The sequence below is a fragment of the Oryza brachyantha genome, chromosome 12 (assembly GCF_000231095.2).
Source record: "Oryza brachyantha chromosome 12, ObraRS2, whole genome shotgun sequence".
NCBI classification, from domain to species: Eukaryota; Viridiplantae; Streptophyta; class Magnoliopsida; order Poales; family Poaceae; genus Oryza; species Oryza brachyantha.
Window position 1 is genome coordinate 3774436 of NC_023174.2, and position 287060 is coordinate 4061495.

The 287060-nt window shown below is 39.5% G+C and overlaps 25 protein-coding genes and 1 pseudogene across 42 annotated transcripts; 10 read left to right on the forward strand and 16 right to left on the reverse strand.

Moving 5' to 3' along the window:
• Window positions 1–2868: 2868 nt before the first annotated feature.
• LOC102704759 (putative disease resistance protein RGA4) lies at window positions 2869–13608 on the reverse strand. Of its 10 annotated transcripts, none has more exons than XM_040529322.1 (7): window positions 7222–11478; window positions 6969–7026; window positions 5668–5773; window positions 5084–5506; window positions 4811–4868; window positions 3375–3516; window positions 2869–3228 (listed from the first exon to the last, which is right to left on the reverse strand). In XM_040529322.1, exon 1 carries the CDS (start codon window positions 11185–11187, stop codon window positions 9604–9606), a length of 1584 nt encoding a protein of 527 aa, XP_040385256.1. In that variant the 5' UTR covers window positions 11188–11478; the 3' UTR covers window positions 2869–3228; window positions 3375–3516; window positions 4811–4868; window positions 5084–5506; window positions 5668–5773; window positions 6969–7026; window positions 7222–9603. The 10 variants fall into 10 exon arrangements, 6 of the variants coding, with proteins under 6 accessions (XP_040385256.1, XP_040385254.1, XP_040385257.1 ...); XM_040529320.1 differs by having other exon boundaries at window positions 5668–5802; XM_040529323.1 differs by having other exon boundaries at window positions 3387–3516; window positions 5668–5810.
• Window positions 13609–36871: 23263 nt separating this feature from the next.
• Window positions 36872–40992, reverse strand: LOC102705029 (putative disease resistance protein At3g14460). The gene is made up of 3 exons (XM_040529374.1): window positions 40799–40992; window positions 38850–40684; window positions 36872–37041 (listed from the first exon to the last, which is right to left on the reverse strand). The coding sequence occupies exons 1-3, from the start codon at window positions 40990–40992 to the stop codon at window positions 36872–36874; spliced, it is 2199 nt and encodes a 732-aa protein (XP_040385308.1).
• A 4055-nt stretch (window positions 40993–45047) lies between these two features.
• On the forward strand, window positions 45048–46965 carry LOC102705304 (putative disease resistance protein At3g14460). Its single transcript, XM_040529375.1, has 3 exons — window positions 45048–45241; window positions 45356–46880; window positions 46948–46965. Exons 1-3 carry the CDS (start codon window positions 45048–45050, stop codon window positions 46963–46965), a joined length of 1737 nt encoding a protein of 578 aa, XP_040385309.1.
• Window positions 46966–56377: 9412 nt separating this feature from the next.
• Window positions 56378–58987, reverse strand: LOC102705584 (ribosome biogenesis regulatory protein homolog). The gene is made up of 8 exons (XM_040529410.1): window positions 58824–58987; window positions 58586–58736; window positions 58024–58075; window positions 57777–57905; window positions 57315–57432; window positions 56968–57154; window positions 56761–56874; window positions 56378–56647 (listed from the first exon to the last, which is right to left on the reverse strand). Exons 1-8 carry the CDS (start codon window positions 58937–58939, stop codon window positions 56522–56524), a joined length of 993 nt encoding a protein of 330 aa, XP_040385344.1. The 5' UTR covers window positions 58940–58987; the 3' UTR covers window positions 56378–56521.
• Window positions 58988–63965: 4978 nt separating this feature from the next.
• Window positions 63966–71603, reverse strand: LOC102704931 (2-dehydro-3-deoxyphosphooctonate aldolase 1). Its single transcript, XM_006663839.3, has 13 exons — window positions 71351–71603; window positions 69196–69293; window positions 69019–69115; window positions 68498–68563; window positions 67889–67948; window positions 67690–67764; window positions 66746–66830; window positions 65924–65982; window positions 65121–65165; window positions 64636–64734; window positions 64466–64513; window positions 64293–64340; window positions 63966–64213 (listed from the first exon to the last, which is right to left on the reverse strand). Exons 1-13 carry the CDS (start codon window positions 71387–71389, stop codon window positions 64157–64159), a joined length of 876 nt encoding a protein of 291 aa, XP_006663902.1. The 5' UTR covers window positions 71390–71603; the 3' UTR covers window positions 63966–64156.
• A 19905-nt stretch (window positions 71604–91508) lies between these two features.
• Window positions 91509–98618, reverse strand: LOC102705866 (leucine-rich repeat receptor protein kinase HPCA1). The gene is made up of 19 exons (XM_040529481.1): window positions 98335–98618; window positions 98132–98252; window positions 97935–98006; window positions 97736–97810; window positions 97556–97627; window positions 96285–96446; window positions 96117–96191; window positions 95951–96022; window positions 95787–95861; window positions 95632–95700; window positions 95451–95525; window positions 95262–95333; window positions 94990–95121; window positions 94094–94584; window positions 93820–93981; window positions 93580–93719; window positions 93268–93487; window positions 92884–93119; window positions 91509–92258 (listed from the first exon to the last, which is right to left on the reverse strand). The coding sequence occupies exons 1-19, from the start codon at window positions 98417–98419 to the stop codon at window positions 91779–91781; spliced, it is 2886 nt and encodes a 961-aa protein (XP_040385415.1). The 5' UTR covers window positions 98420–98618; the 3' UTR covers window positions 91509–91778.
• A 2965-nt stretch (window positions 98619–101583) lies between these two features.
• On the reverse strand, window positions 101584–104932 carry LOC102705484 (glutathione S-transferase-like). Its single transcript, XM_006663841.3, has 9 exons — window positions 104655–104932; window positions 104012–104056; window positions 103540–103625; window positions 103356–103427; window positions 103055–103108; window positions 102869–102944; window positions 102510–102571; window positions 102049–102108; window positions 101584–101951 (listed from the first exon to the last, which is right to left on the reverse strand). The coding sequence occupies exons 1-9, from the start codon at window positions 104734–104736 to the stop codon at window positions 101850–101852; spliced, it is 639 nt and encodes a 212-aa protein (XP_006663904.1). The 5' UTR covers window positions 104737–104932; the 3' UTR covers window positions 101584–101849.
• A 216-nt stretch (window positions 104933–105148) lies between these two features.
• Window positions 105149–109627, reverse strand: LOC102706150 (glutathione S-transferase-like). Its single transcript, XM_040529376.1, has 11 exons — window positions 109519–109627; window positions 108470–108799; window positions 107822–107863; window positions 107458–107547; window positions 107301–107392; window positions 107074–107131; window positions 106903–106977; window positions 106597–106658; window positions 106249–106308; window positions 106028–106138; window positions 105149–105861 (listed from the first exon to the last, which is right to left on the reverse strand). The coding sequence occupies exons 1-10, from the start codon at window positions 109625–109627 to the stop codon at window positions 106034–106036; spliced, it is 1023 nt and encodes a 340-aa protein (XP_040385310.1). The 3' UTR covers window positions 105149–105861; window positions 106028–106033.
• Window positions 109628–130011: 20384 nt separating this feature from the next.
• On the forward strand, window positions 130012–136268 carry LOC102705769 (protein STICHEL-like). The gene is made up of 7 exons (XM_006663842.3): window positions 130012–130125; window positions 130706–132687; window positions 133320–133539; window positions 133720–134286; window positions 134642–135290; window positions 135686–135761; window positions 135842–136268. Exons 2-7 carry the CDS (start codon window positions 130774–130776, stop codon window positions 135872–135874), a joined length of 3459 nt encoding a protein of 1152 aa, XP_006663905.1. The 5' UTR covers window positions 130012–130125; window positions 130706–130773; the 3' UTR covers window positions 135875–136268.
• Window positions 136269–136452: 184 nt separating this feature from the next.
• On the reverse strand, window positions 136453–138704 carry LOC102706431 (B-box zinc finger protein 22-like). The gene is made up of 2 exons (XM_040529514.1): window positions 138347–138704; window positions 136453–137116 (listed from the first exon to the last, which is right to left on the reverse strand). Exons 1-2 carry the CDS (start codon window positions 138575–138577, stop codon window positions 136697–136699), a joined length of 651 nt encoding a protein of 216 aa, XP_040385448.1. The 5' UTR covers window positions 138578–138704; the 3' UTR covers window positions 136453–136696.
• Window positions 138705–142559: 3855 nt separating this feature from the next.
• On the reverse strand, window positions 142560–144848 carry LOC102706056. The gene is made up of 5 exons (XM_006663843.3): window positions 144733–144848; window positions 144372–144497; window positions 143374–143496; window positions 143094–143196; window positions 142560–142938 (listed from the first exon to the last, which is right to left on the reverse strand). Exons 2-5 carry the CDS (start codon window positions 144464–144466, stop codon window positions 142690–142692), a joined length of 570 nt encoding a protein of 189 aa, XP_006663906.1. The 5' UTR covers window positions 144467–144497; window positions 144733–144848; the 3' UTR covers window positions 142560–142689.
• A 4377-nt stretch (window positions 144849–149225) lies between these two features.
• Window positions 149226–155079, forward strand: LOC102706707 (uncharacterized protein ycf45). The gene is made up of 10 exons (XM_015842757.2): window positions 149226–149564; window positions 150568–150630; window positions 150718–150795; window positions 150893–151113; window positions 151926–151998; window positions 152100–152384; window positions 152805–152948; window positions 153608–153658; window positions 154192–154435; window positions 154630–155079. Exons 1-9 carry the CDS (start codon window positions 149367–149369, stop codon window positions 154261–154263), a joined length of 1185 nt encoding a protein of 394 aa, XP_015698243.2. The 5' UTR covers window positions 149226–149366; the 3' UTR covers window positions 154264–154435; window positions 154630–155079.
• A 10034-nt stretch (window positions 155080–165113) lies between these two features.
• LOC121055945 (zinc-finger homeodomain protein 3-like) lies at window positions 165114–167556 on the reverse strand. 2 transcript variants are annotated; one of them, XM_040529202.1, is made up of 2 exons: window positions 167102–167556; window positions 165114–166354 (listed from the first exon to the last, which is right to left on the reverse strand). In XM_040529202.1, exon 2 carries the CDS (start codon window positions 166291–166293, stop codon window positions 165397–165399), a length of 897 nt encoding a protein of 298 aa, XP_040385136.1. In that variant the 5' UTR covers window positions 166294–166354; window positions 167102–167556; the 3' UTR covers window positions 165114–165396. The 2 variants fall into 2 exon arrangements, with proteins under 2 accessions (XP_040385136.1, XP_040385137.1); XM_040529203.1 differs by lacking the exon at window positions 167102–167556 and adding an exon at window positions 166905–167083.
• A 7342-nt stretch (window positions 167557–174898) lies between these two features.
• On the reverse strand, window positions 174899–179195 carry LOC102706338 (AP-2 complex subunit sigma). Its single transcript, XM_006663844.2, has 6 exons — window positions 179029–179195; window positions 178842–178940; window positions 178674–178724; window positions 176953–177126; window positions 176084–176143; window positions 174899–175223 (listed from the first exon to the last, which is right to left on the reverse strand). Exons 1-6 carry the CDS (start codon window positions 179029–179031, stop codon window positions 175182–175184), a joined length of 429 nt encoding a protein of 142 aa, XP_006663907.1. The 5' UTR covers window positions 179032–179195; the 3' UTR covers window positions 174899–175181.
• Window positions 179196–182175: 2980 nt separating this feature from the next.
• LOC102706613 (MADS-box transcription factor 13) lies at window positions 182176–188523 on the reverse strand. Of its 7 annotated transcripts, none has more exons than XM_040529417.1 (8): window positions 188390–188523; window positions 186965–187169; window positions 184533–184617; window positions 183825–183889; window positions 183567–183666; window positions 183355–183396; window positions 183155–183196; window positions 182176–182756 (listed from the first exon to the last, which is right to left on the reverse strand). In XM_040529417.1, exons 2-8 carry the CDS (start codon window positions 187147–187149, stop codon window positions 182493–182495), a joined length of 783 nt encoding a protein of 260 aa, XP_040385351.1. In that variant the 5' UTR covers window positions 187150–187169; window positions 188390–188523; the 3' UTR covers window positions 182176–182492. The 7 variants fall into 7 exon arrangements, with proteins under 7 accessions (XP_040385351.1, XP_040385350.1, XP_040385353.1 ...); XM_040529416.1 differs by having other exon boundaries at window positions 188364–188523; XM_040529419.1 differs by lacking the exon at window positions 188390–188523 and adding an exon at window positions 187932–188002.
• Window positions 188524–194818: 6295 nt separating this feature from the next.
• LOC107305393 lies at window positions 194819–199354 on the reverse strand. The gene is made up of 2 exons (XM_040529818.1): window positions 198901–199354; window positions 194819–195116 (listed from the first exon to the last, which is right to left on the reverse strand). Exons 1-2 carry the CDS (start codon window positions 199317–199319, stop codon window positions 195113–195115), a joined length of 423 nt encoding a protein of 140 aa, XP_040385752.1. The 5' UTR covers window positions 199320–199354; the 3' UTR covers window positions 194819–195112.
• On the forward strand, window positions 195110–198696 carry LOC102706895 (MADS-box transcription factor 33). Its single transcript, XM_006663846.3, has 7 exons — window positions 195110–195317; window positions 195407–195485; window positions 195737–195801; window positions 196534–196633; window positions 196716–196757; window positions 197341–197382; window positions 198381–198696. Exons 1-7 carry the CDS (start codon window positions 195136–195138, stop codon window positions 198477–198479), a joined length of 609 nt encoding a protein of 202 aa, XP_006663909.1. The 5' UTR covers window positions 195110–195135; the 3' UTR covers window positions 198480–198696.
• A 16124-nt stretch (window positions 199355–215478) lies between the features above and the next one.
• On the forward strand, window positions 215479–217146 carry LOC102707265 (glucuronoxylan 4-O-methyltransferase 1-like). The gene has a single exon (XM_040529914.1). The coding sequence runs from the start codon at window positions 215760–215762 to the stop codon at window positions 216657–216659; it is 900 nt and encodes a 299-aa protein (XP_040385848.1). The 5' UTR covers window positions 215479–215759; the 3' UTR covers window positions 216660–217146.
• A 2032-nt stretch (window positions 217147–219178) lies between these two features.
• On the reverse strand, window positions 219179–220936 carry LOC102707541 (aquaporin NIP3-3-like). Its single transcript, XM_006664363.3, has 3 exons — window positions 220253–220936; window positions 219819–219880; window positions 219179–219413 (listed from the first exon to the last, which is right to left on the reverse strand). The coding sequence occupies exons 1-3, from the start codon at window positions 220934–220936 to the stop codon at window positions 219266–219268; spliced, it is 894 nt and encodes a 297-aa protein (XP_006664426.3). The 3' UTR covers window positions 219179–219265.
• A 1282-nt stretch (window positions 220937–222218) lies between these two features.
• On the forward strand, window positions 222219–224443 carry LOC102707827 (zinc finger BED domain-containing protein DAYSLEEPER-like). The gene is made up of 2 exons (XM_006664364.2): window positions 222219–222281; window positions 222423–224443. The coding sequence occupies exon 2, from the start codon at window positions 222464–222466 to the stop codon at window positions 224186–224188; it is 1725 nt and encodes a 574-aa protein (XP_006664427.1). The 5' UTR covers window positions 222219–222281; window positions 222423–222463; the 3' UTR covers window positions 224189–224443.
• A 6080-nt stretch (window positions 224444–230523) lies between these two features.
• Window positions 230524–233216, forward strand: LOC102708112 (putative methyltransferase At1g22800, mitochondrial). The gene is made up of 9 exons (XM_040529280.1): window positions 230524–230990; window positions 231150–231288; window positions 231611–231680; window positions 231779–231843; window positions 231943–232021; window positions 232242–232329; window positions 232595–232659; window positions 232744–232833; window positions 232971–233216. The coding sequence occupies exons 1-9, from the start codon at window positions 230627–230629 to the stop codon at window positions 233085–233087; spliced, it is 1077 nt and encodes a 358-aa protein (XP_040385214.1). The 5' UTR covers window positions 230524–230626; the 3' UTR covers window positions 233088–233216.
• Window positions 233217–233510: 294 nt separating this feature from the next.
• On the reverse strand, window positions 233511–237609 carry LOC102708394 (probable serine/threonine-protein kinase At1g54610). 2 transcript variants are annotated; one of them, XM_015843260.2, is made up of 9 exons: window positions 237342–237609; window positions 236613–237014; window positions 236237–236521; window positions 235846–236142; window positions 235498–235725; window positions 235117–235217; window positions 234938–235040; window positions 234396–234746; window positions 233511–234103 (listed from the first exon to the last, which is right to left on the reverse strand). In XM_015843260.2, exons 1-9 carry the CDS (start codon window positions 237390–237392, stop codon window positions 233960–233962), a joined length of 1962 nt encoding a protein of 653 aa, XP_015698746.1. In that variant the 5' UTR covers window positions 237393–237609; the 3' UTR covers window positions 233511–233959. The 2 variants fall into 2 exon arrangements, with proteins under 2 accessions (XP_015698746.1, XP_015698745.1); XM_015843259.2 differs by having other exon boundaries at window positions 235846–236163.
• A 489-nt stretch (window positions 237610–238098) lies between these two features.
• Window positions 238099–240585, reverse strand: LOC102708672 (pentatricopeptide repeat-containing protein At1g71460, chloroplastic). Its single transcript, XM_015842998.2, has one exon. The coding sequence runs from the start codon at window positions 240427–240429 to the stop codon at window positions 238372–238374; it is 2058 nt and encodes a 685-aa protein (XP_015698484.2). The 5' UTR covers window positions 240430–240585; the 3' UTR covers window positions 238099–238371.
• Window positions 240586–244568: 3983 nt separating this feature from the next.
• On the forward strand, window positions 244569–250138 carry LOC102707170 (putative disease resistance protein RGA1). The gene is made up of 3 exons (XM_015843272.2): window positions 244569–248309; window positions 249368–249479; window positions 249728–250138. Exon 1 carries the CDS (start codon window positions 244569–244571, stop codon window positions 247344–247346), a length of 2778 nt encoding a protein of 925 aa, XP_015698758.2. The 3' UTR covers window positions 247347–248309; window positions 249368–249479; window positions 249728–250138.
• Window positions 250139–255202: 5064 nt separating this feature from the next.
• On the forward strand, window positions 255203–255638 carry LOC102708950 (annotated as a pseudogene).
• A 2120-nt stretch (window positions 255639–257758) lies between these two features.
• Window positions 257759–261157, forward strand: LOC102709232 (adenine DNA glycosylase). The gene is made up of 7 exons (XM_040529589.1): window positions 257759–258159; window positions 258271–258330; window positions 258836–258952; window positions 259043–259140; window positions 259814–260364; window positions 260444–260547; window positions 260624–261157. The coding sequence occupies exons 1-7, from the start codon at window positions 257794–257796 to the stop codon at window positions 260711–260713; spliced, it is 1386 nt and encodes a 461-aa protein (XP_040385523.1). The 5' UTR covers window positions 257759–257793; the 3' UTR covers window positions 260714–261157.
• Window positions 261158–287060: the final 25903 nt, after the last annotated feature.

Sequence of the window (287060 nt, forward strand, 5' to 3'; positions counted from 1 at the left end):
CAGATGAGTCCAAATCAATGCTGTCGTTTATACTCTTTCAAATTGCACTTGTACAACATAACTTAGATAGACAAGTGTTCAGAAAGTATCATTTAATAATTGGATCAAATTGTTTGTGCTGAAAATACTACCAGATTAAAGAAGAATGTTCAATTAGCAGAGAAAAAGAGCACGGATAAATATAATTTTGATGTATATATATCCTAATCCACAAAGTCACCAGTAGTATTACAGAAGGCAGTTAAATAGATTTGAAGTGTTCAGTGATCCTACGACAATATAGACGTACTGCAAATAATTGCAAAGGAAAAAGAAAATAAATCGAAGGACCTAATCAATACCAAACAAGAAGCAATGCAACAAGAACAAGCTAAGAAAAGACTGTCTCCACCTAAGTCTATGTTTCTAGTTTCTGCCTGAGGAAATGATCAAAACTGTAGCTTTTCTGCTTCTGCAAACCATCGCAATTGGAATGACTTCATCAAAACTACAAATGTGGAGAACTACAAGATAAGATGCATTGCAGTGATTTGGTAGTCTATATGGATCAGAGAACAGGTCAGTCTAACTATAGCTTTCACTGTCCTAATGGAGATAAGATAATTCTAGTAAATTAACCAACACTTCAGACAATCAGGTGAATACAAAACTGAACATCAGACTGTTTCATGCATGCTCTCATAACACCCTACGTATAGTTAATTTTCCATGACGGCTTCAGAAGATTGATGGGTGAGGTGAACTCATCCATGAAGATGTAGTCATCGAGTTTGACATGCATGCAGAAGATTAACACCTAGGAGTATAAATTATAATTAACGTAGAAATGCTACTGATGTTCATATGTGTTGCAGTTCTTGCCTTCTTGGCCAATTTAATTGGGACTCGATGGTGTGCGCCGTGCCATGACAAATTTCTGTGGTTTTTCAGGTCAGTATGCGACGTGGTAATTCTACATTACTGCCGTTTACAAGTCCTGGCAGTTGATTTCTTGTCAATAAAACTATTGTCTATTGCCCTCTTTCTGAAATGTTTGTTTCTGCTTTTGTATGAAGAAGTCCCTGTCTAGTAGTTTTGGTTGCCCGAGTTCTACTCATGCCGAAGTATTTCTTCAGAATTTTACCAACATGTTTGGCTAGTATAAATTTCCTTGGATTTCCTTGGATAAACAAGGTATACAGAAATATTTTTTAAGCCAACCATGCACCCTTTGGGATATAACTTCGATAAACAAGGTATACAGTAATTCCATGTGCTTCGAAAGCATATAACAAATACCAACAACGTGCTGCACGCCTTTCTGTATGTATGCAGATGATGCAATAATCTTCCTCCGAGAGTTTCGCAAATTTGACACTCCAAACATGTGGTATTTGACAATTTGACACTCCGAGTGGATGATATATGGGCCTAGTATCAAATCTGCGAAACACCACGATTGGAGTGCTATTTTTGCAATTTTTTGTCTTCCTCCACCCTCTGATCAAGTTATTCTGTCTCAGAAAAGGTCTCGTCACCAATCTGAGTTTCTGTCTTTACCTTCAATCAGGGCGATGTATGATTTTCTTCAGGTCTGGGATAAGCTCTCTTCGGCATATGCAATGTTCTTCATGGCAAAAACCAAGTCGAGTTGTGGAAGATGAATATGGAAGGTGAGGTTCTTCATATGGGCGATGGAAAAGGAGCGGCGTGTCACGGCGGACAAGCACAGATTCTGTGCTCACTGTGCCACACAGGAAGAGAGTTGATGACTTTATGCACCTACACTAATCAGGTTTGGAGTCTGGTAAGAGCATGGTCTATGTGCCACACTTCGATTCGTTGGTCTTGTGGATGATCTGGAAACAGAGAAGCTCAAGGAAACAGTGATCTGGAAACAGAGAAGCTTGCTTTCAGCAGATCAGAGATGAGATTGAGAATTTGAGACCTGGACATAATACGGCAACTAAATGGCTGGATCAATCACCTAGGTTTTCCTCTGTCCATAAGGAACAAACTGGAGGGCAATGCTGCAACCACTGATAGACAAATATGGCAACAAAATGGCAACCACAGATGAGATGGAAGCCGAAGAGAACGCATCAAGAAGGGCAAACGCTGACCTGGAAGGTCACCTTGGATGGCCAGTAATACTCTGCGTCTGCTTACCGGATGTTCTTCACTGGGAAAACGCTGGCACCGTTCAAAAGTACATTTGGATGGCTAAAATCCCAGGGCAATGCAAGTTCTTCATGATATTGGCGACATCGGACACCCACTTGGTAATTCTACTTTAGATGACTGTTGTTTACATGTCTTTGCAGTTAATTTCTTGTCAAGAAAAGTAAAATCTACTGCGCTCTTTGTCAAATGTTTGCCTTTTACTTTTGTATTAAGAACACAGCTAAGATAGTCAGGAAAAGGTTTAAATATTCCAATTGTGTTACTTAAATCGCTGAAGAATTTCGCAGATGAAGCTTAATTCTAATAAAAGCCTTATCATCTACCAATGATTATTTTGGATTAGAATTGATGTGATACTCTCTGATTAAGGCATATTTTGTTCTTCCAGATGAGATTAGAAGCAATTAGTATGTTTGGTGTGGTCCAAGAATGAAAATTGATGAAGATTGACACAAATTTTGCTTTCAGAAAAAAAATGACACATTTTGACCAAGCAGAACAATTTTATTTCTAACAGATAGCAGTTTCTTTTTACATTGATACCAAAGTTCAGTTCTTGGAAAATATTTTTTTGGTGACTAAATAAGAATAGAAAAACATTCCCTTGAAGCAACTGATCCAGAGAGCCAGAGACAGAGTTCAACGTAGCAGAGAATGTCCAAGTATTCACGACAAGGTGAACCAAGGACTTTAGTACTCCAGAAACTGTTTCAGATCATTGTGATAAATAACCACTTCATTTCGAACATAATCACTTTATCAGGTTGAATGATCATTCAAATAACCAAACTGCTAGTGTAGCTAGTATTTGAATCAGCCAACAGTACAGCATGGGAAATCGGTCACAATCAAATAACCAAACTGCTACTTAATTTCGCATCTTAAAAAAGAAGTTGCTGACATCTGAGGTTTCGAGAGCATAAGCCACTGTCTAGAATCCGATCAAGTAAATCTAAACCAAGGTTTTACAAAACATCGCATCTTGTACAAGAATGACAAGCTGAACAATCTATAGCAAATTATCATCATTAAGCCGTTACTTCCCATGCGAAGCATATGAAAGACCTGTAAAACAGAAGAGTACAAGTGAAGAGGCTGGAAGAAAGGTTGAATCAAAATCACCTTTTGTACTATCTATTGGCTGCAAATTATTCAGATAAAAAAGAAGATAAATAAAACTTTTTGTCAATGGCTCAGTGCCAGAGCAATACCTTAATCTTTACCTGAGCAAGAACATTCTAAGACGTGTTCTACAGACATAAATGTTTACTGAACCAGCCAGATGATAGACCGATTTTCAGGTCATGTTTTGATTCATTCAACCAGGAAGAGATTTCTTCATCGCGTGCATACCTGTTAACAAAGCCTTATCATTTTGGAACACATGCCTCTTTACAGATACGGCAGAAGTGTAGATAGTATATTGTAGGATGGAAATAATCTGTAAAATTAATCTAGTAATTCGAATCAAGTAAGGAAAGAAGGAAAACACTCATCCATGATCGTGACACTAGATAAAATTGAAATTATCATTCAAGCTAGCTAGAGACTACAGAGGGGATAAATTTGTACAGAAAAAGATGACTTGAAAAGAACTGAATGATTTTATTGACTTAAAATTATAAAATGGCTTAAAAACACTGAATGGTGGCAAGCGTGTGTCCCATTTGGGATGGCATTTTCGCATTCGCTCTGTAGCCATGCGTTCCTGGGGTTGGTGAAGTTAGAGCTGCCGTGTGTGATGTGCTTGGCAACTATAATGCTGTTCTCCTTTTGCTTTGGCTACGTTTGTGGTGGGGCACATAGTTGCTGTGGTTAGTAGGTGGTGGAAGCTCTAGGCGAAATCCTTGCTCAGCCGTTGGCTGAAGCCAGCAGCGCCATCTCCTGCAGGACACCAGATCCTTCCTTCTAAGCATCATCGTGCTTCTTCCGCTTTCCGTTGAGGTGAAAACCTAGTTTTGGTGTTCCAAACAGACGAACAATGCTATAGACATTGTTCTTCTTGGAGGATTCGTTTAGAAGGTACTACACGTTTGGGTTTCACTGACTTGGGGTAGAGGTGTGATCTCTAGTTGTCATGTTGGATGCTCCACGTGGGTTTTGTCAATTTCCCTTGAATTATTTTTTATTAAGGTTTTCGAGCTCGGTTTCCATAATAAACTATGACAACTCTCTTCTTATTAATTGAAACAGGAGCTCCCTGCCCTTCTTTTGAGGTTTGTCTAAAAAAGGACTTAGTGTTTGATGTAAACTGAAAGTCTTTGTGTAGAGATGTTAGTTCTGAACCAAACATTTAGCTTCTTTTGTATTTTTATGCATAGAAATATGTTATACTGAAAATTATATCATTAAATTAGAAGAGTGAATCTAAGGCATCCATATTACAGTAACATGAACCACCTAGAGGCGTAATGTTGTGAGAGGATCAGTGCTGTACAATGGCTACCAATACTAATTTCTGCCTTTTATCTTTACATTTGCGTCTGGAAGACTTGGGACACTCTCCTTTTACTTTATGAGGGAACACCACAATTTGCATGTGAACTAATGCAAATTGATGTAAGTTCTTTATGCATGTGCAACAGGTTATTCAGAAGAAAAAAGAGATAAACATTGTTTCTATGAATCCCCAAAGAATATTACTTACATTAAGCTCTGTTTGATTTCTCCGTAGCATATCCTGCCCATGACGAAGCACAAGTTGCCTACCACAGATGAGCTCAAGTTAGAGATAACAGAGTAAAGTTTAACCAATTGTATCGAAGAAAGCTAAATAAGGGGCCTCAAGCTCTTAACAGCCACAACAAGACAGTAGGTAAAAAATGTTAACAAAGCAAGAGCAGTGAATTAAAACCATTGAACAAGCATGACTCAAACCAAGCGACAGCGCAACAAGTTGTGAGGGACTGAGGATAGGTACCTATACAAACTCGAAGAATGTGGGAAATCTTGTTCCTTTCAGGGCTTCTGCATTTTGCAAATTTCTTCTCCAAATCTGAATTGCATCCCAAAATATAAAGCTTCCGCAAGGAGGAAGGCAAATTCTTTCTCATTCATAATTTCCTTCTCATTCAAAATAAATCTTCTGATACAGCAAACAGTACAGTGTGGGAAATCAGGTCACAATCAAATAACCAAACTACTACTTAATTTTGCTTCTTCAAAAGATGCTGCTGACAGCTGAGGTTTCGAGAGCATAAGCCACTGTCTAGAATCCGATCAAGTAAATCTAAACTGAGGCTGTACAAAACATCGCATCTTGTACAAGCATGACAAGCTGAGCAATCTACAGCATATTATCATCATTAAGACGTATACTTCCCATGCGCAGCATATGAAAGACCTGTAAAACGGAGCAATACAAGTGAAGAGGCTGGAAGAAAGCTGGAATCAAAATCACTTGAAATTATTATTTTAAATTATTTTGTACTATCTATTGGGTGCAAATTATTCAGATAAGATAAATAAAAGCTTTTTGTCATTGGCTCAGTGCCAGAGCAATACCTTAATCTTTACTTGAGCAAGAACACTCTTAAGACGTGTTCTGCAGACATAAATATTTACTGAACCAGCTGGATGGTAGACCAATGTTCAGGTCATGTTTTGATTCCTTCAACCAGCAAAAGAGTTCTTCATCATCTGCCCAGCTTTTAACAAAGCCTTATCATTTTGGAACACACGCCTCTTATTTACAGAAATGGCAGAAGTGTAGATAGTATATTGTAGGATAGAAGTAATCTGTAAAATTAATCTACTGATGCGAATCAAGTAAGGGAAGAATGAAAATACTCATCCATGATTGTGACAGTAGATAAAATTGGCATAACCAAAATACGGACGGGTGCCAGAAATTGAATTAATATTCAAGATAGCTAGAGAGAGAGAGATAATTTTGTACAGAAAAATGTGACTTGAAAAGAACTGAATGATTTTGTTGACATAAAAATTACAAAATGACTTAAAAAACTGACTAGTGACACGTGTGTCCTATTTGGGATGGTGTGATCGCAGTTGCTCTGTAGCCTTGTATTCCTGAGGTTGGTGAAGTCAGAGCTGTCGTGTGTGTGATATGCTTGGCAACGATAACGTTGTTCTCCTTTTGTTTTTGCTATGTTTGTGGTGGAAGCACTAGGCGAAAGCCTTGCAAAGCCTTTGGCAGATTCCAGCAGCACTATCTCTAGTTGTCATGTTGGATGCTCCGTGCAGGTTTTGTCAATTTCCCTTAATTATTAACCATGTTGTTGTAAGGTTTTTGAGCTCGGTTTTCCACAATAAACCAGGACAGCTCTCTTCTTATTAATTGAAAATCAGGAGCTCCCTGCCCTCTTTTGAGGTTTGTCTAAAAAAGGACTTAGGTGTGTGATATAAACTGAAAGTCTTTGTATGCACTTGTTAGTTCTGAACCAAACATTTAGCTTCTTTGTATTTTAGGGACAAAAAATATGTTATACTGAAGATTAAATCGTTAAATTAAAAGTCCAAGGCATCCATATTACAGTAAATTTTAAACATAAACCACATAGAGGCGTAATGGTGTGAGGGGACCAATGGTGCACAACAGCTTAACCAATACAAATTTATGCCTTTCATCTTTTCCATTGAGACATTTGCCTTGGGAAGTCAGAGAAGACATGGGGCAATATCGCTTTTTTTAATGAGGGAAAACCACAATTTGCTTGATGAATAGGTCAGCTGTGATGAGAAATAATGCAAATTGATGGACGTTCTTTATGCATGTGCAACAGATTGTTCAGAAAAAAAAGAGAGAAGCATTGTTTTATGAATCCCCAAAGAATATTACTTACATTAATCTCTCTTTGTTTTCTCCATAGCATTGCTTGCCCATGACGAACAACAATTTGCCTATCTCAGATGAGCTCAAGTTAGAGGTAACAGAGTAAAGCTTAAGCAATTGTATCAAAGAAAGCTAAATCAGGGGCCTAATGCTCTTAACAGCCACAAGAAGACAGTAGGTAAATTTTTTTAACAAAGCAAGAGCAGTGAAATTAACACCATTGAACAGTGCAACAAGTTGTGAGGGACTGTGGATGGAGGTACCTATACGAACTCGAAGAATGTGGGAAATCTTGTTCCTTTCAGAGCTTCTTAGTTTTGCAAATTTCTTCTCCAAATCTGAATCGCAATTCCAAATACAAATCTTCCGCAAGGAGGAAGGCAAATCTGGGAATGAATTGAGTTGGCCAACATCAGATAGTTCCAACTCCTCAAGGCAGGAGGGCAGATCTGGGAGTGAACGAAGTTGATTAGCACCACTTAAGTCCAATTTCTTGAGGGAGTTGGGCAAATCTGGGAGTGAATTGAGTTGGCCAACACCAGAAAGTTTCAAATCGTGAAGGCAGGAAGGCAGATGTGGAAGGGAACGAAGTTGTGTGGCATCATATAGATGCAAACACCGGAGGAAAGAGATGTCTCGCATGTTGGGTGGAAGCAATTCCAAGGACCCGACTCTCATTATGAATAATTCTTCGAGGGATTGGCGGTTCTGTAGCAGCCATCTATCTGCAAGTAAGCTCTCCATCTCTGATGCATCATCAATCCGTAAGTGTTCGGTGTGGCAAAAACTCTTGATAAGCTCAACAAGCAGCAAGGATGGGACATCGATTTTAAGCCAGCAGATACGAAGGGAGGTTTTTGAATCAAAATCCACGGGACACACTTCTTCACCACCAGATGGATGTGGAGTTCGGGATGAACCAACTTCCGTGAGTTTTCCACAGCGTCTGATTTCTAAAGCAAGGAGGGATGGAAGGGATCCGAGCCCACCCAAGGATGATAGATTCTCGCATCCATTTAGTTCAATAGATGTGAGACTCCTACTGAACACTTCTGCAGAGGGCAGCGATACCAGTCACGAGCAGTTAACAAGTTTCAACCGATGGAGATTGGTGAGTTGCTGCACGTGTAGTGACCCAAGCAATTGAAGCTCCAGGTCACCACATAGACCAGCGGTTAGGCATTTAAGTGATGATGACAGGAACATTTCTCCAGCCTCTCTAGATGCCCTCAATCTAGGGCAATCAACAATTCTGAGATATGTAAGTTCATTCATTTCTTCAAATGGTATGGGCACAGACTCCAGCTGCAAACAGCGACGGATATCAAGTGAATATAGTGCCCCCATGTACTGTTTCTGCTCGAAAAAGCTCCCTTCAAGGGAAGTTAAGCAAGGACATTTGGTGATCATGACACTTCGCAACTGGGATAACCTTGTTCCATTGCCCTCGCCGCATAGGTTGAGTATCCTTGGAAGTTTAGTCCAATTAACTTCTTCTATTTTGAATGATACCAGGCTAGGAGGCAGAAGAGTTAATTCCTGCAGCTCTAGGCATTTTTTTTATATCCAGAGTTTCAAGACTTGGAGGTAGAATCAGCTTTATGTCATTACTACTTGGCATAGGAGATTGCTCACCAATCTGTTGTAGCTTAGGAAGATCGTCTAACAAAAGAAGTTTGAGAAAAAGTAAACCAACAAGTGAGGGCAGTTGTTCCCAATTACTGCATTTATCCAACGCGAGTGATGTCAGGTTTATGACAGTGAGTTCCTCGATCCAAAATGGTGCGCTGCACCCTTTGTAACCAGAAATTCGTAGCTCCCTAATATTAGGATGTGGCTCAAGGTGATGAAGGACCGTCTCATCAGCCTTATTTCGTGCATCAGTAGACGTTGACCACTGCAGAGACAATGAACTGAGATGACATTTTTCATTCAATTTGGCATTGATTGCCTCTTCTTGATTCTCAATGTTCTCCAAACCACGCACATGTAGCTTCCGGAGACAATGTAAGTTCCTGATTGAACTCATTTTGTTGCCTTCCATCCTATACAATTGGTAGTTACTCAGTTCCTGTATTGCTTCAAGTCTGATAACAGGGAACTCACCCAATACATTTACATGTCGCAAACGATAAAGGTTCCCCAAACATCTTATTTGTTTTGTTTCCCTTAGAAAGAAACTACCACAATAAAGTACCATCAAGTGGTAAAGATTGATAATACTACATATGCCCTTTGGTGAGATGTTAGATATGTAGATATAGCGAAGGTGTTTCAACCTTCCGAACTTGCTGGAAAAATAAAATGTTGTTGTCAACCCTGAATAAAATAGCCATAAGGACTTTGAGCTTTCAACAATTTTTTGAAGCGCAGACAATTTATCCTTGTGAATCACTGAGTAAGCATCAATTATAATACTGCGAAGGTTCTTAAATTTGGAAATTTTCTTGATCTCCTCCACAGAAAATTTGTGAATACCAGGAATGGATAGGTGCCGGACAGTATCTTGTAAATCTTTAACAGTGGCAGGATCACTCATTCTTGTGCATTCACCAGAGGATACACTTCTTGCTAATTCATGCATCAAGTCATGCATGACATAATATTCCCTGTCCTTTCGCCCATCATATGTTATACATTTTATATCAAAGAAAGAATTTTCTAGTCAGTTGAGCCAGGAACAGTTCTCCAATGTCTTCAAGAGTCAGTGTATCACTTTCAGCCTGTGAGATAATTCCTGAACCCATCCACATCTGCACAATTTTCTTCCTATCAAATCGATAGTCCTCATGAAATAAGCTACAGTATCTAAAGCAAACCTGTAACTCTGTTGGAAGGTAGTTATAACTTAATTTCAGAATATTCATAATATCATCCTCAGTCCCTTTAAAATGTTCCAAACCTTTGCATAAAAAACTATTCCAATATTCAATCGTCATATTACCTTGCAAATGTGCACTAGCAACCTTAGTCACCAAGGGACATCCTCCCAATTTCCTTGCAATTTTTTCTCCAATTAATTTCAAGTGCATATAGTCTTGTAAATTCACACCAGAAAATGCGTGATGATGGAAGAGCTCAATATTTTCATCTTCACTGAGTTCAGTTAGCATCAAGCAGTCTCTTCCAACTCCCATCACGTTTGCAGCTATGTCTGCTACTGATGTCATTCGGGTTGTCAACAGAATTTTGCTGCCGCTCTTCCCTGACCTAAGAGGAGTAAAAAGTTTTTCCCATTCACTTCTTTTTCCATCTTCCCAGACATCATCCAAAACAAGAAGAAACTTAGCATTCTCCAGTTTCTCTTTCCGATCTTTCTGTAGTGTATCCAAATGTTTAGCGCTTGGTTCATCTCCCGTAGCAGATTCCAGTATTTTTCTTGTCACTGATTCTGCATTAAAGATATTAGACACTGTGATCCAAATGATCTTGAAATTCTTCACAACCTCATCATGCTGGCATATGCTCTGGGCCAAAGTAGTCTTTCCCATTCCACCATGACCAACTATTGAAAATATAGGAACATAATTAACACTCAACATAATTTCAGTCTGATCAACTGGTACATTCTTTGTCAACCACTCAACTATCCTGCTCTTCTCTGATTCTCTGCCAACAAATTTGGTTGTAGCTAACATTGAACCTGTCTCACGATCATTGCTCATCAAATCATTTTGCAATTGATTTCTATTGATGGAAGTGGCTCCTTTGAGATATTCTGTAACTGCGAGAATACCTGTAATATCTTCAGCAACCCTGTCCAAACCCTCCATGGCTTTCTTCAGCCTCTTGATTGTACCATGGTGAGTGAGCTGCTTCACCGTTTTATCCAAAACACCAACATGCTTAACTGATTTGACAACCTTGTGCTTCATCTTGGCAAAAGGGGAACCCCAGTCACTAACCCTGTCATCCTTGGCCCTCTCTTCGAGTTCATAGTACTCGAGCTCATCAATCGCGTCCTCCGCTTCTTCGACGGCATCCCTGAGCTGCCAGAACCACGCATCCAAGTCACTGCTCCTGCTCTTAATTTGAATCTGATCCACGCTGACGACATTGAGCACTGCTTGTATCTTTGGCATCCCTCGCTGGAGCTTGCTCTTCATGCCCTCCACTGTTTCTGTGCTGAAGTAGCCTTCGAGGTAGCTTAAGCCCTTGGTGATGATCTCCTTGATGACAGGAGCTGCAACCGATTTCCCCGCAAACACAGCTGCAGCAGAATTAGCCATGGTGGTGTGGAGTAGAACTGCTGGTTGATTGTTGGGGAGAACTTCTGCTTAAGCTGGAGGAGATTGCTTAAAGCTGTTGGCTGCACCCACAGATTCAGAGTAGCGGATGATGGCTTAAAGCTGTTGGCTGCAGCCACAGTGCATGAAGGATGGAGGGTGGCAGCGGCCGGGGAGAGGTGGCTTGAGTGCTTTGGCTACCGGTAAGAAGATGGGACAATCCGATGACGGTGCCTTGCAGCTTCGTCAGTACTACTATTGTTTACTACCACCTCCGTTTCATAATTTTTTGTTACAACGTTTCATCATTTGTCTTATTTAAAAATTTGTACAAACATAAAAAATGACAAGTCGTGCTTAAAGTTCTTTTGATAATAAAGTAAATCACAAGCAAAATAAATGATATTTTCATGATTTTTTGAATAAGACAAATGATCAAACATTGCATCTAAAAAAATCAAACATCTTACATTATGAAACGGAGGAGTACTAATTAATTATCTTGGACAACTAAACCGTGGAATCTCTGAAGGAGTAGTTAATCTCACACTAATCCAAGCATTAGTTGTGTCCAGACTCGATCTGGATCTGGACAGCACAGCTCCCAATCAATTTAACTGTCCCTAATTGCAAGACTTCGTTGCTGAGTCTTGTGAGTGCAAACTTGAATATATGCTGCGGAAACTGTATTGCTGGCGACAGGTTATACCTGATTTGAATGAACGATACAAACTGTTTTAATAAATACTTCCTCTCGTTTTCAATATTTGATAATTTTGCCATTTTAGACAACGACACAATTATCTAAATCCATCTTTGACTATGATTTTTTATTAAATATAAACAAAAAACAAATCTTTACTTTTATTAAAGTCAATGATCATTTATAAAAGTAATTAGCCACGTTATCATATATATTGATTCAAATCAGCAAATTCACACTAATAGTTTGTATAGTCACTATTGTGAAAACAAAATAGGCTGCTGCAGCCTCTCATTAAAACCAGAGAACAATAGGAGGCTCATTTTTTGGATTTTCCGTGGAAAAAGCCCAATGACATATTGCAAAGGAAAAATAATTTGTTATATATATGTATATGTATGTATGTATATGTATATGTATGTTCTTAACTATCTAAAGGAAAGCATGAAAATAAATTATGATTAAAACTCTAAAATCATCTCTGAATTTAAGGTTAAAAATTTAAATTTTGGTTTATAAGCATTAACAAAAACAAAAAGATGAGGGTCTAGACCATAGTCAATGCATTGCAGTTCATTTGGCTGAAACTGCATTTGATTGCACTGGAAGCATGCTCCGGCACAGCATCCTATTTGTAGGAAACATAAAAAGGTGAAACAATCATGTGTACCACATTGAAATTTCTAAGCCATAATGGAAGAATAAACTCTTCTGTACTTTCGTATTGGCAAAATAAAAGAAATGAGCTTTTGCGAATTATCATTGGCTTTTTTCTATATTATAAGGATGCCACTAGAATGACAATTTTAGTAGCATTTTTGAAAAGAACATATAGCCTTTTTCACAAGAATGAGGCCCTGATTTGTTGAGCATCAAGGGGGCCAGCAGGGAGCTGCTTGCTGGAAAAGTCAACTGCAACCGCAGATGTAAAAGCAGGAGCTTATTGACTCCAACTAGAGTCTGAGTCTTGTCAACAAATGGAAGTGGGGAGGAAATTTCAATTAACCAAAATGATTTTCATTTGTTACAAACTGAGGTGATGGAAATTACCAGAAAGTAATTGTTTAAAGAGTTCGAGCAAATTAAAGAGAGTGATCCAGAACTGCAGAGAAGAGCTAGCAGCGCAGATGAGACTGATGAGAGTGATCGACTCCACACAAAGAGTCCCAAGAAGAGAGAGTAATACTAGTCACCAAACCATTTATCAAAGTGATTAAACATGCTATTACTTCATATATTGATTCAATCAGCAAATATGCACAATGGTAGTTCATATGGGTGAAACTGCATTCGATTGAGGGTTTGAGCTGAGAGCATGTTTGGGGGGAGCATCGTATTTGTAAAAGGCAAAGCATTTGTTAGCAGCAAATGTATCTGGATCGCACTTTTACTGCAAAGGGGATTTGAGCTGAGAACATGTTTGGGGGAAGCATCGTGTATTTGTAAAAAGCAAAGGCAGCAAATATAAATCTGAATCGCTATCTTAAAGGTAAATCACAACAAAGGGGAAAATATACCTGGAAGGCTAGAATAGCCAACTCGAGCTCGTGCGCTGCGGGCGCAGAAAATACACCGCCATCTCCTCCTCACGCCGCCGCATCCCGACGCATCGGCAGCCACGCCTGGCGACTCCGGCGACCGGAGGCGACGAGGTGGCCGCAGTGGGTCGCCGCGCTTTGGGCCCAAAAGGCCGAAAAAGTGGGGATGGACGATGATGGACCTAGGCCGTGTTCGTCCAGGGCAGTTAGGCCGCGTTCGGCACTTAAATATCTTATCTGACTCCTCTCTTTTTCCGCGCGCACGCTTCCCGAACTACTAAATGGTGTATTTTTTATAAAAATTTTTATAAAAAAGTTATTTAAAAAATCAGATTAATCTATTTTATTTTTTTAATAATTAATTAATCATGTATTAATCGATTTCTACGTTTTCTGCGCCGGATAAACTCACAGCCCACAACTATCGAACGCGGCCTTAGATATCTAACTTTTTTTTCGTGCGCACGCTTCCCAAACCGCTAAACGGTGTATTTTTTTGAAATTTTTTATAGGAAAGTTGTTTTAAAAGATCTTATTAATCCATTATATATTTTTTATTAATTAATAATTAATTAATTATGTATTAATCTATTACTACGTTTTCCGCGCTGGATAACTAACCCCCCTCCCAATCCAAACGAACACAGCCCTAGCAGTATGTTTTAACACAAAAACAGATATGCTATGCAAATATATTTAATATGAGTTTTACTCTCATCCTTCCTTTTATACCGCGAGGTACCAGTACCTCGAGGTGCTGGTATCTTCACTTGTGCTATCCACCCACGGCCAAGATGTACCTTTAGATACCATGCAATCGTGACCGTTCGATTAGTCGGGATTTTAGTATCAACTTAATCATGAGGTGGATAGCACGAGTAAGGATTTTAGTACCTCACGGTATTAGTACCTCGCGGTAGAAAAGGAAGGATGAGAGTAAAGCTCATTTAATATTGACGATGGTACCTAAGAATACCATATTGCAAATTTTCATAATTTGAACATACATGTATCGAACATTTTTTGATTCAAAAAAGAGGACGAAAGAAAATGGAGGAAATTATTAGAAAACAATTTTCACTCAAATCTACCCATGCCACTCATTCTTCTCTAGATAATGTCACCCAGGGCCCATAATTCAGTCACAGAAGCTAGCCCTACGCTCTTATTTCATGCCTAGCGCTGCTCAACTAAGAGAGACTATGTTCACCCTTCGTAGGGATGTGAAATTCCCCAGCGGGGACCGGTTTCCATGTTTCCATTTCAGGGCCGGACCAGGGGCGTTCCAGCATTCCCCACCCCATTACCATCCCTAGCCCTTGGATCAACTCTAGAGCAGAGAAACCATGGAGCAAAAGCCCCTCGATCTCACCCTGCTCGCCCCGACCAAATGGTTTGTCAGGGAGATGTCCACTTTCTACCCCCATTCTACCCTCTCCAACCCATGCCAAGCATCCCTAGTACTGATTTTTTTCCCTTTTGTGCACTGGTTGGGTGAGAACACCACTCTTCCTCAAGCGCCACCACACCTCCGTCGCAACCATTTGACCGCCTCCGACCAATTCGGGCTACATTGCTACGCCGCCAATGTCGCCTTATCATTACCACCGAAGCCCCTCAAAGACCCCAGCTGAAAGCACACCGAGAAGGGAGAACACCGTCGTTGTCCTCATCTCCGGCCTCCTGTCTGTTGAATTGATCATGTTGATCGAGTCTTGTACACGTTCTTCGTTTGTTAGCGTGTCAGCACATGGATGAAGATCGTGTGCATGTTGTGTTTGTTTTCATCTAGTAGGAGTAGTGCTTGCAGCAATGGCGTGAGTCGTGGGATGGCACGACTGGTAATGGCGTAATTGTAGCGTATGTTAGTTAATTTTTCGCCTTTAAATAGCAAGCAATATATCGAGAAAATCTGCCAAGTTTTTTGCGGAACCAAACATTTGTGTCTACTGTGTTTTTGACTGCGCATCGCAAGGTTCACTGGTGAACTACAACATTTGGTATGAGAGCGGCAATCTATCCCAGGGCCATGCACTACTGGGGAACCCGACATCTGTGACTGGCCTAAAGGCCTTTTGGTTACGGACGCTAGTCTGATCAGTATTGAGTGGTCACTGATGAGGCTGATATATTGGCAAAATCCCGTCATGGATTGTAGGCATCTTTAACGGGCCTCAAAGTAGGCCCGTCACGCATACCATATCAGTGATGGTGTGAAATAGAGCCTGTCAAAGATATTAGTCGTCTGTGACGGACATAATTTAGAGCCCATCACCGATAGGCATCCTAACGATTTAGTAGGGCATGCATGAACTTATCTTTGACGGGCTGAAATTACAGCCCGTTACCGATAGGTTCTAAGCCCGTCACGAATAATGCACTCGTGACGAACTTTTGTTACGGCCCGTCACCGATAAGAAAAATACAAGAAAAAAAATTGTTTTTCAGCTAGCCTCAGGATTGCTAGCCATGCCTTCTGGAAACAGATGTATACGAAATACATGCATATAATCCCAGAAAAGAGAAAATAGAACAGATCTATGTATACAAAATTCAGAGTGGGTGAGAACACCACTCTGTTCCCGTAGCGCCACCACACCACCGTCGCAACCATTTGACCGCCTTCAACCAATTCGGGCTGCATTGCCATGCTGCCAATGCTGCCTTATCGTTACCATCGAAACCCCTCAAAGACCCTAGCTGAAAGCACACCGAGAAGGCAGAATATCGTCGTTGTCCTCATCTCCGGCCTCCTATCTGCTAAATTAATCCTGTTCATCGAGTCTTGTACACGTTCTTCGTTTGTTAGCGTCTCAGCACATGGATGAAGATTGTGTGCATATCGTGCTTGTTTTCATCTAGTAGTAGTAGTTCTTGCAGCAATGGCGTTAGTCGTGGGATGGCACGGCTGGTAGTGGCGTAATTGTAGCGTATGTTAGTTAATTTTTCTCCTTTAAATAGCAAGCAATATAACAAGAAAAGTTGCCAAGTTTTTTGCGGAACCAAACATCTGCGTCTACTGTGTTTTCGAGTGCGCACCACAATGTTCACCGGTGAACTACAACATTAACATTTGGTATCAGAGCGGAATTCGATCCCAGGGCCATGTTTGCGCTAGCTCAAGGCAAGTGATCACAATCGCTGCTGCGTCGATGTCTCGCAGTGCCGGGGGCGCCGAGGTGGTAAGGTTGTGATTGAGTGCGTCATCAAGGAGTCTGACGGCCCCATCGTGTACCCGATGCTCACCCGCAAAAACCCCCAACGGCCAAGAGGATCCCGGAGCTGCGGGGGATTGTGTCGGAGCATTTGGGAGGGAGTTCGGCGCTGGTGCAGGTACTGCTAGTGGGCAGGTTGGGAGGCGCTGCTAGTGGGCAGGTTGGCATGTAAGACATTCGGGCGCCGGTGGCAGGTAAGACACTCGGGCGCCGGTAGAGGTTGGCAACCAGTAGTAGAGGACGGCTCGACCATACTGCCTCTACCGCATTTTGTTGCCTGTCCCTCCACACATCAGCAACGGTTGTTCCCGGTGAATTTGTTGTGTTGCAGATCAAGGGCAAGGTCAGTAATTTGGTTTGCACCGATCTGTTTTTTTATGTACACCATGTGTTTAATACTTGTTCAGGCCAGTCAATTTCTTTATTTTTACGTGCCACATATGGACCGAACATGGGTAAATGGGAGACAATTCACACCTGTGTACATGGAGGGAGTGAAACAATTTATGGAATTTGTTGGACAAATGTTCGATGAACACATTGACATACCATGCCCATGCCGTAGATGTCTCAATCAGATTGCATTGCCTCAACAAGAGGTGCACGACCACATACATATTTTTGGGATGTCAGCAACATACACTCGGTGGATTTATCATAGAGAATCAACTGATGCAGAAGTTGTTGAGAATTTACAACATGAAAATATAGACGATGGTGGACAGATGTGGGTGGGTATGAATCTGAGGATGATCACGGAGTGTCAGAGATGATAGGAGAGTTGTACACGGCGACTGAGGAAGATGGACAATCGACAAATTTTTCTAGAGTTCTTGAAGATGCAAAGCATGCACTTTGCCCAGGATCAAGCCATTCAAGATTTTCGTTTCTTGTGAGGTTGCTCCATATCAAGTCCTATTACCAAATCAGCAATTAATACGGCTTTCACCGCTTTATTGAAGTTATTGTCCTTAGCATTCCCTCAATGCCAATTACTGAAATCATATGACAAGGTAAAAAAATATTTCTGTGAATTGGGGCTTGGATATAACCCGATCCATGTGTGTAAGAATAATTGTGTGTTGTTCCGGAAGGAATATGCTAATATGAATTTTTGCACAATATGCAATGAATCTGGATGGGAAGATGGAGGTGGTGGCAGGAAGGTTCCCCATAAAGTGCTGAGGCATTTTCCACTTATACCAAGGTTGAAGAGGATATTTGCATCAAAACAAACAGCTGAAGGCACTCAATGGCACAAGATCAAGTGGAAGCTAGTGGACAATGAAATGAGCCATCCGGCGGATGGGGAGGCTTGGAAGGACTTTGACAGGAAGTATCCAACATTTGCAGAAGAGGCAAGGAATTTGAGGGTTGCCATAGCTACAGATGGATTCAATCCATTTGGCAAGGTGAGCAATTCATATAGCATGTGGCCAGTGCTTGTTATGCCTTTGAGTCTACCACCATGGGAGTGCATCGATCCTTTAAACCGCATTATGTCATGTCACGCCCAGAAATTTACACCAAATTTCTGAACAATAGCATGTATTAAATCTCAGTCCAGGAATCAGCCCGAGTACAAACTATGACAAATTAATACACAGTTCTACGACTTAAAAACAAATAAAAACAATTATCTATCAAAATACAGCGGAAAAGGAAAACAAAATAAAACTCAACTAATCTTCAACTTCAGCTGGCGATGACGGCTCCACACCACAGGCATTCTCGACGGCGGACTGAACCTCACTTCGACCTTGGGAACAACCTTCTGACTGAAACTAGCACTTGCTCTGGTGGAGAAAAATTAAGCAAGGCTGAGTACAAACCACCGTACTTAACAAGTAACACCCAAGAGAGGGAGAATAATGAATGCAGTAGGGTACAAGAATAGGTTAAGGTTAACTTGCATAAAAGCGACAGTAATTTAGCAAAACAGTAGATAAAATAGACTGAAACAAAAGTAAAGTACTTGAAAATAACCACTCACTGTTCAACGTTACACCACGTTGCAACAGGCCCAAACCACTGTCCAGCGTTACACCACACCGCAACAGGGTCAACCCTCTGCCCAACGTTGAACCACGTTGCGACAGACCCAAACCACTGCCAACGTTACACCACGTTGAGTAGGGTCAAACCAGTTCCAAATTAATCAAGTTATTAAAGGTTCAACTATTCCCAGTGAATTTGTCAGTTTGCCCAATAACCGCGGGCACAGCTATTCGAATAGTTTTACTCTGCAGAGGTGTACAACTTTAACCACAAGACATGGCTCCCAAGCATGTTACCATGCCCCAACGTATCACTACGATACCTCAGTACGGAAACCATGATAAGATCTTTCACCTAACCCTCCCTAGACAATTGCACCATACTTCAGGTTTTGCCCCCTCCTTTACACCAAGTCGGGCAGCCCCCTCTTGTGCCTAAGTGAATCCGAAAGCAGCAGAGACCAACTTTACACCATGATCTCCCGTCCATACTCCATCACGCCCACCCTTCCCTCGGTACGTCGAATAGGGACAAGCTAGACTACAAGTCTCACCGTTGCCCATTCTGACTTGTGGTTAGTACGTGTAAGACTTCCAGGGTTTCCCGAGAACCATCCCTAATTGCCATGGGCACGACTCTCAGAACCACGCACCCACAGCCCACCATAAGCAATATTTTAGTTGTATTTAATCCACATCAAGAAATGAATAATGATCACAACCATTAAAGGTCTATCAAAGTCTAATCAATAATTAAATAATAATTGGTGAGCTAGTTGAACTAAGCAGGGCTAAGCATTGCCTAAGCCTATTTCTAGTCAAATTAACCCTGGGATAACAATGATAATAGGTGGGTATGAACGGGTATAAAGGTAATTGCCCAATAGATAAATAAAGTAAAGACATTTAAAACCAGTGCATATTTGAATGTAAAAAGGGGAATTTATAATGATGGAATCAATATGTTCAAAGGAGGGTGCCACTTGCCTTGCTCTGACCCACGAGGAACTTCGGCGACAACTTCGCGAACGAACAGCGCTTCGGCAAGCGAAAAACCTACGACAAACAGAGCAAAACTGGCTATAAAAATACTGAAACAGAGAAAGAAACTATTTTTAATTTATTCTTAGCGTATTTCTAGATTTAATGAAACTTGAATGGACCTGAACGGAGACTAGATGAATTAGTTATGAGTTTTAGAAGATTAACTGTGTTTTTAAACTAAACAGAAAACTTTAACTGATTTATTGCGCAATTAATTGGAGGGATGATGTCAGCACAGGAGAGAGGGAGAGTGCTGTCTAGATGGACCCACCTAGCAGTGGCACAACTGAGGTGAAGGGAGTATGACCAGTGGGGCCGACGGGTCATAGGCTCAGAGAGAAGGCTGACGAACGGGGCCCACGAAGGGAGAGAGAGATGACTGACGGAGTGGGACCTGCGGGGAGGGAGAGGGATAAAGCCAGCATGTGGGGACCACATGTCGGTGAAAGGTGGAGACTGACAAGCGGGTCCACAAGGAGAGAGAAAGGGGTAGCTGTCGGGCGGGGCCCACAGCTCGGGTGAGAGAGGTAGAGAGTGACGGGCGGGGTCCACCCGTCAGAGGAGAGAGAGGGCTGATGGGCGGGGCCCATTAGTCAGAGAGAGAACAGAGAGGGAGAGGGATGGGATGCAGCGTTCGGCCGGGTGGCGGCGACGGGCGGTGGAGACGACCGGCAACCGGTAGCGGCGAAGGGGAGTGGCGCACGGCGAAGGCCGGCGGTGGGAACAACGACGGCCGGGGCGGCGGCGACCGAACGCGGCGCACGGCGGCGACGGCTGGGCGGCGTGCACACGGAGGAGGAGGGGGATGCGGCATGCTCAGCATCGGCCGAGACAGAGGGAGGGGCGAGAGGCGCGGCGACTAGCAGACTACGCTGAGAACAGTGGCACAAGGGGAGGGTGGCGGCCAGCACGGGGAGAACGACGACGGTGACGCACGGGCACGGCGACGCTCCGACGACGGCGGGGTCACGGTGGGCACTGGCGCTCCGGCGACGGTGGCGGCTCTTCGGCAGCGGCGAGGCGAAGGTGGTGGCGGGCGGAGGGGCGGCGATGGCGACCGGAGCGCGCACGCGCGTGGCGGCGAGTCGGCGTGGAGGAGGCGGAGGTGGCGATAGGGTGGCGTGGCTCGGAACGGCGGTGAGCGGCGGGATCGGGTGGCGGTGGCGTCGGCCGAGCGGCGCGACGGCGGGCAACCGGCGCGGGCACGGCGACAGGGAAGGAAGAGAGGGCAGAGAGCGGCACTCACCAGCGTTGGACGCTGTGACGACGACCGACGCGACGTGGGACGGCGGCCGACGACGACGACGAGCGCACACGGCGAGAGGGGGAGTACGGGATGGCACCGAGGGAAGCGGCGGCTCGGCGCGGCAAGGTGAGGCGTGGGCCCGACGACGGCACGAGGTCGGAGGGAGCAGAGGCCCGGGCGCGATGGCGGCGAAGCCGACGACACGCGCGTGCGCGGTGTGTGGACCAGCGCTACACGGCGGTAGCGCGCGATGGAGAAGGGAGGGAGGAAGGAGGAGCGGGCGCTCACTGGCATGAAGACGACGACGGCGAGGCCGGGGAAGACGCCGAGGGACGGCGGTCTTCGAGGGCGACCGACGGCGATGAGGAAGGGGGAAAGTTCACGGCGGCAGTGACGGATCGCGGCCGAGGGAGGAGGAAGGAGTGCGGCGGCGAGATTGTCGACGTCCCGGGGCAGCGGCGTCGATGCTCTTGTGGCGACGGCTCGAGGGAGCGAAGGGGAGCAGCGGCAGCCGGGGAGGCGATTTATGGTGGCGGCCGGCGCGGGCGCGGAGGAGGCGTGGAGGTTGTTAGCGGCGGCGTGGATTGCGGCCGGCGGTTAGCGAGCGTGGGGCCACCGCGGCACGGAGAATCCACGGTGGTGGATAGGGCGGTTGCAGCGCAGCCGTTGGGCTGGCGCGGGCGGAGCGGCGGCCGGTGCGCGCGTCGGTTGGGCGGCGCGAACACGGCGCGCCCAGGCGAGGTGGCGAGGCTGCTCGGCACCGAGGCACGGCGAACTGCGAGGCGGTGGCTACGCGAGAGAGGCGGCGTGCGACGGCGCAGATGCGGCGAGTACGGGGCGCAGACGTGGCTCGACAGCGAGGCGGGCACGGCACGGCCGACGTCGGGGTGAGGCACGGCAGACGAGGGCAGCGCGACGATGACAGCGCTGGCGCGGGGCGAGGCAGACGAAGGCGAGACACGTCGGCGACGCGGCGAGACGACGCGACACAGCGCAGAGGCGCTGGTGCGGAGGAGGCGAGTGGCAGCGGCACAACGTGGACGGCGGCGCGAGCAGAGCTGAGACCGGCGATGAAACGTGGCAGAGCGGCGGCTCAGGCAGCGGGATGCGCACGCGCGGCAGCGGGGCAGCTGCGGCAAGCAGACGTGGCACGACCGACGGCGTGGCACGACGACGCAGGGGCAGGCACGGCCGGTCCAGGGAGGGCGCGACCCAGCTCGGCCCTCATTAAAACAAAATAGGCTGCTGCAGCCTCATTAAAACCAGAGAAACAATAGGAGGCTCATTTTTTTGCTTTTCCGTAGAAAAAGCCCAATAACATATTGCAAAGGAAAAATAATTTGATATATATATATATATATTCTTAACTATCTAAAGAGAAGCATGAAAATAAATTATGATTAAAATACTCTAAAATTATTTCTAAATTTAAGGTTAAAAATTGAAATTTTGGTTTATAAGTATTAACAAAAGCGAAAATTTGAGAGTCTAGACCATAGTCAATGCATTGCAGTTCATTTGGCCGAAACTGCATTTGATTGCACTGGGAGCATGCTCCGGCACAGCATCCTATTTGTAGAAAACATAAAAAGGTGAAACAATCATGTGCACCACATTGAAATTCCTAAGCCATAATGGAAGAATAAACTCTTCTGCACTTTTGTATTGGCAAAATAAAAGAAATGAGCTTTTGCGAATTATTATTGGTTTTTTCTATATTACAAGGATGCCACTAGAATGATAATTTTAGTAGTATTTCTTGTCCCATTACCATCTCTGGCCCTTGGATCAACTCTAGAGCAGAGAAACCATGGAGCAAAAGCCCCTCGATCTCACCCTACTCGCTTTTGACCAAATCGTTTCTCGGGGAGTTGTCCACTTTCTACCCCCATTCTACCCTCTCCTATCCATGCCAAGCATCCCTTGTACTGATTTTTTCCTCTTTTGTGCAATGGTTGGGTGAGAACACTACTCTGTTCCTAGAGCGCCACCACACCACCGTCGCAGAACTGCAGAGAAGAGCTAGCAGCGCAGATGAGACTGATGAGAGTGATCGACTCCAAACAAAGAGTCCCAAGAAGAGAGAGTAATACTAGTCACCAAACCATTTATCAAAGTGATTAAACATGCTATTACTTCATATATTGATCCAAATCAGCAAACATGCACAATGGTAATATGACTGTATAATTGAAACCAGAGAACATATATAGCCAGTGACTCGGAGCATGGTAGTTCATATGGGTGAAACTGCATTCGATTTAGGATTTGAGTTGAGAGCATGTTTGGGGGAAGCATCGTATATTCGTATGCTGCGGGCGCATCTCCTCCTCGAGCCTCCGCATCCCGGCAACATTCAGATCCGGCGCCTCGGCAGTGACGCTTGGCGGCTCCGGCGAGCGGAGGCGACGAGGTGGCCGCACTGGGTCGCCGCGGTCTGGGCCCATAAGGCCAAAACAATGGGGATGACCGATGAAGGACCTAGCAGTATGTTTTAAGGAAAAAGTACGTCAAAGTTCCCTCATCTTATCATCGAGTTACAGAATCGTTCTCAAACCCTAAAACCAGATACAGGACATCTCTGAACTTACAAAACTATTCACTTTAGGTCCTTCGGTGGTTTTGAATCCGGTTTTGTTTGACGTGACAGTCGAGTCAGCGTGGGACCCACGTGGGCCCCACATATCATGATGCCACGGCATCACTCTCTCCCTCCCCCCTCTCTCTCTCTCACTTTTCTCCTCTAGCCAAGCCAGCCGACGGATGGGGAGGAGGTCGCAGGGGGCGAGGCGGGAGAGGAGGAGGTCCGACGGCCAGCGACAAGGCGGTGGCTGCGATGCGGGAGTAGGTCGCCGTGCCTGGGCGCGCCGACGGGCAGAGACACCGGTACTTTGAGCGCGCTCCACCACACGGAGATGCCTTTGACAGGGAGGTAGCAAGGTTCTAAATAGCGGGCTAAGCTGGTTAGCGGTTGGACTCTCCAATGGCTAAGATCAGCTATAGCGGGCTATAGCCATAGCTAAGGTATTTAGCGGATTTAAAAAATATTTGAAAAAAGTTCAAAAGATTGACAGAATTTTGGTTAAAAATTAACACATTTCTTCTCTAATTAGTTCACCACAAATTCATAGTTGATAATTTCATACAGGGAGTTCATAATTCATAGGATGAGAGATTGACTAGGTTTTTAGTAGGACTGATTCCTGGTGGGCCCAAAAATTGATGTCCAAATTTTGCCACCCAAAATTTTAGCAGCTAAATGAAGCTAAATGAAATCTATTTTAGCGGCTATCTCCGACTAAACACAACTATTAGTGGCAACTAAATTTTAGCGGGAATACTCAATTAGCTTAGCTGTTTCCCTCTCCAGCAGCTATCTCCGGCTATAGCGGCAGCTATAGCCGGAGATTTAAAACCATGGGAGGTAGTAACCGAGGCTCCTTGTGTTCGTCAAGACCAAGGATGGCTTCTGTTCTGTGTAGTTGAGGAAGCCACGATCCTGTATCCCGATGTACACCGGCGTGACGAAGACGGCGAATCCGGGGAGACACAGAGCGATCGAACTTTGTTGCCGAAGCTGGAGCTGGAGTAATCTTGCGCGGGAAGAGAATTTTTTATGTCTTTGCATATTTTTTCTTTCAGTTGAGTAGTTGCATTGGATGCTGTCTACATGTTGTAGAGTAGACTGAAGAATGGGAGTTTGATTCGGTCTGCATTTTTACTGTTTCTTCATGTAGTTGTTGTGACCGAGCTTGAGATGTGATCTCACGTTGTATTCGGTCTAATTTGCATGCAACTAACTATTTGTGTGAAGGAGAATAAGAGGAAGAAAAATAAGAAAAGGCTGCACGGCATTACGCAGCGCAAAACTTCTCTCTCGCTCTTGTTATGTTTCTCAGAATATTATTGCTGTTCGTTAGTTTATTGTTTCTTCAGAATAATTCAGAATATCATCTGAATTTCTTCAGGTTCAGACTTTAGCCAAAGATTGAGTGATTGAGAGGGATTTTTGCTGACATGCGCTGCACAGCGAGCTGCGAAGGCAGCGAGAGTGACCGCTGAGAGAACACGACGACTCCGTTGGCGCCGGCGTGGAGCGACGCCAGAAGCTGCTACGGCGTGCACGAGTCGACGGCGGTGAACGCCTCTAGATACAGCAGGTTGGTGTCGTTTCTGGTGGCTTTGGCCGACGTGGTGAAGCTCGTCAGGTCGCCAGTGGAGCACTCACCGGTGACCGGGTTGTACGGGTGGGCGGTGCATGCGCAACGCGACCCCGGCTGACGGCCAGACCAGAACCGGCCGCTGTGACGTATCGGCAGCGGCGCACCTGCTGCTGGTTGACCGTGCCACACGTGCCGGACTGGCATGGCACGGTGCTGTGCGTCGCCGCCGACGGGCACGTCGACCAGACGAGCGTGTCGAAGACGGCGGCGATGGCGGCCGGAGGAGAACCCTCTCCTCTAGTCCTCCCGAGGAGCACAACCGGCAGGGGAGGAGTGCTGGTGCGGTGGGCGCGCCGATGTTTGGCGAGGGAGGAGCGTGGGGCGGGGAGGTCCGAGGCGAGAGGACGGACGAGGCGGTGGGTGATGTCACCGAGAAGAAAGGAGTATAGGAAGAAGAAAGGGAGAAGGAGAGAAGGGTAACATGTGGGTCCCACAGAGATCATCAATTGTTTGTTATTATTTTCTGGTGTAACGGAAAGTGGGCCCCATATGATGATGACCGGAGCCACGTGGGCGCCATCAAATGTTTTCTTTTTATTTTTTAGATCGAATTTCCACGTATGCGCCACGTCAATGTTACGTAGGATGATGACTTAGTCAAAGAAGCCACGTTAGTCAAAACCGGGGACAAAACCATTAAGGGACCTCGTTTTCACCGGTTTTAGAAGTTGAAGAACGTGTTATATCTGGTTTTCCGGTTCAGGGACGATTCTGTAACCGAGTGACAAGATAAGGGACCTTAAGTGTATTTTTTCCATGTTTTAAACCAAAACAGATATGCTACGGAAAAAAACTTTTAATGTTGACAATGGTACCTAAGAATACCATATTGCTAATTTTCATAATTTGAACATACATTTAACAAACTTTTTCCAATTCAAAAAAGAGGACAAAAGAAGATGCAGGAAGTTATTAGAAAACAATTCCACTCAAATCTACCCATGCCACTCATTCTTCTCTTGTTCATGTCACCCAGGGCCTACAGTTCAGTCACACAAGCTAGCCCTACGCTCTTTTTTCATGCCTAGCGCTGCTCAACTAAGAGAGTCCTGCTAAACTCTGAATAGTGTACAAACTTGATTTACTCATTGGACAATTTCAAAGGCTGAAATCATTTGCATCAAATCAGACGGTCCATGTTCCATCTACTTTCTTTCTATTTAACAGCTCCCAAAATCACACGCACTTTCCATCTATTCTCCCTACACCAAATTTAATACATTAAATATCGGTCAAATATAGATCTAAAATTCAACGTGTTATAAAATGCGACAAGGAGTATTACAAATACCACCATGTTAGATCTCGGTCAAATCTTCATCTAATCGTTCGTCATTTTCAATGTTTTTATGAAAACATAGAATATTATACACCATTCTTATAGTCCATTTACTAATAATGAATCAAATTCATAAATAAATAATTTGTTATATCTATATATGTCAACACGAATAATCAACCTTGGACCGCTAAATCAATGACGCTAAATAAAAATAAATCGGATATTAATTAAATGATGTATCATTTAAATGTGTATATATAATCTAATATTTATATGTACGTTCGAAATGACAATATTAAATAACGAGAGATATTTTTCACACGGTGGTATTTGTAATACTCACTCAGTGTTTATATATACACACACACGAATGAATCAATAGTGTCAAATAAAAAAGAAACGAGTATAAAATAATTTTTTTAATATATACATACGTATATGTGTTGACGCTGAAAATAATAATTAACGGTTACATATGTAGGCCTGGGAATCAATCTTAGACCATTCTACCTAATTCTCAGAAATACTGGGCGTGCCAGTCAGTTTGATCCTGTAATTGACAAGATATGACATGGGAAAACAGTGAACCCCGAAATCACTATCGGCCGGATAGCCGATACCGTTCCATGACTCTAGACGATAGTCTAAACGATCGACTTTACAGGAATTTCGTGGTTATAATTGTAAATATGCCCAATCGGCTTAGTCAGAAGCAAAATAAACACTGAACAACCCAACAAACCAATTAACCTTAAAAGATCGGATCAAATCAGGACAGTCTTAAGATTAATCAGCCGATCGGACCATTGTAGAATTTATCGCACGTGGGATTGACAGCCGATACAAGACTAGACACATAATTGAATATAAACTAGGATGCTACGCTAATTATTAACATAAAACAATAATGACTAATAACATGCATATTCATACCAGACCTAGAAGATCGAACCTAATTGAGACAGTACAGATCTAGGCACATCCACACATGGTATCAGCCGATTATTATGGCATGCAAATAACGACGTAGCAAAGCAGCGTAATCCATCAACTAACCCATTAAACTCAGCTGATCGGATGGACTTCTATGGACAGATCAAACAAAATATACATAGATCAGACTTAACCGAGACAGTACATAGTTTCGCATGATATAACCATAGAAACATGAAAATCAGGGAGTTTAACCAACATTATCAAGATAATGCTGGCTAGAACTCCAGCGATAAGCCTCTAAAAATCCCTGATCCAATCTGACAACGTAGATGCAGCAAACCAGATTGATCGGACTAAACCGAGACAGAACCAGGCGCTATTACTATTTCAAACTAGAACAACACTACCAGATTGAAAAGAAGGATTCATAGAGACTTGAACGAGCACTGTTACTATTTCAAGCTAAAATAGATCAATATAGCAATAGGACTCAACCTGCCAATCAACCAAGCAGAAGATCGGACTTAACCGAGACAGTTCTGTCTTAGTTGATCGACGGGTTTTAACGAACTAGAACTTATATTGCGAAGCTGACAAACCCAGCGCCGAAAGCTCCAGCAAGTCGAAGGTTTGAGGTGATGCGCCAAGTTAGATTGATCTGGAGATATATTACAAGGACCCTGGGCACTTATATTTATAGCACCGAGAAATAGCTAACCGGATAAAAATTCACTACTACCTAACTTTACACGGTCCAGACTCTAATTAAATAACAGAATCTAAACAAACTTTGAGATAAATCCTAATTAATCTACATGGACCCACAGTTAAATACCGAACCTATCTCCAAGCTTTGGGCCCAGTCGGACTCCCATCCTTGTTCGATCTGGATTGTATCGGCTACCACCACATCGCACCCAGCTTTCCTGCCTCCAGCCGATTCGAGCCTTCCTATCTGATTCGGTCTTCAATCGTGTCTCAATACATAACGACTATTTGCCAAAATCTGGCGTTAACAATATTATTCAAATTATAACCGTGTGTGCGTCAGGTTAACTCATGGGTAATTGTGGGAGCTATTTTTTTGACATAGTAGTATTTGTACTACTCTGTCCATTTTTTTTAGGCACCGTTAAATTTCGGACCTATGGTTGACTGTTTGTATTTTTAAAATTTTATTGCAAATATACAATATCATAAGTCATTCAAAAAATAAATAAACAACTTGTTTGGGTCCAAATTAAATTATTTATTTAATATATATGCACATGTATTGTCTAATCTATCCTATAGTGATAAAATATATTAGAAACTTTGTATATGTCATGCATAGACAAAATCTCTGTATATATTAGATACTTTCTATAAAATATAAACTTGTACAATATATAGCTCCTATAATTATGGTATATACATACATACACGCAAGATTTACCACTAATTGTATATAAGATTTTTTATTCCTATTAGATTATTATAAAAGAATGTTAGTCATGGGGATTGCACAAATTTGCCTAAATACTTCATTTTCATGAATTAGAAAATAGATCCTAATTACATTGTATTAAGGATCGATGCGCGCTCGAGAACTTTTCGCTCGTGAAAAAGAACGTTATTCACGGGAATTGCAAAATTACCACTCGTGCCCGAGAACTTTTCAATTGAACCACGGTTTGATACATAAACGTATAACATTATTGACGTCAAGATGTGATTTGATGACGTGTCACACACGAAGGACTATGAGTCACTTCTTAGAACGGTCCAGCGCATGACCTAAACTCTTAGATTGCGCGAGTGTGCCAGTCAATTTGATCCTGCAACTGACAAGATAAAGAATTGGCTATCGAGCCGAGTAGGTAACAAAAAAATCCCGCCGATCGGATGTTGATGTAGTAGTATTTAGCCGATAGGCTAATCGATTGGCCATTGAAGGCTTGGATCGGCTGAGAATTCGATACATAAACTCAAGTAGTTAAATAAACAATGAATCCTTTGCTACGATCGGCCAAAATTAATTAACATGTAATCCTCGTAAGCCGATGCAACGCAAAATAATTACCAATCTAAATAAATGAAGCCGATTGGTATAAAAATAATACAGTAGACGATCGGCAACTCTATTGATGTAAGTATGATAAGCATGTAGATTGGCAAAGATCATTGGCTATAAACGACTGACAAACGACCAAGATCTATAACATATTTAGCCTAGATTGCTAAGAGTAATCATAGAAGATCGGACCAAACCGAGACAGTTCAAGATTATGCCTAGCAATGTCAGGATATATACTAAACAGATCTAGATCTAGGTTGCTATTAAGCTGATGAGCTAATGTTTGATAGTTTATCAGCTAGTACTCCGATATTACAATGAGCAAGATATATTGATATGATATAAACTATTTGATGGATGCAATCTAATAGATCGAACTGAACTGAGACAGTATCAAATTGATATGTCAAATAGCAAATATCAAACCAATTAAATCACCCAAAATGGTCGACCAGATCAACCTAGGATACAAAAGTAACCTAAGTTGAAACTGATACGATAACTAGCAATCGCGCAACTAAACTAGAAGATTGGACTGAACCGAGACAGTTCTAATATAGCCGATACGATTACTGTGGCCGGCATAACGTAGGACTTGCCCCTCCACCGAAGATTGATACAATGTAGCCCCACGTCAGGTGCCAAGTTCCGCCAGAGTTAAAACCTCGGGAAGGAGGGTGGCGATGTGCCGAAAATAATTGATCAATGTTATGAGAAGTAGATGATTTACAATGACCCCGAGTATACATATTTATACCCTCGGTGGATAGTAGTCCACGTTGGACACGACATACGATTCCTAATAGATAAAAAGAAATAACAAACAAGTCCCGATCGGACTCTAACTCCCTTAGAGATAAAGGAAAAATCCTAAACTAACTCTAACCACTAAATAAAATTAAATTACACGGACTCTATCTATTCCTGAATCTATCTGCACGATTTCCAGGACCAATCGGACTCCTTTTCCGTTCGAGTCAAACTCCATCAGTTGTGTCTGAATTGTATTCCAATTGCTACTTTTCCGATTGCCCTGTTTTCTATCCGATTCAGTCATTAATCTCGTTTTAGTCTTCAACGGTAATTTCCCAAATTCTGGTGTTAACAAACGTGTGCAATTCTTTAATCACAAGTACTATCTTGGTTCAGTGGGCACCGTTCCCCTCTTCTATCCAAAAATTAATGACCTCTAGTCTCTTGGATAGAAAAGAGGGATGATGACCAGTGAGCCAAGGTAGAACTTGTGATTAAACAATTACATACGTTATACATATATGTATAAAAACCGCGGGTTAATCGAACAGTTATCAGACGCGAGTGACAATTTTGCATAAAACCCCTTGCCGGCAAGGGGCCAAACTAAAAAAATTCACCCCGCGCCGCCATCGCCTTCACTGCGTCCGTCGTGCCATATGCCACGTAGTCTTTCCGTTCTCCTAAAAGGCAGCATGAGGTTAGATTTATGATTTTTCAAAATGAAAAAACAATTTTTTGAATTATTTAATAAGTAAAATTAAAAATCCAAAAATTTCGACGCATAGCCATGCATGGGAAGCATTGTGCGGTGCGCATGAGTGAGTGTGCATTGACCGAGGAGGAAGAAGGTGGCCTACAGGCTATGCTTACAAGGTTGGGTCGCCTTGGCTAGGGCAGGGCAGCCCCGGCCCGAGGGGAGGGAATAGAGGTGGGAAGGGAAGGGGAGTTGATCTTGGGCATGGGCAGGAAAAAGAGAGGTATTGATCCAAGAAGATTGAAATCCTTTTTATTTTCTAGTAGGTCTAGAATCGAATTTTTGTGGGAATTGTCCGATTTGCAATGTAAAAGGGTGAAATTTCAAATAGTTCTTTTGTACTAGGTTTTTGAGGGGGCAAGGAAGGGATATTCAAAATGTGAAACATATATATTAGATAGGTTGACTTGGGGCTTCAAGGTGTGGTTGGAATTGAGATTTATTCCCAGACATAACCTAATTACATGCAAAGAACCAAAGTTTTTTAAAATAATTTTTTAATTAAAGTAAGGTTTTTCGCCCGAGCGACAACCGGTAAGTTACACTATGTGAGCGAGTAAAAGATCCTCTAGCCACCTTCTTGAAAAGTACACATGCATTAGTCAGCAATTCCTCTTAACCGAGCTTCTGAAGTGCTTCCTTCGGTTTTTAATAATTAATTTTTTATGTCTTAAATCTTTTTAATAAATAATGTTATTACTGACCTTCTTGATAAATATTTTTACCATCTAAACATTTTGCTCACGCTATCCAGCCTAGCATGAGAAGACTGCATTGCCACGCTGAGTAGCTACCATGACAGTGGTTTTTGTTGCGCTAGTGGTGGTGGTGTAACAATCTTTTTGCCACGCGAGGAGGGGTGGCGTGGTCAAAAAGATTTAGACGATGAAAATTTTAGTGTGAGAGATTTAGTAATAAAATTTTTATTAAAAACATTTTAAAAAATTAAAATTCTAGATGTCATTGACTTTTTTACGTATGTTCTTTCATCCATGTCATTCAAGTGTGTTTTATGTAAATACATAAGAATATGAGTCATGCTTAAAGTACTAATAATACAAAAACAAATCATAGTAAAATAAAAAAATAATTACGTAGCTTTTTAACATTATAATTAGTTAATCATGTGGTAAAAGTCAATAACATCAACCATTAAAAACAGAAGGGAGCATTACTCAGAATTCTAAAGGTTGAAATTGGTGGCTCTGCAGTCTGCACTGCCGCTATGTCCTCGTCCACGGCGATGTTGCAACTCAAGAAACATAACATGATCATATGAGCATCCAGCGTATCAATGCATGCAGGCATGCCTAGAATTTTGACATTTTGGTCCTTTTAAAAAAATTATTTTATAAATAGTCTCTTGAAAAAACTTATTTCACAAATAGACCTTTTTGACCACGCCAACGTCATTGACGCCGTCCTCCAAGTGATAATGTTATGTCCATGTGGCGGGAGAACGTCGTCAATGTCATTGGCGTTGTCCTATACAACGACGGTCCATTTACGTAATAAGTTTTTTCAGGGGTCTATTTATAAAATAAGTTTTTTAAAAGGACCAAAATATCAAAATTGCAGGCAGGCATGCCGCATGCGGCTTGATTGTTCTTTGAAGGCATTGTGTGTTTACGCAAATGGCATGCTATACCATTGTTCATTTTCATAAATATTTTAAGCATGCACGTCCGTGGATACTACAGTAACGTTCTTCAAGTGAGATGGCCTGGTTTCAGAGCTCACGCTACATAGGCAGACTATACTTAATTAATTCTTGGAAGTTTAGTCCAGTTAACTTCTTCAACAGCTCTACAAATAATAATATAAAAGGATCGTCCCAATTCCAATATGCTGCACCAATCTGCCAATCCAAATAGCTGTACATGAATTGCTTATCAGCAGACAGTAATGTTAGCAAAACTGAGGCACAAAGAAGACACGGAATTTTAACATAAAAATCCTTGTGGGAAAAAAAGCATGATCACCGTCATACATAACCACTATTAGAAGATGATTATAACACGGAGGAATACAACGGACCGTCATACGCTTCCTATGCAACTTATAAGAGATACATGAAGAGGAAATTTAAGAGTACTAGTAGAAAAAGACTACGAGTCTTATTATGAAACTCTGAATAATACTACTAGAAAAAACAGAGTCATATTAGGAAATTAATAACACTAGTATGATTCCCGTGCTAACGCTACGATATAATTAATAATACAAATAAGATATTATAGATTCTTTTAAATGCAATCACATATAAATCAAATATTCTGGAGTTGTCCTATGAACAATCTACATCTGTTGTGCAGCAATGCAAGGATGCATTCTTCCCTGATATGGATCATTCAGACTTCCATGAGATCATACGGCAAAATTGCTTTTTATGCAGTTTGAAGTAGAGCTCCATGGCACTGCAGGCACTGGTGGATCCAGAAAAAAATTTTAGGAGAAGCTAAACGAAAGAGAATTGTTTGTAGGCCCTCCTTCTCTTCAGTAATATCAGAAATTTTGTTGCGGGGCTAAGCAGGGACTTGAATGATGCAGAGGGGCTAGGGGGCTTCCCCGGTGGTGGATCCGCCACTGACTGCAGGCCAAAGAGAAGATGGTGGCAAAGCTGTTACTTTTATTTAATTTTTTAGTTTTTCAGTTGCTCCCAAAATAGATCATTTGGAAGATCAGATGGCAGCATGAATTAGCCGATGGAAGCACATAGTTAATCATATTTTGTTCAGTTGGAGATGTTTATGTGTATGATGGCGGCGCGGTGGAGCGGTGCTCGGCGGCGGGGTACGTAGTAGGCCGGTGGAGCACTCGATGGCGTGGGCAGCGCCGAAGAACGTCGCGGCGGTGGGGTCGACGTGGGCGACGACGACACCTGATTCGGTGCGTGGACAGAACGCTCTCCTCGTGCGTGGATAAATCGATCGATCGATCTCTCTTTGGGCGCGTTCAATTCTAAAGTGATGGTAGGAGTGATGCCAACCCGTGCACGTAAAACGAGAAATACGATTAGTAGATAATTAATTAGTATTAACTATTATAAATTTGACAAATGAATTAATATGATTTTTTTAAACAACTTTCATATAAACTTTTTTACCTAACTATGTATCATTTAATCGTTTGAAATGCGTGCGCGTGGAAATTAAGATAGGCATTAGCTGGTGAGCCCTTGCCAACGTAGCCTTTGGATCTTGCCTGTGGGCCTATGGACAAAATTGTCCACAAGCCTAGAAAAATTGTATCAATAAAATTATAGTAAATATGTAATAGATAGAAATATATAAAGCGGTATCAAATAGACTACTTAGCCGTGCTAATGATATATTATGGACTGTATGCAGATTGAGGGATAAAAAAGTTAAAGCAAATGAATTTGGTGGTAAATACTCTAAATTCTCATTCAAATATATAACACATTGTAATTTAGATCATACCTCTAACAAGTAAAAGACTTGGACAACCATATCACAAATGCCCGTAGATAAAGCACCAGGATCTGATGGCTTCACCGTAAACATATACTGATCATTTTGGAATACAATAAAAGAAGATCACGGCTTTCTCAAGCCTAAGATGCAACAATACGGGGATCATGAATAAGGTTGAGGTCGTCCTAATCCCAAAGACACAAGGAGAAGACAAAGTATCCAATTACTGACCCATAAGCTTGGTACATGGAGTACCTAAAAATCTAAAATCATGTCCAAAGTACTAACCCTCCGGTTGTAATGAAATCATTTCGCAAGCACAAAGTGCATTCATCAAACGCCGAAGCCTTATTGTATGTTGGTGGCTTGGCATGGAAATTCCACCGAACAAACAACCCAATGTTTCTCCTAAAGCTAGTTATTACAAAAGCCTTTGATTCTATGAGAGATGGGACTACATGGCGAGGCTCATGAGAAGGAAAGGCTTCCCACACCAAGGTGGAGAGGTTGGGTTACAAGCATCCTGACTTTGTGCTCTTTGAGAATCCTACCAGACAGGGTATCAGGACAATCAGTCATGCATAAATGTGGCCTACGACAAGACGACCTGCTATCAGTATTGCTTTTCATAATAGCAATAGACCCACTACAGGCCATTTCTAAATGCAGCCAGGGAACATGGAAGGCTAACCAAACTAGCTAAAAGGGTGAAATGCTAGTTTGAGGACCTCTCTATATGCTGACAATATAGCGATTTCCTAAACCCAATGGAGCAAGATGATAGAATTTGAAGTGAAACTATCACGTACCATCTTTGGTGAAGCGACTAGAGTTAAAACAAATATGTACGAAAGCCATGCTGCGCCAATCCACTGTATCAACATTGACCTTTCGGTGGTACTATAAGCGTTCCCTGCAAAGATAAAAGATTTCTGGATTAAATATCTAGGCTTACCTCCTCCACAGCAAGGCTAAGGTAAGTACATTTTCAGGCAGCCACAAAACTAGCACATTGGCATGGCAAATTAAATCACGAGGATGCGTTTGGTTCGTGGACGAGATGGGTTGGGTTGGATATATCCCTGGATTGTGAGTTGGTTTTATTTTTCTGTTAGGTTAAATGGATGAGTTAAACCCTGTTTTTTGTTTGGTGGAAGGATGAGATATGATGGGTTGGATCTGTTTTTTATTTGGTCGAAGGAATGAGATGAGAACCTCTCATATCCAAAATAAAATATTGAATACTAGGATTAATATATAAATAACCTAAAGTAATTAGATGTATATTATTTATACAAGTAATATATTTTAAATAAATTTAATAAATAAATAGACACTCCCTTTGTGCGTCATGGTCGTCCTAAGATAGATTCGTCCTACCGTTTTGGTGGGATTAGTTAGACCTGGATCTGAGAGAAATTTTCCTCTCGTCAATTTAACCCATCCTACCCATCCAGCAACCAAACATGGTTAGGGATGGGTTAGTTTTATCGCAACTCATCCCATCCCTGAAACCAAACACATCCGAACATGTCTGGCATAATAGCATTGGTTAAATTGGTTCTCATGGCGCCACCGATGACCCATCTACCACCTCATAGCTTTACAAACACCATAAAGCATCATCAGTTCAATTAACAAAATCTGTCGAAAGTTCTTGTGGGGGCAGGATGGAACCAAATGTAAGCCGGAAAAATGCGATACAAATTGGAAAAGATGCTGTAGGCCTAAAGAGTTCAGCTAGGTGGGCTTGTAATTCATAATCTAGTGCTGTTCACAAAAGCACTAAGGCTACCGTGGTTGTGGTACTCTTGGAGATTCCTCAAACCATAGGCTGTTATGGAGATTCATTGGGATGAAACAAGCAGAAAACTTTTTGCAGCAGCAACCACAATCACCTAAAGTAATGGAGAAATAGTATGTTTCTAGATGAGAGTGCTGGCATGCCACCATGGAACCAAGTGTCTGTATAGCAACAAGGTGACAGCATGCCACATGATATGAGGTGATCATAGATGGAAGGTGGAGACGTGATCTCAACATAGACAGAATCACAAGGAGCAGCCAGTTTGTTGATTTGTGAACGTATGGAAGAAAATTTGAAGATGTGGTTATAGTGGAAGAACAATGAAAGACATCAGTACATGGAATGGAACAACGTCGAGACAATAGTTTGTAGGATCAGCCTACGTCTCTGAACTAAATACCTTCAAGACTATCATTTGGATGCCGCAGGGTCCGCCCAAGTGAAAATTCTTTGTGTGGCTTGCGATCTAGAACGGATTGTGGACAGCACACCGTCATACACCTCTTCACTAAGTTTACTGGTACCAGGTTTTCGACTGGAAGGTTCTCAATGGAAAAGGCAACAATGTACCCTAAATAACCACAAATACTTAGTTCCCTAATATTATTGTGTGGCTCAAGGGACCACTGACGAGTGACGACCTAAATAAATTTCGGGTGGCACAAAAGAATCCTAATTATTTTACATAATGTCTTACGGTAACAATCCATAACGATACGCCAGAATTGAAACAAATCCAACGACGATGGGGAGGAAGGCACATAGAAGCTTGACCATCCTCATCTCCTTGGCGTGTCTCGCTTGGTTCGTCAGGAATTCCTCGGCCTGTCTCTCCTTGTCCATCAACAAACCATCGATAATACCTGCGATACAACTCAGGTCAATTAGGACACTCCCAGATAATTAGAAATTCCCACGGCAGTATTAGAGAGGATGCAGGCACGACAATCATGTGTATACTAGCAGTCTAGCACAAGATGTTATCTACACAATATAAAAGGTCTATTATAAGTGAACCATCTGTGATGCTGTGTCCAGGATGTCCAGTGTGCTAGTAAAATTCAAGGATCTTTTTACAGTGCACCCAAGTTATTATGAACCCTCAATCCAATACTAATCCAATGGCTAATAATTATCTTAACTCGTAGGAGGTAAGAATTATTTAATATCATTAAATGACAATTAAAGCCAATTATTGCCTACTTATGAGGAATGAAAGGAAGTTTCCTTGTTTAATTTTATGAAATTCAAAATATAGTGAAAAAATAAATTCAGTTAATTAAACTAATGACTTTCATAACTCATTTTCATGATTTTGAATACATTTTAATATGATATGTGATGAACTTTTATATTGTTTGTCTTCGGTTAAAATATTTAAAATATTTTTAAAATGTGTTCAATCTCCATTTACATATCGACAACATATGACTTACTTTATATATATATATATATATATATATATATATATATATATCTTCATAATATTTTTTTGTATATTGATTACAAGAACAATGTACATTGGTACTTTCCTTTGTTGGTTAATGTATTTATGGCAGGAAAGAAAATGTTTTTTGAAAAAATAATCTATCAAAATTGAATGGCTAGGATTTGTCATAGTTCTCTTACCTCTCTAGAGGTAAGATGGAGCACCCTAAAACATCTCAAAATTCAATCGTAGTTAATTAATTGGACTGGCTTATCCAAAAAGCTAGTTGGCCCAAAAAGCCAACTAGCTATTAGCTTAAATTTAGAGACGTTGTACAAGAGAAGTAGATGAAATCATCAAGCTAATCGTAATTATCCATATCTCTATTTGTTCCGGTGGACATCAATTTACTACGCTAAAATTTAGTCTACCAATCATAATTATCAAGTGGACACCAATTAGCAATTATATGAGTATGGACGACGACAAACAAAAGGCAAAATTTGCTACAAGCCATAAAAAAACATGTAATTAGCCAGCGGACACCGTAAGATCACGAATTTGTTGCAAGACACCACAAAAATATGGTAATTAGCTATAGGGCACTCCGGCCATTTTATTATTATTTTTGGAGTCAAAAAATTTAAAAATGACGAGATTGCCTTCAGTAGCCAACCCGTTAAGCGCCCTCGCCGCAGCTGGGTCGCCGTCGTCGCCGCCTGCTCACTTGCCCTATAGGCTAGAGTTCGGGCGTGGTGCGGCGCCGAGACCGATTGGGTCTGGTTCAACCGAACCTAGTCAGTATAACGGGTTGGCCACTGAGGGCAATCTCGTTATTTTTAAAATTTTTTACTCCAAAAATAATAAAAAATTGACCAGAGTGCCCTATAGCTAGTTATTATATTTTTGTGGTGCCTTGCAGCAAATTCATGATCTTACAGTGTCCACTGGTTAATTACGCGTTTTTTTATGCCCTGTAACAAATTTTGCCCAAACAAAAATACTCTCAATAGAACACCTACTTTCGGAAACTATATATGTTTTGCACAAAATTTATGATGGATACATATTAGATGAGACAAAACATAAGAGCATAGAACCAAAATAAATTGTTTAAGGTATTAGCTTTAATTCGTCGCTATGGATATATATAGACACCAAAACATAATAGCAGAGTACCAAAATAAAATTTATAGGAAGAGAGTGCGTTGACAGAAGTACAAACCAAAGAGTAATGTTTACCTCTAGATTTGGAAGAGCACGCAATATTAGTCTCCAACTTGGAGGCCTTGTACGACACATACCACCTTCTTCTTATGTGCATTTCAGGTGCATATCCATGGATTTGCTGGATATGGCTGATCTTGTCCCATTCAGAGGAAGAGGGCCCCATTGATATGTCACTAAGTAGTGGTAAAGTACAGTCCAGCACCAAACTCCTTGGCTTTACATCTTGCAGGTATCCTGGGAGTGTTTTCATGCTGTAGTCCGTTAGAAAGAGGGTTTGCAGTGCAGGGATGCCCTCCAATACCGTTAGTTTTGGGCAGTAAACAATGTTAAGAATTCGGAGTTTTGGCATACTTGTGATGCCCTCCATGCTGGGGTTGTCTTGGACATCTAGATCGACAACTGATGACAAATTCTTTAAAGACTTGAGGTTCTGGACCTTGTAAAGTTTGAGAAATTTCAAAGACTTTGCATGTGAGGCAAGGCCAAGAGGAAGTTCTCGCAATTTGCATCTGCTTAGTACAAGCTTCTCCAAGAGAGGCATGGCCTGCATTGTGTCCTCCCACACCCACTCCTCCCATTCCAGCATTCCTGTAAACTCTAGGAACTCCAGTTTGGGAAACGGAACAGCTGCTTGAGAATGGTTGTGGTAATTACCATGGTGTTGCTCAATGCTCTTGATGGTTGGGGCACTATTGATCGTTAGGAACTTCAAACAGGGGAAGTGAAGCAGGCCATCAGGGAGTTTGGTGCAGTAAGCCAGGCCTTCCAACCACACACTCCTCAATTTATCAAACTTCGCAGCTGCTTTCCATGCCATCCACCTTGGGAGCCGTTGACCAGAATATCCTCTGATGGTAAGTACTTCCAACGAGTGTGGAGGGCACAGCTCATCAAAAACCTCCTCAATCCGTCTCTGCTCATCCATAGAAATGTCTCCTTCCTCTCTCAACAATCCATCATCTCCCAGCTGATTGTCTTTGCAATTTAAATTCAATAAGGTTAGATGCTTCTTGGTACCAAGCTTGGCCTTTGCAGCAAAAGAGCCACAAGATACATTCTCCAAACCAACCAGGGAGAGACTCCAAAGATCAGAAAGAGGTCCCAGCTCCTGCAAACTACACCACTCTTCTTTTGATGAAGTGCTACACATCTGAGCTGGAAACGAGAATACTGTCCTCAAATTTGTAAGCTCACTAAAGCCCCTAGGTATACTGTTTATGCTTGTTCTGAAAAGGTTAACACATCTTAGCCGCTCTAGTTTTATAATGCTACCAGGAAGTTCTTCTATTTCTTCACAGTTTGAGATCCCAATGTACTCCAAGAATTTCATCTTGCCAATGTCATCTGGTAGCCTACTTATCTGAGTGTAATCAAATATCAGGAACCTCAAGTTCTTCAACTGGCACAGAGAATCAATGGAAATAATATGCTGCACTTTTGTTACCTGTAGTACCCTTAGGCTTGAGAATGTGCTGCATAAATCACTCAGATTCAAATTGCCATTATCCCTTCCGTATAAATGCAATGTTCTCACTGAGTCTTGTTTTTGGAAATTACGGCAATTTGATATATTCTGTACGCACAACCAACGGTATCTCTTTGAATCAAGATCGGTGTCTTTAAGTCGTCCCACATGAGAGGCCAGAGCTTCATCACTAGCCACATGCTGACAAAATGAGCGAACCACGTCATGCATGATCCAGTCAGTGCTCAGCCCCTTCTGTATAAGATTCCTCATCATTAACTCGTTGTAATACTCCTTTCCAAGCTCTTCTCGTTCATTTGAATTACCATTGACAAAACCTTCACTAATCCACAGCTGAATTATCGAATTTCTACTAGGGCAACTATGTGTAGGGAACAGTGAGAAATATAGAAGGCATTGTTTCAAACAAGGGGCTAGGTCATCATAGCTTAAATATATTGCATGGTTTATATCATCGGGCAATCCATCCACCGACCATGAAGGACTTGTTAGTACTTTTCCCCACTCAATTTCATTTATTTCTTTGTGGATCAAAATCCCTGCAATTGCTTTAATAGCTACCGGCAAACCACCACATCTTTCTAAAATTCCAAAGCCAATGCTCTTTAGATTCTCAATCACAAGCTCATCTTTGTCAGCTGACACAACCTGCAAGCAGTTGAAGCCCATGATGTTAATAGATCGTTAGTATCGTTGCTTATCTACTGTTTTGTAACTTTTCGCATTTGCCAAACCAAGAGTGCGTAGCTATTATTGTATTTAATTAACATTTCTGTGTTTTTGGTTTATGTTTAGAGATTTGCTCTAGTACAACAAAAAGTACCTTAAGGTACTATTATATCCCAGTACCAAATTATTTCTGATCGTTGGATCTAACAATATCCATACTGCTCAGCTTGATCAAATGGTGGGAAATAATTTAATATCATGAGGTACCGGTACCTCAAGATACTTTTCGTTAGATCAGAGCTAATCTCTTATGTTTAACTACAACAATGTTACACCCGGAGTTTTATCCTAAGCCTTAATTCCTAAAAGAAATTCATAAATAATAATTGACTTAATTAACTCAGGAAAAATCCCTCTAAAAGAAATTAATTTAATTAAAATCGAGGTTCGCAAATTGATTAACTAGATTTCAACTCAAATTGAAGAGGTATAAAATTTAGCCAAATTAATTTAAAACTCGGCAAAAGTGGGTCTTTCCTTTTCTTCTCTTTTTCTTTCTTTTTCCCTCCTTCCCAAATTGGGCCGAAGTCCAATTTGCCTCCCTTCTTTTTCTTTCTTTTCCTTTCTTTCTTTTCCTCCCCTCCTTCCCAGGCCAGCCCAGCCGAGCCGCCCTTCTCCCATGCGCGCGTGCCCCGCCTGGGCCGCCAGCCGCCTCGGCCCATCTCCTTCACCGCCGCTCGACCCAACTCCACCCGCACCCGCGCACCAAGTCTACCGCCACCTCCCTCCTCCCTTGCGCCACTGACAGGCGGGGCCCGCCTGTCAGCGACCGCACCCCCGTCGCGCCGGCCGCGCCCGAGTCCGCCTCCGCCTCGAGTCGCCGCACCGCCGCGTCATGGCTGAACCCGCCGCCGCCTTTTCCACGCCGTGGCCGGTACGACCTCTAACCACCGCCTCCGTCCTAGTCGGTGCTCCTTCCCCATAAAATCCCCGCCGCCTCGCGCCGCTGCTCATCTTTTTTCTCCTCCGCCACCGAGCCGCCGCGCCCCGTCGTCTCGCCGCGGACGTGCGATCTCGCCCTCCGTCACCCGTCGTCGCCGTCCAGTCGCGTCGTCGTCTCCACCTCGACGTCGCCAACCCTCCGCCGGCCTTCACCGCCGCCGGTGGGCACCTCAGCGCCCTTCGCCGCCCCTCTGTCCCCTTTGCCGCCACGTCCGACCCCTTCGCTGCCACATCCGATCCCGCCGTCGGACGTCGTTCATCGCTGTCCATCCGCGTCACCCCCGCCGCCTCGACGTCGCCGACCCTCCGCCGCTTTCGCCTCCGCCGGTGAGCGACCCCACTCCCCTCTCCCTCATCATCCTTCTCTTCGGTCGCCACCGCTGGCCCGTGCGCCGTCGCCGCGCGTGTGCGTTGCCGGTTGCCGTCGCCGCGCATGTGCGTCACCGGTCGCCGCCGCCGCGCCGGCCGGCCGCCATCCCCACCGCCACGTGGTCGCCGTGTCGTCGCCGCCGGCACCGTTGCTGCCTCCCGTCGTCGCGCGTCGTCGCTCGCCACGCCGCCGCGGTACGTCGCGCTCGTCGTCGCCGCGTCGTTGTGCCGTCGCCGTGCGTCGCCGCTGTCGCCGCCCATCGGTCGCCGCCGTCGGCCGAGCGTCCTTCCCCCGCTCCCCTGCTCTCTCTCTCTGACCGACGGGTCCCACCCACCGGCCACATCCCCTCACCCCTCTCTCTCCCGACCGACGGGTCCCACCCTACAGCCGCCGGTTGCCCCTCCCCCTCTCTCCTCCCTGCGGGACCCACTTGCCAGCCGCTGCCCTCCCCTTCCTCTCTCTCCCTCCCCTTAGGCCCGCGTGTACTAAAAAATTTTTTAAGCCATACCGCCTGCACCATTGCATGATAACATGGCACAAATTCTACCTACATTGTAAAAGATGCATCGAGTGTTTGTTTAGTACTTTTCGATGAAATAACCCCCGCAAGAGTGAATATATACCTAGAAGTTGATTTCTTAGTATATAAACACCCTGCGAAGTCAACATTTGAATAGCGTAGAATTTTAAGCTTATCAAATTTTTTGTATGTGAGCATGTAATGCTTAGTTCCATGCGAATCACGCAATACTTTCTTCACTGTCTTCTAGTGATCCACGCCTGGTATAGACAGATACCTGCCAAGCATTCGGTTACAAATGCCAAGTTTGATAGCGTACAAACTTGAGCGTACATTAAGCTTCTTTTTCTTCTAATTCGTTTCTACTATGTTGGAATGAACCAAATTTATTCCGTTTCATTATTGGAGTAAGTGATGTAGAGCATTTGGTCATGTTATATCTTTTCAACACTCTGAAAATATATGATTTCTGATATAACCCTAGTTCTGATCCCACCATCGACCGATGTTGATCTCCAAGGATTCTAACTCTAGTTCAACCATGTCACATTATATCCCAACCATCCAGACCTCGGTTCCTCCGTAAACCTACTCATAGTCCTTAGTCCTCACCATTGACCAAAGTTGATCTCAAATCACATGCACACGTAGAGACAGACCAACTGTTTTTAGGCACAAATATCACAACCTGACCCACACTAGTCAAACACACTTACACCAACACCTTAAATATTTCTAGACCAATTTCTATTAGTAAATCAATTTGTATGCCAATTATTCATCACAAAATATTAATCAAAATATTAATCATGACAATGATCTTACATACTAGACTGGCCGTAGGACGAGGCAAGACCTTTACCCAAGCCAAACTGTACATGCTATTAACTCTATCTGTGTACACGCATACTGTACATGAATAGGCGGGTGGTGTTGATACCCCTAATCAGTATTACCGACAGTAGCCAATTAATCCTCCGTAGCCACGCCAATCTACCTCATAAGTCCTTTGATCTGTCCTAGGGAATTCACATTGCTTCACAAATGTTTCTCAAGTACTTTCTTCCATCATGCTATCATACTGAGAGGCTGTGGAGGGCTCCACAAAAAAATCATGGATGTATCAGATAGATGCACCTATTACGTGTAGCCCATAACTCTATACTTAGTGTATACACAATGTGTATCAAAAGTGGTTCTTATAACACTATAAGACTACTTTATCATTGTGGAATGGGGTATTAGTGAGTGAAATAGGATGGGCTACCTTTAACTATTAGGACCACCCATATAGATTAAAATATATTATCTTTCCGCTCTCTTCTTTCTTGTGAGAGAGCTAGGATTATTGGATGTGATTTATGGGTCCTACCTTATGTCCATTGCTATCTTTATATATTGTGCAAATTGAAATAGCAAAAGACCACCTATGCGGATCTCATTTATATGGACCAAGTAGTCCATATACATTGGTGATGCTCTTAGATAGGTACAACTAAATGTAGAGTCTCATAGGAGCTTATCCAAACATGAAAAATTTTTAGGTACATCAAATAGATGTACTTAATATGTGTAGCCCTGATGCTATGCATGGATGAGAACCACTAAACATATATTCTAATAATACTTATAACCCTATATGTCCTCCGAAAGCTCCAGTAACTTGATCTGGGTGGTTTCCACCATAGTGCTTTTCCCCCGAGTGATATTTATAAACACAACAGTTACTAAATTTCAAGGGTATAGAAGGGATCGGGTAAGTTTCAGGGGTATAGAAGGGATCGTGAGAGTTTTCAGGGGTATACAGGGAATTTACCCTATGGTAAACTTCGGGTACAAAAGGTTTTACACCATAGGTCCAAATTTGATAGTTGGACGGCCATAACCTAGTAAATGTCTCCTTGTGTGTGGCAAAAAAATGTACCCTCAGAAGGCCTCACTTTTTTTACACAAAAGAAGTATAAAATACAACTAGATGGTTGTTGTAGTTAAACATAAACCAAAATACAATAGAAATGCTAAATTTAATAATAGCCGAGCACTCTTGGTTTGGTTACCTTCTAGCTTAGTTCAATAAAGAGACAGTATGCTTTGAACATTTTTCAGACTAAAACAGTTCAATAAAACAGTGGTAAGCAACAGTACCAACAATCTATTAACATCATGGGCTTCAACTGCTTGCAGGTTGTCTCAGCTGGCAAAGATGAATATGTGATTGAGAATCTAAAGAGTACTGGCTTTGGAATTTTAGAAAGGTGTGGTGGTTTACCGGTAGCTATTAAAGCGATTGCAGGGATTTTGATCCACAAAGAAATAAATGAAATTGAGTGGGGAAAAGTACTAACAAGTCCTTCATGGTCAGTGGAAGGAATGCCCGATGAGATAAATCATGCAATATATTTAAGCTATGATGACCTAGCCCCTTGTTTGAAACAATGCCTTCTGTATTTCTCACTCTTCCCTACACATAGTTGCCCTAGTAGAAATTCGATAATTCAGCTGTGGATTAGTGAAGGTTTTGTCAATGGTAATTCAAATGAACGAGAAGAGCTTGGAAAGGAGTATTACAACGAGTTAATGATGAGGAATCTTATACAGAAGGGGCTGAGCACTGACTGGATCATGCATGACGTGGTTCGCTCATTTTGTCAGCATGTGGCTAGTGATGAAGCTCTGGCCTCTCATGTGGGACGACTTAAAGACACCGATCTTGATTCAAAGAGATACCGTTGGTTGTGCGTACAGAATATATCAAATTGCCGTAATTTCCAAAAACAAGACTCAGTGAGAACATTGCATTTATACGGAAGGGATAATGGCAATTTGAATCTGAGTGATTTATGCAGCACATTCTCAAGCCTAAGGGTACTACAGGTAACAAAAGTGCAGCATATTATTTCCATTGATTCTCTGTGCCAGTTGAAGAACTTGAGGTTCCTGATATTTGATTACACTCAGATAAGTAGGCTACCAGATGACATTGGCAAGATGAAATTCTTGGAGTACATTGGGATCTCAAACTGTGAAGAAATAGAAGAACTTCCTGGTAGCATTATAAAACTAGAGCGGCTAAGATGTGTTAACCTTTTCAGAACAAGCATAAACAGTATACCTAGGGGCTTTAGTGAGCTTACAAATTTGAGGACAGTATTCTCGTTTCCAGCTCAGATGTGTAGCACTTCATCAAAAGAAGAGTGGTGTAGTTTGCAGGAGCTGGGACCTCTTTCTGATCTCAGGATGCTCGGACTGGTTGGTTTGTTGAATGTATCTTCTGGCTCTTTAGCTGCAAAGGCCAAGCTTGGTACCAAGAAGCACCTAACCATATTGGATTTAACTTGCAGTGACGGATTGCTGAGAGAGGAAGGAGACATTTCTATGGATGAGCAGAGACGGATTGAGGAGGTTTTTGATGAGCTGTGCCCTCCACACTCATTGGAAGAACTTTTCATCAGAGGATATTCTGGTCAACGGCTCCCAAGGTGGATGGCATCGAAAGCATCGGTGAAGTTTGATAAATTGATGAATGTGTGGTTGGAAGGCCTGGCATGCTGCACCAGACTCCCTGATGGCCTGTTTCACTTCCCCTGTTTGAAGATCCTAACGATCAAAAGTGCCCCAGCCATCAAGCGCATTGAGCAACACAATGGTTACCACAACCATTCTCAAGCAGCTGTTCCGTTTCCCAAACTGGAGTTCCTAGAGTTTACAGGAATGCTGGAATGGGAGGAGTGGGTGTGGGAGGACACAACGCAGGCCATGCCTCTCTTGGAGAAGCTTGTACTAGAAAGATGCAAATTGCGAGAACTTCCTCTTGGCCTTGCCTCACATGCAAGGGCTTTGAAATTTCTGAAATTTCACAAGGTCCAGAACCTCAAGTCTATACAGAATTTGTCTTCAGTTGTCGATCTTGATGTGCAAGACAACCCCAGCATGGAGAGCATCACAAGTCTTCCAAAACTCCAAATTCTTAACATTGTTTACTGCCCAAAACTAACGGTATTGGAGGGCATACCTGCACTGCAAACCCTCTTTCTGACGGACTACATCATGAAAACACTCCCAGGATACCTACAAGATGTAAAGCCAAGGAGTTTGGTGCTGGACTGTACTTTACCACTACTTAGTGACATATCAATGGGGCCCTCTTCCTCTGAATGGGACAAGATCAGCCATATCCAGCAAATCCATGGATATGCACCTGAAATGCACATAAGAAGAAGGTGGTATGTGTCGTACAAGGCTTCCAAGTTGGACACAAATATTGCGTGCTCTTCCAAATCTAGAGGTGAACATTACTCCTTGGTTTTGTACTTCTGTCAACGTACTCTCTTCTTGTACATTTTATTTTGGTACTCTGCTATTATGTTTTGGCGTCTATATATATCAATAGCGACGAATTGAAGCTAATAGCTTAAACATTTTATTTTGGTTCTCTGCTCTTATGTTTTGTCTCATCGAATATATATCCATCATAAATTTTGTGCAAAGCATATATAGTTAACGAAAGTAGGTGTTCCATTGAGAGTATTTTTGTTTGTCAAGGTCAATACTCATATAACTGCTAATTGGTGTTCACTTGATAATTATGATTAGTAGACCCGGAACAAATAGTGATATGGATAAAACGGTTCAGATGCAAGGCGAAGCATGATGTCTACTTGTCTTGTACAACATGTCTAAATTTAAGCTAGTAGCTAGTTGGCTTTTTGGATGAGCCAGTCCAATTAATTAGAGATTTATTTCAGTCCAACAAAAAATACATCGAGGTAACAAGTCATTTCTGATCGTTGGATCTAATCATGCACATCCTACTCAACTAGATACAATGATGAAAAACGATTTGGTATCTCGAGGTACCGGTACCCCGAGGTATTTTTTGTTGGACCGGAGCAAATCTCAATTAATTAACTAGGATTGAATTTTACTAGCACACTGAACATCCTGGACTCAGCATCAGAGATGGTTCACTCCTAATAGACCCGTTGTATTGTGTAGATAACATCTTATGCTAGACTGCTACTACGTAGTATACACATCATTGTCCGTGCCTGCATCCTCTCTAATACTACCGTGAAAATTTTTAATTATCGCAGGTATTATCGATGGTTTGTTGATGGACAATGAGAAACGCTCCAAGGAGTTGCAGGATTTGTTGGCGAACCAAGCGAGACACGCGAAGGAGATGAGGATGGTCAAGCTTCTGTGTGCCTTCCTCACCATCGTCGTTGGATTTGTTTGCATTCTGGCGTATCGTTATGGATTTTTACTGTAAGACATTCTGTAAAATAGGTGCTCCCTACATTTCAAAATATAAGACTTTTTAGTGTTACCTAAACTCATATGAATACTAATAAAATCTAGATGCATATACATAGTATATGTATTAATCAATAAATAAATCTAAGTAAGGTTAGAAAATCTTATAATATAAAACAAATGTAGTAAGATTTTTTACGCTACTCTAGATTCGTTTAGTTCATTCGTGGGACCTTGAGCCTCACAATAATATTAGAGAAAGAAGCATTTATGGTTATTTAGAGCACACTGTTCCATTTCGGATTCACAAACTTTTAATCAAAAACATGGTACCAATAAGATTACAAAATTGTATCCCAGGAGCTGCTAAGTGCTCAATGACTTCACTTTTACTTTAGGCACTCTTCGGTTTGGAGGAATTTTACAGGAATTTTGGAGGAATTGAACTGTTTTCTCTGAAATTCCTGTAAAATTCCTATGATCCAAAGAAGCCCTATAAAGAAAGCAAGATGATTGTCTAATTCATTGATAAAAGACAGAAAATTTACAAAGGGGTGCCTAAAGGCCTTTGTTTTTCTAAGCTCTATTCTCCTAAGCTTAGGAATTCAGTTCATTAGCTTCCGCTAGGCACCAAACTTGTGTTTCCTCTTTCATCTAGTCTAATATCACTGGCAGTGTAGTTGTGATACTCTAGAAGACCCCCGCATTGCGCTCTTTCCATATCTCCCATGATATCAGCAAGATCATGGTGTGAGGTTTCTTCGGTATCCCCGGTGTACTAGCTATCATAGTCCACCATTAATTCTTCCATTATTTCACAGTAATCCATAAGGTTGATTAGCATATCGTAATACATCCATGTTTCCATCCCACTCCAAATTCTCCTTGAGAGTCTATACATAGTGAAGTGTTGTATGATTGTCTCTTGACATGAGCAGCATAGTGGTCATATTCTCGGATTTGGCCATCCTCGCTCTTCCAAGCTAGCAGTCCATTGTCCACAATTTTGTTCTACTGCCTCCGTTTCATAATAAAAAATATTTGACTTTTTTGGTTACAACGTTTTGACCATTCGTCTTATTTAAAAATTTAGTATAAATATAAAAAAAAACAAGTCGTGCTTAAAATTCTTTTGATAATAAAGTAAGTCACATGCAAAATAAATGATATTTCCATAATTTTTTGAATAAGACAAATGGTCAAACATTACAAGCAAAGAAGTTAAACATCTTACGTTATGAAACGGAAGGAGTAGATCGCAAGCCACTTAGATGATCCCACGACTTAATTTGAAGATGCCACCGATTGAGCCATTTAGTTCTGAGGCGTAGGCTGATCCTGCGAACTATTTTGTTCCATTCCATATAATGGTGTCTTCATTTTCTTCCACTCGAACCACATCTTGAATTTTCTAACATGGAATAGCATAGCGCATTAGTTTTAACGCCGATGGACAATGAATGATGGATTACTGAACCTATGATTATCATATCCTACTTACTTCACTATCATATGATTGGTGTGCTTTCTACGATCTCCGGTAGACTTCTCCAATATAATTCACAAAACAACCAAATAGAACAAGCAGCTATATTTACTCTTTGATTGGATTAAAGAATATCTTGAATGATTCCCTCGATCGTCAAGCAAAAACAAAATAAATGTAGTCTCACTATCTCATAATTAAGTTACTTTTAGTGCTCACCCTTTATTCCAAATAAAACTATTTCTTCATACAACTCATCATTTTTAACCAATCAAAAGCATAATCTATTTAATATTGTTACCTACATTTCTTTCTCAACTAATAACAATATTGCTCCAATCATTTTTCAACTTCTTTCTTAATTCTGTATTTAGCTCTAAGAATGAAATCTTAAAACTAGAGAGTATGGGTTACATTTCCACTAATGCTTTTCATAGCCAGCCGACCGTAAGTGCAGGATCGACATGACATTGTTTTCCATAGCCGAGAGGCCACAACCATGACATTGCATCAATTGATGATTAATTGTACACTTGCGAATTGGCATGTGTGGTTGATTATGGCATCCATGGTTCGGAACTTGACAGGATGATGTGTAAGATCAAGGAGTTGATCTATAAGTTTTGACGATGAACCATTGGAAGTTTGTGATTTTAATAAATGTTTTTTGATGAGCTGACGCTTTCGGTTTTCGGACTCGTTCTCGATATGTAGTTTCTTTATTGTTGCATACGTAAGTGTCGTTCGAGGCCTTGGGAAGAGTATTAATGGTGATGGATCAGAGTTGACTAGGGAGTATTCAACGTCTAGGAATCATGAGATCACGTGGGATACTAAAGGCTAGAAGATAATGTACGCGATGATGAAGTTTCCATATCATATACAATAGGGATTGTGTGCGCGTACGGAAAGAGGAGTCAAATTTGGAAAGGAGTCTGAACTCGATGAGATTGATGGAGATAAGAAAATAAAAAATATTAGGATTCCTAATTCGTTAAGGAAAGATTTCTCATGAGATTGGGATTACTAATTCGTGTCACGTTGAGGGTATAAATAGAGACCGAGGGGTATGCCCCATCGTTCTTTTCGATGAGACTTAGATGAGAGAAAATTATTGTTTTAGTCTAGATTTTGATTTAAATTGAAAGTTTTGAGAGAAGTGTTATTGTTGCACTTTGTAAACACTATTTGATAAAAAAAAGTTGAGAGTTTCAATCTACATCTGTTGAGTTTCATCAATCGGTATTTTTACCGCATCTTGACGATCTAACCGCGTCAAGTGTGAGGTCAGACTAGAGCACGAGTAGGGATGAAAGTGGTACGGATAGTTTCCGAGTTCCGCAACTATTTTTGAATTCGGATAGCTTCGGTTCGGGTTTTTTTGGATTTTTCGGGTTCGGATTCGAATTCAGAAATTTTTTATCGGATACAGTAGCGCTTTTATCCAGCGGATAGCAGAAACGGTCAGAAACTATCCGAGACTTTTTGTCGGATATCCACAGCACATATGTCATCCCACAGACCAAAATTCATTAAAGCCCAATAGCCACCAGTTAACCCTAGAAGCCCAATAGCCCATTACGTGTGTGTTGTACGCTTGTTGACGTCAAAAATGTGATCTGACGTGTCACACGCGAAGGTCTGGGAGTCAATCTTAGACAACTCCAGTGCAGGACCTAAATTCTTAGAAGGTGCGTGGGCGTGCTAGTCAGTTTGATCCTGCAACTGACAAGATAGACAGTAAAACAAGTCGATCGGCTATCAAGCCGATAGCTAGGTAAATAGATATCCAGCTGATCAGACATTTATGCTGGAATGGTTAGCCGATAGGATGAACGATCGGCTGTAAAAAGCTCAGATCGGCTAGAAACTCGATAAAAATAGAGGTAAATTAAATATTAGACCAACGTAACCCGTCATGTTACTTATTAGTCTTAGTCGATCGGACGAGCCCCTATAACCAGATCGAACTAGACATACAGAGATTGGACTTAACCAAGACAGTATGCAGTCGAGCATAATATGATTATAGAAAACATGAAGATCGATAAGGCTAATAAATAAACCGACGAATCATGTGTTGCGACCGGCTAAAACCAATTTGCATGTAATTCTCATCAGCTGATGCAACATAATAACTGCTGATCTAACTAAATCAAGCCGATTGGTATAGAAATAATACAGTAAAGCAATCGGCTACTCTATTAATGTAAATATGATAAGCATGTAAATGGGCAAAGATCATTGGCTATAAACGGCGGACAAACAATCAAGATATATAAAATACATAGCCCAGATTGCTAAGAATAATCATAGAAGATGGGACCCAACCGAGACAGTTCAAAATTAAACCTAGCAATGTCGGGATAGATAATAAACAAATTAAGATTGCTATCAAGCCAATGAGCCGATGACTGGTAACTTATTGGCTGGTACTCCGATAAAACAATAAGTAAAATACATCAATCTGATATAAACCATCTGACAAACGCAATCTACTAGATCGGACCTAACCGAGATAGTACTAGATTGAATATGTCAAATAGTGAATATCAAACCAACATAGTTCGTCCAAAGTGGTCGACCAGATCAACTCAAAACACGAAAGTGATCTAAGTTGAAACTGATACGATAACTAGTAATCGCGCAACTAGATTAGAATGTCAGACCGAACCGAGACAGTTCTAATCTAGTTGAATGATTACCGTGGCCCAGCGGAACGTAGGACTTACCCTTCCATCGGAGATCGAGACGATGCAGCCCCACGTTAGGTGCCAAGTTCCGCCGGAGTTGAAACCTCGATGAAGAGAGTGGCGATGCGCCGAAGGTAATTGATATAATTGATGTGTAGATAGTTTACAATGACCTCGGGCATACATATTTATACCCTCGGGTGGATGCTAGTCCATGTCGAACACGACTCCTAATAGATAAAAAGAAATAACAAACTTTATCTCTAACATGATACGGTTTCTAATAGATAAAAGAAAATAAACAAGTCCCAATCGGACTCTAATCTCTTAGAGATAAAATTCTAACTAACTCTAACTACTAGATAAAATTACGCCGCCAAGCCTTGGTCTTCATGATTTCCCGTTGAATTCGAACTCTTCCGGATAAAATTTTTATCGGCGATTGCACTTTTTCTTATCCAAATCTAATAAGGAAATTTACCAAATTTTGGTGTTAACAACGTTGTACGGTGTACCCTGTACACGGACTACGGCCGAGAGCGAGAGGGCAAGACTGAGACCGAGTCACGAGAGGTAGAGGGCGAGAGACCAAGAGCCAAGAAGGGCAGAGGGCACGTCGCGTCACCGCCCCTGCTCCTGCCGGCTATCGCCGTTGCCCGTAGTTAACACCAGAATTTGGACAATTGCTGCTAGAGATTAAAGTGTGATTAAAGACCGAATCAAACAGGAAACAGGGCAATCGGATAGAAGACCAGGCGGAATACGACTCGGATTCAGCCGATGGAGTCTGGATCGAATAAGAAATAGAGTCCGATTGGGCCTAGAATGTCACGGATAGATTCGGGAATAATCAGAGTCCGTGTAATTTAATTCTATCTGTTAATTAGAGTTAATTTAGATTTTCTTTCTTTATCTCTAAGGTTGTTAGAGTCCGATCGGGACTTGTGTGTTAGAGAGAATCTACATAGGAGTTTGTTATTTCTTTTTATTTGTTAGGAGTCGTATGTTGTGTCCAACACGGATTAGCCTCCACCCGAGGGTATAAATATGTATGCCCGAGGTCATTGTTTTTCAACTACAATCAGATCAACTAAATTTCGGCGCATCGCCACCCCCTTGTCCGAGGTTTTTAACTCCGGCGAAACTTGGCACCTGATGCGGGGCTGCATCGCTTCGTTCTCCGGCGGAGGGTTAAGTCCTACGTACCGCCGAGCCACGGGAATTGCATCTGCTAAATTAGGACTGTCTCGGTTCGGTCCGATCTTCTAATCTAGTTGTGCGATTGCTAGTTATTGTATCAGTTTCAACTTGAGTTACTTCTGTATCTTGACTTGATCTGGTCAACCACTTTGGGCGATCTACGTGGGTTTGATATTTGCTGTTTGACATATTCAATCTAGTACTGTCTCGGTTAGGTCCAATCCAGTAGATTACGTTTGTCAGATGGTTTATATCAGATCGATGTATTTTACTCATTGTTTTATCGGAGTATCAGCCAATAAGTTACCAGTTATCGACTCATTTGCTTGATAGCAATCTAGATCTGCTTAGTATCTATCCTGACATTACTAGGTTTAATCTTGAACTATCTCGGTTGAATCCGATCTTCTATGATTATTCTTAGCAATCTGGACTATATATTTTATAGATCTTGGTCATTTGTTAGTCGTTTATAGCCGATGATCTTTGCCAATCTACATGTTCATTATATTTACATCAATAGAGTAGCCGATTGCCTTATTGCATTATTTTTATACCAATCGACTTGATTTAATTAGATCGACAGTTATTTATGTTGCATCGGCTTGTGAGAATTACATGCAAATTGGTTTTAGCCGATCGCAATAAATGATTCATTGTTTATTCCAAGTAATTTGTCGGTTTATTTATTAGCCTTATCGATCTTTGTGTTTCCTACAACCATATCATACTCAACTGCATACTGTCTTGGTTAAGTCCAATCTCTGTACGTCTAGTTCGATCTGGTTATAGGGGCTCGTCCGATCGATTAGGATTAATAAGTAACTTAGCGGATCACGTTGGTCTAATATTTAGTCCAAGTCTATTTCTATTAAGTTTCTGGCCGATCCAAGCTTTTTACAGCCGATCGTTTGTCCTATCGACTAACTGTTGTTGCAACATCAACATCCGATCGGTTGGATATTTATTCACCTATCGGCTCAATAGCCGATCGGCTTGTTTTATTGTTTATCTTGTCAGTTGTAGGATCAAACTGAGTGGCACGCTCGCGCATTCTAAGATTTAGGTCCTACGCTAGAGCTGTTTAAGATTGACTCCTACACCTACGTGTGTGACCATTGATCGTCATTTTCAATGTCAACACCCGTCCCTAGGACCCCACCTGCCATCGATGTCCTCGCCACCCCTGCCCCTGCCTGCCACCGCCGCCCATCACTGACCCGCCCCTGTCGTCGTCGCCGACTCGCCCCTACGGCCGTCGACCGTTGCCAGCCGAGTGGATCCCCTTCTCTGCCAGTGGTATGATCGTATGAGTGCAGCAACTTATAGTGGATAAATAACGAGCTATATCTCTTTGTTGATTTTAAAAGCTCAGTTTGAGGATTTTTTTTTAACTTTGGTAATTATTCGTTACCGTATTCGTTCCGTTTCGTATCCGCTCCGTATCTGTATTCGACAATATTCGATTCCGTTTTTGGATCCAGAGTTTCTGATTCTGATTCCAGAAAAAATATGAAAATGAATATGGCAGAGCTAGTTTTCGTCCGTATCCGATCTGTTTTTATCCCTAGCGATGGTCTAACAGGTCTAACCAGAGTATAGTCGACGGATAGACAAGGTTGATCAACGACAGTTAGACGGGTGGGTCAATTTTGACGTAAATCTTTTAATTCCGCAAATTGATGGATTTGTGATATACTTGTCATTCACCTTTTAATTTTGAAGTAAATCTTTTAAATTGGTTTCAATCCTACGAGTCATATCAACGCCTCGTCTGCATCTCTTTTTTATTTTATTTGATCTTGACTTGTAATGGCAAATAAATTTTTGACTAAGCCACATGTGTTCGATGGTATTGATTTTTTATATTTGTGCAAAAACATGAAAGCTTATATTATGACTAAGTATCATGATATTTGGTTAAAAGTTGCAAATCCTTATGAAATTCTGAAATTCTTGATCAGATTAATATGTCCCTCAAAAAACTGACTTTGAAAATAGCTGCAAAGCTCACAATATTTTACTTTCAAATTTTGATCATGTTTTTCATCTCGTAACTATAAATTTGATTTCGATAGCCTAACTATTTTTCATCGAGAAAATTCTAATATCAAAGAACTCAAAGATGTTTTTAAAAAGGATTATATGAAATTTAAGATAAAATCTAGGAAGGTCTTGGGTGATTATCTTACTCGTTTCAATAAAGTTTTATTTTGAAACAAACTATTCTCAATCTAAAGTTTCTCAACACTTTATTCACGTGCATAGGTCAGATTTTTAGGACAAGTTTGTAGGTATCAAATTTGATGACAATATATGAGAATATGGGCATGTTTTAGTCACGTTTGCTTAAACTTCACAAAACTCCCGACTCCGACAGTGTCGGTGCCCATTGAAACCTGTAAGACAGCCTTGAGAGGTGCGAATGGTCATTTTTCTGAAATTATAAAAACTTGCAGTGTAATAAGAACAAGCTGGACATCCCAGTACCATTACGGATATGCTATGTAGGAGTCGGACAGTCCAGCAACTGTTTGATTGTCCGGTCAAAACAGAGAAAGACAGGACTCGGATTGTCCAACTTTGACATGACAATCTGGCCAATACAGTGCAATTTGTCTTATGTAAATGACAAGAAATAAACAGGGAGGCTTAAACGATCACACTTTCTACAAGAGCAGGATAAAGAGTTGCGGTGCTTGTGGGAGGGCGAGGCCTTTGCTCAACCCTCCATGGCTCCGCTCCTGCTTCAAGCTCAAGATAGAAAGCGGTACATGCAATTGATCTTCGCTTTAGGTTTAAATTATAATGTATATGTATTGCATGTTCAGGACAACTATGTTATAATAGCATTCAGGTTCTTGTATCTTAACCAAAAATTGCAATAACAACATTTCCCCAACGTGTTCAAATTGGACAAAAGACAGCAAAATTTGCCAATGCTCCTTAATTCCCAAAAACTATGCTCACCTCCTACAGCAAGGACGAAGAATGAAATTCACCTAAGCCTTTTTCTTCGAAGATTTCTTGAGTGGTTTCTTCTGGGGTTTCAGCTTATTCGATGAAGACGGCATTCCCTTATCTTTTCTTCTTTGTTTTTCCTTCTTCACCTTGTACATCGTAATTGCCTGTTTTAAAGAATTTAGATAGATACTGTTAGTTCACCCCCATCAACAAATGGCAAATATCAAGATGGCAGATTATATTATATGTACTGCGAGAATTTAATCCTGGAGCTTACCCTGCCAACATCCATCTGATCCTCAGAACTTTTGGCCAGTAGAGCATTCAGGATTTTGTCATTTTGCTGTTTCTCTTGGATGCCCATTCCTTTTCCTTCAACAACAGGGAGGAACTGCAGAAAAGAATCAAGTCAGCTAATGCACTTGTATATCCATTAAGGTGTATATACAATAGCAGGAAAGGCAGAAAACTTCCGACTAAAAACCTTTCTATGTTTGCCAGGGTTTTTCGGAGCTTTCTCGCCAGGCAATTTCTCATCGAACTTCCCACCACTAGCTGTTGCAGATGAAGCCATGCCAGCAACATCCTCAAGATCTTTCTTTCTAGATTTTTTGGGTATGTCTGCTTTAGTTCCCGTGATGGGCAACGCTGTTGCAGCAAGTTGTATATGGCTGCAGATTAAGAAAAAACAGATATATCATATGAGAAACTTCAGCTGTTGTACACATTCATACTTTACAGTGCAAATTTACACAAGGTTTCTTGATCTACCGATACAGAAAAGGAATGCGTAAGATGCATATAGGATGTCTACTGGGAAAGGATAACAACCTAGGCAAAGCACCAGCTTTGGCTGCTTTTTTCAAGTTCTCCAGTCTGTTCTTTTCTTGTTTTTCAACACGCTGCTTCTTCTCTTCCCTTCTCTGAGCGAAAGGATCAACACCAGGTTCTGTAACAAAGGGGTATTAGATTGGTGAACCAGGATATTGGGAGACATGTATTTCAGAATTAGTGTCATTTGAAACAAGGAGTCAAAAGGAATTACTTGTCTAAGATGAGCTGACAGTACACGTTCAATATTTAAAAATGGTCATTGGTCAACAAAAAAGTGTACATAAGCTAGCTTTAAAGGGAAAAAAGTGGGTGAGCATAGGCAGAAGTGAATAACTCATCCAAGCAATTACAGTGTAGCACTGATAACTGCAATGGGCTATTGGGTAAAGGAAAAGTTAATAATATCCTTGTTGCAGAACAAGGTAATTAGTAACAGTCAAAGAAAGAGAAACTACTGACCATCTGTCGCCTTGGCTTCGATGATCGGAATATCTTTGTCATCATTAACACGGTCGTAGCCATAAGTGCGCTTCCAGGATTGAGTTTGCTCATCCCATTCACGTTTGTTCTTCTTGTGCTTTGTAATCCCTATAAGTGGCATTCATATATCCGTCAGAAAGTGAGAGCATGTGGACTTCAATGAAAACCCATTCATTTAGTAGAAGGCAAACAAGAACAAAATATTTTGTTAAAAAAAAAAGTTCACCTTTCATCTTCGCAAACTGCTCCCACTTAGTAGGGGGCTTTGGCTTTGGCAGCTGGGGACAAGAAAAATAGGTTAAAGAAGTGAAACACCTCAACAATTGTGATCTTCAGTCAGTAGACGACTGTACACGCACACACCAACATAAAAAACTGAAAGCTTGTTTCTACTTTATGGATTAGTTTCTGTAAAAAAACTACATAAGCTAACTCCAACAAAAACACATAAACTCGAACAAAAACAATGGCAGCTAGAGTTACATGTTAAAATTTGACACTTGCATGTTTGACATAACTCCAAAATTGAGTCACGCATCCAATATCATAACAAAATTTGTAAGAATATTGATGCCAAAGCTACAGTAACAGTAAGTCAGCCCTACAAGGTTAATCGGCGTACAAATAATATCATCCACACACGCAAAGCTAAGCAAATGAGCCAACATCGAAGTATGAACTTCACCCAGACGAGCAAAGGTAAGTTTACGGCTCTACTACATGATTATTAGTAGATCAGCAGCAAATGATACTTGGGAGAGCAGCAAAATGCAAGGAGGGGCTCTTACATGCTTCTCGCGGGGGAGGCGGGTGGCGGGCGGCGGGAGGCGGGCCATGGGGCCGTCGCGGCCCTCGGTGGCCGGCAGCGCGAAGAGGGCGTCGGCCACGGCCTGCGCCAGCTCCGTCCCCTTCCGCAGGCACTCCGCCCTCAGCTCCTCCCTGCGCGAAAACCCACCCGAGGCCTCGTCACGGGGGAACCAGTCAACACGGCACGCAAAAGGCAAGGAGTGCGGATGGCTCCCTCACCTGGAGGAGGAGGCGGAGGCGGCGAGGTGGTGCGACGGGTCGTAGGCCATGAGGTTGCCGAGGTCCACCTCGTAGTTGGTTGCGGCGGGGGCGGCTGCTGCTGCTGCTTCCGCCATGGCTCCTGCGGTTGCGCCGGCGCGGAGGGGGAGAGAGACGAGGCGTGGTGGTGGTGCGGAGCTAGGGCTTCCTGCGGCGGCTACTGGGTTTAGTAAGGTGGGCTGGGCTGAGCTGCTGTCTACCAGATGGGCCGCGTTTTAGGAAAAATGGGCCGATAATGACGGCCCAGAGAAGCTGGCCTTGCTCGTGGGCTTTCGGCAAACAAAGGCCGTTGCCTTTCTCTTACTTGCCTAGAGAGGAATGATGGACTCAGAAATGGCCTGGCCTTATTGCTTGCATATTTTATTATGGAGAAAATTTAAAAAATGTCATTGAAAAATATTTAAGTCTAAAAAGTACTATTGACGAATACGAGTTCTAAGAAATATCATCTAACAAACAAACTTATCTGAGAAATATCATCGCTGTTAAGGTTCCTTACGTTTCTACTGTTAAATACATTGTTCATATTATAGCACTTAACGAAATATTTGGACGGAACCCTAACGGCGATGAAATTTCTTAGACAAATTCGTTTGTACGATGGTATTTTTTAGAACTCGTATTCGTCGATGGCATTTCTTAGAATTAAGTGTATGTCAATGACATTTGTTAGATTTTCTCCACTCGCATGTGTTGACGGAGAAATTCTGATACCCGTTTTGACGATTGAACAGTTACGGTAGGACCGGAAGGCAATGCATTCGTAGGGATTCGGTAAATGGCACCGGTAGTTTCTAAGTGTTGGAGCACAGGTTTGAAAACCGACACATATGTGAGAAAGTATTGATAATGGTTTTTAAATCGGACTCTAGTGTAGTTGTCTTAGATTTTGTTAATTCTTTTTTCCCTGTGGACATAGATTTCTGACCGGTTGTCTGTGATCGGAATCAAACTCATTTTGCCCAAGGTGATATGCTAAATTCAAAATCAATCTCAATAAAATTTCGGTGCATCGCTATCTGTCAGACCAAATTCTCAGCTAGGCCGTATCGATTTAGTTCGACTTCCAACACATGGGTAAGTTCTCGATATATGCTAATTGAGGAATTTGCTATTTAGGCCGCTGCCGCGAAACCGAGTGACTTCGCTCAAATAGCCTTCAAACCATGGGTTACGTTAAAATGATCTTGTATCGGACGCCTTACCTCTCAAATGGTCTTTTCGGATTTCTTTGCTCAGTAAGAATAATTGTCTACCCACGGGTAAATTACACGTTTTGTCTGCATCTCTCTTCTCTTCTCGCGTGTTGACTGTCTGCCTGTGTATCTCTCTCGTTCTGTTCTACAGGAGGAGGCGCCGGGCATGGCCGGCGGCTCCCTCCCCGGCTGGCGAGGCCCCACGCCGCCAAATCCCGCGCCCGACTCCACCCGCCGGCGCCAGCCCCAGGCCGGCCGCAAGCGCTCAGGTGGCCGGCGACGATCCCCTGACGCTCGCGACAGCCGCTCCCTCGACCACCGCCGGCTGGGCAGCGCAGCAGCAGCAGACCTGGGTGGGTGTGCCGTATCTGTGTTTCATTGCATTTGTACATTTATGTAGTGTTGGAGATTGAAACAAGAGGGGCACCGGTGATGGTTGTTTAACAATTTAAATTGATGAACATAATGAATTGACTTACGATCCTTGTATGTGAGGCCAGTGCATCAAAGAGTAGCATTCTTCCACAGAGAGGTTCACCAATAGCAGTTGCAACCTTTATAGCCTCTAATGCTTGGCAAAAATTAACCATTTGCCAGTGGCAATAAATTTGTCACTCTCCTCTCACCAGTGCTGTGAGAGGGATTAAATGATTGTGGCAAAAAAAAATTAAAACCCCCCAATGCTTGTAGGCAGCCGATTACTCCTGGAACTGACAAACAAAATGCAGACATTTCATCATTAATGTAGACAATGTCGATCGCATATCCAAAACGGAGTAAAATCTAAGCTACGACAAAATACATTTGCATGTGCACAAACAGACAACGTTATGCATCATGGAATTCCTATGCTTATTCAGTTATCGCAGCCAGAACTTTTCTTTACTTGATACAGGCAGATATTGAGGAGATCAATAATTTCACATGATGCAAGTCACAAGAATATATTACAAGGATTCCATTGCCATCATCATGAAATATCATGAAGCTGGGATATTCAAAGCAGCTTTCAGTGACAAATGGGCCCTGTCCAGAACAGAAACACTGTGCATCATGCATCCCTCAACTCAAATGTTGTGGGCACTTATTAGTTCGCAGTTTAAGTTCCCTCCAATTTCAGGAGAAAATCTTGGAAAATAACTTAGTATTATTGGTGAATTGGTAGGACCTGATACCGATGCGTTCATAGGGATTTCGTAAATGGTACCAATAGTTTCCTAAGTGTTGGAGCATAGGTTTGGAAGCCGATACATATGCGGGGAAGTATTGATACAGAAGTTTGATGGTTTTTAAATCGGACTCTAGTGTAGTTTCCTTAGATTTGTTAATTCTTTTTTCTCATGGACATAGATTTCCGACTGGTTGTTTGTAATTAGAATCGAACTCGTTTTGCCCAAGGGGATAAATATGTCTACCCTGGGTCTTGTAAATTCAAAATCAATCTCAGTACAATTTCAGCGCATCGCTATCTTAGTTTGTAGTTTCCATCAAACCGAGTTCTTAGCTAGGCTGCATCGATTCAGTTTGACCCCCAACACACGGGTAAGTTCTCGATATATGGTAGTTGTATCAGCGAGATCAAGACTTTGTTTCAGTATAATATTTTGATCGATCTTGTACAACTACTAATTATTAGATCAGTTTTAATTCAAATTATTCTTATAGATCTCTCTGGTTAATTGATGTGTAATCTCATTAATTATATTAAGACTTTCTTGATTCGGTATAATATTCTGATGGAAACCTATGTTTTTCTTGTCAATCTATCTAGTTTGATATAAGTTATAATTGTCTCTTTAATGGTACCAACCAATTATTTCGAGTACTTTAATTTTAGCTCGATAATTATTGTTTGTTATTCTTAATCTTATAATGTTTCAGTTAGGAATCTATAAGGTTATTTTGATCAAACAATGTTTATTATACAATTTTATCTTACTATTTATTTCATTGGAGTTTTAGCATATGAATTATCTTATTATCACATATATCTTAGTCATCGACTTATTAAATTGATAGCTGAGTATAGCTTTGCTAAGACTTTCCAACAATCTTAGTTAAGTGTAACTTTATACCATCTCAATTTATCAGATGTATCAAGGTTATGTTAAATTAAGTTGATTAATTGTTAAGGAGAATATGTATTTGTTCGTAATGAGCTATAGCCGATGATTGTTCATATGACTTTATTAATTAATTCTGATTTATTGATGTTATGATTTATCTTTATTAGTCATAATTTTATAATGCCTCGGTTTGGTCCGACCTCTCAAGATTATTTATATTTTGATGTTATTATTATTGTTATTATTATTATTATTGTTGCTGCTGCTGTACTTTTAGATCAAATCAGCTAGTTCATATCAACCAGCCAATCGGCTGATTGAATTTAACTTTGTTTTCTCCTTGTTAATTGCAGGGTCAAATTGAGTGGCACACCTTATAATCCAAAGATTTCAAACATGTATTGGAGTTAAGCAAATCTCCTAGGCCTACATCGTCTGAAGTGTAAATTTAACATCAACTATATGACATGGCATACTAGTGACAGTATGGCTGCATTCTCAAGTTGTTGAAACATGAAAAAATTATTTGATTTTTTATAACTATTTAACAGTATAAATAATAAAATTAAAAAGATTATATAGAATTTTTTGAAAAAAAAACATACAGCTTAGCAGTTCTTGTGCTGAGAAAAAAAATTGAGACAAATCTGACAAAAAAGCACAGACATAATACACACAGGTTGCGGTGCTTTCTTGAGGAACTGAGCTTGTCGGACAAACCATCAGTTTTTAAGGTTGTGTTCGCCCCTTATCTTTCAAACTTCTAGTTTTCCGCAGTAAGAATAATTAGCCCGAATGCATATGCCCATGTTAAACTTAGGATTTGAACTCAGGTGACAAGAAACCTAACCAGCTGGACTTGAAATGTATATCCTATTTTATAAAATAGAGTGGTCTTTGTATTTGTATTTGGTTCCAAAGAAAAAAGTTGTCCATTTTACTTTGTTGGCTCGTTGTACTCCCTCCTAAACTATTGAAAAATCATCGTGTTTACTTCTTAAAGACTTTTTCTTTTTTTGTTTCTGTTTATACAAATAATGTTTTAATAGTGCCATAGATGACACCACTTTCAAAGTTCACAAATATTTTCATTTTTTATAATTGTTTGTTTGAACTTCAAATTTTCTATGTTTAAATCAATATATTAGGGCTTCCAACCTATGTAATTAAAAAATCTAAAAGAATATCAAGATGTAAGATGTAATGCATGTCAAGGAAATTTCAGCGCAAAATACTACTACATGAAGAAAAAAGATAGAAAAAAATACCATTATGGAGTAAAGCAAATCATTTTTAATAATTTTGGATATGAAATGGACCGAAAAATAGTATAGGAGTTAAATGCTCCATGGAAATAGCTTGGAGTAAAATGGACTATTTTCGTTTGGAAAATATGAATAGGTGCCAAGCTTGAGTATACTCAAGAGAGATTTGGATCGGTAGCAACAAATATTGTTAAAGATTTGGCTTCAACCAAAAGTCCAAAACCACTCAAAAGTACCAAATAATTGGCAGTATAAATTGGCATCAGTCCAAAATACCCACCTGGGCTCTTAACTGTAATTTTGAAGGAAGCACTAGCTAACCAACGTAAAACGCTTAAGAACAGTAAACAAATCCAGGAGGAAGGCTAGTACCAGCAGATAGCTGTTTCTGCTGTCAGGATATTGTTTATGCCAAAAAAAAAATGTTAAAGTGACGACGTACCAACACAACAAAAGAGTTTTTTTTTTTACCTATGAAACTGCCAAGACTTGCCTAGCAGTGTATTTTCATCAAAACGTAAACACAACAAAAGAGCTTGGTCTTCTTTCGAGGTACTACTCCAGAATGGCAGCATAGAAAGCAGGTAAAAATCTTATCTTGGATAGAAACTATATCTGTATTGTAAACACAGTAGAATAGTACAAACAGCAGTCACCGGTACATGAATGTATGGCATACGATGAGCGAATTCATCCAGACTCGATTATTCTGATGAAAACTATCGACAATGCATCGGTGCCCCTTATTCCCTATCAACAGGACCAGATTACTCCTGGAAGGGGGTGAGATCAATCTTGAGTGGCTTCTTTCCCTTGGTTACTCGCTTCACACAAAGAAAATCAAAGACCTTTAGCCTGAAGAGATATTTGGGTTCGAATAAATTGAAGATCGATGTAACTTACCGCAATTGCAATCAGCTCCTCCAACAGTTCCTCCAAATTGCGCAGTGGCTAACAAAAGAACATAAAGATGATAATATAAAATGTGAGTGTACCAAGATTACCATGAATGTTGCAACATCTGAAAGAAAATATCGCATGAATGAATTTTTCTTGATAAAAATGTAGAGGTTTACCCATTGCGTTGGGCCATCACATGGTGCATTCAAGGGATCATCGTGTACCTGTTGCAGGATTATATACCAAATTGAGTCTCAAGAGTACAATATCATCATTATTTGGAGTGTCACAGGGAAAGCAATGTGAGAAACAAAAGGCAACATTACAGCTTCCTCTTAGGTTTTACCTCCATGAAAATACCATCAACACCAACAGCAACAGAAGTCCTTGCGATGCATGGTATTAATTCTCGTAAACCCCCACTTGCAACACCTCCACCGTCAAGCTTATGAAAAATAACCAAATATGTACCATTCAACATATAGACATCATCAAAAGATAATACAAATGTTTATGATCGGTTGGTTTTGATATTATATTCTTAAAATTTACAAATAAATGCATAGTCCAAATGAGCTAGTTTTCTTGTATATTCCATCTAGCTGCACAAATATATAGATATTTGAGGAAGGGAAAAAGTAACAATGGTGTTCTAAAAACTACAAAAACGAATTTTAAATCACATATAAGCTATTGACAATCTGTAAAATGTGTCAATCCTTGTTGATTACTTTCATCGGTCAATATAGGATTTTATTAGCAACAAAGTCAGCGGTTAAACTAGGGATCTTGTCTAAACCCGCAGAAGTGCATTGCAATTGGTAAATATACCTTTCTTCCAGCTGGTTGTTGTAGGGCATGTGTTACATCAGCTACCTGAAATATAATCACCGTCAATGGTCTATGTACTATACCATAGTTGATAACTAATTGAAATGTCTATGAAATTAATATGTGAAGCATGAGAATTAAAAAATAAATGGATGATAAATCTAATACACATTTCTCAAAGCATAAACTAGAAATGCAAATACTTTCTGATGGAAAGGAAAAATAAAAGATCTACTTGACTGAAGAAGTCTTCATCTTGGATTGGCTATTATGTCAGGGTTTATTTTCTTCCTTGAATTCTGTTGGTGTCTTTGTATTTTACATGAAAATATGTCAGAGGAACATGAAAAAATTACCCCATTACTTTGTTAGAAGGGTTCACTCCTGTCATGTTATTAGGAAAGTGGTTCATACCTGAGAGTGTGACTATTTACATACATTAGGGTTGGGGATCATTAAGTTGGGAGCCCAATCCCTGCCAGCCCAGTTCATTTCAGCATGAATTAGGCCAGGAGTTGGGCTCCCAATCAGGCCCTTAGGAATGTAACAATCCAAAAAGGCATTCTTCCAGGAAATTCTGATGAGAAGGGAATAATAAAATTACTCAAAGAATTCATGGTAAAACCCTATGTTGGTTTTGTTTTTTCATTATATTATTCCATCAGCCACTTGTTCAGAACTGACCAACATCAATCATTGTAGCAAGCTAGATGGGGAAGTTCATCAATCAGAAGCACGCAATAGAGATCAACAGAAGTCATCAGATATGTAGTTCTCCACAATGGAAAAGTGCTGACACTTACAACTGGGCAATTAGCTTCCCTCAGCCATTCAAAGTTCCTTGGATCAACAATTAAATCATCTGTGTGATTAATGAAAACAGAAATCAATTGTCATGAAGCAACTAACATAATAGTTTTCTTTGGAGAGGGTCCAAATATAAATATTAATAGCCAGGCAATGCCCAAACTGGGCATGCAATGAAAGGACCTGGAGGTGCTGCCTAAACATCCAGTTGCTTATTTTCCTTCAGAAATAAGGAGGTCTGCAGCTTGTACTTATTTATTGAGTGGCCCTATTGCTTATTTGCTTTGCAGTTAACCTACAGCTACCCTGACATGACTTTCATTGCCTTGTATTAGTGAACTCAAAAATACTTCAGCCGCATTCTTTAACCTCTCTTCTCAACTTATATTCTCTCGGTTTCTGCATGCACGCTTCCTGAACTGTTAAACGGTGTATTTTTTGTAAAAACTTTTCTACAGAAAAGTGGATTTATAAAATCATATCAATCCATTTTTCAAGTTTTTATAACTAATAATTAATTTATTATATGTTAATTCACTGCTATGTTTTCCGCACTGGTTCCTAACCCAAACAAAGAGCACAGCCTACAATGGTCAGGGAACCCAGAGATACATCACATATGTTAAGAAACATTCTGATTCTATAGATTTATCTTTCATCTATGGATTCCATGGCAGCCATCAGTTCCAGACCATTGCACAGCATAAGCATATATGTGTTTCTAGACCCCATATTTATGACTTTTCACCTCTGTTATCTTGTTAAATTGAGCAATGTACAGAAAGAGGGCAAAAAAAAAAAAAAAAGGATTCCTTAACTGTAGCCAAACATGGTGCCACGCTCACAGACCATAACATTTTGATTTCCAGCAAGTCTGATTTTCTCTGCAGAGTTGACCATGACCTGGAAAGGCACAAGTTTATTTTGAAAGACATGCTCAGAGATGCCTCGGAAAATTAACATAACTGGTGTGATAAAGGTTTGCCTGAAATGGCAGGTAATTCCTAAATGACTTACTCATGTGTTTCATGTTTCAAAGTTCTAGACTGCTAGTAAGCAAAAGACATTAATTCTTGACTTACAGGCTTATATTATTCAAAACATAGATGTTTGGACAAACATTCATACATAAAAATAAATAAATTATCATGCATGTCTTCTCCCAGCAAAGAAAAAATAAAACGCACGCATGTCTTCTGTCTGGAAAAAGTATGCTTAAAACACAAGTTATCTGAAGAGAGATACAAATTCTTGGTTAAGATATTGGTAGTAGTATATCGGAATGGTGACAGCTGAAAGAAAACAGATAGTCCACCTTTCCTGTTTTATTGTAGGACTTATATTTTTCATGCCTAACTATCTAAGCCAAGCTATGCAGTGTAGGATTCTGAAATGAAGTAAAGGAACATTCAAGATTAGAGAAAATAGTTTCTACATTCTCTCAAAAGTCAACAGCAAAATACATGTATTAAATCAGAGGACAAAAACTTCCTTCATATTGGCCGTGTTCTTCTCCTCCCACTACTAACCCAGCTTCCCTCGTTTTTCGGGCGCACGCTTCCCGAACTGCTAAATGGTGCATGTTTTGCGAAAATTTTCTATTGGAAAGTTACTTTAAAAAATCATATTAATCATATACTAATCTATTACTATGTTTTCCGTGCCGGATAACTACCACCCATCCGAACGCGGCCATTACAATACCAGCATAGGATACCAGGAATCCTATTTAGCAAGACTACCAGCTGAAAGTACAACTTACAGAAGGAGCACAGAATTGTCCTTTCTTGATGTTGATGATTTTCCCAGTCTTTGCAGCAGCCACTAAAAGATCAGTCTGTTAACATCATAGTATGTGTTAGGCATGCAGAATGTGAAGTCAAACTACAGTGTCGTCCTTATACAGCTGGTAGCACTATGATTCACTACAAAAAAAAAAAATCCATCTGTTTAATTTGTACCTGGCGACATAAGAAAGCTGGAATTTGTATGATGTCGGCCACTCTTCCAACAGCTTCACACTAATTTGGTATGTTAGTTAGAAACCATATGCCCCTTCAGAGCAAGGATATGTTCTGGGCGATTGTATAGATTCAAAAAGAATAATGCAGGAAAAGTGCAACAAACATATGCAGTAAAAGGTGAATTTTTTTTTTCTTGGAGTAGAAGTGGCTAATGGTAATGATAGTAAGCTGTGTCCAGTCTCCACACAATTTCTGTAATGGTGCTGCATAGCATAATTTAGAACAAGTAGTACTACTGAGATACAAAAAGACGTTTTCACTTAGCTAACAAATATATATCATTTTTTTTATGATATTCAAATTGGCAAAAACGATTGGACATCAGGGCATGTCTTATCCAAAGGAAACAACAAGTAGCATTCCAACAACATTTTCAGACAAAACAATTCTACCAACAGAAAAGGATATAACTAATACGGCAATACTAGGATCTGCGCAAAAAAAAAAGGAAGGTAATGCAGCAGAATTTGGTCTTCAGAACAGGACAATTTTCCTTGGGTACAAGATTAATACAGATCCATCTAAAAGATGATTGATAACTGATACCTGGTGGCTTTCATGCACATCAGTGACCACAGGAAGGTCATATATTGCTTTCACCTTTTCAAGTACCTGACCAACAAAATTAGTACTGCATTAATATGGTATGGAAAACCAACAATGATATATACATGAAGAGGCAGAAGACTAAACAATAAAATACAAAATACACTTCTGTAACTAGTTGTTGGCATGCATATATATCACATTACAAAACAGAAAATTACTGAATTGACATTAGCTCTGAAACAGATTGGCTGATAGGACTTCACTCTAGGACAAAAGAACATGATACATGGTATTTCACTAAGTATTTGCTAGCTGTGCACCTAACTTATAAGTACATGTAAGACAGAACAGCACAGAAAGCAATTATCATATGTTATTTTTAAAGAAGTGGGTATAACACAAGAGTATTAACTGTACATGAACGTGCGAAGTATTAACTGTCTGTGAATTGCAAGGAACATTAGTTTTATCTAAATTAAGAAATTTTGAATTTCCTAGTTTAAAATGAATTGACACACCTTCAGACCTTCCTCCAGGCCAGGACCACGGAAGGATTTTGATGATGTGCGATTAGCTTTATCAAAGCTAGACTTGAACACAAGTGGCACTCCAAGCCTGTGGGGAGGGAAAATAGCAGGAAAACAGCTTCATATATGTCCCCGAAACAACTAAAATTGCAATAGTTTGATACTCACTTGGTTGTGATGCCTTTGAGGTGTTTTGCCATCTTCAGAACATGCTCCTCGGATTCGATCACATTAGGTCCGGCTAACAAGAAGAATGGTTGAGCAGCCTGTTGTAAGAATCAGAATGTTTAATTCTCACAGAAAAATAATCAATGTTTCTCTAAAAAGCACCGAGCCTTGAGTGTGATCACACTATTAGTCTATTAGTGAATATCTGTCAAATGACGAAAAACCAGAAATACAAGTTTTGTATTCAATACTTGTTTCTGTTTGTGTGGTTCTCTTGGCTTAGTTTCTTTAACCTATATATTTTTTTTCTTGGTGGACCAGGCTCACCATATATATAAGGAACATGGACTGATGGACGCATGGTCATTGTGAAGATAACCATTCGTATTTTTTGTTTCACGAAATAACAAGACCTCAGGCTCAGCATAATACAGAAGACAAGATAAGAAAGAAATTATAAAGGTTAAAGAAAATAGGTAAGCCAAGAGAGCCACGCAGACAGAAACAAGTGGTGAATACATATCGAGCAAGAGAGAAAACTACACGTTGACTAATCTATTCTTAATGAAATTGGGTGGCCACTTGCTGGCCAAAAAAAAAAAAAAAAACTACACGCTGAAGAATTTTTTTTCTATTCCTTGGAGCAACTCGTTGAGAAGAACATTTAGCCAAGATAACACCAATAAGAGTGCCTTTCTTTGGACTGTTCATCTGAAAGGTAAGTAACTAAGTATAGTAAGAGCAACTCCAACAGCTCCCCATCCTAACTTGTCATATCTGTTTTTTTGACAAATTGTAAAAAAACTGTCTCTAACAGTTTGCCATCCAGGTTTTCAAATTTTAGCAATTTACCATATCCTCTCGTTTACGCGTATATATGGGAGTCCGGATTTCACTTGGCATCCAGAAAAGTACAACGCTGGGTTTCTCTTGCGCCTTCACCTGGAAAATTCACCAACGGCGTTTTGTTTTGGATGGAGTCCCGGCCTCGCCCTGGTTGCCGCGCTTATGTCCGGAGGCGCCGCCCACTGCCCGAGCCGCCGCCGACCAGGCCCGTTCCCGGCGCCCGCTCGCCCATCGTGCCGACGCTGGTCCCGGAGATGACGTCGCCGCGCTCGAGTTCCGCAGCCACCGCGCCAAGCACAACTTCCCAGCCTCCTCGGCCACGTAGCGACCGCGCTCACTCCCAGTCCCGAACAGCCCCCGGGAGAACTGTGGCTCGAACACGTCGTCGCTGGTGCAGCACGCGCCGGAGCATGCGCCGGCGGCCAGGGACAAGGAGATCTGGGTGGGCTTCAGGAGATCATGATGCTAGACGACGGCACCTTCTGGTCCATGCCATGATTGATGATCTCTCTCGTTACTTCCTCACCATTTGATTGCTCGTTGCTCCATTTTCTCTGTTCCATTCTTGATGACTCAAAGTATCAAAGAACAACAGTAACCATTACCGCTGCGGCACGGCGTGGGTGGCGCGGGCGGTGCCGGCGTCGCGGCGCGAGCGGCGACTGGCACGGGCGACGAGAGCAACGGGAAGATGCGATCTCCCTCAACTACCAACGGTTTTGAAGACTAGTTCTGTTTTTGGCAAGTTAAATATCCCAAACTCTTGGAGATAAAACAAAAATTCCTTTGTCATATTGTTTACAAACTTGCTAAAACCCAGGATTTGGGAAACAAAATATGGGGAGCTGTTAGAGTTGCTCTAATGTACTGTGTGATAACATCATCCCCAAGCAGAAATGGAAAGCTCTAAAATAGAAACCTGTGCATAATTTCTTACATAGAAATATGTATTAGCCCCCATAATCCTGTTGATTTGATGAAACTGGGAGACTGAAACTCGTGAACAAAACCGAGGTAGCGTGTGCATCAAAATGGCACAACGCTTTAGAACCAATGCTACTCAAAATCTGAAATTTATGATGCGGCCGCACCAGAGCAACGTTACCAAAATGCAGTCCCTACCACCAGTAGTTGGATCATTACCAAAATGCAGTATGGTGAACTACATAGAGTCCACTCGTCGACCACTATATGAACATCTGAAGGCCCCCAATCACGCGCACACGCAGGGTGATCGACGAAATGCCGCACCAGCCAACCAAAAGGAACGGAAAGGATTGAAAGAAGCGACCAACGGTTCGGTTGGTACCTTGAGCTGGCCGTAGAGCGCCACCGACGCAGCGTCCATCGTCTCCTCGCTCCCCAGAACACACAGGATCCAAGAAGGACCACCACCACCACCCCGCTCACTCCCCTCGCTCCAAAAGAACAGCCGCCCCCTCACCCACCCAACAAGAAGACGAGGAATGCGGCGGCGGAGCCACCAGGAAACCAGGGCAAGAGTCCAGCGAGGAGGAGGGGGCACAGGTGGAAGCGGGGGAGGGAAGCGTGGGAGATTGACGGGAGCGGCGGGAGGAGGAGGAGGAGACGGATGGAGGATGGCGACGCCCCGCCATCACTTCGTCGGTGTCGGTGAGCACGACGAGATCGTCATGGGCTTCACCCTTCTAGGCCGGGCCGGGCCGGGCGGTGGGCCGTGCGTGACGGCGGGAGGGCAGGACGGCCCGGTCTTGAGATTTAGGGATGAAAGAACAAAATTTTAAACTTGGATAGAAAGTTTAGTCACATGAAATGTTTTTCTTTTCTCCTGAATTTAGTTTTAACACCACAGCTATCCACATACATAAATTACGGGTTTGACCATCTTAATTAGGTAGATGCAGGCAATCTAGCAAGCATTTGGGGAGTATTTAATCTTGTGATCCAGTAGTGCACATATAGCTTTTGGAGGTCATGGTCAGCGATTACAATAATATATACTAACAAACATAAGAAGCTACGAAAACATAATATATACAAATATTTATTCGTGCGTGCAGTTTTCTTAATTATGCCAAGTTGCATATGGATGCTGGATCTTTTATAAACGGTGTTCCGATTTTAAATTAATTATATATATATATATATATGACGTTATTGACTTATGAACATAAAATTTTAACATTTCGTTTTATTTAAAAGACACTTGCTTTTCTTATTAAACGTAAAGTTTAAACATGACCCTACAATTTTATATATATACTAAAATTTTAGATAAAACCAATGGTCAACTGTTATTATGTTTTAGAAGTAAATAACACCGTATGTTTAAATAACACCGCATAATAAATACTCCCTCCGTCCCAAAATAAACCAATTTTTCATTATTTAATCTAAATTTTTGACTCTTCGTCTTATTCAAAAAATTTTTGCGATTGATATTTTTATTTTTATTAGATGATAAATCATAAATAGTACTTTACGTGTGACTAATTTTTTTCTAATTTCCTGAAATTTTTTTAAATAAGACGAATGGTCAAACGTTGGACATGGAAACCGAAGAATTGGTTTTTTTGGGACAGAGGAGATAGTAACATGTACAGTGCCACTTTGCTAGCAAGGACTAGCAACTAGCAATGTAAGATATTTAATTTTTTGCTTGCAATGCTTGACCATTTGTCTTGTTCAAAAAATATAGAAATATCATTTATTTTGCCGTGACTTACTTTATTATCAAAAGAATTTTAAGCACGACTTGTTATTTTTATATTTGTACTAAATTTTTTAATAAGACGAATGACCAAACGTTGCAAAAAAAAAATTCAAACATCTCCTATTATAAAATGGATGTAGCAGTAATTAAGTAGGTACGCAGTACAGTCTATATAACGCAACCAACATCCCATCTCATATGTTTTTAACTGCAAAAAGCGTTGGGTTTATCGTGAAATTTATGCTATTTGATTCTTTTTAGAAATAATTATGAATATAGATTAATTTTGCTACATGTCACCTTTGAAGGCACAAGAAGACATAGAGATCCTTCGTCTCTACGTCAGGGCTCGGGCACGGACCTTGCTTACCGATGTGTCTATCCAGTAGACAGGTACCTCAGTATGAATTCCTCTAGCGTAGAGATGAAAGACTTTCGCACCGTCGGGGATGGCGAGGAGCAAATGGACCATTTTTTAAAATAGTCTTTGATCCGGAATGTTTTCATAATTTGTTCTAAAAAGAGTCAAAACTTAAAAAACCATTGCGGTTTATTCAACGAGGTACACATATGCATGGGTCGTAGCTACCTTAATTAATTTGTTTGGCGCTCGTTTTGTACGTGGGTTAGCTAGCAAAACCAAAGATGCATGTGCAAGATCTAGTAGCTGTAAGGGGGTTTAGATTATCGGAAATTATTCCTTACGTACATGCACTGACTACACGTACTGATGCACTGCATGATCTGCATCGTGGCGGAATTTCTCCAACTACTGCAACTGTGTCAGACCAACGCCACAATGATCAAACCTACCGGTAAAGAAGTTCTTAACTTCGACGAATATAAGCCATCAGAAAGTGTACAAGTTCCGTACGTCGGCAAAGCTTGATTAATATGTACCACCGTTGTTCCTAGCTACACGCTAAAGACTCCTTTGAAGTTTGAAACAGAGAAAAAACATAGATAGAAATTTTACAGCATTTGTATCTTATGCATGGCTAATTAATCCTATGGAATTTCCCTTAAAACAAAGGATTTATTCCTACCAGTTCCTTTAATATTTATATGGAATAGGATACACTAGAGAAATTAGAAAGAAAAAAACATGAGTTAAGACATAATGCGCATTAATGTTGATTTCATGTGTTTTTTCTATGCGTCGATCAAACAATAATTTTGAAACTTTGTGTATTGAAATCCTACAGGGATGAAATGAGCATTCATGGCAGTGCATAGCACTAGCGTTGGCACAGTTTCATAATTTGCCATGTGTTTTGTTTAGTTCTATAATATGTCATTGACTTTTACTTAACTTATATAATTTACCATCGATCGCCATCCAATTCCGTTAGTATTGTGAATTTGGTTCCAATGACCGAAATACATCTAGAATGGAAACTTCCAAAATTTTACAAAGAAAATAAAATATTAGGTTGTAAACATACAAAATTTGGTCGGAAACTTATATTATGATATTTCATAATTTGTTTTCCAAATTTTGTAAACATTACAAAAGGTTCATTGTTTGGACATTGGACACAAAATAACCTCCTTTTTCTTCTCTCAATGTTGTGGACATAGGGGATAGACCGAAAATGCCTAAATTCAAGGGGGATAAGCAATAGCTAGGATTTCTGACCTGAAGTTTTATCATCATTCACAAATTCGTCAATTAGTTCTCACTTCACTTGCTCGATGACAAAGCAAGCAGCGCGTTGAGCTAGAGCTTAGCTGCGATGCGCTACCGATATTGGCTGCCCAAGGATTCTCTTGATCTACTTCCTCATTACTACGTTTAATATCCGATGGCGACGAAGTTGCTAAGTCACCGCCGACCATCATGCTGCAGTTCTTAGGGTTTCACTTATCATCATGATTATCATTCAAGCCACCAAGGTACAATAATGGTTTGTCATGATTCCATTCGGGAAATATCGTGATAATTCAGAAATTTTGAAAAAATGGAAAAAGATCCCAAAAAATGGTGATATATTGTGATAATCATGACATGTCGTGGGGTTTTCGCACCAAAACTGCAATTATTGTTATTGCGAAAACATTTGCAATTATCGATATAGTGAAAACTACCGCGATTATCGTCAAGTCCACCATGCATGATAATCATGACATATCATGCAGTGTCTTCAAAAACTGCGGTGACTTGATTCAAATTTGCATGATAATTGGTGGTTTTCGCAAAACCGCCGGGGCGCGGTTTCAACATGTAAAATGGTTGTGAACCCTTGGAGTGTTGCACTGCTAGACTACACTCTCTTTGTTCTGAACTTCTTATCTGACCACAAGGTATGTGCATGGGTGCAAATATGCATTAGATCTATTGCTAGTTAATACTTAGCTACAAATGTTGGGATCTGTTATGTCTTTCATCCAATTTAGTCTAAAATTAATTTGCTATGAATTTTTTTGTCCCATTTGATTTGCAGGGCAGGGCATCGGGCTTCCCTGACTTCCCCTCGGATGCCAACGTCTAGGTGCTGAACTATTTATCTTTCTACGGGGGGCACTTGTGCGTCCCCGCTTGCTATGCCGGCAGAGCGAGAAGGGGGTTCAGGCGGCCTAACCCTGGCATTGGAGAAAGCCCATGTCCAGAACACACGCCATGCCCTTTCCGGGGCACGCCACGCGAGTTTAGGGTAGCTTTCCACCATTTATGGGTACCCCCACTTATTTGGATTGTCTTATTTGCATCCAGTGGCAACAAATGCTATAGTGTTTTTGTTACAAAATTTTTGTTACAGTATTTTTGCTATAGTGCACCACACTTATTTGGACTGTCTTATTTGCATCCAGTGGCAACAAATGCTACTGCCTAAGTTGTTGTCGCTGTAGCAACTACAGCTGATCTGGATCCATATTTAAATTATTTGCATTTTTCGTGCGCTTTGTTGCGCTAGAAAATGTTGTGCATTTTGTAACAGATAATGCTTTAAACATGGTTTCTCTTGTGAAGAAATTAGACGTTTGATTCCCTTCTATTTATTAGTCCCCTTGTGCAGCACATTGTTTAAATTTAATGTTCATTGATATGGGTAAACTTGAAATAGTGGAGAGTATAGTTAAGCATGCATCCTGCACATTGTTTCCCACTTTATTTTATGAGGAAGTTCACGCATGGATAGGGTTGAAAGTGATTCAGATAATTTCCATCCGACCGGATCATTTTTTGGATTCAAATAGCTTCGGTCAGGTAGTTCCGGAAATTTTCAGATTTGGAATCGAATTCAGATTTTTTTTTTATTCGGATACGAAAATGAATACGGTAAGGGTGATATCCATCAGATTCAGAAAATGGTCAGATCCTATCTGGATTTTTTTCCGAACCAGTGCATCAACCATTCAATCCAATCAGCTCAACCTAAAGAAGTCCATGCCAACGGCTCAACCAGTGTTAACCTTACCTGGTTTTGACTAACTGGCTTCAAGCATTCTAGACGTTCATGGCCCTACATCCGTCACAGATGTTTCTTTTTATTGTATTAGTAATTATTTATATTTAGAAATATTGATGAGTTATATACTTATATTAAAAATTAACAAGTTATATTTCTTCAATAATCTACGAAGCTTAGTTTAAGAGGTTTCTATGTTCCGATTAATATTCGTCACCATATTCGTTTTGATTCGTATTCGCTCCGTATTTATATTCAATAATATTCGATTCTGTTTTCATATCAAAGTTTCCGATTCCGATTTCGATTCCGAAAAAAATATGAAAACGAATATGATATAGCTAGTTTTCGACCTATCCAATCCATTTTCTTCCCTACACGTGGAAAGGATATTCTTTGACCAGCATCAATCCTGTTTGCTACCGTCTTTGTTGCATTGCAAAGTATGTACAAGCGGAAGGATGCTCTCTGTGCCATGGTTATATCAAAAGAATGGACAACTTCATCTTATTCTAAGGATGCAAAAGGAGGAAATTTTGTTTACCATGTAATGAACCAGCAATGTTGGAAGGATTTTACCACAATTTGTCACTTGTCGGAACCATTAGTCCTTGTCCTCATAATTGTTGATAGTGATGAGAGAGGCAAACTATGGAATATTTATTTTCAGCTGTACATATGGCAAAAGAGGAAATTGAGAAAAGGTTTCAAAGAAGAAAGAAGACTAGCTGAACCTATTCTGAAAATTATTGAAGCAAGATGGGATATGAACTTGGATAAAAATTGACATGTAGCTGGTTTTGTTTTAATCCCAACAATTAGTATAGCACAGAGCTTATGGCCCAAGTATCATACCACTTCATAAGTTATGGATGTTACCGAAAGGTACGAAGGACAAGGGTTACGTTCTTTTTGCCTAAATTATTCCTCAACTTTTACACCCACATTTACCAAACTGCTAAACGATGTATTTTTTATAAAAAAATATATATAGAAGTTGATCATCTCATATTTCTAAAGTAGATTTTTCAACTTTATAATAGTTAATTGTTTATACCATAAAATAGCTATCACAAAAATCAGATAATATAGAAGACGATAACTGTTAGTGATAGATAATAGTTGTTAGTGATAGAGATGTTACTCTTCCAGCTGGTATGTCTTCGTATGAGTACTTTTAAGTTTTTGACCTTCTATATACATATGTTTTAACTAACCTGTAAATGAATTGTGGACAACATATGGCTGTAGTGCTCCAAATTTGCAATTGCATCTTAGGACATACTTGCAGTGCTTCTAGTTGTGAGAGGAACTGGAGTTTGTTTGATCATATACACTCCAAAAAAAGAAATAGACTTGAGCATCAAAGGATGTAGGACGTTGCTGATGTCCATTACAACCACAGGCTCCACTAGAGGTTACTTTCTCAATGTGAAATTCTTCTTCCCACTGTTGTTATTTTTTATACTTACGCTTTATAAGTGTTGTCATTAGGTCTAAATTCTATGCTCAAAATTATGACCCTATTAGTCTTGAGGACATTGGCAAGTTCAATGCGGATTGGTTAATTGAAGAAAATCCTCTTAGACCGAATGCTGAAGAAATTGACACTTTTTGGAAAAAAAATGGCAGCAAACAAACCATATTGCAACTATAGTGGTAATGCCCTCTAGTATATAAACTTCTTTTGTCTTAGTCATATTCAATATGTAATTGACATAATAAATTACCAGAGGAAGAACTAGTAAGCGTGGATGAAGCTGACCTTCTTGATGATGATGGGAATCCAATCCTCAGTATGGAAGCATCCCACATCATGATCTTTTAGTGGTGATGTTGAGCAATCAAATGGAGAAAACAATGATCACTGGGATACTCTTGCGGATTAGAATTTCTCTCATTTTTAGGAGTCCTGAACTTGTTTGTTGTGTATTGGCCCTTGTAATCGTGTATCTGTTAACAACTGACTACTTAGTGTGTTTTTAAAATATCCTACGGTGGTATGACATTACAGATTTATTATGTTACCACTCTACATTTATTATCTAATGTTGTGATATCCATATAATATATATATATATATATATATATATATATGTATGTATGTATGTATGTATGCATGTTTTCACCAATTATATTTGTGATGGTTTTAATATTAAAAATAACGCAAATTAAACATAGTACCAATAGAAAACAACGGTTCTATCGTTGACCCAACAGTTCGATTGGTGAAACGGTGAACCAATGGTTACAACAGGTCGACCTCATCTGTTTTTTACTATGTTACGGGGTTAAAGAAATATCCCATTCAGAGCCGTCTCTAGGAATTAGAGGCCCGTGAGTGAAATACAAATGGAGCGGATATATGCAGCGACACAGACGGATGTCGGAGCAACCGCTGAGAAGCGAAATGCAAATAAAGACCATAAAAAGCTAAACGACTAGTTGCCAATAAAAAATAATTTGTGAATAAAAGTTTGTATATATGTTTTTAACGATCTAAAAGCAAAGGCTGAAAAATAAACTACGATAGAAAACCCTAAACTTTTATATCCATATTCGTAAGATTGAAAATTTAAATCGTGACTTACAAGAAAAAATGAGAGTGACTAAACCCTAATTATATATTTTAGGGGCCCTCCGGTTTAGGAGGCCCTGATCCCATCTCAGCCCGCCTTGGCTCGGTTTGTACGAGTACCTACATAAACATCATAGGTCCTGATTCTTCAAAAAAAAAAAATATTGATGATTGTCTTTTTTACGAACCAGCACCAAAAATTACTCAAATATGTCGGTTCTATATTTTTTGGATCAGTGAAGGGGGGAAATGGTTAATAGGTACCGGTTGTAAATAAACCGTTACGATGCTACCATCTATTTAGGCGTTTAGCAGCGGATCGAATAATTCATATTGAGATAATGTAGCTAGTTTCACTGAATCTGCATGCTCTCTTAGAGCAAGTCTAATAGTAAAGCCAACTTATTAGGTATAAGCTTATATTATAAGCTTATATTACAGTCAACACATATAATAGATTGGTTATAAGGTTGGCTATAATTTTTATCTCTTATCTTTTTTCTCTTACCTTTGCATTTAATTTATTTTTTTTGGAGTTGGTGTATAACTGGCTCTTGCATGAGAGTCAATCTCACTTTTTTTTATTACTTCTTTCCTCCACGTCAGCTTATAGCTAACTTATAGTCTACTATTATACTTGCTCTTAAGAGCACGTACAATAGCAGGTTATAAGCCAGCTATAAACTTATTTTAAAAAGATAAGAGAGAATAGTAATGAGCTATTAATTTATAGCCAGCTATAGCACGCACGGGCTTCAAGACACAGTATATGTATGATATGTGGGACCATGTGTTAATGCATTGTATGTAACTATTGTATAAATTGGTTATTAGATTGGCTATAGATGAATTAGAGTTAATAGTTGGCTATACTATTGAACTTGCTCTAAAAATGCACGTGGCCGGCCAGCATATATAGCCATGCATATGCAGGTTCATTGAATCAATCAATATTCCAAACAAGAGTTCGATGAACATCGACCACCTTTAGCCATGGAAGAAAACCATTAATCGTGCATTGTTCACCCTGTTGGTTGGTTGAATTCTTGGTCGCTTTTGGCTTTGCTCTTTAATTATTCTCCGACCCACGTACGATTAATTAATTAATTAAGTTGCTGTAATTAATTTGCTAGTTGGCCGTGCTTCACCTGCTTCTCGCGTAGAGAGAAAAAAAAAGTACGTACGGCAGTATAATTTGATGCTGATTGGCTTTGAGATTCGTGTGATGGCAGCGATTCGTTTCATCAATGATTCAAGTATATTATATATAAGTATATGCATGCATCCACTTTTATTAGCCAACTAATAAGTTTATTTCAAAGGTAAGGGATCGGCCAAATAAATTGATGATAATCATATATATAAATTAAATTGATTCTAAGGAAGGAAAGATACACAGAAAGTAAGGAAAAGGAAAATGGATCGGCCTGATTTGGGGAACCAAGATAATAAGCTACTCACTTTGGTTCATATTGTAAAACGTTTTAGTCATATCTATATTCATTTCTAATCCATGGGCTAAAAGTCAGCTTACAATGGTCATTAATATGGATTAATGGAGGCCCTACTTGTTAGTTGCCCGTCATACTTTGTCACCATATGCGAACAAAAGTTGCCATACTTACGTAAGTTAAGGTTATCAAATTTTTAGTTGTTTAAGAGAATCTTTCCACACCTGTTTGAGTCATTGGCACGTGAAACCTGGTTTGTTCAAAAGAGATATTGTCATAATTACTGTGACTGTAACCAAATACATGTCAAGTTGATCAAATTTGTCTAATCTTAGACGTGGTAAACTGCAGTAGGCAATTAAATAGCCTCTTAGCCTTACTAATTAAAAATATATATTTGCTGACATGGGAAAGAGAATATAGGAGATATAAAATTATTGTTATGGCTAACAATGGCTAGGCGATATTGTAGAAAAAAAAATATTTGTTATGATACGAAATTAAAGGCTAGGAGAAGGCCAACGCGCTTCACCAGAAAGACAATACCAGGAGTATGCAAATTGCATCCCAAAGTGGTTCCCCCCCTAATTTTCCATTCCTTTTCTTGGTTTGTTTTTTTCCAACTTTTTCTTTCTTCTTTCTTTTCTTTGTGATTTGTCAATTTTAGATTCTTTAGGTTCCATATTTCCCTATAATACTTTTCCTTCTAGTTTCAGATATATATCATTTGAGGATTGCTTCAGGACGGTATTCCGACCGAACGGAATATCCGTGCGGAGATGGTCAGACGGAGGCGGATGCACGCGGAAGCGGACGCGTGGAATACCGTCCCCTAGGTTTTCTCATATCATTTTACCTTTAGGTATGGATCGAACCTTTTCTTTAAAAACATATTAATTTTTAATTTATTGTCTGTGAGATAAAAGAAACGGGGGAGAGAGCTAGATCTGCTTCTCAATATAAATATATATAATGTTAATTTTGCTTCTCCTAAGATGCTACAAATTATGCTGTTTGGCAGCACCGCAACTTTTTCCTATCTTAAGCGAATTAAGGACCAATATATATACAGTAAAAAAGGTGTAAAAAGAGGGTTAAATTAAATACTCTCTGTCAATGCAGTAAGATTCACGGAATTTCAACAAATCAAAATATTTTTTTTAAAAAAAGGCACGGGTATCAACCCACGTTTTCCATGGAACAGTCGAGCTGCACATATATGCACGTTTTCCATGTGGCCATGATTAATTAGCTTGATTGTCAGCTTGAGGTTGGCAGTCAGCATTTCACTTTTACGCAATGTAGGAAGCTCGCAAGGCATTCGTTTGTAAGAATCCCTGGGCCAGACTTAATTTCTGTCCCTTTTTTACACCCTAATTGCACATGCAGACCGTCAGCAAGTGGCCTTAGTTGACACTAAATGATAAATGATTAATTGTACTAAACCAATTTGGACAACATTGATACATGCCTTGGACAAAAAGTAGTAAGAAAAACTCCTGCTATGTAACGTATTAAATGTGATGCCCATCGATCAGTGCCAATTAAATAAGGGGTGCTTAGATTGAGAAAATTTTTGAAAGAAGTGTCATGTCAAATATTTGACCGGATGTTGGAAGGGGTTTTTGGGCACAAATGAAAAAACGAATTTCACGGCTAGCCTGGAAATCGCAAGACGAATCTTTTGAGCCTAATTAATCCGTCATTAGCACATATTGGTTACTGTAGCACTTATGACTAATCATAGACTAATTAAGCTCAAAAGATTCGTCTCAAGATTTCTTCTATAACTGTGCAATTAGTTTTTTGGTTCATCTATGTTTAATGCCTTATTTAGATGTCTAAAAACTCGATGTGATGTTTTTGGAAAAAAATTATGGTAACTAAACAAGGCCTAAGAACCAACGATGCATTTATAGCCTACCCAACTCCTCACATGCGTCTCCGATAGACAAAAAAACACGCTGATATGCGTCTCCGATAGATAAAAAACACGCCGATAACAATCAGTGCTGGATATATGTATAAACTAGCACTCATAACTGAACCGACACTAATGACAATTATCTATTAGTGTTAGCTTTTTAGTTGAACTAGAAAAAAGGACCAATAGTGCATGTTTTTAAGGTGAGCCGCAAAGAAAAATAACGGAGCAAATCATGTAATGGGTTTAAGTCATGGCCACCTGATCCTTCCGTCTCTCCTCCTCTCTCTGAGAGTTTCCTTTGCCTCTCTCGCTCTTTCCATCCTTCCCCCTCCACACCGACCCTAGCTAGTGAGCAGCTGCCACCGAAGCTACCTCTCCCAAGTTCGGCGACAAGGAGTGGTATACCAATGGTGAGGCCAAATTCATGTAGATTGCTTCACAGACTCGCCTCTTCAGTAGCCAAGGTGAGTAGAGGTCATGGAGAGGAGGCCTTAGGTCGGCGACAGATGGCAGGAAGTAGATCTAAAGGCTCACCTCCATGGCCTCCATCTAGTCTTACCATAGGAGGATGGACAAAAGCCATAGCCTCAACATCACCACTAAGCGTCTTCTCATGTTTTCCCGTTCCTTCCTCCATCACCATTACTGATCATGAGAAATATATAATGTGTGGTCATATCTATGTAGGATTGATGAAATCACGAAAGCATAGTAGCCGTCGCGATAATCGTGGTTGCCATGGTCTCCACTAGGGTGCAGTGGCAGTAGGGGGTGGTATGGCCAAATAAAATTAGGCCAAACTCAAAAAATTTGAAAAAATATGGTATATAATGATTTGTAAAGATGCATGTGAAAGAAATCGATGAAATAAACATTTTATACGCAAGAACAATGAAAAAACAATGTTTTGCTAAAAACCGTTGTTTTTTTTTTGTTGATGTAGAGCTGAGATTTGTGAATATTTTGAATATGTCTTGTGAGGTTAACTTGCAGCGTAGGAAAACAATAGATGTACTTCAATTTGCAGTGACTTTCGTGTGTAATAATTTTTTTTTGTAGAGAAGAGGTTATAGGAAAAATATAAATTAGAGTTGTTAGTTAGCATGTGAATTATATGTAGGCATATGTTTCTACATTGTAGGGAAAATGTTGTAGGAAAAATGAAAATTGTAGTTGTTAGTTACTACGTGAATTTTCATATATATTATTTGTGTTCCATATCAATATCAATTGTCATATATAATTATTGCAACGTTCCTAATTTAATAGAGGTCATGCCCAAATTTTCCTCTCTTTTTTGCAAATAATATGTCCTAACTTTGTTACAATTATATCATACCATTTATTTCCTATTATCTTTTATAATCTTACACTATTTTTTCTATCCCGTTTGACCTTGGATTGCACTCTGGATGGCTTTCTCAACAAGCCGTGTGGTTTTTATATAAAACCGTGGATTTCTTTCTATCCTCTTTAGCCTTGGATTGCACTATGGATGGCTTTCTCAACAAGCCGTGTGGTTTTTATACAAAACCGTGGATTTTTCAACAAGCCTCCGAACTACAGTTTTAGCCAATTTTGAATTCATTTTTTTTTACTTTGGATTTGCCATGGTTTCCATGGTATCCATGATAATTGCACAGTTATCGTGTCTCTGCTGCCGATCGAAACCCCTCTGGCGGTAAGGTGAACCTAGATACAATGTAATTCAACAACTCATTTTTCTTTTGACTTTAAGCATGCATATATTTTGTGACGCGAATGATTTGTGATTCTTCCATGTAATTTAATTTCAGTAATCCTTTAGCTCGAAGCATCAGCTCGCTTCACCAAACCAGCTGAATGATTCTTCCCTGTTGACTTGTGGAAAGCTATTAGTGATAATAGATCCTCCCTCATCAATGTCAGTTCCAAAACTGACACTGAAATGTTGTTATGTGGTGGTTATATAAATTAACTTTATTAACTTTATGAATTTTACAAGTCGAGTATTGGAGGAGCATTTGCCATGCATCCCCCGTGCACAAATTTTCAAACTTGAGGTTAGAATGTTCAACGTTACAAATACAAATTATTATATGGTCCCTCAGAGGTACTGAGGATGTACCACTTCTTTAATATAATATAAATTTTGCACCTCCTGTTGCCTAATGTTCAACAGTTACCAAATTTTACCAAAAAAACTCTAAACTAAAAATATGGTACCTTTACAAAGACCATAATTAAAATTTCTTATTATATATGACAGTGTATCCTGAACCATCAAGGAATCAAAGAATCACGACACCATGCAATCGTCCATCAACCACAATTATAACTTTGGCTACGTTCTTTTTCAGCTAAAGATCAAAGATTATCTGATTTTTTACAGCTATTTATTAGTGTAAACCATGGAATTAATTAATATAGAGTTAAAAATCTATTTTAGAAATATGAGATGATGAACTTATATATAGAAGTTTTTTATAAAAAACCGCATTGTTTAGCAATTGAGTTTTACTCTCATCCTTCTTTTTTATCTCGAGATACCGATACCTCAAGGTACCAAATCGTTTCTCACCATTGGATCTAGCTAAGTAGGATATGTTGGATCCAATAATCAGAAATGTTTTGGTACCACAAGGTGCCGGTACCTCGAGGTATAAAAGGAAGAATGTGGGTAAAACTCTTAGCAATTCGGGAAACATGTGTGCAAAACCCGATAATCTAGAGAAAATAACACATCCTTCATCCTCTCACATTCAAATTATCTATACCAAATAATAGTCCAAATTAATCTATCAAAAGGATTAAGCAACAAAGATAATGTATTGCATAAAGCCTGCAGGTACAACAATTTCTTTATGTATGCTTACCCCTTCCCAAACCCTTCAAATCTAGTCAACCAATCATCTGAAAACGTACAATAAAGCTTTTGTGGTTGCGCTTAGCACTAGGACTCTAACAAGCCCTTTATTTGGAATACTATTCCCTCTGATCCCTACAAAGGGTTCGTTTTTTTATCTAAATCTAGACGTCTGTAAAAAATGAGAGTTTTTATGGGACAGAGGTAGCGTAACCGTGATGTGTTGGAACTGAGCAATTTCTCATGAATTTCATTCATTTCAATTTCAAATAAGAGCTTAGATATGTTCCTTTTGTAAGCATTTTAGAACAAACAACAAGTGGACGTGATGGTTGAATATCTCTATGGTATTGTTACTGCCAGGGGCAGATTTGGTAGGGGGACGGCGGGGGCTCGAGCCCCACTACCCCCGTTTAAACCATTAGAGCCCCACGAAGTCCCCTCTAAAATTTATGGCAAAGATCAATAGAAGGGGGCTAAAATTCTAACTTGTGCAGACCTCCTAATGTCGTTGGCTAGATCTGCCACTGGTTACTGCTGTTTTTTAAGATGAACTAACGGTGTTATTGTTTTCGGTACCGGTTGTAGGTGACCTGGCAGTTATAAAATGATGCTGGTATGACCTGGTTTATAGTACAGTACCTTCAGCTACAACTTCAACCACTGCTGTCAGAAATGGCCATATTGTCTCTGTGGAATTATTGGCGGTAGATCGACCATCACGCATGAATTATGGCAAAGTTTAACCGATTTTGAAAGTTTTCGTTTGTTTGTTTGACACTGTTTGATTGATGTAATTTTTTTCCCATTGAACTAAATGAACAATTCAATTTTATTCCTCTCAAAATCTATATATATTGCTAGTAAGCTCTTGTATATAATGATAGTTGTTTACAGTAACAATAAATGTTAATTTACTTCATTAAATCCGAAAAACAAGCGACAAATTATTATTAAAACACAATTTTTTAGTAATTTCCAATTAGCGATTAATCGCTTGGTAGTACCATTATATTCCTTCTGAGAATAGTCCTTGACAGTCATAATAAGGTTTTGATCATCTGACATATATAGGCAAGTCAGTCCTTGACAGTGATAAGTGAATCTTTTTACCGGCTAAGCAATTCCATCCCCCATGAATGATTAGGATGGTTGATACTCTAGAAGGGATTAATAAGAACAAATTGGAATGCAAAATCATATCAAAACTGATGGTGTAGGCTGGTGTGTTGTGCAATTGGGAAGGGTTTGTCATGATGGGAAAGGGGCAAGAGCGGGGAGGTTGTGAGACCAACTGAATAAATCGACAGATGAACAGCACACAAAAGTGCAGCAAGGGGAGAAGAACCTTCAGCTGCTAGGAAGACACTCCTGCCTAGCTGCCTTCCCCTTTCCAAAAGTGCTTTGGAGAAGAGAAAAAAGAATGATCTCTTTCACTTGTTACACTCACCAAAGTGGTGGAAAAAAGAAATTTCAGTGGTAGATGGTTGAATTCCATGGATACAGAGCGAAATTGGTGCAATTTTGATTGTTAGTTTGTCGCTATAATTTCAACGAGTGCGTTTGACTCCAAAACTCTAAGAGAATTAGGAAAGTGACTAGGTTTCTTGCTCTCTCTTTGTTGAAGTATCTTACTGCAATACAAATTCCATTATCTACTTTATATATGTTTTACAAGAAAAGAAATTTGAACCGAATTACCATCTCCCGATAACCGAACTTTTAACTGTACATATTTGATAACTTCGACTACATGGCTCGAAAAATTTAATTTACATATAATAGACAATAAATGTTTTTGGACATTAATGGGATGCACTCATGATAAACAACCAAATAGATTTTTTTTCTTTGAACCATCTCCCATGTAACTTACAAGGAGGAAAGACTGTGGCCCACCTCTTTCCCACTTGGACACTTGGTCCTTTGATGCAATGCACCTATCCTCCCTCCATACCTAGGCTTCCAAGATTTGAAAACCACCATCTTCAGTCCACAGATAAAATGGCTGCCTTCCCCATCATGCTCATCTCCTTCCCATCCAACATCACCAAAAGGGGCTAGGCTGCAAGTTTGTCTGCACAAACCATTATCTACCTGCTTCATCAGCTACAGAAGTTCTGTTCTTGCACAACTCCATTAGCTGAAATCCTTCTTTTATTCTTATTTGTCAATTTTTTTTTCAAGTCCCCTTTGATATCCTCCTGCATTTTGGAAGCTCCTGGTTGCATTTTTAGTTTGAGTTCTTGATCTTCCTGGGTGGTATTAGTTTCCAAGATCCCCTGGGGGAAAATCAAGAAAGGAAATAATCAGGGAGGAAATCCTACAACACCAAGTTCAGATCAGAGGTACCATTTCTCCTTGTGTCAGTAATCTTGTTTCTTTTGAGTTCTGATCTGTTTCATCCAAATTCTTCACTACACCAGCTGTCTTGCTTCCTCTCTCTTGCATCCATCTTGCATATGACTTGCAGAGATTAATCTGTTGTGTATGCCACCCTGGCCTTTCTTGAAATTATTTGCAAAAGACCCAAATGCGGTGTATGTTCTAGTTGTCCATTCTACAAATATCTCTGAAAATTCATCATTTTCATGTCACAGTTATCACTGCCAAGAAAACCTCCAAACCAGGCTACGATTCGATAGAGCTGCAGCTGGGGAGCAAAGAAATCCTCATCAGAAGAATTGCCTCTTCAGAATCCTCACAGATTTCAGAAGAACTTGACTGATCTTCACATTACATGCTTGTTGCGTCGGCCATGATCACAATGGAGGATCAGATACGCAGAGAGCAGAAAACGCAGAGGGGAAGGTATCAGTATCATCACGCCGGAGAAGAGCAAGAACAGCAACGGCGGCGGCGGCGGCTGAACAATGTGGCCGACCGCCCGCCGTCGAGCTACTTCAGCACGGAGGCCATCCTGGTGCTGGCGTGCGTGACGGTGTCGCTGCTGGTGCTCCCGCTCATCCTGCCGCCGCTGCCGCCGCCGCCGACGCTGCTGCTGCTGCTGCCGGTGTGCCTGCTGGCGCTCCTGGTGGTGCTGGCCTTCATGCCCACCGATATGAGGAGCATGGCCTCTTCCTACTTGTAATTAGGCAAAATTATTATGTACAGGCAAATTTTTTACTATTTTTTTGTTTTTGATGAGTTTCAGTTTTGTTGCGACTTAATTTGTGCGGCACATAAATAAGTGCAACAGCTAAAGGAGAAAGTTTTGAGTCATTTTCAGATGAAGATGGGCAGTGTTTGCAGTTGATTGGATTCAACTTTACCTGTTGTCAGAATTATGAATGATTAACTGCCTATAAAAATTAAATTAATTTATTTTTGCGGGTGAAGATATATTACATTAAGCTGAAATTTCAGGCCTTTTCTCTAAAAAAAAGGTTAAAATAGTCGAGATGCCAAATTATTTTTCCCAGTTGGATCTAGCTATAGCTGAGTAAGATGTGTACTGTTAGATCCAACGATTAGAAATGATTTGTTAGCTTGAGGTACCGGTACCTCGAGGTACTTTTGTTGGACTGAAACAAATCTCGTGAAAATAACCTTTTTATACTGTATTTTGCAGGTGAATTAAGAGATATTTCATCAAGCTGAAATTTGCTCTTTAATTTTAATTCACATGTAAGGTGAAATTAACCTAGACATCAGGGGGAGACAGCCATCAATGATGGTAAATGTGTCAGTGTCCCATCAGGTCGCAATGCTCCATCGGCACGCACTTATGCCAAAACGCCAATTAGTTCACGCGTTGGAGGTGACAAATGGTAGCCGAAAGCATGGAACGTAGGTGTTGTTTCCCCACAAGTAATCTTACTTTGGCTTAGACTTTCTTTGAGATAATCTACTCTATGTTATTGAGTTTGTCTAAATTCAATGATGTGTGCTATTGGTATTATCATAGTCTAGAATGTATCTATGATTTTACTGATTGTTCAATAATATGATGTTGCAATAAGAATATTCTTTAAATATACCTAAAATATGGCTGTATACTTATGAGGTTTACATGGTTAACGATTGGTTTATATCTTTAGAAGTTTCAAAAAAAATTATGGAATTTTACATGTAGCCTCTTTACCTGACATAGAAGTTTGTGTATGAGTTTCATGATTTTTTTTATTTTATTTTATTCGTAAAATATAATTTATCATTTTTATATATAAGAGTATTTTAGGTTTGTTGAAAACAATCAATGGCCCAATAGCATATTGTAGATAAATTGGTAAACTTGTTGATATATTATAGAAAGTGACAATGTCAATGGTACATCATTGAATTGCAACTAGGTGTTTTCACTGTCGGCCAAAGCTTAAGGGCATTTCCAAGATGTGTCTTAAATTGATCTCTAAAACTAAATTTTATAAATTATGCTAGAAAATATATCCCTAACAGGTTCCGAAGTCTATTCATAATATTCATGTATGCTTAAAATCAGCTCTCGTATCGTAGATTTGGGAAAAACGCCATTCAACTTTTGGTTTCTTCTAGAGGAGCGTGTAATTTTTATGCTCAATACTTTTTTAGACGGACCAATCCAAAGGTTTTGGAGAGTAAATTATTAGTATTCCTTTGAAGATGCTCTAAGGTTGCATATTTTGGATTTATCAACATTTTACTGAATAACCTGACAATGTTTTGTTGCAATTAATAGTTCAACTTAAATCACAAATGTTTTCTGCTGGGCTCAATCTAGGCCGTTGATTCGGTACACGACTGGACCTGATTCGGTCCTATATTCTGATACACCGACTAGCTTCCAATTTCCCTAACGGAAACATCAGAAAATGCTTGTGTTCTAGCGATAGCTAGAATAGTTGCCTTGGCTGAATTGTATGTCTGAAACATCAGAAATGCTATTACTACCACTGCTAGCTCTGTCCAAAATATAGGGCTCATTTTACTAATAAATTTAGATCTAACTTTGTATTTTTTATAAGTATATTAAATATTTTGGTCGAAATTTTGGTAAAATATATTTATCAATTTATATATTTTAACGTGATATGTGACACTTATTTTAGTTTCAATTTTACTCTTATAGAATTTTTACTATACATACTACTGTGTATAATAAAATCAGATCCGTTGAACCACTCACAGTCGTTCGAGCATACCTTAAAAATCCAAATATAAGGGATGCTAGATATGCATTGTTATAGGCAAAATCCATTGGGTCATGAGCCCGAGACAGTACTAATTAACCTCTGGCAGGCTGCAGCACTGCAACTGTGCAGAATTACAATTCAGAAATCATCAATGGAGCTTCACATACAATTGTTTTCCTCTCACAGTAGACAGGTCGACAGACAGAAGATATTAACAGGTAACGGCCCCTACGCTGCAAAAATTATGTCATAAACCATCATTTACAGTTCACAGATTGCACAGTTTTACACAGGGAACAGGAAAAACAGTAACCTGTGATTTATCAGGCATTGGACACAAATCTTCAGAATTGTGCTCCAGAAATCACCAATGGAGGTTCACATGTTTTACAAATTTTTGACAGGAGACAGGTCAGCAAGCAGCAGAGACTATTCTGCATTGGTCCCCAAGTCTTCTTTTTCTTTTGTGGAGAACAGTATATCACTTGATGATAGCTAAGATTTTTGTACTAGTCCTCCAAGGCTCCAACCTGTGATCAATGGTAACCTGGTTGTTGCCAGCTAACCAAGTGCATCAGATGATATGACTTGCCCAAACAACATGAATTTGAGGCCTTGTGTAGTTCCTAAAAAATTTTCCCAAAAACATCTCATCGAATTTTTGGACACCTAAATAGAGCATTAGTTATATATGAACATTAAACTAATTATACAGTTATGGAGAAAATCGTGAGATGAATCTTTTGAGCCTAATTAGTACGTGATTAGGCATATATAGAGAAATATGCTTTCTGAACAATGCATGGGGGTTATTATTTTGCAAATAACCAATTTAGCACGTAAAAACCAGTAAAAGTAAATAGTCATAAACATAGTACAAAAAGTGATGGAAGGTTCAGATTAAACCAGAATATATGCCAGTCATCAAAGGTAATGGCTCTAACATGACAAAAACTTGTAAAATTATTATAATCCTTGTCATTTTGGATAAGGCTATGGTGAAACTTTGAAAAATTTAACTATAAATAAGTTTTAAAATATTTGATTTAAAAGCATAGAGACTATACATATACATATAGATTAATCTTGAAGAATATTTCAATAAAATCATATAAATTTATTTTGTCGTGACTTGATTTATCATTAAATTTTAAATTAGTTTAAGAATGAATCTCACTTTTGCATATTTACATTAAAAATATTTAATAAGACAAATGGTAAAACGTATATTCAAGTCAATAGATTCATCTATTACACACCAGAGGAGTACTCCCTGTGGTTCATATAATTGTAGTTTTAGATAGAACATCGTCTTAAAAAATAAATTTGATCACTATTTTCTATTAGAGTATAAACACTTTTACCATCTTTGAAAATTTATGATAAAATATCATAATTTTCTAGTGTAAAATTTGGTACATTTAGATTCTATATACATTTAGGTTTAGTCCAAGTATCATAATTTTCGATTACTGATATAAACTGTAGCATAATACACAGGGATATACTTATCCAAATCAGTTCATAAAAGCTACATACATATACATGGACACAAGCTTAAATTGCTGAAAATTCTGTGTGGTTCGATTGACAATTAAGCAGGGCTCCAAATTCAATTAGCCATCATCAAATCAATTCAAAACCAAACTTGAACCAAAATTAATTTCCACAATAAGATATGGTACTCTGAATAAACGAGCTGTACAAATTAAAGTTGCCATCTTCACTTGGGCTCCACCCTCGTCGACGGCAGGCCGCCGCCGCTGTACTCCGAGGGGCTGTCGCCGCCGTAGGGGTGGCGCGGCGTGCGGGTGGCGTAGCTCATGGAGTCGGAGGCCGAGTCGGCGGCGGCGGGCGCGGGGGCGGCGCCGGCCATCCGGACGATCCGCTCGAGCTCGGCGACGGCCTCGCCCATGGAGGGGCGGTCGGCGCCGGACTCCTCGACGCAGCGGAGCGCGAGGTCGACGTAGGGCTCGAGGCCGGCGAGCGAGGAGGAGGCGCCGAGCGAGGCGTCGAGCAGCTGGTGCAGGCCGTACATGTCCTTGCGGCGGTCGAGCGCGTCCTTGAGCTCCCGGACGACGTAGCGGCCGCGCTCCAGCGGCTTCCTCGCCGTGATGACCTCCAGCAGCAGCACGCCGAAGCTGTAGACGTCGCTCCGGTCCGTCAGCTGCTGCGTCATGTAGTACTCCGGGTCCAGGTAACCCTGCCACGCCACGCCACACATGCATACGTAATATTCTTTTTTATTTAACACTACTGACTTTTAGCTATAAGTTTAATTATTATTATTATTATTTGCATTAAGAAATTTATATAATTATTACTTATTGTCGTTATGATTTTATTTATTATTAAAGTGACTTTAAGTCCGATTTATAGCCAATTCTATTAAAAAAAATACTTCCTCCAAAATTTTTATTCAATGCCGTTAAATTTTAAATTTATATTTAAATATTTGTTTTATTAATTTTTTGTGCAAATATGTAATATTATAAGTTATTCTTAAAGCCTATTTAGTAACAAATTAAATGACAACAAAATATTTAGTAATTATATAATTTTTTTAATAAGACGAATACTCAAACGTATACTTACAAGTCCATGGCATTAAATAAAAAAAAATAATGACGAGTATAACAATGTTTTAATCACAAAATTAATATGATATAAAATTATATTGACCGTGGATTTGATAGAAATAAATTTGATGTTGTTGATATTAATATAATTTTTCATATAGACTTGATCAAATTTAAATGAACTTAACTTGGTATAAACTCATAGGAACTTATATAAAGTGGAGAGAAAGCAGAGGTAGTACTACTCACCATTGTGCCCTTGACTTGGGTGGTGATCTGGCCGCGGCCGTCCTCGCCGAGAAGCTTGGAGAGGCCGAAGTCGGAGACCTTGGCGTTGAGCCGCTCGTCGAGGAGGACATTGCTCGACTTGATGTCGCGGTGGATGATGGGAGGGTCGGCGAGCTCGTGCAGGTAGGCGATGCCCTTCGCCGTGCCGAGCACGACGCGGAGCCGCCGCTTCCAGTCCAGCCGCACGCCGGACTTCCCTGCACCAAGTTTCCCATGGCGCGCGATGGTTCAGATTTATTTCTACTACTACCAGTAAAGAGCACCGTAGCGAGACTCTAAGTTTGCTACGTTTTTGCGTTCATTTTCAAGATCGAGGAGTGGTAATGGTGGTGGTGGTGGTTTGACCTGTGAGGCTCTCCTTGAGGGTGCCATTGGGGACGTACTCGTAGACCAGCATCTGCTCGCCCTGGTCGAAGCAGAAGCCGACGAGGCTGACGACGTTCTTGTGATGGACCCTGGACAGCAGCTCGATCTCCGTCCTGAACTCGAGGTTGCCCTGCAGGGAGCCTTGCTGGGATCTCTTCACGGCGACCAGCTGCCCAGTGGGAAGTGTCCCCCTGTATACCTGCAGTCACCCAAATTCTCTGAAACATGTCAGCTTCTGAACATGGTCGATGTGTCAGACAGAATTCAGAAAGTGACGACTGCTAGCTTCACCTTCCCGTAGCCGCCGGTGCCGATGTCGTTGGCCTCCGAGAAGTTGTTGGTGATCTTCTTCAGCTCCTCGAACGAGAACATCCTCGCGCCTCGCACCTGCGGGACGGTGCTGGTGCTGGTGCTCTTCATGTCCCAGGAAACTGATGGCAGATAGATGTTGTGATGCCACAGTGTCAGAGCAGCAATGAGATTGGGTTAACTTTGATGAATGAGATGGTGAACAGTGGTAGTAGTAACAACCGTAAGACTGGCTCCTATCTTCAGTCTGACTTGGGCTTCTCTTCCTCCTGGCAATGCAAATTGTGAGTGCCAGCAATGCTGCCACAACAGCTGCGCCTCCAACCGAAGCGCCGACGATAAGCGGGATGTGGTTCGTCTTCGAATTTGAAGCTTGCAGCACCCCTATGTTGTTGATGAATAGGATTCAGATTTCAGCACACACATGAGTGTTGTTGAGCCTGTGTAACCACAGGAGGAGATGATATCTGAAGCATGAACTGAGTGATGTTCTAACCATTAGCAAAGGAGTAGGACTGTCCTATGAAATAGTATGGGCCAAAGAGAGCCGGAGGCTTGTATGTCTGGTTGCTCAGGATGAAGCCAATGCCAGAGATGTCTTGCTCACTGAACTGATCCTTGCCACTGGGGTACACCTCCAGGCTCATCTCCAGGTTGTTGCTGGTGTCGACGAACGGATCGTGGATCCCGATCGAGTCGACCGGGAGGCTGAGGTTCAAGAACTTGGCCTTGATTGTCTGCTCCAGCAGGATGAAGTATGAGCTATTGCCCAGGTCTGAAAATCCTGGTGATCTGAAGAAGAGTGTGCCTCTGTACGGCACGGAGCAGATGCAGTTTGGGCTCAGTTGCTGGGTTGAGAGGCATGAGGGAGGCAGGGCAGCACAGTTGGATGCAGTTTTGTATGGCGGCAATGCCGGGTTCGATTGTCCGGTGGCTTTGCAGGAATTGTCGTTGCTCCCTTGGTTGCAAAATGGATTTCCGGCAAGCCTGTGAAAAGTAGTGAAATCAGCCAGAGCTCTGCAAACTTTGACAAAAATAAAAGAGCAATTTTACTGTACTTGAGAAGGTATCAGGAGGTAACACTGTTTTCTATATAAAATTTGGTATCTCTTGGTACCTTAGATACTAAAAGGCATCAAATTTTGAGTTTTACTCCTATCCTCCTTTTGTACCTCGAGGTATCGGTACCTCGCGACACCGAATCGTTTCTGATCGTTGGATCCAACAGTGCACATCCTACTTAGCTAGATGCAATGGTAAGAAACGATTTGGTACCTCGAGGTATAAAAGGAAGGATGGGAGTAAAACTCATCAAATTTTATATAAAAACAGTGGTACCTCATGGTACATCTTCAAAGATGAGAAAAATGCTCAAAATAAAATATTTCTTACATGAGAGTGTTCTTGTATTTCATTCCTGTAGTAAGTGCTGTGATGGCATTGTCCCTCAAATCCACTAGTTGGAGCTGACTACTGAAGTCTGCTATGTTCAGGGTGCCATTCAGACGGTTGCCGCGGAGCCTCCTGCATTTGTCTTGAAGTGATCACAGAATTGAATTTGAACAATATCCTTTTTTCTGTAGAACTACACTATTTGTATCTATCAGTTTAGCTCAAACTGGACACCAGAATTGTGTTTTAAACAAGAAAGCAATTCTACTCACAGTGTTTGAATTGAGGGGATACTAAAGAGACGTTGTGGTACCTCCCCACCGATGCGCAGATTTTCTAAGTACCTGGAGGCAGTGAAAATCAGATAAAATTGATGAAATAGCACGAGATATCGGAGAACAAAGAATCATTAAAAATGCTGATGATAAGTTAGCACAAGACAGCATAGAGGAGAGAATTACAATGAAGTCAATGATAGCAAAGAGGTCATCCAGGAGGGCACATCAGATGCAGTGAAGCTGTTGTTGCTCATGTCCCTAGTATAACAACGTTGCAAGTTATTAAGAGGAAACTATCCACAAGTTGCATATAATTGCAAGTCGATTCTTGTTTACACACTGGAAGGGTTGATTCATCACTTACACAAAGCTGAGTGAGTTCATTCCTGTTAGGTCTGGCAGTGGACCAGTAAGATTACAATTTGCTAGATGGCTAGTGTCAGATAAAAAACAAACAGAGTAGTTGTTAATATTACAGAATTTATGCTAATAAAAGCAGAAGCAACACAATAAACTCACAATTCTGCAAGGCTGGTTAGGTTGTTGAAGTTGGTAGGGACCGGTCCGGTCAATTGCGCATTGTTATCGAAACGGCTGTGTTCATCGAAATTTATGACAAAAAGGCATCAGTGTCAATCTCTGCATTTTTATTGTGTCATTTCATAATATGCACTTGCACTTACAGTACTTCCAGTGTTTTAAGGAGGCCTAAAGTAGAGGGGATGCTACCAGAGAATTTGTTGTTGTCAAGAAGCCTGGATTATATAGATAGAAGAAATCAGTCTCAGGCCTGAGCTTCAAAACAAGAATTTCTTACAGTTATAAGATGGAGAATTTGTTTAGTCATACAGATGTATCAGCTTCATATTTGAGCTGAAGATCTGGCTAGGTATGCTTCCAGAGAGCTGATTCATCCCAAAATGGCTGCAACAAAATGCATGCACATATTCATCACACCACAGCCAAGAAAGTGAAAAATCTCATGACAATCAATACAAATAATTGAGATGTACTTACAAGTGCTTAGTATTTGTGAGATTATCCAAGCCAGGACTAGTCAAGTTGGATATAGGAAGTCCTCCAGTGAGCTGATTGTCAGCCAGATCAAACCAGTACAGCTTTGAGAGGCCGCCAAGTGATGGCGGTATGCTACCAGTGAACTTGTTGGAGTTCAAAGATCTGCAAGAACAGAGTACAATGAACACTACTTTTTAAATAGGGAAATGTACAATTTATTATACTAATACTATACTCAGAAATATTATGAGAGCAATTACACATGAAAGGCTGACACATAAACAAAGAAGAATGAGATTTGCTCCGGTCCAACAAAAAGTACCTCGAGATACCGGTACCCCATGGTACTAAATCGTTTCTCACCATTGGATCTAGCTGAACAAGATGAACATTATTAGATCCAATGATTAAAAAACGGTTTGGTATCACGAGATACCAATACCTCGAGATACTCCCAACGGTACTTTTTGTTGGATTGGAGCAAATCTCAAGAAGAATTAGCTAGATTTCTAAGTAGAGTTTTTTTATCATCTTTGAAAAAATATCTAAAGGTACCATATTTTTCATAATAAAAGTTTATTATTTTAAGGTATAATATATCTTAAGATACTAGAATTTTACACTAAAATTTTTGGTACCTCAAAATACTTCTCAAGAATGATAAAAAAAAAGCCTTTCTAAATAATATATATGGTGGCAATTTCATTAAGGTTTTTCTAAAAACTTATCAAGTGCACAAATAGACAACACAATCATTAAGAAAAATAAAACCATTAATCCATTGTGTTAGAAATGAAGCACACAAACCTAAGAATTCAATATTACCAAGTAGATACCCTAAGGTACCACTGTTTTCTATGTAAAATTTGATATCTTCTAGTATCTAAAGTACCAAGTGATATCAAATTTTATATAGAAAATAGTGGTACCTCATCAAAAATAGGAAAATTGCTCTACCAGGTAATAAACAAGATAACCTTTCCTGCTCCATAACTAAGGTACTTGATTATCCTAAAAGGAAAAAAGTTTAAATGCATCATTTCGATCTACATCACTAGGTTAACTTCAAAATCCGAGGTCAAATCCCACCAGCAAAGTTCGAATTGATTTTTATTCAAATGATGGATTTGATATTAAAGAATTATTCATCATACTATAAATATATTAGACGTATTTTAATATCAAATTTGATATGTTTAAGAAAAGTTTAGGACCAGCAGCCACAGGCCTAAGATTTAGAGATAATGAAGAATCAGGCCTAAGCTACTTACAGAAAGATCAGGTTTGAAAGCTGGCCTATCTCTTTTGGTATTTCACCAGTAAAGCTGCAACCAACAAGAATTCTGCAGAGAAATGAGAGAGGCCACAAGCCCACAAGTCAAACAAGAATCCATGCACTGAAATTCTCGAGTTACAAGATTAACTGAACCTCTCCAAATTTAACTACTCACAAGTTTTGGAGCTTGCTCAAGGTTCCAATGGTTGAAGGAAGGGTGCCACGCAAGTTCTTGTTGTAGGACAAGTCCCTGCAACAAAAAAACAGAAGCAATTTCAGAAGTTTGCCCAAAATTCCAAGTTTCCAGCTAAGTGCATGCTTATGCCTAATTTCAATCCAAAGTGCTCAAATTACAGAGAGGAGAAAATACATACAGGTACTGCAATTCTGTCAAGGATTGGATGTCCCCAGAAAGAGTTCCTGACAGTCCGAAACTTGACAGTCTTCTGTAAAACACCATCAGAGGAGAGAACACAAGATGAGTTATCATCTTTGTTGACCATATTACTGCATGATTGAAAGCAAAAACCACTCGATGAACATATACAAAAACTCTGATGCTGGTACTAACATAGATGTGACCCGGTTTCCGGTGCAAATTATCCCAATCCATTTGTCTCCACACGGATCAAGGCCATTCCAGTTCGATGGTCTACTGTCCCAGCTACCTGCAATCCCATTGAGGCCAGAAGCTGCAGAAAATAATACAAGAAAAAACATCAAAATTAGCTTTTGCAGCAACAAAGACTGAAGAAGAACTGAAACTGTACATACTGTCTTGCGCATTCGTATCAGCCGAAGCGACAAAAGCCTCCACAAGAACACTGAAGAAGAAAATCAGCCATGGAGAAACCCCCATATTTTGGACAGCTTCTCTCTCTGTCTGTCTCTCTTCAGCTGTCACTGAATGAAATGCTTTTAGCAGCTCATCCTTTGGTAGGTCAGAAACTCTGATTGAATTGCAACAGGCTAGATTAGTTGTTATCGTAAGGTAGGAATGGATTCACACAATTGTATATGCATCAAGAACAGGTCAAACACACTGATAAGCATGATTGTTCCAATAAGTAGCCTGCGTACCAACTGGGGTGTAGAAAAAACTGAGCAAGAAACTGGCGAGAAGACCAGATGGAGTCAACGGTCTGCAATTTGCAATTAGGAAAACGACAGGATGAATTTCTACATTTTAGCCATTTAATTTAATGTTTTTTGGTCAAAATAAAATCCATTCGAGTTAAATGGTGTTGGTGCTACATCGTAATCGCTTGGGCTGATAAGATAGTTTCTGAATGGAAAAGGTTGAAGACCATATGCATTCCAGTCTTTGACCCAAACAAGAAGGAATGGAATTGCAGGTACCAAAAAGTACGGTGATAAGTATAAAATTGAGGGAAAATATGGATGATGTAATTGCTCCACATCTAAATATCTGTTATTTGTTTTATAAATTTTTGTGAGAGCACTTCTTTTAGTCTTTTTATGGCCAAAATGAGCTCAACCTGCTACAGCCTTCAGACCGGCTCAGACATATGACACAACTGCAAGTAGCCCTCCTTGTGGCCCTAGCTCTTCATTGGTTGATGAAAGCACTTGTCAAGCATTTATACTTGTGTAATTTACAGTTGAACAAGACAAGTTGGCACGACCTTAGTTGAATGATTCTATGCTTTCTATCATTAAGGATTGGTGTGTATATATGTTAGCAACAATAGAAAGCAATATCTAATTAGAGATTTGTTTGAGTCCAACAAAAAGTATCTCAAGGTACCGGTACCTCGCGGTACCAAATTGGAGAGATTTGGTTCAGTCCAACAAAAAGTATCTCAAGATACTAAATTGTTTCTGATCGTTGGATCTAACAGTACACATCCTACTCAACTAGATCCAATGGTAGAAAATGATTTGATACCTCAAGGTACCTTTTATTGGACTAGAGCAAATCTCATCTAATTAAGTTTTCAGAAGCACTTGTACTCGTGGATGCATGAACTTATATTGGGACTGAGCCATATCTGATAAACCCATCGAACCAATTTCGGATTACCTATATCATAGTGATTTGGACCGTGTTAACTGGGTTTTGTCGTCAATTTGACAATTCTCAGATTCGAAGTTCTTCAATATAGCTCATGAAATTCTATCCAATTTCAACATCAGCACGGTGATTGCAAACATAGTATACTAGTGATAGTATATTATTGCTGAACTTGAATTTCAACAAGATCTTGTCATGACCACCATGTCAGTTGCGACAAATCGTTCCAGTAGTTGATTTTGGAGTTATGCACCAGGTCATGTGATTGGGGTGGATTTGATTAAGTATGTGGAGGTCATTATCTAGCTGAATCATAGAAGATAACTATGTATATACAAAGGTTTCTCCTCTCCTGTTGTCCCTTCTCAAAGAATAGATACTGTACGTAATAAATCCAGTAAGATTGTCAAGGAATTTGACTAAGAATACTTTAATAATTTGTTATCAGTATGCTTGCAACTTTCATGTCCTACAATTCATTGCAAAGTTTTGGACTGCTTAAAACTGCAATATTTGAGATCAATTTAAGCTTTCTTTTGAAATGACTGGCTAAATACTCATGCCTTTGAAACGGATAAAATAAAATATATTATAATATTTCCTAAAATAAAGAGAATATACCTGTTGTGAAATATTTCCCATCCTTTTGTTGTAGTGAAAATGTACCCTTTTACATACATAGCTACCCATTTAGACTTATGAAGTTGTATAGAAAGTGAATTATATGTGTATGGTAGTATTGTTTGGAACAAATTAATTATGAAGTTTTAGAATAACTCATCGCAGCAGATGTCTTTGCACAATAAAATTGCATTTATAGATGAAATTGGATGGACCCACAATATGTGTGATTATTTTCTAACATGATAGTACACCGTGTGTTGGTAAAAAAAATATAAAATGGAGTTGATATGATAGCATATTTACTACAACCACCATCTTTTTCTTTTAGAACAGTGTAAATTTAATTCTTAATAATCCAAATAAAATGGTCCAGTCGGGGTTTGAACACTCTATTAGGGGACCTTTCCAAAAAAAATTTACAGTGTGACTGAGCACTTTAATTAATTGATTATTGCAAAATTGATTGATTTTGATCATGTTTGAAATCTATACGTCTATAACACATGTTAACATTCCTATGCTACATTTAGAATTAGAAACATTTGACATTTGTAAAATCAAAGTGTGTTTTGATTATTAATTCATGATGAACAATTGGTACGTGAGATAATTGGTTTTGATATTTGAATTTTTTTTTTTTTTGCAAAGTGGTGGTGTTGGTTGCCTAGATAGGTCCGACTAGACTGTTGGTACATCAATGGTCAGACCACAGGTATGGCAACGGCAAGACCACTGAGCCCAATAGTCTAATCGGCAGTTCTAAAATAATTTTCATTAAGGATCGATTTATAAAATAAGTATTGCAAAAGTATTGTATTAAAAATGAATTATTTTATAATCATTCAAAAGATACTAGGAGGTGCTAAAATTTTAGCGTGAAATTTGATCCTCCTAGTACCATTAAAATTTTGATACCTCTCGGTGTCTACTCAAGAACCGTAAAGTACTTTAAAAAAATTGTCTTAGGAGATACTGTGTATGTATTAATACCTCACAATATCAGGCGGGTGGGACCTCATATCCAAAAGTGATAGTATTTTGAACACTTATTATCAAAAAACCTGCAATTTTTTAAATTTCTGTTGGTTAGAAGTGCGACATCCATAGTCAGTCCCATCGATACAATTTTCTAATTGGAAGTTAAAATCCTGGTTTGATCATTTTGTCCAGAATTTGTAACAATCTAAAAAAAAACATACATTCATTTGAAAGCAATGCATAATTTGATTTAAAACATTGCACTTTTAACACGTTCTAGAAACCTATAATTTAAGGAAGAACATTTGGTGTTTTGAATGTTTTAATTTGTGGCCTGAAAACTGAAAACCATATATAGTCTACCCGCAATACTAATTAGATGTAGACATGTAGTCATTCATATAATGACAAATTCTGCATATGTTATCAGAGTATGACTGAGAACTTGAATTGAGCTACTTATTTATTTTTTTTAATTGTTGAACCACAATTGCATACACTTAAAACATCTGCTAACACCTCTCTGCTATATATTTAACATTAACAAGCTTTGACATTCACCAAAATTGACAATATTACATGATTGGTGGAGACCCACATTCCCAAACACTGACCCTCTTATACAAGGGCAAGCTGGTCTTGCATCTTGATTTTAGCATGAAGGTGCATCTGGCTGATTTTTTGGAACTGCAGCTTGAAATTCAGGATTTTCCATGTAAATGTCATGAAGTCTTGCCAAAATTGGGTACTTTGTCTGCAAGAAAACAAAATTTTATTGCTGGTGTTTTTGAATCAAGTAGGATGGGAAAATTCATTATAAGTAGAACCAATAGCAGAGGAAAGTTGCTTACGATATCAATTTGGAAGCGATTTATACCCGCATGGATCTGTGGTGCTAGAAAAACATCCCCCTGTATGCAAAACATAGAAGATTGTATTAATTAAAAATTTAATGCAGAAGAAACATGAATATTGGCCTTATTTTCATCAAATGCTATTTTTTTAGATAAAGGAAGCTTTTATTGATCTCAGATTATTACATCAAGGCTGATACAACATCAAATAATAATAAACTCAAATATTAGTGAAACACCATATTCACATGGTTAAGGAAGGGTGAACTGAAGTACTTAAGTTGAACAAAACTGTATCTATAGTTTGCTGATATGCAGATTGCAAGCTCAATTCTGTTTTCCTTTTATAAACATAAACCTTTCGAAGTAATTGTTATTAAATGATTGATTCTCAACTCAGAGTGATCAATGAAGAGAAGACATATATCAATAAACAAGTATTGGTTAGGAATACAAACCAATTGAACTTCGTCACCAGTAGCATATTTAAAGCTGCATCCTTCTAAAAGCTTTTCGATCGCTGAAACAAATAGTAAGGGCAAACCAAGATGAGGCTATAAGTACTACCAAAAATTTGGCAAATCAAATAGTTGCTTATCAATTGATTTGCATTCATTTTCCAACAGTGCAGCAGGTATTACAACAATAATTTGCGTATCTTCTCTTAATATCCTCATATCCTTTCAGAACGCTTTTGAGAATGGTATCAAGAGATATAAATTCTATATAGAAAAAAGAAATATGTTCATATTTATTTTAGCACTGAAGGTAGACTGAGAAGAAATTATATTTCCAAACCATATGGAAATTTACAAACCTTTGAAGCCCTTATCAATATAATGCTGGACTATCTGAAGACTCTCATCAGGGCTTAGCTTACCCTCGTGCAAACCCTGTAAATTGGTTCCGTAAATTAATATTTCAAAAACACCATTACACAAAAACGAAATTAGTTACAGCGACAAAAAATTGTCAGTGACAACTAGCTCTTCGCAAAACTTACAATTACAGCATAGCCTTGAAGAGGTTGGATGCTTGAACAAACTATGTTTGCAATCTGCAACAAGGAAAGAACACACATATTTAAATGGACTGCAGATAAAAGTGCTTGCATGACAATTATATTTGTGCATATTCACATGACAATATCGCTGCCAACTTATGGATAGTATATGTGCAAATAAAACACTGAATGTTCAAAGGTTGAATTATGGCCGACGACTTTTTGTACAGTTTAGCAAACCATTTTCGTGCTGTTGAACTGGAGAAATCTTATGGACAAATACTTTGGCATGGACATGTACCTGAAGATTAAGAGCTTTCTTTTTGAGATCCTTAGGTAGGAGAGCATGTTGAGGATATTTATCTTCAAGATACTGCTTTGATTATAAAAGCAGTAAAGTTGTTAATCACTAAAACATACATTTTCATATTAAAAAAATAAATCCGTGGGGGTAGCAGAAAAACTGAAGTGATAGCTACACTCACCAATGCAATAGCGAGAGAGTCAGAAACGACTATGTCTCCATCTACTAATGCTGGTATGTACTTGATTGGATTGATTTTTTCATAGTCTACAAATGAAAAAAAATGATAATATGTGATTGTAAGGTAAACAAGAACTTTAAAAAACGGAATAGTAACTTGTACACATAAGAAGGTACCGTGAGGAAGCAATGGCAGGGAAATTAAATGTTCATTTCAAAATATAAACTGAATTTATTAAGTATACTGCGGTTTCAATGTCTAAGAGAAGAATAATCTGTATGAAGTCAGCAAGGAATTTTAAGTGTCAAGAGTCTACTGAGGTATTAAGCATCCACAATCACATCTAGTTCTAATGCTATCATTTTTTTTTCATCCACTGCAACTCAGATCATGGTCACCATCTCATCAATTCCAAATGCAGAAATCAATGATTATTGTAAGTATATGAAATGTATATGGATTCTTTTCTTACCTGGATCTGTGCGAGGGTTGACAGACTTGTACTCATAATCCACACCTTCAGCACAGAAAAGAAATGATTTATTTAGCTGATCGAACTATATCATCAGATAGACAAGCATGTTCCAAATTCGTGCATTTATCCATTGTAATCAACTCTTAACTGTGAATCAGTTAGTTGTCGAAAGACAAACGCTTCCACTAGTCTGCAGAACCAGAGGTGAGGAGCATCAAAAACTTTTACATAACGAGTTTTACTCACATCTTTCCTTTTGTACCTCGAGGTACTGGTACCTCGCTCGCGGTACCAAATCGTTTCTGATCGTTGGATCCAACAGTGCACATCTTACTTAGCTAGATCCAATGATGAGAAACGATTTGGTACCTCGAGGTACAAAAGAAATGATGAGAGTAAAACTCTTATATAACTGTTACTGATCCAAATGTAACAGATGAAGTTCTCACTATTAACCTAGCATATAGATAAGTCTACATCTGAAGGTTGCAAAGTTAAAAGAGTGTATACAACATGAGAAGGTCATATCAGTAAGAGTGCTGAGCTAGTACACCAAAAACTAATTTGTTAAGTTCAGTGAGGCCAAAGGACCGAGCGATAATACAATCAAGAAAGCTCCAATCGCTCAAGAACTGCTTACCTTTAAGGTTGAGAACGATCCGGATTCGGTGAGAGCAAGAGCTGATCCAGGCACCATACAGGATTGGCTTCGACGACGCCATTGCTGGCACCTGCTCCTCCTCAACTAGCAACTTGATGGAACCGCGGAATTAGTGGAAAATGAAGAATGAGGAGATGAATTAAGAACGAACAGAAAAAATTGATGATGATTTAGATAGGAATGAGTTGACTTGGATGCAGATGCCGTTTGAGTAGTCTCTAGTGTTTGGCCAGTAGGTGTGACTGTGAGCACAAGAGATTATTAAGCTAAGAGAAGTCACAGATGGTACCAGTAATCTTTGCAATATGGTCCTCTTACAGAACCTATTTTACGAAATTGAATTCCTGGCGAAATGAACCCCAGGTCTAGCACCAACCATAGGCCTATTTCAGGAATAAGTTCTACGGAGGATATAGTTGTAAAAATAAGTTTACAGAAGGATCATATTTCAAAATTTGTCTTCTGAGGATACTGCTCATTTGCTCAAGGTCTTAACACCTCAGAATATCAGCTGGGTGGGCCCTACAAGATATCCAGGAAATCAGGAGATGTGTAGTCACCTTTGGACAGGTTGCAGAGGAACCAGACAAGGTAAAAACTATGATACAATTCACTCTTTCTTTGATCAGAGCAACTTTTTATTCTAAATATTTTGCTTATAAAAATACTGCTCATTTAGCCCTTCAAGATAGTATGAGGAATTTTATTCAGGAATAATTGAGGTGTTTACATGTGTATCATTCAATTCTGCATACGTCAGTGCGTACGTATATGTGCATCATCAATGGACAAATCACATATTGCATCTGGTTTCTGGAGTTCAGATAAGGCATTTAGACTCACTATCTTTTTGTTTTATTCAATTACATATACAGCAACATCAAGCTCCTGTTAATATCCCTCGATAATGTTAGGTATGGGTCACAGGTATTTTTCATGTCACACTATCTAGTTTACACGGAGCATTTTACTCTGAAATTACATGTATGGCACTGGAGAATAAAGGAAACACTGACTACTCATCCAAATTATTAACTAAATTTACATGAATATCAACGTACACGGCTCGCGGAATCCTGGTTGTTGAGAGCTTGAGATAGAACGCATTTGGTTGGTTTTGAAGTGCAGTTTGAAATGCGTGATGTGGGTATAACTCTTGGAGGCGAGCCAATGTAGACTTCCACAACTGAAACAAAAGGAAGTGGAAATTATCAACATAGATTTTCTGAGCTTGAAGTGATCCTGCTTCTATAGATACTGGAGAAACCAGCAGCTTTATTAATATGTGTGTATCACCAAAAATATATATACTTTAATTACTGCAGGCATCTTAAAGGAGCAAGAGCAACAACCTTCAGTTACAACGAGGACGATGCATCTGGTTGGTTTTCAGGGACCGCAACTTGAAATGCTGGAAGCTTCATGTATGCCTCATAAAATCTCTTCAGAATTGGGTATTTTGACTGAGACAAAAGAATAAATGACATCATTAGTTTCGAAGCATGTGGTCTAAAAATTTTCTCAAGAGTGAGATGACTTTAAAATTAAGGACAACATATGCGAATTTCCCTACCATATCAATTTGGAAGCGTGTTACGCCTGCATGGATCTGGGGCGCTAGAAATACGTCTGCCTGTACACAAGAACGGACCAGACAATAACTTGAGGTGTATAGTGCAGTGATTTAAGCATCAAAGACAATAACTTCCAGTATAGAGTGCAGTGACATTAGCAGCATCAAGTGTAGCAGAAGCTTGTTGGGAATAAATATGTTGATTAGCTTAGTAATCTAAGGAGAGAGAACCATATCTAAATGGTCATCCTAAGATTAATTGCAGGTATGCACTCTGTTCATCAAGTAGAATTGTCAGGACATACCAAGCATATGTCAAGAAAAAAATCTGCAGTTAAAAATACATACCAATTGGACTTCATCTCCAGTAGCATATTTACTGTCACATCCTTCCAGAAGTTTTTCAATTGCTGAAACAAATCCAGTGAAGAGTAAGAGTGGACCAGAATATAACTCAGCAAGTAATAAGGCAAGAAGAGTAGAAAATATAGCGAAAGAGGCAAACAGTATTACTATATTAAGTACTGCTAGGAATGTCATCGTTATATTACACTTTATTCTGGCCCTAGGCTTCAAGCGTGTCCAGATGTGTGTATTTAAGGACAAAGACGAGGAAGTAACAGAGAACCTCTATAACAGAGTGTGAAATCACACCTCTAAATCCCTTGTCGGTGTAATGATGAACTATCTGAAGGCTCTCACTAGCGCTCATTTTGCCATCAGCTAAACCTACAAAAGTATGGCACGGAATAAATGTGGACATAAATTGGTGTACTAATACTGAAAAGTACAACAATTCAGCAAAAAAGACAGTTGCAGGTCAACCCACAATTACAGCATAGCATTGAAGAGGCTGGATGCTTGAACACACTATATTTGCAATCTGCAGCAAACAAAAAGGTATGCATTATTTGTACGAACTGGCATTCTCTAAACACAATTATTTGTACCATTGGTCCTTTTCCCCTTTTAACTAGTACAATTTTAGTAATGTAAATTGATAAATATAACATGAAAACACATTCGATCAAAACTCTAGGAAAAATGTTTACCTGCATGTTAAGAGCTTTCTTTTTGAGATCTTGAGGTAAAAGAGGATGCTGGGGATATTTGTCTTCAAGATACTGCTCAACAGAAAGCAAGACTTCTTGTCACAAATATTAGAGATATGAACTTAAAAAAAGATTAAAATCCTGAAAAAACCACAACATAATAATATGATTGCAAGAGAGTCAGAGACAGTGAAATCCCCATCTACTAATGCTGGCACATACTTAATTGGATTGATCTTTTCATAATCTGCGATATAATCACATTGAGAACGGTCAAAGCAATGCATGAGCAACACTAGAAAGTGTCAAATTTCATTTAGTTTGCAATTTTTAGATGGTTTTTACGTGGTGAATCAGTGACACAATTAGAAATATTATGTAGTAACATATATTCGTGATATTAATGAACAAACAATCTAGTATATCAATTACGACAGTAGTTGCATTTATTTGGTGCCATATATCATATTCACTGAGTCAATGAGTTGAACACTGACACACTGACAATTTATATTACTCACCTGCATCACTCCGTGTCACTGCCCTGTACTCATAATCAATACCTGCATTACAAAGAAATAGTTTAATTAGCTCATGGGAAGGCAAATATTATTAGTGTATATGCTTTAAGGTGAATAGGGGCACCGAACGTCGAACAAATTGTTAAACGCAGCAAACTTGCAACCAGTCACTAGTTTTTGTGAGTTACTGGGGCCCCCAAAACAACAACTAAAGAGTAAATTGTTCACCTTTCAGCTGTACTTTCTGAACTTGGAAAGAAATATGCCAATTACTGTATGCGCATATCCTTGTATGTCAAACAAATCTCCCATACAACTGATAAATCCCATCTAACATAAAAGCAAATTCTTGTCAGATTGAACAAGTCCATACATGGTACGCATCATATTGCCTAGTAATCAACACCCAACAATGATGCTCGAACACACTAGCTAGTGACCCTCTAATGTTTCCCCATTTCGTTGAGACACTTGTTTAACTTTTGGATCACCCAATCCACTGATATAATCTAAGTAAGCACTCTAACCATAAAATCAAATTGTCTCCAACAGGATAAGCATGAGGATTAACCAATGATTGAAACCCAAGAAACAGCAGATCGAGCACATTATTCCCACTCCCACCACAAGCAGAAGCAGGTAGGGCACCTTTGAGGTTGAGGGCTATCCGGACCCTGTAGGAGCAGGAGCTGATCCACGCGCTGTAGAGAACGGGCTTCTTCTCCTCCGCCATGGCCACGCAACTGGGTCGAAGAAGCGGGGCAGCAGCCACAAGGCGCCGATCGAGAGGATGGATTCCTTCCTCCTCCTCCTCTCGGGTAGGTGGTGTGGAGTGAGAAGGGGAAGACGACGGCGAGGCGTGGCCGGCCGTCGGCGGAGGAATCGAGGAGGAACGAGGGCCGTCGGATCGATCAGCGACGGAGGGCTGAGGATCGTCGTCCGTAGGCTTACCTTCCACTACCCACGACACTACTCGCTCTGTCAAAAAAAAAAAAAAAAAAAACAATACTCCAATTTCCGTGTCCAATATTTGACTATCCGTTTTATTTAAAAATATTCAGAAAATTAGAAAAAAATAGTCACACGTAAAATATTATTCATGATTTATCATCTAATAAAAATAAAAATATCAATCATAAAAAAAATTTTAAATAAGACAAAGAGTTAAAAATTGCAGGTAAAAAGTAAAAAAATTGATTTATTTTGGGACGGAGGGAGTATTTATTATGTTAGAAACAAAGGCACAAACGAGACACGAATTTAACGTGGAAAACCCTTGCGGGAAAAACCACGGGCGCCAACCGGCAATAATCATTATGAGGATATGATTACAATGCAGGGGAAACAATGAGAACTTTTTTCTTCCCGTGCAGACTACAAGAGTATATATAAGGGGAAAATCTAAGAGTCCTAGTAGGATTAGGCGAAAGAATCCTATTAGGAAACTAATCCGACTCCTAGTAGAAAACAACTGGGAGAAACCTACTAGGAAACTAATCCGGATATAATTCCAGTTACAATTCGGATCACATATTTAACAATCTCCACCTTGAGACGAATTTTCTCTAGTAGCATCAAAATCATCAATTACCAATATACACCTCACAGGTCAAATTGATTGCGCGCCAAATAGTCTCTTGGACTATACCGTAACACCAACCAAGCTTTATATCTTGCCTCATCAGTTGGAGATATACCTTCCTTTCTTTTGAAAATCCACTTGCAACGGATAGGTTTCTTCTCCTTTGGCAATTCCACCAATTTCCAAGTATGATTCTTTTCAAGTGACTCCATCTCATCATGCATGGCAGCTATCCATCTATTGCTATCGGTAGAAACAATAGCCTCAGAATATGAAGAAGGTTCTGCATTACCTTCGATTTCTTGCGCCACACTCATAGCATAAGCAACTATGTTCGCTTCTTCGATCAATCTTTGAGGGGCTTTAATATTTCGCCTAGCTCTGCCTTGTGCAATAGAGTATTTTGGTGACTGCTCAACAACAGAAGAGTCTGACTCTTCAATAACCGGTGCATCTTGGTTACTAGCAATATTCTCTTTTTCTGGTACATGTACTGAACTGATCAAGTGCTCCACCTGCACGCTTGCTTTCTGCTGACTCTTAACAGGAACATTAGTAGAAGATTTATCATTCAACGTAACTGTTTCATTGAAGATGACATTTCTACTAATCACAACCTTTTGGGTTTCAGGACACCATAACTTGTAGGCTTTCACACCAGAAGGATAACCAAGAAATATGCACTTAATAGCTCTAGGCTTCAATTTACCGTTGTCAACGTGAGCATAAGCAGTACAACCAAATACTTTCAGGTCTGAATAATTAGCTGGGGAACCAGACCACATCTCAATTGGAGTCTTCTTATCGATGGCATAACTGGGTGAGCGATTAATAAAATAACAAGCAGTGGAAGCAGCTTCCGCCAAAAAACGTCTAGGTAAACCTGCATTTGACAGCATACAACGGGCCTTTGAAATAATTGTCCTGTTCATACGCTTAACTACGCCGTTCTGTTGAGGTGTATGAGAAACGGTGTAGTGGCGCACAATGCCTTCTGACCTACAATATGATTTAAATTGCCTAGAACAGAACTCCATCCCATTATCAGTACGAAGGACTTTCACCTTCCTTTCAGTCTGTCTTTCGACCATAGTCTTCCACTCCTTAAATACCAAAAAAGCTTCAAATTTGTGCTTTAGAAAATAGGGCCAAACTTTTCTCGAATAATCATCAACGATAGTCATCATATAACGAGCACCTCCAAATGACCTCTTACGAGCAGGACCCCATAAGTCAGAATGCACATAATCAAGAATACCTTCAGTAGTATGTGTGGATGTGGTAAACTTCACCCTCTTATGTTTGCCAAAGATACAATGCTCACAAAATTTCAACTTTCCGATGTTTTGTCCATCTAGTAATCCTCTCTTGCTCAATTCTGCCAAACCAATTTCACTCATATACCCGAGACGCATATGCCAAAGATCGGAATTCGATAATGAATCGGTAACTGCAGCAACATTACCTACTATCGTAGTACCTCGTAGATGGTACAAATCGGCAGTTTTAATATCAGCTTTCATCACAACAAGAGAGCCTTTTGTTACCTTCAAAATTCCGTCTCCACCGGAATATCTGTACCCTTTGCGATCAAGAGTAGATAAAGAGATGAGATTTCTCTTTAAACGGGGAATATGCCGCACATCTGATAATGTTCTAATGCAGCCATCAAACATCTTGATCTGTATAGTACCAACGCCCGCAACTTTGCAGGGCGTATTATCACCCATCAAAACATTACCACCTTGTACAGGTTCATAGGTGGTAAACCAATCCCTATTAGGGCACATATGATAGGTGCATCCAGTATCAAGAAGCCACTCGTCACTGGTTTGTACACAACCAGCATAAGCAACCAGTAATTCTGCATCTGGTTTATTATCAGTAGCAACTGCGGCTTTACCTTGCTCTTCTTGCTTACCTTTCGGTTTATAATTTCCCTTGTGCTTTTCTTTGTTCTGTAGCTTCCAACAATCGGAAATATCATGTCCACCTCTCTTGCAGTATTTGCATGACTTATACCTGCCTCTGGATTTTGATCTCCCGCGGTAGCCACTAGAACTTTTGTCTCTTGATTTGTTGTCTGTGTTCTTCTCTTGTTGCCTGCCCCGAACAACCAAGCTTTCTGGTTGTGAGTTAGATCCTTCAGAAGGTACCATCTTCTTCATCTTTTCTTTGGCTTGCAAAGCATCATAAACTTCTTGCAAAGTTAGAGTATCACGACTATACAAGATAGTATCTCTGAAATTTGCATATGAGCTAGGCAATGAGCACAACAGAATAAGGCCTAAATCCTCTTCATCATACTTTATCTCCATGGACTCAAGGTCAGCAACAATTTCCTTGAAAGTGGAGAGATGATCCATCACAGACTCATCATCTTGCAACTTGTGCAGAAATAACTTTTGCTTCAAGTGCATCTTGCTGGTTAGATCCTTTGTCATGCATATCTGTTCCAGCTTCAACCACAGCGCAGTAGCTGTCTTCTCCTTAAGCACTTCCTGCAAAATATTATTGGATAGATGAAGATGGATATATGCCATAGCCTTACGGTCTCTCTTCTTCTCATCGTCGGACCAATCATTTGTCCTTTTGTTGTTGAATCCATCAAGTGTATCATCCAGATCTTGCTGTGCAAGAATTGCACGCATCTTCACTTGCCACAATGAGAATCTTGTGTCTCGGTCCAAAAGAGGTAGATCATACTTTAAACTCACCATTGGGAATAAATCCTGAATCTGTTGGTATTAATATGTTGAACCCAAGCAGATACGCGAAACTCCAGTGCTCGGAACGATGCACAATAGTTGATCTGACAACTTTTGGGCACACAAGATCGGGTAAATGTAGCAATTAAATCTGGAAAGAAAAACGATACTGTTACTGTAGCTGTACTATAGCTGCTACAGTAGCGCGGATTGGACGGCACGATCTGATGGCTTGTCCTTGGAACGATCAATTTTTCTCCTGCGTGCGTGCGTCTGCTCCTTTCTTTTTCTTCTGTGCGGACGCGACGTCGAGTCGGAGTCGCCGCCGATTCCGACCTGATCTCGACGGAACGGCGATTCTGTAGATCACCGGAAAAAGCCCGGTCAGCGGTAGCAACGTAGCGTAGATTAATCTTCGCTGCTCTGATACCACTTGTTAGAAACAAAGGCACAAACGAGACACGAATTTAACGTGGAAAACCCTTGCGGGAAAAACCACGGGCGCCAACCGGCAATAATCACTATGAGGATATGATTACAATACAGGGAAAACAATGAGAACTTTTTTCTTCCCGTGCAGACTACAAGAGTATATATAAGGGGAAAATCTAAGAGTCCTAGTAGGATTAGGCGAAAGAATCCTATTAGGAAACTAATCCGACTCCTAGTAGGAAACAACTGGGAGAAACCTACTAGGAAACTAATCCGGATATAATTCCAGTTACAATTCGGATCACATATTTAACAATTTATTATGCCATTTATTAGTGAGTGGTTTCAATTCTTTTTTTAGTTTGTATGGAAGACCATGTTTGAAAGTGACGATAATTTTGTTAGGATTAGCTGGTTTATGTTGTATCTCGGACGAAGATCATGTTTGGAAATTTATTTGTCAGTATTGGTTTTTAATCACTAAGAATATATATATAAAAGTTTTATTATAATTTATTTTTTATTTATAAATATATTATTTGGTTTTTTTCGTAAATAAGCCAACAAATCACCCCATATAGGTAATGTTGAGCATTGTCAAACTCTTTTTTTTTCTTTTCTTTTCATCCGTATTAATCTATATAATTGTCTGTCATTACATGTTGCAATAGTTTGAGGAAACAACTTCCAGTGGTTTGACAAACATTATTCTTCTAGCCTCTTACTCCACTTACAGTGGTTTGTAGCCAGATCTTTCGTGTGTTGCCAAGAGAGTGTAGCAGACCATATTCTTCCATCAATAATTGATTATGAAGGTGTGCCATAGATGACTGATTGACTGTCCATCTTTTTGTCATTTTGTGCATCTACAAGATGTGATGATTAGCCAAAACCCTGTGAGATGATAAGCTCAATTTTTATGTATTTCAGCATAAAAATTTTTATGTCTTGCCACTTACAATGTCTATGTATTTCAGCATCCATACCATCTGTGCAACGTGCCAAAGTGTATTTTTCAGATATAGGAAGGAGTAATTATTGGATATATGAAGAGGGCCCTCATGTTGATATTTATTAAGAGGTGTAAGGCTTTGAATCGGGATGAGCTAGCTCACATCTTATGGTGCTAGCCGAAAGAGCCTTGGGTGTTTGTTTCCTAGATAAAATATTGCTAGCACGCAGACAGAGTGATTGTCTCTCAAATGGATTTGCTTGGAAATCTTAACAAAATGTAAAAGTTTAATGTTTCAAAAATATTCTTGTGTCTCTGCTCGTGGCTTGTTTGACCTGACATGTTTGATAGGCTATTCCTTTTAAACATTTTTTCATAGCTTATGGGCTTCCTAGCTAGCTCATGTATGTGGTACAAAACTTTGCAGCAGATAAAACACTGTTTCGATCACTCGGCATCATGTTTAGCGCATATTTTGCTTTATACTGTCTCCATTGTAAAATATAAGTATTTTAAATTTGTTTAGAGGAAATTAAGGTCGAGAAGAAAAAACTATGGTATTCATTAATAAATGATGAATAGATGGAGCTACTAGGATAGATGGAGAAAAAATGATAACTTTGAATGACAAGTAATTGATGGAACGAGTAGTACTATAAATAATATCAGGAATATTCATATTTTAAAATTTTAAATCCGAAAATAGCCACATTTTGAGATGGATGGAGAGAATACCATATCAGAATATATTTCACCTCACATCAGGTTGCATCGTGAAAAACCTTGTGAGACTCGAAACAGAAACACACCATCAACCGATCAACTCACTGACTAACATACATGTGATCTTCAAGTTCAACTGAATTACACAATAGATTACTACCTCCGTCCCTAAATGTTTGACGCCGTTGACTTTTTAACGTAATTTTACCATTCGTATTATTTAAAATATTTATATAATTACTAATTATTTTTATATCATTTCATTTATTGTTAAGTATACTTTTATGCATATATATAACTTTACATATTTTAAAAAAAGTTTGAATATGATGAATAGTCAAACATATATAAAAAAGTCAATGGTATCAAATATTTAGGAACGAAAGAATTACTAACTAATCTCGGTGATCTACTGACCACTGTAGAATTCAAGAGGAGACAGTTAACATGCAGAAAGACAAGAAAGTTTAGTGGCTCTAGAGCCTAAAACTCATGTCTTCTATGTGAGCTCTTTTAAGGAGATGGTCCTACCAGGCACACATGAATGAACACAGGCACACAGCCCATTGAAATGGCTGTGTTTGCTGGTACACTGTTTAGTGTTTATTCACGTGCCATGTCTGGGCTAAATAGTAGTGCTGGGTAGCACAAGAACATTCCATCATTCCAATAGACAGTGGGCCTCATTGGCTGGCCAAATGCAGAAAATATGTCAAATAGTGCATTAGTGGAAAAAAGAATTTGCGATTAAAAATTTATACTTATATGTTCTTTGCTACTTAAATAACAATGCCAAAAAAACTGCGATTACAACCTAAAAAAAATTCAAAAATAAGTTTTGAAATTTAAACTTTGGCAACGGCACATGGGTTTTAGGCCAAAAGATGTGGCACGAAGAAAACTAGACCTCTATTCAACGGTCACCCTTTGGATAAATATATTCAGGCAGTTATACAGGGAAATCACTATCTAGGTGAAAATCACTTAAACACATGTCGTAAGTTCTAAGAACACATTATAAAATTATTATACTCCGTATATAGTTAAGGTGATATTAGATAGTTATACAAAATTTTAGGTTGAATCTCAATTTGGTTCTATGAGATATCGAATTAAAAAACACGGTATCAGGTAATGTTTTTTCAGAAATCGTCCAACCTCCCATCTAGACGGATTCATTAAAGAAAAACATTACGGGCATTCGGATAGAAACCGCTCCCACCCATGAGAATAGAAACTACTTTACTCTCTCCACCAAATCCTCCCCACCTGCTTCCCTTCTATTAGATTCGGTGTTGGTGAGGCGAAAGAACAGTGTAACTGTGTGCTAGGAGAGGTACCGGAGATAGTTATAGTGCCGACGATCATCATAACATTAATGATGGAACCTTTTGTTGGTCACTGTTGAGTTTCTCATTAATATACATGTAATTTCAAATATATCCTAGTGATACTGCGGATACCCATAGGTATATATCGAGCTTGGTAATGATAACTAGGTATAAGTCGATACCCATATATAAATTCTAGGTACCAAAGTATTACGATCTCCGTCTACACCTTTTTTACCAATCAGCGAGCCATCTAGTGTTAGCTAGTGTCTTTTCTTCTCCCTTCCCCTTCTCTCCTTATCTCTACACCCTCTTAATTCTTGCTTTCGTTGTGCATGGTCATCGACTTGTGGAAAGGTATCACACGAGCAGAAACCGTGAAAAGCATGCGCAGCAAGGGCAACCCACGGAAGGGAATCGGGAGAAGTCATCGCGAGGATGGCAGCAGCGGCGAGGTATCGATCACGCGCGGAGGCACGCAGATCACGGCCCACTGTCAGCGCATCAACCGGGGAATTTGAAATTGGGATGCCTTTAATATGTACAGATTCATTAATCATCTCGTGGTACAAAGACATCCTGTGGTATAGTCGGGCTCATGTTTTTTTTCCACGCCGGTTGTTAATTAATTTCATATCTCATTAGTTAAGTCGATTTAATTTGTTCTTACTATCTTGTCTGTTAGTTCGTGGTTTCTATAAACTTCCCATCATCAAGAAACTAGTAGTAGACACTACTCTTTCGATGCAAACATCATTATTCCACACTTCAATTTAATGCTACTTATCTCATGCAAAACATGAGATAATATCTTGGATGTTGTGTAGAAAACATGTCTCATGCAAAACATCGTTTCATTCTCTTTCCTCATTTATTCACTTGCTACATCATTTTTTTATCCTATATGGTAACTTATTTAATATTATGGACACCATTCTAGTCATCGGGTTGGGAATGCTCTAATGTCACATTTCCTTGCTTAGTTGCTTGCCGCATAAATAGTTAGTCCATGTGTACGTGTGATGTCCATATATTTGCCGTTTTGTTTTAATTTGTATCAGTTATGGTTATGGAGTGATAGGTCGATCTTTTATTCATTGCCAACTTATTAAATTTTTTTCACGAGTATTTGAATGATTAAAAAGATTTTTCTACCATCCTTAAAGTTGTAGTGAGAGGTATTGCAATGCATAATATTAATAATGTAGTATCTCAAAGTACCTTCTGAAGAGCGGTAAAATTATATTTCTTTTAGAAAAAAACATGAGAGAACATCTCGTCCCAAGGCCTTATTCGATTAATCACTCTCGTATGAGGATAGAAGGGGGGTGTGTGGAGGGAAATTATTTTATACTTATTACAGAGTGAAATTATTTCGTCTCAATCCCCTCCTATCTGTCCCAATTGAGAATTAATCGGATAAGTCCTTGTGGATTAAGTGAACAAGACCTGAGTGGTGAAAAGCCATGCCCTATGTAATTCTGTGTCGAAAGCGTGCATTTTAAAAAATATTTGTTCACACTAGTGATTCTGATCTCTGAAAGATTAGATTCTAATGATAAATTCATACTTCAAACTTATCTCGCTTTAAATTTCTCTCCATTTAGCATGTGCTTTGGACGTCCTACTTATGTACTCCCTTCATCTAAAAAAAAAACTATACTTGTAACATAACTTACATATAACTATATAAGGCTATAAATAATAGAATGTCCCTCACTTTTTAAAACCACAATGCATTTATATTATTTTTGTCAAATCCTAATGCATTTGTTCTACTTTAACAAACCTAATTCAATAATTATTTTAGAAAATAAAGTTTTTATGGGATATAAATAAGACCTTGGAGAAAATTCTTTTTGGAACATAGGCAGTACAGTGGTCAATAGGGATGGCCTTTTGGCTTTTAACCTACCTAGATTGTTGTAAGTGTGTCAAGTGAAAGTACGTGTTTCTAGTAAATTTTAGAAAACTGCAACTATTTTCTTACAGCTATCAGTTTGCTACAATTTTAATATGGTATTTCACGAAACTACACCAATAACTTATGACTTTATCAAAGAAATAGAATTAATTAGGTCCACCTATTAGTCACACGTCGATAGTAGTTACAACTTTTTTTAAATTTTATTATTATAATTATAATTATGTGAAAATGCAGCTAAAGTCACAGTAAAGTGGTAGCTTTGATAAAATATTTACAGTTTTGTGAATTTTTTATATAAAATAACAGTACGGACGGGAAAACGTGCTGCTCGTTGGAAATTTTCCCCGCGCGAGTTGATGATACTCTCTTGTTTGAAGTTTGAAGGCCAGGATTACATGCGATCTTATCACCACTATTAATTGGAACACGAGAATCTGATATCGTCTACAGTACACATTAATTGCATACCAATTAATCCACCGCGCCCTAGGCGATCAGCAACATCAAGTACATCCATACTAGAATCACACTGGTGGGGTGGGCCGTGCAAACCAATCTAACGCTAAGCTAAAATTTGAATTTTTTTATTGAAATTTATTTTTCAGCATTGACCTTTAAACCAGTAAGAACGTGTATATAAAGGTTATATTCATAAATATATGTTGGGTGAGGTGCATAACGAAATAGAGCTCGGTTTTATTTGGTCTCGTTATCTCGATGAGTTCAACTAGCTGGATAGTTGTCAACAATTATATCGTATTAAATCACTTTTACAATTCATAAAATTTATCATTATATATATATATATATATATATATATATATATATATATATATATTATATATGTGTGTGTATGAATTGATGAATTGTACTTCTGGATCCTGGACGTGCAAGCGAGTGACGGCCAGTCCACAAGCAACAGATGATGCGCGTGGTAGGATGAACTACACCCAGAAGGAGGAACTACCATGCTCATCGTTGCTTAATATTATTTCTGATGCATGGTTGGATGTGCTGGTTTTGGGTTAATTCTGAAATGAAAAAAAAAAACAATAGAAGACACTGTAACATTGTGATAGACATTTAATTAGGGGATTCACTGTATTTGATTGTCTTTGATTTGAAGGACCTAAGGATGGTAAGTTGTGAAATGCCATGCTCATCTTTGATGAATATTATTTGTGATGCATGGTTCGATGTGCTGGTTATGGGTCAATTCGACCAAGAGTCGCTTCCTCTCCTGTCGGGTGCCCTCCGAGCCGGGTTATGCCCACAATTTAAAACTCGGGCTATTGGGTAAGGACATTCCACCGTGGACGTTGCACCCTCAACTCAGTTTCTTTTGATGCCTAAAATTTATCTGATGACGTGTTATACACGAGGGTCTCCGACTGAGAGTCTCTTCGTCGCTTCAGTGTAGAACCTAAATTCTTAGATGAAATATGGGCGTGACAGTCAATTTGATCATACAACTGACAAGATAAAGAATAAAACAAATTGGATCAGCTATCGAGCCGATACAATCCAGCCAATAGGATGTTGATGCAGTAGCGTTTAGCCGGTAGGTTGGACAATTGGCTATTGAAAGCTTGGATCAGCTAGGAATCCAATAAGAATATACTTGAATAATAATTAAATAAACGATGAGTACTTTGCTACGATCGGCCAAAGTCAACTAGCATATGATCCTCATGAGCCGATGTAACACAAATAACTACTAATTTAAATAAATAAACAAAGTTGATTGATATATAAGCAATAAAGTAAAGCAATCAACTATTCTATTGATATAAATACAATGAGTATACAGATTGGCATGGATCATCGCTTATATCCAACGGACAATCTAGCCTAACTTACTGGGAATACTCTTAAAAGATCGGACTAAACCGAGACAGTTCGAGATTATGCCTAGCAATACCGGGCAATTACTAAAATAGATCAAGATTGCTATCAAGCTGATGACTGATAACTTATCGATGGAACTTCGATAAAACAGTGAGCAAGATACATTGACCTAATATAAACTATTTGATAAACGCAATCTAGTAGATCGGACCGAACTAAGATAATATTAGATTGAATATGTCAAATAAAAAATTTCAAATTAATGTAAATCATCCAAAGTGGGTGATCAGATTAACCCAAGATACAGTAGTAACCTAAGCTGAAACGGATAACATAACCAGTAATTATACAACCAGATCAGAAGTCAGACTAAACCGAGACCATTCTGATCTAGCTGATATGATCACCGGGGCCAGCGGAACGTAGGACTTATCTATTCGCTGGAGATTGAAACGATGCAACCCCATGTCAGGTTCCAAGTTCCGCCAGTGATGAAACCTCGGTAAGGAGGGTGTCGATGCACCGAGAATAATTTTATTGATCTATGTAGATGTCTTACAATGACCCCCGGTGTACATATTGATATTCATGGGTGAATACTAGTTCATATTGGACACGTCACATATTTCCTAATAGATGAAAGGAAATAGCAAGTCCTATTTGGACTCCAACTCTAATCCTAAACCCAAAAGAAAACAAAGTGCTAATCGAACACGAGACTTTTCTAAGAGATGAAACAAAATTCTAAAGTTAGGCCTAATTAATAGATAAAATTAAACTACCATGTGTTGGTCTTCACGATTTCTTCTTGAACTCGGACTCTTCTGGATAAGATTTCCATCAGTTGATTGCATCTTCCCTTAAGCAAATTCACTAAGAAATTTTACCAAATTTTAGTGTTAATAGTTTTTTACTATTTTCTTGGGCCATGTTTTTACCTCTCCCACTATAGGCCAAGTGGTCTATGTGTGGTCTTGGCTCACATGACATAGTGAGTACCCCCACTGTAAATGTCCTTATAGTCCTTACATCCTCCTCTTTAGTATACAAGTGCATGCCTTGGCTGTGGTACCTTCTTAGAATGGCTGCGGGCAAAGACGACTACATCGGTTAAATTACTTTTTTTTATTTTGATTAATCAAATATGAAAGATTATTTGGTTTTTAAAGTTATTTAATAGTATAAGTGATAAAATTAGTTATATAAAATTAAAGTTCTACTCTGAAAAGGTGAGATGTTGAACTTGCTGATTAGCATTTTGATAAATATGCTCGCACGAACCAGTAAATAATCTACTTGAAAAGAACCCAGCATAAATACTATACACGTACTTCTTAGATATATAGATTTACCACTACCGTTACCTATGTATACTCGTAGTATGACAGAAATGTGGTCCTGCTGTTATGACAGGCCATCTAGCGTGATGGACTACCACGGCTCTATCAGCCTGCCAAAGGTCCTATAGCATCAACTAATCGTTGGCGTGACGAGGCTGGTGCTCTCTCTGTTAAAAAAACGAATTCTTTGGTTTTTTATACAACTTTGACCATCCGTTTTATTTAAAAAAATTTTAAAAAATTAAAAAAAATTAGTCACACGTAAAGTATTATTCATGATTTATCATCTAATAAAAATAAAAATATCAATCACACAAAAAATTTGAATAAGACGAAGAGTCAAAAATTAAAGGTAAAAAGTAAAAAATTGGTTTATTTTGAAACGGAAAGAGCATGCGCTTGGATATTCGGCACTGTGGACCCTGAACAGCAACCACTAACCAGTACCACTGGAGTGCTACTTCTTGGGGTCCAGTGCACTGTTTGTAGTTTTGTACTTGTCTCCCATGTGTACATGAGGTTTTAGAAAAAAAGGTTTGCAGTTTGTTTGGTTCTACTGTCTACTGTTTCCGATTAATTAGCATATTCACAGCTTGGATTTTTTTTTTTTTTGCCTATTCTATCGAGCTGCAATTCCTTTTCTCTTTTGCTAATTACTGCACTCACGTTATATGACTTAGGTTGTGTTCTTCTGTGTACGAAAGATTATACGATTCTTTGATAGCTATTTAGCAGTGTAAACGATGGAGTTAGCTTAAAAGGTGATGTGATGAACATATGTTATGAACTTTTAATTAGTCCTTTGTCATCCGGAGGCACTAACTCGATCGATTGGGTTAAAGAGTTCGATCATACACCCTCTTATTTTTAATATGTAATGTTTCACACCGTTAGTTTTCAAACATTTATTATATTTACTTTTTTAATATGCAAGATAATATTTCATTCTTAAAGTTCTGTTAGTGATAAAACAAATAATAATATAATTTTTTAAATAAGATAAATATTCAAATGTAAATCTAAAAGTCAACTTAAATTGATAAAAAAAATAAAGAAAATATATTAAATGCATGCGGTTACACCCAGCGATAAATATATTGAAGTAGACATGGTCATCTCCACAAATTAATATGGGTCTCTAGTGCGAAGGGCAAAATGGGATTCTAAAGAAGTAAAATTCATATAAACAAAGATACACAAACTTTAATACATGCTATTTCTTATAATACTTAGCAACATATCAAATATTGATGTTAAACTAATAAAGGTAGTACTCAAAGCGACCTCATGTTCTACTACAAAGCATCATACTTTCAGTATTATCATCCTTTTGATATTTGTTGTGATGAAATCTTCAACTATATCTTCATACGAGATATTGAAATTCACCCATATCGTTTCGCTTTTGCTTATGCTTGTAAGCCAAAATTTAAATTTTCATCCTTAAATTTAGAGTTGATTTTGTGGTTTTTATTGAAGTTTAATTTGCAGACTTGACTTTTAGATCACTAGTACATAACAGTTTTATTCATAAATTATTTTCCATTTACAAATATGCCATTTGACTTTTTCTCGAACAAGTGAAAAGATGAAGCATATTGTTTTCGAGTACTAAGCTCAGGTAGTGAAGAAGAGGGCAAAAAAGGAGGGATAAATCACACATGAGTTCATCCTAGCTTGCTTGCTCTACCTCAGTTGAGCGAGACAGAACAAATACACAAGAAGGTGAATAGATTGTGGAGCTAGCTAATCCACAAGAGATATCATGCGCGCTAGAGAGGATGTGGAGCCATTTTCTCTTTTTTTTCTACATTAATTAATTTCCAAAAGTCAACTAATGTCTAATGTACCATTTTTTTCACAGATTGCAAGCACCAGTGATGACATATATATACTACATCAATATCACTATGAATAAGGTAAAAAAAAAATTGAAGATTTTTGGAGTGACAGCGCGCGATCGAGTTAGTTAATTAAAAGAAAAAAAAAGGCATGCATCAACAACTCAAGGCCCTTTGCTGGTGGCAAATTAAAAATGAAAAATGTGTTTCTGATCTGGGCTTGAACTTTGAAATCATGACAAACAACTAGGGATGAAAATGGAGTGGATAATTTCTGTCTCTATTCTAGGGGAAAACACACACCGAGTGAATAATTTGGATCTGAATATGAATATAGATATCTTTTTGGGATGTGAATACAAATATGTTATGACTGTTTCCGACGAACACATACAAATATGGTTATTTGGGTATTATTACTAAATGGATATCTGCATAACACATAATGTATCTCTTTCTTATGTTTAGCGCTCTAGTTCTCTAATCAACTTTATTTATATTTTCATGGTATTTTAGTGTACAACACTAATGCATGTTAGTAACACTATTTAAAGTTAGAAATGGCTATCGAAATTGGACATTTATTTATATCAAATTAGCTCTACGAGCAATTGAAAGGAATATCATTTTCCAAGAAATGCTAATGTATGTATTTCATATTCTATCCTTATTTGTATTCGAAATAACATTTGTTTTGTATTCGAGGTATTCCACACTTTGTTTCCGTGTGTGTCTAAGGATATGAACACAAATACAATACGAGTGTTCTTGCATATATCCGCTCTGTTTTCATCCCAACACGTGGCTCACAGTCAGTACGAGGAGTATAGTAGATTAGGCTAGCACCCTACTTCTTCTAGGCCTAATATCCATTAAAATTACAAAAAAAAGATAAACCGCAGTGCACCAGTGAAGTGACGAACCTTACCGCGATTTTTCCCGCGCGCGCCATGTCTTGATTCCCCCCCCCCCCCCACGGTTTGAAGTTTGAAGGCCCTGATGACGCCACGTCACCCGCTTCTTCTACCATTAACTCAATTCTGTCCGTGCGATCACCATGTACAGGACTCGGGGATCCGATGATGATCCCGTAGCAGCAGGTGCAGTGTGGGCCAGGGGCACTGTTGGGCCCACACCTAATTTCATTTCAGCCGGCGATTAATTAGCAACTCAAGTGGTAGTGGTAGTAGAATCCAATTTTTAAAAAAGGAGAGAGAGAAATTCAAGAAAGAAAAAGAAGCCTAAGAGCAACACTACCGCTTCTGTATTTATTGCCGGTTCAAATACTAGCGGTGGTACCGTTCCTGAACAGACAGCGGCGATGTATTATATAAATGATAATAAATCTAGATATGAATATAAATATAAATATATATTGATCTAAGGATGAATTTAGATAACGTTAGAAAATATGTATTATTTATGCCCGCTCAATTTAGGTTCAAACACTAAGACCTTATCAAAATATATACTCCCTCAGTTCCTTATATATAAGCGATTGGGTTGGACAAAATGAGGTTTAGAGCATCCCCAACAGCTTATCCATCTCATCTTTTATCCGAGAAACTTGAGCTCCAGCAGAACATCTATCTCATCATCTATTTTTGGATGTCATCCATATTAGGAGAGAGAAACTATATATTTAGATGTTCTCTCTCCAATTCTCCAAATAGATATAGAGAATGCCATATATAGATAATCTATTGGAGTACAAATGGATATGAAGGATAAAAGTGTTTTAGATGATCATCCAAATGAAGATATGTATGACCAAATTTAGATGAGCTGTTGGAATGCTTTTATAGCCTCAAGATTTAGATGTTAATAATTGTATATACATATATATATATATATATTAATCTATAGATAAATCTACGTAGCCTCAAAAAGTCATACATTCATAAAAGTAGCAGCGTTCACTGTTTATCAACAAACAATTCAATTCAGGTTTGAACATCCGCAAACATTAAGACCCAAACCGTCAAAATGACAAAATATATTGTCCCTCGGTTCTTTTTAATAAGAGATTCTAGGTTGTTTTGGAGAAAGTAAGAAATGTATACTTCCTCAGTTCTTTTTATATAAGAGATTCTTGATTGTTTCTGAGAAAGTAAGGTTACAAAGGGGAAAAAATACTGGTAGAGAGGCTAGGTGTAAAATAGACAGCACTGCGAATGAGATGTAATGAGAACACACAAGTAGCAGTGAAAAATCCATTACGCTATTGGACAATTTCAACACTAAAATATCATATAAAAGGATGGTTCAATTAGAGTAGATACATAAATTTCAAAATCGCCATATCTACGGCAATTAATTTCCTGTCGGAATCTATGGCTATATAATTATATTTAACACGTGTCAAAATCAAGTTGAGAATCTGCTGTTCCTGTACCATGAAAGCATATACTCTCACCATTTCAAAATAAGGTCATCTTTATCACTTTTTGTTTACCCCAAAACAAGTTTATTTTTTAGGGATAGTTGTATTGGAGTTTCTAAGTACGGGACAAATAATGCATCAGAAATAGACAAATTATATTAATATTTGATAAAATAAAAGATATTCTAGTAGTTTTTATTATTATTAATATATGCGAGATGGTTTAAAAGTAAAGCTATTTTAGATAGATATAGTAATAAAAGGTTAGAGCAAATACATTAAGATGATGTATATGGAATATAAGTTAGGTGGAGAGAGGAGAAAAAACGGATTTATAGTAAGCTCCCGTACATGTGTCAACGAGCTGTGTGTGTCAGAGAGGTCGATCAAGTATTAATATTTCTATATATGCTATATATGTATGACTGATTTATTGTATGAGTTAACTATTAAATTAGTTAGAGACGATATGATAATTTATAGAGAGAATTCTCTGTATGCCACTGAAATTATACCCAGTTTTTTCTATGCCATGCAAAAAATCGAACTTTCCTCTGTATCATTCACTTAATTTTTTTCTTTTTTACGTGTCATTGCCGTTAACTTTTCCATCCATCTCCGTTAACTTATTTTGCTTACGTTCTTATATGACACTACATGCCAAATGACCCGAAACATAACATTGAAAATTGATATTTTCGAATAAAATTTGAAATTAAGACAACAGAATTGAAAATTGATATTTCTGAATAAAATTTGAAAATTAATATTTTCAGATAAATTTGAAATTGCCCATAACATAGAATTGAAAATTTAAAAAATATCAATTTCCCTACTTTGAAGAGTACTAAAGAGCAATATTTGACCTCAGTCTCTAACTATCACAGCCTGGGTATCTTTTTTAAACCTTTTGAAAAATTTCAAAAACTAAAATGGTTTTAAATCTCTGGAAAAATTAAACGAGTAAACAAAGTGACAGAAAATCTCTGAAAAAATCTAAGTAGGGAAATTAATATTTTCCAAATTTTCGATTCTATGTTGCGGGTCATTTCAAATTTATCCAAAAATACCAATTTTCAAATTTTATTCGAAAATATCAATTTCCAAATTTTATTCAAAAATATCAATTTTCATTTCTACTGTCTAAATTTCAAATTTTATTTGAAAATACAAATTTTTAATTCTATGTTTTGGGTCATTTGGCATGTAGTGGCATAGAAGGAAGGTAAGCAAAATAAGTTAACGGAGTTTGGATGGAAAACTTAACCGCAGTGGCACGTAAGGAAGAACAAAAATAAGTGAATGGCCCAGAGGAAAGTTTGATTTTTTGTATGGTATAGAAGGAATAGAGTATTATAATTTTAGTGCCATACGGGGAATTCTCTCTAATTTGTACGGCCAGCCGTTATCTATATTATTGATCTTCTTATTAGTGGGTAATAATTGATGGACTATACAGTAATATCATGATTAATAATTGGATGGGGAGCAGTTGTCTTACTACTAGCACGCATTTGAGCCGTTATAAAAGCCTTTTAAAAAGACAACTTTCCATATATAAACTGTTTAATAGAGTATCAGAGACGTGCATGCATGCGGTCCCTGCATGCAGTGTTGAGATACCCTGCCTGCACATGCGGCATTATCAATGAGTAAGATTATCTCTACAGGCAGAATGCAGACTGGTGCATATATATACTGCCAAAAGGTATACTTAAAACTAATCATTGTCACTAGACAAGGCATGTGCTTGGAAACTTGTTTCATCTGAAAATTAAGGAGCACATCCTCCTGCACCTTCCTTCTTTTTTCCCTTATCTTTTTACACATAGGTGTTAGTCCTCATTCCAAAACGATAATCGTTATGTGATTTAAAATTTATGCTAAAAATCGTATCGATGTAGAGTATTACTTACCATTCTACTCTAAACCACCCTCCCACTCCTAAACATGAATCATTTAGTGGTGGATTTCTTCTAAGATCATGGTCTCTACCACATAACCTATAACAATACCCATTTTAGGACAAAGGAACTATTATCATAGGCACCCCTTTTAAACTTCTATAAGCATGTGAATTGTACAAAAATATTCTATATGGCTTGATTAGATTACATATTTTTCTAAAGCAAAATTTTAAACCCTGTAATAGTTAGTTCATTTATTTACCCTATATAATTATCTCAAAATCAGATAATATATCTCGTCTACTCAGACCAATGAAATGAAACTAGGCCGTACCAGACTTTCTTCTTTTGGGATGAAGCGCATGCATGCACAGTACACCGTGTGCGTGCAGCAGTTTGATTCTTTAATCCACTCCATCAGTGCTCGCGTCCATGTTTTGTTGTCCCGTTGTACTTGTCACTTTTCTACTGCTCCCTCTGTTAAAAAAATCGATTCTTCCGTTTCCGTATCATAGACCATTCGTCTCATTTGAAACAGTTAATAAAATACTATTTGAAACAAAAAATTAGAAAAAGTTAGTCACACATAAAATACTATTCATAATTTATCATCTAATAAAAACAAAAATATCAATCACAAAAAAATTTAAATAAAACGAAGAGTCAAAAATTATAGATAAAAAGTAAAAAATTGATTTATTTTAGGACGGAGGGAGTGCTTTAGTAGTGATTTTTTTAATAAACTTTTTGGCTTTTTTTTTCACACTGGGCTGCTGTGTACAGTGTCTGTGCTTGTCTCTGCAGTACTTCAGACGATCTGGGTTGGACATTGATCATGATGAAAGCGATGGCGGCATGGAGCCCAAATATTTGATGATTGCACCGTGGCACGATGGACGACATGCCAAAGATGCAACCAACCGTTGGGAGAGAGACAAGGAGTAAATTAATTCGTTTTTCATAGTCACGTTTTCTGCAATGTTAAACGGTGTATTTTTTTAAAAAAAATATAGGAAAATTACTTTATAAAATAATATTAAACTATCTTATATTTTTTATAATTAATAATTAATTAATTAATCATGTACTAATCTATTACTATGTTTTGTATCGGATAACTAACCATAAGAGCAAGTATAATAGCATGATATAAGCTTACGTTGAGGAGAGACTATTACTATGTTTTGTATCGGATAACTAACCATAAGAGCAAGTATAATAGCATGATATAAGCTTACGTTGAGGAGAGAGAGTAGGAGAGAGAAAAAATAAGCTGTAATCTTATAACCAGCTTGGACACAAGAACCAAAAAATTATATGAGAGACATGTGAGTCTTGCATTAATGATAAAAAATATTTATATGAGTCAGTAAAAAATGACTATAAATAATCTTATAGTTAGTTTATTGGCTATATTATTAGCTGGCTCTAAAACATCTGGCCAACTCAACTTATTAGAGCGATGGTCGTTCTAGCTGGGCAACCGCTGAGGAGTCAAATCCTCGGGGTTGGGAGCGCAGTGGTGTCTCGGTATATTGATAGTAGAGGCAAAGTAGAGCAAGTGGTTAGGAAGCGAGAAAACTGTATTTTTTAAAGAAAAGATGCCTTCCAAGTTCCTACCATCTCAATATATCGTTCAGGAGTAATATACAACGTTAGTTTTTATAAAGATATTATGCAGTATGCTCGTATTCACGAACTACTCCATATGGCTTCATTATAAAAATACTTGATTTCTGACTAAATCTTTAAGTGACTACTGCCTATATAACTTTCGACAGTTTCAGTGAAGATTTTACGAGAGTTTCGATAGACGAAAATGATTTAACATATAATTTATGATAAGATAGATAAGTTAAGTTTTGTAGGATAAAACTTGGTGTACAATTATCTAGTCCATGAATTTGACATATAATTTATGATGAGAGATACGTTAAGTTTTATGAGGGATAAAACTTGGTGTACACGATTATCTAGTCCATGAAACGATATTAAAACCTCTACAAAAAGTAATTCATTTCATCTCCTCATATTTAATCAATTTATAACTGCACTGATTTGAAACGATGACATGAAACAACACGTTGAAACCATGCACTGAGAATGGCCTTAACAAACTTTGAAATATAACTGCAATATGATTTTACTTAAAAACTTATACCCACTTTCCATCAGTAAATAAATTGCATCTAATAGAAACTATATCCATTCAGTGCTTTTATTTTGCTGCTGTCAAGCATTGGATCATCACCTTGATGGCCTCAATCCTACACAAAGGAAAGAAAAAAAAAGAATGAATTCAGACTAGATGGAAAGTTTCCTCAATTTATCCTCTAGAATCAGCTCCAAAGGAAATTTCCTTCAGATTTCTTGTGAGCAATTCGTATGAATGAAAGTATGCTAACAAATCCATTACCCTCGTCTCTTCGTCTTCTTATGTTTGTAGGCTAAAATTTAAATCTTTCAATCTTAAAAATTAAAGTTAACTTTTAGTTATTTTAGTAAAGTTTTCTTTCCATTCTTACGAATATATTGTTTCGCTTTTCTATAAAAAATGCCAAACAATCTTCCCAAAAAAAATTCAAATTCTTCATATTTCCTTTGATTTTCGTTCGTTTCAAAGAGACCTTAGCGGTGGGTATATTAATATCTAGGTATAAACATACACGTGTGTGACTGGGTGGTACATGACCCATCATCGCTCTGGAGTCTTTGGACGAAATGTTTAGCGGGAATTTTAATTTAATTTCAAACAGTGGAGTAATAAATACATACACGAAAGAAATGGGCTCTTTCACCTCCGCTTATTCCTCTCCTTCGTTCGCTTCTCCTCTCTCTCTCTCTCTCTCTCTCCTCAAGCGCTGCTCCGATCTGCAGAGCCGGACGCCGGAGCTGCGACCGCCATTCTCCCGCCCTCACGCGCGCGCGGCCTCCTCCTCCTCCGCATTCGCTCGCTCGCTCGCTCGGCCGGCCGGCCGGCGACCGGAGGTTCGGAGAGCGGCGGGGGTCCAGGTTCGAATTTGCATCGCAGCTTGTGTTTTTAAAAAGAGGGGGAATTTGTGGGGTTTTCAGCCGAGCCCCGCCTTTGGAGGGTGCGTTTCTGTCAAAAGATTTGTTCTTTTTTTTGTTTCAAAAAATCCTACGAAAAAATTCTTTTTTTTTGGTTACTTACAGTCGCTCTCTCTGTTCTTGCTGCTTGATTGATCTTCTGTTTGTGTGGGTTCATTCGCAAACGCACTATGTCTTTTTGTATTCCGGTCGATTTGAATTTTTAGGAGGGGTTGCAAAATGTGTGGTGATCACACTTGCTAACTGAAGGTGGTTTGCTTGGTTAGTGTGTAACTCTTTTCATGATTTCCAATTACATGGGATATAGTTGTTCTGGATTGTGAAGAACTGAAGATTCATTCTATTGGAGATTAGGGATAAATCACTATTTCAAAGAAGAGTTGTTTTTATGTTGTACTACAAGATAATAAAAACCTGTTTTTTTGTTAGTTAGATACAACTGAATTTACAACACAAAACTGAAAGGGACATCCCATTCACTGACAAACTAGTGCCATAGTCAAGAGAACAAACACACAAGCTTACCATGTTAATATTAAAAAAATGCACCTTTTAGTTCATCTTCATCATGTGAATGAAACATACAGACCAGTCTCTCTCTCTCTCTCTCATAGTATATACTTGATCTGCTTGTCACTCGCTTTCACCATGTGAAATAGCTATAGTTTCCCTTTTCTATGTAACTTCATTTTCTGCACGTTGAACATTAAAATCCGAAGCTAAATTTGTTAACATTACTTCACATTCCGTATTACTATAAATGCTCTTGTTTTATGTTTTGTACTTACCCGTTGTTTCATAGATTTGAGATTTGGCATTATTTATCATGAATATGTTGTAGGGAGAAAGACCACATCTGTTCTTGGACAGTGCATTCTTTGCTGGACATGTCATCATTCTAGTTCAGAGATGGGACCTATGGTTGAAGGGTGTGTTGGCCCAAGTGAACTTCACTTGAGGAAGGAGCTTACTGCTTTGCGGAAGGCACGATTCTTGCGAGATCCTGAGACTTGCTCCACGTGGAGGTCCCCTTTGGATTCTAGGCCATTGGAGGCAGCTTCAAGCATTGCACACAACGATGGAGTTGGAGATAGTATAGCACCAAAGCATACTGAATCACCTGCACCATCAAAAGGTGAAAAGAAGCAAAAAAGGGTTTATCTCTACAACTGGAGGCAGTATTCTAACAAGTCCAATGGAAGTGGAATGAAGTTAGATGAGGACACTAATCTGGAAAGTCCACACAATTCTAACGGTGTGAGATTGAAAGGCAATGCGTTTCAGGATTCTCCGGTCAACACCTACAATTTTCAGAGCTCAACATCATGTACTCCCATTAAAAGAGTAGCCAGAAGAAGCAGGGTTTTGTTGTCAAAGAAAGGAACAATAAGAGATCCAGCTGTTTTAAAGTTGCTTGATCTTCATGTCAACTCCGGTGAGCAAACTGAGGACACTGAGAACTGCAATTCAGAGAGCCAGGAACTGTTTCAGGAGGGAGGTTATCTTTCAGGCACAGCATCTCCACCGTTTGCTGCGTGTGGATGTGTGAGTGCTTCAAACACCTCCAGACTACTGAAAGTGAGTAGAAGGGAGGGATCTTCCTTTTCTTGCACCCCTATATCAACTAGATCCTATTACAAACATGGAAGAGCAAACTCAAGTACAATTGGTTCATGGGATGGAAGGACTGCTACTTCTTTTGATGGTGATGAGTCTAACCAATCAACATTGTGGAGAAGTCGGAGGTCCCGTGTGCCTCCTGGCTACTCATCAAAGAGGAATAAACATAAAGGATCTAAAAGAAGTTATTCTCCTTCACTCTCTGATATACTTAGAAGAAAAGGTAGCGGCCTATTATGCGGGAGTCAGACACTGCATAGGAAGAAGAGATCATTTGGTTCATTGAAGTGGGGCCATTCAAAAACATCTGCCCATGGAATGTCACTTTTAGATGATAGCTGTGATTTTGGTTCTTTGTCGTTTGATTCATCAAGTGATGAACTCTCAACCAATGTAGGGGAGATTGATTTGGAAGCTTTGAGCCGGTTGGATGGGAGAAGGTGGTCAAGCTGTAAAAGCCAGGACGGGGCAGCTGATCTGGCAATGGCAGACCGGAGAAGTTTGAGCCAGAAGTACAGACCAAAGATATTCACTGAAATTGTTGGCCAAAATATTGTAGCACAATCACTTAGTAATGCTATCACAAGGGAAAGGATAGCCCCAGCCTATCTTTTTCAAGGTCCTCGTGGGACAGGGAAAACATCCGTTGCAAGGATATTGTCAATGGGTCTTAGTTGCCTTGCTACTGAAGATAACAAACCCTGTGGAATTTGTAAGGAGTGCACAGACTTTCTCAGCGGAAATGGAACTAACTTAATTGAAGTTGATGCAAGCAACAGGAAGAGTATAAACAGAATCAAGAACTTGCTGGAAAATATACCTCCATCAGCAACTTCATCCCGGTATAAGTTGTTTGTTGTTGATGAATGCCACATGGTATCTTCCAAAATGTGGTCAGCATTTATGAAGTTTCTTGATGAACCGTTACCTCGTGTTGTCTTTGTATTCATAACAATAGATCCTGATAACCTGCCTCGTGCTGTAATATCACGTTGTCAAAAGTTCGTATTCTCAAAGATCAAAGATATTGACATCGTGTGTTGTTTGAGAAGAATATGTGTTAAGGAAAATCTTGATGTTGAGTTAGCAGCTCTAGATTTGATAGCTCTACATTCAGACGGTTCACTACGAGATGCAGAGACAATGTTAGATCAGTTGAGTTTGCTGGGAAAAAAGATAACTCCTTCACTTGTCAATGATCTAGTAGGTTGCTTGCTCTTACTTCTATTTGTGACTAAATATTACTTTGCATTACATCAAAATAGCAGTTGCCTAGCTTGTGGTTTCTCCAATTTATATGGCATTTTTTGTTGAAATTTTTTTCTTTATTTTACACTGATTTAGTAATACCTTATCTTTTAAAATAGTTCAGTACACTGTACACATATACACTTGATGCTATTACTTACTTTTTCAGAAAAAAATCTTAATATGTGAATTTTTGTCATATTTATACTCGTGGTCCTTGAATTATTTGAATGCTAGTTTGCTGTTTAGTTCTTTACTGGTATTAAAAATTCTTCATATTGGCACATTTATCTGTATCAATGGACAATTTGTTTTGTTCTCATATACCTTTATACTTTTGAAGATATACTTCCAAAACGTGCTGTAATGATATAAGACAAGATGTGAAACAGTCAATTTTTAGTGAATTGAAAGTAAGAGTGACAATACATGTAACAAGAAGCTGTTGCTTAGCTCTTCTATAGTTAATTCAAAGCTGAGCCTTTTACTTTTCTAATTTGTGTGAGATGTAACGAGTTAAGAATGCTATCAGTTTTGTAATCCAAAGTTTTCCAAATAATGGTACTAACTAGAATCGTGTTTTATAGGTTGGGGTTGTCTCAGAGGAGAAATTGCTTGATCTACTTGAGATAGCTATGTCGTCAGACACAGCTGAAACAGTCAAAAGATCCAGAGAGCTGATGGATTCTGGTATTGATCCAATGGCATTGATGTCTCAGTTAGCTGGGCTTATCATGGACATCATTGCTGGTACATATAAATTAGCTGATTCTACTGCCAATGATATGGCAGTTGGTGGTCGAAGTTGTGAGTACCGCAACCTTTTTTTGGATGTTCTTCTGTAATTTGCCATTTGCATAAATTTAACTTGAACAAAACGTGCACAACCATTTGGTACATACTACATAGCACATCTGGAGATGATAGTTCATCCAATTTGCAACTCTTTTAATCTATCTCTTAACCCCTTTATCTCGTGCCCTGTAGTAACTGATGGAGAGCTGGAAAGATTACAGCAAGCATTGAAGATTCTTTCTGATGCCGAAAAGCAGATAAGGCTTTCAAGTGAGCGTTCCACGTGGTTCACGGCAGCTCTATTACAACTCAGTTGTGGTCATAGTTCAGAAATGAACCCAGCAAGAAGCAGCACTACAGAGTGCCACAAATCAATGAATGATGCAGTGACTGAAGCAGGAAGAGAATCATTGTCTAGCAGGACCGCTTCACATTCTATATCAGCTTTTGGCGTTTCAAAGAAGCTACTTGACACCAAAACAACCAGTCTGCATTCAAGCCCTCAGGCCCTTGCCTCGCATTCATCTAGGTCAAGATTGAATGTCAACTTTGCTTATGGAGGAGAATGTATGTCTGTTGATAGAATTCTACAGGATTCTACTCAAAGGAGTACATATTCTGATCAAAAGGGCCTGATGAATGGAAACTCGGATAGTCTTACCCATATCTGGATGAGATGCATTGAAAACTGTCACTCCAAGACTTTGCAGCAGCTACTTTTCGACCATGGAAAACTAGTTTGTGTTAGGCAATGTGAAGGTAAACATATCCTGTACCATCTTATTTTCAGCACGGGGCATATTTATATGGGCCACCTACTGTTTTAAATGACAAAGTACATACTGCACCTGATCAATTTGTGATTTGGTGGAATTTCTCCTACTATATAATATTGCTTCAATATACTCCATCTTATATAATTTAGGAACTTCATCTTCAAATATGTGTGTTCTATTTGATATAATCATTGAGAATGTTTTGTTAATGAATTAGAATCATGTAACTTTAGCTACAGAATATCATGTTGACGACATGGAAAAGAAACAACAGTTACATAATTGACGAAATTATAAACTGTTGTTATTGAAGTAAAATTCGCTGTTCCTTTTTGCAGGCTATGTGCTTGCTTTTATAGCATTTGAGGAGTGCAGCATAAAATCTCGGGCTGAAAGATTTTTGAGCAGCATTACAAATTCAATCGAGACAGTGCTGAGGTGCACTGTGGAAGTCAGAATGGGTCTACTACCTGAATTGGTTGCTGCTGGGCTAGCATTAGAGATGGGGCCTAAAGTAAGACGAACCGAGTCTGATATCTTGAGTTGCTCATCAAATGGTGACCAACTGAAGGCTACTTTGAACACTTCAAATAGAAATTTTGATTATTCCAAAGAAGCAAAGAAAGAATTAGAAGTTCCTACAAATATGTCAAAGATACCAATGGTCGATGAGCAAAGGTTGGAGAGTGCTTGGCTCCAGGCTGCTGAAAAACACACGCCTGGCATGATAAGTCAAGCAAGACCTGATAGACATCAGGTTCTGCCACAACTTGTGAGCCCATATGAAAGGAGATCCTCAATGGCCCTGGTTGTGCCCTCGTGCCAAGCAGATGAAGATCTTGCTCATGAGATAAAGGCTCTGAAGATCGTTGACCGTTACGGTGTCCAGAAAGATCAGAATGGACGAACTGACAACAGAAATTTCATGTCACCGAGCAAGCTGCAAACCGATGATTATTGCATGGAAAATTGTGACAAAGAGAGCATGTAAGTAAAACATGTTTGTATCCAGACCTTTTTCCTTTTAACTTTTAGGGCACGAAATTAGTAGACACTAACTTTCAAATGGATAGCACTGCATGCTAGCGATAAAATAGATTAGCATGGCAGTAATGATTCTTTCTTTCTGATCACAGTAAGTAGCAGAAAGTTGCTTGATCTTGAACTCTGAAATGCGGCTTGCAGCTGTTGACTTAACTGATCAATTATAAAACATGTTAGAATCCACACGTTATTGATACTGATGCTTAATTAGGAACGGTTCTTGGATCTTTGTCTCGAACATTAGTTGATTAACAACTGACAAGTTTTATTTGAGCATGCTGATTCTTGTTACTGCTTGATAGTGTCCTTAGCCATTCTTACCATCCTCGAATTTACAGTTGCTCAGAACCTGGACGACCTGGTTGCCCTGGCCTTTTCCACTGTTGGCGAACTCAAAGATCAAAGAGGATAAAGGTAAACAAAATGCCCCATCATGTTTATATATTATTCTCGACAATTGGCACCAGACAACTGTCTGACCCTGTTATGTGCAGGTGAAGAGACAGATGCATGTGAAATCTTCTTGATCTGATAGAGCAGACATGTTTGGTGATCTAGCGAGCCCTGGAATAGAAGGCACATTTCAAATATTCGTTCTGCAGGAAATGCCACATATAGCTTAGAATTAAAATTAATATGACACAACATCACCATCTTTCTCCCATGATTCATTTTCTAGCATGATCACATCGCTCTGAATCTCTGATGGCCTAATATTTCTGGCTTTCTTGAGACAGGAGTTGAGACAGTTTAGACTATTTGTCAAGCATGTTACCATCAAGTGTTGTCGTTCTTGACAGTGTATTTCATAAGTTGCTCTAGCAAGTTTATGGTGAGTTCTCAAAATGGAATTTGTCCTTGTACAGATATTTGATCTCATTGTTTTTGCATGAAAGACTTGATCCTATGAGGATTATCTCATGACTAGAACTGATCAGTATAGAGTGGCTTTATTAAGTGTTTTTTTGGTTGTGTCAGCTGCATCTTCTCTGAACTTTCTTATATAAGATTGATTATTCACTTCAGACAATTCTCAGGTGATTTTCCACCATGTCTGGAATGTGCCATTTTGAGCAGCAAAAATTTATCAACCAGTATGTCGATGATCCTGAACATTTGATTCTTCTTTTAACATCTGCAAATTTGACACTGTTTTATGCCTTTATATGGCACATAACTACATATCCCACAATTGCATCTTACATAGTTACCAATTTGATGACCCCAAGTATCTAGGACTAATTAATCACTTTTTTCTATGGAGTTAAAAGATGTCAATTAAAATATTCTTTTCTGTTGGATCAATTGATTGAAATTACAACATCTCACTGGACTGAAGTTAGCTGACATCATCCAGTGAGGCTAGAGGAGTGAGGTTCAGACATGCCAGCGTAGCACTGCTCCATGGCGGCCGCGGCGCTGACGTCATCGTCGTCGGCGAAGACGTCGCTCCACGGCCACTGCTGCTCCAGCTCAATGTCATCGTCTCCTGAGAACCTCGCCGCTGGCGGCGGCGCCGGCGGAGGCGACCGGCCATCGCCGGCGACGGCGTGGTTGCTGCTTGCCGAGCCAGCCGGCGCGATGCTGCTGCTGACGTCGTCAGCGGCGCAGGCGGTGGCGGTGGCGTCGACGCTGTCGCCGATGCGGACGCCGGTGATGAGGAAGCGGCGGTGCGCGGCGACGTGGGGCGTGGCGGTGTGGACGGCGACGTCGCAGCTGCGGCACAGCAGCGCGCGGTCCTCGAGGCAGAAGAAGTAACCTGTCTTCTCCTGAAATTCATTACGTGCCGAGATTAATTACTGATAATCAAGCGATCCATCTAGCTTGGTTAATTACTCCCCCAGTTCCATGTCGTTAAACTCTTAATACTTTGAGTACTACTATTAACTTTAGAATAAATATTTATTTTGAAGACACTACAACATATGTAAATAAGTCTTAAAAATTACTTTAATAAAAATCGATATTTATTTATTCCTTTACACGTAATAACCGAAAATCATAGTCAAAGGTATGTTTTGAAGACCATGTCATTATTCAAACGATATGAATTATCTAATTGGAAGGAGTAGAAAATAATCCTTTCAAATTTGGTTAAATACTAATTACTCCATTTGAAATGATTAAGAGGATGATATAAACATATCTACAAGTAGTTAAGACTTCCTTGCAAATTCCCAATCTTAAGAATTCCTTGCATATTCTCATATTAACCAGAGAAGAACAAACTTTTGTATATTCATCTATATAAGAACAAATTATAAGAATCTTAAAAATTGTAAAAATTGGCTTCTAGACTAGCACAACATAGGTATAATAATTGTGAATTTTTGAAGCATTAAATTTTGCATAAACAACTGAAATTGTGCATAAAAATAGAAAGTTCAGTTTCATATGAAATACATACATACATACATACATACATACATACATACATACATACATACATACATATATATATATATATATATATATATATATATAAAAGAAACTATTTAAAAATTTACATATAGTTCCCAATAGAACTTTATAAAAATTGTCATGCTAATGGGCCTTAATTGTTTGAAAAAATTGGCAATCAACTAAATGCGTAAGTACATCATTTTCTCCTAATTATTTGCCTCTAGAAGCTAGAAAAGTACTATATATGCATCAGCATGATATTTTGTACTATGTAAAATATCTCTTGTACTCGGTATATGAAATATCATTTCTTTTCATAATGACACAAAAGTTAGTTTAACCAGTAAGAGAAATTGTATCCCTCGGTTGTTCTAAAATAAGATTATTTTTATTCTTTCTTTTTTTAAAAAAAATAACTTTATCCAAAACGATTATTTGAATTAGTGTCTGTGAAAAACAGTGAATATATAAAATACATCGGAACTACATAAAGTGGATGACAATTGCATTCAGATTTAATAAAGTGTTAATATTTCGTATTGCTATAGTTGTTGTGAAATAATAGGTGAAAAGCAAAGTTAGTTATTCGGGAATACCTGGCAGATGTCGCAGGTGGGGTGGACGTCGTCGCCGGCGGCGGCGGCGGGCGAGGGCCCTACGGTACCGGCTGCGGAGGCGGGGAGGAGGAGCGCGACGCGGTGGTGCTTCCCGGCGAGCCTGTTGGCGGAGTGCACGGCGGCGTCGCAGCGGCGGCACAGCGCGGCCTCGTCGGCGCAGCACAGCACCGCCGCCTCCGCCTGCTCGCACGCGTCGCACCCAATCTTCATCAGTTCCCGCCGGCCGGCCGCCGTTAGCTCGCTCGCCGGCCGCGAGAGAGAGACCACTTTATTGTTATAAGATAATAAAATCTCTAGCTTTGACGACTAGTTTGGATTCATATATACACGAACACAAGTTGTGTCCAACCCTTTTGCCTGTTTTGGAAGCTACGTGAGTGTTCTTGCATGTGAGAAAAAAAAATTATATATCTCTCCTGCATGCCACTCTCCTCCATTTGAATGAAAAAAATTGGCATTAGATAATTAATTAATTAATTAGTTATATAAAGTTAGTTTGAGACATGTGATACATCAATAATTATAGATGGGTAAATTTCGCAAAACCACTGGCTCATGGGCATCCGTAATGCAAAAGATTGATTTTTTTGGGAGACCTCATGAAGAGTAAATTTTAGATGACCGCAACTCTTTTAGTCACCAAAATTATTGTTATAGTTTTAGTACTATGATGCAACTTTACTTAGTATTTAATTTAGAGGAGAAACAATAGCACATATATAACATCAATAGAACTATACACACTTTATATATATATGATAACTTTGGGACCGTCTGTCATATATATAGAATTATTGGTATCATTGTAGACCAGACTCTATATTAATCATATAAAAATCTATTGGATAAAATTGTTTGATGTGTACAGTTGTACAAAATACCTAACTAAAGTTAGGATATATAGTTTTGATCGAATATAGGGATCCCCGTGGCAGCGTGGTTTCCATAGACACGTCGTAACAATTTGACAAACATCGATTGGTCTACTTTTGGCTTGTTCTTCTTCCTTTCTTGCTCACCAAGGCTAATCTCAGTCACAATCTCATTTACTTGTCTTTGTAATATAAAAAAAGTTAATTAATGTATCATCTCGTTATATACTTTCTATATTTTATCCGAAACACGATAATTTGCTACATGGATTTGTATATATATTATCAAAATAAATTGAATGGGAATTAATGGAGCATAGATTAATTAAATCATACTCCATATCTGAATGAGATTTGGTGGTCCCTTAATCAACCAAGCTGTCAGTGTGTGGTCCTAATCGCTTTATTTTAGCAGTGATCCATCGTAGCTACTTCGTCGACACATGATCCTTGCTGCGATATTTACTTCCTTGATCTGAAATAAGAGGCCACAACTACCTAAATTAATGATTAATCATTATTATTCTCAATTTGATCCTCCCACTAGACGCATAGGACAAACTTTGTAAGTTTGACTAACAACGTAGCTTTTGTGTGCAAAGCCACAAACATTGCAAGTAAACGTAATCCATTCGTCCGTTTCGTACTATAAGATTTTTTTAGTTTTACCTATATTCATCAATTTATTTATGTATATAATTTAGATACATGTGTGAATGCTAATGCATCCAGACAACAATAAAAAAATCTTATATTGTGAAACAGACTAAGTAGTATTTGTGTGCAAAGCCAGAAACCATTATAGTATCATGAAGCAAAAATCTAGATTTGAGTAGTTATTTTTCCTTATCTAAAATATATCATTAAAATTAAAACTTAAAAGCCAACACCATATAAGTCTCATATATATAAGAAAAAAAATTAACTTAAAAGCTTAATCCAATAAACCTAATCTAATACAAAGGGGGCCTAACAAGAGAACTAAAGTCCTACATAAACTTATTCTTAAAAGTCACATTTCAATATATACACCAAGCAAAGTCTAAGTCAATAATATGTGAAATTTTTTTTAATGATCGTACTCCCTCTTTAAATCTGTTCAATGTTAAATATTTTTAAGCTTGATAAATTTATTAACTAAAACACCAAAGTAGTTCCACTAAAAACATTATTGAATATATTTAATAATATATTTATTTGTGATAAAAAATATTGCTACATTTTTATAAACTTGGTCAAACTTTAGGATGTTGGACTTATAATATGAAATAGAGACAGAGGGAGTAGGATATTAAACCGATGATGCAGTGGTGGAGTTATGGGCACGTGAATTGACCAAACATGATTTAAATCCTGGTGTATAATAAATATTTTAAACGTGATGTGGGCTTTTAAAATAGTTTTAGTAAAGGCAAGGGAGTTACCTCTAATCTATGTTTCTTTGAGCCTACATTAGAAGGGCATGCATATTCGTAGGGGCATGACATGAGTATGTCATTCTTGTGTAGCGATGTGTACATGTGCCTATCGTGTAACTGCAAATAATAATGGTACAGTAGATTTGTCATGAAAATAGCTTTGTGAAGTTATATATTCAGTATTTTTTTTTATAAATGTAGCTACAAATTCTTAATAAAACAGATGTGCTATAGTCCATGTTAATGTTATAAATGCAAATTAATTTTAAATTTTAAAACATTAATTTTAGAGTTTTTTATCGTAATTTAGTTACAACATTTGCTCTTAAATCGTTAAAAGCATGTATGTAGAAATTTTATCTTCAAATTACTTTTTAATCGATAATAAGTGGTTTTGCTTATGCTTTTAAACCGCTAAACAACGTGCGAAGTCTTTTGGGAACCAACGGAGTATAAGAGCATAGGGAGTGTTGGATATGCGCACCCCGTATTATACTTCTATATTTGTTATTCTTTTAGTTAAATATTTTTAACTAACGCTACTTTCCGAGTCTGAGCTGTTAGATAACAGATTAGCTCGAATACAAATTAATAAATGCCATTATAAAAATTGGGTGGTAGCCAGTTCCATGTCTGAATTAAAGTACTCATCAGACCTGATGCCTAACAACACTTCATTGTTTTGCAACACTAGAAAGGACCATGACCAATGTAAGCTCCTCCATAAACAATAACAGTGGATACAAAAAATGTTACAATTAAGATGGTGACAGGGTCTCAAATCTCGCCCAAAATTCTACCGGACGCGAGGAAATCTTGGCTAAAAGATGACAAATTAAATGGACACATCGATCCAGATGGATCAACATCGACATCAATAGATGATGTTGCCATTGGAGCATGCACTTGCACGAATGGGACACAAATGTGTACTTATCCTAAATCTTGTGGCAACTAGGTTACAACATAGCTAGCCCAATGTGAAAAATTCTGCTTGCTGAATCTGATGTTTTGACAGTAATTTGATTTGCCATTTTCCTTCTTGTTTCTTCTCGGGTTCACACACAGATTTATGCAACTCTGGTTGCTGTCTTGATTTTTGGATTTGCCATTTTGTTCTTGTAGGTTCACACGACAAAAAGAAAAAAGGGACTATCGGACTAGCTTAATGGTGTACATTACCGATGGAAATGCCACTGCAGACTATCCAATTGTACATGCATCACTGCATTTGAATAAATATACTACTCCCTCTTTCTAGCCTTATCTAAATTTATATAAATGGTAATAAATCTAAAAACATACATTGGTTTATGAATGAATCTAGATAGGTCTAGAAAGTCTCACAATATAGAACTGATGGTATGCCGTTTAAATCTGCACACTTTTGGACTGACATCCCGTCTAAGAGGACAACACATTTTGCTGTGCAGCTCACGAATAAGGGGCTGTTTAGTTCTCAAAATTTTTTCCCAAAAACATAACATCGAATCTTTGGACATCTAAATAAAGCATTAAATATATATAAACATTAAAACTAATTATACAGTCATAGAGAAAATAGTGAGACGAATCTTTTGAATCTAATTACGACGTGATTAGCCATTAATGCTACAATAACCAACATGTGCTAATGACGGATTAATTAGACTCAAAAGATTCGTCTCGCGGTTTCCAGGCAGAATCTGAAATTTGTTTTGTAATTAGACTAAGTTTAATACTTCAAATGTGTGTTTAAAGTTTGATGTGATGTTTTTGCAAAAAAATTTTACAAACTAAACAACCCCTAAGAATAATGGTGCAAAATCTTCCATAGTGTATAAAGATTATCCCAAATGAATTGGGAGATGAATTCAAGTAACCGCTGAGCAAACATATATCAAAACTAATATGATATTACTGTTTGCTACCTTCCAAACATGATGCATGCAGATATTATTTCTTCATGGCAAAGTAAAACAGTCAGGTTTAAACAAAAAATTGTTAATGTCATATGCAGAAGTACCTAGTTGACCAGTCAGACCAACATCAGCTACTGCCCAGCCCTTGAGGATTCTCTATCTTGAAAAAACAACTCCTTATCCTCTTTCATCTTCTTCACAATCTCAAGTATCTTGGGGTTATGGAAACGCTCTCTAACATACTTCTTTTCCTCTGCCTGTATTTCTTTGATGGCACTTGGGTATGGATTTGGAGGTGGCCTTCTTCCTTCACTACGTGCAATTTCTTTCAGCTCCTTATAAGCTTTCTTCTTTGCTTTCTTCTCAGCTACATACTCCATCTACAAAAAGGAATCTAATAAGTATCAAAGCCAGTATTGTTCACAAAATATGAGTTTACTGAGTAAACCTTCTAAATTGACAAAGTATGAAAGGCACAGAAACATTGCTTAAACATATTCAATAAAATAAATAAAGATAAAAGAAAATGATTTACATCTGCTACAGCCATTGCATCCTCTTCATTGACTCCTTGTTGTTTCAACTCTAAGACACGCCAAGCAAAAACCCGTGCTGGTGGTGGAGTAAACCCGCTTATCCTGTAAGAATTGGACTGATATTAAATTTTGTACTTGAGATAAAATTCAGAAGACTCAAGTCCAAGAAAAATAAATAAATAACTGGAGAGATAAACAAAAGGTAAACCAAGTTGCATTGGCTTATTGGGAAAAGGTGTAAACAATCTAGAGCTAGGTGAACAGAATAGATGGAATTACTTGATTGCATCATGGTAGAGTGAATCTGGATGCTTTTTGAAGAACCTCTTGACATAAACATCTTCTGGCAACTCTATCTTCTTAATCTTCCCATCAACACGAGGGAATGTGGGTGGAGGTGACCTGGTCAACAAGCAATATATGTTTCAGAAGATCAGAGAGCAACATGGAATACAATAAAAAAAAAGAATAGAATAAATAAATCAAACAAAAAACTTTGAAATAAAGAACATGAACCATGAATATATCATTGCATCTTCAGTTTATATAATATCAAAATTCAGAAAAAAGTGTAAATGGAACCGATGAGATAAAACTAACACAAACCCTTCAGCTCAAGTAACTTCTGCCTTCCGTAGGTGATTTACATGACAAAAAAGAGTAGAGGAAAAAAGGGTATTCTCTCTTCTTTCACACTTTTACATATCACCTAATTGTGGCATTATAGATTAAGTGGATGGAATACTTGTGTCACTGCATAGTGTGATTGGTGCAGAGCGTGGAAGGTGGAAAAGTAGCACAGAATTCATTATGTTTTTAATACTGCTCATAACTGATGATTACGATTAACTTACAAAGGTGGGATGTTTGGATCAAGCATCGCTAATACTAAGATTGTATACGTTTGATGTTTGGGTGTGGAATAAGTGTATTATTAGCTTGCGCCCATCGAACGATGCAATGCAAGATGAACAAAGAAAAAGAAGAAATGGCAGCAGACACAGGTATATGTTTGATTGTATATGTGAGCATTGAGAGGCATACATAGATGATAGGGAGCTAACAACAAAGTGTGTTGCGGCATCCCAACAGATCAAATATGAATGCGCACCAAGCCATCATCCAACCAAATAGAACATGGAATGTAATGGATTCTATCAACCCAACTTTGCTCCCAGCACTAATACTCAATGCACAGAAACGGGAAAAAAAAAGAGATTCAATTCAACAAACAAATGTGTAAAGGGACAGTTAGGGATAGAGATGGTGGCACTGACTGCTCCATGGCCTTGAGCCATGCGGGGGCAGGTTTCGCCAGGCCCTTCACCAGCTTCTGCGTCTTGGCGAGAAGGCTGCCGCGCATGTAAGACATGCTGCCTCTCACAACCCCACCCCTGAGAGATCTGCAACACAGTAAAGCCCGAGCGAAAATGAGTAATCTCTCTTGAAATAACCTAAGTACGACATGATTGAATTGCAAACCCCCAAACTTCTTGGGAACAAACAAACAAACAAGAACTGTTACTAGTTTCCATTAATCCGGATCCAGCAGAGAACCTATCTAGGGTTTATGACGCAAATTCCACAAGAGAGAGAGAGAAAGGATGTGGCTGCGTAACGGATGGATGGATGGCTCACCGGCGAGGATGCGGGACGACAGCGCCCCTGCTCGCGGGAGCTCGCCGGCCGGCCACCACCTTGCGGCGCTGCGGCGCACGGGGGAGAGAGAGAGAGAGGACGACAGCAGGAGGAGATTGATGTGGTAACGGTGAATACTAGAAAAGGGTAGGGGCATTTTGGGCTTTTCAGCTGACTGGCAAGTTTAAACCTAATTATAATTAACTAAAAATTGTCAAAAATAGTAAAGGAGAGAGAGGTAATACTATCTCTGTTTTATATTTTAAGATTTTCTAGTCTGGTCTAGATTCATCCATTGATTAATATATAATATATATATATATCTAGATTCATTAGCATCTATATGAATCTAGGTAAGACTAGAAAGTCTTATATTGTGTGAAATGGAGAGAGTAGATTTTTTTTACCAAGCCACCTATTAGAAGTGATAATATGACGAATGAAACTGTTGATTGTTGTCGTTTGCATAAGAGCAAGGCTAACAATATAGCCAACAAGCTGGCTATAAGAAGTCTTATAGTTTTCTCTTAGCCTAGCCATATACTAGTTAGCTCTTCACCATTAATGCAGGACCTACATGCTACTCTCACAGAGTTTTTTGGTTCATGTGCCCAAGCTGGCTACAAGCTTACAACCTGCTTACACTCTCTCTCATCATCTCTCTCCTCCACATAAGCATATAGCCAGCTTATAGCCTGCTGTTATACTTGCTCTAATAGCAAACTTCTCAACGCTCAATACCCAAGGCACAATGATTTTTTCCTTTCTTTTTCTATGCACAAATAGGCTTCTCCTCTGATTTTTTGTTATTGATTAGCATTTTTCTTACTTATAGGACAATTTAAACTACCATTGTTTTTTCACAGAATCACGGTCCTAGTTGTCACATGGAGAATTTTGAAACATACATTATAGAGATATATAGAATATAAAGTGTAAGATGTATAATATAAGGTTTGACTATTATTGTAGAAAATCACATTTAGTTTTACTTGTCACATAACACGGGAATTGCGATAGTTATATTCCCCAAATCATGCACATATGTACATTGAGCACATTTATTTGAAGAAATTTCATTCTATTATGTGTCCATGGAATTATTAATTGATATTTTTTTATACAAATGGTTGCGTTAATTTCTTTCCTATATATAGTATTGCTTTACTATGTTAAATTCACTTTATATTTAGATAAAGTGGGGTTACGTGAAAGCTGTAGACCATAAAATCTATAGTCATATGTCTTATACCATATACCATATACCATACTTGTGGTTTTATAAAACTTCGACCGTAAAAACATGTGGATTTATAAAATTTACTCTAAATAATATGGCTTAAGTATAGCATGTCCCAATAAAGTTTGATATATATAACAGGATTACTTATGGTTTTATAAAACTTCGACCATAAAAATATGTGGTTTCTGAAATTTACTCTAAATAATATGGCTTGAGTGTAGCCTGTCCCAGTAAAGTTTGGTATATAATTGGACTAGTATAAAAAAATATTTGTATTATTTCTTTATTCAATTCGAAGCGAGAGGTTCATTAGCTAAAATTGCTAAGAGAAGAAACAAATAGAAGGTTAGTATCCAACCACACACATGAGATAAATTGGTCATAACTATATTAAACATTATAATCTCATTTATCAATAATTTACTAGTATTATTAATTTTTTTTTGTAATTTTAACACCAATTTATTCTTAACTACTAGGCGGTGTGAAACTAAAGATTTGTCAATGTATTCTTGTTTTTCTTCTTTTTCTCATCCTTTGTTATTTTTTATAATGATACTGCTAGCTTTAGTCACTGACTATTGCACATAAACAATAGTTCGTGAGCCATTTTCAGTGTTTGCTCCTGATTTCGAGAAACCTTACATGTATTACCAAATATCTGAATCATTAGTTTGGCACACATGATATAGCTGGTATATTACCATTAAATAGGTCTTACATTATAGAAAGATACATATGTGGTGATTCCTAAGAGAGTCCAAATATCTTACAACGATAAAAAATAAGATAGTGAGAGCGTGAAGTATAGTGGTCACACATCCTACACAACGACTGGGAACTCCACTCCTATGGTGCCTCCTCCTCCTTGTGGTAGTGTGCCTACAGGTCGCTCTCCTCCTCTAACTCTAAAGGGGGAATTATTCAATGGTGAGTACATAGACTACTCAAAAGTCACAAGGTTCAAGGAAGGTTCATGGTTATTTGCATAAAGTCGGTTTCGCAAATCGGTTCACAAGCCTACGCCTAGCTATTTTCAGAAAGTCATAACCAATGAGTCAAATTTAACATGAAGGCTATGTCCACCTGACCAAGCTCCACTTTGTTCGATTTACCTATGTGCTCCAAACCCTTCTCCCATTGACATCAATCTTTTCCCATCACTCTAGTAAAGAATCAACCAATATCCTATCCATTTCTAGTTAAGTTTAAAATATTCAGAGGCCAGTCAAGGGTAGTATAAGTTTTAGTGCTCCTTTAATGGTGAGCACGCCCATTCGAATATCTAGTTTTACTCCCACGGTAATAGATCTACACTTTACCTGCAATCAGCGACCAGGCACAACACATGTGCCTGTATTGGCCTAGTTTTTCAAATCCCCTAGTTTTGGGATGCTCGCTCCAAAGAGTACGAGTCAGAGTCATCATGCATCCTTGGCACCCATCTCGCCTTAGAGTGGTGTGAGGAGTCTTGGATATATAGGTATCAAGGAAGGGAAGAAAAATCAAGTTTTACTCAAAGTCATTATCATTACTTTTCTATCATCTTTTTTCGTGCCCAACATCACATCATTATCAGAATTGGCCATGCCCGGAGTGCCACTTCACTAGGGTCACTTAATCCACCAAATCTATACCCATACAAGAAGTATGGAAGAAGTATGGCTGTACTAGGTTTATTTCCTGTCTATTTTCTTCACTCGGTCCTTAATTGACCGACGTTGTTCTAACCATTTCCAAGAACCACCTAATTTCCCATCATGCGGCCTAGTCAAAAGTAGTTGGGTTATTAATATTTGGGTTTTTTCAAATGGTTTTGCACGTCATCTGCAAGCAGCATATCATGTCACATCCCGCATATTGACAATCACTTCCTACCCAAAGCAATAATCTCCCAACATTCAAGAACAAACGGAGTAGTCATCTAATTGGCTAGATAGTAACACCAATAACAATAGATGGACTGACATCCCAAATGGAACTAGATGCTATGTCAATGCTTCATAGGCGGATAACTGCGCAGGATTGGGTGTTTTCTTTCACATGTCGGTTTCTCATAATGTCATGTTCATTAAAGCCTATTCCGTGTAGGCTCAGTTAGCTCTTCAAGCTGAACTTCTGGTGTTGCAGCTTGCCATGGAAGTAGCACACATCCTCAACTTACAGATTATGGTCTTTCCCACAGAGAATGAAATAATTGCCAAAACAATAGAGAAAAAGAAACTTTGATCAAAACCAGGTCACTGGAGCCTTGGAGCCTCAGATCGTGGCTATTGCAAATCGAGCCAGACTTCCTACAACACTTGCAGGTCAAGTGGATCCCTAGGAAGGTTCACACAGTTGCAGACAACCCGAAAAGGAAATCATTCAACTCTACTACCTTTTTCTATGTCAAAATGATGTTCATGTAGATCACCCATCTAGATATTGTTTTGCTAAGCAACTGAAGGGATCAGTTCACCCCTTGTAACTGTACCATAACTTAATGTCTTATGCTTTTAACATAATATCTTTGTTTTTAAAAAAGTGTAAAAAAATATATGTAGCATGGTACATCTAACAAGCAAGGGTAAGCAATGTTATATAATCAAAAGTAGTGATAAGGTAACATGTGGCATGAATATCAAGGTGCGCATAATGGGTCGTAGGTAGCATTTATTTGCAAACGAGACATTTCGCAATAGGTACATAAAACATGTTCAAGAAAATTATTTTGGGCATTTTTTCTATACACGTTCAAGTTTCCAAGCACTTATTTGGTCAATGACATAAGCAGTTTTGTGTAAGCATACTTAATTTTCTTATCTTCCTAAAGTCAATTAAATTTTACAATGTAGAATATTTTGATGAGATTAGGGATGATCGTTTGACTTTTTGAGAGAACAACCAAACGGCATATTTGCAACTTAAAAATTATTTGTGAATAAATTTTTTATATGCATGTTCTTAGCGATTTATAAGCTAAGGTTAAAAATAAATTATGATAAAAACCAAAGTCAACTCTAAATCTAAGGTTAAAAATTCAAATTTTGACTTATAAACATAACCAGAATTAAAAAAACGAAGGTGTCAGTTTTTGTCGCTGCAAGATTTACTTTGTTTTTGCAGACAAATAACTCATTCTCTAACTTGGACCTCAAACTAAAAAAATTTGAAATACATAAATTGGTAGATTTTATTTCACTATTTTTTTTGTCTTTTTGAAACCGGTTTACATTCGCAGAAAAGGCCAAGACAGAGAGATCCAACCGCGGGAAGAAGACCCGTTATCCGTTCGCCCGCCGAAACGGCCACCGCAGCTTCCTCTTCTCCTCGCCTGAGCCAGCCACCCCCTTCTCCGCCGCCGCCGCCGCCGGCGGCTAGCTCCGGCGACCAGCACAGTTTCCGCGCGATGGCCCAGGCCCCCGCTCGCCTCCTCCTTCTCCCCCTCCTCGCCCCGAGGCTCCCGCCGCCGCCGCCCCTCGTCAGCCGGTGGCGTCGCGCCGCCCCGCCCGCGGCCGCCTCCCGCTGCGGCTGCGCCACGGACGCAGGCGGCGGCGGAGGAGCAGGCTCCGTCGTCGTCGAGGATGACCTCTATGAGCTCCTGCAGGTCCACTCCCGACTCCCCATTTCGTGTGTGTTTGTCTCATGTTCTCATTCTCATTTGAGCAGTTCAATACGGTCGTCAGTTCCGCATTCGTTGCTTCGGTTTTTAGCTGTTAATGTTCTTTAATCTTTATTATCGCAATGAAGGGATCAAAGAACTGTTGAAAGAACCAAGAATTATTATTTCAAGTAGGGTTGAGATTTACTACTAGTAAGGAATCTGGACTCTCTGAAGATTAATGGCTTCTCTCTTTCTCTAAAATTTATTAATTGAGAGAAGAAAATACATTTTCATAGGAAAAACAATCATAATAATCAATGGTCAAGATTTTATCCTAGCTCTAACCACCAAGGAGGTAAGGTGGAGTACCTTAAAAGCTCCTCTCTGAATCTTTGATGATGAACTGATGCTTTTTGGCCAAAATATAGTACTAATATTTTGTTAGGTAGCAGTTTTCTGATGAAGTAAAAATTGGCTCTACTAGAAACTGTTATGGCAATCTTTCGTTTATGCCAACCTTTGTGCTGAACTGCTGGCCAAGTTACCTACTGATGTTGAGAACCTTGTGAATGGGGAGGTCTAGCTTGCTCTCTGTCAAATGATTTGTAGCAATGTAAAAGTTCAACTGTGCATCACTTCCAATTGATAGGGATCTCTTTATGTGTAATGTAAATGAGGCTGCTTTAATAATCGTGCTCTTGATGATCATGCAGTTGACCAACGTAAAATGGGTGGGGATAAGCATGTTAGTCATGCCAGTAGAGCTGATTACATTTGGATGCTTATTTTGCATCATCTGCTCTTGGTCCTGGAGCTATCCTTTGGTGCAAGAAGAATGAACATCCTATCATAAATTCCATTAAAATCTTTATGCCTATCATGTTTTTATGTGCGACGCCATTTGTCACATCATTGCTTGATTAGATTATTATGTGCTACTAATTCGGCAATAGAAGTTCCTGTAAGTCAGTTCAGTAATGGAGAGGTAACAATATATCCTTTACAGATTCTACCTAGAGATTTAAGAGATAATCTGCAGAATGAACCTAGAAAGGATCAGCTGCTAGAGGTAAGCTTTGTTATATTTGAATATTCCAATGGAATTTGGTCATTCTGGATTTACATACTATATCCTTGCCGATGAATGATCAATTAGGTAATTCTGGATTTGGGGAGACGGCCTGAGGCACGTTTCCTTGGTGACCCTGGTGGTGAATATCTACGGGATAGTGAGGTATCAAGATACACTTTAGAACAGTTTGCAAAATTATGTTTGCTTCCTGTGTGTTCAAAGCTAATATTTTCTGTTCGTTGGATTCTATGTACGATAGATCTCACAGCAAGAATTGGAGGAGGCGCAGAGAGCCGTAGGAGAATTTGGAGGGGACAATCGTGCAGGAATTGAAGGTACATTACATAGAATATCTGCCATAAGGAGCAGAAAAGGAATGGTTGTTGGTTTAACCTGCCGAGTTGGCCGCGCCGTTACTGGGCATGTTGATATGGTTCGTGACCTCTTAAATTACAAGGAAAGCATTTTGTTTCTCGGAAGGTATTTACATTTTGTCTTCAGCATTTGGGGATCTCTCTTTGCAATGTATTACCAGTCCATTTTATTTTTTTCTTTTATTAATCATAAGTTACCCTTAAAATGTAGTAGGTTATAAGTGTTCCATCTTCTATTATTACTTAGTGCTTGCTTATGTTACTAGTATTACAAGAGTGGTCATTTTTCGTATTCAGCTACATGTAGACCAGTCTTAATCTGTCATAATTCTCAAGAAAAAGAATTACTTAAAAATAAATTCTTAAGCAACAGAATTACTTCAAAAAAAAAAGCAACAGAAGCCTATTATGTTATCTTCGTAATTCTTTTTTTTTCAGGAATTGTTGAGAGTGGGCTTATTCTCTAAGGGAATATTATGATAATATTTCAAATGATCAAGCTTTCCATATTTTGCAGAACTAATTAAAGAGAACATAGAGGATAAGGACCTAAAATGCTCCAGATAAATTTGTATGATAACCTTTCTGATAGTCTAAGATGTTGAATCAAGATGTTGCAATTAAGTAGAAGGCAAGTTCTATGGATGCAAGATATCTTATTTAGACCTAATATTGGAACTTTAAATATAACAGTCCTTGACTAGATTATGAAAATATACTGGTAGCTGATATAGTTTTGTAGGAGTGCGCCCCATCCGACTTTGGAATTTTCATATATGTTGTAGTGCCATTGTTACCTAGCACATCCTGCATTAATGCCATGCACCCATGTACCTTTTTGGGGCTCAGTCAAGGTGCTGTGCAGTTGTGTGCTTAATGCAATTTTAAATTTCACGGATATGTATTTTGTTTGGCCAGGCCTGGGGTTGGCAAGACTACTGTTATGCGTGAAATTGCACGTGTTTTAGCAGATGAATTTCAGAAAAGAGTGGTAACTAAACGCTGTTACAGTCTTGTACCTTTCTAATTCAGGTTCAGTTCTTCATATTTAATTCTTTACATGTACTATCGGTCTACTGATGTTTAGGGCAGGTAATTGTGGATACAAGTAATGAGATTGGTGGTGATGGAGATATTCCTCATGCTGCAATTGGTGGTGCGAGAAGAATGCAAGTAGCTCAACCATCAATGCAGCATAGAGTGATGATTGAAGCAGTTGAAAACCATATGCCTGAGGTGGTTATTGTAGATGAGATAGGTACTGAAGCAGAGGCGCAAGCTTGTCGATCAATTGCAGAAAGGGGTGTGATGCTTATTGGTACAGCCCATGGAGAACATCTCGCAAACATTATAAAGAATCCAACTTTATCTGATTTGGTATGACATCATTTCACCTAATTTGAATTATATGCGTACTATACCCTTCTGTTCATTACAGTATAGTTTTCACAGGTATCTGAGTCCATGTAAAAATTTCAAATGCCTATCATGAGATTGGCTAAGAGTAGTATTGCTTAATATGCTGCAATCCTAGAAGTTCACTTGTTGTATCCATAGTTGCGACAGCCTAGAATTGGCCTAATATTATTGGTCAAAAATCGACTGTGAAGATGACAAAGTGCCATCGTCTTATCACATCATTCAACTGATATTTTGTTACATTTTCTTATGGATAACAATATGTTGTTAACAGCATGACTTCCAGCGTCCTATCAAAATTTCTTACATCCATGTTCTTTAAGAGTCATCATTTATGGGTCATTCAGTGATTTTGATGCTATTTCGTTGGAAAATCAGATTGGAGGAGTAGAAACTGTCACTCTTGGTGATGAAGAGGCTCGTGCTCGCCGCACTCAGAAAAGTATTCTGGAGAGGAAGGCCCCTCCAACATTCCCTTTCCTTATTGAGATGAGGGAGCGACACTACTGGGTAACTCATCGGGTATGTCTATCAGGCTATGTTGTACATATTTCAAATGGTCATCAATATTTACCTTCCCAACTTTACCTTAATAAGGTGAAGGAAAAGGACTGAAGCTTATGCTGAACTGAAAGTGAAAACCAACTAAATACAGAAGATTTGCACAGAAACATTATCTCTTAAGTTTAAGATCCATATATGTATGCGCTTGCAGGATCAAGTGTAAAGTATAGGAATTGATAGGGCAACCAAATTACATCATATTTCACATTAGTTATGTGTTTCCTAATTCACAGCTTTTTGCTTATCCTATTCTAACTTGTAAATTTGTAATGATCCTTAAATTTATGAATATGACCATCAGCAATATTTTGAAGACACACAAATGAAAAAGGTATAAACATCACATTTTGTTTTCACCACATTGCTGGGTTAATGTGAGTTATTTGATGTCACTGTTTTGATTTAAACTAGATGACTGATTGTTTTTGAACAATTTGTCTTACATCATCCTTATTGAAATTTGACCTACTTATTCTCTACTTCCAATGCTGCCCTTTCTTTTGGGCTAAGAACATTTTCAAGGCTCAAGATGCTGCCTAAAGGTTATCTCCTCTAATAAATTTTGTAGCATTGTTCATGGGTGATGAATATAGTTTGTGGTGTCTGTTTTTGTGCAGACTGAAAGGAGTGTGGACATGATACTTCATGGCAAGAAACCACTCGTTGAGGTAATATAAGGCTAGCAAATTCACGACGTTCTTTTTTTTGTGTGTGTATGTGGGTTTTGTTTTCTCTGCCTATAGTTGCCCTTTGCTTAACGCCTTAGCCTGTAATTTTCACTTGTAAGCATGGTATTCTATTTGCTATTGTGTTAAATGTGATAGCATTCCATATTCTATAGGTAAAGTTATCTACATTATTCTTTATTTGATTATTTCAGTGCAGTATTCTTGAGAAAAGCAAAACCTTCATTCTCTAGCTTCTCTCCATGTAAGAATCAGTCCTAATAAGAGCAGGTACAATAGCAGGCTATAAGCCAGCTATAAACATATCTTAAAGAGATAAGAGAGGAGAGAGAAGAGTAGTGAGCTACTAATTTGTAGCCAGCTGATATGTGGGATCATGTATTAATTCTTTGTAGATAACTATTGTATAAATTGCCTATTAGATTGACTATAGATAAATTGGAGCTAGTAGTTGGCTATACTATTGAACTTGCTCTAATGTGTAAAGCATCAAGCGACAACTTCTCACATTTCAGGTCAGGAAAAGGGATAACAACTTTCAGGTTGTCATTGAAAGATGGGCAACTTATGATGGAGATGGACTCTGAAATTCTGAATGTGGGCTTGCCTGTTACAACTGCTTTAGCACTCAGGATCCCTGTGACTAAAACCTACATATTCAGCGTGTTATAGTGAGGTGGAACGCACTGATGTTAATTCCAGACTTGTTGAGTTATATTAATGTTAATCTAGCAAAGGAACTGGCGCCTATCCATTGAGGTTAGTGCACAATCTCTACACTGTTGCTATTCAGCCTTCTTTTCATCGTTGGCATATAACTTTTTGTCCAATTCAAAGTGGATTTTCTCTGTCATGATAGGGTTTATTTGTCTAGACTTGATTCATTTGAAGCTTGTATTTTCTGTTTCGGCGCCGAAAATGATGGACAATTGGTTATACTTCTCATATGGCAGGAAATGATGTAAAACATCCTCCATATGGGCCTCTGGTGAACATTGGAACTGACTGCCCGAGACTTGTACCTTTCCTGTCAAAGGACTGGCAGTTCATCGATCTATTCCAACATTCCAATATTAATAAGAGGAATACAGCAGATAAATCTACTCCAATTAGACAGAAGATATTACTGTATTTGGTTTTGATTAGCTCTCAGTAAAGTTCTTCTATCTATTCAAAAAATGTATTTGGTCAGTAAATTTAGAAAAAGAAATCAGATGATATATATATATCATCATTAATGATTCATTGAACCAGATAATTCCTTTAGCATTCACAGCTGCTCATAGCTTATGGAATTCAAGAATTCCTAGTAAGCAGAGGAGGAATCAGGAACTTTAGTATAATCCACAAATACCAATTTCAATGTTTTAAAGGGAAATGAAGTGTGGCTCATAGTATTTTCCTGTGTGGGGTGTACATCTATATCTAGTCTTCTCAGGTAATGTATGCCTTTGCAAAGGGGGACTTTTATGTTGGTTTGGCAACAAACAATCCCAAAAATGTTCTGCATGAAATCAGCTTAATTCTTTGTTATTAGTACAGCAAAAGACAAGCATGGATATTCAAATACAAAAGGAAAAAGACAAGAGTGAGGAAGTAAGTTTTCCCCCACAACTGCTGTTTAAAATCCTGTTGTTAGCTTTGTAACTCTGCTACTCAACCTTCAATTCCTACAATGCTAAGATTGCAATGATAAAAGGCTGAGATGAATATAAATTAGTAGCCACAGTCCAGCTGGGGCCGAGTAGGTCAAAAGAGATTGAAGAAAGGCATTATGATCAAGTGGAAATGAAGAAAATAAGAGTAAAACATGCATTGCAGCTGTTCTGAGCCAAACTGAAATTGGTGTTTTCTGAGTGGCCACAGCACTATATGAAGCATCCCCTGGAACCATGCTGGTTGTACCTAATCCTGACTCCTGATGTTATAACCATGTGGAATATGCTACAATCTTATTGGGTGCATGGTTAGTTCAGCAACAGGACCTGCAATTCTCTCTGTGGTCCTTGTGTACTGTCTCAGTGTTAAACCCTGAATTTTGTAGTTTGCACAGTATCATACCAGTAAGAATGCAGACACTTTGTTTGTAACCCAGTGTTGTTTTTCTGAGCTGTGATTGCTTCCTTGCTACCAGTACATTAGTACAACATGTTAGCACATGCAGCTCCTATGGACCACAAGAAGCTCAACACATCTCTCTGAACCATTCATGCTTGAGTGCTGAGGCTACCTCCCCAGTTTTGTTCACTTGCTATTAATTTGTTTTGTTGGTGTTTGCAGATGCTGAGTCATGGTTAGTTCATTGGTTGACATCAGTGAGTAACTGCCCTTGCTACATTTCCCAGCAAGAGATAAAGAGGCTTTCCTGTATGGCCAAGTGTGCTCTTGCTTGTTACTACATGTTAGTGCCAACAGCATCTGTCCTTGCTGTGGCAGAGCTTCACATGCCTGTGGCATGCATGCATGATTGATCTCTTGCACACAAAGACAGACAAATGGCTTATTTCTTGTAGTCCACTCCTAATCTTGGATTCAGTCAACTGTGCATACACACATCAATGCATGTATGGCTATCAAAAGATGTAGTTTTTGTTTGCCCTTGATCATTTCCCCCCTTCATCTATGCTCTTTTTTCCTTGGAGATCTTAATTCAAGTAACAAGAAATGCATAATCTTACCTCCTTCACGAATGATGCCCCTGAGAGACTAACATGGGGTTGATTAAGTCAAACAATATATCTGTAAAATAAAAAATAATTTGTAAATAATATTTTTTTATGTGTGTTCTTAGTGATTTAAAAAGCCAAGAGTGAAAAATAAACTACAATAAAAAATCATAAAATCAACTTTAAATTTAAACTTGAAAATTCAAGTTTTGGCTTATAAGAATAAGCAAAAGCGAGAAGATGAGGGTATCGTTTTTAGTGTTAATTTGTGACACTTCACCTCAATATCAAAAAGAGGCCATGAGAAATTAAATTTTACGTTTAAAAATGTGGTACCTCCCTTGCCTCCTCATGGACTAGAAAAAACCCTTATTATTGAGAATTACAAACCTAGTACTTCCGTCATAAAATATAAGCATTTTTAAGTTATTAATTATAAATTTGAGAAGAAAAGACTGATATCCTTAATAAATGAGCAATGGATAGGGGGTGCAAGTTATGGATAAAATAAAAAAGAATTTAAGTGGGAATTGATTAATGTAACAAATAGCAATGTAAATAGCAATTTTGGTATAAAATTTAATATAAGAAATGATTATATTTTAGGACAAATTAACTTAGACTGCTATGACAAAGGCCCTGTTGAGTTCCCAAAAATTTTCTCCCAAAACATCGCATCGAATTTTTGGACACCTAAATAGAGTATTAAACATAGATGAAACGAAAAACTAATTGCACAGTTATGTAAGAAATTGTGAGACGAATCTTTTGAGCCTAATTAGTCCATGATTAACCATAAGTGCTACAGTGACCCATATGTACTAATGATAGATTAATTAGGCTCAAAAGATTCGTCTCACGGTTTCTAGGCGAGCTATGGAATTCGTTTTTTTATTAGTGTCTAAAAACTCCTTCCAACATCCGGTTAAACATTGGATACGATAACAAAAATTCGCATTTCCCCAACTAAACACCCCCCCCCCCCCCCCACCCCCCAAATTTTCAGCAAGTTGGATGAAAATTTAAGATTGGTCTGGCCTGTTTGGAGCGAGTAGTGGTTGAATCGATCACCTGCATCTGCATGCCTGCCAGCCAGCCTAGCAATGGTATGGCATCGATGACAATGAGTTAAGCCAAACATGTACTGTAACAGTGGAAAGGTGAAAAGGGCAGTAGAAAAGCTACAAGTTATCATACTGGCCTGGCTGCAAGGTAACTTGTCTGCCAAAATTTCCTAGGCCAACAGTGCCCTATGGCTTCCTTCTGTACTTTACCCTCCCCTGATTCCCTGTGGTAAAATAGTATCATTGTCAGCATCTAGCTTATGAAAGCTAACCCATGAATGGAGGGTTTTAAGAAAAAAACAATGTTTTTAAAGACCATCAAGGCAATGTTAATTGAAGCCCCATTTTTGGAACACTGGAATTTTCCCTAACAGATTGACTCGTGGAGGATTTATGTAGGATTTGAATCTTATAGGATTATTTTCCAAAATGGACTTCTGGTACAAAGGTTTGGACACCATTAGGGTCTATGTTTTTAAGCTAAATTATTCTCAGTGTTTGCTTCCATGCTTCCTGAACTACTAGACATGTATTTTTAAAAAAGTTTCTATATATAAGTTCATCATATCACCTTCTAAAAGTAAATTATAGTAGTTAATTCCATTATTTATACCATTAAATAAGTACCACAAAAATCAAAAAAATATTTCATACTTTGTCATCAAGAAAGAACACATAGGCCGCGTTCGGTAACCGGCGTAAGATATCTAAGCCCCCTCGTTTTCCGCGTGCATGCTTCCCTAAAAGATGTATTTTTTGCAAAAAAAATTCTATAGGAAAGTTGTTTTAAAAATCATATTAATCGATTTTATATTTTTTTAATAATTAATTAATCATATAATCTATTACTATGTTTTTCTCGCTGGATAACTAACCCACTATCCCTCCTAAAGAACACGGCCATAATCCTGTAAGATTCCCTTGGAATAGCTTAATATTAACACATAATCTTGTAAGATTCCTTTGGAATAGCTTAATATTTTTTGTGTTATTTTTTATAGATGAAAGATTATCTAATTTTTTATAGTTATTTAATGGTTTATGAAATATATAATATAAAGTTAAAAATCTACTTTAGAAAATATGATACATGATATGATAAACTTATATAGATAGTAAATTTTAGAAAAAGCACACCGTTTAATAGGTGTGTGCACAAAAGCCAAGGAATAATATGGGGATAAGGTGCACAAACGAATGTTCAACTCCAATATTTTTCCAACAGTCTATCCAAACTAATTCATGTGTTTTTCCTGTGCTTGCAATCCTCAATTTTCATATCCATTCCTATGAAAATTATATATTTTCCATATTCATGTGTTCTACCATTGCTGCATTGCAAAAGGGGCTTTACACAAGTCTTTGCCCTGACTATAGAATTCCTGGGTCCTTCACTTTATATATACCACAGTGGCTTTAGTTCAATACACTGGCAATCCTATATTCCTATTGGTCTATTTCCCGATGATATCTCTTACAAGATAAGATGAAATTTTCTCTGACCTTAGAAAATTATCTTTTACACTGTATATCCCACAGTGTTATACCATTACTGATAATCTGATATCCCTAAGAGAATGAGTTGTTTAGGCCCCGTTTAGATGACGAAAACTTTTGGGATAAATGTCACGTCGAACGTTTGACCGGATGTCGGAAGGGGTTCTGAACACGAACGAAAAAACGAATTTCACGGCTAGCCTAGAAACCACGAGACGAATTTGAGCCTAATTAATCCGCCGTTAGCACATGTTGGTTATGTAGCACTTATGGCTAATCATGGACTAATTAGGCTCAAAAGATTGGTCTCGAGATTTCTTCCGTAACTGTGCAATTAGTTTTTTATTTTATCTATATTTAATGCTTTATTTAGATGTCTAAAGATTTGATGCGATGTTTTTGAAAAAAAAACTTTTTAGGAACGGCCTTAATTCCACGAAGATAATCAGAGGAGCACTAGCTTAGCTCTGCCTGATCATATGCTGCTATGCATGCATGGTACGTCGTTCACGTGCAGCCGAGGACGTCGCCTCCGATATGATCCTTCACTTCTTTTTTCTCATGTCTGAAAGCTTCTGCACACGAGCAGTACTGCAGTGGCGAGTGATCTGATCTTGCCGTGACGTCTCGCCGATCACGCAAAGGAAAGGAAGAGCCTGAAGCAGCCTGATCGATTTGATCTCTCTACACTCTCTCTCTCTCTCTCTCTCCCAGCTGCCATGTTCATCAGTTCCAGGAAGCTGCATTGATTGATTGTGTGGTGTCTGAAACTCTGAATACTCAATGCCATCTCACCCATCTCTCTTCTCTCTGAATTGGAGAAACCTAGTGTTTGTGGCATGGATGTTTAATGTTTTAAGATGGTTAATTTGCGTTGGGATCACTATAATATTAGTGTAAGAACACTATGTATCCGTGAGTGTTAAGGTTGCTTCCTGAAGATTACAAGCAACAGGTTGATCAGTTGAGAGTGCAGGGGTTGCTTGCTTTGCTTCCCTGAAGCTGCAGCAGGTTTTGTGCCCTGCCAGCACAGCCCAAACAGTGGCATCATTTTTCTTGGCCTCCCAACTACAAATATGCATGTTTGCATCTGAAGCTAGGCAGCATTGACCACACAAACATTTAATCAAACAGATGATTAATGGCATAGATCATCTCAACAACAGAGTATAGCATATGCTTGTAAAAGGTGATGACCCTGCCTTTCTGATGACAAGAACATGCATGCTGAGATAAGGCTAGGGGATGAGATCTGATGGCTTGCCTTGCCAGCAACCACACACCATTGCACAGCAGTCATGCACAAGAGAAGCAGTCAGCTTGCTAGTCACTCGCTGAGGCCTGTTTAGTTCCCAAAAACTTTTCCTAAAAACATTATATCGAATCTTTGGATACCTAAATGAAACATTAAATATACATGAACATTAAAACTAATTACTTAGTTATAGGAAAATTATGAGACTGATCTTTTTAGCCTAATTAGGACATGATTAGTCATAAATACTACAGTAACCAACATGTGTTAATGACTAATTAATTAGACTCAAAAGATTTGTCTCGCGGTTTTCAAGCAAAATCTAAAATTTATTTTTTTTAGTCGTGTCCAAAAACCTTTTTCGATATCCGGTCAAACGTTGAACGTAATCATTTTGCCAACTAAACCAGGCCTCACACCACATGTGCAGATGTGCCTGGCTTCCCTTGCTGCAGCAGCATGGCAACATGGCATGGACCTCTCTCTCTCACACACACATGTACAGTGACTGACTCACATACACAGAGAGACCATGCATGCAACAGCAAAGGGGCAATGGAAGCTCTCTACAGTGCTGCCTGCCAAAGACACTGAAATTAATAATGGCCTGCAGAGCTTGCTATAATGCTGGCTTGTACTAGTATTTTTTTTCTTAAGAAAGGGTAATCAAATATTACTAATCATGAAAAGAAAAATATATGAGTATGCTTGGCAATGTCTGGTCGACAAATTGTACAGTGTGGCTGAATGTGAATCGAATTTTGCGTTAATACATTAAAGCGTTAATATATTGCCAATTTTGTATGGATTTTTTAGTAGATAACTAAATTATGTTTGCTAAAAAGGAAACTTTTACTGTTTCTTAATAGGTATCCCAATCCTGTTTTTAATATATATGACAACTAATATGTATATATTTTTGATCATTTGATTTATTTAAAAATTTTATCCAAATGTAAAAAAATATAAGCCATGCTTAAATTATATTTAATAATAAAATATTCACAACAAAATAAATAATAATGAAGTATTTTTAATAAGATGAATGATCAAACATACGTCTAAAAGTTAATTGTTTGCTCTGTTAAGGACCCCTTTGAATCATAGGAATGAAAAAACAGAGGAATAGAAAAAACATAGTATTCGGAATGTAAATGTAAAACAGATAATTGCAAAACATAGAAAAAATATAGAAATAGTTGTTTGATTGGACCATAAGAAAAATACATAAATTTGAGGAGAGATAAAGACTCAAAAGGATTTTTTTCCATAAGGTTCTACCTCTTGTTAAATTTCCTCCAAAACTTATATGAAAAGAGACATTCCATAGGAATTTCATAGGATTTTAGGGTTCATTTCTTTGATTCAAAAAGCTTTGTAGGAAAAAAATTCTATAGAAATAAAATACTCTAAAATTTCAATGAATTTCCTTTAAATCAATGGGGCCTAAAACTGGAGGGAGTATTAAATTTTTTTATTGCAAATCTTGATACATTATTGATTCTAAAGTACTAAGAGATACTCAAAGATTATATTTCCATTATCCTAAAATATAAGTATTTCTAGGATTTAAATTTTGTATCACAATATACTTATTCCCATTATTTTAATTATTCCAATGATTTTAGAGCTAATAAGATACTTAGTAAAGAAATCTAACCAATTCAAAATTCAAAAAATGACCACTGAAGTGATTAATAGAGAATCTTTTAACATTTCCTTAATCTATGTTAAACGATATAAAAATGCTTATATTTTTAGAACAGATGTAGTAATAAAAAATTATGGTAGCTTGCTAGAGCTCTTGGATGACCACTAATAACACTCAAGCTAAAACAAATTGAAGGAAACAACAGTCTTGTTGGATGCCTTCGTGAAAAATAGGCCATAGCCATTATTGTCATGTTCTTCTTTCCGTACACTTCTATAGAGGCATCTTTTGAGGGGTGGCCAGGGAAGATATTAGGTGTACTCGAATGTTGTTAAGAGTACTAAAATGTTAGCTGTTGGATAAAGACTTAAAAGACATCCTTTTAATGTTATATATGTATTTCCCTCCCCTCTCACTGGTCCTCCTAAACCTTAGTCGCCTCCATCCAACCTTACAACTATCATAGCTGGTTTATCCACACCACTATACGTGGTGTTGGTGTTTACAGTGTCACTAAGGCAATAGAATGTTTTCATTTCTTTGCCTCTATGTAAGTTGTAACTTTAACGGTGACTTTATTTCTACTAAATAATGGGAGTCAGTAACTATATTGCCATTTCGTTTATAAGAAAAGAGGTACGCTAGTTGATCTTACTGTGCATCCACGCTAGGAATCCATCTTCATGTCATCTTTAGCAGCAAATACTTATCGAATGCAACATGGGCTAGCAATTCACTCACTTTGTAAATCACTTTGGCACTTTTCTTCCCTACCAAACTTTCAAACATTCCTTCATTCCACGGCTCCAATAATACCACCATTGACTTGCTTTGCCACCTCTTCCAATCTCCCTAGATCTACTCCACCAACTTAAGACCTCCCTCATGGTCAACCCGTAAACGGCTAAACCCTAATCTAGTAGGACTGCTCTATCCAATTACATAAAAGACGAGGCTCGTTGGAGCATAAATCTCTCGTAGCAAATCCAACGGTGAGAAATCTCGGTATACTAAAAGTTTTTTTTTCAAAACTACTCCTTAATTTGGGAATCGCCCTCTTTCATTAAGAGAAGTGCCTTATCTTCCGTACCTACAACTACAATGTTCTCTAGCTTGTGGAAAGCGAAATGCACCACCATTGTAGTAGCTATATAGCAATCGTTCAGCATCGCCATGATTAAGATATAGCGCACGTCTGACTGATCACTTCTTCTTCCTCTTCAGAGACTGTAGGAGGAGCACGTTCAGAAATGCAGGCGTGCAGCCAAGCCATGGAGATGTGATGCTACTACTGTACCTAGGTTTATTAGTAGTACTGGTACCTTTTTTTCATCTCTCTCTATCTTTCTCGCTCCGTAGCTCTCTCTGTAGCATGCACATATACATGTGTTCTCTTTCTTTGCACCATGTCCTATTTAGAGACTTTTTTAGTCCCTTATCATATCAGATATTTGGACATTATTTAAGAGTGTTAAATATGGACTGATACTAATTGTATAAATAAAAGCTATTTTATTAGATAAAATTTTTAAGCCTAATTAACCCACAATTAACAAGTGTTTACTGTAGCATCACATTCATTAATCATGGACTAATTAGTCTTAATAGATTTGTCTTGTGAAATAGTCTAGAATATGGAGTGAGTTTTATTAATAGTCTATATTTAATACTTTTAATTAGTGTCTAAATATTGATGCGACAGAGACTTTTAAAAAAAAGTTAGAGGGAAATGGTGGGTATGACAGGATTCCATGGAAGGTCGACAGCACCAGACAGACTGACAGATGATGCTTGCTCCATGCCCATGGGGAATTGCAGCATGCAGTACCATCTAGCTACTGATTCCCTCCCAGTCCCAGATAATTAGGGCCCAAAACCTAATCTAGTTCTAAGCATCGACAGAGAGGGAAAAAAAACACAAGATTACTGTAGCAGCAGATGGACAGTGGAGGATACAGGACTGATGAGAGAGAACAAGTCTTGTCGTGAACTCGGAGAATCTTTGTTTTGATAGTGCACACACTAGAGCAAGGAGTACTTGTATCTTCACAAGTTTTCTATAGGTCTTAAGGGTTCTTGATTGCAATACATATGGTATACTTATATTGATTACTTATAAATATAGTAGTAGCAAGCTATGTTCTAACCGGATTATTGTGTGGATTATCTACTTAATTCTACAAAAGAATTAAATATTATATGCTATAAAACCAACAATTATGGAAGAGCAAGAGCAATCGGTAGAAGAAAGTCTTTCGAGAACTAGTACTAATTTTTATTAGAAGCATGGAGCAAATAATCTGTGGCAATAATCCAACGAACAAGCACAAAAGAATGGTGATGAAAAAAATGTTCTTTTTACAAATAACAAAGTCATGAAGAGGGAAGGCCAAAATGCCAGAGAGAATATGCATGGATAAACAGCCACAACAAGCTAGCAAGGGTTCAATTCCCTCAACATCAGGGGGCTCCACTGCCATACTGCATTGCAGATCTTGGTTTGTGCATTAACCATATTTGGATCACAGCCCTTGCCACATGCTTCCCTGCCCCCCTGCACACCCACATCTCCCTCCCTGCATCTGCAATTTGATGCATGCATGGCCCCCCTTCACTCCCTCTCCCAAAGAATAATTGAGCCAGTTTGTCAAGAGAAAAACCCACTTCCCAACCAATCATCTGTGTTATGCCATCCAATTCTAGGCTCTCAACTGTATCTATGTGCCCTCCATTATTGATTAGGGTAGAGTAGACCATTGCTGCTTGCTAGCTAATCTGATCAGAGGTTCAGAGCTAACAACAACAGCAGCATTCAGACACAGATTGGAATTATTAGCTGCTGCTGATCACTCACAAGCTAGCTGCTGATCTACATGGAACTGAACACCACATCATATCATCATGTCATGAACAGTGGGGAGTGAAAGCTACAACTCATGGATGCATGGACAGGTGATTTCAGTTTCACCTCTCCCACATTCACATCACTCACTCACATGAGGAGAAACTGAAACTGACCAATCAGCTCACTAAGCACTACTGCTAGACAACAAGTTAAGACCCTAATTAAAAGTATTAAATATGGACTATTAATAAAACTCACCATATGGACTATTTTCCGAGACAAATCTATTGAGCCTAATAGTCCATGCTTAGCGAATGTGATGCTACAGTAAACATTTGCTAATCGTGGATTAATTAGGCTTCAAAAATTTGTCTAATGAAAGTCTTTATTTATGCAATTAGTTTTGTTATCAGTCTATATTTAATAAACCTAATTAACATTCAAATAACCGATGTGACGATGAACTAAAAAAAAGTTCCTGGATCCAAACAGCCACTTAGCAGAGAACATGGAGATGAATTCAGAGAAGATTAAACAGGGATTAATTAATTAATTAAACATACAGGGAATTAACACCATTTTTTTTCCTGGATGGATGGATGGATGGAATGGAATGGAACAGTAGTGGCAGTGGGATGCAATGCAATGCAGCTAATTAAGCTAGGAATCTTCTAGAATGATCAGCAAGAAAGAAATGAGCTTTTGCTGTTGTTGTCAATGGATTCATCATCAAGTTGGTTGGTTACTCGAGCCGGAGTTGCTGCGGCGAGCTCGGGCTCGGGGCTGCGCCGCCGGGCTCGGGGTGCGGCGGCGCGCTGCCGTCGTCGGCGGCGGCGGGGTGGAGGTGGCGGCGGGCGAGGGTGTGCTTGTTGTTGTGCATCCAGACCTTGAGGACGCGGCGCTTGACGCCGACCTCCTGGCAGAAGCGCTGCACGACGGCGTCCTCCAGCTTCTGCAGCCGCCACCCGACCTCCTCGGCGAACCCCAGCATCCGCGCCTTCTGCTCCGCCGTGAACTTGGTGCGGAACCGCTTCCTCGCCGCCGCGGCGGAGCCGGGCGCGCCGGGGCGCGCGCCCGCGGCGTCGTCGGACTCCGACGTTTGCATGGCGCTCAGCGGCATCACCATCCGCGTCGGCGGCGGCAGCGCGGCCACCAGGAGGTGGTGGTGGTGGTGGCCGCCGCGGTGGTGCGCGGCGAGAGGGCTCAGCGCCCCGCCGCCGCCGAGCATCAGGTGGTGGTGGTGGTGGTGCGGCGCCGAGCCAGCGGCGGCGGATGGGTAGTCGAGCTCCTTGCGGTGGAAGTTGCGGTGGCAGCCGCAGGCGGAGCACCGGAGAGCGTCGAGCGAGCCTTCCTCGCCGGCGGGCATGAACTCGCCGCACCCGTCCGTCGCGCTGCCGCCGATGGCCGCCGCGTGGTTCTTGAGGCATTCCCGGTACCTCGCGCCGCCGCCGCCGCCTCCCCCCGACGGCACCACCGCCTTCGAATCCTCCCCCGACGCCTGTGGCGTAGGCGGCGACATGTGCCGGCCATTCATCCCGCCGCCGCCGTGGTGGTGGTGGTCATGGTGCAGGCCCAGGTACGGCGACGCGGCGGCGTGCATTGGCAACGGCAGCTCACCCTGCGTCCCCGAAAGATCCATTCTTTATCACCTCTTCTTCCTCCTCTCCCTCCTCTTCACCAACCAGAAGCTAGCCGAGCTCCTGCAATGGCGGACACGGAGCAAGAACAAGCAAGGACACAATCAATGCCACCATGGGAGCTAAGCTTAACTTCCAGATTATCCAAACAAGAATCCAGTGCTCATTGGGAGTCTCAACGAAAGAGACAAACGCACTCACAAAGGCATGCATGCAACAAACAAAAAGATGGAAGAAGATTAATCAGAGACATATCCTTGGGATCCTGACAACAAGATAAACTAGTTGCAAGCTCCAAGATGGAGGTCTTATTCTGGTCCATGGTTAGTAAAAAAAAAAGCTTCTTTTCTCATTAGGCTACTTATCATGCACAAGAAATTAGTTAATTAATCACTAATACTACTACAAGAAGCAAGGGTGGGTTTGCTTAATTTGTTCTTAGCACTTAGCTAGAAACTTAGAATCCTATTGTACAAACATCCACATGTAACCTAGCAAGCATATACATGGACCAGCCTTTGAACCTCTCCAAGTTCTAGACTTGTTTCTAGCACATATACAAAGAAAGAACCAGCTCAATCTAATCAACAAAATTAATGAGAGAACAAGAAACCTCCATAGACTTTCTAGCAGTCATAGGTATGTTCCTTTGTGTGCCTTTTGCCATGGGAGGGCACCAATTGATGGACAACAGGTGGTGTTCCTGCACTGGTTGGAACAGTGGAGGAACAAACAAGATGGAAAAAAAAAACATAGGCAACAAGGAAGAAGAGAGAGACCACAAGAGCAGTAACAGATAAGAAAACAAACCTCTTGCAGTGTGTCTGTGTGTGTGTGTGTGTCTGAAGAGCTAAGCTAATCAGGAGGGCAAAGAGGGAGCAAGGCCATGGTGAGGGTGAGCTAGCTCTAGCTCAGAATGTTTTCTTCTTCCACCATTGCAATGAGAAGAAGCATGCATGCAAGGGGCACAAACACCAAGCCTGCAAAGTGGATGGAATTACAAGAAAACAAGAGATTTTGAGAGGGTATGGAATGGAAGTAGTAGGAGAAGGAGAAGAGCTCTGAGCTGTGGGGGAGGGGAGAGGTGAAGAAGAAGCTTGTTGTCTTGTGGTGTATCTAATGACAAAGAGAAAAATATGAAGAGGAGAAGAAGAGGCAAGAAAAAAAAACAAGAAAAAAAAAACACTACTAGCTTCTGGTGCTTGCTTTGCTTGCACTATCAGGAATCCATCCAAGCTTACTTGAGGAGAGAGAGAGAGACTCTGGTGTGGTGTGTCAGGAGCTGTACTAGATGGAGGGAGGGCAGAGCCACAGAGGCTGAGCATGTCCATGGCCCCACTGGGATTTTAATTTTTGATTTTTTTAATCAAATAAATTTCATAATGAATTGTTGTTTTTTTTTCATTATTATTTTCTTTCCATTCTCTTCTTTTCATTTGAGAGGGAACGGGTGAAAGGGATATGCCAGAAAACGAGTTTAAGCATTTAATTTTTGGTTGTGTATGTGTTTAGAGAACTATTTTATAATGCATATTTTAGTACTGAAAAAAATGATTTAGTGACCCAAAATATTTTAGTCTTTAGTTAGCTGAAATAGATGGCATCATGTTGTGTCAGTGGATATTAAAGTCAATTTATTTTTAAAGGAAACACATTTGCTTGATTGATATGACATTTGTTTACAAATTTCCCCATTCCCCCTTCTCATGCAAAAACAATAATATACATAAATATACAATCATATACCAGTATTAATCAGCATGGGCTTACACTCAATCAGTAGTAGTTCACTGCCACCATGAAGCAAGTTCCCATGGCTGAACAACCTCTGCTCCTAATCAATGTTAAAACCAATTGGAAGCTCAAAAAAGGCACAGTTCCCCAAGCCTCAACAGAATTAACTACTAAACCATATCACCAAACCTGGCCAATAATTTTGCACCACATATATCCTTGTCACCTCAAGAGATCTATCCTATCATTTGGAAATTTGCACATGATTTGTGGAATTATCAACTGCTGCTACTACTACTTCCCATGCATTGGGAGGGTCAGGTACTTCTCTGTGCATAGAGAAGCTTATTAACCTTAGGCCCACTTAACCCTAGCTTTGTTTGGGATCCTATATTTGTAAGCTTTGCTCCTTTATTTTTTTTTTTCTGATGGGAGGTGTTTGGTGTCTACCGCTGTCTGCTCACTGCACAACATTCTTCTGCCTGTAAAGAAAATTAGTTTGCATTCCTTTGAGGCTCTTGTGTGGGGGAATAAATGGCACATTTTTTGTTGTGCTGTGGGGCAGTGTTTACAAGGGACAGCTGCAATTTCTTTTGGAAGGACAATCTTTGAAATATTTTGGTTACACAACTTACACGTGGAGACCGGAACATGACATCATGTCAAAATTATCAAGCGTAAATTTCACAATACCGTAGACAAAATTATCGCAGAATTAAAGATTTTTAAGCTATGATATTTTGCAAAATTTATAAGTTGGCATTGGTGTTCTCATGACATGACAAGGTATTGCATAGCGATAGATATGGCAATGAATTTAACATAAATTTAGAGGTGTTTTCCTAGCGTTATTCAAGTCTCTAACAAATATCCACGGCCGTTTGTTGAGCATCCTTCTCAATCTCCATGACATTGCTAGCTTTGTCATATACATCACCAAATTATTGGAATTTTTTGAAATTTATAATCGACTCTCGTCGATTTCTGTTAGTCAAGTGCATGTAATTATTTTCTGGAAACATTTCTCTTCTATAATTTTATATACATGGAAATTATAGATATTTACATAGAGATATTACGCATTGGTACAAAATAATTTAATTTCACGCATCTAGTTTCTTTTTTTGGGAGAGGGGGTGACCTTTTTTGTATTTTCTTTGGCTCAAGGGAGTAATTTCAAATGCACATCCATTTACCAAGAGCATCTTGTCGTCATATTGAGAGCAAGGTTATCACACCATTGTTGAAATTAGATTCTCCCTTAGAGGAAGAGAAAGGTGCTGATCACTTTTTTATTCTGATGAATATGCAAAGTTCACAAAGGAATGATCTTTAGGGTACATTAGTACCTCCCTTTATCTTTCTTTCAGATGAATGTCCTCTGGATCGACAAGAATGTTCGGTATTGATGTTAGAAGGCTGGATATATTACCTACAGTCTTTTCTCTCTCAAGGGGAAGAAAAAAAAAGATCACTAAAGATGAACAGATCTAGCTTCTTTTGCTCTCACCTCCCTTTCCCCCCAATTGGATTTTGGATTGCAATTATTTGCAGTCCTTCTATACCTTTTCTTTTTGTTTTTGCTCACTGATCTCTGCATATCCACATCACTTTATTCTTGAATACCTGGCTGCATGCTTTATTCTTGACTAAAAATCTCATCCCAATACAATCACCTTTTGCCCGCCCTACTTTTCGTCTCGATGTTCTTTTCTTTAGCTTGAAATTACGCTTGGCGGATATCCGTGAAGAATATGTTTCACGAAGAGTATAGCGATGGGTAAAAGATGAGGAAAACGTCATCAATTGATGAAAAATCTATTTTTAATGTATTTAAAATATTGTGTGACAATTTTTCTTGCTTTATTCTCTAAATTTGTGTGCAAAATAGCTGAATAGTTTTTTTTTTCTCTAGTAGAGTATGGTAGTAGTCCGTAGATGAATTTCTTGGTCCTTCAAACTAGACACCAAAGGTACCGTATTTTACAGCGTAAAATTTGGTACCTCTCTCTCATGTAATTATCAATCTTTTTAGTGGTAGCTCTAAAATTAACAAGTCCCCATTTGAAACAGAGAAAATTAACTTCAAAATAACGTCCTAATGAAAATGATGGAAAGAATGCTCATGTCAAATTGTGGGGTCGCAAACAAGCCTAACCATACTAAGCACAAATAATATATGAAATATTCATTGTTTAATCTTTTTGCTCTCCTAATCAACGTTTGCTCTTACATATATAATTAAAAAAAACAGCATAGTTGATTGACAAGATAACAGGCTAAGATGCCATTTTGCAGAAGTTTGCGGATCACTAGACAAGACCGGACGGGCGAGTCATATGATTTTGCATCTTGGTCGGTCGACGTTACAAATATATTTATTTATTTATTTGCAGGGAGCAAGGACCGCTATACAGTACACTGTACACATATACCTGCATACATATGTCATGTGTACCTCTGTCACCGGCCAGCTGTATTTAGCTAGCTATTGATTCGTAGGACTTTTTCGGTTACGTCTAGATTTATCCATTAAATTGATGCATATTTTTTTAGATTCATTATTATTCACACGAATCTAGATAATGGTAAAAAATTTTATATTGTAAAAAGGAGATAGTATATATTACTAGTGAAACATAAAATCGTCATACAAGCATTTTTCAATCTTATTATTATTATGTATAAACGTGTTCTTTTGAACATTTCAGACGCACTGTCATCATAATCTTTTCTTAATTCCATGTATACTCTTGTCAATTAAATGAAAGACAATAAAATTAAAATAAAATATGCATAAAAGTCACAAAAAAATAACAATTTATACTTGAAATGAGAGGGAGTACTAAGGAGTCGAGCAAGTTGATTTCGTCTGGACACTAGTAGTTGGACCATGGGTGCAGCTCACTGGTGCATGAAAGTCATTACTCATGGATCTCACCAGGCCTCATGCCCAATCTGGCCCTTCACCTGCAGTGCAAGTGAGTGAGGACCAGCAGCAGCAAAAATTCAACTGACCACAGGTTTTTGTTGGCTTTACACATTCAATGCCATCAATAAAAATCAAGTGCTCCCGGGTATGTGCGTGTGTGTGCGTCTTGTGTGTAACCTAGTGTTATAGTGGAGTTTTTTTTTTTAATTTATGTCTAGCTATGATATATAGATCTAGTGATATACGGGTTTTAAAATACAGCGAAATGTCTATAGACATATATGTATAGGATATGTCAAGTGTGTTGATAGATCATGGACTAAAAAGAATAATGAGGTTTCAAACAGACTATCCTCGAGGATCTAGCTACTCAGCCATCATGATTCAGATTACTAGTAGAAAGACCGACTTCGACGGAGTGAAGCGGAGGCCCGTCGCCGGAAGGCTTGGACCAGATTCTAGGGTTTCACCTTATATATATCTTTTGTAAGCTGATGTACGACGTCGTAATCACATCCTGATATAGTGAAGATATTTGCTGGTTGGCGCCCGTAGTTTTTTCACCTGCTTTAGGAGGGTTTCCCACGTTAAATCTCGTGTCTTCTATGATTGATTTACCGTGTTCATCGTTTATCTACGGACTGTTTCCTAACAAGGCAAAATACAATTGAGAATGTGGATCCTGGTGTCACTGGATCCTAAAGTCCTGATGCACGAGCAATATTGTAGAGGATCCTAGTTCCCAATCAGCATTCGCTAAGATTTTTTGTTGCCAATTACTAACAATGATATACTTGATCAAACCAGTCATTTGGTCATCAAGCCTTCTTTCACTTGCAAACATTTCCATAATTCTAGCTTAATTGATTCTAGGTGTATGGGCCAGGAAAACCATGCTACATGCATACATACCATTTGGCGTCAACATAAAACCCCATGATGTTAGCTGATGGCTACCCATCAACACTTGCTGTTTGCCTCGGAATTCGCGCCTGATCATGGACAAAAACCTGGCCCCCTTTGGATGGACCGGATTAAATTTCCCTCCTCTGGACCACCTAATCACCCCCTGCCCCAGCTGCTCTCTGATCGATTGATGCATGCAAACTGATGAGAGAAAAAAAAGAGAGAGAAAAAGATTCAAGCTAGCTTTGGTTTGTTCTTGCAGGATTTCTTTTTCTCCCTTTTTTTTTTAATCCTAAGACTGTTCTTGTCTTGCAGAATGGTTAGCTCTGATTGGCCATGGATGCATCTTGGTTTAACTGGCTTTCCTCTGCCTCCAATTGATCAATGATATGTCTCACATCAGAGGCAAGAATGAATGGATGTGTTTTGTATGGAGATCTGGGTTTTTTTGTAGCTGTTCCTGAAGTGCCCCACCACATGTTGGAGATTTCACCTGCATCAAGAGTGATGAACAGTGATCAGTGTTAGCTGTGGTGGTGCAGATCATGTCATTTTCTCTGAACATTGTAGGTCATGCCCCTGTTCACTTTGGGTCATTGTCATTCTGAACTAGGAGACAATGTTTCCTAAATCCAACCAAGGCATGGCAGGCTGTGGTTTTTGGTAGCACAGTTTTTTTTTTTTTTGATACCTGTTCCATTCTAATTGGGCTTCAAATTTTATTAAAAATATACAAGAGAGGAATTTTCCAAAAAGAAAGTAGTGAAACAAAAATGCTTCAATTTGTAATCCTCCAGAATTGGTCAGGGCACATACATCATGAGGTTTAAGCATAATAAAGTATTCAGGTAGAAGCTAAAGCTATAGCTTAGATACTTGCCCCACATAATATAACCTGAATTTAATCTTCCAATTTTTTCTTTTCCTTGGCAGAATGAAGTTTCAAGTATATGGCAGGGATCCAATTTATGAACCTCATTATCCAAACGGCATCCAGTAATGGGTGGCTGTACACTCACTGTTGATCCTGATAATCCCCAATGTTTATCTCTTCTTAACCCTCAAAATCTTGTGATTGTAACAAGGTGAAAATGACCTCTGGAAAAACATTGGTAATCACAACATTAATGTGGTTGCCGTGCATCGGGTTCTTGGGACCGTATGGCTAACCTTGGGGACCATGGTGATCACTACAGAAGACAAGTATTTCATAAAACCCTCAAGGGAGTATGTGCATAAAACCATCCAATAAGTTGCCCTGTCCCAATCCATAAGCATCTCTTTCTGTTGCTTCCACTTTTTTTCCTTTTTAATTTTTCAGAGTTTTCCCCCTTTTTTTCAAAAAAAAAGATGAGATTTTTCAGAATCGTCGTGTTGTTTCCATGTCTTTTTTTTTTACATTTTTTAAAAATAAGTTGAGTAAACTGTTTTGTTTTTATATGCAAATATGTTTGCAAGCAAAGGTAAATCTACCGGTCAGTATCAGTCGTCTCACCGTGAAGGTATGTTTTTTGGCATGTTTGGTTTATCGACAAATTTGACAAGAAAAAGACGCCTTATATTCCTGTTTTTGGATAAAAAGTGTAGCGCCAAAAGTACACCATGTTGATCAACAAGTTGGGATTAACAAAAAGGTAAACTTATGTGCAAAATTTTCCATGCATTTGATGTGGCATTCAAATAACCACAAATCAAACAGTCCTCCCAATCCATTCAAATTACTCATTTTATAATTGATATTACGGCCTTTGAGGAGGTACCGGAGATATTACAATTTTTTGCGTAAAATTTGATATCTCTCGTTACTTAAATATCAAGAAATACCAAAATTTATTTATTATCTTGTATATATGAATTTCCATTTTGTTTCATGTTTGTGTGTATATGTTAAGATATAAGTGCGGCTGGAATTTGTCAGTTATGGGCATGTTACTTGCAAGGGAGGTAACAGGAGACTTTGAGTTAATTCTAACTGATCTCCGTTTCCTTGTCTTTAAGATACCTTAACACAGCACTCTCTCTAAACAAAGATACCCTAACACCGTCTTCCAGGTGCAATTAATATTTTTGAGCTTTTCTTCTAGTTTAGTTCCCAAAGGGGTGTGCTTTAGCATTAGCTTTAGTTAAATTTGGTTAGTTGGTTCAATTAACAAACCTAGTGTACTTTGCCTTCAAAGTGTTGTCTCATTTGCCAAAAAAAAAAAGTTTCAACTGTTCCCTCTGTTTCTTCTAGTTGCATTGTTTATATATGTTAAATTCTGTGATCTGTTGTGATAGTGAGTGAGACCAAAGTACCAAACAAGTGTAAGCAAATGTATTTATTGCATCACAACACTTTGATGACTTTCTTGTGTTTTTATTTCAGTACCCAAGAGGGAAAGTGATGTGTTAGTACTCTCTTCTCTTTTTTTTCAACACTAATTGAATATTTATATTGACATTTTGATGGTACAAGAATAGAACAATTCGCTCAAACTGAATCACTTTTGTTATTCAATAATAATGTTTTTTTGCAAGTAAAAATGAAAAAAATAGTTAACTCCATTTCATCATTCGCCGTGAACTATATCCTTTCTCCACTCACACTAGAATTCAATATTTGAATCTGAATTATGATGCTACGTTACTAAGAACTTCATCTATGAATTTTTTTTTTTCAAGGACTACATGTATAGAAATCCGCATCGCACATTTGCATATTGTATTCTGTTACACAATTTCTTATTATTCTTCTATATAAGTTAGCTCATATAGCCCCAATATGATAACAGAAAAATAAATAATAACAAAGAAAAAAAAATGATGTTGCAAAAATTAGCCCAGTATAAAAAATCATATCATTGGACTGCATGTGTCGATTTGCCTCAAAATGGGCCCCAACGCCCCTTGTTTTTCAGGGCCCAAAGGCCTCTTGTTTCTCAGGGGCCTATGGTGGCTTAGCAAAATCACCAAGAACAAATCACAGGAACATAGCGCAAACAATGATTTAGTGGAGATGAAGTGCCTGCCTGAGATCTGAATAGACAAGGGATTGCAGATTGCTTAATACAGTGTTCATGTTGTGCAGCATCAAAATACCAGATTCCCAATCAGAACGGTGAAGAATAAGGGATTGCTATAATGATGATTACTTCAAGCAAATGCACAAAGATGACTGTGATCCCATGGTATTCAACAGAACAATCTTGACAGTGTCAAGTAACACAACAGCTACAAAGAATTGTACAGCAGAGCAAATGTTTTGACACGGCAGAGAAAGAAACGGCAGCACACTCTTCTTAATCATCTGCCCATGACGCTAGTGTACACCGTTTCTCCTTACTCCAGCTTCTCAAGCTCACCCATTCTCTCTATTATTGCCTGAACAAAACACAAGAGATATTAAACATTTGCCCAAACTCAAGACTTATACATAAGGAGAATGATGTTCCTTCATCCACAAATTTCAGAAGTAGCAATTGTCACCAGGTTCTAGGGGGGCACAAAATGTAAAACGGGGTCAACTAGATGCTAATATGCCGTCAAATTTACAGACTGAAGCTTCATATTGACACTGCAGTGTTAATATGTAAAACCAGGTTCTAGGGGGCAGAAAATGTAAAACAGGGTCAATTAGATGCTAGTATACTGTCAAATTTACAAACTGAAGTTTCATAGTAACACTGCAAAGTGCAAACTAATGAGGACATTGATGTAAGAATGAGATAGAATCACATTTAGAGCATACACAGATGCCTGTTAGACCTTTCGTTATTCAGCTCCATTCATAATAGTAGTTATTTTTGACACTACAGATGAATATCTTCAGAGTTTTTACTACACTTCAATATGCATCTACAGCATACATATGCATTCCAAATATCATTATAAGTCTTGCTCCAAAACAAATAGGGCATTATATTTAGACTGCTACAGCAGGTCTCGGTTGCATGCCCATCTCGATTATGTGAAAATTAACAATAATGAAATGATATATTTGAAACTGAGACATACTGGAGTAGTAGGGGGAAACAGAAATGTTTACCATCCTAGAATGACTAAGTGCAAAAAGGTTTATACTATACCATCTGTCTGTTGCATAAAAGTACAAAACTCATATTGAAAATAGTATAGTTTATGACGTTATTATGTAACCACAGGCTGGTAACAAATCTAATCTTGCAGGGTTGCACCAATGTGGTAACAGACAGAACAAGACACATGACTGACATAAGACATACCCTTTTGCTTGTCTCTTGAAGCTCTCCAGCAAGAATAAACTCATCCAGTATCAAATACACCTAGAGAACATAGCATAAAAATAAGAAACAAAATACACTAAATTCCAGCCACGGCATTTATTCAAAACTAAGATGCAGCAAAATCATTTAGAAATAAGAAAAAGACGAAGCATGATAGGTTGGATTTAGTCCATATAGTAGCTAAGATTAGATTTATATTATTCTTCATTCCAAATTTAGTTAAGGTTTTGGAGTGGATAAAAGTATGATTGGACAAGAAGTACAATATTATCTAATGCAAATAAGGTTTCATTAGTGACTAAATTGAGCAAGATTTTAAAATTCAGATGGGAACAGTAACACAGTATCACATTATATTACAATAATGATTGATTTATAAATATAGTTGAAACTTGAAAATACAATGGCATAGTGTGAAAGTGGACTAAAAATACCCTTTGCATAATAGCACTCTCATCTCATAGACACCATTAAACTATTGATCTTGAGTGATATACAAGCACACACTGTCAGTTCGATATCAGAAATGACTAGAAAGAAAGAAAGCAAAATAATTTAATGCAGATTATAATAATGTTATTTTCAGGAGTAATGTGCCACTATTGTGAGTGGGATAATGACTCACCCAGTCAACCAGGTTGGCTCTCAATCAAATGGACTTTTTTTTAATAAAAAATACACCAGAGGAAGTTAACAGCTATAACTCTAAGTTGCATGATTATGTTTCATGTTGAAAAAAGATATGAAAAAAACATTGGACAGTAAATTTGCAGTTTTGTTTAAACACGAGAAAGGAGTGCAATGGGATCATGAGTATTATAATTGAGCTGTTGAGAAATAGCTGTTACCTTGTGGAAATTAAATACCAAGTCAAGTTCACACACATTGCTGAAGAAATGGTCTAATATCTCGACAAACAAGTGGATGCATTCCAAGTATGCCAGCTCATTGTCAGTAATGTCCACACACATTGAGAAAAATAGTCCTGCATATCGCCTGTAGATAACTTTATGTGTTCTGAACTGCATGAAAAGTATTACAAAGGAAGTGAATACCAAAGACTGCTATGAGAAGTAGCACTTTAAACCTCCAAGGGATTCTATTCCCAATGTGACCTACAGAGTTCAAAGCTACAGATTCAGTCACCGACAAGCAAAAAGATGAAAGATATGTTTTGCCATTTCCTCTATTAGCAGTATATTACATAAAGATAGGTTTAGCATTTCACAATACTATGTTTCAGAGGCTCAGGTTGTATAAATTAGTCATTCAGTAAGATCACTAACTTGAATATATTCACAGTACTATAATCAAGTTAATGATCTTACTAGATGACTAATTTATAAATGTAAAGACGTGCTATGTGATCAGTTTGCAAGCAGTAAGAAAATTATACTTCAAGATACTAGAGCTTTAGGATATCTATTCTCTGGATAAACTATTTGCCATGCTAATACATCAAATCAGCTAGCAGAGCACACTTGATCTTGTTTATAAAAATTTCAGGCACAAAACTATCTACTACTGCAGACATTTTTCCTTATGGGTTCAGTCTGAAAGATTGTACTTTTCTGTACCAACCTGAGTTTGAAATAACAAACAATTAGCAGCCACGCCTATAGGTGTACAAGTTTCATCTAATAATCCGAAAGTGAAGTTATCATTTGGATGCTACGTATGTATCAGACGTCATCGTAAGTTTGTAACTACGATAGTTGTAAATAAAACGTTAGTCACTAAGCAAGGTTTCTGACAGGACATCTGAACATGTAAATTCTAGCAAAGCATGCCATCTGTAGTTGTGTGCACTATTACTAGACCAATCGCCATCCATGCATTGCAATTACTCAATTAAAAAATGAATGAATGCATTGTAGCACAGGGAAAATAGGACTGAGTTCACTAAAACAAAGGCATACAATAAATATATATTAAGAGCCTGTTAGCCTGACTTAGGCCGTGTTCGCCCAGCCCATAAGTTAACTTACTTTCATAGTTTTCCGCGCGCACGCTTGCTAAACAGCTAAACGGTGTATTTTTTACAAAAATTTTCTATAGGAAAGTTATTTTAAAAAATCATATTAATCTATTTTATATTTTTTAATAATTATTAATTAATTAATTATATACTAATCCATTACTACGTTTTCCATGCCGGGTAAGTTAACTTACCACCACTCCTACCGAACGTGGCCTTGGCAATTTTTTTGGCTGGTGAAACCTTTTGATGGCATCCAGTACTAATGATAAAATAATAGTTATTAAAACATTAACCATTTCAAATATCTTGCCACTTCATGAACTTTATAACCCTGTCAATATTGCTAGCAGATCAAGCCAAAATCACAACCTCTCTAGGTGCCATTCTATGCAGGAATCACCTAAATCCAACAGTACCTAAAATTCTGCATCTCGAGTTCATTCCATCCAGACAAATAACTTGCTCAATCTGAGATTGCCCCAAGAGAGCAAAAGGCAAATACATTTACACCCCTTCTGGCTTCTGCTACCATGAACTCTGCCTAAAAATCGCACAACGCCCCCCAAAAAATCAAAATCAAGAACTCACCTCAACGAAGTTGGTGAACTTGGGGTCCCGGTTGACCACCAGCCGATGCACCTGCGACCAAACAACCAAAAGAGAAAAAGAAAGAATGCCCAAGATCAATATCCACAAATCGAACGCCCCCCAAAACCAGCGCCCAAGATCGAATCTTTCCGTCGACTCTCCCCTCACCTCGTACTCGACCTTGTGCTTCTCGGAGTCCTCGAGCGGGACGTAGTACTTGGCCAGCCGCGTCTTCCCCTGCCGGTTCTGCAGCAGTATGAACCGGATCTGCGGCCATTCCTCGCAAGGTCAGGAAGGATCCAAGAACAGGTGCAGTTCGGAGGAACGGGAGAGGTTGAATGCGGGATCTTCTTACCATGGCGGATGCCGGCGATGGTGGTTCTTGGAGGATTGGCAGAAGATTTGGGAATTGGAGGTGGGAGGAGGGAGGAAAGACGCGTTCTTTTTGGTTTGGCAGGTTGGTCGCCTTCTCGCCAGGTTGGGTTTGCAGTGGAAACCGGCTGAAATGTCACCCTTTCTTTCAGCCCTTCTCTGAACAATTGGATTTTGACCTACATGAATTTCAGAAAACCGCTCCTTTTTGTTATCTTGGTATGAACCTCATATTTTTTTTTTCTCTTTAGAGCATCTTAAATGTGAGGTTTTAAAAGAAAAGTATCTAATCTATTCAAAATACTGAGCAAAGTTTATAAAAGTCAGAAACTAGAGCTATTACTTGTCCAGTATTTTATATCAGCAGTGGCGTAGCTAGAGGGCAGTCCATGCAAAACTAGAACTGTCACTGATTTTGATCCATGTTTAATGATGCAAAAAAAAGTGTCCAGATCCATCGTCAGAAAGTCATTTAACTTTCTTTTCTAATTACATATTACCTTAATTTTCTCGGTAACTTATAAAAACATTTGAGAAAAATAAACATAACACCATGTGTGGAATTACTCATGTCTTTGCACATTTTAAGTAACTTATGCTTCCATGGCTATGTATTATTTCATAAAAGTCGCTTTAATCATTTATATGTGCTAACTTGAATTTTAATTAGGCTATTCTTGTGCACCTCGCTACATTGCCCTATGGTCCTACCCATAGCTTATCCATATGAGAATATAGTGTGGCCAATAAGAATAAACAGGTTTACACTAAGTTAAAAAAAGAAACTAAGTTAAAAAAAGAAACTTAATCATAAAAAACACAAACATAAAAATCCAAGTGGAAGAAAATAAGTCATAAACTATGATTGGTCTGAAGAATTGAGCTGTCTAGGATAGATTATACATCATTGGATCATCTCACAAAAATTGAGAAATAACTTCACCTTTTATACCTGTTTGGCTTATTTACGGAAAAAGTCAAATGACATATTTACAAATAAAAAAATTATTTGTGAGTAAAATTTTTATATATGTATTCTTCATGATCCAAAAGCCAAGGTAAAAAATAAAATATTAATAAGAAATCCCAAAATTTACTCTAAAATTAAGGTTGAAAATTTAAATTTTAGCTTATAAGTATAAACAAAAGCGAAAAGATGGGGCTGAAAATGTTGAATATGATGGTATCATGCATTGGTAGCTCATTTAAAAATTAAAACACGGAAATTTATATAAATTTTAGAAAATAAAGTTTAGTCTACTTCCCGTGAAATTTTTGTGGCCGTATTCCAATCATCCAATGGAGGTATCAATATCCAACTCATGGCTATCGGCTCAAATGATGGACTCACTATTTTCATCTTCATTCATTTCATATAGTATTTTTCATGTCAATGGGCATGTTCCAAACAGGCATATACAACAAAATTAAGAAAAATAATACAAAAAATGTCAATGTGTACACTGTTACTGCATTAAGCAATGGATAAATCGATGATATGTTTCAAAGTAAATAGTAGTTTGGCATGTACAATATTATAAAGTGTAAACCAAATAAAAAATTACTTGGTGGCTAGCTTGAGGAACCTACTATACCTAGGTACGAATGTATCAAACAAATTACTAGTGGTGCTTGAATAATACTCCTACTGTTTCATATTAGATGCTATTTTACACCATATAAATTGCCGTTTTGGTATTTGGAGAAAAAAGCAGGGACATATAATACTCCTATCGAGTCTTTATGATCCATTAGAGGAATATTTTGATTTTTTAAGCCGGCTATATCACTTTGCCCAAAGTAATTTTGGTGTCAGAGAGTAGTCAAATTAGCTAGGTGCAATTATTTTGTGGCAATTCCATAAGCATTAAAATAAAAAAGTAACTAATAATTTGAGGGGTAACTTGATCATTTTTCACTCATAACTAATTTGTCTCAACATTCACAGAATGGCCATTATTCCAGGACAAAGGTAGCAGGAGTGAAAGCTTAGGGAAGCATATTGATGAGGAAAATTTACTATTTGCCATTTTCCCAATAACACACAAGTTCCCAAATGCCATACTCTCCAACTTTTTCATTCTCGTTTGCCATCTAGTCATATCTAATTCTCTCCAGTGTGATCCAGTGCGGTGCATTTTCTTTTCTTTCTTGCAAATACCCTATGTTCTATGTGGAAACACTAATAAACTGGTCGAAAATGCCCTAATCCTCACCCTACTTTTCTCCCATTTGTTCTCTTGACATAGACATCACCACTATTGAGCTCCTTCCTAAGCAACACCACCGCTAGTCTCCTCCCCAACCTCGAGCTACCCTTGACATGACGAGATGTACTAGTGCAGGAGCATCTTGAAGTCCATTGTGTCCTTGCTGATCTGGTTGATGTTGTGGTTGATGTGGTTGCATTAGTGGACGAGGACCTAGTTGTTGTGGCAGCCACCACTGATGTGTGTAGCACTAGGGTAGTGTTGCTACTGTCGGCGACATTGATATGTTGAGATTGAGTATGGACGTAAGGACAACAGTATATACTTCGATAGTGACGGCACAACTCTCCTCTTCTTCTCTCATTCTTGGTGATGGATGATTTAGTCAACATATATTAGGACAATAGCGATGGATGAGGGGAACCGATGTCTAGACCTAGGCACGACGGGTAGCAGGTAGCTAGCGATGTAGTAGGCGTTAGTCACTATCGAGAGGCACCTTCAGCCGACTATATCTTCTCCCTCTCTGCTCAGTTCATTGTAGGGAATGAAATGAGATTCTTTGGGCTCAGAAGGGCATTTAGATCTTTTCGCCTCATCCTTCACATCAGATAAGGGGAAAATGCAAAAGTTATGCCACATGGACTTGAAAAGTTGGAATAGTGACACATTTGAGAGAATTAATGGGATATTTGAAAGGGCCGGTATTGGAGTTTTGGAACGATGCCAAATAGTAAATTTTTCATGTTTTAATGGGGTTCAAATCGATCCTAGATTAGAGATGCCACATATATATAGTGGTGTATGTCTTCGTGTAATAAACAAATAATATGAATCTACATATTAAACAAAACCACCCGGTGCATGCATACAGATTGAATCCCCAAAGGTTCCACAAACATGGATGCAGTCATAATAAAGTTAAATAGAAGATATATGTTTTCATTAGTTAGTTAATTTGATCCCAAATGCAGAAATATTAATTCATCAGTACGTACTTCTGATAGATTTGGTTTTCTTGGACACATGAGCTAGTCCATGACAAGTAGGCCGGAGTAGCAGTTTTGGAAGGAATTAAACAAAATGCAGCACAGCACACAATCACTATATTATATATAGCCAGATGGATAATCAAGTATATGAGATATCCATTAGTGTCTGTGTCTGCAAGTAATTAGAAGGTCGAGCTAGCTCATCCATTATTACTGCAGCTGCATGTTTGCATTGGTTGTTCAATTCAGAAGTGCGGCGGCGGCGCGTCGGCGCCGGGCTGCATGGCGAGCTGGTGGTGGTAGCCGAGGTTGAGCTCGGTGGGGATCATCTGCTGGCGCTGCGCGTGCGCCGCCGCCGCCTCGAAGAGGTTGACGGGGAAGAAGCACTTCATGTCCAGCTGCGCGGCGGCGGCGGCGGCGAAGGGGTTCTGCTGCTGCGCCGCCTGCAGCTCCATGGCGGCCGACCGGGCCACCGTCACCTGCTGGAGCTGCTCCTCCCCCTCTGCAATCTGCATCCATCAATGCCAAGGACGTACGGCGACACATGATCAGCAGATCATCAACGCAGAGATGAACTGTTTGTTGCATTGTAAAGATCGTTCTTTTCGTCAAGATATATAGGGTAATCAGCTACTCCTCCGTTTCATAATTTAAGATGCTTGATTTTTTTTAATGTTTGACTATTTGTTTAATTCAAAAAAGTATGAAAATATCATTTATTTTGCTTGTGACTTACTTTATTATTATGACGAATGATCAAACTTTGTAACTAAAAAAGTCAAATATTTTATATTATGAAAAAGAGGTAGTAGTTACTTAATTGTTAATTTCATGCAAATTACAAAGAAGTCGATTCTGATCATTTTTGCAGTCATCTTATATACATGTACAGTAACAGTATATGTACCTTGGTTCTGAGGTCCATGTTGTCGTTCTGAAGCTCCATCTCCTGAAATCATGACAAGAACGTTCCAAAACGATAATATTATGTAGGGGAGTATATACTTAAACAAAAAGAGTCAGGACTAGAATAATAATTGATTGAATGATCATACTGATTTGTATGTACAATAATTACATATGAGATGTAATGCTGGTATCACATACCCTTTTGACCATGTAATTGATCTCAGAAGCCAGCAGCTCATTCTGAGATTAAAAAAACACATAAATAATGATTATTAACAGTTAATTTAATTCAGGGATCTCTTAATTACCATAGCATCAGAAACTGAAGAAGTATTCAGAGAAAGTAAGGGTGAAAAATAGGCAAATATATATTCATCTGAAAATGGTATCGTTTACAGAAATATTGTTACCTTCCTAGCTCTGATCTTTGCAATGCCTTTCTCCAGGCGGCTTTCAAGTTGCTTCAGCTCCTTCAGTGACAGGTTGCTCACATTGTCGCCAACCAGGTGCCTTAATTTGACAGAGGAAAAGTAATTAAAACAAACGATAAATAAGTACTTCTAAGAGTTACAGTCACATCACATGTGTCTCATGCATCAATATCATATCCCCAAGATATGTGTTTCTTGAAAGGAATTAAGATAGAAAACTGTGTAGCAGGCACTAACTTGTTAGTGTTTTGCAGCATCTGGATCTGGTGGCGCAGCTTAGCAGATTCCTGTTGGTAGTATTGCTTGAGAGGAAACAATTAAGAGGGACAATCAGATTAATCACCACGTTTAGTATTTATGTCTATCAGGCAAATCCAGTTGATCAGCATTAAAAATAATTAAGTTCCATCCAGCTAGTAATCCCCTAGCTAGTGCAGCAGATAAATGCATGCATGCATGCTTCTCCCAGTGAAATTTGTTTTGTGAATTTTAGTTGTTCTCTCCAGTCACTAACTTCATAATGCAAACCGAGAAGGCTTAAAAGACCACACTTGTAGTTTATTTCTTTTTTCTTTTAAAAAGGGCACACATATATAAACTCAGAGAGAGACAAAATTAAAGGACTTCAGTGTGCAGAATTGCAAGTGGTTTAGTATATTACATGGAGAATGTAATCCCATGAGGTAGCTATATATAGTCCTACAGAACATGACTTGTACAGCAAAAATTAAGATCAAAACATAGCCTCGTGAAATTAAACTTAAGAAATATAAATGCAGCAGTCAATTACCTACCGAAGAGTTAATAAATGCAAGCATCTATATATTTCCAGTTGATATGCATGCTATAGGTTTACAATTAATGACCAAATTTGACTACACAATTAAGGCCGAACGTACAAGTTAAAGGTTACAAAAAGAAAGTGAACACATGTAGCTTAATTACCTGAGCATTGACCTCTATGAGGGGTGCCCCAGAGGATGAGCCACAGGCATGTGCCTTCTTGTACCTGTCAATTGTAGCCTTGACACTGCAACATAAAACAAACAAACGCAGTGCCGGATTTATATATCAATCTCTGCATGAACACTGATAAAACATGAACTGTACGTGTGGATCTGTCGTGTTCACAGCACCAAGAGAAGGGAGAGAGAGTTTTTGATGAGGAGATCCATCCATCACATGACTACACACATATCATCAATGCAGAAATGCATGTGATCGAGCAAGCGTTTACTTCGGCATAAAATTGTGCAAAGAAAAGTGTAGCTGTGCCACTGCTTTCTATGGCTGCAGGCTATGTTGAAGCAAGCACAAGAACGGAATGAAATGAACGCGAGAGAGAGAGAGAGAGAGAGAGAGAGAGAGAGATTGTGACTGATGGCTGATGCATACACTTTGCATGGGAGAGGAACAAACACAGCGAATATGGGAGGTGCTGCAGTGTCTAGCTTGGTGCAAGTTTTGCAGCGAGGAGAGGAGCTTACGTACGTACGCTCTGCAGCTTAGTTGTTTGTTGGGACTTGGGGAGGAGAAGCAAAGAAATGGCTCATAGGAGGAAGAGATAGAGAGCTGTGTGAGCTTGCTGTATGATATGATGTGTGGACTGTAGAGAATATAATTAATTTTGACTAGCTGGTGAAGCCGCCTGATATGATATGCATGCATGCAGCATGCATGTATATATGCAGTGTATGAAGAGAATATATATATATATATATATATATATATATATATATATATATATATATATTCTAGCGACAGTGAGTTGTAACTCACGGGCTCCTCCGTGAGTCGGGGTCTAAAAACAGATCAAATCATCTCTAAATTTTGATTTATATGGCTCACTAGATTTTTCGTATCAAAATCTGGTACCACGCAAAAAAATTTCATTTTTGGAGTTTTTTAAGTATTTTTTTGAGATTTTTAAAAGTGATACATAACACATTGATTATTTTATTAATATAGTACGGTCACTTTTAAAAATCTCAAAAAAATACTTAAAAAACTTCAAAAATAAAATTTTTTGCGTGGTATTAGATTTTGATATGAAGAATCTAGTGAGCCATATAAATCAAAATTTAGAGGTGATTTGATATGTTTTTGGATCCTGACTCACGGAGGAGCTCGTGAGTTGCAACTCACCGTAGCTAGACACACTCTCTCTCTATATATATATATATATATTGCAATTGCATTTGTATTTGACATATGTATATGAAACAATCGATTCTGAAAACTTTGACAAGACTAGATTTTTAAATTTGGGAAGGAGCTTACTATCTTTTAATAATTAAACAGGCTCACATCCGAGCATATCTAATCTACACATTTCCGACAATGATGAGCAAGTGAATACTAAGAAATTTCCCATGGATGCTTAAAAAGCTTAGCTTTATTTTTCTACAACTGATCGATTGCAAATACAAATAAGATGACATATGTGCACTGTGAATAAATAAATAACAAACATACATATAAAAATACAATTCATCACATCGATATCGATTAAAAAAAACAAGGATGACCTGGACGTAACTAGGCAAATGGAGAGGAGCTTTTGGTTCATAAAAACACTACTTATTTGTTAGATCTTAGCTTAAATTTCTTTTGCTGTCCATTCTTCATATATTTGAAAAAGAAATCTATATCAAGTTAGGGATAACCTCAAGAGTACCATGCATGCATGATGCATATATTTTAAAAGCTTACAATTTCAATACGTCCTTTTAATAAGTGACCACTGAAAAGAAGTAAAAGCAAGCAACTCTTGTTACATGCATGTACAGATGAATAAGTCCATATGCATGGTTCTTGGTCCAGCGAAATCAATTGAGCAGAGCCGACTCTATAACGATCTAATACATCATAAATATATATAGTCTTGTCTGACAGCCTTCTGATGATGAGTCCAAAAAGAAGAAAAAAAAAAGGGACAATCCCTTTTTTAGGTAACTGAACTGGACAATACTACAGCATTTACAGCTGATATGATGATTAATATGTATATTTCTATCTTCATGGATAATTACAACCACTCGATCTACCATGCATGTGTCCTAAATCATTTCACACCTTGAATATATATTAAGCAACTCAAGATAACCATCTAAGAATATATAAAAGCTTGATGACCTGAAATATTTTGTATCATAGCACAATTTCAGCAAGCATGCATCACTAACTAAACTTTTACTCAGTAGTAGCCGAGAACAAAGCAACGACACAAGCACTCTGAGCATGAAATGACATCCTAAGACCGGAAACAAATCAAGCAATTGACTGATCACAACCTAGAACCTAGGGTAGCTAGTTAATTTCAAGAACTGATCGTCGAGTACTGAATTAAGTAGAGCTGAAATGAAAGGAGGACGAACTTGTTGTTGTTGGAGTACTCGTAGAGCCGGCCGCGGCTGGAGAAGACGATGAGCGCCACCTCGGCGTCGCAGAGCACGGAGAGCTCATACGCCTTCTTGAGAAGCCCGTTGCGGCGCTTGCAGAAGGTCACCTGCCTGCTGGTCGTGTTCTCGATCCTCTTGATCTCAATCCTTCCCCTCCCCATGCCTAGCTTCTTGCTCCCAACTGAACAAATTAAAGATTCAGATGAAAACAAGATCAGGGAAAATACGATGCTTGATACATATATAGATCATGCAGAAGAGAGAAGATCTGGTAGGGATTTACAGACTGCAGTACACATACACATACTTTGATCGATCTAAAAAATATTCAACTATTATGACAGATCTGATCGTGATTAATTCGTAGTATGTGTAGAGGTGATCGATCTAACCAATTCAACCATGTTTTGTACATATGTGTCCATCCAAAAAGGAAAAGAACAGCTAAAAGAGATAAACTAGCTGGAGAAAAGAACTGAGAGCTTTGAAAGAAAAAGATGATGAAATAATCCTCATGGCTTGACAGATGGATGAGATTTGGAGATTGGGACGATCTACACCATCATTTCACATATGCAAAGCTCTTCTATTTAGAAAACTATAGCTTGGATGGAAGACACATAGTGATCAAGTAAACGAGATCTAGTAAAAGTAGTCGATCAAGAGATATAGGTTTCAGATGTGCAGGCTCATCAAAATAGTGAAGGAAAGAAGCAAAAGAAAGCCCAAATAAGAACCATAGATGGGGTATACATGAATCAAGAAGGCTAAGATGCAAGAACAGCACGTCTCTACAAAAAGGAAAGAAAAGAAGCTGCTAGCAAACCAGATCTGAAGAATCATGTTTATCCTCCTAAGTAAGCACGGAAAAGCAACCTAGATCTGCTTAACTAACTCTTAACATATCTAGGTATAGAATTGACGACCAAAGAAAACTCATCACATAGGTAAGCAGGAGCAAGGAACTAGCAAGGCATGTTCTTATTGTTCTGTGCTTCCTTTTCTTCTCACGAGAGATATTCAAAGATTTGCCCAAGCAAAGGAAGAGAGATTTCAAGAAAGAGAACTCAAAAACTGAAACATCCCAAAAGAAACCAAGATCACTGGGCGGGAAAAGAATCATGCTACATAGATATAGAAAAGAAGCTAGGAGAATTTCCAATCTCTACAAAGAAGCATCAAACTGGAAGCCATGTATCACAGTTTCTCTTGCAAGAACTAGAAGCACAGGAAAAGGGTTTCTTTTCCTCAAAGAGAGAACATACAAAACAAGATCTAACCACAGCAGCCAGCAGCTGAATCAGTGTGCCTGCTTAACAAAGAACTACACACCCAGATAACTAAACACATTAGCATGCAAACAGATATATATAACCTAGCAAAAATTGCTGCTGATCAGACCAGCTGGTTGAGACAGGAGGCAAATTAAGCTTCTCTCTCTCTTTCTTCCCTGCCCTTTGTTTCTTGGACTAGTAAAAGATGAGAAGCTTCAGTTGGGTTTGCTGCTTGCTGTGTGTGTGAGGTGCAGTGGTGGATTAATAGGAGGAGGCAAAGGGAAAGCAGGAAAGAGGAGGAGGAGGAAGGGCTAAGCTATCTAGCTTAGCTGCAGCTGCAAAGGCCACTGGCCGCAAGTGTGTGGCATTTCTTTGCTATCTTGCTTAACCATTTATAGTTATTTAGACTTCTTTTACATATATATTCTTTAAGCAGTTATTTATAACCTCTCTTTTTTATTTCTTGTGCAGTTCTGTGCCTACAAATACTGATTTGTAGAGGATATTAGACACATATAGTTGCTTCTAGCCACTGCAAAAGTATGTGCAGAGAGATTGGTAGATGCCCAACAGTTTGGACTAACAGGCAACCTAGCTATAGTTATGGAAAAAACTTAAATAATTAATTCATCTACCCATGTTTATATACTCCCTCCATTTCATTTCATATTGTAAGTATTTCTAGCATTGTCTAGATTCATATAGATGCTAATGAATCTAGACACATATATAAAGTATATACATTCATCGATCAATGAATTTAGATAAAACCAGAAAGACATACAATATAAAACGGAGGTAGTATATAGATAATTAGTACTCTTCAAAACTGAAGTCAACTTTATCAAACATATTTATCCAGTTCTTGCAAAAGTTGTGTGTGCTTAGTTATGGAAGAATTAGTTATATAGGTGCTAATTATAGCTAGAACTTGATTAGCATAGAAATTAAATCCTCTATTTTTACACACTTGCATTATTACCATTATCACATGCGTGTCTATATATACATGCTTCCCAATTAGGGGTAGGCATTAATTAACCATAGGTAATCCTGACATAAACCAACAGGGCGTGATGTAACCTTGTAATTATCTTCTATCACTTTGGTTTCAATTTCGTTTACATGGAGAAGAATATATATGCATATGCATGCACAGAAAACCATAGACCCTGCATATATCATACTGTTCATTCTAACACACAGAACTCAGTATATATATACACATGCACTGCAGCTTCTGAATAACTTGTATATGCATCCATCCATTTACATTTTGTTGCATGCATCCATGTATCTACCTGTCTACTTGTGTAGCAGTTCATTTGTAGCTAGCCATGCACCTTGCAATATATGCAAACCAAGTGGTAGCTCCTAGCTAGCAAGTTCCAATTGCCTGGCATTTTCACATGCATATGAAGGAGTAGTACTACTACTACTATACACCAAGCTGATCTCCTAGCTTGCAAAAGCTCACACACTGTAACCATGGCTAGCTACTACTACTGCACTGATGATATGAACAACTAGGCTGCAGCTTGTGACATGGCAATGCAATCCCAAACCCTATCCCAACAGCTAGCTTCTTGTGTTCTCTTTCTCTCCCTTGTGAATTGTGATGCAATAGCCAGCATTGACTGCTAGCTGCTGCATGCTTGCCATTCTTGTTCATGTTAGTGTCCAGGAGGAGAACATTTCTCTCCATGCCTGTTTCAGCTTTCAGATTAAATGCATGACGCCAAAGTACTTAAAGCTTAACCTGGCAGGTTGGGAACTTTCAATAATCTTCTTGTAGGAGTGTGTGTGTGTATATATATATATGTATATATATATGTTGATGTTAGCATATAGAACTCCAGTTAACTCAGCCTTTTTGTAATTAGCTAATGTTCCAAGTTATTTTGTACTCTGACTAGTGCGTAGCTGCATTACTACCCAAGGTGCAGTTACTCCGTTCATATAGGTACGGAAACATGTCCATACATGTTTTTGCCATTATCTAGCAGAAAATACACACTCTATACATACTTAACATTCGTATGGAATATAACGATGTTTATGCTTTCTGTTGGGTGGGAGCAGAAATATGGATGGAGGTGTTTTTCACCTTAAATGGGTAGGGACTAAGAGGGTAACTACACCTGTTAATAGGATTTATACATATATCCAATGGATTTAATTTTCTTTTATCTATTTTCATGAGTTAATTAAAGCTGCTGCTGCTGTGTGTGTGTGAGGTGAAAGGGTGTGCAATGGGTGGTCAGTGTCTATTTGCCGAGTTTGGGTCGGCAGCACCTGATCCGGCGCCATAAGCAGCACGCCCTTACGGTGCTAAGCTCCCTCCTTTCTTTTCTTCAAGTCCAACCACTACCTAAGCTCTATAGCTACTTGATGCACTAGCTGCACACTATTGCTGCAGAATCCATGTGATCGATCACTCTCGATCTGCTCTATCTCATGGATGGATCATATATACATACTTGCATGCATGCATGCAAGTAGTGAAAAAGCCTGAAAAAAAAAGAATTAGTATCTGTAGTAATGGTATATATGCATGGTGTATGCACCATATATATTGTGCTGCTGCTACATGTACACAGCTAGTGGTATTTGTGTAGTACTGCGTGACAGCTAGGACAGATTAAAGCAAAAGCAGCATACTTGTGTGATGTGATATGAGGTGATTAACTTGGTTAAGTTTCTCCCCAGGTTCTCTTTTAATTGGGCTTGTTAACCATAAGTGGAGAGCTTATAAATGGTTCCAACATTATTTTCTAGAAAGGTGGCTGGAAACATTCAGTTGAATTTTTTAAGCTTCTCAAAATTCAGCAAGATTGCTTAACTGATACCCCCTCTAGCCCAAAAGGAGTGGCACCTTATAAAGAACGGTAGTCAAATTAGCAATGTCAATTTTGAGATTTATACAAGATTGGCCAACTCACCGTCATAAATACGTCCTCCATACCACCAGATTTGCTTTGAGATATGTCTCCATTCCTCCTCCGACAATTGCAAGAAGGTGGATGACAGTGGCCCAACCAAGTTAGGACCGGTTCTAAGGTAGAAGGGGGTTGCAAACGACAAGTTAAAAGATAAGTGTTAATGGTGAGATGTCGGTGACACCGCCGAAAACGATGGAAGGATGTCAATGTACTATGGAGAAGTAATGGTGTGGAGAGAACTTAAGAAGCATGGAGATGGTTGGTGGAGGCGATGGTGATGACGGTGACAGCTATGAAAGATGAGAATAAGGAATATGGTTTATGGTTTTTTATAAAGATAAAAGTTCAGGGATGTGCATCTTAGTTAGTAGAGGCCAGGAGTGGACTTAGTTTGTAATTAACTGAAGTTAATAAAGTTTCTATTACCTTAAAAAAATTAAAAACAAAAGTAACTTGGACAGTTTGTGCGGATCGAACGATTTAAAAATCAGTTTTTTTAAAAAAAAATTGTGTGGTATAACATATCCATATATTTATTTCTTTACTATTTATAACATATATAGTTTGGTATACATGAAAGCATATTAAATATGGTGGCATTTATTCTATATATACATAATACACTATATGTGTAGTTTGCATATATAATGCAAACACCCCCAAATGTATGACAATGTTCAATAATACATTTTACACATAAATGTCACATTCATACCAAGCTATGACACAAGCCCACCTTTTTTAGTCGGTGACAACTAGGCCCCACCTACATTACACCCCCCCCCCTCTCTGTTGGTGGGACATGCCTGTCAGTGACCAGTCATTGGACCCACCAGTTGAGCCAACTAAAGGTCACTTCCAAAGTTCCAAGTATCTAGCCAGGTGACCTCTTGTAGTCTTGCCTCTTGGCAACTCCACTATTGATATCAAACGAGAACCTAAAGTTCAATCTAGAGAACAAAAAGTTGGTTTCCTCTTCATCTTGCAATCGAAACCATTGTTGTTCTGGCCTGTGGAGTTGCTTGCTAGGATCAAAGAACTGATGGGTCTCAGCTGAGGCTTGCGTCCATGGCGTCCCACCCAAAACGGGAAGCCACACACATGCATCATCACCATCAACATCTCTCCTTTTCTGCACCAAGAACTGCACCAGAAACGGAAGGAATATACAGGTACATATTTGCAGGCTACACTGCTAGGCATCACAGATCGACAAGCAGTCGAAGCTGCTGAGCTAAGAGAGAGAGAGATGGGTGGAGAAAGAGAGATCAGAAGAACATCATGGTTGCATGCATGGTGTACTGCTGCAGGCCAGAACAAGAAGAAGATGACAAAGCAGAGAACAAACGTCTGGTCTGACCTGACGCGAGACGAGTTGGAGATGGTAGAGAAAGCAGCTGCTAGCTGGTCACGACCACCACTGTGCTTGTGGTAGCTTCGCATTTGATTTGCCCAAAGGCCATGAGCTGCTTGACTTGCAGTTTCAAGCATTTCTGGAGCTGAAAATATCAGACATTTTTGCTGGTGATAATATCTCAAACAGCTTGTAGTTCCAGTGGTGACATATGCTAATTTTTTTCTCCTAATTCGAAGTGAGAAGCCTGAATTTCTGCAAGAAATGATAACACCAGAAAACAAAAGGAACAAAACAATGGATGCAATCTGAGATTCCCAGTAAGCATACAGTAGGACCTAGAGAAAAAAAAAACCGAGCAGTGCACAGAGAGAAAGTACAGGTGTAAAACAAACATTCTTTGTCCATAGGTCAACAAAGCAAGTAGCAGATAAAGCATATATTGTCAATACTCAATATTCTCCAATGCATAGTGGAAGACAAATCCTAGACACGTTGCATGAGATTACGATTCCATGCATTCATTTCAGTTAAATATTTTGACTCCGACATTTATATCTGAGCCTAACAATTGTGATGCTTTTTTTTCTTTATACAAGTAAACAAATGGATGGTATTGCACCAATGCACCCTAGCCAACTTTAGCAGTGAGGGTAATGCACAATAAGTACAGATGGCATGATAACTAATTATTGGCTCCCACAAAGGCAAAGATGTAAATTTCTTCTAGTTGTATGATAGCTGGATGAACTATCATAATTCAGATTACTTTTGAGCTTTCGGTTAATGTTTTGATTCAGAAATGTTAGATCAATGCAACATGCACCTTAAACTATTAAAACATCAAGAACCCAAGAGTCTTCAGTGACATGATCATATATTCGACATTAACAGGCAACCGGCTAGTAAGCTAATAACATAATCCATGAAGATGAAGCAAAAATAACCGAACTATAATCATTGCAACAGTTGGGTAAAACTGGAATCACTTCCCCATTCTTATTTCCTTGTGCAACAAATAGTCATAAGTTGTACAGAATCAGCTGGTAGCTGAATGCTCAACATAATTCCAATAGCTTTCACTGGTAGGTAAAAGTTAAAGTCACTGACTGTCTTTTGAAAAAGGAAAAACAAAATGCTGTTAGCAGAACTAAAATATTTCAATCACTAAGACTACCAGCCTATCTTCAATGGACAACAAGACTACATTTGAAACACTACAGTACAAAAGTCCGATACCTTTTACACTTTTTAAGGAATAACTGAATACGATTCATTTGAAACTTTATTCCAAAATACTGAACTGATGAAACTATCCCAAATAAAAAATATTGGGAATACATTATCTTTTCACTTTGAGGAATACAATTCTTGACCTCTAAAACATTCAATTATAACTATTTCAGAAAGCTGAAGTTGAACTTTGGCTCAAAATACATCCCTCGAAACTTGAAAAAGAGTGATTCAATTTACATGGTGTTCAGGCCATCACAAATCTCTCTTGAGCATACATGAAAGAGAAAGACCATCCCATATTTCACTTCATGTCAGGCTGTCACTACTCATCAGGTGGCAAGTTCTAGAAATTAAGCAGCTAATTTGGAATATTTTAATGAGTTTTGCTGGGCAATTCAAGATCCCAGCTAGCTGAGACATGAAGTCTTAGCCATGACTACTAAAAAGTTAAAAATAGTGAATGAACTGGTCCTGGTTTTTGCCTGGATCCGGATAAAAAGTGAAAATGAAAAAGAAAAACAAATATACCACTTAATCAGGAATTATTTAAGGGTGCACACAAACATGTCTTCAATTTTGCTTGCCTGTCGATTGTACAAGAATGTCTACTGACGCATACTAGCATAATCCATGTCAACCCTACAGTAGAATATACATTCTAACCAATAAAGTTTACCGAATTTTCAGGAAAAATTATTAAGAAACGTGCATATGAACCGGTTTTATAGAAATATGACAATATTTTTATATCCAATTTTACAGATATGAGGCACCTTCTGCAGTATGTGATGAAAACACATGCACCAAACCTGATACTTCGAACTTGTTAGATTGATTCTCCCCAGAGACGTACATGAACTTGATTCTTCCAAAAACAAGGTAAAAGAGTAAGTCATACAACAGACCTAAAGAATTAATGAAGGGTCATCTCTATGTGCTCAAGATAAGCCATCTTTAAGGGGAAGAATATTGGAGAAGTCCTTAGATGTGACACATGATCTTAGAGGAACGGCTAAATTAATCATAAATAATAAATCGAAATTATACTAACATATCACATAATGATACAACAATATTTGTGAGAATCTACATGAGCAGGAGGAAAGATGTACAGTGACCTGCAAGATGCTTTTTAGTGGCTTACAACAAGCAATCAGTGCTACCCAAAGGTTGTACTTATATTCCCTTGAAGGTGGACTGCTATATAAAAGCAGGCCATCCACCTGCATGTGTACGTCGATTTGAGAGGAACGCAAGGTCAATATCTCTTTGTTACTAGTACCACTGCTATAGCTTCAAGTCCAGTCCAAGCCAAACATTATCTGCAAGAAGAGTGAAACAATGGTCAGAGGGAAGGTGCAAATGCGACTAATAGAGAACCCTGTCCACAGACAGGTAACCTTCTGTAAGCGCCGCGGGGGGCTCCTCAAGAAAGCCAGGGAACTCTCAGTACTTTGTGGTGCTGATGTAGGTGTTATCATATTCTCTTCTCAAGGAAAACTCCATGAATTAGCAACTAATGGGTGTGTTTCCAAATTCATGTTTTATATATAGAATCTGTAATTTGTGAGTACAAATCTGAAATGCTTTCCTTCTGTTCACAAAATGCAAGAACCATGCACAACTTGGTTGAAAGGTACCAGCGCAATGTGGCAGGCGGTCAAATGGAAAGGGATACTCTACAGAGGAAGGTCTGTCTGTTTACCTCGAAAGCTTAACAAAATCCTTTGTAACTATTTGAAAGGGGATAGTATCTTGTAAAATCCATTTACATTAGGTGAATCTGAAATTATACAAGAAGTTGAGAACATATAATTAAGGGGAAATGAATGTTCTAGTCAGAAAAGATACGAACAGCATTGTTTTCTCTAATTCCTAAGATAAATTAATGTACCTAATTTATAATGATACCAAAGATTACTGACACTTTTGCATCATACAGCAGGTAGCAGAACAAGGGATTTTCCTGTTAAGGGAAGAGATAGGTCTACTACAAAGGGATCTTAGGTAACTGTCATGCTCAAGAGGATACTAATTACATATTCTGCACTAACAACAGGTAAAAATGGCCTAATGAGCCACTACAACCTGTTGAGTCATGTGGATAGTATAATTCAACCATAAAACGAGCCACTACTAATTTTAGCACATGATCATCTTGTAATATACCATAAATTAGGAGGAACAGGCTAAGTCTAGCATATGGGGAATGTCAATAAGGCTGTACAGGCTTAAAATTCGGTTCATAAACATCGTCGTTCCTGACACTTAAGAGCTCGGAAGAAGAAAATACTGAAAATCAACCTATTTATAAAATGCAAAATGGATCAATTTGCCACTCTAAAGGAGTAGCATATGATCTAATAACCTTTGTGAAATGATTAGAAAATAGTACAATTTCCATACAAACTGTTTTCCAACAGAAACGACCAGAGTATGGTCACTCTACGAAGATAAAAAATAAAAATAAACAACATCAGACACTCAGAAGCACTAGTTCAATACATAAGTAATAAGAGGAAGCCAATACTAGAAAATGATTGACATCGGAATTGCCAAATAGGTTTAGTTCCATCCAACAGAAGTGATCCAAATGATATAGACAGCATCGATTCAGTGCAACCATAATGAGCTTATGGTCAGCACAAAGAAAAAACTGTATGCAACATGATTTTTATTCAGAATGTACAGCTACCTCAAAAACTCATAAGTGATAAATGGAAAAAAAAAAAAAAGCAGGTCTACATATGATGGAGGAGCAGGGGAAATGACACTAGATAAACTGCAAGCACTAGAGAAAGGTCTTGAATTATGGATGTACCAGACACGCACAACAAAGGTATGATAGTTATTCTCCTTTTTTTTCTCTAATTCCACCTTCAGAGTATTCAAAACACCAATATGAAATATATTTTTAACAGATGCAGATGATGCAACAAGAGATTCAATTTCTTAAACATAAGGTTAGTCTTAATGCCTCATATCTGTTTTGTCCTATAAGTTTCTGTTCATCTAAGCACATTCTTTCTCTGTTTACAAGATGAAATAAAAAAAAAATCATGAGTTATGCCAAAACATAAGAACAGAAGGTATTTATATTTGGTTTTCAGACTTTTGTGAAGATTTCGAGTTAATAGTTTGAAATATACCATTAAAAGGTCAATAGTCTTTTTCCCATCAACTATTCCTAGTTGCTCAATTTTGTCTACCAACTTTGAAATTGGCCAAATCAGTTCCCAACTACTTCATATTCAGATATTTTGTATTTTGTTGTTCACGCACCCATTTGGCATCAAAGATCAGGGTTTGTGTCAAAGAGTGTACCAAATGGAAGAATATGGTAAATTTATTCATACCAGAAAAAAATTAGAGTGGTGTATTGGGGTGTAGGGAGGTGATGAGCCAAAGGCCCAAATCATTAAGTTGGTCAGTTTCATAGTGGAGGGACAAGTGTGAGTTGGCCCATAGGTGAGGGATCAAAGGTTCTATTAACCCATTATTAAAATCCTGAATGTGTAATTCTAGAGATTTTTTTTTAACATGCAGGAAGGCATACTGAAAGCAGCAAATGAAACGCTTCAAGAGAAGGTAACACTAGATAGAAACTTTACAACATTTTCTTGAAATATGACAATTTCTTGATGCCCATAATTGGTACTCCCTTCGTTTTTTTTAATATGGCATTGTTGACTTTTGGGTCTACGTTGGACCGTTCGCTTTATTCAATATTTTTGTGGAAATATGCAAAGTTACAAGTCATGCTTAAAGTGTCTTGGGTAATAAATCAAATCACAACAAAATGATTAATAATTATGTAGATTTTTTTAAATAAGATGAATAAGCAAACGTAGATCTAAAAGTCAAATAAAAAAGTGGAAGGAGTACTTCGTACAGTTTGAACAACTGTAAGTGCAATAAAATTTCGCCTCTAAATTTAAGCTTCAGTCCAATAGAAATCATCCTCAGCTTCTCAAGAAAGCAACTGCTTAAACAAACTATCCATTTGGGGGTAGCATCCAAATTATACCCTCTATTATCTCTGCAACAGAACCTAATATATAGCATAGACAATTTACGCTTCATAATTTACAAAGATAAACATGCATGCAACTGCACTTCCATCAAAATTATTAATTGATGACCAAATCTGAAATTAGACCAGAGACTGTTTCCTCAATTAAAAGAATGTAGGCTATTATTTGTAGAGAACACTGAATATTAATGACCAACAATAATTTCTTTAAATTTATCGGTAGGGTACAATTTTAAAAAAGTAGTCCTATAACAAGAATTAACTGCAGTTGTTTCCCAATGATAAGGAAAACAAAATTTTTATTTTATCTTTAGTGCTGTAAAGAACTGCTGAACGGTATTTCCTGAATTATTAATATCATAGTATCACCAATGACATAATTGCCGATGCAGTTCTACAGGATTGCATTATTTTTTTGGCGAGGATATATAAGATTGCAATTTGATATTCATCAGGACAAATTTGCAAAATGTCAATGCAAATATATGATTTCTGGCATTATGGCAATATAAGTTTGCTAATGATTTGTTCATGCTCGACTATCATTGATCAGGTGAAAGAACAGCACAAACTATACATATCTTTGTTGGATCTCCATAGTCAACAATCAACACAATCAGTTACCTACGGAAACTGCTTTTTCTCAATCTAGTAGTGCATGTTCGGGTGTACCTACAGACATGTTTATCATTCGAAGAGTGCATGTTGTATTAGCACATATGAATTGAGTGTAGTGTGTTCTCATGGACCTTCCAACTTAATGTGTTTGACAGAACTACCGCTGCAATCTATGCATATGGTAAAGTTTCATTTGTGCCATAATAGTGTGCAACAGTATAGCCAGAGTCTGACAGACGCCAGAATGAAATTTCAGTTGCAAAGCAAATCCCATTTGCAGAGTCATAACATAAATGCAAAATTATAAAGTATTCCATGATGCAAACATGTTTCAATGCTTGGGCAAACAAAGCAGAGAGTCCTACATATTGTCACAAAATCCTATGTTTTGGCGTGGTGGAGAGTGGCCACGATTGACTGATTAAGGGAGCGGCGGGGGAGTAACGTCCACTCACAGGAGGGCGATGAGGACGAAGAGGAGGAGCGCGGCGACGAAGGAGTACTTGACGGCGGCGGCGAATATCGCGAACGAGATGAGCGTCAGCTGCAGCAGCAGCGACGCGCCGGCCCAGGCGAGCGCGGCCGTGAGCGCCACGGCCGCGGCGTTGGCGGGCTCCGGGGTGAGCAGATCCCCCCACCGGATCTCCGACAGCGCCGGGAGCGACGGGCCCTTCCGCTTCCCCTCCCCTCCCTCCGCCGGGGGCCCACCATCGCCGCCGTTCGACGCCCGCGCGACCGCGAGGCGGCTGCGGGAGCTGGAGCGGGAGCGGAGGGTGGAGGGGGCCGAGTTCATCCGAGCGACGGGATGCTGGAGAGGGCGAGCGGGTAGGGGGAGGAAGGGTGGAGCTAGGGCTCCGGCCGCCGCCGCCGCCATGGGAGGGGTGGAGGAGGAGACGACGACGAGCGGCGGAGGGAAATGGGTGGGGGAACGGCCGTGCCGCGCAATTGAGGCTGTGCGGTGCGAGCCCGTGGAAGCCGTCCGATTGTAAATGGACGGTCGAGATTAGTTCATCGAACGATCGGTCGGGATGATGAAATGCTGCCTAGTACAGTAGTTTCCCTTTCTAGGAACACCGTCCCTAATAGGGTTAACTAGATCATGTCATTATAAATATATCAATTTTCAAAAATATTATTACAATTCGACTAACTAAAAATATGCCATCACAATTCTTTCTCTCTCGTAAACATATCATTTTATACACCTTGAGATCCTTTGGATCCACATGCAGACCAATGTATTTACGTATTGACCAAAAAGCCCCTTGGACGACCGCTGAGTAGAGCAGTCGGCATGACTTTGGCTAGTGCCGCGCCTTCGCTCGGCCGCATCGGTCGACTCTGCCGTCCCAGCGCCGTCCACTCTGCAATCGCCACACCACAAAGGCAAGCAACGGTCTTGCCCGAAGGCTAGCAACAGTCGCAGAGGCGAGCAGCGGGTCTTGTGCGGCTCCGCGACCGTCGGGCCAACCGACATCGTGTGCGGTTGTCCCATGATGGACGATGTCGTCATGGCGCGGAGGGAAAGCGGAGGTGGGCGCGGCGATGGCGGCGGGTGGCCGGTCCTCCCTATCTGCGGCAGCCAACCAGTGGAGGCGACGGGGGTTGACCACGACTGGTCGGCGGAGGCGACGACGACGGGCCAATGAAGGCGGCGGGGACTGACCGCCATGGGCCGATGGGGGCCGCGGCCGGCCGGCAAAGGCAGAAGGGGCTGGCCGCGACTGGCCAATGGAGGCGACGGCGACGACCGCGACCGGCCGAGGTGGCGGTGGCCGACCGCTAACGGCCGACGGTGGCAATAGCGACGACCGTGACTGGCTAGCACATGCGGTGGTGGCCGACCGCGTAGGCCGATGGAGGCGACGGCGACGATCGTGACTGGCCAACGGAGGCGACGGCGACGTCCGCGGCTGGGCGGCATGGTGTGGCACAAGGGTGATCGGCGGCTAGCACATCCTTTCCCCTTTACGATAGAAGAAGAGATGGAGCAGGGCTGCAGGGGGATTTTAGGTGATGGGGAAAAACATTGGTGTGCATGTGGGTCCGAATGTTATCAAGATGTATAAAATGACATGTTTATGAGTGAGGAAAAATTGTAATGGCTTATTTTCATTAGTTGAATTGTAATGGTATTTTTCTAAAACTGAGATATTTGCAATGGCATGAATCTAATTAACCCTTTAAAATATGAAGTTCTTTTTTTTTTTAGAAAATTGATGTGGTTATATTTATATTCAAAAGTATTTTTTTGCGCCATATAAATGGAGTAAATTTCATAAACACATTTTGACCAAACTATTGCAAAATTACATATTTAAGCTGGTGTATGGCAAATCTGTTTAGCAACCATTTTATCCCACAAATGCGTATTTAAGAAAAGCACCTCTAAATATTAGGAGCAACTTAATCACAATACCACTAATCTAGTACTTTAACAAAATATGCTAGGGGTTTAAACTCTAAAATCTATTTGTGATAACTTAAAATTAATGTGTAGTTTGTAATTAAAATTGATCTTAAAATTATAGTTTTGGGATATTTTTTTATGTCAAATATGTAGTTTTGTGATACAATTCATAACTTTGTAGTTTAGCGATAATTTGGTCATAGTGTTTAGTTATGTGAAATTTACTCAAAATAAAATTTTATAGATAATTGTTGGTCAAAATTTGTCATAACAAAATAAAATAGAGCTAATGTTTTGAAATAAAAGTGTAATTGATTGCTGTTTGTGCCCTAAGGAAAAATATCTTTAAGAGTTTGAAGTTATCGTTTTGGAACGGCAGACGTCGTTGGTATTAGAGATGGCAACGGAGAGTCGTGACCCAAGACTTGACTTGATGGGTGTTTATTCTATTAGGGTACATGTATGAACGAAATATATTGCCCATGGATAAGTAATCAAACAAATACCTTATTATAGGGAAATTTATAACCGTGCCATTATGATTTTGCAAAGTTAGAGATATGTCACCGGTATTTCAATGACATATAGAGCCCACATGAGTCAATGACATGTGGGTCAGGATGACATATCTATGATTTCGCAAATTTATAATGGCATCTTTATAATTTTTGCTAAAGTATACGGCACAACACCCTAGACATGTATGATTGACACCGTGGACATTTGTAAACCCCTGGTGACATGTACTCGATAAGCTGATGATCAAACAAGGATAAGAAGAGTGAAATGGAGTGATAAATGGCACCCAAAAATTGATCTAAGTACACATGTCCAAACAATCATGCGTCACCCACTACGACCTCTCTTTTAAAATAAACGAATTTACATGCTTTTGATAGAATTTTTAACCCTTCGTCTTATTTAAAAAAATTTTATGATTAATATTTTTATTGTTACTACATGATAAATATAAATAATACTTTATATATGACTAACTTTTTTTAATTTAATAAATTTTTCAAATAAGATGGATGGTCAAACGTTTGACGTGAAGCCAAAAATTATCTTTTTTTTTTTTGGACGAAGTAGTACATCGCTATTTTGATCGACCGTTCAATTCTCACCGCTACTGTAGCAGCACGTACGCACGCACTACTTGCATTGATGGACACCTCAATGGACGCCGTTCCAAGTGTGGGCCTCTTTCGTACATCTTCCAAGTGATCAATACAGTGTACCACAGACAACGATAGGTACCCAACAGCTTACTACACGGAAAAAGAAAAAGAAGTACCACCTCTAATTTTTAATGTTTCATATCGTTAACGTTGGAATTATTAATTAGGCTAAGGTCCATGTGTAAAATAATTCCTAGGAAAATCATAAAAGTCCACCTCATAAAAGCATGCATGAGAACATTTAGTACCACCTTGCTAGTTCTATGAGAGTGAGACCTCCTTAAATAGGAGAGTGCTCTCTAGGCTCTTGAGCAAGAAGGAAATAGAGCAACACGTGCGCGCTCGCTCGCCTGGCCCATGCACGGGCCGGGCCGAGCATGCAAATAGATGCGGCTTCCTTTTGCAGTTTTGTTTTGCTGCGTGAAACGAAAATTCCGGTGATCAGTTTTTGGAAACTTATCTTATCGGATTCTTTCTTGCGCGAGATAGCATAGAGTACGGATAGGTTACACGCGGCCTATCCGGTTCGGTTACGATGTGATAGGCGTGCTGATTACACGCCCTATAAATACCGGACCGCTACCTCGTTGCAACGTACGTGAAAAACAATCTAAGGTTTGCCTCTCCTCTGTGCTGCGCCGCCACTGTCGTCTACTCCGTCCCCTTCGCCGGCTTGCACCAGCGATCGGGAAAGCAGGTCTCCGGAACAATTGTCCTCGTGAAGTCCTGCACCGGGAGAGGGCGAATAAGGTTTTTGGGAAGCGCTCTGCGCGACTGCTTGCTGTTCGTCAACGACGGCTCGTCTTCCCCGTCGATCAGTCGAGGCTCGCCGTCGTCAACATCCTACGCCGCGAGTCGTTCGTGCTGCTTCCAATCCTCTTCAAAACAACCTTCGGTACAGGTCAATTATGTTTAATCTAGTTCTGCGTCTATTTAATCTATTCGTGTGTAGCTATTTCCCATACATGTTTAGATTAGATCTGTACATGTTGGTTGATCTATGTGCTGCCATGCTTTCGCTTTACAATGTCATGATTTATTTACGCGATAGATTAAATCATTATGTGCTTATACTTTCAATAATCCAAAAACCTTATTATAGACACTCTGACTTTTCGATGGCTGGTTTTGCCGATGCACTGAGGCCGGATAAATTCACCGGTGTGCACTTTAAGAGATGGCAGATCAAGGTCACTCTGTGGCTGACGGCTATGAAGTGCTTCTGGGTTAGTACTGGTAAACCTGAAGGGGTTCTGATTGCTGAACAGCAGAAAGAATTCGAGTAAGCCACTACTATGTTTGTAGGAGGCATTCTTAGCGTTCTTGGTGATCGTCTTGTAGAGTCATATATGCATATGACTGACGCTAAGGAGTTGTGGGATGCGCTGAATACCAAATTTGGTACCACTGATGCTAGCAATGAGTTGTATATCATGGAGCAATTTCATGATATTAGGATGGTTGAAAACCGTTCTGTGGTCGAATAGGCTCATGATATACAAACCATCGCTAAGGAACTCGAACTCCTAAAGTGCACCTTACCCGACAAGTTTGTGGCTGTGTGCATTATTGCGAAGCTTCCTCCTACTTGGAGAAATTTTGGCACTGCACTAAAACACAAGAGAGGAATATTCCGTTGAGGGTTTGATTTCGTCTCTTGATGTTGAAGAGAAGGCTCGGGCTAAGGATGCCGCGTCTAAAGGCGATGGGGGACAGTCAAGTGCTAATGTGGTGCACAAGCCCTCTCATAAGAACAACGGGAAATTCAAAGCCAAGCAGAACACTAACTTCAAGAAGAAGGATAACAATGACAATAAAGAAGAGAGAACTTGCTTCGTGTGTGGTATGCCTGGCCATCTGGCTAGGAGGTGCCCACGACGCAAGGGCATGAAGGCACCTGCTGGACAGACTTCTAACTCTGTCAATGTGACCATTGGCAAGACTGAAGATGGGACAGGGTATGGTAATTTTTCTACTGTTCTTTCAGTCAGTCAATCTACTAATTTGTGGGTTGATACAGGAGCCAATGTACATGTTTATGCTGATATCTCATTGTTTACCTCTTATTAGGCCATCCGAGATTCCTCCTTCCTAATGGGGAATGGGTCGTATGCTTCTATTCATGGTGTTGGCACGGTGGATCTGAAGTTTACTTCGAGAAAGATTGTGGAGCTGAAGAACATGCAGCATGTCCCTACTATCCACAAGAATCTCGTTAGTGGTTCCCGTCTATGTAGAGACGGATTTAAGTTAGTGTTTGAGTCTAATAAAGTAGTCGTGTCTAAACATGGATATTTTATTGGTAAAGGCTATGAGTGCGGAGGCCTGTTCCGCTTTTCCCTTTCTAATTTTTGCAATAAGTCTGTAAACCATATTTGTGGCAGTGTGGATGATGAGGCTAATGTTTGGTTTGATGTCTCGGTTTTCCAGTATGAGTCTGATTCCTAAATTATCTATTGTCAAAGGTTCTAAGTGCCATAGTTGTGTGCAATCAAAGCAACCTCGTAAGCCCCACAAGGCTGCAGAGGAGAGAAACTTGGCGCCATTAGAACTCCTTCATTCTGATCTGTGCGAGATGAATGGGGTGTTGACTAAGGGTGAAAAACGATACTTCATGACATTGATTGACGATGCTACTAGATTTTGCTATGTGTATTTGCTAAAAATGAAAGATGAGGCTCCAGACTATTTTAAAATCTATAAGGCAGGAGTTGAGAACCAACTTGACAGAAAGATAAAAAGACATCAGATCGTGGTGGAGAGTTTTTCTCAAACGAATTTGACTTATTCTGTGAGGAACATGGCATAATACATGAGAGGACGCCTCCCTATTCTCCCGAATCCAATGAGGTTGCCGAAAGGAAGAACCGCACGCTCACTGACTTGGTGAATGCCATGTTAGATACCGCGGGGCTACCTCAGGCATGGTGGGGGGAGGCATTATTGACCTCGAATCATGTACTTAACAGAATTTCTAACAGAAATAAGGACAAAACACCATACGAGGTATGGATTGGGAGAAAACCATCACTTTCTTACTTGCGTACGTGGGGGTGCTTGGCAAAAGTCAATGTACCAATTCCTAAGAAACGTAAGCTGGGACCTAAGACTGTGGACTGTCTTTCTGGGATATGCTCATAATAGCATTGCTTATAGGTTTTTAATAGTTAAATCTGAGTTACCGGACATGCATGTTGGTACAATTATGGAGTCTCGAGATGCCACTTTCTTTGAAAACCTTTTCCCAATGAAAGATGGACATAACACTTCTAGCCAATCTTCTGAGATGGTGCCGAGTTCAGTCACTCTAACTGAACATTCGGAACCTACACATGAAATTGTTATTGAGGAGGATTCTAGTGAAGCTCCTAGGAGGAGCAAGAGACAAAGGATGGCTAAGTCCTTTGGAGATGACTTCACTGTGTATCTCGTGGATGATACTTCCAAGTCAATTTCAGAAGCTTATACATCCCCAGATGCAGACTACTGGAAGAAGGCTGTCCGTAGTGAAATGGACTCTAATATCGCTAACGGGACTTGGGAGGTGACAGAGCGACCCTATGGATGCAAACCCGTAGGATGCAAGTGGGTATTCAAGAAGAAGCTTAGGCCTGATGGTACTATTGAAAAGTATAAGGCTCGGCTTGTGGCTAAGGGCTATACTCAGAAAGAAGGCGAAGATTTCTTTGATACTTACTCACCTGTTGCACGATTGACCATAATTCGAGTACTACTATCTCTAGCTGCCTCACATGGTCTTCTCGTTCATCAAATGGACGTTAAGACAGCTTTCCTCAATGGAGAGTTGGATGAGAAAATTTACATGGATCAGCCTAATAGATTTGTAGTAAAAGGTCAAGAAGGCAAAGTGTGCAAGTTGCTAAAATCTTTGTATGGTCTGAAACAAGCTCCTAAGCAGTGGCATGAGAAATTTGATATAACACTAACATCTGCAGGCTTCGTAGTCAATGAGGCAGATAAGTGTGTATACTATCGCCATGGTGGGGGCGATGGAGTTATTTTATGTTTGTATGTTGATGATATACTGATCTTTGGGATAAACATTGAGGTGATTAAAGAGGTTAAATTATTTTTGTCTCAAAACCTTGACATGAAGGATTTGGGAGTAGCTGATGTTATTCTAAACATTAGCTAATTAAGGGCGACGATGGGATTACACTGTCGCAGTCTCATTATGTGGAGAAGATCTTGAATCGCTTTGGCTATATTGATAGCAAACCTTCTCCAACGCCTTATGACCCTAGTCTGTTGCTTCGCAAGAACAAGAAGCAAACTAAGAATCAACTTGAGTATTCTCAAATCATTGGCTCACTCATGTACGTAGCTAGTGCAACTAGGCCTGACATCTCTTTTGCTGTGAGCAAGTTGAGCCGGTTTACCTCTAATCCGGGAGATGATCATTGGCAAGCGATCGAGCAAGTTATGCGCTATCTAAAAGGTACTATGGACTTGGGACTTTGCTATTCTAGTTATCCCGTGGTGCTAGAGGGATATAGTGATTCAAATTGGATCTCAGACGCTGATGAGATCAAAGCCACTAGTGGATATGTCTTCACACTAGGTGGTGGTGCTGTTTCATAGAGGTCTTGCAAACAGACCATCTTGACGAGGTCAACCATGTAAGCAGAGCTTACGGCACTAGATACTACTACTGTTGAGGCAGAATGGTTGAGAGATCTACTAATGGATCTACCAATTGTTGAAAAACTTATGCCAGCTATCCTAATGAACTGTGACAATCAAACTGTGATTGTTAAGGTGAACAGTTCTAAGGATAATATGAAATCGTCCAGGCATGTGAAGAGACGATTGAAGTCTGTTAGGAAATTGAGAAACTTCGGAGTTATAACGTTGGATTACATCCAAACAGCTAGAAACCTGACAGATCCCTTTACTAAGGGGCTATCACGGAATGTGATAGACACTGCATCGAAGGAGATGGGTATGAGACTCATATGAGTTATCTATGGTAGCAACCCAACCTATGTGATCGGAGATCCCGTGAATTAGGACCTAGGAAGAACAAGTCATTAGTTAACTGGAGGAGAGTATTCTTAATTAATAAACCCTCTCTAAGTGAAGATGCATGTACTCTCTTGCTACAAGGCAGGTTGGCAATGGCTTAATGTGTTCTGTTGGCTTTAATTAGCGAAGATACTATCCTGTAGAGAAATCTTGAAAAAACACACCTATATGAGCTTGACTAGTAGTCGTAGTCAATGGAGATTTTGGGTGAATCTTCTAGGAAGCTCATGAATAGACCATGGAGTATGACTTATAGGCTCCACCCGCGGGGTAGGCTACTGGCAGCCTAGTATCAGTCAAGGCTCTGAGTGAAACTTACTTGCACCAAACTTGCAATTCAAGGCATAGTCCATTGTTCAAGTTGTGAGTAAGTGTAGCTTAGGGTTCTAGGTGGATGTTCAACCTTAATCGATCTCCATCGCAATACTGGTGTATAAACAGTATATTGGGACAGGCAAATCTCTAAGTCTTTTGAGATTTGGTGGGGGATTGTTGGAATTATTAATTGGGCTAAGGCCCATGTGTAGAATAATTCCTAAGAAAATCACAAAAGCCCACCTCATGGAAGCATGCATCAAAACATTTAGTATAACCTTGCTAGTTCTATGAGAGTGAGACCTCCTTAAATAGGAGAGTGCTCTCTAGCTCTTGAGCAAGAAGGAAATAGAGCAACATGCGTGCGCTCGCTCGCCTGGCCTGGCCTGGCCTGGCCGAGGCTCGGGCTCGGGCACGGGCATGGGCACGGGCACGGGCCGGGCCGAGTGGCGCGCGCGTACGACATGCGCGTGAATGGTCCGCCAAAATTGGCTCCTCGTGCTTGCGCAGATGCGGCTTCCTTTTGTAGTTTTGTTTTACTGCGTGAAACAGAAATTCCGGTGATCAGTTTTTGGAAACTTATCGTATCGTCCGGACGGGTTACACGCGGCCTATCCGGTTCGGTTACGATGTGGTAGGCGTGCTGATCACACGTCCTATAAATACCGGACCGCTACCTCGTTGCAACGTACGTGAAAAACAATCTAGGGTTTGCCTTTCCTCTGTGCTGCGCCGCCACTGTCGTCTACTCCGTCCCCTTCGCTGGCGTGCACCAGCGATCGGGAAAGCAGGTCTCCGGAACCATCGTCCTCGTGAAGTCCTGCACCAGGAGAGGACGAATAAGGTTTTTGGGAAGCGCTCTGCGCGACTACTTGATGTTCGTCAAGGACGGCTCGTCTTCCCTGTCGATCGGTCGCAGTTCGCCGTCGTCAACATCCTACGCAGCGGGTCATTCGTGCTGCTTCCAATCCTCTTCAAAACAACCTTCGGTACACAGATGAATTATGTTTAATCTAGTTCTGCGTCTATTTAATCTATTCGTGTGTAGCTATTTCACGTACATGTTTAGATTAGATCTGTACATGTTGGTTGATCTATGTGCTGCCATGCTTTGGCTTTACAATGTCATGATTTATTTACGCGATAGATTAAATCATTATGTGCTTATACTTTCAACAGTTAATACGTCTAAGCATTCATCTTATTTCAGAAATATTATGTAAATATATAAAAGTATACATTATGCTTAAAGTGCGGGTAACAATAAAACAGATAAAAAAATAATTAAATATTAAATATTTTTAATAAAATAAATAGTCAAACATACTACAAAATTAATGGTGTATAACATTAAAACTGGAGATATTATATAGTTTAAGCTAAAAGAATAAAATATAAAGTCTAATGGGCGAATACCGATGCTCTTGCTAAAGTGCGTGATCACTTTATTCGCACAAACTTTCTATACATAGATTTTATATATACAAACTTTATATATATAATTTTATATTGTATAATCTTTTATAAATATAACTTTCCAATATGATATGTTTAAAGCAAATATCTTTTTCTAGTACATAATTTAAATGTAAACTTTGGTTATATTACAAAGATAAAACTTTATATATACAAACATAGAGTATAAAAAGTGTGTATCTATAAACTTTGTAAACATACAAATTGTTCAGGTGGGTCAACGGGTACACGGGCAATTTGCCCATTAGACCAACCCAAGAAAAAGTATATACTCCTAGGTAAAAGGTGTTTGAATTTACTAAATATATTCTAGGACATTTCTCGCGCTTTGGAAATATGTTGTAGTCAGCGTATTGCTCCTCTTACCTGGATTCATCGTATTACTTTGTGGAGAAGGTCTTCATACATTCTGACACACATGGAAGCAGAGGTCTTTTATATGTTTCTCTCTTGTTATTAATTCGTGGCAAAATTGGTCCTAGAGCATCAAAAGTTCATGGTTTTTTTTTATAGCAACGGTTTCATGTGTGCCAGAATATACTTTAGTACCATCCATAATTATTGCCTCTGTTCTCTGGTTTAGCATTTCTGCCACTTTTTGTACCTTTGCCATACAGCACCTCCATATTTTGGTTTTTGCTTATGGTATAAATCCAAATCTAAATTTTCAAACTTAAATTTAGTGTTGATTTTGATGTTTTTTTATTATATTTTTTTTAACATTGACTTTTAGATCGCAATGAACACGTATATAATAGTTTTATTCGTAAATTATTTTTTGTTTGTAAATATGACACGAAAAGATGACCCCGGATAATTCTGACCAGAATTGACCCAGCCAAACCCCTCCCTTTTGCTAATCAAACAAAACACCCAAGCTCATCTCTCTCCTCTCACCGCAGCTATCGTCCCTGCTGGCTCACTGACAATAAGCCTAAGGATATGATCTCGGACTGTTACTTGCAGTGCAGCTTCAGCCTTGAGAGGTGCATCTCATATTCTCATGATTGGCAGCTAAACAGTGCAACATCCAATCAATGACTTCTATATTTCTCCGTATGTTCATAGCGAAGATAGTTACAGATAAAATTTGATGATTTGATATTTTCTTCGTTTGCCAATTATATGTTGATACTCATGAGTATGAGTATGACATGCGGGGTCGTTTAATGACAGTAGAGCACGATGTCAAATAATTGAAGCTTAATTTTAAGATTGTCAACAAATCAAATCTCTCGCAAATCTGTCACCACGCTCTCTGTCGCTCCGGCCATGTGAACATGCGCGCGGTCAAATTTTACTGTCAATTTAGGAACTGATAATAATATTTCTCACAGCAGACGCTTGGTAGAGATACATTTGCCCAGGTTGTAAGATTTATTGTATTCACTCTTTTCTTTTAATATAACATGTTTTGGAAAAAGAAAATACCACCAAAATTATGACATATAAATCAGTAAGTTATTTAATATAATACGTTGTGGAAAAAACTAACACGAAAATTATGAGATATTGATCATCAGTAAGTCATGCGTAAATATGAACTCGTGCTCCGCTTAATTAATTAGTCGATAAACCTAGAGTTAATTCCATGCAACGTGTATGTGTCGACCTAAAAAGAAGAGCAGATCAAAGATTAGACATAGATCAAGATCCAAAAGTATATTTTAATAACCTAATACTAGCATATTGTACGTGCCTTATTATGCTAATATACACTTCTCCTGGCTTCTCCGTTTCCTATCGTAAAACCTTTTATTCTTGTCTAAATTTATCGATTGATTAGTGTATATAATTTATATATATGTTTAGATTCATTATCATCTATATAAATCTATAAAGACAATACTAAAAAATCTTACGTTATACAGATGAAGTATTAATTACTATAAAAAAATTTCGTAACACGAGGCATGCAAACCAAATCGATCGCACCTGGGCGATCACAAAAAAGTTGAAGTGGGTGTAGTTGGATGGGCTAGCTAGCCTTTAAACATGAGGAATACAAGTGCTTATATATTTGGATTTGTCAACACGTCCATCGGGGAAAAGAAAAAGGACACAATGGAAACTACTTTTTGGATCTGAGCATACCTGTATCTAGCTCTTCATCTTTATAATTCAATTTAAACTACAAATATATAATTATTCTGGGACAGAGAAAGTATAATTTTAGTCTCAGTACTCTCATATATTATATATCGATATGTTAGTTTATCAACTATAACTCAGATTTAGACTTTTGAACTTAATTTTAGAGTTGAATATTATCATAATTTATTTTTTACATTGATTATAAACGACAAAAATACTGATAAATAAGTTTACTCATAAGCAGTAGCTTTATTCATCGTAGCCTCAGTGTGACCTCTTGATCTACACATAGCCATGTTTCTCTAGTCTCCATCACTTGTCGATGTCCTCCATGTAGGTTGCATTCCTTTGCTTGGCTTAACAAGTCAGTTTTCCTCGTTCTTCGTGTGCATATATACCAAATTGCTAAACGATATATTTTTAACAAAAAATTTTTATAGAAAATTTGCTTTAAAATCATATAAATCTATTTTTTTAATTTTATAGCTGATAGATGATATGTTAATCTAGTATCATGTTTTCCCCACCAGTTGCTTATTCCAACGAAGAACACGTCTGTACTCGTTCAGGAAAAGGAATCAAACAGAGGGTAAGAAATTTGTACCAAGAGAGAAAATGTGTTTAAAAAAAAGAGAGAGTCTAACAAGAATTAAACTTGGGTAAAAGAACAAGAACATTATCGTGATGTGCTTGTGAGATGGTGCGAGCGGCAAATGTGTTTCTGTTTCATAACGTAATACTTTTTAGCATGGTCTAAATTTATCAATTGATGAATATATAATTTATATATATATGTCTAGATTTATTAGCATCTATATAAATTTAGACAAGGCTTAAAAGTCTTAGTTGTGAAACAGAGAGAGTAATTAGTAAAAGGAGAAATACCTCATTAAAAACTACTATTAAAAACTAAGTCCCCCGTCCGCTCTTTATAAGAGGAAAAAAACCAGATATAAGTCAAACGGTTGATTAATCTTTTAATGAAAGAAATTAAACTAGCTCGTGTCAGCGGTATGACTCTCTAATCTTATATAGTAACTCATTTAATTCTATAAACCTATCCGTCATTTGTATCGTAAATGCCCTTAGAGCAAGTTCAACAGTACAACCAACTACTAGCAACTACTAGTTTCAATTCATCTATAGTCAACCTAGCCATAGTTACCTACAAAACATCAATACATGGTCTCATATATCATACACATATTTTGTTTTGGAGTCCGTATAGCTGGCTATAAATTGATAGCCCACATCTCTTATCTCTCCACTCTTATCTATTTAAAATATATTTATAACTGGTTTATAGCGTACTATAGTTCCTGCTCTTATAATTAATACACGGTAATATTTTAAGGAAAAAAAAAAGAAAAGTGACATAGGCAGAACAACCTACCAACCTTACAGGCAGGTCACCAAGACAGCAGGAGCAGCTGAGATTCTTCCCCATGAAAAGCGCACACACAATCAGCACGCACACGCGTCGTCCGATCCTCTCCGGCGGTTGCTACCTCGCCGGAGTTGGTGACGACGATGGCATGTGCAATCATTCGAGCTCGCTGACGCCGCCGGAGTTGTCACCGCTGCCCAAGTTGGTAGCCAAGCACCAGCTGCCCTTTTGGACGCAGGATATATATCGACCAGGCATTCAGATGTTCATTCAGAGACCAACCAATCATTAATTAACTCCACGATTAATTTAATTATTACTAATCTGTTGATGCCAATACGGCTAACTATACTGTGCTGTGCCCGTGCTTGCAAAAAGTGGACGGATGCATCATTAGTTGAGCTGATTAACCACTGCATGTGGCCTCGCCTCAATTCGCCGGCCGGTGATGTTAGCTGTAGATTAACGCATGGACGACGACACGCTGCAACAACAGCAAAGTAACCTTAGATCATCCATGCATAAATGCAAAAATATATATCAAGGGCAAGCATGGCCAATCACTGTGTAATCGAGCGCATATTTGTTAGGTGAACGCCTCCACCACTATCTTTTCCGTTAAGCTAGAATTTAAATTTTAAACTTTAAATTTGAAGTTAATTTTAGGAGTTTTACTCTCATCCTTCCTTTTGTACCTCGAGGTACCGGTACCTCGTGGTATCAATCGTTTCTAATTGTTGAATCGAACGGTACACATCCTAGCTAGATCCAATGGTGAGAAACGATTTGGTAGCTCGAAATACCGAGATAAAAAAGAAGAATGAGAGTAAAACTCTAATTTTAAGGTTTTATTTTCACCGAGTTTATTTTTCAGCATTGGTTTTAGATTACTAATAAGTATATAAAATTTTTATTCACAAATCATTTTTATTTACATTATACCGTTTGATTTCGTGAAAAAACCGTTGTTCCATCTACTGGAGGAGGTACGAGCTAGGCCAGACACCTGTAGGGTGTGGCTTAGGTAGAACAGGGGAATGCCATGTGGTTTGTGCTGTCCATGCTTGATCCAATGCACACTGGGGTCAAGGTATACCTGGGTGATCTAGGTTAATTTCAAGATAACAATTAGTCCAAGTATACTGCTGATCGTGTTTATAGGAAAATAATTAACAATTACAATACCATCTTAATATAAATGGAATTGATGTTATAGACATTGGCAAATTTTTTTCTATGACTTTGGTTAAATTTAATTGTAGAAATTTGACTAATTATAACAAAATTAAAGAACAGCCTTATAATATGGAATTGATGGAATATCAAGACTCCTGGTAAAACATGGGTAGATATCTGAGTTGAGTTTTTTATCATTATTGAAAAGTATCTCAAAATACTAAAAATTTTAATATAAATCTTTGGTATCTCAAGGTACACTTGAGATACTTTTACCAGCACGGTAAAAAAACTCATCTGAGTTTATGTGTGGAGTGGGAAAGATAATGGGCGGGATCCATCAAGGGCAATAGCATTAATTTGGTACAAAAAAAATGTACGAATTTTTATGTTTCATTCTAAGCTATACATTTTGGTATCTCTAATCAAACAGAGTTTACTTAAGATGAATCATGAACATGATAACAAAGCGACAGCATTATCTGGTGCCTCTCGATGCGGTTGGTGTTACCTAAAAGAAATCATTCCTGCAAGAACTTAGAGCCACACAAAGTTGGCCTAGCTCTGAAAAAAGTCTTTTTATTTCGAGCAAAAAGAAATAAAAGGATCCAACTTTTGGGACATGCCACATTGCCACGATAGATCTACTTTGTTTCCCAACTACTCTAACAAAAATCATTGTCCTTTCCTTTCAGTTCACTCCTTTACCCATGTAACCTCCAATCTTAATCTTATCATCAAATCATCAGTAACAGTCACCACACACCACATAAAGTCCCAACCACTGGTCTGGTAGAGCTGGCTAAAAATGTCTAATCTCCTTTTGATTACATTAATTCATAGTACATCCTGGTCAAGATTAGATCTCACCAGACTGTAAAGCTTTGTAATTAGCATTAGTAACTTCCTTTCAATACTTTTTTCTTAAAACCATTTACCTTACAACAATTTTTGCAGTTTTTTTACCTTGATGGAATATTTGTGTTCATGTAGTTCAATTGGTGTGATCATTAGCAAGCAAAGCACTTTAACTAATAGCAATCAGTTAATGAATATTCCATGAACCGAAGGAGGAGCAGCTGTTGCTGGATAGATTGGGTTGGCATTAAACCCACTCGATTAATTAACTTCGCTTTCTGTGCAAGCTCAGTTAGTTGGCTAATCACATTCGTTGGGGCAACCGGTTGCCTCAAATCCTTTTCAGCAGCAGACAGCACAAAAAAACAGTGCACATCCGGACCTGAATACAACTGACTAACTGTTGCTAAGGACATAATTAATTTGTCCCTACAACCTGGTGATACCAAATTCATGCAAATCATCTCTTAAGCACTACTAGAATACAATCATGGATAAATGAAAATTTCTTTTTGAGTTATTCATGACGTTTTTTGCACTGAGAAAATTGTAAAAAGGAAACTCCAATGTAAATAGCAGTAAAAGTGATTGCTTCCATATTAACATTTAAATTTATACGCCTTACAATTAAGGAAATACATGACCAATGTGGGGCAAAATATCACTCTAAATGAGCGATAGCAAATTTACCACGGGTTTAAATTATTATAGCAAAGCTGCCACTAAAAATTATAAAAATATCATTAGAACTATAATTCTAATGGATTCTTATAAAATAGAAAAAAAAATAGTAACTTAGCAAATGACCCTCTCTAAAGATAGGCTATTGCTTTCGTATCATTTAAAACAGGGCACATCTCACAAGGACTTGCACCCATCATCACCCGCATCTATCTGATATGACTGTAACACACTAATTCATATTTTCTAGTATATCTCACTATCTCCAACAATTAATCACTCTCATATACCCATAATCCCTGCAATTAATCTGTTAATTAACAAACAATTAATCTCAAGTGAAGGATGGGGCCCACAAAGCAGAGCAAGGGGATCCATCCAATCCATCCAACCTTGTAGTGTTTCATCGATCATCATCAATCTGTCAAGAAACCTAACCCTACACCAAATTTAAGGTCCATTGTCGTCCTCATCAACCCAGCGTCGTCCAAACCCATCCTCATCACCATCTTCGTCGTCATCTTCAACCTCCATCCGTCTCTGCATCTTCCTCCTCGATCCCTTTGCCTCGCCTTCAAGCATCGTCGGTCACCCGGAAAAGCCATAAATTTTAGTGAGAGAGTGGAGGCTGCACCTAGGTGGAGCAAGAAAGGCGCGAGCTTTTTGGTGGTGGTGGTGGCGGTGGCGGCGGCCATGTCGAGTCCTATGCACGTTCGCAAGGCGATCCACTTCGTGTCCATGAAGGCCAAGCTGCAGAGCTTCGTCGGGCTGCGTCTCCTCGTCGTCGGCTGCCTCGCGGCGTTCTTGCTGCTGTTCGCGGTGAGGACGATGACGTTCAGTGGCGGGGCCGGCGCGACGGCGGCGTCGGCGGCGAGGGCCGCGGCGGGCGGCGGTGGGGACTGCGGGAAGCTGCCGGCGGCGGTAGCGCAGGCGATGGTGCACTACGCGACGGCGAACGTGACGCCGCAGCAGACGGCGGCGGAGATCGGGGTGTCGCTGCGGGTGCTGCAGCGGCGGGCGCCGTGCAACTTCCTGGTGTTCGGCCTCGGCCTCGACAGCCCGATGTGGGCGGCGCTCAACCACGGCGGCCGCACCGTGTTCCTCGAGGAGGACGCCTCCTGGATCGCCAGCGTCAAGGCCGGCCACCCGGGCCTCGAGTCCTACCACGTCGCCTACGACACCCGCGTCACCGACGCCGACGACCTCATCGCGCTCCGCGACCACCCGGCCTGCACCGCCCAACCCGACCTCGCCGCCGCCACCGAGGCCTCCTGCCGCCTCGCCCTCCGCGGCCTCCCCCCGGTGTTCCACGAGCTGGAGTGGGACCTCATCATGGTGGACGCGCCGACGGGGTGGACGCCGGAGTCGCCGGGCAGGATGGGCGCCATCTACACCGCCGGCATGGCGGCGCGCGCCAGGTCGCCCGGCACCGGCGCCACCGACGTGTTCGTCCACGACGTCGACCGGCCGGTGGAGGACAGCTTCTCCAAGGCGTTCCTCTGCGAGGGCTACCTCGCCGAGCAGGTCGGCCGGATCAGGCGCTTCGTCATCCCCAGCCACCGTGAGAAGGACGGCACGCCATTCTGTCCCTGATGAGAGAGCTCCGCTCGCCGTCGCCGGCCGGCCGCGCCGCCACATGTGCACCATGACACCATTGCCATCGTCTTCTTCCCATGTCTTTGTGAACCAAAGGATAGTTCAAGATAGCTACGATGAGTCATGGATGCACGGATCATGCCCCAATGGAGGCGGTGGCGAGACCATCCGAGCCGTCCGATCGAGAACCGACGGTTCAGATCGGCCCTGGAGATATTGTTGGTGTTATTATATATATAGTTTTCTTTTTAAAAAATGCATTTTTTTTTGGGTTTTATCAGATGGTGGTTGAGGTGGATGCAGGCAAATTATAGTTCTTGGCTATTTTCCATGGATTATCATTGTGTTTTTTTAATTCATAATTGAGATACCATCTTGGATGGGTGGGTCATCTTGGAAACTGGCATAATTTGTGGGGGAAAATACAGGTGGTTTTGGATGAGTAATTAACAATCAATGTGGCTGCAGTGAGGGTGTGAAAGTACTACTTTGTCTCGTAATATATAGGATTCTGACTATTCACTTATAATTTTTTACTATTTATCTTATTCAAATAAAATTTAGTGCAAATATAAAAATTTATAAGTAATACTTAAACTACTTTTAATAATAAATAAAATAAATAATATTTTTAATTTTTTTAATAAGACGAGTAGTCAAACATTCCAAATAAAAAATCAAAATCCCTTAGAGCCCCTTTGAATCATAGTAATGAAAAAAATGGAGGAATAGAAAAAATATAGGATTCTGACAGGAATGTAAGTGTAAAACAAATGATTGCAAAACACACGAAAAACGTAGGAATGACCGTTTGATTGGACCACAGGAATTTGAGGAGAGAGATAGACTCAAAGATTTTTTTTCATGAGGTTCAACCTCTTACTAAATTTCCTCCAAAACTTGTATAGGAAGATGCATTCTATAAGAATTTTATAGGATTTTTTAGGATTCATTTCTTTGATTCAAAGGACTTTGTAGAAAAATTTTATAGAGGAATAAAATCATGTAAAATTTTAATGAAATTTCTTTGAATCAAATGAGACCTTATAATGAACGGAGGGAGTACTAATCTTAGTACTCCAGCTACCAACAGAGACAGTACATTCAACTGCAACACTACTTCACTGCAATGTTTCTCCAAGCAGCTGATGTGTGAGGGTGACCAGATTTGATTGCCTACTGGAATATTTGTAGTACATTTGCCTTTTGGTAAGGCTGGGACCTGCTTGGCATTTTGTAGGCAGGACATTGATTTCCATGGCACATCACCCAAGTATGATGAACTACTGTACTAGCATGAGCCACCTTGATGGGCATGAACGGATGAATTAACTGCTGAAGATTTGACAATTGTCCTATGTTAATATGTTATGTACTCTAGCACAAAACCTTTTTTTGGGGTAAGTGCATGGCGCTCTTTCTTAACCGAGCGTAGTTTCTTTTCTTTTTTCGATATAGTTTCTTTGTTTGTTTTATATGAACTCTTATAGTAGTATGTTTTATTGACCTTTTGAATTAATTTTGTGAGGAACTTTTTGTTCTTGGAGAAGACCAAAAAATGCGCTATGTAAACTTTTTAAAAAAAATTTTGCTCATATATAGACCAAAGCTCATTATTGCTAAAAATGAGTGTATTTGTAGCTACTGCATTGAATGTATCCACATAGGGATAGGGGAGTCCTGCATTTTTATGTAGAGGTAAAAATGTACATACTATGTCTTGATCTTTACAGACCACAGTAACATTTAAAGGACATGGCTTTGTGAGGCATTTAACTTATTGTCACTCTTAGAAATAACATCTAACATATTTGTCACCCGCTGTCTATGGCATGTGGACCCTCAGGTGTCTATGACATGTGGGTTCAGTGATAAATATGTTAGCACCATTTCTAAAATTGGTAAAAAATTAATTATTCTTGGCATTTGTTAGGTAGACCGTTTGGGTTGCAGCTGCTTACCCCATGACGACATCAATCTCTCTGCTGGGGCCGTTGCACGGTTGATGCTGTTGGGCCTTTGAATGTTTGGGCCAAGATGTAAGAAATCGTTTTGTTTGTTTGTGAGAAACTCTATTAGTACACAATTTATTCAGAACCTTGTGATCCAACGGCCACGGCATCATCTTCAACCTTCGACTAGGGGAGAGAGGAACAATGCAGCACAAAGTAGTCCTAGGGAAGAAAACATGGAGATGAAGTTACTGCTCATGTACGAATCTAGATGCAATCTCAACCGTCCAAAAGATTGACCGATGGATTAGAAAATTTCGGGCAATCAATGAATAGGTAACTCAACGATGTCATTGACTTTTTATTTTTTTTATATGTTTCACCATTTATTTTATTAAAAAAACTTACATAATTATTATTTATTTTGTGGTGATTAGATTTAATACTAAATGTATTTTAATCATAACTTATATTTTCGCATATTTGAATCAAGCACAGTCATTTCGCTAGTAATCCTGAATTTCGAACGATTAATGTGATGTATTCAGGTTTTTCCTGTGCAAAAATACGTCTTTGATTGGACCGGTTAGGACTACACACAACACATAAACTGGCCTCTGCTATCTGAATATTTTTCCCAACTGTTGGTAATCACAGCTTGATTGCAGCATAAGCCCCCGTTCCAGCTAGTGCACCCAGTGGGGTAGAAACCATATAGACCCATATCTTGGTGTAATTCCCAGTAACAATGGCCGGGCCAAGTGTTCTTGCAGGGTTCATTGATGCTCCTGTTGATGGCCTGCTCACAAATTGAGAACAAAATCATACAACTAAGGTAATTGTACAAAGAAATAAACCAAACAAATGCTACCTGTGTATCGTTTTATTCCTCTTGATATGTAGGTGGAATTTGGAGCTGAAATTTGTTTTGGAAATTTGTATAGTTGACACACTATATCCGCAATATTTATTCTAATTGATCAAAAAAAATTAAATTTGCTATTTGTCCACCAAAAAAAAATATACTCCCCCTATTTCAGGTTACAAGATGTATTTGATTTTTCTCTAGATTTTTCTATGACATAATGTTATATATAAATGTATATATATATATAGTGTCCATATAAATATTGGAAAGACAAACATCTCGTAACGTGGAACGGAAATGGAGATAATAAGTTATGTGTACACAGTTTTCACATACCCTGCAACAAGAACGTTCATCATCACTGTTCCTCCGACCGCCACTGCTATCAACTCTTTAACCTGAGAGATATAATCATCTCAAGTTCATTAATGTCCCTTGATTAAAATTTAATAAACCGCTCGCACCATTCGAAAATAAATAGTTATCGTTTAGGACTAGTTAAACTTCTAAAATTCTAACAAACAAATTTTTATTAGAATAAATTTATAAAATCAAATAAGTTTATAATATTACGATACTACATTTCGACGAAAGATCATGAATATATCAATTGTTTTGTATTTAAATTTTTAAGAAATAATTAATGATCGTAATTTTAAAAGTTTAAAATATCTGGTTGTAAACGACAAATATTTTTTACGAGAACCAGCAGTAACGAAGTAAAAGAAGATATTTTACGTAATACAAGAAAAATATAGTTAATTAATTACTGCATTAGGATCGGTGGCGAGTGCCGTGATGACGAAGAGAAGGACGAAGGTGGTGACGAACTCGAGGAAGAACGCCTCCACCGTCCCGACCCTGGGCACCGTCACCATCCACCCGCGGCTCGCCGGGTGGTGGATCCCCTCGACGGCGAACGCGGCGGCGGCGGCGCCGAGCACCTGCGCGGCGACGTAGGGGGCGAGGTGGGCGGGCGGGAGGCGGCCGAACGCCGCCATGGCGACGCTGACCGCCGGGTTGATGTGGCAGCCGGAGACGTGGACGAGGGACATGATGAGCACCGTCACGGCGAGCCCGATCGACGCCGCCACGCCGAGGAGGCCCTCCACGCCGCCGTGCTGCGCGTCGACCACGATGGTGGAGAGCATGGCGAAGATGAGGACGAACGTGCCGAGGAACTCGGCCGCCGTCTTCTTGATGAGCGGCACGGCGTCCTCCTTCGGGAGGGACGATGGACATGGACGCCATGGAGGACGACGACGACCACGCCGGCGACGAGGTCCATGAGAGGGCTGTGGCTCCTCGGGATCAGTGACGGCCAGCTCGAATGGCATGATCTTGGAGCCATGGCTTCTGCCGTCGGAACTGGTGGGTTCCAAATTTGTGGCGGCGGCGGCGGCGGCTGCGGAGGAGGTGGACGCCGGCGGCTGAGCCGGTGACGAAACATCCATTTGAAGGAGAATGTGAGCTTCGTCGTCAATTGGAGCACGACACACCCATGTATCCAACGAGAAAGGTGACACCCATGTATCCACTTATTTTCTTTTCAAATAAGTGGATTTTTCCTATTTTTTAAAGTTTGACTGTGGTTCAAGATGGAATATGCTGCTCTTACATCGTTGACCTAGCTGTGTTCGTTGATGAAAGAGAAAATATGAAAGATTATCTAATATTTTAATAGATACTTAATAGTGTAATCGATGAAATTAACTATTATAAAATTAAAAATCTACGCTACAAAGGTGAGATGTTGTATTTTTATATAGAAATTTCTGTAAAAAAAAACATCGTTTTAACCGTTCAGGAAGCGTACGTGAAATAATCTAGCCTAAAAGAATGCATATCTTCTCGTTACTTTCTTCACCATTTTGAATCTTGACATAGTCTTCAAGATATTATTTTGGCCAATTATATTTATCAAAATAAGTTATTTAAGAATAACTAAAATCATTTCTACTTAATCGATTTTTTTACTTTTTATTAATAGTCAAAGTTAATATATTATAAAATTAACTACATTTTGTGACGGAGTAGCAAATAGTGTAGCAGTAATTCTTGTATTATATAAATTGATGTAAAGCAGAACATGATTAGAGTGTTGGTGGAGGAGCAATTCTTCTCTTATAGAGCAAAGAAAGCCACGAGGAGTTGACCTTGGAGAGTTGACCAAAAAAAACAAGAACTAAATTAAGAATTTACAGAGATATCAGAAATCGAAATTAATCATGATACTACCTACATCATGAGCTAACATTGCCATGTAGGTTCCAGATCATCATATATCAGAGGGGATATGAACGCCGTTAGCTATTGTGTTTGGGAATTGCTGAAAAACGTTGAAAATACTTTATCCCCAAAACTTTTGGATCTATAACCAATGGATCTATTACCTCACAAAAAAAAAGAAAAAAAAAGAACCAATGGATCACCTGGAAGATATCATGCTATTAACTTACCTCAATCTAAGTAAATGACAGTGGGTCAGGATGTCAAATAATTGAGCCTCAATCTTACGACGGTAAAAAAAAAATCTCTCCTTAATAATACGTCTCTGGAATTGGGATGAAATAAAAGTGTACACGTAGTCCTCTTTCTTTTTTCTCTTGTAGTAATGTATCCCTTTTGACTTCAGTGGGGTATATGAAAAATGACAGCGGAATGGATCCGGTCAGACCGATATAATTTGAAGGAGGAGACTTGCGATGGTTGTCACCTGCAGGATAATTCGTTGGTTGCGTCGTTTGGGCGTGGCCGGAACTAGTACGCTACAACACGTACCTGCTGTCTTCTTTTCCCGTGAGTTCTCCGGAATCTTGATTTTGAGCTCCGATTTGTTCATAATTGCTTTGATTTCTTCTCAATCGTTAGTATTTCTCTTGATTCTTCGCGCGCGGTGTCGTGTGCAAATTAAACCTCTCCATTTATTTTTCTGCCCAGTTCTTGCTGAAGAATCAAATCAAGAACACCGTCCACCCAATATGGCAGAGGCGAGCAATCCCACGCAACGGCGATCGCAAGCTGGAGGGAGAAAGCTAGCCCGGAGGTCCGGCGTGTGGAAGCACTTCACCCGCTTCGCCGACGTAGACGGGACGGCCAAAGCGAGGTGCAACATCTGCAGCCAGGTGCTCGGCGCCGACACGAGGAGCGGCACGAGCAGCCTGTGGGGCCACTGGAGACGGCACGAGCAACGGCAAGAAATGCCCGGCCAATCAGTAGATCCGGCACCGCCACCGCAGCCGCCGTCGCCGGCGCTGGCTGGCGCTGCAGAAGAGCTAGCTCGGATGATCGCGTTGCGCGTGTACGACCCGTCGGTCGTCGAGGACGACGGCTTCAGGAGCTTCTTGCGCCGCGTCAGCCCGGGGTTCCAGGTGCCGTCCCGCTCCAGCCTCGCCGTCGAGGAGATGTGCGACGCGATCTTCCATGAAACAAGGAAGGACATCCTCTCCAGGATAGGCGACGTCGCTCCTGGGATGCTCAGTTTGGCTGTGGGTACAATGAGAACCGTCCGAGGGAAAGTGCTGTATACGGCGTGCCATTTCATTGACGATGAATGGAAGCTTCACAAGGTAATCATGGATGCTTACCCCGATCTACATTTTTATGACCTTCGTGCCGGGCTGTTGGGAGTTGACTATGTTTGTCTATCTCCGCATTTCATTCGAAGTGCCATTGGGAAAGTTGTGGATGACATCTTATATAATCGTGATCTAGATAATGTGTTCATGATGGTGTGGGAAATAGAGGGCTCCCACGATATTGACCGTAAACTAGAGAAGTACCAATTCATAGCGACAAACCATACCAGTACAACCTACATGGACAATGTGATTCACTCGATTGCTAGATTGCTTACACTGCATCGAGACTTCACTGGTGAGATGTACTCAGACTTGTTAGATTTAGATTTGACTAGACAAGACCGCCATCGGTTTTTTTCACAACTTGGTCTAGATTATCACCACCTGTGGACATATAATGAAGATTGGTACTCGCAATACTGTTCTTTGGAAATTCTTCGCAATAAAGGCTATGGATATACGGATACACTGTTTACAGAACTATTGTGTATGCTCTGGGGGGCAATATACCGTTCAATTCAAAGGATTTCTGCCCCCAATTGTCCCACATCATCAAATCTTTGTCTTCTACAGTTGTTTAACCTGAGGGAAGTTTTTAGGCACCAACTAGCAAAGGCAAGTGGAGAGGATGCATTTGCCTACAACGATTCTAATGGATTTCATGCCCTCGAAGATGGCAAAGATGTTGCAGACATTCTTAGAGAAGCAATGGTGGCCTTAGACAAGGCTTTACAAGATTTCTACCTAATCTGGTCTATACCACTCATACTGGATCCCCGGTACAAGCTCGTGTTCACAAAATCCATTTTCGAAACAGCCTACGGCTCCCAGGCTGCCGAATACATCTCTAAGGTACAGCAAAATATCAGTGAGCTATATTCTGCTTATGTTGAAGACCAAACTGAACTTGTTTGTTATCTAGAAGATGAGAGAGTCCTTGATCTAGCAGAAGGTTTTGACATTCTTAGCTGGTGGAAGGTTCATGGCTCAGTTCGCTACCCAACGGTGGCTCGGATGGCGAGGGACGCTTTGGCGATGCCCACAAGCAGCACGCTTTCTTCTGAGCAAATCTCGCATGTCATGAGCATCATTCGCGGCTACTCCATGAAGGGGTGGTTCAGTTAGATTTGGACTCCAGATCTTTTAGAGGCCAAGGGGCGTGTCTCAGTAGCACATGTAATGTCGGCACCGTCGTCTTTAGCATTGATCCATTCGTCGTCTGCTCAAGTGTTCTTCTTCATCAGGTCCTTCAATCTGGCTAGCTCAATTTCTTGGGGTTTCATTCCCAAAATATCCTTCTTGGTGTTGTTGGTCATGTATCTTTCATGAGATTTAATCCAGTCCAATAAAAAATAACTCAAGATACTGGTACCTCGAGATATCAAATTCTTTTTTATCATTAGATCTAGCTGAGTAAGATGTGCGTTGTTAGATCCAATGATCAGAAACGATTTAGTACCACGAGATACCGATAGCTCGAGATACTTTTTATTATTTTTTGTTGCACGGTAAAACTGCTCATCTTTCATATGTGTTGTACGTTTGGAAATTTGAATCGTGGTCCATACGATCTGTTTATTCTGGCAGGAGTACTGTTAAACAATTCTGTTGTAAAACTATTGGAACACCCCGGCCAGGCACCCGGGACAGTACTTTCTGATCCATCCCTTTATCCTTTTTTTCCCGGGATGATCGAAGACAGATCACCCAGCTGATTTCATTAAGATTGAGAATTTACAAAGATCCATCACTTTATCCTATTCGTGACTAAACAAATTATAGTCCTTTCTTATTTATTTTTTTTCCAATCCACTCCTCTCACTTAATCATGTTCTTTGTAACATAAATACTCCCTAGTGTTTTCGTTGTGTAAACATATTACTATCTTCATGTTCTTTCTTAAAAAATTACTCATCGGTCTTTAGTAAACATATTACAATCCTCCTATTCTTGGTAAAAAAAGATATATATTTCCCAATCTTTCTCTTGAGTAAACAGATAGCTATCATTCTCCGTTTCATCTCCCAGTTCCCTGGGAAAACAAAATGTGTCCGCCCAGTGATATCAAATGTTTAAAAATTTTAGTTTCATCAATCAATCTGGTCATTGATGATAATCTAAAGGCGTGTACGTAAGTCAAAAAGGCCATACATGCTCTCCCACCCAGCTCCTCATGCATTATGTGCTTGTTTGATTAAAGAATAAAAAAGCAAATGTTTGATCAATAGCAAAACTGCAAAAGAATTATTCCACGGTAAAAACACTCTCCTCCTCTTACTAACCTATTTACCCCCACTTTGAATGGTAATTAAGTTGCCACCACCAGTAGATATTCTATCCATACTCTATTTTTTTTACGGACATACTGATAAGGACGATGAGTAAATATTTCATACATTAATGAAGCACAACACTGGTTCGGTAGAAGACAAATATGTCATGAATTTCCCTATGATTGATAGCTAGAACATGAATTCGGGCACACATGTGAATGATCTAAAATCAAGAAGTGAACACCAAGATCTGAATAATGTAGCTGGCGAAACCAGGAATAAAAAACAGATGGGACGGGTTCGATAAGAATAAAAGAACATATTCAATACCATAATACTATAATCATATATATAATTTATCATACAATAAAAGATACATATATATTTATAATTCATTATATGCTAAAAGACAGCAGAAGGCCTGTCTATTTTTTAAAAAGTCGATTTCATAGTCAAATAATCAAATATCTATAAAATTGGTTAATATATAAGAAGACCACCGAAAATAAATCACTTTGCATGGACTATAGAAAGCATTGGCAAATCTATTCTCTTATCATCCATAGCTTGAAACCTTTTCTTATCCGTTTCAAAATTAACTCCTCTAAAAATATCCTTCTCGGTATAGCACAACATCAAAGTCATTGAGCCATTTATCGGACATCTTACTGTGTAAATAAGTCTTAATTATATTCATAGCTTGACGGTCGCTAGACATAGCCATGGGTGCCGGTGGCCGGTGGGCCTACAGGCACTTGTCGGGACGTTGTACTTCAGTCTTCAGCCTTCAAAATGAGGACTCGTGATACGAGGATCGAGCGGTGTGGCATCAGCATCCGGATCAGCCTGATCCAATCAGGTGATCGCTGCCCTCGGGGTTCTTCTCAGGCCATTCACAGTCGGGTGATGTGGCGATCAGCCCCAGCCTGCCACGGAGGAAAACACCTTGCGCCGTTCGGCCCTCAGGCGAAGCCGCTCGCACCCCGGGCAGGAGACGAGGACCCCGGCCTCGAGAGCAGTGAAGGCGTCGCTAGGGCCACGCACTGCGGGGGCTCGAATCCTCCGACGCGCCCTGCCCGCCGCGCTCCAGCGCCCCGACAGAGAGGTCTGCAGCCCGTCGTCCGCCGTGCTCCGACGCGCCCCGATGTCGCCGCGCTCCGACCCGCCACGCCCGCCCGCTCGCCGCGCTCCGACGCGCCACGACCCGAGCTCCGTCCGCCTCGGCCGCTCCGCCGCCCTGAGTTCGCCCGCCTCCGCCCGCCGGCGACGTCGTCGTCGCGAGATCTGCGCCGGTGGCGGAAGACGAGGAGGGGGCGCCTCCGCGCCGGTGGATTGAGTGGCCGGCAGCCGGCAGAGGAGGAGGGGAGCGTCGGGTCGCCGGATCCGCGCCGACGACGGAGGAGGAGGGGGGCGCCGGGCGCCGGCAGCAGCGGAGGAGGAGGGGGCGCCGGCGGGGGAGGAGGAGGGGAGCGTCGGGCACCGGCGGCGAAGGAGGAGGTGGGGGGCGCCGGCGTTCGTCGTGATGGTCATGTGAGAGAGATGAGAATGAGCGACGGGAGGGAGGAAGAGCGGTGGGGGAGAGAGAGAGGAGTGAGTTGCGGAGGAGGGAGGGAGAGAGAGAGTACGGTGGGTCCCATTTAAAATGATAGTGGGTCCCACTTATGTGGTTTACATTGTGAAATAAGTGGTTTGTGGAGTAGTTTTGTTTACGTGGCACGTGAGGATTAACCCCGCACTGTGAATAGCCTCAGTCGTTCAACAGCCCATTCTGTTGATTCTGGGATTTGCTTGAACGAGAGGGAGTCGTGTGTCTGCAACGATTCGTTTCCTCCTAGAATCATGATTGTGTGTGATGTCGTGCATCCTCTTGCTGTCCTAGGCAGCCTACGGGCCATGACCTACCTGCTTCTGATGGATCGATGCCGTGATCATTGACTGCATATGGTGGCTTGGGTCTAGGTGGGCCACCTGTAGGGGGTTGGGGGCAGGGGATAGGGCAATGCGAGGTGTAGCTGGGCCAGTCGCCCCACCTGTGGTTGTGCGGCCCTCCACGTCAATGTGGTTTTCGCAGCGGCTGGACTTTGACCTATCGGACACGCACTCCGGGGTGTAGGCACTTGACAGAGATACGTGCCATCTATGCGGCGACCGAGAGGAGGCCGCCGATGCACTGCGCAAACGAGTCCTCATGATCGCAAGGTTCTCGATGAACGAAAAGGTATTGTCCGAGATGCTATGCATGGCTGCCACATCGTGGTCAGTGCTGAACCCAAATGTGTCGAGCACCTTTGTGGCCTCATCAAGGCCGACGTGGATGTTGGTGCTATCGTGCACAACGAGGAAGTCTACCACTCGCTGGGCCGTGAGCTTGCCGTTCTCTGTCATGCGCGTCAGGCGAAGAACCTGGCATGCGTCGGTGGTGAAGGAGACAACACTGAGGCGATCGGTGACGAACCCCATGGCACACATCACTAGTGCCAGCTTGTGCCTCGTCATGCTTATGCTGACGTCGAGCATCATGACTAGGTCCAGCGGCACCACTGACGCCACCACGCGCCACGACCCTGGATAGTGTCGGGTAGTCACAATGCGTCTTGTTATTTATGATCCTATCTCCGGGGGGATCGGATTCCTGATCCCTACTCCACCTCTACGCGTCCTAATGGGGTCACCAACCGATCAATCGTTATGGGTCCCTCTCACACAGCGCATATAAAAAGGTGGGCACATACGTGGGGCAGCGATTTCCTGGCCCAGCCTTTATAAACTTGGATCCTACCGTTAGTGTTGGCCTAGCCTTCAATCGACATTGATGCGACCCCTGGTGCTGGTTTTAAAATTAACAAGTACAAATACTTGTTGATACAAAATTTACACCAATGCTCTAGAGTCCTGAGAGATGGTACTAGAGGTTGAGGTTCAAGGCGTGCCAGTTATTTTAACCTATGCAACTGATAACAAATATAGAAATAATTTGGTTATATCAACTAGCCGATCGACTGATGGATGTTGTTATGACGAGCCGATTGATCTAGAAACACTGTAACAGATCAATTGGCTATATATGGATGTTGTTGTGACGAGCCGATTGATCTAGAAACACTGTAACAGATCAATTGGCTATATTACTGATATGAAATTAATAGACATGTGAGATATTGTGAAAAATACCAAATGCAATCAATTAATAAATAACTTAAATCCAAAACAAATTTAATTTATCTTATTAAAAATATTTTCGATACATTGGACTAAACCGATACAATACAGTATAAGACTATACTTACTAAAAATATAGATTGGTAATTTAGTAGATCTTAGTTAAATATCAATCATGATGCACTGATAGCCATCGGCTATGGCCTAATGTCACTAAGTACATATGTTTGCCGTAACAATCAATCTAGTTTACTAATAATAATCTTTATATAGGACTTAACTAAGATAGTATAAGACTATACTCAGTAAGAATAGGTAGAACGTTTAGCAGATCTAGACAAAAGTTCGATCTAATTGAGTCGATGGTTTATATTTTACTCTCTACGTGGACGTCGTTGATTTTTTTATACATGTTTGACTATTTGTCTAATTCAAAAATTTATATAATTATTAATTATTTTTATATCATTTTATTTATTGTTAAATATACTTTTATGCATATATTATAGTTTTACATATTTTATAATTTTTTTAATAGAACGAACAGTCAAACATGTGTAAAAATCAACGGCGTCAAATATTTAGAGACATAGGGAGTATATGATAATATGATAACTCATCAATTGGAACTACGATGACACGGTAAGAAAAATAAATCAACCGGATAAAAAACTATTTAATAAAAGCAAACTAATAGAGTACAATATTAAATATAGCAAATATCAAATTGATATAAATTACACTAAGTGATTGACCAAAACAATTTAAGAGACAAAGATAACTTAAATTGATTTGATATGATAACTGGCAATCATGCAAGTTTGATCATAATATTGGGCTTTCTTCAAAAAAGTATTGACCTAGCTGATATAATTATCGGGTAACAATAACTTACTCATGTGCTAGATATTGAAACCGATGTAGCTCAGCCAAGAGCTCGTCCCGTAAAAAACTACTGATACCTGATAGTTATTTGTTGACCTAATTCTCCTTTCAAAAGGCACTTGTCGTTCTGCTCGGTTACAACCAACCAATCAAAAGTTATTCCTAAAAGGAAAAGAAATGCACGTCAATAAAAGGAAAACTAATTATACATCTGGTATGGGAACCTCTTTTTGGATCGAATCAGCTTCCATGGGCTGCACAATTCAATCCTCTTCATAGCGTTTACCTTGCTTTACTAGCAGAACGACAAGTCAAATTTTGTCAATAACACTACTCCACAGCCCCTAATAGGTGTGGTCCTATAGTTTCTTGTTTATCTAAAATAACATCTATGGACTTTTTCTTGCCTCTGAAGTCGGAAAAATATAGAACCAATTCCTTTAAGTAACTATAGGTGCTGGTTTTTGAGAAAGCCGACACCAATACTAACAGTATTATGGGTGATGGTCCTTTAGAAATGATAACTGCACAGTGCTAAGCTAGTTAATGACATATTCCTTATCCTCAGCCAATCCATGATACATTTCTTATCCTCACACTTATGCAAGCCTATGGCCCCACTGTTCAATAGAAAGCCCTCTAATATTTTCTGATTGTTTTTGAGATGGTTCCTGCTTGGGCTTAAAACACTCAGCTATAGAACAATAAGAAGACACCAAAGCCCCCTCCACCAACTGTCTTAGCGATTTTGTAGACGGCTCCTAGTAGAGAATAAAACACATGGCTATTAGATAGTAAGAGGGCCGCCTGTAAAATTCATATTCTTTACCAATGCAAAATTCATATTCTTTATCAATGGTCTTCCCCCACTTGAGCTTCCCCTCTCATAGTTAGTAACGTAGTAGGATACCGCGACGATGTAGTAAGTGTTTTATATTTCACGCACATTATCTACAGGTTGGGAGGCTAGATTTTCTATTTTCAAAAATATATTTTGAGGAATTTTTATTAAAAAATATAAAAAATCCACAAAAGGCCAGTGTCCATAAAGATAAATTTGATAATTTGATATTTTTTTTATTGTTCACTTGTTTAGGTTGACACATATAAATACATATAAATATGACATGTAAGACAAATCATAAGTCACATGTCAAATAATCAAACAAGAGATCAAGGAAGATGAAATCTCTCGTCCACGAGGCCCATTGCTCTCTCTCCCTCTCTTGCACGGCCGGCGCTCGCGATGGCCACGGGGCTCGCCGCGGCGGCCGCCCGCCGGCGCTTCCTCCTTCCTCGCCACCGCTGGGTCCGCCTGCTCCCTGAATCCCACCTCTCCTCCTCGCTGGCCCCTGCGGAAGGCCTGGACGGCGGCGGGGGTGGGGGTGGCGGTGGCGGTGGCGGAGGCGGCCGGGTCAAGATCTTCGACCGCGACCTGAAGCGGCGGCACCGGGACCGGGCGGCGTGGGCGATGGGGGAGACCGACGCGCTCGCCGACGCCGTCGCGGAGAACCTCCTCGACCGCCTCGAGGACTGCCGGAAGGCGTTCCCCTCGGCGCTCTGCCTGGGGGGCTCCGCCGGCGCCGTCCGCCGCTTGCTCCGCGGCCGCGGTGCGCTTCTCGAATCTTGCCCCTTCTTGTTCTTCCGCGCCAGCCTCTCCATATGCATTAGTAGAAATTGCTCAGATCTCCAGTTCTCCACCTGCAAAATGATTCGCCGCTGAATGTGTTGTGGCATGGTGATGAAGGAATTGGATTCTTGTGTGACAGGTGGAATTGAGAAGCTGATCATGATGGACATGTCAGCTGACATGGTGAAAAAGTGGCAAGAGATGGAGAATGCCACCGAGGACAGCCTCGAGACGCAATTTGTTGTTGGAGATGAGGAATTTCTTCCCATCAAAGAAAGGTAAAGATTAGTGGGAGTAATGGTTAGTGTTCATCATGTTAGTTGGTGCCATGTATCTCTTATTAACGGGATTGTTATGTCCTTAATTTACCGATTCTGGCGTTCAATCTTTGGTAATAATATTATCCACTTTTAGTTTAAAATATGGCATTCTCTGATGTAATTGAATATGCAAACCAGCTCTTTATTTTTTTTTCACATTTCTACTTAAAAAGGTAATCCTGCAATTTTTCAGAATGCTCGACATTAATTCAAAAGGTTTTTCCTCTTCCTATACATGTATTTCTCATGTCATTGTTAATGTGGTCCGTTGTCTATGAAGCTCACAGGATATGATAATAAGTTGTCTTGGGCTTCATTGGACAAATGATCTACCTGGAGCGATGATACAGGTGAATTTTTTTTAGCTTTATTCTTGCTAGCTTATATTTTTAATGTACAATTATTCTCAGACGAAATAATATAATTAATTGGTTATATTTGATGGCAGTGTAGGTTGGCGTTGAAGCCTGATGGCCTTTTTCTTGCAGCAATTCTTGGTGGAGAGACTCTTAAGTGATAACCTACCAAGTTCTAAAGATTTTTGAAATTTATTTATGTACCAGCATATCCTGATTATCCTTTGATTTGCCCATTTCCGGATGCTATAATCAGGGAACTAAGAATAGCCTGTACAATTGCTCAAATGGAGCGTGAGGGTGGCATCAGTCCCCGAATGTCACCTTTAGCACAAGTAAGATACCAGTGTGATCTGAAGTTTGACCCCAACAGGATACCATTTTGTGTTTGTACATCTTTTTTATGGCATTCATTTTCTTAGAAGCACATCCTGGCCTTTCCCTTATGAGGTGGGACTTGCAGCCACTTAACAGCTAGATTGCATCACATTATTACTTTCTCTTGACATATTAGTGTTATTATTCTGGTGATGATGTTGGGTTGCATTCTTCAAGGTCCGTGATGCAGGGAACCTTTTGACTAGAGCAGGGTTCACCCTTCCAGGAGTTGATGTTGACCGTTACACTGTGAAGTACAATAGTGGTTTGTAAACTAAACTTATCTTTTCTAATCAGTGGTATGGTTTCAAGTAAGAATTTGGTGCATGCCACATTAGAATATTTCCAAAACTTAATCAGAGTGGAATATATCAAATTTTCCATTTAGAATCAATGATCAGGAATATATCCGAAAAGTTCATTTATATTGAAGAAACATGCAGCCCTTGTTTTTAACACCTGGACATCTCCATGTATTGGTCATTTCTCTTGAATCCTGAATTCCTGATATTAATACTTCTATTGACTAGCTTTGGAACTTGTTGAACATCTTAGAGCAATGGGGGAAACAAATGCTCTCTTTCAAAGAAATCCTGTGAGTCTCTTGTCATACTTGTCACGGAGAAAAGTCAAATTCTAATTTATACAGGTATTTGATTTTGAATGTTTTCGTTGTCAGATATTAAAGAAAGATACAGCTTTGGCAACTGCAGCCATTTACCAGTCAATGTTTGGGCTAGAAGATGGAACTGTTCCAGCAACTTTTCAGGTTTTTGTACAGTTGTGCTGCATAATATTTGATTTTGTTACATCTGGACATAATTTAACATAAATCCCCCATTAGATATTATTTTCAACCGAGCTACTCCAGCTGTCGTCCAATGCTCTACTTTCTTGTTTGTGCAGGTTATTTATATGACTGGCTGGAAGGAGCATCCATCACAGCAAAAAGCTAAGAGAAGAGGCTCTGCTACTGTATCATTTAGTGACTTACAAAAACAATTTGGTTCCAATCAGAACTAAACTTTATCAAATGAAAAGTTGATGCTAGAAAACTCCTGAAGGAGAAGAAATCCTCTACAACTCGTCCGAAAAATTTCTGAGGCAAACATTAACTTGCTTATGAAGAATTGCATACAGTTTCAGACCTTCGGCACCTTACGAGTAGTTCAGTCAGTTTCTTCTGCTGTTGTCCAAAGTACCAAAACTTGAAGGTGTGCTAGAACCACAGGAACTTCATTTTGTGCTAACCCAGTGTAAAGCACTTCCACCTGTGACGTGCTGCAGTGTTATTGGGGCACATCTTTATGTTTTTAGTGGCCCAAGCTGTTGATCATAGCAAGTCCAGAGAATAAATCATGCAATTCTGCCGTTCAGTTTTCAGCAGTATTCTGGTTTGATTGTACTTTCAACAAAAATTCACAACTGAATGACAATGTTTCTAGCATCATTTTGCCTGATTCATTCATTTTCTGAATGTCTGGTTCTTCTCTGTTTCCCCGTTTTCCTCGAACAATTTATATGCTACTTATTGCAGAATCACTCCAGAACCAACAATCAACTGTTCATTTTTCCCCTGTTAGGTTAAATCCAGCCCAATTTTCCATCCTCCAGGTTAAAGGAAGGTAGGAAAAAGTTCATAGTTTAACTGTTGCAAACTTCACCATAACTCTATATTCAGTCACTGTTCTAAGGAGTAAAAGACGAGGGAAATTACCGTAAATCCAGTGTACTATGCGGTCTAAAATCGTACAAGGTGATTGTATCCTATCTGAGAACACATTTTTACATGCTAAAAACTCTACGTTGGGCTTTTGCAGCAGCATGAAATTAGTGGCACCTCTGAACTCTGGCCCATCTTCTCAGAACCCCAAAGCACCTTCCAACCGCTCGGGCTACCTGCCCGGCTTTCCGACGCGTGCCTTGCGAACGGCTTCTTGGATGTGCCTCTCGTGCTCCTTGAGCATGTCCTCGACGTTCCCTCCTGGCGGCATCAATGGTCCAGAGTGGTGGATCCTTCTGTACTTCCTCCCATGGTTCTGGCCCCCACAGCAAATACGCAAGAAATGTGAGGTGAGAGAGAATCATTCATCACCCCCACCTTTTCATTATTTTTGCTTATGTTTAGAAGCCAAAATTTGAATTTCAACCTTAATTTTATAGTTGATCTTTTGGGTTTCCCACCGATGTTTATTTTTCTAGTCTTGGATTTTAGATCGCTAAGAATATGTATATAAAATTTATATTCACAAATTATTTTTGTTTGCAAAATACACTGTTTGGCTTTTTCCATAACAATATTTGCTCTAGCAGAAGCAAAGGTATGCTTACCATGGCGTCCTTGACCTCTGGGTTCTTGTTCCCACCATCCCTGTCCGGTGGGTGGTTGTGATCAGCAGCCTCAACAGTGCTCCTCAAATCTGTCGCGCCGAACTGCGGTATGAGTGAGTGTGATGACCCCTTCTTCCTTGTGGCGCAGGCATTTGCGACACGCACGGAGCTGCAAGAACGGCCAGGCACTGTTGGCTGGTCGTTGTCGCCCTCCATGTTGTTCCATGCGGAACTGCACCCGGGGAGCTGCACTGTGGTTGGACGTGCCCGTGACTCCACCCTGAAACCTGGAACACTGTCCTCTGGGTTCAAATCGTCGCTGTTGCTCTTCGAGCTAGTGTGTGTTTGTTGCTGCAGGTCAGGCAGAGTAGGTGAAATTAATCTTAGACAAAACAATGTCTGAAATTTATTTGTTTTCTTTACATGCAGCATGGAGTTTGAAAAAGAAGTTTAGAACCATAAAACAACGAATTGTTCTGATAGTTATGTCAAAAAAGATCTAGTACATTGGGAAGTAGTTTGGAGTAGCAACTCATACCCACCTTCAATTCACCAGCATCAGCAATAGCACGGTTCGTTACATGATTCTCATTTCCTGGCCTGACAGATTCAGCTCCTTGTCCGCCAAGAGCTGCATTTTTTTGCCTGCGAAAACAAGCCAGATGTTACCATATTGAACTTCAGAAGTCACAGGGTATTTGGTTAACTTGGCAAAGTGCACCTCCTGGCTTCCTCTTGCCTCAGTCTAACATCATACTCCTTGCTTGGTGGAAGTTTTGGCAGGCTTGATGGATCGCACGCAAATGGCTCTTTTTTGAAAAACTGAAATATGTTTGAGAGATGGGGTTAGTAATACAAATCTAACAGACATTTCTACAAGCAAAGTATTATAAATGCGTAATATTCCCACAAGAAGTGTCTAGTAAATGGTTAAAATGGAACACAGGTTTGGTCATTTGTTGATCTCACAAACTACTAAGACAAATTTAGTTGCATGTTTCAACTACATTTGCAGCATGTTAGTCTTTTGAAAAGGCTCTGCAGACTGCAAGCCATTTCTCACACGAAACAAAAGATACACACAGAAAAACCTGAAACTCACATCACTTTGAAGAGCTGAGGCAGCTGTTCCCCGAGCTTCTGGGTCTAACGAAAGCAACGAGTCTATGAGAACAACAGCTGAAGTAGGAAAAACTTTGAAAGTCTCAGCAACACACCGCCTATACTGATGCTGAGGCTTGAACATTGCTGTCTCTGGCACCTTTGATTTCTTGCAATAGTCATCCATTGGCGACCCACAGAGCTTAAAAATCTTGTGGATTTGCTCCACCTAGCATTACATTATTGCAAAAAGGTAAATGAGATCTTGACAAGCACACATAAACCATATCAAAATCAGAAGAAAAATATACGTTTTTCCTGGAATTCCACAAGGCATAACAAGAAATACCTCAGTTCTTCCTGGCATGATTGCTTTGCCAGCAAACATTTCTGCCACAATGCACCCTGTACTCCACATATCTACAGCCACACCATACTCTGTTGCACCGAGCAAAAGTTCTGGTGGTCTGTACCACAGTGTCACAACACGGCTTGTCAGAGGTTGCGGATTCTTGGGATCATAAGATGTAGCCAGTCCAAAGTCTGCAATCTTCAGCATTCCATTGTTGTCAATCAAAAGGTTTGAGCCTTTGATGTCTCGATGAAGAACTCCATTTTTGTGGCAATGATCAAGGCCATGAAGCAGCTGCTGAACGAAGCACTTTATCTGATATTCGTGTTTAATGATTTTAGTTCATGTAATTTACTAAATGGCGTTGATGTAACAGAAGAATAACCACCTGTGGCTCAGTGAGCTTGAGACCAGGAGTTGCAATGAGACCAGAAAGGTCATGTTCCATGTATTCGAAGACAAGATACAGGCTTTGTGATACACGAGATGTTACAATCCCTTGAAGCTTTATGACATTTGGATGATCCAGTGTCCTAAGGATATGAATTTCTCTGGCCATAAAACGCACACTTTCAGGGTCCATGTTGACAAACCGCACCTTTTTTAGTGCAACAAACTTTCCTGTTTCGAGATCCCGAGCTTTATATACAATACTATAAGTTCCCTGTCCAATCTGCAACTCAAAGAAATCATTCCGTTTAAAGTAACTTGCATTGCAAAAAATGAAGCATATGTATCTGGTATCACCGAATCAGTATATTCACCTTGTCTAATTTCTCAAATGAATCAGCTCGCCGAGGCAGCCAGCCTTCTACTGCTTTTGGTGCCACATTTACGAGCCAAGTTGGCCAGCCAGCAGCTGCATGCTCACCTGAGAGCCCCTTCAGTTCTGCATTGTTACCACTACTGATCCTAACATCTAAAGCTACGATCACCTTCTCTCCATTGCCCGATCGTAATATATTTGCATTGTCACCATTGTTCGTACTGGTTGCAGTCCTAACACTTACTGCAGCAGAATTCCTTGATGGTGTTTTATTCTCAGAAGTGGCATCGGCATCATCTTTGGTGCCTTTGGAGCAAAGGCAGCCCATAAGCACATGTGATGCCTTCTTGAATGGGTGAATCAAACTGAGACCAATTTTGGCAGTGTTTCTTGCAAATATCTGCACTTGACAAGAAATCACCATTCTGTAAGCTTCTTAATCTTCTGACGTGTTGATCATACCCTTAACAAAACAAAACATTTCTACATGTGGCTGTTCATTTTGGAGGCAATTTGGAAACAGAACACATGTTTCACCAAATTTTAGGACATAAAAGAACACAACAATATCAAATAACATAATCAAGATTTATAGAGAAGTGAAATTCATAAAAATAACTAAAATGAACATGACGTAACAAGGTTGGTGCACAATTTATTTCTTTCCCATTAAATTAACCCAAAAGCTGTAAAATTGAGAAAAGTAACTAGAGAACACAAGACTCACCTTGGGGAGAAGGCATGAGTACGCACATTTCAGCTTGGTGTGAAGGCGCATTCCAAAAGCAAGAACAAAGAATCTAGTATTAATCTGTTTTTCCCTTTCAAGAAAACATTATGGGTTCCACCCATTTCAGGGAGGAGCGAGTGTGACAAATAGTAAGAAAAAGTGAAATTGGATTTAGAACAGAGAGATTTCACATCGAGAGTTTGGTTAAGTTACTTCTCTCTCTCTCTTTCCTAACAAAACACATATAAGAATGGGAAAAATTCTCAAAAGCAAAAGAACAAACCATTAGAGGTTACTAGCAATAGAGTATGAAATGAATCCATGAAGTGAATGAATGGACGGTAGAACTCGAGGAGGAATGGCTGGGATGATTTACCGACAACTAAATATAGTTAACACTTTTGCTTTCTAAAAATAGTAAACGACTATGCTTGTTCTCCTTTATACTCTTCTGGAGATAGAAGAAATAACTTGCAATTTTGTGGTTCCATCAATTAACAGTTGTAGATTACAACAGATGAACATTACTACGGATAGATCCATAAGGAACTCTACATTTCAAGCATGAGAAAGAAGATAACAGGATGAATTGGTAACTGAAAGATAATCATATCAATTTTATATTACCAAAATAAAGTTCATATTATATTACTCCCTCTCCCAAAATATAAGGCGTGCATATTTTTCAGTCTTTCTCTTTCAAATGATACTTTGACTATTAGTTTCTTTTATAATATGTCATCAACATCTATAATATCTGCACTATATGAAAGTACATTAAAATATGAATCTAATGGTGCATGATACTAAACTTACATCTTAATAGTCAAAATTTAAAAATATTGACTATCCTAAAAATAGATAGCAACTAGAATTTACAACAAAAAGTAAATGGGAATTTTTGAAGTCAGGGTGGCAGATTGTAACTAACTTTATCATCTCATTGAGGTGTAATGTTTTTTTAGCATTACCAAGCTCAGCTTTTCAGACAACAGTATCATTCATTTATGTAACATTATGTACAGAATTACTGCTGTTTGGAATTCCAAGAGGGAGTTGATAAATTAAACAGAGTAGCTTTCAGATTAGCAAATCGCTGTGCTTCAGAAGTCCTGCTTGCAGCAGTGAGAAGGCGGATAATGCAGTCAAAATTCTGTTCAGACGCTTCCAGGTTGTATTCTTGCACCATGGAGTTGAAAACCTGAAGAGCTTCATCATGCAGCCCTGCTGCTTCACAGATTCTCAGCAGCACATCAAAGGTGCCATTATTTGGAACAAATCTGTTTGAAAGCATCCAAGCAAAAAGTTCCAGTGCATCCTTATGTCGCTGGTTAATTGCATACGCTTCTATTATGGCAGTGCAGGTCAGTGATCCCTTGGACTCAGTCCGGTTGAAAACCCGCTGCGCTGCCTTGAGGTCTCCACACGTGCCGTACATGCTAATTAGCCCAGCTGCAACTAGGGGGAGAGGTTCCATACGCAACTTTAGCGCTTGACCATGCAATTCCTTGCCAAGTTTTGATGCCCCAGTATCACGGCAAGCACTCAACATCCTGGTGATGGCAACAGCATCTGGACGGCGGTTTGAGAGAAGCATTGATCTGAACACATCAACAGCAGTTGAAGGGTCACCATTCTTTAAATAGGCATCAACCAATGCTGTCCAAGCTTGTACAGTTTTCTTGTCCATGACATGGAACACCCCTTGAGAATAATCCAAGTGGCTGCATGTACCATACATAGTGATCAGCGAAGTGCACAAAGAAACATTTGGCAGGAACCACCTCCGCAAGGCATATGCGTGAAGCTCTTTCCCTTTCCTCAATGCTTTCAGCTTTGTACATACTGGGAGGACAGTCCCCACAGCTATAAGGTCCGGTCTAATTCCTTCTTGTTGCATCCAAAGTATGCACCTAAGAGCCTGGTCTTGCCTCCCATTGGATGCATAGCCAGACATGAGTGCTGTCCACGAGACAACATTCCTTTTCTTAGTGCTATAGAACACCCGTCTCCCAGAGATCATATCGCCACACTTGCAGTACATATCTACCAACCCTGCCTGGATGTTTGCAACATCTTTACGATCTTGAAATTTCTTCAGCACAAACGCATGAATCTCCCTACCCAGGTTCCGCGCACGCAACTCACCAATGACTGGCACAACCGACGTGAGCACCACAGAGTTCACCTTGATCCCATCCTCCACCATCCACCGGAAATGCTCCAGCGCCTCCCTCTTCATCCCCTTATGTGCAAACCCAGCAATCACCGCCCCCCATGCAACCACATCCCTCTCCGGCATTTCCTCAAACACCCTCACTGCCGGCTTCACCTTCCCGCACTTGAAGTACACGTCCATGAGCCCCGTCATGAGCATCTGGGGAGCGCCCGCGTATGCGTTCTTGATCAGCATCGCGTGCGTGGCGGTGGCCATGGCCATGGACCGAGCGGCGCTCCCGGAGATGGACTTGAGGACGGACCCGTACGTGTACTCATTCGCGTCGGCGCCCGCGGCGCGCATCTCGGAAAACCCATCCGCGACGGCTCCACCCGCCTGGCCGCGGCCCCGGCGCACATGCCCGTGGAGGAGCGCGTTCCACGAGAATGAGCTGGCCCGGGGCAGCCCGTCGAGCACCTGGCGCGCGTCCTCCGCGGCGCCGAGCGCAAGGTAGAGCTCGACGAGCCTGGCGAGCAGGAACTCGTTGGAGTCGAGGCCGTGCACCCGGAGGTGCGCGTGGACCTGGCGCGCGTGGGGCAGCGATCGGCACGCCGAGAGCAGCGCGGCGAAGGCCGAGGCCGTGGCGGGGACGCCCCGGTGGGAGAGGTGGTCGAGCAGGGCGAGCGCGGAGGGGAGCCTCCCCACGCGCGCCAGCCTCCGGAGCTCCGCGGACAGCGCGGGGGCGTTCTTGGAGTCCGGCCGGAGCTCCGCCTGCGACGACGACGACGCGCGCTTGTACGCGGCGGCGCCAGCGAGGGGCGCGCGGGAGAGGGGCCTCGCTTGGTTGAGGGGTTTGGGGGAGGAGACAGGCTTGAGGTGGTGCTTGGGGTGGTTTGGGGCGGCGAGGGAGGACGAGGAGGACGCCATGGATGGAGTGGAGAGGTTCTCGGGAGGGAGAAGGGGTTGGATGAGTTGAGCCGTTGGCTTGGCTGTCTAGAGACGAAGGGGATGAGATTTTTATTCGCTGAATTTCGTGTGCATTTTGTGAAATATAAATTCAAACCTCAGATTTAATTTGAAGATTCACGCGGTAATAAAGGTAGACTCTTATGTATCCTTTCGGGAACGTGCCTGCGTATACCATCGATACCTAATAATATATCGTTAAAGCATCTATAAGAGAATGTTCAAATCAAAATTTAGTTATTTATTTTAGTTTTGGCAACTCGAATTTCAAAAGCATCTCGAAAAGACTATCCATCTCAATTTTCCAAATCATGGTAAGGAGAGGATGACAAGAAGGTCCCACCTATGTGAAACCCATGAATAACAATTATGTTAGTGGAGAAATAAGTTAATAGATTTGATCATAAGGACTTAAGTTTAGCCATTCAAATGGCATGGCAAGTCAAATAGACACTTTTTGAAGGGCATTTTTTTATACAAAATTGCTAAATTTAAGTATGGCAAGTGAGATGTCATTCTTTTGTAGATACTCTTAGAGTTAATTACTAGGATTAGACATTTAGGGTGTGTTTAGATTCTAAAAAATTTTGGAACAAATGTCACGGTAGACATTTGACCAGATGTTGAAAGTGGTTTTTAGACATAAATGAAAAAATAAATTACAGATGCAGCTAAGAAACTGCAAGACGAATCTTTTGAGCCTAATTAATCCGTCATTAGCACATGATGGTTACTCTAGCACTTATGGTTGATTATGGTCTAATTAAGCTCAAAAGGTTATCTCACGGTTTCTCCAATAACTGTGCAATTAGTTTTTTATTCCACCTATGTTTAATGCTCTGTTTATATGTCAAAAGATTCGATGTAATATTTTTGAGAAAATATTTTGGGAACTAAACATGGTCTTAGCAATTTTTCAACAGGAAGTTAAACCAAAATTAAATGGATCCAAGTAAAATATCTACTGGAAATTAAAATGTGAACTCATTTTTTAAAAAAAATCAATTTCATTTTTGAAATGTTTAACTCAAAGTTTGAAATTTTCAACCCTACATTCAAAAACAAAACCTTCATCTTAAACTTCAAAATTATCGACTCGCGTGCTTCCTCCGTATTTTAATACATAACGCCTTTGATTTTTTAGCGCTAGTTTGATTATTTGTCGTATTAAAAATATATGAAGATGTGTAAATATATGAAAATGTACGTTATATTTAAAATACATTTAGTAACTAATACAATCACAACATAATAACTGGTAATTACTTAAACTTTTAAATAAAATGAATAATAAAACATGTCCTACATTACATCTATTTCATAATGTAAGATATTTGACTTTTGGTTGAAACTTTTGATCATTCGTTTTATTTAAAAATTTAGTACAAATAAAAATGATAAGTCGTGCTTAAAGTTCTTTTGATAACAAAGTAAGTCACAAGCAAAATAAATAAAATTTTCATATTTTTTGAATAAGACAAATAGTCAAACATCGTAAGAAAAAAGTCAAACATATTACGTTATAAAATGGAGGGAGTAATACAAACGGAGTTTTTTTTTAAAGTTATTTTGTTATCCGTCGTGGACCTGTCATTAGTCCACTGGAATAATTTTCAGTTTGGCGGGCTGGATTTGAGTAAAGGCTTACTGGCTTACTGCGCCATCATTTGGCTGTTTAAAAAAAAAAACAAAAGATATATTTACAAATAAAACAACATGAAAAAAATTATATATTTAAAACTGAAAAATAAATTACGATGAAAGAAAATCTTGTAATCAACCTCAAATTTAAGGATAAAAATTTAAAATTTGATATATAAGCATAAAAAGTAAAAAGACGATCCCTCGTAACAAAAAAAAAAAAGAGCAGTGGGGAACAAACATCAATCCAAATCGTTTGCCGTATTAGCTCGGCAGAATCAAACATGAGCACGGGTGACTTCCTATGCTACGCACGTTTGATTAAATTTAATAAGTTTCGACTTATGACAAAATTCTAATATAGCTCAGAGCAACTCAAATGTACGAAGAAATCGAAGCACAAGCAAACAAAATCAAATTCTCCCTCTAAACCATTTTATTTAAACTAGCCAATATCCAACATTTACAATGGAGGGAGCACGAGTATATAACATGTAAGAGTCGGCCGTTGGGGTTTGTTGCATACGGATGACAAGGTTTTCAAGCTTCTATGTGTTCTTTTAGTTAGCTTATTTTTATTTATTTTTCTCAGTTTTTTATACATATGTTTTTTAAATGTGATTACTGTAAAGTTAAATTTATGATTTAACTATTTTTAAATTAGATTTTTAACTTATAGAGTAACTTTTTAACTCTATACGTTAATTTTATCGTCTATATCAAAATGGTTCGCACTCTAGCATTTACTCTGCCTCCTTTGCATCAATCCCAGCCGTCCAAGGCTCGATCGAACGGCTCTGCCGCTTCTTCCCCACGTCGGCCTCCGGTCAGCAATCCCCCCAACCTCAACGCGGCGACGGCGAGCTGAGCGCCGAGGTCTCGTCTGCCCGGACCGGCGCCTGCTCGATCTGGAGGCGGTGATGGCCGTGGGGGGCGACCGCGGCCGCACGGCCGGCCCTAGAGAGATGCAGTACAATGCAACCCAGGTTCAGGTAGCTTCTTCTCAGCTCTGTGAACTGATTGATAGGAGAACATTTTTGTTGTTGTTTAAGGATCTATATTTTCTCAGATTTTCCACGGTAAACACATGTTTGGTTTCTTATTCTTGATGGATTCACGGCTGGACTGAGGGAGCAAGTAGATGGAACTTGATTTGGTTGCCATCAGTGACGCATATAATATATATTTTTTTCCTACAGACAAAGTCATGTTATGCATCTCATGTAGATCTGTGTCTGGAACATTGGGAAATAAACAATCCGGTAGAATCTGTGAGAAATATATGTTTTTTTCTTTAATGTGAATTTGTGATAGTAGAATCTTATACATAGACATCGCGCTAAGAATCGGCTGTGTCATGTCCAGTGATGCAAGTAGTTGCTATTAGTTAGCAAACAATAATGGCGTTCAATGCTAGAACTTGCACTGCTATGAGCAATCATGCTCTTCCAGTTGCTAACATGTCGGATCGAGTCAGGGTTGGATGTTTTGGTGAGGAAACACTTATCATAAGTTTTTAAATCAAGAGAGGAATCTGAACACATTCTTTGAATGTTGTCATCTGGGCACTATGCCAAATACTTATATTTCATCACGAAAATGTAATGGTTTGGACAATGGCAGCATAGAAAATTGATAACTGTAACGACCGGTTTTCTTGTAATATATTTGAGAAAAAGATCTAACAATACTTATTATACAAAAGTGTCTTCCAATATTTATCCATACATAAGCATATTGTCTGTTCAGAAGTTCAATAAAATATCTCCTATTGTTCATTAAAGTAAGAACAACTTTGTTGCTGGCATGCCAGTTTTTTCACTAGAGTGATTATACAATCAGCATAGTAAAAAGCTAAATATACAGAAGGTAGTACAAGTGAAGTGGGGTTTCTATTTTCTGACAGCATTATGGGAAACGGGAAGTCAAACTTGCAGCAACAATTTCCTTTTGAGTGAAAGATTGAGCCACATACATACAAATTTGCAGTCAGAAGACTTAGCAACAAAGTACTGCAAGTAGGTATAGTTAAATCAAAAGGGAGCTGTGCTGTCCACATCCATAGTCTGGACATAACTAAAGTCATGGAATGGTTCCCAACTATGAAATTTCTTCAGAGATGCTCCATCTAGTCCAGTCACCCTCAAGACAATTAAGTAATACTAACGAAGCTGTTGACTGAAAATAAACATTGCCACAGGCACTAGAACTGTGCCTCCTATTTAGATGCACAAGATTTGGGATTCTGATGCATCTGAGTCTCTGATATAGTTACATACTTACACGAAGATGTGCGGGGAGATGAATTTTCTGTTATATGCTTCTGCAGTAGCCATCTTCATCATAAATATGTCTTCGTGTAGATTCTTCTCCTTCATGATCCAAAAAATTTACATGCATCTCCATATGCTGTAATATACTAACCTCTCCATAGAGATCTCTTTCCATAGCTTTCTGGCATGGCGCTAGTGTTTGCTGGAAAGGCAGTGGCAACTGCAGCCATCTCCTTCTGGATCAACAAGGCTTTCACCTGTCTGAAAGAGTACAAGGTTGAAGACATGGAAGATGTTAAAAACAGGCTGCTGCAATCGATGCCGAAGATCCAGGTTGTGCTCGATATTGTCAACCCCATATATGTAAAGGAACAACAGAGTGCACTGGATGCATGGTTATGGCAGCTTAGAAACGCAGTTGAGGAGGCTGAAGATGCGATCGATGTGCTCGAGTACTACAAACTCAAAGAAATCGCAAAGGATCACAAGGTTAGTGACTGGGGTTCCTCTCTTTCTAAGGTGAAGCACAAAGTTATAAAATCTGTTAAACATGTCAGTAGTTTGGATAGGAGTCTGAAACAATTTACTCACCGGGGCACCCTCAAGAGGTTGAGGGAAGCTGTGGAGGGTTTAGACAAGGTTACTTCAGATATTATGAGCATTCTAACAGTCACAGAACGTCTGAAGGAGGTTAGTAGTCATCAGCAGGAGTATTTGAATGATGATCGTGCGACAGGTTCGACATTAACTCCACCTAAATTCTTTGGACGAGAAAAGGAGAAAGAAAAAATAATTAGATGGCTGACAAAGGCATCAACTGATGCTTCTGGGAATTTGATGAGCAGTAACCGTGTTCCTATCCTTTCAGTAATTGGTCATGGTGGCATGGGAAAGACTACTTTAGCTCAGTGCGTATGTGAAGAAATGGTTATGAAGAATTTCAAGGTTATATGGGTGTGTGTATCTAATAGCTTTGATGTAACATCCATGACAAGTAAAATACTAGAATCTGCTATGGGGGCAAAACCTAATGCCATTTGTTTGGAGACACTACAGAAAGACCTAATACAGAATCTGAAGTATTTTACTGATTTTTTGCTTGTTTTAGATGATGTGTGGGAAGATAAGAGAGAAGAGAAATGGGAAAAGTTATTTGCTCCTTTAAGGACAGGGAAGAGTGGGAGCAGAATTCTGTTAACAACACGAATGCGCTCAGTAGCTGTTTTGGCCGCAAATGCCATGGGAATTGAAACAGAATGTTTGACAATAGAAGGACTTGAAGAAGGTGAAAATGTTGATCTCTTCAATCATTATGCCTTTTCTGGTCAGAATCCACAGGATTTTCCAAATCTGAAATCAATCGGAAAGCAAATTGCGAAGAAACTAGGAGGGTGTCCCCTGGTAACAAAGGTTGTTGGTGGCCATTTACGGAGCAATATGAGTTTTCAATGCTGGAACAATTTCTTGCAAGAAGGTCTGGAACATTTTAAAGGAAGTGAAGATGACATTATGGAAGTCCTCAGATTAAGCTACTACTATCTACCAACAGAGCTTCAGACTTGTTTCAGGTACTGTAGTATATTCCCACAAGATTATGCATTTACAATGAAAGAGTTAGTGTTGATGTGGATAGGTTCAGGATTGATCTCACAAGCTGGAAACAAGTCAAAAAGGCTTGAGGACATTGGAGAAGAGATATTGTCTCAATTAATTGGGAAATCATTCTTTGAAACCAAAACCAAAGTATATCAATATAGTCAAAGAAAGGAAGAATATTACATAATGCATGACTTAATGCATGAATTGGCAAGGTATGTATCTTCTGGAGAATGTGCAAGAGTAATCGGTCCTGGCATGTTGGAAGGTGAGAAGGATACAGTTCAACACCTTTGTGTTTCTGGCATTGACCATTTGTCTACTGAGGAAATCAAGAACATCTCACGTTTTAAGAATGTGCGCACTGTTATCATTGAAGGTTCAAGTTTGATTGACAATAATACATTCCATATAGTTGAAAATGTTATGGAAAAGTCAAAATCGTTGCGTTTACTGCGATCAAATTTGGAGAATACATTTCATCTTCCAAAAATTGCTGATTTAAAGCACCTCCGTTATGTTGATCTACGTAGGATATCTCCTGATACCATATGTGGACTTGTCAAACTTTATCACTTATTGCTAGTTGATTGTTTCAATGGTTCTCAGGAAGAGCTGAAACAAGTAAGGTATTTGGGAAACCTTGATCATCTGCGATATGCGAACTACGGCAAAATCGGCGAGTTCCCAATTGGAAGGCTCACTTCACTTCAGGAGCTGCACAACTACAGGGTCCAAGGTGGCAAAGGTAACAACATAAGTGCAATCAGCAACTTGAGTACTCTTCGTGAACTAGAGGTGTTTGGTCTTGAGAATGTTGAGAGTCATGAAGAAGCTGACAATGCCAAGCAAAATACAAAGCAATATATCAGCTCCTTATCATGGTCAGCACGTGCGACTGTGGAGAACAGCAAAGATGAGTTGCTTCTTAATCACCTTGAGCCACATGCTAATATTGGAACGCTGAAAATTTCAGGCTATGGTGGTGTAAGTTCTCCTAATTGGATTGAGAATCTCTGCATCAAGAACCTAGTGTCACTTGAGTTGGCAAGATGTCTATACTGGGAACACCTTCCTTCACTTGGAGAGCTAGAGTCTCTTAAACATCTTTGGTTGGAGTGCCTTCCTAGCTTGCAACATATTGGTCAATCATCTCATTTATCAATTAGTAATTGTGTTGATTTATCCCTTCCTCCAAATCTTGACACTATGATTGTACGATGCTGCAAAGAGCTGAAGGAATTGCCTACCCTGCCTTCTACATTGGTTCATTTTGAAATAAGTAGTGTTGGGTTAACCAAATTTCCTAGGATAGGACAGAGATGTAATGGGAACCTTGAGACCAAGTCACACGATTGCTGCTTGTAAGCATCGAAGAGTGTAAATATCTGGCCTCGCTTGAAGGGAGCCTTCTGGTGCAGGGAGATTACACTAAAACCATCCAGGTCCTACGTATCACAGACTGCGAAGAACTGGAGGCTGCTCCACTGTCATTTGAACTGATGAATGAGCTTAGAGAACTTGATATCAGAAACTGTCCAAAACTGAGGACATTGAGAGATGTTGTAGATAGATTCCTGCCATTAACATTTCAAAAACTGAGTGCCAATCACTGTGGTGAACTTGAGCTTCCACTGGTTGGATCACTACAAGGACTCATGCATCTTTCTGAGCTGGTGTTGGAGAAGTGCACGCGCGTAGTATCCCTCCCCTCGGATGATGTGTTTAAGAGCCTCAAGTCGCTGAAGTTCCTCGACATAATAGGATGTGAGAATCTCTCAACCTTAGGAGGTCTTGGTTCCCTTCAATACCTTATTAAGCTGAAAATTACTTCTTGTAGTAAGCTCATGGCAGTTGGGTCGTCCCAAACTGCTGAAAAATCATCTAGTGGTAGTGGTGGTGGTGGAGAAGAGCCTGTGGTGGTGCCTACCAGCTCCCTGCAGATAGACTATCTTGAAATTGATCTGCCAGACATACTGCATCTTGAGCCACTCAAGGGTCTCCGTCACACCAAAGGATTGGTAATTGGAGGTGGAAGGAAAATGGAGAGCTTACCCGAGGAGTGGCTTCTTCAGAACAGTGGAAAGCTCCAATCCCTAAAGATTTTGAGTGCCAGTTCTTTGGAATCTCTGCCACTCCATATGCGAGATCTGTGCTCTCTCAACTTCTTGCTGTTATCCGGTGCTGGGAAACTTCGGTCTCTTCCTGATTTCCCCTCCTCTCTGCAGAAGCTCTATGTCATTGGCTGCAGCAATGAATTGGAGAAGCAGGTTGGAGTACATGAAAGCCCTGAATGGAATAATATCTCCAAGATTGCCAAGGTGCACATAGGTACTGCATTCTCTATCCTCTTTATTTTTGATTTTGTCCATTGTGGGTGTCTCTTTGATCACAGCTCAAACAATCTCCATGGAAGGAAAATATCTCATATGTTTTTGTTTTAAAAAATGGTATTAAATATGTTCCATGTGTTCTTTTGATTAGTAAATTCCCTGATTTTGCTGCATTTTAGTTTCGGTTGTTTTATGAGTCAACTTTCCATAGGTTGATCTGATATGTTAGGCAGATTGGAAGTCCTGCACTTTGCCTTTCTGCTTCTAAATGTAATCCATGCTTACTTTATCTTATCGCTAGAAGAGGATGAATACAGCTAATATGGAAGGTACATTCATTGTACGTTTGCATACCAATATTCACACATTTCGTGTTAGGGTTATTTTTGTTCATCTGGATGGCCATGTGGCTGACCATAAACAAGCATTGTCAGTAACGATAGGCGGCTGATGATAAACAAACTACAGGTTTGTTAGGATAATTTGTGGCACCCAAATTTCTTTGCCAGCCTCCATAAGCTATTAACCCATAGGTTTAGTCTTAAGGGCTTGTTAGGTTATTGTCAAAATAAGGGTTTCCAAATTTTAGCATTATCAAACTTTGGTTGAGCAACAAACGAAACAAACTCTTGCATCAGTACCTATTAGGCTTAACTATCCTACAAAAAATGGTAATTCTGGAACAATGTTTTCAAATGGAAAGTCAAGTCTAGTCGCCTCAGTACCTATTAGGCCGACTAATCAGAACTAATCAGGTGATTTTCTGACTAATCGTGGTTAGAATCAAGTGGCCTTACCGACTAGGACGACGAAAACATTGTTTTGGAAGCTTCCAGTCTTCCACTTACAATGACACCAAAACCTGGTAAGATGTCAAACCAAACAAAACCTTCCAAATTTCAGTAATGCCAAAATTTGGGATTACCAAAATTTGGTATGGTTGATTTTGGCAACAAACCAAATTAACAGACATTGTTCAAACATTCTTATTTTTAGTTCGTTCTTGACAAATTTATTTATGGTGATACTCTGTGATGACTAATTCTCACCTATTAGGAGGTTCATATTTCATGGACGGCAAAGAATGCAGTGAAGAGATTTTCGACAGGCAGTAGTGATGAATAATATTGATTCAAGCATAAGCATGTTGCTTTCTACCGAAATCTAGGTAACTTCTGTTTTTGTTACCATGACCTTTGCTAGAATCTTTTCATTTGCTATTGCTGATAGCTTTATTTTACTCATTGCATTTTAAACGAATGGTGAGCCTTAACTCCTTGTTTACATGAGATATGGCAACTCAATTATACCATTCGTTTTAATTTGACATGATCCACTAGTTTATTCATGTCTTCTGTCGCCCCTAACTCCAGTAATTATGGAATGACTAATTGCATAGCATCGTCTATGAATCAGGGCTCTAGCTGCGAAGCCTGTTGAATCGACGCAAATTTCGACATGGATCAAAGCTAAATGCTTGTGCTGCCATCCTGGATAGATCTTCAGAAGAGTTTGTAGAGACCACTGGGGGTGTTTCCATGGACCCCTTGTCATGATGGCAGATGCTTACACTAATTTCGTTCTTTGAAAGAGTCTGTTTATCACCTCTATTTCGTTATTGCATAGTCCGTACTGGATGTTTATTATAATGTTTGTTGTGAATTTCGTTTTCAAACTTGTAACTTGATTGGAATGTGACTGCTGGTTGTAAACTCTTCTCTTGATTCGACAGAATGCATCAGTTCAGCATTCCCTCTGAACAAAAGGTTCAAAAAAAATTTACATCAAATGCCCCTGTTTAAATTTCCAAACAATACATGAAGTATACCTTTTTGTGGTTGGCTGAAATACGGATTTGTTTGGTTGGTTGCTATTTTCAGTCTTGCCATGTTTTGCCATTACTGAATTTCAGTAGGACGAGCCTATGTGCGGTTTAAAGCCTTACCTATCTTGGCAGTTTTGATTATAAGTTATCCAAACCAGCAATTTTTGGTAGGGCAATATAGGTCGGAGAATGTTGGGGTTGTTGACTTACCAAATTTTTTACAATATCAAAATTTCCGCAAGGATTAAGATGTCAGTAAACCAACAAGGTCCAAAAGATTCCTACTTTGTGCAAGGGCACGTACTGATTGCCATCTCCTTCACTAATAATTGCTGACGTGAAAGAGCAGACGATAGGAGAGAAAATCTGGTTTGCATGCAGCCTGTTTGAGAGACGACTCATGCTGAGTAAAACGCGAGGAGATGAGCAAAATCACAGGTTTGTTCGCGTTTTGTCTCTAACTAGAGGCGACGCGGGAACAACGCGAAATCCCAAGAGCGAATCCTCCATCCGGCGCCGGGATCCTCCATCCAGCATCGCAATTCGCACCCATTTTCTAGCTTCAGCTCCCCGGCTGCATCGCCCTCATTCAATAATCCACCGACGTCGCCCTGCCTGCAGATCCCCGGTGGCTCGCCCTCCTTCTAGCTCCCCAACGCCGCCCTTCGTCAAGCTCCAAGGGCAGCAGCCGTTCTTCCCATCCCCGCCGGCATCACCCTTCATCCAGTCCCCACCGCCTTCTTCTTCCAGTCCCCACTGGTGGCGCCCTCCTTCCAGATCATCGTCGTTACCCTTCATCCAGCTCCAGGGGCGACCGCCGTTCATCCCGTCCCCGCCGGCATCGCCCTCTTTCCAATTGTTTGGGAAATTGACCATATGGAAGATACGGCGGAGAAACAAATTTAATATAAAACCAACTAACAATAACAACTACAATAACAACTATGAGATGATAATTACAGGAAAATAATATATATATATATATATATATATATATATATATATATATATATATGAGAGTTCTAATAAGAAAAAAGACTATAAATCTTGTTATGAAACTCTACAAGTCATAAAAGAAAAGGATTATGAGTCATATTAGGAAACTAGTAATATAATCCAAATATATTATAGATTATAATTAGGATTATATCTCTAACGATCTTCACCTTAAGACAAATTCCCTTGTAGTATAAAAATCATAGATCTCCAAAAACCTCAAGTAGATAAAATCACATTCCAGCAAATAATCTTTTGGACTATATTGAGCATGAACCAAACTTGAGAACAACAAGAATCTCGTTGTTGTTTTGAACATGAGCGGAATATCATACTTTAAACTTGCCATGGGAATAAAATCCTAAATCTGTTGGTATAAATCGGTAGAACTTAACAGAGTTGCAAACCAAAATGAAATATTTTGATCTCCTGATAAACTTAATGAAAAATTGGTCATGTGTTTATAGCAATTTATCTGAATCACGTGATCAGAACAAGATCATTGAATCATACTTCAAAACTCGCTGTAGGACTAAATCCTGAAGCTGCCAGTATATATTGGTGAAACCTAGCAGAATAGTGAAACGAAGTATTGAATCTTCTATTAGATTTGATCAAAGTGATAAATGAGAACAACCAAAATCTACTAAGTGAATTTTTTTGGCTTTGCAAACACCAACTTGTATAGAAAAACAACTTCCATCTAAACCTGTCATATGCTAAATTGATCTTGCCATCAAACTTCTCAATGTCTAATTTAGTGAAAGGCTTGTTGGAGAAAAATTGCAGATCATAAAATATGATAGGTTGAATAGAGAAAGCAAGCTTCCTAGTGCAACTTGATGTGTGGTGGTAGCAAAAAATCTGCTCCTGTTGCTTGCCTACTGCCCTGCTGCTGATCTCGACAAATTAACGAGAACAAAAAATTGTTGGCGGCAAAAATTGAACTGACGATGGAACAATACGCTAAAATTTATTCTCTCCAACCAGATCAATCAACAAGACGGCGTAACGAGCAGCGACGACAGTAGCAGTAGATCAATCTCAAATGCTCTGATACTACTTGAAGTCCCCGGCCCAAGCTTCCCGGCCACGAGTCTCCGCTTCGCTTCATTGAAGTCACCTTTCTACTGGGGATTTGCATCATAACTTAACATCCATTATTAACACACGCGGCGAATTCCTCCGCCTGATTAGATTCCATCATTGAACTTGTCCGGAAAGATCAACCGCTCACTCTCAAACATGGCACCAAATGAGGCTTTCCGTCCGTCAGGCGTCCAACATATTAAACCACAAGAACCAATTAAATCCAAGAAGAACGAAGAAATATCAAAGCTGTGTGTTTTCCTTAATAGTACGGTCGATGTGCTCTGTTTTACTCTGACGGCACATTACATCCTTTACTAATCTACGAGGCTTTCAACGAACATACAGCCGGTTATCTTTTGGCCTTTTAAAGAAAAAACAAAAATATATTTACAAACGGGAAATAATTTGTGTATTAAACTTTTATATATGTGTTAATGGCCTAAAAGGAACATTTGACAAGAGATTGGCTAATTACCTGGTGTCTGAACTATGCAACACATTTGGCATGTCACAATTGTTGTGTTTCCTAATTGCCCTCAAGCCAGTACAACACAAATTCAATTTTAACTGGTTACTGTAACAAAAGTGCACTATATCAGTTGACTAGGTGCCCTCTTGATAAGAACTATTAATTCTAATTTGTATGTTCGGTGCAGAAGCATGTGAAATACTCCATATAAGTAGGTGTCGATTCAACTTGGTTGTTCATTTAGCATGATGGATTCTAGCAGAATAAGAGTGGAATAAGCAGTCATTTCTTTTTGTTTTTGGCTTTGCCTTTTTGTTCCAAAGCTGCATAATTAGAGTGTAATAAGTTGCAGGAGGTGAACGAGATGTGGTCAGAGCATGGGTACTAATTGATGGATGGTTTGATTTCTGCTGGTAATGAGTAGTAAATAAATTGATGATGAATTGATGGATGAGGATTGACAAGGGGAATGTTCGGTGCATTCCGTCTAAGAATTTGTAAACTTTTACAGTACCTGTGCACTGTTTGATGTTTTGTCTGAAAGGGGGAGTTTTATTTGGAATCAATTTTGTCTCATGTCAAACTGTCACTTGCCAGCCTATCTGGTGAGGATTTGGCTAGTTTGGGTGGAATTGGCAAGAGTATGAGTAGAAATGATCCTTTTCTTCTTATTCAGGGTATGAGTCAAAATGGGTATCCTCTAAAAACTTGGATATTAGGAAATGACCTAATATCAATTAAATAGGTAGAAGTGAGGCTTCGAACCCAGACTAGCTAGCCTATCACCTTATGGAGCTAGCCAGAAGACCCCTGGGTGTTTCTTAAATAGGTATGTTCTCACAACCAATCTGCATTGATCCTCCTGTAATCATAGTGTTCCTCACATATAGCTGTTTTGAGTTGCAAACTCTATACATGTGCGAGGGACAGTGACTTTTGAACATTGTTCCTTGATCACAGGGAGATTCACTAGTCATACTCTTCAAGGCCAGGAGGCTTCAATCACAGCAGTGATGAATGATGAAACTAGGAGCAACATCATGCAGCACCAGTATACTGCCTCTGGCCACTCCCTGGCGCTTGTTATTTCCAGCCAAAATGCATCAAAGTTGTAGACTACCCACTAGTGGTTCCAAAAGCCAAACCATGTGTGATTTTTACTGGTGTTTGTGTTTTTTCAAATGACACAAGGCTTGGATCAACGGTACAGTAGATGTAAGAGCATCTCCAACAGTATCTTTACTTTTTTGCTCTCAATTTATCTATTTAGCCAACTAGCCAAAAATATTTCTTTTTATATTGACTATACACTCCAACAATATTTCCATTTATAACTCTCTATTTATGTGGAGCAAGACAATATGTGTGGGGTTCATAAGTAGGGCCCATAATTAGCAAGACAATTTTAGATCATCAAATTTGACAAGTGGGAGGGGTAGTTTGGCCAGCTGGATGGCTTGGCTATCCAGTTGGCAAGTCTATTGGAGTTTAAATTTTTATCAAAATTACTGAATTTTGGCTTGGAGAGCAATATAGTAACTCTCTTGGAGGTTGGAGATGCTCTAATAGGCAATGGCCAATTCATCTTATGATGTTTGTCTGATCTAACATTTTTCATTATATTACCCTCAGAAGCAACAACACATTCTTTTGTTTACTTCCTCGTAGGTACCTACTTTTTTTAGCATAAATGATATAGATTAAAATCTATGCAAGGAGGAGTATACAACCTAAAATGAGATTCTTCATCTTTGGTGAAGATGCAGTTAAGTAAATAAGATTGGGGAGGTGGGGAGAAACAATATTTTATAAAAAGTCAGAGTAGTTAAAGGCTCACGGACTGGGTGGACGGAGGGGTGGGCCATATCATTTTCTTTGGCCGTTTGAGTAAATGAGATCGGAGTAAAACAAATCTATAGCTCACTGCTTTTCTATCAATTCTGTTGTTTTCTTACCGTATGTTACTTTTGGCCGGTCTCAATGCTACTGTAGCTGCTCTTATGCATCGCCGTGGGCCCAACTGGTGAGCCCGTCGTCTCGTGCTGTGCGCCTGCCTCCTCACGTACTCCCCTTCGTTCTGAGCATTTCGTCTTCTCTGACGCGCCCAACAAACATGCGCCATCGGGACGTACTCGGGATGACGAAGAATAGAAGGAGCCGGCCGGACACGGCGACACGGAGAGGGTGGTCGACGACAGCACCGTGCGGCGGCCGCCGAAGGTCCAGCATGCATGGCGCTGATGTTGGGGACTCGGGCCTGTTCGTTCTTTGTGTGCTTTCTTTCTTGGTGCCACTGGCCGAGCGCCTGTGTGATGCTGCTCCGGTTCACGTTTGACAACATCTGCGCCGTACGTGGCATTCGGGGCCGACGCCGGCCGGCTGCCTCGTCGCTGGCCTACCCTACGTGCCCTTCGCGCGTGCGTGCGCGTTCGAGCTCGCCGCCGTTCATCTGGAAAGCCAAGTGGTTCCTCGGTGCAGGCAACGAACGACGGTTCGTCCAGGCCACGACATGGACCGCAACATCTTCCTCTTCGAGTTTGAGATCCTCTCCTTCGGCTTCTACCTGCTCTCCACCCTGGTGGCGCAGGGCATGAAGCTGGTCGTCACCCTCCTCTCGCCGCCGATGGCTTCTACGGCGACGACGACGACGACGACCAGAAGGCCCCACCGTCCGACGACTGCGAGGAGATGCCCTCGTGGCGCCCCGGGAGCATCGCCGCGCGCGCCGTGCTCTGGTTCACGCGGCCGATGCTGCTGCTGGAGGTTGGGTGCTCCATCATGGACACCTTCTTCCTGCTGCTGTCCAGCTCAACTTCAGCCTCGTCTCCTGCGACATCCCGCTCGCCGTCAGCACCACCTTCGCCCTTGTTGTCGCCGGCCTCCTCTTCTCCGGCGCCATCGTCGCCTACGAGCTCACGCACTACCTGCCCTCATTACTCAGCTAATTAATCACTCCTCCTCCTCCTCCTTTTGTGTTTAGTTAATTTCAGTTTTCAATAATTTTGCTGGAAATGTACATGTCTTCGATTTATTCGTCACATGAGAATGAGAGATACATGGTGTTAATTTTTTCACAGTCTATATAAATATCAGATATTCTCTTCGTCCCATAATATAAAGACATAATTATTTTTTTCTTTATCCCATAGTATAAGGCGTGTATGCAAGTATATATTAGCTAGTTTATTTTTTTCTCTAAATTTGATTTATTTTAAATTCTTCACCATCAAAACATCAAACAATATTACATGCATATGTACATGCACCTATGTAATCTAAACAAAGAGATGATTATAATTTTTTTTATTTTTCAGTGATAGTTGTGGCTTATATTATAAAATGGAGGAAGTATATATCACTCACCAACGACATATAGAACCATGATAATTAAAAATAACTATATTCTAATACATAAATAGTAATAAAATACACAGCTCCACAGTTTCATATTTTTTTCAATCTTAACGTTACTCAAATTGTACTAAAAATATTTATATAGATAAAATTATACATGTTACCCTAAAAATTTGGGGTGGGGGCAAGAGGGACCGCACTTCTCAACCCCCCTCTATAGCTAGCTCTAGGGATAGAGTATCTGTTAGAGTAATTTTTTCCAACCATACTTTATTTATTTTTAAGATGAGGGACGAAATAAAAAGTATGCTAACAATGCTATAAGTGGGTCACAAGTGATCCACCTTAGACCAAACCAAACATCTCAGCCAAATTTCATCATCCATACTGTCATATTTGAATGATCATCGAAAATAGATTCTCTATGTTTCACTCTAACAGAACATCCATATTATACCATCGTAGCACTGAGTGCTTGGGTTACCCAAAAATTTTGGGTCGGGTCTTTTGGGTTTTTTAATTTACGGGTTTCTAAAATCAATACCCGAAATTAGTGATAATATTCTAAGACCCGATATTTCGGGTACCTGCAAAATTGGGTTTAGGTTTTGGGTTACCCGTTATAAGCCGAACCGTGCTCAACATACTAAAAACATATATTCTGTATGGCTTTTTGCAAAAAAATAAATAAATAGTAGTGATTCAGTATCATTTTTCTAACAAAAAGACCAATATTGTTTTAGCAACATTTTAGTTGTAAAGCTGCACATATTGTTTTAAGTCACACATAAAATCGTAAAAGTTCATAGCCATGAAACATATTTTATCTTAATTCTCAAATTAGAACATAAAACTGCAGTAAAAAAACACATTTAACCTCAAATCACTAGCTCACATGTTGCCACATTGGTGGTAGAGTTAAAGTTGCTTCCTGTTTGCGTCATATCTGTCTTTGATGTGGATGTTGAAATACCGGAGCAAGGGAAGGGACTGTTGCCCTTATTTCATGTATTCGGGTATTTTGGGTACCGGAGACATAAACTCAATTTAACTGGAATAAATTCGGGTTTTCAAACTTAGAACCCGCAAATACAATTCGGGCATCAGGTTTCGGTTCTTTCGGGTTCGGTCTTCGGGTTTTGTGCTTAGTGCTAATCATCCATATGTATTTTATTAATATTTTACCACCACCTTCTGTCATATTAATATTACTCTTTTCTCTTCTGATTGCATGTTAACATATGGATGAAGGAGAGATAACATTTATATTTAGATTTTTTTCCTATATGGATGATACTTTATTCTTGAATAATGAGATATATGATTTGCTAGAACTATTTTTTTCCACACATCATCGATATTCAAGTTAGATGATGGGTTTATAGAGGACTGTGACCCCGTTATACTACTCCGTTCCCGTTCCGGAATAAGATCATTTTTTAGTTTATATATATAATACTTTAACTCTTCATCATATTTGAATTTTTTTGTGATTAATATTTTTTACTAGATGATAAACATGAATAGTACTCTATGCGTAACTAATTTTCTTAAGTTTTTATATAAATTTTTTCAAATAAAATGAATAATCAAACATTCAATACAGAAAAACGAAAAAGAGCTATCATGGAACGGAGGTATTATTTGTGTATGGCCTTGTGCCCCAAAAGCACCGGCGGCAAGGTCGTCGATTCAAAAAGAACAAAAAAAGGTCCGACCTTTCGCGTTCCCCCTCGCGTCGCGTCCATGGCCAAGAACCCCAAGGTGGCCAAGAACCGCCGCCCCACCCGGAGACCTCGCGCCGCCCCCTCCGCGACGGACATCGAGGACCTGGCGGCGCCGCCGGGTTCCAGGGCGGCAGTAGGGCCCACCTCGGCCACGGCCACCGCGGCGATGCGCGCGGAACTGCTGCTGTGGTACGACGCCAACCGGCGCGACCTGCCATGGCGGCGCGCCGCCACCGAGCCGGGTCGCGGGGAAGAGAGGGCGTACGCGGTGTGGGTGTCGGAGGTGATGCTGCAGCAGACGCGGGTGCCCGTGGTGGTCGACTACTACTCCCGGTGGATGGCCCGCTGGCCCACCGTGCACAGCCTCGCCGCCGCCACGCAGGAGGTGAGACTAGACAAAAAGATCCCTCCATCGCACGAGATGTCCATTCTTTGATGCTCTGTGTGCGGGTGGTAATCGAGTTCTTGGTTTGTGTTTGGGCGCCGATTGTTGCAGGAGGTGAACGAGATGTGGGCAGGGCTTGGGTACTACCGGAGGGCCCGATTTCTGCTGGAGGTGAGCAGCAAGTAGATTCATGGCATGACGGGGATTGGGGAGGGTAATGTTCAGTGAATGCTGAGTAAAGACTTGGCAACTTTTTCCGGGCGGCCCGTGAACTGTTCGATGTTTTGTCTGGAGGAGAGTTTTATTTGGAATCTGTGTTGTCTGACAGAGGGATGCCTGATGCATTGCAATTGTTGGCAATCACATGTGAAGTTATCAGTTCATCTGGTGATGATTGGGCTCTTTGGGTGGAACCGGCAAGAATAAGAGTGGAAACAATCCTTTTCTTCCCATTTATTTTTAGCTCACAATTAGTACTTCATGGACATTGGAAGTTAGACAGTACTTAATGATGTAAAAGTACCCTAGTTTTACATTTAAGTGCCTGTGCATTTATATACAAGATACTGATAAATGAATAGAAATGTTGGTATGGAACAAAGTATTATTTTGGGCATGTATTTTGGTTAAATCTCTTTGTAGCTTAATAAGATTTACTTTTTTTACTGCAAAGTAGGGAGCAAAGCAAATTATTGAAAAAGGCGAGTTCCCACGCACAGCATCTGAACTCCGTCGGGTTCGTGGCATTGGGGATTACACAGCAGGCGCCATTGCTTCCATAGCCTTCAATGAGGTTGAGCTCTCCATAATTTATATCCTATTCAAATCACCATAGGTATGATCCCTTACATACTCACATGATTATGTAACCTTGCTAATGTAGGTTGTCCCTGTTGTGGACGGCAATGTCGTTCGAGTTATCAGCAGGCTTTATGCTATTCCTGATAATCCAAAAGAATCCTCAACAGTGAAGAGATTCTGGTAAATAACTATCTTTGCCGATCACCGATAGAACTGTACAAATTCATATCCATGTATGTGCCATGAGTCATGGCCCATGACTCCTATAATGGCACTGAGTGTGTTAATTCATCTTAGGCCGTGTTCGTTCTGAGGGAGGTAAGTTAACTTACCCTGGTACGGAAAACGTAGCAATAGATTAGTACATGATTAATTAATTATTAATTATTGAAAAAATATAAAATAGATTAATATGATTTTTTAAAACAACTTTTCTGTAGAATTTTTTTGCAAAAAATACACCGTTTAGCAGTTCGGGAAGCGTGCGTGCGGAAAACGAGAGGGTAAGTTAACTTACCTGGAGGCAACGAACCCGGCCTTACTGCATTATCATTATTTTGCACAACAATGGCATTATACTGATCTACAAGTGCAGCCAAAATGTGTATATTCATATAACCAATTACGCTACAAATTCAGTAAAGAAAAAGCGTTACAGTTGACAAGCTCTATTTGCAGTTCCCTGATACCCATCCAAGTGCAAACCTTACCTGTATATGGCTATATAGTGTACTGATCCTATCACATCATTTTCCCATACATATCTTTTCTGAATTCGAAGCTTTATACCGATCTGAAAACTTCCAAATTGCATGGCCTTTGAACACCATTTCCTCTTGATCACAATTCACAGGGAGCTCACTGGTGAACTGGTTGACCCTTCAAGGCCGGGAGACTTCAACCAAGCAATGATGGAGCTAGGAGCAACACTCTGCAGCAAGACAAAGCCCGGTTGCTCCCAGTGCCCTGTCTCTAGCCACTGCCAGGCGCTCACACTTTCCAGTCAAAACACTTCACTCCAAGTTACTGACTTCCCACGAGTGGTTCCCAAAGCCAAACCACGCTGTGATTTTGCTGCTGTCTGTGTTGTTCAAATTGCACACGCGTTGGATCAAGGTGTGACATGCACGATGGACATGGATAATCTCTTTCTGCTGATCAAGAGGCCAGAAGAGGGCTTGCTCGCTGGGCTCTGGGAGTTCCCATCTGTTCTTGTGAGCGAAGGGAAGACTGATGCGATGAACAGGAGAAAGGAGATGGACAAGTATTTGAGGCAGCTCCTTAGCATAGATGTGAAGCGGAGATCCAGTGTGATCCTCAGGGAAGATGTTGGCCAATATGTTCACATTTTCTCACACATTCGCTTGACAATGTTTGTGGAGCTGATGATTTTGAACCTCGAAGGTAATCTCATTTGTTGTCAACACTAGCAGTTACATCGTGTTATTCATTTCCATGGAGCTGTCTAATTTCTTTACTTTAGATGATGCGAAACAATTATGCAAGGAGGGACAAGATAGCACCAAACTGAGATTCATTGATGAAAATGCAGTCGAGTCAATGGGTTTGACATCAGGAATTCGGAAGGTAGGCACAAATTAAATATAGTACAATAAATTTCCTCAGAGTTTGGTTAAGACTGTAATATGAATGTTCACTTCAGGTGTACAACATGGTCAAGGCCTTCAAGGACAAAAGGCTGAAAGAGCAGAGCCAAGTAACAACGAGGAAAAGAGGTAGAGGGCTGAAGTAGCTGGTTTTCAAGTGATAGAGAGCAAATGCTAGTAACAGAATTTCAGAAGCATCTAGTACTAATTGCTGATATCGTCATGTATGTACCCCACTACCCCTGCTCACTTAAATTGCTAGCATACTGCTGCATTGTGGCAAAGCTGACAAGGTGTTGGCAGTGTTATTAAAAACTCCTGGCAGTCACTGCTGAAAACTCACCTTTTTTTGGTTTATCAAGGCATGGTTCTTGAATATTGCTTAATTCCTGAGCAATTCATTCAGACTCAGAGCCTTTCTATTTACAATCATTTGCAACCAAAACAAAAAGGAAGGGGAGAAAAAAAAAAGATAAAACATGATGCATTCGCCGTTTTGCCTTAATAACATGTCAGATGTTTTGTAATTTGTATCATCTATTCAATGTTATTACATATCCATCCATTTATCTCCAGGGTAAGGGCTCCTTTCAAAGACATGATTGAAAAAAAAAACAGAGCAATAGGAAAAGTACATGATTTTAGTAGAAATGCAAGTATAAAACAATGGATTCAATATACATAAAAAAAATACAGGAATGGTTGTTTCAATAGATCTCAGGAACAACGTAGGAATTGCAAGAGAGATACTGAAATAAAGATTTGAGCTCTTGCTAACTTTTCTCAAAAAATCTATATGCATCGTGCCATTGCTTAGGAATTTCATATGATTAGGGAAACTCTAACCCCTTGTTTCAAAAGTGCTATAATGGAAAAATTATGACAAAATTTGAATCATACAAAGAGCGTGGTTTTTTTTGGCTTATTCATGAAAAAAAGCCAAATGATATATTTGAAAATAAAAAATAATTTGTGAATAAAACTTTTATATATGTATTTTTAGTGATCTTAAAGCTAAGACTAGAAAATAAACTATAGTGAAATTTCTTAAAATCTATTCCAAATTTAGGTTAAAAATCAAATGTTGGCTTATAAGTATAAGCAAAAGCGAAAATATGAGGTAGAAAATTCCTATAGAAATCTTTTGATTTAAAGAGGTCCTAAACAAATACAGGAAGAACCTAGTAATAAAAAGACATGGGTATTTTGCTGCTAGGATATTGTTTATAGGTGCTAAAAAGGAAAAAAAAGAATTAACTGACGTACCAACCAGAAGTTGGTCGCCTTTCAAAGCATTTATCTACAAGAGAAGTGGATTGAATATCTATAACCAGCTGCAGGACGTGCTCACAGAAGCTCAACGAAAGAATAAGGTGGATCAGGTTCTAATGTTTTAGTATGTATAGTATTCATCACTAATTATTGTATGAGGCTAATCCTTGTCGTTACTATATAAGTACGTATATCACATTTCTGCTTACTGTTGGTTCAAAAAAAGATGTGCACAGACAATGCAATACAAAGAGTACACACTGGTATAAGACGTTTATATTTCGTTAGCAACAAATTTATACACCATCTATTCTAAAATATAAAGAGTTCTAACACTCAAATTTTATTTTACAATATAAATATTTACGGTATTAGTTATCCAATAAATCATTTTCTTTTTAAAATTCTTCTATCTTACCCCCACCTAGTCTCTCTCTCTCTCACATCTCTTCATTCACAAGGCATCAAAAGTTTTTCTTTTTAACCTGAGTCTCTGTTAGAGAACCTCTAAATACTTATATTTAGAATGGAGATAGTAGAAAGCATCTATTTGTCAAAAGGCTAATTTTTTTGTTTCAATTTTACTTAAAATATAGCGTCATTCTTTTTTGTTAATTTCAGTCCCTTCTTTTCTTATATATGATTGCTACTCTCTTATATAGGCAAATGAAGCATGTTTCTCTCTCCGGTATTCCTTTTAAGCAACCAAACATTTTTCATTACAATTTCCTTACATTGTACATTAAAAAAACTACAATATTTGTTTTGTAATTTACAAATTTATATCGTGAAAAAGTTAATTTACCACCTTATAATGAAAAAGTGACGCCATAATCCTTTTTATTTTCTTCTTATTGATCAATCTCAGCTCACATGGTTGGGTGTGCGTGCGTGTTCACAGGGGGTAAAATCTCTTTTTTATTTGGTCCGTCCCAAAATAAAATGGATCACTCATCACACACCTAAAAAACCTCTTTTTTATTCACTTGTCACACACCTACAAATACAAAAACTAAGAAACTAGAATACCCCTTACTTTATGAAATCACAATACCACTATTCCCTACTTTATCTATTCTCAATGCATTTATGTCTTGTTATCATAAATTCCCATACAATAATTACTTTAAAAAATAAACTTATTTTGGGATAAAATAGAATCATTAAAAACAACCTTACTAGTTTATTAGTGCTTCTTCACGGAGGAATAGCTATTTTATCTCATAAATATACCATTCGAATTTACGTGTTAAAATGGGGCAGAATTGCTCACCCAGCAGGAATTCTCAACTCTTCGAGCGACAGCGGCAGCAGTGGACGCTGAAGGAGGAACGTTGAGAGGGACTGCCAGCCGCACAGCTCGTAGGGGGAAGGTGAGCATAAAATTAACTTGGCTATATTGCTGAAAATTAAGGATGCGTCAGTTCATAGTTCATAGAGTCAACTTCTATAAAACTAAAACTAGATTGTAGGGCTGAGGACAGTGGCCGCGTTAGTTCGCAAGCTGCAGGCTTATTAAACATGAAAAAAATACATGGAACAACGCGACGTCTATCCTTATTACTTCCCTGAAAACTATAATTCTCTAAGCCGCAAATAATAAAATAGATATTACTTTTGATGTTTTAATGTTATACTTATTTTTCTTACGCACAAGAGAGTTTATATGATAATCGAGAAGTAATAGTTCATAGGTGGACGAACAGTGGAACAGTAAACAACAACGTGGCAACAACTGGCGTAGCGAGCCATACTTCAGTCTCCAGAAAAAAAAATAGTTTACAGGTGGATGAACAGTAAAACATTAAATAGCTACGTGGCAATAACCTAGACCATGGAGTATGACTTATAGGCTCCACCCGCGGGGTAGGCAACTGGCAGCCTAGTATCAGTCAAGGCTCTGCGTGAAACTTACTTCCACCAAACTTGTAACTCAAGGCATAGTCCATTGTTCAAGTTGTGAGTTAGTGTAGCTTGGGGTTCTAGGTGGATGTTCAACCTTAATCGGCTCCATCACAATACTGGTATATAAACAGTACATTGGGACAGGCAAATCTCTAAGTCTTTTGAGATTTGGTGTGAGATTGTTGGAATTATTAATTGTGCTAAGACCCATTTGTAGAATAATTCCTAGAAAACCCACCTCATGGAAGCATGCATGTGAACATTTAGTACCATCTTGTTAGTTCTATAAGAGTGAGACCTTCTTAAATAGGAGAGTGCTCTTTAGGCTCATGAGTAAGAAAGAAATAGAGCAACACACGCGCGCGCTCGCTCGCCTGCCTTGGCTCGGGCTCGACATGCGCATGAATGGTCTAATTGGCTCCTCGTGCTTGCGCAGATGCGGTTTCCTTTTGTAGTTTTGTTTTGCTGTATGAAACGAAAATTCCGGTGATTAGTTTTGGAAATTTATCGTATCGGATTCTTCCTTGCGCAAGATAGCGTAGAGTCCGGATAGGTTACGCGCAGCCAATCCGGTTCGGTTACGATATGGTAGGCGTGCTGATCACACGTCCTATAAATACCAGACCGCTAGCTCGTTGTAACGTACGTGAAAAACAATCTAGGGTTTGCCTCTCCTCTGTACTGCGCCGCCACTGTCGTCTACTCCATCCCCTTCAACGGCGTGCACTAGCGATCGGGAGAGCACGTCTCCGGAACCGTCGCTCTCGTGAAGTCCTGCACCGGTGTAGAGGGCGAATAAGGTTTTTGGGAAGCGCTCTGCGCGACCGCTCGCTGTTCGTCAACGACGGCTCGTCTTCCCTGTCGATCGGTCGCGTTTCGTCGTCGTCAACATCCTACATCGCGTGTTGTTCGTGCCGCTCGCAATTCTCCTCAGAACAACCTTCGGTACATGTTATTTATGTTTAATCTAGTTCTGCATCTGTTTAATCTATTCGTGTGTAGCTATTTCGCATACATGTTTAGATTAGATCTGTTCATGTTGGTTGATCCATATGTTGCCATATTTTTGTTTTACGATGTCATGATTTATTTATACGTGCTTATACATCGAACAATTCCTGTCATGTCTCTTCTAGTAACAGTAGATTTCACAGGTGAGAAGATTTTGACAGATGAGACACTTTAACCCCCACAATACGTGTTGTTGATGTTAGCATCGAGCCTTTTCCACATCTGACGACACTTAACGTGTTCTGCTACAGCGATAGGAAAAACGCACATTGACTTGACTTAAAACGTGCCCGGCGAAAAAAAACTTAACTTTAAAACGTTATGCTACTAAACTTTGATAATTCTTATTTAGATATCTCACATTCATATAAATTGACATCAAATCAAATCCATCCTTCCCTACTCAACAATTGTATCCGACAGGCCAATTCAAAACGATCCTCTATCCTACGTGCTGTTTTGGCATTACAATTTTTTTTTCAAGTGCCAAAACTTGCTCAGGAATTTACATGGCAGTCTTCTCTATTTGCAGAAAAGCTTCATAATACCAGGACTAGAAAATTTTGGTAATAGCAAGATTTTAGTAAGGTAAAGTTAAAAAGGATAACATCAAACCAATAAGAGTGTTGATTTCAGCATCAAGACGGTGGAAACTCTTATTACCTAGTCCAAACTATGATTAGCTTGTACACTAGAGGCCGGGCACTGAGGCTGCATTCGTTTGGCATTTTGTCTGTAAACACTTTCCGAACTACTAAATGACGTAATTCTTTTTGCAAAAAGTTTATATATATAGAAGTTTATCATATCATATTTCTAAAATAGATTTTCAAACTCTATGCTAGTTAATTTCATTGTTTACATTCCATTAAATGGTTATCAGAAAATAAAAAATATTTTATCTTCAATTCGTTATCAATAAAAAAACTCAGCCTAATTAGTGGGAAGCAACTCTGTTTATTAGTGCTGATAACTACACTTCTGCTACGGACTATATGCATGCGTAAGAATCGTCAGCTTAGGAATCACTGTACTCTATAAGCCCATTATTAGGGCTGAACTTCAAAAACATGGGATTCAGACGGTCTAACTAACATGATGGTTACTCTTGTGGCGCTCTCGCCAGTTCGCCATCAACGACTCGATCTTCCGGTGGCCCAGAGAAAAACCGCGGTTTCATCGGGTCGCTATGACGACCTGGCACCGTGACTACAACATCCTACTATGGAAAAACTAAATGGGTTTTTAGTCGGTGGAATGAAAATTTTTATGTCATATCAGACGTTTGATCGGACGTCAGAAGGGGTTTTCGGACACGAATAAAAAAACGAATTTCACGGCTAGCGTAGAAACCATTAGACGAATCTTTTGAGCCTAATTAGTCCGTCATTAGCATATGTGGGTTACTGTAGCACTTATGGCTAATCACGTATTAATTAGGCTCAAAAGATTCGTTACGATTTCTCACATAATTGTGCAATTAGTTTTTCGTTTTATCTATGGTTAATACTCTATTTAGATATCTAAAGATTTGATGCGATGTTTTTGGCCCCTAACAAATGATAGTGAGGGCTTACAGTGCATATATATATATATATATATATATACTCTCGCAATATATAGGGACAGACACAGCAATACTATAACCACAAGTCCACAAGCATTGGCAGGCTGATGAGGGGAACCAGAGTGGCAGCTAGCACTACCATGCCTCTGTTACTGATGATGTTCTTGGCCGCCTCACCATTGGCCACAGTCTTGGGAACCTCCGGAGGCAATGGGCTTCTGAATATCCCTTCTGAAGACTATCTGGCGGCGGCTCACTGCCCCTCCATATGCGGGGATGTGAGCGAGATCACATACCCATTTGGGATAGGGCCCGGCTGCTTCCGCCAAGGCTTCGAGCTCGTCTGCGACAACACCACTCAGCCTCCAACATTATTATTCCTCGGAAACACTAGTACTCAGATCAGTTCGACATCTTCTGGCTGGTACGAGGTTGCAATCCCTGCTGTTGGGTTCAACATCAGCATAGTACCAGGCATTGGTGACCACAACATCACGTCTTGGCAGGCCCCTGCCAAAGGTTTTGCCGCACAAAATGACAGCGCCTTGTTGGTCGTCGGCTGTGCACTGAAGGCGGATCTGTTTGATCTTGGTACAGACAACGCGGTGGGTTCTTGCAGGACTCTGTGTTTCAATGACACGGTGATCATGCAGGCACAAGCGAACGGCGGTTCCTGTGCCGATGGCATGGGCTGCTGCACGATCAACACGGCAAGTGAGCTGCGGGGCTTTCGATTAGAGCTTGTTCGACTGTATGACAAAGCAGCAGCACAGCTATCAGATTGGAGACTGCACACTCGTGCCCAGGTTTTGTTTCTGCAAGATAACTTCTATCAGTTTAACTCGACAGATCTGTCGTCCACTTGGATAAATGGAAGCACTGTTGGTGATACGGTTCTTGTGGGTGCCATCATGGACCAGCCAAACTGTCCAAGTGCGCTGATGAACAAATCGACCTACGCTTGCAGCACCAATGCCAATTGCAAGGATGCTCCAAACGGAGGTTACTACTGTGTCTGCCCGAATGGCAACTATGGCAGCAATCCTTACACTCTCCCTGGCTGCAAAGACTACTCTGGTACGAACTGTACACTCTTCCGTACCTAGATGTCACCATTTAATTTGTATTTCCTGGGAGTTTCTTTCAAATAAAAATTGTATTATCTTGGAATCAATTAACTTTGATAGCTACCTAGATAACATGCATATATATAGTAATGGAATTTTTTAGAGAGAAGGCTCTTCAGCCCTGCTTTTTATAAAGCAAAACGACGGTTCTTGCTGGGGATACCAGCTTTACAAACTAGCATTACATCCAAACTCAAAAAGAAGCCATCTCCAGCAGTTTTCATCAACTGAGAGCAACCAGAAAGAGAAACCCAAAACAGAACTACCAAACTCAACTTGAAGCAACCTAACCCAAGCCAAAAGCTAAACATTTAACCCACACACCAACCCTTTGATTGAGTTGTCTGGTGCAATTCAGAATTTTCTCTTTCAGATCTGTCATCTTCTTCTCTTCCTCTTCCTTCGCTAGAGTGCTCCATTGCGTCAACAAGGAAATGCCCCTGTAGATTAGTAAACAAGGAGAGTTAACCGTTTTAGCTCTAAAAATCATCTCATTTCTGGTAAGCCAGATTGTCCAGCAAAAAACTCCCACTATCATCAGCATAGCTTCACGGTGTTTACTAGAAAAACCGTCTAAGCTGAAATGTAACAGCATCTCTAAATTATTTAGGGAAAAGGACCAACCAAAAGTATCTCTGTATGCACTCCATACAAACTTTGCGATCAAACATGTAAACATCAAATGATTGACTGTTTCTACCTCCCCACATAAGACACAAAATTCTGATCCCCCGTCCCAATTTCTACTTTTCAAAACAGCAGCAGCCTGAATTCTGCCCCTTGCAACCAACCAGAGAAAATGTTTTACTTTTAAAGAGATAGGAGCTTTCCACATCAGGTCCATCTTATCATCTTTAACACCTCTGAAAGATCATAAGTTATAGAGAGATCTAGAAGTATAAATCTTTTTACTATCGAGGTCCCACTGTAGCATATCATTTTCATTGTTAATAACTGTGTTAGAAATCACCTCACAAAGTTCCCTCCAACACTCTAATTCCAACACACTAAAAGCTCTTCTAAAAGTTAAACCATCAGCCCCCATTCTAACAATTTCCTCCAGCAAACAATTCTGCTGATTACAGATTTTATAGAATGAGTGAAAATAAATTTTATGAGGACAGCTCTTAATCCACTAATCCTATCAAAACAGAACCTTCCTACCATCTCCAACTTGCCATCTGCTACCCATCTTCACCCACCTTCTAATGTTCAACAATTTTTTCCAAAAATGGGACCCCTCCATGTTTGTGATTTGAAAAATACAACCTATTGAAAGATATTTCCTTTTCAGCAACTGCACACAAATATTATCTGGCCCTCCGTTTTCTACCAAGAAGATCCATTTAGCTAAGAGAGCTATATTCCTAAGTCTAGTTTTAGAAAAGCCCACACCTCCACAATCTTTTGGGGATGCTAAATTATCTCATTTCACCGTATGGTACTTTTTCTTCTCCCCACTACCTTTCCAATAATATCTCGCCCTAATTGAATCCATCTTCTTATGGACCCCTTCTTATGGGCCCCTTCCAGTCTTATAGCTCTAACCCCGTAAGATAAAAAACGAGCATGCCATGTATCTAACCTCTTCTCAATCTTCTGAGGAATAAACTCAAGGTCAGTCATCAGCAATTTATCTGGACTAATCTTTAACCCCAAGTATTTCATAGGAAAGTCCCCCCTGTACAATTGAGTATATATTCAACTCTATTCTTATCAACATCACTCAGTCCAACAGTGAAAACTTCAATTTTATGGTAATTGACTTTCGTACCACACATCTCTTCAAAACAATAAAGAAGAAATTTAGTAACCATAATTTTTTTCTGAATAAAAGACATCATGATCACAGTATCATCTGTATATTGTAAATGGGTCAGACCTCCAGGGAAAATGTGTGGAACTATAACCCTATAATTAACCCAACTCTTTTAGCTCTGTCAAAAATCCCTGCTAAGGCATCACTAATGAAATTAAACAGCAAAGGGGATAAGGGATCCCCTTTCCTTAAACCTCTAAAGGTGCTAAAAAACTCAGTCTTTTGACCATTGACATTAACACAAACTCTTCCCCCTTTTATACAACTCTCCATCCAATTTAACCATTTAACAGGAAAAATTTTCTTTACCGTAACCTCTCCAAGAAAGGACCATTTTACTGTATCATAGGCCGTCTCAAAATCTATCTTTAGAAAAATTCCTTCAAATTCTTACATCTCATTTCATGCATTACCTCCTGAAGGATCACACAACTCTCTAGAATATACCTACCAGGAATAAAAGCATTTTGACCAGGGGAAATGATTTTATTAGCCACTTTAGATAGCCTATTAGTCAAGACTTTAGTAATGATTTTAAAGCTTTCATTCAAAACACAAATGGGTCTAAACTGTTTTATATTAACAGCCTCATAAATTTTAGGGATAAGGGTTATAACTCCAAAATTTAACCTCTTTAAATCCAGTTCCTTATTATGCAGTAAAATAAGCATCTCCATAAAATCAGGCTTCAGTGATTCCCAGAAAACCCTATAAAACTAAATTGGAGAGCCATCTGGCCCAGGAGCAGTGTTCAGTTTAGAGTTTTTCATCACATTATCTAGCTCAGACATGCTAAAAGGTTCTATCAACATCACTCTGTCTTCCTCATTTAGACAAAAATTGTTTTCCCAAATCTCATCCATAAGCTTTATAGAGGCACTATTTTCATCTCTAAACAACATCCTATAATAATTCACTATATGTTGAGAAAGACCTTCTTGGTCAGAAATCACGTGATTTACGTTTTCTCCCACTAGCCACAACATGAAAGAATCTAGTATTTCGATCTCCCTCTAGGATCCATTGTCCCAGACTTCTTTTCATCCAGGTACATTCCTCCATCTCATAGATTTTCCCTAAGGATTCTTCTATCCCATATCTTTCTTGCCAATGTTCCAGAGAAAGACCCTCAATATCATCCAAATCATCAACATTTTCTAGCTGAGTAATGTAAGCCAACTTAGCTTGTTTTTGAACTCTTCTATTATTTGCACTCCAACAAAAACGTCCTCAATAAAGCTAATTTCTTATTCCAATAGCTAATAATATAATCATCATCTCTACAAAACAGCTTCTGCACTATCAACTCTTTAAAGCTCTCAACTAGAAACCAGGCAGATTCAAATCTATAGAACTCAATCTTACTACTTGTCTCAATCCCCAGATTCAACAACAGTGGAGCATGATCAGAACCAACCCTCACAAGAGATTTTAACGTAGCTACAGGATACAGCTCATCCCAATTGGGATTCACCAAAACTCTATCTAAAACTACTTGGGTAGGACAATCCTGGTTATTAGACCAAGTAAATTTCCTCCCAAACCTGTAAATCTCTCTAAGACACCACTTGGCAATAAAAGAATTAAACCTCTCCATATAAGTTGAAATCTATATAAGTTGAAATCTCCACCAATGATAAAAGGAATATCCGCACTACTGAGATGATAATCCAGATCTAAAATGAAGTCATTTTTCTTTGCTTCAGTTGTGTCCATGTATCCCTATGTTGTCCTTTAATGTGCTAGTCTGGAATGTTCGTGGGGTAAATAATGTGGCAAAAAGAGCGCTGGTTAGGGAGGTGGTTGTTAGCACCGAGGCCACAATTGTGTGTTTGCAAGAGACAAAGCTTGTTGTCTTAGATGTAACAGCCGCTGGCCAAATTTGCGGGACTGCTTTCTCCCATTTTGTGTCTCTACCAGCGGAGTTTACCAGAGGGGGTATTTTGGTTGCTTGGAAAGGTGATGATTTCAGGGGAGATCAAATCAACTCAGGTAGATGGACAATCACAGTTAAACTGTCAGAGATTCAGCAGCAGAGGGAATGGTTTCTCACCACGGTTTATGGACCACAAGAAGAAACAGAGAAAACTGAATTTCTGGATGAGCTGCAAATGTTGGGAGGGGTCTGTCAGGGCCGATGGGCTATTGCAGGCGATTTCAACATGATCGCATCAGCAGCAGACAAAAATAACAACAGAATTAATAGGAGGCAGATGGCAGCGTTTAGGAACAGAATCAACCAGTTGGAGGTCAAGGAGTTGTATTTGTTTGGAAGGCGCTATACTTGGAGCAATGAGCAAGAGAGGCCAACTCAAGTCAAACTGGACTGGGAGGAAGCTTTCCCAGAGGCACCTTTGCAAGCTCTAAGTTCTTCAGCCATCATTGCCCCTTGCTCCTAACGTGCAGAGCGGCAACACCGAGACACTGCAAATTCAAATTTGAGAACTTTTGGGTAAAGCTGGACGGATTCAGTCAGGCATTCCAGGAGTGCTGGTCAAGAGAAGTATCCATTGATGATGCTTTCACTGCGCTATATATCAAGATGGCAAGACTAGCAAGAACACTGAAGAAATGGGGTCAGTGTCGGCTGGGAGAAATTAAATTGCATCTTCAAGTGGCACATGAAATCATTTATCATCTTGACGTGGCGCAAGATTGTCGGGTCCTACAACCAAGAGAAAGATGGCTCAGAGCAGTTGTAAAAGGAAGATGTTTGGGCCTTGCTGCACTAGAACGGACGAGAGCAAGGCAAAGAGCGAAAATTAAAGAGCTACACGATGGTGATGCAAGTGCAGCTTTCTTCCGGCTAAAAGCGAAAATCCAGCAACGGAAGCTAGTGATTCACTGCTTGCAGCACAACAATGTAAGGGCAACGACTCAGCAAGAAATGTTGCAGATGGCCAGATCCTTTTTCCAAGAGGCGTTATCCCAGCCTGATCAGGAAAGGAAAGTGCTTAACTTCAGTGCACTAGGTTTTCTTAGGGAGGATTTAACTGAACTTGAGGCAGAGATCACGGAGGATGAGGTATGGAGAACTATCAAACAGTTGCCGATGAATAAAGCGCCGGGTCCAGATGGTTTTACAGGGCTGTTTTATCAATGCTGTTGGGATATCATTAAGCCGGACATAATGAGAGCCATTCTCAAATTTTTCTCGGGCAATAGTCAGAATTTCGGAATCCTCAACTCAGCCACAATCATTTTGTTGCCTAAGAAGGAGGCACCTGTATCGCTGAAAGACTACAGACCTATCAGCTTAATTCATAGTTTCTCGAAGCTGGTAACTAAGCTCATGGCATCAAGAAATCTTGTGTCGCCCACCCAGTCGGCATTCATCAAGGGCAGATCGCTTCATGAAAACTTCATGTTCGTAAGTGGTCTATCAAGAAAGTGTCACACAAAGAAAGTGCCAATGGCCATGTTGAAGCTAGACATTTCTAGAGCTTTTGATTCAGTCATATGGCAATTCCTGCTCGAACTTCTCAGAGCTAGAGGTTTTGGGAGAAAGTGGTGCGCTTGGGTCTGTTCGCTACTGCAGACTTCGACCACCACAGTAACAATCAATTGTGAAGAAAGTGATCCGATAACACCAGCGCGCAGACTCAGACAGGGTGATCCTCTTTCACCACTCCTTTTTGTTCTGGTAATGGACACATTGCAAGCACTGGTCAAAACAGCTACAACGTCGCAACTTCTTGCTGGCCTAGAAAGAAGCTGGCGATCACCGGCGATCTCCCTGTACGCCGACGATGTGATTGTTTTCTTCAGACCAACCGACCAGGAGGCTCATGGCATGAGGATAATCCTCGACCTTTTCGGGGCATCGACGGGTTTGTAATGCAATTTGGCCAAAAGTGCAGTCACTACCATTAGATGTCCGGAGGATACTGCAGTGAGAATAAAGAATATAATTGGATGCAGAATAGACCAATTCCCCATTACATATCTTGGTTTACCACTTTCCCTGAAGAGGCTTACAAAGATAGACTATCAACCTTTGTTGGACAAATTCGCAAGGAAATTAGCAGGCTAGAAACCAAAGTTTTTATCCACGGGAGATCGCATGAAGTTGGTGAAAGCGGTTCTAATGGCTTTACCGCTGCATTGGATTTCGGTCCTGCAGATACCACAATGGGCGGTAAAAGAAATGAACAGAAAATGCAGGGGCTTTCTCTGGAAGGGACAAGAAGATATCAATGGTGGTCACTGTCTGGTAGCTTGGCATTCAGTCTGCATGCCAATAGCTAATGGAGGACTTGGAATTAGGGACATCAATCTGTTCGGTAGAGCACTTCGCTTGAAATGGTTGGCAATGAAACAACACAGTAATCGCCCTTGGACTCTTCATCTAGCTAAGCCACAACAGGAGCTGACTGACCTCTTTTTCGCATCAACCAAACACTTTGTGCATAGTGGAAAACAAACGGATTTTTGGAAGGCAGACTGGCTGCCCGGTGGCAGCATCATGGTTAATCGGCATTATGTGGTAAGATTATTTAGCAATCTAAAGCGCCGTCGAAGGTGAAGTTTTTCATGTGGCTAGCTGAGCAGAATCGTTGCCTGACAGCGGATAATCTAGATAAGAGAGGATGGCCTCACCTTGTAAACTGTGTCCTATGTCAATCGGCACCGAAAGATTGCCAGCACTTGTTTGTTTCCTTCCCTTACACTTCGAGAATATGGAGACTTACACGGCAGTGGGCTGGAATTGTGTTCCCAACGCCGGCGGAGATGTCCAAGCAACTTGGGGAGTGGTGGGTCGAGGCAAGAGCCCTTTGCCGGGCGAGGTACAGGAAAAACTTTGACCGTCTAGTTCAGCTGGTGTGCTGGATGGTGTGGAAGGAAAGAAACGGAAGAATCTTCAATCAAAAAACAGCAACGGCACCGCAGCTATTCCAAATGATCAAGGAAGAAGTGGCGATCTGGAAGGTAGCCGGGTTGTTCAATTCATGTCGCGAGTAATCAGCATGTGGTTTCCTTCTTCTCGCACTGTTCGACTTGTGAACCGGCGAGTCTTTTCTTTTTTCGACAACACTCTTGTCGATGTAAAGCCCTTGTAAAACCCCCTCTTGAAATCTTAATGCAATCCAGGACAGCTGCTTTTAGCTGCCCAAACCAAAAAAGTGGTGGGACCATTCACACAAATGACTTCCCAGCTCTTTTTATCCACCTTGTTTTTCACCACCACACTCAGAAAAAAGGCCCCAACATGATTATTCAGCAGCTCAAAACTATCCTCATTTACCCCAATGAGGATGCCTCCAGGAGCACCCTGGGAGGCTTTCCAAGACAATACAAAATGTCCCCTACCAAGAGAAACCAATCATTCTCACAAAACATCTCTTTCTTAGTTTCCTGAATACAAACAACTTGAGTATGATTAACCCTAATCAACTCTTTAAGTTGAGCTACTCTGCCTAAATTTCCTAGCCCTCTTGCATTCCAGGAAAGAATTGTCATCCTTTTTTATTTTTATTTTTATTATAACATCTCTTCTTTATCAGCACAGGGTTCTCATCTTGGTCTGTTTCTTCATTTACCATCTTTGAGGTACCAGCTGGTGAAGATTTTTTTTCTCATTCTTAATCTTCCAAGCTAAAGCAGCTAGCTTAGCTTGAGCCAACTCTTTAACCTTTATACTATCAATGTTGTTCTCAATCTCTTCTTTAGAGTCTCCTAAATTTATATTAGCAGAAATAGCTATAGAATTTAAAGAATCAGAGTAATGGAATTAGTGACATACACATTAATCGGTTTAAAGGAATGGATATTTTCTCCTAGTTTGCATGGTTACTTTTTACAAAAAGGAAATCTGAAATCCAAAAAAAAGAGGAACTTTGCATTATATAAGTAACATTTCAACTAACTCATTTATATGTGCGTTCGTTTAATGGATATACTTTAACTTAAAAATGCTTCAAAAGAATCCAAGGCACGCAATAAATGCTTCGTTTATGAAATTGTAATGTTTTAAATAGGCCCAGTCGGATATGTTCTTTTGTTGATAAAGGATGGTAGATAAAAGATTATTTGATTTTCTTTTGCTATTTAATAGTATAACGATGAAATTAATTACTAAAAAGTTGAAAATGTACTCCAAAAAAAGGTGAGATTTAAGAAGCGTGTGTGCCACAGTCAAAGAAAAACCGAGAAAAAGTTGAGAAAAAGAACATAACCTAAGTATACTTGTTTGTATTCTAATCTTGTTTGGAATTCAGATAGAACTTTTATGGAGAATTAAGGCCTGTTTGATTTACTACAAAACTTTATGACACCTTATCAAACTTTCTCAGCTCGTTGTTTGATTGCTTAGCATAGTTAGGGTGTATGCTTAGCTTTGTTGATTTATCTAGAATTAGGTTTTAATGAAACATGGTCCAAAGAATGCTCGGGAGGTATTAAAACCGACAAAAACAAAGCTCACGATGCAATAATTTTCTATAAGTGATGAAACATGGGCCTATTTTTAAGACATATAATTTATATCAAAATATAATTGTGTGAGATCTGATTGCATATATAGATTTAATTGTAAAAATCAATATAGCATTGTGATTGGATCATTGACCGAATAAGTAGGTTAGATACGGAGTAAAGTTGAGAGAAAGCATGCAACATGCGTGCAAAGAGCGGTGGAAGCAGGCCGCTATGCATGCAACGGCAGGCCATGCGTGGGAACCCGATTTTCGGTTTTGGATCGGGCGCCCTCCGTGTGTAGTCATGTCTAAGGGAAACATGTGTTGGGTGGTTTCGAGATGAAGTGGGGTCTAATGCTGTCTGTTGGCTATAAATAACATTGTACGCTAGTATTTTGTCAATGCTAAATAGCGACTCTTCTGTAATGTTGTCTATAAAAGGTGTTGCTGGTAAGATTTAACACCTGTGGTTCCAAACATGCTTATTTTTTTATGAGTTTGAAATGAAATATAATTCAATATGCTAGTCAATATACATGGGTTGTGGTTCATGTGTACAACTAGATCCATATTATTTGATATTTTGGATTTGTTCTAAGACAACTTCTTCAAGTATATCGAAGTTATAGAAAAAATATAGCAACATATATGTAGTAGTTTAATTAAATCTACCAATGAACATAGTTTTATATAGGACTAGCAAAATGCCCAACATTATTGCAGCATTAAAAATCACATGCCACATTGCAATGAGGAAATCTATTATGAATTTTAGATCTTAATTTTATAATTAATTAGAGGTTTTGGCTGGTTAAGTTTTCACTCTCATAGAAAAGGCTCAATTTATTATTAGCTGGTTTTGTCTATAACTTCTATTGTTTTCTCATATGTTTAGTTTGGAGAAGGGATGAACAATAGTCCCACATGTACGAATTTTGAAGAGTTGGTGCTGAGCTGGTGATAGATTTTCCACCCATCAACACCACTAATCCTTTTTAAAGGAGTATAAATATTTAGTCATATTGGAAATACTTACTATATTATTTCATTAATTTGGTCAAACTTAAATAAGTTTGATGTATAGAAACTCAAAACGACTTATAATATGTAACATAGTGAGTACTATTGAAATCCAAAAAACAATGCAATTACATCACATGCTCCTGTCAAAATGTTAAACTAAGAAGATAATGGAAGAAATATTTTACAACCATTAAAAACATAAATAACAAAAAAAACAAGCCCGGTTAAATTTCACAAAGGTTTAAAGTGGCACCAACCAAGATCCTGAAATTACCATTTGAGCTAATATATGAAAAAGACTAATAGGAACTTAGGAACTAAGGACAAGAGGGACAAATGCTGGAAATCACATTGTGTCAATGAAAATACAATTGTAACGATAAAATAGTTAGAAAAGATAGACCGATATATTGTCAAAAAATGGAATTAAGAAACATGCAAAATATTTCTAAATAGTTACACAACAAGGGATACTAGTAAACTTGTCCTAGTTTTTACTTTTTATATTCATTTAATTGTTCAATTAACTCAAAAGTTATTTGTTATTTTTTATGTAATTATGTCTTGCTTAAAATATCATGGACTATTTTTATAGGCTGAGATCCTTTTTTAAGACAACAAAAAATAGCTAAAACATTTAAGCAATTTAGCTGAAACATTTAAATAATCTTGATTCTTCATTAGATAATAAAAACCTTTGAGGCCAAACATTAATTCAATGAATTCGACAAATAACTTATCGGGATAGATGTAGATAAATAAAGCCTCCTAAAAATATATTGGCTTTGTCCTCATACAAGTAGGGAAATAACTTGAATTTCTCTCTATAATACAATTAAATAGAAATATGATTATGACTTGCATTACTTTTTCATAGAAAATAATTTCATAGAAATATGATTATGGCAAGCTGCAAGAAATCATGTGGGAACGTAACGATCGATTTTCCTTTTGGTTTTGATAAAGGCTGCTATGCGCTTGAAAAGTTTCGACTCAGCTGTACAGGAGAAAACATGACAATTCTCGAACGAAGTACGGGAAAATTTCTTGTGTTCAATGTTTCAGTGAATGAAGGATACTTGGATGTAAGATAACTAGGCAATAATACTGGTTCCAATAGTCAGATACCAGCGTTGGCTACGATTTATCATGGAAAAGATGGTACGTACATGACATACGACGACGTTTAGTCCGATCTTTTTGATATATCTGAATATGGCATGACAATGTCATGGGCTGTCACAAATATAACCTGCTCATTGGCAACACACATGCACAATGATACGTATGCATGCCTCAGTATGAATAGCAGCTGTGTTGATGTCGTACATGATTATGGGGACACTAGAATGCAGCTTGGTTACCGTTGCAGGTGCAAACAAGGTTACGAGGGAAATCCGTACATACATGGTGGTTGTACTGGTAATCGATCTCACTCTGCCTTTAATTTGTAGTAAAAGTTTTAACTAGAATAGTTGTATATCTTGTGACAGTAGTAGTATTAATTATAAAGGGTCTTTTTAAATCTTTACTTAAAAATCATGCATTTTCTTTTGAAATAAACGCCCACGGTTCAATTCTTTTGTGGTCTCTTGACATTTAGACCAAATTTAAATTAAATATTTCTGTGAGATGGTGAGTTCTTATCGTATCAAAATTGCTTTAACCATTTGATTAACACTTGAGGTGCGACTGAGAAGCGAGCAATGGCTTATGTCCTTAATTAAAGTGCAAAATATGTTTTCATAACTCCATCAGATAAAAATATTGTTAATTATGACAAGATTTGATGAAATTTATAAAACCTTGACTATTACTAATTTCTCAGTTTTTCCAAATTTATCTTAGAAGTCAGATACACTCTTACTTCGTTCAACACATTATAGATTACATGATTTTCACTCAGGTTAGTAGTATAGTTTGGACAAAAACAAGGGGCATGCTAATTAGACATATCCTTGGTTTCACTCTGGTTTAGTAGTGTTATTTAGCATGAACCAATTCATGCTCAACTTCTCACTTCCCTATTCTTTACAGATATCAACGAGTGTAGGCTACCAACTAAATGCAATAATGGAAAGAGACACAACCTCCTCCTTGTTAAGTCACACTGAATTGAATGCTTCCAATGAAATCACGATTTGGAAAATACATGATGCCTCCATTGATACAACATGTTATTTAGGGTCTGTTTAGTTCACAAAAATTTTTGGACTGGGTGTCACATTGGATGTTTGACCGGATGTCGGAAGACTATTTTGGTGACTAATTAAAAAACTAATTACATAGGGTGTTAGGAAACACCGAGATAACTTTTTTAAGCCTAATTAATCCAGCCTTAGCACATGTGAGTTACTGTGGCAGTTATGACAAATCATGGACTAATTAGGTTCAAAATGTTCATCTCACAAATTTCTTCCAAACTGTGCAATTAATTATTTTTTAACTATATTTAATGTTCTATACATGTGTCTAAAGATTCGATATGATGGGTGAACGCGAAAATTTTTTGTAAATAAACAGTGCTTAGATAATATGCATAACGAAACATTATTGGATCTATAGGTATAGCTATTGGAATTGGTTGTGGCATTGGCTCCATAATTCTTGTACTCGGTGCCAAAGTTCTCGTCAACAAGTGGAAGAGAGACATACATAAGAGAATTCGATGGGCATCCTTTAAGAAAAATCAAGGCCTGCTCTTGGAACAATTAATATTGGATGGAAGTGCTAAAGATAAAACAAAGATATTCTCATTGGAGGAATTAGAGAAGGCAACTAACAACTTTGATATTACTCGTGTTCTTGGCCATGGAGGACATGGCAGAGTTTACAAAGGAATTTTGTCGGATCAACATGTGGTGGCTATTAAAATGTCCATCAATATAGAGCAAACTGAGATTGATCAATTTATTAATGAGGTTGCTATACTATCGCAAATCATTCATCGTAATGTGGTGAAGCTTTTTGGTTGTTGTCTTGAAACAGAGGTACCTTTGTTGGTATATGAGTTCATATCTAATGGGACATTATATGATATTCTCCATGCTAATGTAAATGTCAAATGCTTGCTATCATGGGATGATCGAATTAGGATTGCAGCGGAAGCCGCAGGAGCTCTTGCCTACCTTCACACTGCCGCTGCTATACCAATATTTCATAGAGATGTCAAATCTTCCAATATACTCCTAGATGATAACTTTAATGCAAAGGTTTCTGACTCTGGAACTTCAAGATCCATATCTCTCAGTGAAACTCACGTGATGACAATTGTACAAGGTACATTTGGTTATTTAGACCCTGAGTACTACCACACTGGTCAATTAACAGAGAAGAGTGATGTATATAGTTTTGGTGTCATACTTGTAGAGCTTTTATTAAGACAAAAGCCAATTTTTGTGAATGAGCTAGATATAAAGCAAAATTTATCTTATTATTTCGTGAAAGGACTTCAACATGGAAACCTCATGGAAATATTGGATTCACAAGTTGTGCAAGAGGCAAACAAAGAAGAAATTGATGATATGGCCTCAATTGCAGAAGTTTGCTTGAAAACTAGGGGAGAAAGACCTACTATGAAAGAAGTTGAAATGAGGTTGCAGTTACTTCGGAGTAAAAGAAAATTCAAACATTTTGTAGTTAGTGATGGAGAGGCTGAGCCTTTGCTATCCCCAAATGCCAGTAGCTCTGATGCACAGAGTAATCTTATCTATTCTGCTGGCTTAACATCTGAATGCATCTCCGACGGTTACATGTTAGAGATGGAACTTTCATCCTCGATCAGTTTGGCATCATAAATATCTGTGCTGCAGAACATTCAACCTCATTCTGCTTGCAAGCTAGATGCATCTTAGTTAATTTCTATATGTTTTCTTATTATTTTGAATTATGTATGTAACCCCACCCCCCCATGGGAAGTAATTATTCCATAATCTAGTATGCACGATCTGTAGGAGAATATTGTTTTTCTGGAGTTATTTATACCCTCATTACCTATTGCGTACCTATATTTTAACAGGTCTTTGACTGAGACTGACTCTATGAAAATTTGTAAGCCATTAAGCATGCATCCATTAGAACCACAACGTAGAAATAAAAGTACCGTAATACACTGCGGTTCAAATAGGGTATTTTCAGTGCCAATTAATAAGAGGTGCGCAGTTTCTCAAATAGAAGATCAAATTAAGACCGGGGACGCGTATAGTTTGTACTGATCAGAATCTGGATGAATTTATATTTGTTGAATTAATTTGAGCCGTCCGATTTTCATTGAAGTTCTCTACTTAACCTATAAGAGAAACGGGAAAAAACAAACTACAGATCGATCGATCCAGCCAGCCCTAGTCACGTGCGTCGTTGCTGTGTATGCTGGCCACAGCTGCAGGCGGCTGCTGCGATCAACGAGCAGAAGTAGAGAGAGGGAGCAGCAAGAAGAGAAGGAAAAGAAAGGGGAAAGAGGAAAGAGAAGGAATCAGAGGATTTTTTTTGGTGAATTCATTAAATTCTTGCAACTTCTGAGTATGCACTCCACAAGGGTAAATTACTTTTAGTTCACATGCAATATCTGGATATGGGGTATTCCGTGTACTATACATTTGTATAGGTAAGGGTTTCTGAATTTTAAAGAAAGTTGTAAATATTGATATCAGCAATGTAGCCAACTAGTTATATGGCAAGGATTAGGATTTTATGTCTCTATTTCCATAACTAGTTTAGATTAGGTCTTTGTCTCCTGTAACACTGTTCCACAGTATATAAGGGGAGGCAGGGGGTCCCTCAGGGGGCACGGTCTTCACGGTTTACAACTTATGGTCTAACAAATCATTGTTTAGCATGTTCTAAGATTTTAGACAATCAATCTACATTCAAGTAGGACTAGGTTATTATCTTATCTTGAGAGCCCGAACCTGGGTAACCCCTTATCTCCTACATACCATCGTACTTTCGGTCTCATATGTCATCCCCATATATTATTGTCGATACAAAACATTGACAGTTGGCACGCTAGGTAGGGCCATCGCTGAAATCAATCCAAATGCGTACAATAGTCCCATCATCGGCATTGATGGCACCTCTTTCATATCTTACACAAGGTCATAGGTTCGTCATCAACTTTGTCGCCTTTAAGATGGTCGCCGCCAAGTGGTGATCTCATCGCAACGCTGGCGACATCGTCACTATCGGGTGGTGATCTCATTACCACACCGGTTGCATCCTACATAGTCGTCGAGAAAGTTGCCACTGAGTGGTGATCTGCTCACCATGTCAGCCATACCCATCGTCACTTGTCGGGTGATGATCTTGTCACCATGCTGACTACATCATCCATCATCGCCGAGTGGTGCTCTCGTGCCCACGCCGGCCTCATCCTCCGTCATCGTCGCATGGTGATCTACTCACCACACTGGTCGCATCATCGCTGTCGAGTGGTGATCTCGTCACCACCCCGTCTGTATCCTTAGTCGTTGCCGAATGGTGACCCCATCATCATGTCAATCATATGGTCCTTCACTACCAAGATTGTCATTGTCGAGTGGTGCTCCTATCACCATGCCGACCACATCCACTATCGTTCTTGGGTGCAAAGCTCATAACCACGCGAACCACATCTTCGCCTCCGAGTAGTGATCTCATCACCATGCCTGCCACATCGTCACCGTCAAGTGGTGATCCCATCACCATGCTAGCCACGTCTGCCTTCACCGCAAAGATCATCACCGTCTAGTGGTGATCTACTCACCACGTCGGCCACATCCATTGTTACTCATCGGGTGGTGAACTCCCATCATACTGGTCGTATTCTCTGTCACAACTGAGATTGTTGTCAGCATCTTTTGTTATCGCCGAGTAGTGATCTCATCACCACACTAGTCGCATTCTCCGTCCCCTCTAAGTGGTGATCCCACCACCACGCTGTCCACGTCTACCTTCGCTGTTGAAATTGTCATTGTCGAGTGATGATCTCATCACCATGACCGGCTACAACCATCATCGCCGCCGGGTTGTGACCTCTTCACTACATCGACTGCATCCGTCACCACCGCCAAATAGTGACCTCATCCTAATACAGGACGCATTCACCACTGCTGGATGGTGACTTTATCATCACATCGATGGCCTTCGCTACAACCAAGTGATGATTTCTTCCCAATCATGTCTTTTGTCATTGCTGAGTGGGCATGATGTCCCTAAATCAGCCACCTTCATTGTCACCAAGTGTCGATCTCATTGTCACATCAGTTGTATCCATTTCCAGACTTCTACCACCATACAGACAGTTGCGTTCGTTGCTATCAAGTGGGCTTCTACCACCGTCGCTGGACATTTGCCGCCATACAAGTCAATTGGCTTCGCCGTTGATGTGGTACATCCTTTGTTGCTTGGTCAGCCGCCTTCACCACCACTAAGTAGTGACCTCATGACCATGTTGGTCATCATCGTTGTCATTCCACCGATAACATTCATCGTCGTTGAGTGGTGACTTCATGACCATGCTGGTCGCATTCACCGTCGTTGAGTGGCGACCTCGACACCACGATATATTCGTCGCCGAGTGGTGACCCACCATGTCAACCCAGTCATCACCACCGCCATTGGACATTAGCCATCCCACGAATGGCTGGCTTTGCTACTGCCAACTGATGACTTCATCGCCATGTCGGCTCCTTCCATCTTTGTCACCAAGAGGTGGCCTCGTCCCATGCCGACTGTATTTTCATCACTTCTACACAGGAAAAAAATCATTGAGGAGGGATATGACCCCCGTGTCATACACATTTGTCATCGCCATATTGGATATATGCATCCTCACATCGCCCGTTGATGTTGTTGTCGAGTGGTGATCTCATCCTCACATCGGTCGCCATCGTCACCGCCTCATGGTGACATCGTTGTCAGGACGGCCGCATCTCCCATCGCCGTCGAGATCATCGTCGCCGAGTGGTGTTCTACTCACCATATCGGTTGCACTCATCGTCACCCATCAGGTGGTGATCTCATCACCATACTAGCCATATCCTCCATCATAGCCGAGAGAATTTTCATTGAGTGGTGATCCCATTACCACACCGGCCACGTCTAGCTTCAATACCGAGATCATCGCTGCCATGTGGTAATCTCCTCGCCACGTTGACTGCATCGATCATCGCCGCGGCGAAGTGATCTCATCACCAAGCCGGTTGGATCCAACTTCGCCGCCAAGATCACATATAGAATGGGTAATCACATAGGCAAGCAGCATGAAGTAAAACTGAGCCTCATTTCCAAGGTTAAGCTCCTCCCCCAACCATTTTTCATGCATAGGGAGAGGCTCAGCCTAGAATATGCCACTTGCATGTAACACATTTTTAGAAAGCCGTGATTGTGAGCGGTGAATTTACTGCCACCACCCACCACTACCACATAGGTCCCTCAAACAGTGAGGTAGGGCTCCTTTCCCAACCTAAAGTTCCTCCTTCGTAGTACCCAAAACAATAGAAATTAATTTATTTTATTTTTTGGACCTCTGAATATATGATAGGGTTTTATTTTTTTTAATTTCGGTTGCAATACAAATATTATGTTGGTTTCTAAAGAACTTACCCGGTTCCAAGTGAAAAAGGTGCCGTTCCGATCCACCATTGGCGGGGGACATTAATCAATAGGCACGCAGGCCGGCAAGATAATGGTGAGTAACAATCTTGGGAGGCAGGCTTATAGGTTTACCGTTTCAGTTTTTGCATATATACGGCGAGAGCTCACTGTGTTTATACAGGAGATAGGATGGATGGATACGTAGGACACACACAAATACCTCTTATCCACTCAGTGTCAAAAGTAAAGCTAGTAAAGTTTATTTATGTTACCATATTGGTTTGTTAACGCAAGGAGAATGTAACTTTACCATATGAATAATAAGGGTGATCACTACCGAACTAGATAATTTATAGCTGCTTTTTTTTCCACTCACAATGTGAAATAGTAAGTTGAGTCATATGTTTAACAGCAATGATTGGGTATAGAAGAGAGAATCATGAGAGATGGTCATATATTTAACAGCAATGGTTGGAAGGTTTGTAGCTGGATAATTTAATACTACCTACTCTATACCTACATCCACAATGGTAAAAAGTACTCCCTCTTTACCTAAATATTTTACGCCGTTGACTTTTTTATACATGTTTGACTACTCGTCTTATTCAAAAAATTTATATAATTATTAATTATTTTTATATCATTTTATTTATTGTTAACTATATTTATATGCATATATATAGCTTCACATATTTGATAAAAAAATTTGAATAAGACAAGTAGTTAAACGTGTATAAAAAAGTCAACGGTGTCAAACATTTAGGGAAGGAGGGAGTATGTTGTAAGACCACTTTATCTTTTTATGCATATCGTGTATGCCCATATGTTATATGTATGGTTTCTAGTTTCATATCCTTCCCCCATTTCATACTACGAGACGTTTTAACTTATTTAAAAGTCAGTTTTATTTAAATTTGACCAAATTATGTATAAATATAGCAACATTTTCAATGGAAAACAAATATTCTGTCACAATATATATATATAATTTTGGATTAATAATACTAATTTCGTGTTTTAGATTTTGATATATTTTACTATAGACATGGTCAAATTTAAGCATGTTTGATTTTTAAGAAGTCAAAAACATTTTATAATCTAAAATAAAGGGAGCATGCAGTAAAGCAAGAATTTTAGAGTATATATAATCAAAGACCATGATTTTAAGAGTTCTGTAGAGCAAATTTTGCCGTATAACACTGATGCTAACATAGTGAGATAATTTGCTCCCATATCATTTTCATTTGTACTATGATGGACAATTATAAGTCAAAAATGGGTGATTAGTGAAGGTGATGGCATGGACTTGGAGTCTTCGCATTTGAATTCACTGGCTAGTGTAGGTATGTATATGGTCTGGTTCTTCTCGTCTCTATGCTTGATTAATTAATCCCCCCTATACGCCTTTAGTTTGGTTTTAATCCCGTATGTATTCAATTCATTAACGATCAGCATTAAATTTTTTCATTAAAATTTGATGAATTGTCAATTTTTAATAATTTGTATAATTTAGGTCCATTAGAGATGAGAGTCATCTGTAACGGGCCATAATCTAGGCCTGTTAGGGATGAGAGTCATCTGTGACGGACTATTCTAGACCCATTAGAAATAAGAGTCATCCGTGACATGCTTTTATATATGTTGGCTAGATTGAGATGTGTCATCCGTAACGGCCGGATGCCCGATTGAGATATTTTTTCACATCACTGACCTTTGCTTAGTAACGGGCCCCTGTCCGATAGACATGATGCTTTTAAGCCCGTTAGAGATAACCGATCCCGTTCTAGTGTGATATTTCGATCTTTGTAGAGGTACTTATTTCACTCGCGGTGTCATGATACAGGGAAAATATGATCATTATGGACAAAAAAGTGTCAGTCAACTAACGGTCAGTAAAATGGTATTGGGACGTAGGGAATTAAAATTAAAGCTTAACGGCATATATGGTATAAAGTGGACTCTAGAGTATATTTAACTTTGGTCAACTATTCTGTTAGGGACGCAGATTTGGGTAGGTGATGCAGAAATAGACTGCAAGCAGGAACTAACCGGACGCTGAGAATGCAAATTAAGAATGGCAAGGGAGATGGGAGGAAGGACCCAAGCAGGCTGGAGGGTTGTAAACTACTACGTCATTGAATTTTGAAGAAATCATGGTGCCGAAATTAATTAAAAGTTAATTAGCCAGAGTTGAAAAATGTGGAATGCGGCATCTCTGAACGGCGCTACCGTTTTGGCAGAGAACATACCGGCTGAGAGATGTAGATATAGCGATGGAATGGGAGAGAAAGTATAGCGATGGATCATGAGAGAACCTGATTATTCTCTTCTTCCGTCGGTCGATCGACCAACGCCTCAAAAGATTGATCCTCACACTAAACATGAAACTTCTCACTCTTTTATTTGTAGTATATGATATGAGAGATCTGATAATACATAGATCCAAGTGACAAGCATATCCTTTGTCCAGGCAGGAGCAGGAGAGCATTAATTATTCACTATATCAAACTATATTTATTTCTAGCTGTGGAAGAAACACTGCTTGCATTGATACTACAATACGGGAAAACGCTAGTATACTTAAAAGTTAAAACTGCTCACACTTCTCAGCCGCAAGTGATACGATGAACATATCATATCTCATCATGGGGCATAAGGCGGCGGGCAATAATATTGGGAGCCGTAGCACCCATACGTCGGTATTTGTAGCAAAACCCTAGCGGCCGAGGCCATGAAGGGCGCCTCCTCGTGCAGCGCCGCCAACACCATCAGCATCAGGAG

Bases quoted from the DNA above. Each gene is read 5' to 3' on its own strand.
- LOC102707265 (XM_040529914.1), top strand. From the start codon at position 215,760: ATGTCGAGTCCTATGCACGTTCGCAAGGCGATCCACTTCGTGTCCATG.
- LOC102708672 (XM_015842998.2), bottom strand. From the start codon at position 240,429: ATGGCGTCCTCCTCGTCCTCCCTCGCCGCCCCAAACCACCCCAAGCAC.
- LOC121055945 (XM_040529202.1), bottom strand. From the start codon at position 166,293: ATGGATCTTTCGGGGACGCAGGGTGAGCTGCCGTTGCCAATGCACGCC.
- LOC102706895 (XM_006663846.3), top strand. From the start codon at position 195,136: ATGGTCAGAGGGAAGGTGCAAATGCGACTAATAGAGAACCCTGTCCAC. The intron at 195,486-195,736 runs GTCTGTCTGTTT...TGCATCATACAG, and splicing joins GGGATACTCTACAGAGGAAG to CAGGTAGCAGAACAAGGGAT. The intron at 196,634-196,715 runs GTATGATAGTTA...TATTTTTAACAG, and splicing joins ACCAGACACGCACAACAAAG to ATGCAGATGATGCAACAAGA.
- LOC102705584 (XM_040529410.1), bottom strand. From the start codon at position 58,939: ATGGCGGAAGCAGCAGCAGCAGCCGCCCCCGCCGCAACCAACTACGAG. The intron at 58,737-58,823 runs GTGAGGGAGCCA...GTTTTCGCGCAG, and splicing joins GCCTCCGCCTCCTCCTCCAG to GGAGGAGCTGAGGGCGGAGT. The intron at 57,433-57,776 runs GTCAGTAGTTTC...CCTTTGTTACAG, and splicing joins CGAAGCCAAGGCGACAGATG to AACCTGGTGTTGATCCTTTC.
- LOC102705304 (XM_040529375.1), top strand. From the start codon at position 45,048: ATGGGCTTCAACTGCTTGCAGGTTGTCTCAGCTGGCAAAGATGAATAT. The intron at 45,242-45,355 runs GTCAGTGGAAGG...CCCTACACATAG, and splicing joins GTACTAACAAGTCCTTCATG to TTGCCCTAGTAGAAATTCGA.
- LOC102706150 (XM_040529376.1), bottom strand. From the start codon at position 109,627: ATGCATGATGAGATGGAGTCACTTGAAAAGAATCATACTTGGAAATTG. The intron at 107,393-107,457 runs GTTGTGGTTTTT...TGTGACAAGAAG, and splicing joins TCTTGCAATCATATTATTAT to TCTTGCTTTCTGTTGAGCAG. The intron at 106,978-107,073 runs GTTGACCTGCAA...ATACTTTTGTAG, and splicing joins ATGCTATGCTGTAATTGTGG to GTTTAGCTGATGGCAAAATG.
- LOC102704931 (XM_006663839.3), bottom strand. From the start codon at position 71,389: ATGGACGCTGCGTCGGTGGCGCTCTACGGCCAGCTCAAG. The intron at 69,116-69,195 runs GTGAGTATCAAA...CCCTCCCCACAG, and splicing joins CTCAAAGGCATCACAACCAA to GCTTGGAGTGCCACTTGTGT. The intron at 65,166-65,923 runs GTAAGTGTCAGC...ATTATATTTCAG, and splicing joins GGGAAGCTAATTGCCCAGTT to GTAGCTGATGTAACACATGC.
- LOC102704759 (XM_040529322.1), bottom strand. From the start codon at position 11,187: ATGGCTAATTCTGCTGCAGCTGTGTTTGCGGGGAAATCGGTTGCAGCT.
- LOC102706431 (XM_040529514.1), bottom strand. From the start codon at position 138,577: ATGAAGATTGGGTGCGACGCGTGCGAGCAGGCGGAGGCGGCGGTGCTG. The intron at 137,117-138,346 runs GTATTCCCGAAT...AATGAATTTCAG, and splicing joins CCACCTGCGACATCTGCCAG to GAGAAGACAGGTTACTTCTT.
- LOC102706707 (XM_015842757.2), top strand. From the start codon at position 149,367: ATGGCCCAGGCCCCCGCTCGCCTCCTCCTTCTCCCCCTCCTCGCCCCG. The intron at 150,796-150,892 runs GTATCAAGATAC...TATGTACGATAG, and splicing joins AATATCTACGGGATAGTGAG to ATCTCACAGCAAGAATTGGA. The intron at 151,999-152,099 runs GTAACTAAACGC...TGTTTAGGGCAG, and splicing joins ATGAATTTCAGAAAAGAGTG to GTAATTGTGGATACAAGTAA.
- LOC102705484 (XM_006663841.3), bottom strand. From the start codon at position 104,736: ATGGCGTCGTCGAAGCCAATCCTGTATGGTGCCTGGATCAGCTCTTGC. The intron at 103,626-104,011 runs GTAAGAAAAGAA...TTTCATTTGTAG, and splicing joins CAACCCTCGCACAGATCCAG to ACTATGAAAAAATCAATCCA. The intron at 103,109-103,355 runs GTACATGTCCAT...TCCTTGTTGCAG, and splicing joins AGAAAGCTCTTAATCTTCAG to ATTGCAAACATAGTTTGTTC.
- LOC102708112 (XM_040529280.1), top strand. From the start codon at position 230,627: ATGGCCACGGGGCTCGCCGCGGCGGCCGCCCGCCGGCGCTTCCTCCTT. The intron at 232,022-232,241 runs GTAAGATACCAG...GCATTCTTCAAG, and splicing joins GAATGTCACCTTTAGCACAA to GTCCGTGATGCAGGGAACCT. The intron at 232,834-232,970 runs GTTTTTGTACAG...TTGTTTGTGCAG, and splicing joins CTGTTCCAGCAACTTTTCAG to GTTATTTATATGACTGGCTG.
- LOC107305393 (XM_040529818.1), bottom strand. From the start codon at position 199,319: ATGGCGGCGGCGGCGGCCGGAGCCCTAGCTCCACCCTTCCTCCCCCTA.
- LOC102707170 (XM_015843272.2), top strand. From the start codon at position 244,569: ATGGCGCTAGTGTTTGCTGGAAAGGCAGTGGCAACTGCAGCCATCTCC.
- LOC102706613 (XM_040529415.1), bottom strand. The intron at 184,618-186,964 runs GTTCGTCCTCCT...TTTATGTTGCAG, and splicing joins GAGTACTCCAACAACAACAA to TGTCAAGGCTACAATTGACA. The intron at 182,757-183,154 runs GTACATATACTG...TGATGGATGCAG, and splicing joins ACATGGACCTCAGAACCAAG to ATTGCAGAGGGGGAGGAGCA.
- LOC102705029 (XM_040529374.1), bottom strand. From the start codon at position 40,992: ATGGGCTTCAACTGCTTGCAGGTTGTGTCAGCTGACAAAGATGAGCTT. The intron at 40,685-40,798 runs GTCGGTGGATGG...CCCTACACATAG, and splicing joins GTACTAACAAGTCCTTCATG to TTGCCCTAGTAGAAATTCGA. The intron at 37,042-38,849 runs GTAAACATTACT...GTTGTATCGCAG, and splicing joins GTGCTCTTCCAAATCTAGAG to GTATTATCGATGGTTTGTTG.
- LOC102707541 (XM_006664363.3), bottom strand. From the start codon at position 220,936: ATGGATGTTTCGTCACCGGCTCAGCCGCCGGCGTCCACCTCCTCCGCA. The intron at 219,881-220,252 runs GTAATTAATTAA...TATATCTCTCAG, and splicing joins TCGCCACCGATCCTAATGCA to GTTAAAGAGTTGATAGCAGT. The intron at 219,414-219,818 runs GTATGTGAAAAC...ATTTGTGAGCAG, and splicing joins ATGAACGTTCTTGTTGCAGG to GCCATCAACAGGAGCATCAA.
- LOC102705769 (XM_006663842.3), top strand. From the start codon at position 130,774: ATGGGACCTATGGTTGAAGGGTGTGTTGGCCCAAGTGAACTTCACTTG. The intron at 135,291-135,685 runs GTAAGTAAAACA...TCGAATTTACAG, and splicing joins AATTGTGACAAAGAGAGCAT to TTGCTCAGAACCTGGACGAC. The intron at 135,762-135,841 runs GTAAACAAAATG...TGTTATGTGCAG, and splicing joins AAAGATCAAAGAGGATAAAG to GTGAAGAGACAGATGCATGT.
- LOC102706056 (XM_006663843.3), bottom strand. From the start codon at position 144,466: ATGTCTTACATGCGCGGCAGCCTTCTCGCCAAGACGCAGAAGCTGGTG. The intron at 143,497-144,371 runs GTCAGTGCCACC...CTTGTTGACCAG, and splicing joins TGGCTCAAGGCCATGGAGCA to GTCACCTCCACCCACATTCC. The intron at 143,197-143,373 runs GTAATTCCATCT...CAATTCTTACAG, and splicing joins CTCTACCATGATGCAATCAA to GATAAGCGGGTTTACTCCAC.
- LOC102705866 (XM_040529481.1), bottom strand. From the start codon at position 98,419: ATGGGGGTTTCTCCATGGCTGATTTTCTTCTTCAGTGTTCTTGTGGAG. The intron at 95,334-95,450 runs GTAATTCTCTCC...CACTGCCTCCAG, and splicing joins TTGCTATCATTGACTTCATT to GTACTTAGAAAATCTGCGCA. The intron at 93,982-94,093 runs GTTAGAACATCA...TCAACAACATAG, and splicing joins GTCCTACTCCTTTGCTAATG to GGGTGCTGCAAGCTTCAAAT.
- LOC102706338 (XM_006663844.2), bottom strand. The intron at 178,725-178,841 runs GTGAGGGGAGAG...GTTTGGTCGCAG, and splicing joins AGCACAAGGTCGAGTACGAG to GTGCATCGGCTGGTGGTCAA. The intron at 175,224-176,083 runs GTATGTCTTATG...TGTTTTGTTCAG, and splicing joins TTCAAGAGACAAGCAAAAGG to GCAATAATAGAGAGAATGGG.
- LOC102707827 (XM_006664364.2), top strand. From the start codon at position 222,464: ATGGCAGAGGCGAGCAATCCCACGCAACGGCGATCGCAAGCTGGAGGG.
- LOC102708394 (XM_015843259.2), bottom strand. From the start codon at position 237,392: ATGCGCCTTCACACCAAGCTGAAATGTGCGTACTCATGCCTTCTCCCC. The intron at 236,164-236,236 runs GTGGTTATTCTT...CACGAATATCAG, and splicing joins TCAAGCTCACTGAGCCACAG to ATAAAGTGCTTCGTTCAGCA. The intron at 235,218-235,497 runs GTGAGTTTCAGG...AACATATTTCAG, and splicing joins CCTCAGCTCTTCAAAGTGAT to TTTTTCAAAAAAGAGCCATT.
- LOC102709232 (XM_040529589.1), top strand. From the start codon at position 257,794: ATGGCCAAGAACCCCAAGGTGGCCAAGAACCGCCGCCCCACCCGGAGA. The intron at 258,331-258,835 runs GTGAGCAGCAAG...ACTGCAAAGTAG, and splicing joins GGGCCCGATTTCTGCTGGAG to GGAGCAAAGCAAATTATTGA. The intron at 258,953-259,042 runs GTTGAGCTCTCC...TTGCTAATGTAG, and splicing joins CTTCCATAGCCTTCAATGAG to GTTGTCCCTGTTGTGGACGG.